The sequence below is a fragment of the Dermacentor variabilis genome, unplaced genomic scaffold (genome assembly GCF_050947875.1).
Source record: "Dermacentor variabilis isolate Ectoservices unplaced genomic scaffold, ASM5094787v1 scaffold_13, whole genome shotgun sequence".
NCBI lineage: Eukaryota > Metazoa > Arthropoda > Arachnida > Ixodida > Ixodidae > Dermacentor > Dermacentor variabilis.
In genome coordinates, this window is record NW_027460291.1 from 37,110,154 (window position 1) to 37,398,511 (window position 288,358).

The 288,358-nt window shown below is 46.9% G+C and overlaps 1 protein-coding gene across 2 annotated transcripts; it reads right to left on the reverse strand.

Moving 5' to 3' along the window:
• Positions 1–11,865: 11,865 nt before the first annotated feature.
• LOC142566819 (organic cation transporter protein-like) lies at positions 11,866–208,334 on the reverse strand. Of its 2 annotated transcripts, XM_075677704.1 has the most exons (12): positions 208,201–208,334; positions 138,143–138,309; positions 121,575–121,850; positions 118,508–118,611; positions 107,651–107,805; positions 80,372–80,540; positions 75,172–75,319; positions 70,701–70,786; positions 69,760–69,974; positions 14,465–14,646; positions 13,990–14,132; positions 11,866–12,315 (listed from the first exon to the last, which is right to left on the reverse strand). In XM_075677704.1, exons 2-12 carry the CDS (start codon positions 138,263–138,265, stop codon positions 12,246–12,248), a joined length of 1,671 nt encoding a protein of 556 aa, XP_075533819.1. In that variant the 5' UTR covers positions 138,266–138,309; positions 208,201–208,334; the 3' UTR covers positions 11,866–12,245. The 2 variants fall into 2 exon arrangements, with proteins under 2 accessions (XP_075533819.1, XP_075533821.1); XM_075677706.1 differs by lacking the exon at positions 138,143–138,309 and having other exon boundaries at positions 208,201–208,318.
• Positions 208,335–288,358: the final 80,024 nt, after the last annotated feature.

Sequence of the window (288,358 nt, forward strand, 5' to 3'; positions counted from 1 at the left end):
GTACCAAGCCGAACATATATCAGTCTATTTCTCCGACCACAAAGCTTCCTTCATGACTGTCAAGAACTGTTAGTGGAGTCTTTGTTAAAGGAATACGTGTGAAAAATAAAAAAAAAATTATGTGATAGCGCATACATGTGTTGCTCGATTTCTTTGCCTCAATCTATCCAAAAGGTGAAACAGCTTATTTGCTGCGCTCAAATTTCGCATTAGGAAGTAACGTAATCGTCGGTAATTTTTTTCTCTCTCTCTCTCTCGACTGCTCATGTATAAAAGCCGATGCGCTTGCACCACCAGTCAGATTTCGCAGATCGCCGACTGCGTTCGGCGCTATCGTTTGGCTTTGAGTGTAGCTTGCTTTTGTGGGCACAGGTTCGCCCAACAAAAAGTTAGTTTCGTCATTTACAGTGTCGCTACTGTGTTATTTACCGTCACTCTACGCGACAATATTGCTACACATGCAAAGAGACACCCCGAACATGCAGAGCAAGCACCGCGGCGTCGAAGCATAAAGAGAAGGGGCGCCGTCGCTGACGCTACATTGATCTCGACGATGCGACGCCTGGCACCCGGGCGTGTGATTGTCTTCTCGGCCTCCAGGCGCCTTCCTCCTCCGGCACTTGCTTCCCTCTCGCTCTCGGGGACAAACACGTCACCGCCGATTTCACAGACGGGAATATACGCTTGCGCGTACATTAGGATTGGCTGTAATTTCCGCGTAAGGGCCGCACCCACAACTTGACAGTCAATATTTAAAAAAATAAGAAATCCGACCGAGAAGCAACTGCGTTTCGGTGCGCCGATTCCGATCGCGCTCAACAGCGAATTTTCGCACCCAGCGCACTATCGCGCGTCGCTACTAGATTTCCTTTGACAAGCATTAAACTATCGCGTTATGGAGTCATATTGCTTCATGCTAATAATGCTAATCGTAAGTTGTGTTCAGAAAGCGTTAGATATTGTGTAATATTTATACATGTTCTGACTTCTCAGCTGACCTTTCATCAGAAGAAGGTTTCTTGATCATATCTTTATGTACTAAAACTTTCACAAGGCGTTACATGGCTTTTTTCATTGATGTGTATTTGTGCGACTTAATGCGCAGAACGCACACATATCTGATTCTGATACCTGATAACTGATTCCGCTTGTCGCAAGGGTCACCCGGGAGACGCCAGTCTCGTGGTGGTGCGAGGGGACTCAGGGTGTGAAATTAACTGTCGCCTACTTTAGGTCTTGTAAATTCTCATATCAGGTGCCACTTAAGTGAACAATTCTTCGAGATCCCGCAAAGTTGCTTCTAGTGCAATTGTTATTAAAGGATATATATATATATATATATATATATATATATATATATATATATATATATATATATTGTGAGCATTATTCATACGCTTCATATTCTCACCTGTACATACTCATCATCACCGTTTTGGGGCCTGGTGGTGGGGCTGTCACTCGAGAGAATAAAGAAGAGACTGGCTGCCTAAACCTCGTCTCACAAGTGGTGGAGTGTGCTGTCTGGTTCCTTCGCCCTCTCGCTCCCGGTCTCTCTCCAGCTTCACCTACGCTACATCCCTGGAGCTCCGCTCGCGTCGCCGCCTCTACCAACTCCACTCAACCATGTCGCAAGACCAGCAGACCAGTACCACGACATCCACCTTGCCTACCCCTGCGGGAACCCCTTCTTGGAAAGTCACCACCTCTCAGAAGGATCCACCGGTATTTGCTGGGCTTCCAGGTGACGTCGTTGAAGACTGGTTAGAGCTATACGAGCGCGTGAGTGACTTTAACCACTGGAACGAATCAGCAAAACTTGCTCACGTCGTCTTCTACCTAACCGGAGTTGCGAAAACTTGGTTTTACAATCATGAGCTCGATTTGGTCAACTGGAGCATCTTTAAACACCACCTACGCCAGATTTTCGCGAACTTGTCTGTCCGCTCCGATATCGCTACGAAGAAGCTTGCTGAGCGTGTTAAGCACTCAGGTGAGTCCTACACTTCGTACAGAGAGGACGTCCTCGCCCTCTGCCGCCGCGTGAACACCTCGATGGCAGAGAGTGACCGTGTACGCCACCTGCTCAAGGGTGTTGGGACTTCGGCATTGAATGCTCTTGTAGTGCTGAATCCCACTACCGTCGCCGACATCATCAGTACGTGTCAGCGTCTCGATGAGCTTCATATGCTCCGCTTACACCCTGACACATCTGATTTCAAGGCGTCCAACGACAGCGAGCTACGTGCCTTGATTAGCTCCATCATCCGTGAGGAACTGCACGCCCAAGCTTCGTCAAACCCTCCTGAGGTCCATCTGACGCCTCCTGGTGGCGGCCTACGCCATATCGTGAGGGAAGAGATAGCTGCCGTGACCTGCCCGCAAATCACGAGCCCGTACCCTATCCATACGCTAACGCACGCTCAGGTTGCCTCTATAGTGCCACCCTCCCAGCAGCCACCACAACAGGCACCTGGACCGCACATGTCCCTGAATCCTATCACTGCAAGACCATCGCCTGTTCCGTCTTATAACGCATGGAGTCCACCTCGACCGGTTTGTTACTACTGCGGCATGCGTGGCCACACTTCCAGGTTTTGCCGACGCCGTCAGCAAGATGAAAGACGTGGCTATGATGGCTTTGAAAGGGATCAGTTTTCTGGCCCTGTACCACGACGTCGGCGTTCTGACTACGATTATTATCCACGACGTTCCCCATCTCCACAGGACTTCAACACTGCCGGTTCATTGCGTTTCCCGCGTCGTCGCTCTCCATCCCCGATTCGGCGCTCTTCTTCCCCTCTACGACCGGCTACTTCGTCCTCCGATCACCGCCCGGAAAACTAAATGCAGCTTCAGGAGGGAAAGCTGCATCTTTTGGACAACGTGAAACTCCTCCGGAACGCCCGTCAAATGTACTTTTGGTGTGTGTTGAAGGTGTCCGAATGGAAGCCTTGGTTGACACAGGTGCATCGCTTTCCGTTATTAGTGCTGACTTGTGTTCTCGATTGCGAAAAGTGAAGACACCGTATAATGGCCCTCCCCTTCGTTGTGCTAATGCAGTTCTTGTTCAGCCCTCCGGTGTTTGCACTGCGCGCGTTTTCATTGATGGCATCCTCCACCACATTCAGTTCGTCGTGCTGTCTTCATGCTCTTACGTGATGATTTTGGGATGGGACTTCCTGTCGTCCGCCTCAGCTTTCATCTCTTGCCGTCAGCGAACTATTCATATGACGGACACTGAATCTTCGTCCGCTGTCAATGCTGATAGCCTGCGTTTTGTCACGTCTACCGACTGTTTCATTCCCGCGGGCAATGAGCATATTCTGTCACTGACTTCCGACACTATTATTAATGGTGATGTGTTCCTTGCACCGAGCGGTTACTGCATTTCTGGTGGGCTTAGCCTTACTCCTAGCCTAGTACGGTTTCAGGATGGTAGAGCGTTAATCGCTGTTCATAACCCTACTTCTTCGCCAGTTGTGCTCTCCCAGGGCTCTACTGTGACATGCTTTACTGACACCGAATCTCTTTCGCTGGTACCGCTTCACACCGAATCACCACCTTTGTCTACCACGACTGATTATCACACTGCTGCCGCTGCTTTAACGGCCGCGATAAATCCCGATTTGACCACTGCGCAGAAAGAAGACCTTCTGGCATTCCTGCACAAACACAGAGCCTTATTTGACATCCACTCCAAGTTTCTGGGGCGCACTTCCGTCGCAGTACATCGCATTGAAACCGAAGGCAATTCGGTTGTACGCCGCCGCCCGTATCGCGTGTCTTCCGCAGAACGGAAAATCATTGCGGATAACGTTGATGACATGCTCAAAAGAGACATCATTCGGCCATCCTCCAGTTCTTGGTCGTCTCCTGTCGTGCTGGTTTGCAAGAAAGACGGCTCTGTCCGATTCTGCGTCGATTATCGCGCCCTTAATAAGATCACGCTCAAAGTAGTATATCCGATGCCAAGAATTGACGATGCCATTGGCTCCCTCCCGGGTGCAGAATATTTTTCTAGTCTAGACCTCCGATCAGGATACTGGCAAATCCCCATGCACGAAGCGGACAAGGACAAGACAGCCTTTGCATCACCAGACGGACTTTACGAGTTCAATGTCATGCCATTTGGTTTATGTAGTGCCCCTGCAACATTTGAACGCATGATCGACACAGTTTTACGTGGCCTTAAGTGGAAGACCTGTCTGTGCTATTTAGATGACATCGTTATTTTTTCTACAACTTTTCGTGAGCACCTTGAGCGCTTGGACGAAGTTTTCACATGCATTTCCAACGCTGGACTTCAACTCAACACAAAGAAATGCCACTTTGCCAGAAAGAACATCAAAGTCTTGGGCCATCTTATCAGCAAAGATGGCGTTCGACCATATCCCGAAAAGGTTGCTGCCGTGCTTCGCTTCCCTCGCCCTGAAAATCAAAAGCAATTAAGAAGTTTCTTGGACCTGGCATCCTACTTCCGCCGCTTCATCAGTCATTTTGCGGCCGTGGCGTCGCCGCTACACAAGTTGCTCACGTCGGGCACTGCTTTCCCTTGGACAGATGACTGGGAACTTTCTTTTCAAGCCCTCAAGCAGGCATTAACCACCGACCCTGTTCTCTGTCACTTCGATGAGAACGCACCAACTTGCTTGCACACCGACGCTAGTGGCCATGGGATCGGTACTGTAATTTTACACCGTGATACCACCTCACGAGAGAGAGTTGTTGTCTATGCCAGTCGCGCACTAACAGCTGCCGAAAAGAATTACTCGATCACAGAACAGGAATGTCTCGCAGTAGTTTGGGCGATCCAAAAATTTCGACCATATCTTTACGGACGCCATTTCACCGTCATAACCGACCACCGCGCCTTATGCTGGTTGTCGTCAATCAAACATTTGTCCGGACGACTTGGTCGCTGGGTGGTACGCTTACAAGAGTACGATTTTGACGTTGTCTACAAGTCTGGGAAAAAGCATCAAGATGCCGACGCTCTCTCTCGCTGCCCGCTGCCACTATTAGCTTCGAGTACATCTCTCCATTGCTCGCCACTTGATGATGAGACTAAGTCGTCACTCCCGTTATTACCGTTATTACCTCTATCGGCTACTGACACGTTCTCTTCCAATCGTGTCAGTCACCTCGCCTCGTGTAAACGTTCTGACCCCTACTGCAACAGCATTATCCAACGCCTGTGCGGAACTACATCTGCACCAAATGCCAGATTACGTCGACAACTGCGACTATTTAAGCTTGATAACGATGTGCTGTACCGCTACATATACAACTCCGACGGACACCGCTGGGTACCTATTCTTCCACGTTCGATGCGCACACAAGTCCTTGAAGCCTTGCACGACGACCCATCTGCTGGCCATTTGGGATTCCACAAAACATACCAGCGCGTTAGGAGCCGTTCCTTTGGCTAGGCATGTCTACCTTTGTGGCCAAGTCGTCGCTTCTTGCGTTCAGTGTCAACGGCGGAAACGACCGACTTCGCCTCCTGCTGGGCTTTTACAGCCTATCCCATGTCCCGAGACACCGTTTGCCATCGTTGGGATAGACCTAGTCGGCCCTGTGCCCATAACGCCAGCGGGTCATCGATGGGTCGTGACAGCTGTTGACCAGCTCACATGTTACGCAGATACCGCTCCTCTACGCTCTAGTTCGGCCTCCGACGTTGCCACCTTCTTTCTGGATGCCATTGTGCTGCGCCATGGTGCACCTCGTGTACTGTTAAGCGACCGCGGCAAGACTTTCATGTCAACAATGCTCGCAGAAGTACTTGGAGCTTGTGGCACAGTTCATAAGACGACATCTGCATATCACCCACAAACAAATGGGTTAACCGAGCGATTTCATCGCGCACTAATAGATATGATATCAATGTATATCGGGCCAAACCACGACAATTGGGACAAACTTTTACCTTTAGTGACTTTTGCTCACAACACCGCTATCCAACGAACTACAGGATACTCACCTTTCTACCTAGTTCACCATCGACGCCGCTTTCTTCAATGCCCCAACTAACACCTCGGCCAGTATACCCGAACAGTTCGTCTCGAGACTTGAGGAATGCCGTCAACGTGCTCGCTTCAACACAGAAGTCAGTCAGCTAGATCGCAAGCAACCTTACGACATCTCTCGTCGCGACGTCTCCTTTCGTCCTGGAGAGGAAGTGCTCCTTTGGACGCCCATTCGTACACCCGGTTTGTGCGAGAAGTTTGAATCCCGCTTCCTTGGACCCTATATTATTAATGAACAAACATCCCCCGTGAACTATCGCGTTACTCCCGTAGACGTTTCTTCCGACCATCGTTGTCGTGGTTCGGAGATCGTTCACGTTTCGCGCCTAAAACGATTCGTTCGGCGTTCCCCTCCTAGCTAAGTCGCGGCCTGGCTGGCCGCTTGCGCGTGCGGGGAAATTAGTGTGAGCATTATTCATACGCTTCATATTCTCACCTGTACATACTCATCATCACCGTTTTGGGGCCTGGTGGTGGGGCTGTCACTCGAGAGAATAAAGAAGAGACTGGCTGCCTAAACCTCGTCTCACAATATATATATATATATATATATATATATATATATATATATATATATATATACATACATACATACATACATACAGGGTATTTCAGCGCACACTTTCACATTTTTTAAAGGTAGCTTGTGGCAGACAGCTCAATTCTAGTTCATGAGGTAGTCTACTCGAAGCGGCGGACACTACTTGCACAAGAAATTGAAACGCGAAATCGACTAATTGACAAAAATTTACTAATTGTGTGCTTCAACGCATAAAGCGACGGTTTCTTAACAAATTAATTAGAACGCCAAGTTCGGTAATTAGTATCTCGAAACTGGTGGCATCCTGAGAGTCCGTTCCAAGTGAATCCGCCTTACGAACTCCACTACTAGAATTTCTAAATTGCACTATAGGCCATAAGGTAATTAGTTAAACAGTTAATGAGCGATTTTTTTAAAATTCGTCGATTATGTATTTCAAATTGTTGTGCATGTCAGCCTCTTCGAGTAGACGAGCTCATGAACTAGAATTGTGATGTCTGCCACAGGCAGCCTTTAAAGATTTTTGGAAGTGTTCGCTAAGAAACCCTGTATATATGCGTGAGGTATGGTGAGGTGAGGTATAAATAGATGAGGGAGCTCGTCGGGCGCCCTCCCCTACCCTGAAAAAAATTCAAGCTTTCCGCCTATATGTAAGGTCTCTGTTCGATATTCTAATTTATTTAGCGTGACCTTATCAGTCACTTCGGCAAGTGCATGATGTCATGGCAGCCAGTGACGAGGCGAAAGGACATGAAAATGGGCGTCAAAAAGCGCTGGATTCAAGGGTTTCTCATCATTTCTTAGAACACGCTCTTTCATGGCGTGGCTAATAGAAGAATTCCTAATTGTGCTTAAAGAAGTAACTGAAAAGTGCTAGAAAGAAATTCACCGATGATTACAAGACTCCCTAATCCACATTTTGAGCCCAGCTGTATACGTGTTCCTTTTCGCGATATTTTGGCTGGCGCTAACAATCTGTCTCGTGCGGCACGTAGCAAACGGAGACAAGTGCGGCGCGACTGCGCCGATAATTGGGGTCGCGATTGAGACTCACACAGCGCTTTGTTTCTGTAGAGGTCGCCACAGTTCAGTCCCGTTTGTTAGGCTGCCACCAGAGTGTGGCGCCCCCTGTGACTTGTGTGTGCGTATATACGTTCGGGCTCAATAAAGAGGGGTGATCCCCTTTCGTCTGAGCAAGCGGCTGTACGTGTCGGTCCGTCCCTGCGTGCCCGTGCCCCCGCGGGACTAACCACGCGGCATGGTGTCAGAAGTGAACGGATAACGCCCCCTTGCCTTAGCGCTTACCACGATAGGAAAACACGACGATGCCCCTCAAGACCTACGAGCCGCCGAAACTGTACGGCGTCAACTTCCAGCGACCAGCACCATTCGAATTCGTGAACCCACCAACGTGGGCGACATGGCTCAGCCGCTACGAGGACTATGCAGGGGTTTCAGGACTGATAGGTAGGTACGCAGCTACGCTCGCTACTGTACTGCATGGGCCCCGGGCCCCGCCCGCTTCTCGAGGAATTCTCGCTCGAAGACCAGTCGCTCGCTTCATACCAAGCCGTTGCCACCCGCTTCACTGAGCACTTCGTGCACCCAGCAAACGAGCTTTACGAGTCGTCGTGGTTCCACACACGTGTTCAGCTACCCGACAAAAGTGACGACACGTACTACGCAGAATTGCGCAGGATAGTTAAGCGCTGCAACTATCCGCCAGCTGCTGTCGAGGAAGGACTCGCATGCGACCGGTTCGTCGTCGGCCTCAGTGACTCCCGTCTCTCGGACCAGCTGTACGTGCCGAAACGCGAAGTTGACACTCCAGGACGCTTGCACACAGGCCCGTCAATCCAAAGCCGCCGACAGGGAAAAGACGTTGGCCCAGAACCGCACTGAGCACTCCCGCGAGCTCAACCTCGGCGCCACAAAAGCTAACAAGTTCCGCTCTCGTCGTCTCTCCGGAGCTAAGCCTCGTTTGCCACAGTCGCAAGCAGAGCGCTCAAGCGAGCCGTCCACATGTGAATTCTGAGGCCGCGCGCCTCATCGACGTTCGGACTGCCCGGCCCAACGCTCTGCCTGCAACTTCTCCAAAAAGAAAGGCCACTTTGCCGAAGTATCCCGCTCGCACAACAAGCTCAGCCCCATTCACCTGCACGCCGTCGGAAAGTCCGCCACGTCAAAGCTGACGACTACACAGTGCGGTTCAAGGTTGACTCCAGAGCCAAAGTATCTGCCGTTCCCAGCGACTTTCCTACGTTGCCTGCCGAACTCGACCAAGTCGACACTGCTCACTGGCCCGGGAAGACAGCCTCTGCGCTTGCTGTGCTCGTATACGGCACGACTTCGGTGGCAAGGAAAACCAAGCTGTCAGCACCTCTACGTGATCCAGTCCTTCACTGTCCTTATTATGGGACTACCAGCGCTCCAAGCCCTCCAAGTAGTTCGATTTCTCGATCAACTCAACACTTCAAAAGCAACGCTGCATGTCGAGCTCTTGAATGGATTGCGTACGCTCAAGGACGAGTACAGTACGTCATGCTGTACCTTTCTCGCTAAGCGTCCCTCACAGGATCCCCATCCCGCTGCTCGAGATCGTCCGCTGCGAGCTGGACAAATTAGATAGCGCAGGTGTGATCCGCAGAGTCGACAAGCCAACACCATGGTGCTCGGGTCTCGTCGTCGTCCTGAAAGGCGATGGTTCCTACCGGTCCTGCGTCGACTTGACTCAACTGAACGAGGTCGTCTTCCGAGAACGAAATATTCTACCTACTGTCGAGCAAGTCCTTGGCCTCCTGGCTGATGCAACAGTTTTTTCAAAGCTGGATGCGACCGCAAGCTTGCACCAGGTGAAGCTCTCTAAAGATTCCCAAGAGCGTACGACGTTCATCACCCCATATGGCCGATACTGCTTTTCCCGGCTCCTCTTTGGCATCACCTCTGCGCTAGAGTACTTCTAAAAACAGATGGCAAGAATCCTGGAAGGCCAAGGAGTCGCCAATATGACAGATGATATTCTGGTTTTTGGACGCACCCCACCAGGAACATGACACCAGAATGAGCCAGGTGCTATCTCGCCTTGCAAAAACAGGTATCACATTGAAGCAGGACAAGTGTCGTTTTGGGGTGTCGGAGGTCTCCTTCCTCGGAGTCATTGTGTCAGCGCAGGTCATCAGGCCAGATTAGGGCAAGGTCGAAGCAGTCAAAGCCATGGAAGCCAACGGACGTCGCTGGCGCTTGAAGACTGCTCGGAATGGTGAATCATCTTGCCAGATTCTTGCCACACACCTCGGACGTCACAGCGCCCATCAGAACCTTACTGAACAGGTCTGAAAGTTGGGTGTGGCAGCACGAGCAAAAGGCAGGATTCAAGAAAACAAGGAACTCTTGACGTCAGACAGGTGCATGGCCATGTACCATCCGACATACGCCACTACGGTGTCTGCAGACGCAAGCTCATTCGGACTCGGCGCAGTTTTGCTGCAGACGCAACCCTCAGGAGAGTGCCGCCCAGTCGCGTTCGCTTCGAGGTCATTGACCGAGACCGAGCAGCGTTACAGCCAGACCAGAACAGCTTTGGCAACAGCGAGGGCTACCCAGAGGGTCGACGAGTTCGTCCGTGGCATCCCCTTCGACGTCGAGAGTGACCACCTTCCACTCGTTTCACTTCTGGGCAAGATGGAACTGGACATGTTGCCGCCTCGTATTCAAAGACTACGGCTGAAGATCATGTGATACCAGTTCCGTATGCTGCACGTGCCAGGAAAGCTGCTAGCCGCGGCCGATACATAGTCGCGCGTCGCCTACAAGCCACCCACTCCCCTAGACACTATCGACACTATCGAACTTTTTGCAGCGTAGGTAGTCGGCTGCGCGGCGGAAGTCTTGACACGCAGCCCTAAAGACGTGCGACAGGTACAAGAGTCTGATGGCGAGTGCAAGGCCCTAGGCTCCTACTGCCAGTATGGTTGGCCACAAAAGTCCAAGATGCCACTGCACCTCTCAAAGTACGGCTCTGCGGCAGACGAGCTCTCTGTCTGCGACGGTGTTCTGCTGAAAGGCGCCCGGATATTCGTCCCTTCGGCCGACGGTCTTGACGCTGTCGCACTAAAGTCATCAGGGCATCAATAGGACCAATGCCCTAGCTCGGGAGTCACTTTGGTGGCCCGGTATGTCGGCAGACATCGCCTCTCGTTACCAACTGCGAACCCGCGTGAACTTTGCAGAGCCCCTGCTCTCCGCGGCCCTACCTGGACGTCCCTGGAAATTCCTTGGAATGGACTTGTTCCACCTCAATGGCCAGACGTTCATCCTGGTGGTGGACTATTATTCAAGGTTTCCTGAGGTGGTTACGCTGCGGAGCATGACAGCTCAGGCAGTCATCGACGATCTCAAATTCAGCTTTGCCCGCCATGGAATCCCGCAAGAAGTCAGGTCAGACAACGGACCACCGTTCTCGTCGCAAGAGTTCGCGGCGTTTGCAGCGTCGTACGGGCCCAATAATGTTCGAGCCCAATATAGAGGGGTGGCCCTTTTCGTCTGAGCAAGCGGCTGTACGTGTCGGTCCGTCCCTGCGTGCCCGTGCCCTCGCGGCACTAACCAGGCGGCAGTTTCTATATATCGTATCGGTGGCGTCCTTGGTGAACAGACGACATGCGCTACTCTGGCGCCATCTCGTAGCCATTGTCGCCGCAATGCCGGTCTTGCGGTGCACTACGCTTTTCTTCTCATGTTTTCTCTACACCCTTCCGATCTGCTTTCCACCTTGCGCTCTCTTCGTTATCGCCGCCTTTCATCCACGTTTCACATTCGCACTTTCATCTTTGACTGGGCTCGTTCGCTCGGTTACGAGGACACCGATGGCCGATGCCAACGTTTGCCGCCTTAACGGGGGCCTGAGAGCTGCGCTATAATAAATGCTGCCATTGCAGGCTAACTGACAAGAACATACCGTGGATGACGTAAAATGTTTCAGCCCTTTATTTTTTCGTGAAATATTTGTCGAAATCTGCTGGGGAGAGCTGGTAATAAGATTTACAAACTTGGGGCCGAATTCGCAAAGCTTTTCGTTCATATGAGGTTGTTGCGATTGGCCGGTCAGCTTCACTAATAGTACGTTAGGCATTAGGACTGGATGGAATTTCCTCTTACCTACAATTTTAATGTACGAGCTTTTTGTGAATACTGGCCCATGTATTATTGATCGAAACACGTTATCATGCTATCAAATTGATACAATGAGGAAAAACTCCAAATGTACGTGTGGATAAATGACGCATACAACAAACACCGTATGTGTCCTCGTTTAATCAGGCAAATCTTGGTTATAAATTCTTTCAGTTGGTTATAACTTGGTTATATACCATTCAAGCATACAGCATGACGAGTTTACAAGCCCCCATGCTTCTATTTTTTTGTCATTCACAGCCGACTACGTTCCAGCTGCAATTTACGCTATGGTGAACACAAAGAAAACAAATACTAAAAAAAACGGTGAAAAAATACAGAAAGTACCGCTGGTAATGTATCAGCGGGCCATATTCTTTGCGAAGTGCGGCTGAAACGCGCACGTCAATACAGCTGTCGTTTTCACACGACAGCAGCCGTCATTGTAACGACTAGAGCACTAGAGTCCTATAGATGTGCACATTCCGAGGATTGTGAAGTTCTCAGGCAGTGTTTTCGCTGTCTTCTTCGTCCTCAAAGAGCTCCATCTCGGTTGGAACGCCGACTACGCCCCTGCAACCAATGAGAACAAAAACTAGCTCAGTTTGGCTTTGAAGTCTGGTTCACTCCCCTAACGTAGTTTTCTGAAAGTTACGGTTACTGTAAGGACTTTCCGTTTCAACCTACTAAGGCGAGCTTTTAGCCAGCTTTTGTGCTTTAAAATGCGTTAGCAAATCTGTAGAGAGTGTTGATAAGCACCGCATTGCCGATAACATTGCCTTTCATGCAAGCACCGTTTCAGAAAAAAAGAACCTGGTCAAGCACTGCCTTTGTCACCAGTATTCCTATGTAGGTGACAGAGCCTGCTTACTGTCATCATAGTCGGATCCCAGTAATACTTTCTCCGCTGCACAGCCATAGAGACTGAAGTGGCAGTGCTCGTCATATATGCATAAATTGGACATAGTGTCATCGACATACTATTTTATTTGTATTTAGGAGTTCCAGAAAGCTGAAAGTGCTAGACCGGCACTGGCGAAATTAAGCGGGCTAAGCAGTTTCCGAATATTGCGGTTCACGGAAAGCGCAATCAAAGTATCATTTATGTGGACCATTATCGGTACACTAGGAAAGGCCAATCAAGCATATTTCTTTTTCCCCGTCTAATTCGCAGAACCTCTAAAAATTGCACGACTGTTATAAAATGACTGTCCATACTAGGCAATTTTGTTTCATGAAGAAAGTATTCAAGGGGAAAGTAACCGATATCAATGGCAACAACTCTTACTCGCCTTTTTTCTTGGGTCCGACACAGCGATATCATTTGTAACTTTTCTGACCGTTACGTGACACCGGTTGTCGAATGTTACAAATTTCTCGTCAGCGAGAAAAAAAAACGTGTTTCAGCTCTAACGATTCGAAATTGTAACACAAGTCTTGTATTCAACGACGGCGCTAGCGGAACTTGCACTTTTTCCTCACTTTGTAACGAAACTTTAGTGCAGCATGCATTGTTGAGCCTCGTACTCCCTTCATGGATTATATTACTCGGCGTGTGGGAACAATTTTCATAAATTATAGCGTGGAAAAGCACGGAACGACCACATCTCGAACTTATAAATGTTCCCTATTTAGCAGCAACCTGTCTCTACGCACGCAGCACTGCGATGCGTGCTCGCAGTGTCACACTCTGTGACGTCGTAGAATAGCATTAAATAAAGCTCGGCTATCGAGCGCGATAAAGCGGTCCGTATCGTCACTGCTGCTGAAGTGATATTGTATTGGATCGGGAGCAGCGCAAAGCACCAATCGACATCAGACCATCGAGGAATGGTAGCGAAACTGCAGCCTCAGATTGCTCCAACCAACTACGTCACAGAATGGTTGGACGGTAAGCCTGGTTGCGCGGTGCCCCCTGCGCTATCGGGTAAATTGAACAAATAGCTTGTGGCCTGTAATTTCCGTTTAAATGGCCATCTCCAGATGTAGAAACGCTAACTACGCTCTTTTAACGATTCCCTTCAGCATTAATTTCAATACAAACATGTGCCATAAAGTTGGTAATAAGAAGCTCATAATTGTAATTAGTTGATTTGGCAAACGATTGCTTGAGTTCTTTTTTATTTTTTTTTGCAATTGTCCGCCTGCGCATATAATATTTATATAGCGGGCGTTCCTAAAAAAAAGGTGCTCGAAGTAAAGACAAGAGAACAACGTATACGCAAGCCTGAAACAAAATGAACGTACTTCTCGCGAAGCCGTAGCGTGTCCTTAAATGTGTCTGGTAGATTCTTGCGAAAAGTTTCAGGCACTATTAGCGACAGCAGCAGAGAAGCCATGACTAGAACCATGTCGACAAGAGTGGGGACCCAGGGATGTGTGAGCCTTCCCTGAAAAAGAAATAAATACATAAAAAAAGAGAAAATTGAAATTCACAAATCTTTCCTTCCGTAAGTGCTCTTTCCTATTCGCTGGCCGTCTTTGCTAATGAGATGTCCAGCATCAGGATCGGTCAGAATGTGCTCTTGCGAACGTTTATAGTGTAAGATATTTTTGTAAATACTGGCCTGGTTCGTACAAAGGGTATTAAGCAAATTATTAAGGGTCCTCTCACGCTTATCGCCATTTCTAAAAATCCAGAATTTCGAAGTCTACGACCTTCATTTAACGCGAAACACGCAAATTCGAACATGTAACCTCAGTACTCTTTCAAGTCGCTCACCAAGTCCTTGAAGAAGGGCGCAACGATGGCACCTGCCCTGCTGGCAGTGAGGGCGCTTCCCAGAGCCACCGCCCTCACCACGGTGGGGAAGCACTCAGTCATGTGGACGCAAAGGGTGCTGTAGGCACAGTGCACGGCCAGCTTGCCCACCATCACCAGGCACAGTTGGAGCCACACCATGTCTGCGAGCGCGAAGGAAGGAATGCTCGTTCTGCCAAAAACACTCCTTGTAATGAGACGGTTGACACGGCTATACACAGTTACAGCCGCATAGGGCGGTTAAATAAGATAGAACATACGGATGCAATGAAAAATAAAAGGTGATTTATTTTGGAAAAAAGCATGTCGTTCCGAATTTTCGCTAGTGCGACAAAAGCGGCGGACGCGCTTGTGTGTGATGCGTGCGCAACAGCAGACCGCGTGACAGAGGCGCGCTGCTTGTCTACTTCGAAAGAATAGGCAGCTCTAGGAAAAGCGTACTCTAGAGGTATAGGGCGTAATCAACAACCCTGTGTTTGCTTCATATCGTGTTCTACTTTGGTTCGGCCGACAGCGCCATCTAATTATGAGTCCAATATTTTTAAATATCCCTAGCTCTTCTGTGGTCGCCGCAGGATGCAGACCATATTGCGTTGGCGAGAGCATGCTATTTTAATCACCATGGCCAGGGCGACGCTTCCAAAACCACGCCCGCGCAACGCTGGCCACACCCGTCATTTGCTGTGCCGTGCGCATCTCAGGACTATTAAAGTGGGGCGCTGCGAGCTGAAGTGCTGGGATATGAACTGAACAAGTCTTCAAGTGAGGCAAGCTCAGAGGAAAATTGATATTGAAGAAATACGGAGGAATATGAAAGAAAACAAACGCGTTGTGATAGTGTTCAGACACCTTGAGTGCTGTAACGTAACACTATTCCAAACTTTTCTATTCGAATTCCGCAATCAGCCCTCCGCGATTGGTCAAAAACTTTTTTGGGCCACCCCACTTCACCTGTCCGTCACGGGATGTCGCGAAAACGGCGATAGCTCCTCATCTGATACGATGTGTACACACTGATTATGAATGATTTGACCAAACGAAATAAAACATTTATTTCTCATTCAACGACTTTTCGTCATTAGCCCTCAGCTATTGGTCAAAACTTTTCGGGCGGCACCCACTTCACCTGCCTGTCACGCGACGTTACGAAACGGCAAAAACTCACCGCGTCAAAGTGACGTGTACGCGTTAAAGGTGCATTATTATGCCGAACAAAACTGAATTTTCTTCTGAATAGCCGCAGGCTGCCCCTTTCCGAAAGGAATAAAATATGGCTGCCGCCGATCGCTCAAGCACTAGCTACTCGCAGCTGCCAGATAGCATAGGTTTATTTGAGTGTAATAAAACGTTTTGCGTGGCCATGTAACGTTTTCTAGCACTGTCAGCACATTTACGAACTCGTTCTGCCAACTCTTCTTTGCTGGGATCTCTCTTAGCGTCATTCCTAAGCTTCCGTTGCATGCCGCCGCGATTTTCGACCAGCCAGCGCAAGCTAAGTAAGGGAAAGCGGACCAATCGCAGGCTCCAACTCCGCGCTCTTCATCCGGCTATCGATTTTCAATGCAGTGGCTCAGCCCCATCGAATTCCTCTCCATTTGAGCGTGCTCCTCGCCTCTTGTCAGCCAATTAGATAAGGCAAGCCGGTCAGTGTAGGCAATGTTATTCGTTTTTCAAGCAACCAAAAGTGACCTCCTAAGAACGAGGAGAGCGTTTGATTGGTCTGTTCAGACAACCCTCCGGGTCACCGCCTAATGCTTGCGTCGGCGCTTACGCAAACTTGACGTTAGGAGATTGGCACAAAAACACATTGGAATAGCTTTACGTTACAGGGCTCCTGTACAAGAAAAATATTCACTTAAAGTGAAAGGAAAGAATAAGAAGCTTGCCAGCAAGTATACAAGCGCTATAGTAAGAAACATGGGGCCCCATAACGTAAAACTATTCCAATGTGTTTTTATTCCAATCTCCTGACGTCATATTTGCGTAACCGCAGACGCAACATCGGACGGTGATCCGCAGAGTTGTCTGAACAGACCAATCAAACGCTCTCCTCGTGTATAGGAGGACCCTTTTGTTTGCTTCAAAAACGAATAACATTGCCTACACTTATCGGCTTGTCTTATCTAATTGGCTGACAAAATGGCGAGGAGCACGCTGTAGGGGAGAGGGATTAGATGGCGCCGAGCCAATGCACCGAAAATTGATAACCGGATGAAGAGGGTGTTGCGGCGTCTGCGATTGGTCCGCTTTCGTTTACTTAGCTTGCGGTGGCTGGTCGAAAGTCGCGGCGGCATGCAACAGAAGCTTAAGAATGAAGCTAAAACGGATCCTCAGCAAAAAAAGAGTTAGCAGGGCAAGGTCATAAACGTGCCGAAAGTGCTCGAAAACATTACACTGCCAGGGAAAAAGTTTTACTGTACGCAAGTAAACTCAAGCTCTCCGGCAGCTGCGAGTAGCCAGTGCTTGAGCTATCGGCGGCAGCCATCTTTCATTCCTTTAGGAACGGGGCAGCCTGCGGCTATTCAGAAGAAACTTCAGTTTTGTTCGGCATATTAATACATCTTTAGCGCGTACACATCTCTTTGACGCGGTGAGTTGTCGCAGTTTTCTGACGTCGCATGACAGGCAGGTGAGGTGGGTGCAGCCCGAAAAGTCCTGCCCAATAGCCGAGGGCTGATGGAAAAATGCGTCGAATCAGAAATAACAATTTTTCTTTTGTTCGGTCAAGTTGTGAATATTCACTGCGTACACGTCATATCAGATGGGGAGCTATCGCGGTTTTCGTGACGTCGCGTGACAGACAGGCGAAGTGGGAGGGGTCGAAAAAGTTTTTGACCAATCGTGGAGGGCTGATTGCAGAATTGGAATAGTTTTACTTTATAGCGCCCATGGCAATAAAACGTCAAACGCAAAGTCAGTGAGGCTCAGAGAAGAAACAATTTACGATAATTGAAGTTTGCTTTTCGAAGCGAGATGAGGATACCTTAGAACGCGTAGTTATAAAGCGAGGTATACCAAGAAAGAAAAAGCATGTGCTTGCTACGGTAAAGCATAGGAAATGATGCAACATCTTTCATTAAAATGTTTATCAGAACCCAGCTGCGGTTTAGGCTCTGCTAGTCTCCTTGCTAGGTTCAAGGATAGCAGAGGGAAAATAAACATGTCCGCATTAGAGATTAGTTAGAGGCCTTTGGAGGCTTCGTGGAACAAAAGTGGGGACCACTAAGGTACCAAAAAAAGGGGCATACAAAAACAAAGTTCCCCATAGTGGTTCAGAGAGTTTGATGCTCCAATTATTTCTGTGTTAGAAAAAAGAAGATAGGTAGGACATTAAGCGAAATAAGAACAACAGCTCGCTGGCGCAACCCACCGCCCTGTTTCGAGGGGTCCGCTCATAGCATCGATCCATCCTCATGAAAAAAATATTTCTGTCTATCAGAATCACCTGGCAGCTAGACCCAGTAATAACACCGCGTTGATGCAAGTACGGACGCTCTTTCGTATTCCGAGGGGCCTCTGAGGTCACGGGTTGTTTTTTTTTTTGGCCAATCCACTCCATGAGGAACTGGAGCGTGCATCGAATATTTTATTGGTGAAACACGTCAATTGGTGCTGCCGCTGGGGGGGGGGTGGGAGGAAATGAGCTTGATAAAGAGACGCCGCGAGTCATGAGTGACGATTGCTCTGTTAGCTTACTTCGACTGGAGTAACTTCTATTTGCTGTATAAATAGTTTTTTTATTTTGCTTTTGACACTCCGTTGAACATGAACATAAACGCTAGGTTCCTGCTTTTGATAATATGTAATTTCTACATTTCAGTAAATAAACAAGCACTTACTCGTTGTGATTGTCTATTGGCTTTACGTGGCTGTGACATCATAACTGGGACCTTCGATTCCTTATTTTCTCATATATCACAATATGCTGGGCCACTCAATGAAACTGCATCCATCAACCTACGCTTTTTCCCCATACTGCTGTCTGCATGCCGCCCGCTGAAATGTGTACTCGCTATTGCAGAACACTGCCCGTTGAGGACAATTACAAATGGCCTAGCTACTGCTCAAGCGCACCGGGGTAGTCAAAGTAGTATGCTCGTTAATCGCGAAAAAAGGAAAAGAAAACAGAGCAGTTTCTTAAAGTGCTGATCAAGTTGAGTCGGCATTTCCTTTGAGTCTCGTTGACCACAAATAATCAAGAACGACAAGAAAACTAAAAGAAGTGATAGCGACGAAGACAAATTCTTTATGCAGTTACTGATTAAAACTACACTTTCGGATTCCATATTGATGAAACGTATCCTGCACAGTCACTTCATAAAATTTATATTTCCTCAAAGAACGGTGTCTAGCAGAGCTGTGTTATGAAAACCTTATTTTCTGGTTCTGATATCGGTTTCCTGTAAACCAGTTCGTAAAATATAGTGTCGTTTACAGCTCTTGGGCGTCCAACGTCATGGCGGATGACAGCCAGTAGCTTCTTTCATGTAGCAGCTTTGATGATATATTTCATAATCAACAAACCTAATTGAGTGCCATACTTTGAACTTCTTAGGATTTTCTTTTTATTCTGTTGCTTTACGTGCAAAACCACAATATGGAAGTGGGCTAGCTGTGAAGACACGTTAAATTGAGGATTAATCTCATGCAATCTGCGTGCAAGACTTTTGGCCACGCAATATGCGATGCGTACCACCTGGCGCTCCAGCCTTTGGCAACCGAGGCACATGCGCACGAAGGAACAGGAAACTACGTAGTGCCCTTGCCTCTTGTCTTATTCTATTAATGGCTCCTGGCTGTTTTGTGTCAGGATATTGGGTTCAATGGAGCGCCAGTAAACTGATAAGCCTCCAAGGGTCCGCACGTGCAACCATGTGCACAAGTGGTGGCAATGAAGTCGCTCTCCGCTTTTCTTTTACTGCTACTCCCATTTATAACTACGAAGTATGAAAAGTTTGGCGAAGGAAAGGGTGGCGAGGCCAAAATGTTAGGCAAGTTAAACAACGGGAAAAACAAGCGAAAAAAGCAAAATAAATTTAGAAACGTTTTAAAAACACTATAAAAACTAGTTTGCAGACAAAGAAGCATATGCAAACCACAAGAAAAAAGCACGTTCTGCTTTCTTGGTCGACTGAATTTGATGCGCACTTTAATTAATTACATATAATGTAATTGCGAAGCTTCCTGAGAATATATTTAATATTAGGCCACCTGTCTTAAAATCAGATTGAATGAGATCCATTACGCTAATGTAGACAATAACTGCAATTGGGAAGTGGGTACTCTCAAAAGACACATAATTATCTACTCGTTATTCATGTATACATTTCAAGAAAATGCATGCATGCGTTATCTTCGTCTGTCCTAGGGGCCGGACAGAAAGCGGAATGCGTGGAGTCAAACCCACAATTTCTGAAAAACCTGAAAAGATTAAAATAGATACTTTGCCGGCACAGTTACTTCTAAAAGAGCTGAACCGTCCGATGTTTTATGCTTCTTAAAAGCGAGAAACTCGGAGAGTTCAGAAGAGGGGTGCGTTTTATTGTTGGATTTCTGAAGTGCTGTTACGTCGGTGACGCCCAAGCCCACCGTGGAGCTTCCATGTATCCAGACGTCGACAATAATGTAGTATCAATGTATACTATCGGATTCTACAAGAGTGTCCTAGCAGTCCTTAGAAGGAGCGCAACTTACCTCACACCTAATGTGTTTTGTTTCGTCATGTAAAGAACCGTAATATATCATATCTCAAATGCAGTACCTCTACGACAACAATCCTTGAGAAGGTTCAGAGTAATTTTCGTCTACATATAGTCACGTGGGCGGGAACCTACATTTTTCTTTGCTCTTAATGCAGTTAACATGATTGGGGTACTACGCACACTTTCCGAAACGTTTTGCCTCCAAAAACAGTCACTACGCAGTTCGCGGTCTAATGGGCAGAGCATCTCGGGCTGCTGTGTTGAGAGAAGCCTGTTCGAAACCAATCGCTGGGCGAACTTGGTTCACTGAGCATACGACAATGTGTATGTACCGCTCTTCAATGAACCTCTCTCGCTCCAATTTGGGTCACTTGGTAGTTCATGGTCTAATCCACAAAGCATCGGGCCACTGTGCTGAGAGAAGCGTGTTCGAAACCAATTGTTGGGCGAATTCGGCTCACTTAGTATGCGATACTGGGCATGCGCCCCTCTTCAGTAAACCTGTCTCCTGCCAATTTGGGTCACTACGTAGTTCATGCTCGAATGCTCAGAGCATCGGGCTGCGGCGCTGAGAGAAGGATGCTTAAAAAAACTGTCGGACGAACTTGGCTTACTGAGTAGGCCACAAGGGGCACGTACCACTCTTCAATAAGCCCTTCTCACACCAATCTGGATAACTAGGTAGTTCTGGCCACATGGATGGAGCATCGGGTTGCCGTGAGGAGAGAAGAAGGTTCGCAACCAACCCTTGGGCGAATGTGGTTCACTGAGTATGCGGCCCTGGGCATGCGCTGCTCTTCAGTCAACCTCTCTCAGGCCAATTTGCGTCACTAGGCAGTTCATGGTCGAATGCTCAGAGCATCGGGCTGCGGAGCTGAGAGAAGCATGTTCGAAACTAACCACTGAGCGAATTTGGTTCACTGAGTATGCGAAACTGGGCATGTGGCGCTCTTCAATAAAGATCTCTCACGCCAATTTGCGTCACTAGGTAGTTCATGGTTGAATGCTCAGACCATCGGGCTGCCGCGCTGAGAGAAGCATGCTCTAAACCAACCACTGGGGGAATTTGGTTCACTGAGAATGCGACACTGCGAATGTGCTGATCTTCAATAAAACTCTCTCACGCCAATATGCGTCACTAGGTAGTTCATGGTCGAATACGCAGAGCATCGGGCTGCTGAGCTGAGAGAAGCATGTTGGAAACCAACGATTTGGCGAATTTGGTTCGCTGAGTACGCGACGCTAGGCATGACCGCTCTTCAATAAAGCTCTCTCACGCTAATTTCCGTCACTAGGTTGTTCATATTCGAATGCTCAGAGCATCGGGCTGTCGCGCTGAGAGAAGCATGTTCGAAACAAACCACTGGGCGAATTTGTTTCACTGAGTATGCGAAACTGGGCATGTGGCGCTTTTCAATAAAGCTCTCTCACGCCAATTTGCGTCACTAGGTAGTTCATGGTTGAATGCTCAGACCATCGGGCTGCCGCGCTGAGAGAAGCATGTTCGAAACCAACCACTGGGCGAATTTGGTTCACTGAGTATGCGACACTGCGAATGTGCTGCTCTTCAATAAAACTCTCTCACGCCAATATGCGTCACTAGGTAGTTCATTGTCGAATACGCAGAGCATCGCGCTGCCGAGCTGAGAGAAGCATGTTGGAAACCAACCACTGGGCGAATTTGGTTCACTGAGTATGCGACAGTGGGCATGTGCCGCTCTTCAATAAAACTCTCTCATGCCAATATGCGTCACTAGGTAGTTCATGGTCGAATGCACAGAGCATCGGGCAGCCGAGCTGAGAGAAGCATGTTCGAAACTAACCACTGGGCAAATTCGGTTCACTGAGTATGAGACACTGGGCATGTGGTGCTCTTCAATAAAGCTCTGTCACTCAAATTTGCGTCACTAGGCAGTTCATGGTCGAATGCTCAGAGCATCGGGCTGCGGAGCTGAGAGAAGCATGTTCGAAACTAACCACTGAGCGAATTTGGTTCACTGAGTATGCGAAACTGGGCATGTGGCGCTCTTCAATAAAGATCTCTCACGCCAATTTGCGTCACTAGGTAGTTCATGGTTGAATGCTCAGACCATCGGGCTGCCGCGCTGAGAGAAGCATGCTCTAAACCAACCACTGGGGGAATTTGGTTCACTGAGAATGCGACACTGCGAATGTGCTGATCTTCAATAAAACTCTCTCACGCCAATATGCGTCACTAGGTAGTTCATGGTCGAATACGCAGAGCATCGGGCTGCTGAGCTGAGAGAAGCATGTTGGAAACCAACGATTTGGCGAATTTGGTTCGCTGAGTACGCGACGCTAGGCATGACCGCTCTTCAATAAAGCTCTCTCACGCTAATTTCCGTCACTAGGTTGTTCATATTCGAATGCTCAGAGCATCGGGCTGTCGCGCTGAGAGAAGCATGTTCGAAACAAACCACTGGGCGAATTTGTTTCACTGAGTATGCGAAACTGGGCATGTGGCGCTTTTCAATAAAGCTCTCTCACGCCAATTTGCGTCACTAGGTAGTTCATGGTTGAATGCTCAGACCATCGGGCTGCCGCGCTGAGAGAAGCATGTTCGAAACCAACCACTGGGCGAATTTGGTTCACTGAGTATGCGACACTGCGAATGTGCTGCTCTTCAATAAAACTCTCTCACGCCAATATGCGTCACTAGGTAGTTCATTGTCGAATACGCAGAGCATCGCGCTGCCGAGCTGAGAGAAGCATGTTGGAAACCAACCACTGGGCGAATTTGGTTCACTGAGTATGCGACAGTGGGCATGTGCCGCTCTTCAATAAAGTTCTCTCACGCCAATTTGCATCACTAGGTATTTCATGGTCGAATGCTCAGAGTATCGGGCTGCCGAGCTGAGAGAAGCATGTTCGAAACTAACCAATGGGCAAATTTGGTTCACTGAGTATGCACACTGGGCAAAGGCGCTCTTAAATAAAGCTCTCTCATGCCAATTTGCGTCACTAGGTAGTTCATGGTTGAATGCTCAGACCATCGGGCTGCCGCGCTGAGAGAAGCATGTTCGAAACCAACCACTGGGCGAATTTGGTTCACTGAGTATGCGACGCTGCGAATGTGCTGCTCTTCAATAAAACTCTCTCACGCCAATATGCGTCACAAGGTAGTTCATGGTCGAATACGCAGAGCATCGGGCTGCCGAGCTGAGAGAAGCATGTTGGAAACCAACCACTGGGCGAATTTGGTTCACTGAGTATGCGACAGTGGGCATGTGCCGCTCTTCAATAAAGTTCTCTCACGCCAATTTGCGTCACTAGGTTTTTCATGTTCAAATGCTCAGAGCATCGGGCTGTCGCGCTGAGAGAAGCATGCTCGAAACCAACCACTGGGCGAATTTGGTTCACTGAGTATGCGAAACTGGGCATGTGGCGCTCTTCAATAAAGCTCTCTCACGCCAATTTGCATCATTAGGTAGTTCATGGTCGAATGCTCAGAGCGCCGGGCTGCGGAGCTGAGAGAAGCATGTTGGAAACCAACCATTTGGCGAATCTGGTTCGCTGAGTATGCGACACTAGGCATGACCGCTCTTCAATAAAGCTCTCTCACGCCAATTTGCGTCACTAGGTAGTTCATGGTTGAATGCTCAGAGCGCCGGGCTGCGGAGCTGGGAGAAGCATGTTGGAAACCAACCATTTGGCGAATCTGGTTCGCTGAGTATGCGACACTAGGCATGACCGCTCTTCAATAAAGTTCTCTCTCACGCCAATTTGCGTCACTAGGTAGTTCATGGTTGAATGCTCAGACCATGGGGCTGCCGCGCTGAGAGAAGCATGTTCGAAACTAACCACTGGGCGAATTTGGTTCACTGAGTATGCAAAACTGGGCAAGTGGCGCTCTTCAATAAAGCTCTCTCAAGCTAATTTGCGTCACTAGGTTGTGCATATTCGAATGCTCAGAGCATCGGGCTGTCGCGCTGAGAGGAGCATATTCGAAACCAACCACTGGGCGAATTTGGTTCACTGAGTATGCGACACTGGGCATGTGGCGCTCTTCAATAAAGCTCTCTCACGCCAATTTGCATCACTAGGTATTTCATGGTCGAATGCTCAGAGCATCGGGCTGCCACGCTGAGAGAAGCATGTTCGAAACCAACCACTGGGCGAATTTGGTTCACTGAGTATGCGATAGTGGGCATGTGCCGCTCTTCAATAAAGTTCTCTCACGCCAATTTGCGTCACTAGGTTTTTCATGTGCGAATGCTCAGAGCATCGGGCTGTCGCGCGGAGAGAAGCATGTTCGAAACTAACCACTGGGCGAAATTGGTTCACTGAGTATGCGACGCTGGGCATGTGCTGCTCTTCAATAAAACTCTCTCACGCCAATTTGCATCACTAGGTATTTCATGGTCGAATGCTCAGAGCATGGGGCTGCCGAGCTGAGAGAAGCATGTTCGAAACTAACCACTGGGCAAGTTTGGTTCACTGAGTATGCGACACTGGGCATGTGGTGCTCTTAAATGAAGCTCTCTCACGCCAATTTGCGTCACTAGGTAGTTCATGGTCGAATGCTCAGAGCATCGGGCTGCCGAGCTGAGAGAAACATGTTCGAAACTAACCACTGGGCGAATTTGGTTCACTGAGTATGCGAAACTGGGCATGTGGCGCTCTTCAATAAAGCTCTCTCACGCTAATTTGCGTCACTAGGTTGTTCATATTCGAATGCTCAGAGCATCGGGCTGTCGCGCTAGAGAAGCATGTTCGAAACTAACCACTGGGCGAATTTGGTTCACTGAGTATGCGACACTGGGCATGTGGCGCTCTTCAATAAAGCTCTCTCACGCCAACTTGCGTCACAAGGCAGTTCATGGTCGAATGCTCAGAGCATCGGGCTGCGGAGCTGAGAGAAGCATGTTCGAAACTAACCACTGAGCGAATTTGGTTCACTGAGTATGCGAAACTGGGCATGTGGCGCTCTTCAATAAAGATCTCTCACGCCAATTTGCGTCACTAGGTAGTTCATGGTTGAATGCTCAGACCATCGGGCTGCCGCGCTGAGAGAAGCATGCTCTAAACCAACCACTGGGGGAATTTGGTTCACTGAGAATGCGACACTGCGAACGTGCTGATCTTCAATAAAACTCTCTCACGCCAATATGCGTCACTAGGTAGTTCATGGTCGAATACGCAGAGCATCGGGCTGCTGAGCTGAGAGAAGCATGTTGGAAACCAACGATTTGGCGAATTTGGTTCGCTGAGTACGCGACGCTAGGCATGACCGCTCTTCAATAAAGCTCTCTCACGCTAATTTCCGTCACTAGGTTGTTCATATTCGAATGCTCAGAGCATCGGGCTGTCGCGCTGAGAGAAGCATGTTCGAAACAAACCACTGGGCGAATTTGTTTCACTGAGTATGCGAAACTGGGCATGTGGCGCTTTTCAATAAAGCTCTCTCACGCCAATTTGCGTCACTAGGTAGTTCATGGTTGAATGCTCAGACCATCGGGCTGCCGCGCTGAGAGAAGCATGTTCGAAACCAACCACTGGGCGAATTTGGTTCACTGAGTATGCGACACTGCGAATGTGCTGCTCTTCAATAAAACTCTCTCACGCCAATATGCGTCACTAGGTAGTTCATTGTCGAATACGCAGAGCATCGCGCTGCCGAGCTGAGAGAAGCATGTTGGAAACCAACCACTGGGCGAATTTGGTTCACTGAGTATGCGACAGTGGGCATGTGCCGCTCTTCAATAAAGTTCTCTCACGCCAATTTGGATCACTAGGTATTTCATGGTCGAATGCTCAGAGTATCGGGCTGCCGAGCTGAGAGAAGCATGTTCGAAACTAACCAATGGGCAAATTTGGTTCACTGAGTATGCACACTGGGCAAAGGCGCTCTTAAATAAAGCTCTCTCATGCCAATTTGCGTCACTAGGTAGTTCATGGTTGAATGCTCAGACCATCGGGCTGCCGCGCTGAGAGAAGCATGTTCGAAACCAACCACTGGGCGAATTTGGTTCACTGAGTATGCGACGCTGCGAATGTGCTGCTCTTCAATAAAACTCTCTCACGCCAATATGCGTCACAAGGTAGTTCATGGTCGAATACGCAGAGCATCGGGCTGCCGAGCTGAGAGAAGCATGTTGGAAACCAACCACTGGGCGAATTTGGTTCACTGAGTATGCGACAGTGGGCATGTGCCGCTCTTCAATAAAGTTCTCTCACGCCAATTTGCGTCACTAGGTTTTTCATGTTCAAATGCTCAGAGCATCGGGCTGTCGCGCTGAGAGAAGCATGCTCGAAACCAACCACTGGGCGAATTTGGTTCACTGAGTATGCGAAACTGGGCATGTGGCGCTCTTCAATAAAGCTCTCTCACGCCAATTTGCATCATTAGGTAGTTCATGGTCGAATGCTCAGAGCGCCGGGCTGCGGAGCTGAGAGAAGCATGTTGGAAACCAACCATTTGGCGAATCTGGTTCGCTGAGTATGCGACACTAGGCATGACCGCTCTTCAATAAAGCTCTCTCACGCCAATTTGCGTCACTAGGTAGTTCATGGTTGAATGCTCAGAGCGCCGGGCTGCGGAGCTGGGAGAAGCATGTTGGAAACCAACCATTTGGCGAATCTGGTTCGCTGAGTATGCGACACTAGGCATGACCGCTCTTCAATAAAGCTCTCTCACGCCAATTTGCGTCACTAGGTAGTTCATGGTTGAATGCTCAGACCATGGGGCTGCCGCGCTGAGAGAAGCATGTTCGAAACTAACCACTGGGCGAATTTGGTTCACTGAGTATGCAAAACTGGGCAAGTGGCGCTCTTCAATAAAGCTCTCTCAAGCTAATTTGCGTCACTAGGTTGTGCATATTCGAATGCTCAGAGCATCGGGCTGTCGCGCTGAGAGGAGCATATTCGAAACCAACCACTGGGCGAATTTGGTTCACTGAGTATGCGACACTGGGCAAGTGGCGCTCTTCAATAAAGCTCTCTCACGCCAATTTGCATCACTAGGTATTTCATGGTCGAATGCTCAGAGCATCGGGCTGCCACGCTGAGAGAAGCATGTTCGAAACCAACCACTGGGCGAATTTGGTTCACTGAGTATGCGATAGTGGGCATGTGCCGCTCTTCAATAAAGTTCTCTCACGCCAATTTGCGTCACTAGGTTTTTCATGTGCGAATGCTCAGAGCATCGGGCTGTCGCGCGGAGAGAAGCATGTTCGAAACTAACCACTGGGCGAATTTGGTTCACTGAGTATGCGACGCTGGGCATGTGCTGCTCTTCAATAAAACTCTCTCACGCCAATTTGCATCACTAGGTATTTCATGGTCGAATGCTCAGAGCATGGGGCTGCCGAGCTGAGAGAAGCATGTTCGAAACTAACCACTGGGCAAGTTTGGTTCACTGAGTATGCGACACTGGGCATGTGGTGCTCTTAAATGAAGCTCTCTCACGCCAATTTGCGTCACTAGGTAGTTCATGGTCGAATGCTCAGAGCATCGGGCTGCCGAGCTGAGGGAAACATGTTCGAAACTAACCACTGGGCGAATTTGGTTCACTGAGTATGCGAAACTGGGCATGTGGCGCTCTTCAATAAAGCTCTCTCACGCTAATTTGCGTCACTAGGTTGTTCATATTCGAATGCTCAGAGCATCGGGCTGTCGCGCTAGAGAAGCATGTTCGAAACTAACCACTGGGCGAATTTGGTTCACTGAGTATGCGACACTGGGCATGTGGCGCTCTTCAATAAAGCTCTCTCACGCCAACTTGCGTCACAAGGCAGTTCATGGTCGAATACGCAGAGCATCGCGCTGCCGAGCTGAGAGAAGCATGTTGGAAACCAACCACTGGGCGAATTTGGTTCACTGAGTATGCGACAGTGGGCATGTGCCGCTCTTCAATAAAGTTCTCTCACGCCAATTTGCATCACTAGGTATTTCATGGTCGAATGCTCAGAGTATCGGGCTGCCGAGCTGAGAGAAGCATGTTCGAAACTAACCAATGGGCAAATTTGGTTCACTGAGTATGCACACTGGGCAAAGGCGCTCTTAAATAAAGCTCTCTCATGCCAATTTGCGTCACTAGGTAGTTCATGGTTGAATGCTCAGACCATCGGGCTGCCGCGCTGAGAGAAGCATGTTCGAAACCAACCACTGGGCGAATTTGGTTCACTGAGTATGCGACGCTGCGAATGTGCTGCTCTTCAATAAAACTCTCTCACGCCAATATGCGTCACAAGGTAGTTCATGGTCGAATACGCAGAGCATCGGGCTGCCGAGCTGAGAGAAGCATGTTGGAAACCAACCACTGGGCGAATTTGGTTCACTGAGTATGCGACAGTGGGCATGTGCCGCTCTTCAATAAAGTTCTCTCACGCCAATTTGCGTCACTAGGTTTTTCATGTTCAAATGCTCAGAGCATCGGGCTGTCGCGCTGAGAGAAGCATGCTCGAAACCAACCACTGGGCGAATTTGGTTCACTGAGTATGCGAAACTGGGCATGTGGCGCTCTTCAATAAAGCTCTCTCACGCCAATTTGCATCATTAGGTAGTTCATGGTCGAATGCTCAGAGCGCCGGGCTGCGGAGCTGAGAGAAGCATGTTGGAAACCAACCATTTGGCGAATCTGGTTCGCTGAGTATGCGACACTAGGCATGACCGCTCTTCAATAAAGCTCTCTCACGCCAATTTGCGTCACTAGGTAGTTCATGGTTGAATGCTCAGAGCGCCGGGCTGCGGAGCTGGGAGAAGCATGTTGGAAACCAACCATTTGGCGAATCTGGTTCGCTGAGTATGCGACACTAGGCATGACCGCTCTTCAATAAAGCTCTCTCACGCCAATTTGCGTCACTAGGTAGTTCATGGTTGAATGCTCAGACCATGGGGCTGCCGCGCTGAGAGAAGCATGTTCGAAACTAACCACTGGGCGAATTTGGTTCACTGAGTATGCAAAACTGGGCAAGTGGCGCTCTTCAATAAAGCTCTCTCAAGCTAATTTGCGTCACTAGGTTGTGCATATTCGAATGCTCAGAGCATCGGGCTGTCGCGCTGAGAGGAGCATATTCGAAACCAACCACTGGGCGAATTTGGTTCACTGAGTATGCGACACTGGGCATGTGGCGCTCTTCAATAAAGCTCTCTCACGCCAATTTGCATCACTAGGTATTTCATGGTCGAATGCTCAGAGCATCGGGCTGCCACGCTGAGAGAAGCATGTTCGAAACCAACCACTGGGCGAATTTGGTTCACTGAGTATGCGATAGTGGGCATGTGCCGCTCTTCAATAAAGTTCTCTCACGCCAATTTGCGTCACTAGGTTTTTCATGTGCGAATGCTCAGAGCATCGGGCTGTCGCGCGGAGAGAAGCATGTTCGAAACTAACCACTGGGCGAATTTGGTTCACTGAGTATGCGACGCTGGGCATGTGCTGCTCTTCAATAAAACTCTCTCACGCCAATTTGCATCACTAGGTATTTCATGGTCGAATGCTCAGAGCATGGGGCTGCCGAGCTGAGAGAAGCATGTTCGAAACTAACCACTGGGCAAGTTTGGTTCACTGAGTATGCGACACTGGGCATGTGGTGCTCTTAAATGAAGCTCTCTCACGCCAATTTGCGTCACTAGGTAGTTCATGGTCGAATGCTCAGAGCATCGGGCTGCCGAGCTGAGAGAAACATGTTCGAAACTAACCACTGGGCGAATTTGGTTCACTGAGTATGCGAAACTGGGCATGTGGCGCTCTTCAATAAAGCTCTCTCACGCTAATTTGCGTCACTAGGTTGTTCATATTCGAATGCTCAGAGCATCGGGCTGTCGCGCTAGAGAAGCATGTTCGAAACTAACCACTGGGCGAATTTGGTTCACTGAGTATGCGACACTGGGCATGTGGCGCTCTTCAATAAAGCTCTCTCACGCCAACTTGCGTCACAAGGCAGTTCATGGTCGAATGCTCAGAGCGTCGGGCTGTCGCACTGAGAGAAGCATGTTCAAAACCAACCACTGGGCGAACTTGGTTCACTGCGTATGCGACACTGGTCATGTGCCGCTCTTCAATAAAGCACTCTCACGCCAATTTGCGTCGCTAGGCAGTTCATGGTCGAATGCTCAGAGCATCGGGCTGTCGCTTTGAGAGAAGAATGTTTGAAACGAACCACTGGGCGAATTTGGTTCACTGAGTATGCGACACTGGGCATGTGCCGCTCTTAAATAATGCTCTCTCACGCCAATTTGCCTCACTAGGCAGTTCATGGTCGAATGCTCAGAGCATCGGGCTGTCGCGCTGAGAGAAGAATGTTCGAAACCAACCACTGGACAAATTTGGTTCACTGAGTATGCGACACTGGGCATGTGCAGATCTTCAATAAAGCTCTCTCACGCCAATTTGCATCACTAGGTATTTCATGGTCGAATGCTCAGAGCATCGGGCTGCCACGCTGAGAGAAGCATGTTGGAAACCAACCACTGGGCGAATTTGGTTCACTGAGTATGCGACAGTGGGCATGTGCCGCTCTTCAATAAAGTTCTCTCACGCCAATTTGCATCACTAGGTATTTCATGGTCGAATGCTCAGAGTATCGGGCTGCCGAGCTGAGAGAAGCATGTTCGAAACTAACCAATGGGCAAATTTGGTTCACTGAGTATGCACACTGGGCAAAGGCGCTCTTAAATAAAGCTCTCTCATGCCAATTTGCGTCACTAGGTAGTTCATGGTTGAATGCTCAGACCATCGGGCTGCCGCGCTGAGAGAAGCATGTTCGAAACCAACCACTGGGCGAATTTGGTTCACTGAGTATGCGACGCTGCGAATGTGCTGCTCTTCAATAAAACTCTCTCACGCCAATATGCGTCACAAGGTAGTTCATGGTCGAATACGCAGAGCATCGGGCTGCCGAGCTGAGAGAAGCATGTTGGAAACCAACCACTGGGCGAATTTGGTTCACTGAGTATGCGACAGTGGGCATGTGCCGCTCTTCAATAAAGTTCTCTCACGCCAATTTGCGTCACTAGGTTTTTCATGTTCAAATGCTCAGAGCATCGGGCTGTCGCGCTGAGAGAAGCATGCTCGAAACCAACCACTGGGCGAATTTGGTTCACTGAGTATGCGAAACTGGGCATGTGGCGCTCTTCAATAAAGCTCTCTCACGCCAATTTGCATCATTAGGTAGTTCATGGTCGAATGCTCAGAGCGCCGGGCTGCGGAGCTGAGAGAAGCATGTTGGAAACCAACCATTTGGCGAATCTGGTTCACTGAGTATGCGACACTGGGCATGTGGCGCTCTTCAATAAAGCTCTCTCACGCCAATTTGCATCACTAGGTATTTCATGGTCGAATGCTCAGAGCATCGGGCTGCCACGCTGAGAGAAGCATGTTCGAAACCAACCACTGGGCGAATTTGGTTCACTGAGTATGCGATAGTGGGCATGTGCCGCTCTTCAATAAAGTTCTCTCACGCCAATTTGCGTCACTAGGTTTTTCATGTGCGAATGCTCAGAGCATCGGGCTGTCGCGCGGAGAGAAGCATGTTCGAAACTAACCACTGGGCGAATTTGGTTCACTGAGTATGCGACGCTGGGCATGTGCTGCTCTTCAATAAAACTCTCTCACGCCAATTTGCATCACTAGGTATTTCATGGTCGAATGCTCAGAGCATGGGGCTGCCGAGCTGAGAGAAGCATGTTCGAAACTAACCACTGGGCAAGTTTGGTTCACTGAGTATGCGACACTGGGCATGTGGTGCTCTTAAATGAAGCTCTCTCACGCCAATTTGCGTCACTAGGTAGTTCATGGTCGAATGCTCAGAGCATCGGGCTGCCGAGCTGAGAGAAACATGTTCGAAACTAACCACTGGGCGAATTTGGTTCACTGAGTATGCGAAACTGGGCATGTGGCGCTCTTCAATAAAGCTCTCTCACGCTAATTTGCGTCACTAGGTTGTTCATATTCGAATGCTCAGAGCATCGGGCTGTCGCGCTAGAGAAGCATGTTCGAAACTAACCACTGGGCGAATTTGGTTCACTGAGTATGCGACACTGGGCATGTGGCGCTCTTCAATAAAGCTCTCTCACGCCAACTTGCGTCACAAGGCAGTTCATGGTCGAATGCTCAGAGCATCGGGCTGCGGAGCTGAGAGAAGCATGTTCGAAACTAACCACTGAGCGAATTTGGTTCACTGAGTATGCGAAACTGGGCATGTGGCGCTCTTCAATAAAGATCTCTCACGCCAATTTGCGTCACTAGGTAGTTCATGGTTGAATGCTCAGACCATCGGGCTGCCGCGCTGAGAGAAGCATGCTCTAAACCAACCACTGGGGGAATTTGGTTCACTGAGAATGCGACACTGCGAATGTGCTGATCTTCAATAAAACTCTCTCACGCCAATATGCGTCACTAGGTAGTTCATGGTCGAATACGCAGAGCATCGGGCTGCTGAGCTGAGAGAAGCATGTTGGAAACCAACGATTTGGCGAATTTGGTTCGCTGAGTACGCGACGCTAGGCATGACCGCTCTTCAATAAAGCTCTCTCACGCTAATTTCCGTCACTAGGTTGTTCATATTCGAATGCTCAGAGCATCGGGCTGTCGCGCTGAGAGAAGCATGTTCGAAACAAACCACTGGGCGAATTTGTTTCACTGAGTATGCGAAACTGGGCATGTGGCGCTTTTCAATAAAGCTCTCTCACGCCAATTTGCGTCACTAGGTAGTTCATGGTTGAATGCTCAGACCATCGGGCTGCCGCGCTGAGAGAAGCATGTTCGAAACCAACCACTGGGCGAATTTGGTTCACTGAGTATGCGACACTGCGAATGTGCTGCTCTTCAATAAAACTCTCTCACGCCAATATGCGTCACTAGGTAGTTCATTGTCGAATACGCAGAGCATCGCGCTGCCGAGCTGAGAGAAGCATGTTGGAAACCAACCACTGGGCGAATTTGGTTCACTGAGTATGCGACAGTGGGCATGTGCCGCTCTTCAATAAAGTTCTCTCACGCCAATTTGCATCACTAGGTATTTCATGGTCGAATGCTCAGAGTATCGGGCTGCCGAGCTGAGAGAAGCATGTTCGAAACTAACCAATGGGCAAATTTGGTTCACTGAGTATGCACACTGGGCAAAGGCGCTCTTAAATAAAGCTCTCTCATGCCAATTTGCGTCACTAGGTAGTTCATGGTTGAATGCTCAGACCATCGGGCTGCCGCGCTGAGAGAAGCATGTTCGAAACCAACCACTGGGCGAATTTGGTTCACTGAGTATGCGACGCTGCGAATGTGCTGCTCTTCAATAAAACTCTCTCACGCCAATATGCGTCACAAGGTAGTTCATGGTCGAATACGCAGAGCATCGGGCTGCCGAGCTGAGAGAAGCATGTTGGAAACCAACCACTGGGCGAATTTGGTTCACTGAGTATGCGACAGTGGGCATGTGCCGCTCTTCAATAAAGTTCTCTCACGCCAATTTGCGTCACTAGGTTTTTCATGTTCAAATGCTCAGAGCATCGGGCTGTCGCGCTGAGAGAAGCATGCTCGAAACCAACCACTGGGCGAATTTGGTTCACTGAGTATGCGAAACTGGGCATGTGGCGCTCTTCAATAAAGCTCTCTCACGCCAATTTGCATCATTAGGTAGTTCATGGTCGAATGCTCAGAGCGCCGGGCTGCGGAGCTGAGAGAAGCATGTTGGAAACCAACCATTTGGCGAATCTGGTTCGCTGAGTATGCGACACTAGGCATGACCGCTCTTCAATAAAGCTCTCTCACGCCAATTTGCGTCACTAGGTAGTTCATGGTTGAATGCTCAGAGCGCCGGGCTGCGGAGCTGGGAGAAGCATGTTGGAAACCAACCATTTGGCGAATCTGGTTCGCTGAGTATGCGACACTAGGCATGACCGCTCTTCAATAAAGCTCTCTCACGCCAATTTGCGTCACTAGGTAGTTCATGGTTGAATGCTCAGACCATGGGGCTGCCGCGCTGAGAGAAGCATGTTCGAAACTAACCACTGGGCGAATTTGGTTCACTGAGTATGCAAAACTGGGCAAGTGGCGCTCTTCAATAAAGCTCTCTCAAGCTAATTTGCGTCACTAGGTTGTGCATATTCGAATGCTCAGAGCATCGGGCTGTCGCGCTGAGAGGAGCATATTCGAAACCAACCACTGGGCGAATTTGGTTCACTGAGTATGCGACACTGGGCATGTGGCGCTCTTCAATAAAGCTCTCTCACGCCAATTTGCATCACTAGGTATTTCATGGTCGAATGCTCAGAGCATCGGGCTGCCACGCTGAGAGAAGCATGTTCGAAACCAACCACTGGGCGAATTTGGTTCACTGAGTATGCGATAGTGGGCATGTGCCGCTCTTCAATAAAGTTCTCTCACGCCAATTTGCGTCACTAGGTTTTTCATGTGCGAATGCTCAGAGCATCGGGCTGTCGCGCGGAGAGAAGCATGTTCGAAACTAACCACTGGGCGAATTTGGTTCACTGAGTATGCGACGCTGGGCATGTGCTGCTCTTCAATAAAACTCTCTCACGCCAATTTGCATCACTAGGTATTTCATGGTCGAATGCTCAGAGCATGGGGCTGCCGAGCTGAGAGAAGCATGTTCGAAACTAACCACTGGGCAAGTTTGGTTCACTGAGTATGCGACACTGGGCATGTGGTGCTCTTAAATGAAGCTCTCTCACGCCAATTTGCGTCACTAGGTAGTTCATGGTCGAATGCTCAGAGCATCGGGCTGCCGAGCTGAGAGAAACATGTTCGAAACTAACCACTGGGCGAATTTGGTTCACTGAGTATGCGAAACTGGGCATGTGGCGCTCTTCAATAAAGCTCTCTCACGCTAATTTGCGTCACTAGGTTGTTCATATTCGAATGCTCAGAGCATCGGGCTGTCGCGCTAGAGAAGCATGTTCGAAACTAACCACTGGGCGAATTTGGTTCACTGAGTATGCGACACTGGGCATGTGGCGCTCTTCAATAAAGCTCTCTCACGCCAACTTGCGTCACAAGGCAGTTCATGGTCGAATGCTCAGAGCGTCGGGCTGTCGCACTGAGAGAAGCATGTTCAAAACCAACCACTGGGCGAACTTGGTTCACTGCGTATGCGACACTGGTCATGTGCCGCTCTTCAATAAAGCTCTCTCACGCCAATTTGCGTCGCTAGGCAGTTCATGGTCGAATGCTCAGAGCATCGGGCTGTCGCTTTGAGAGAAGAATGTTTGAAACCAACCACTGGGCGAATTTGGTTCACTGAGTATGCGACACTGGGCATGTGCCGCTCTTAAATAATGCTCTCTCACGCCAATTTGCCTCACTAGGCAGTTCATGGTCGAATGCTCAGAGCATCGGGCTGTCGCGCTGAGAGAAGAATGTTCGAAACCAACCACTGGACAAATTTGGTTCACTGAGTATGCGACACTGGGCATGTGCAGATCTTCAATAAAGCTCTCTCACGCCAATTTGCATCACTAGGTATTTCATGGTCGAATGCTCAGAGCATCGGGCTACCACGCTGAGAGAAGCATGTTCGAAACCAACCACTGGGCGAATTTGGTCCACTGAGTATGCGACACTGGGCATGTGCTGCTCTTCAATAAAACTCTCTCACGCCAATTTGCGTCACTTGGTATTTCATGGTCGAATGCTCAGAGCATCGGGCAGCCGAGCTGGGAGAAGCATGTTCGAAACTAACCATGGGGCAAATTTGGTTAACTGAGTATGCGACACTGGGCATGTGGCGCTCTTCAATAGAGCTCTCTCACGCCAATTTGCGCCACTAGGTAGTTCATGGTCGAATGCCCAGAGCATCGGGCTGCCGCGCTGAGAGAAGCATGTTCGAAACCAACCACTGGGCGAATTTGGTTCACTGAGTATGCGACACTGCGAATGTGCTGCTCTTCAATAAAGCTCTCTCACGCCAATTTGCATCACTAGGTATGTCATGGTCGAATGCTCAGAGCATCGGGCTGCCGAGCTGAGAGAAGCATGCTCGTAACCAACCACTGGGCGAATTTGGTTCACTGAATATGCGACACTGGGCATGTGCTGCTCTTCAATAAAACTCTCTCACGCCAATTTGCGCAACCAGGTAGTTCATGATCGAATGCTCAGAGCATCGGGTTGCCACGCAGAGAGAAGCATGTTCGTAACCAACCACTGGGCGAATTTGGTTCACTGAGTATGCGACACTGGGCATGTGCCGCTCTTCAATAAAGCTCTCTCATGCCAATTTGCGTCACTAGGCAGTTCATGGTCGAATGCTCAGAGCATCGGGCTGTCGCGCTGAGAGACGCATATTCGTAACCAACCACTGGGCGAATTTGGTTCACTGAGTATGCCACACTGGGCATGTGGTGTTCTTCAATAAAACTCTCTCACGCCAATTTGCGTCACTCTGCAGTTCATGGTCGAATGCTCAGAGCATCGGGCTGTCGCGCTGAGAGAAGAATGTTCGAAACCAACCACTGGACGAATTTGGTTCACTGAGTATGCGACACTGGGCATGTGCTGCTCTTCAATAAAGCTCTCTCACGCCAATTTGCGTCACTAGGCAGTTCATGGTCGAATGCTCAGAGCATCGGGCTGTCGCGCTGAGAGACGCATGTTCGTAACCAACCACTGGGCGAGCTTGCTTCACTGAGTATGCGACACTGGGCATGTGCCGCTCTTCAATAAAGCTCTCTCACGCCAATTTGCGTCACTAGGCAGTTCATGGTCGAATGCTCAGAGCATCGGGCTGTCGCGCTGAGAGACGCATGTTCGTAACAAACCACTGGGCGAATTTTGTTCACTGAGCATGCGACACTGGGCATGTGCTGCTCTTCAATAAAACTCTCTCACGCTAATTTGCGTAACTAGGTAGTTCATGGTCGAATGCTCAGAGCATCGGGCTGTCGCGCTGAGAGACGCATGTTCGTAACCAACCACTGGGCGAGCTTCGTTCACTGAGTATGCGACACTGGGCATGTGCTGCTCTTCAATAAAACTCTCTCACGCCAATTTGCGTAACAAGGTAGTTCATGGTCGAGTGCGCAGAGGATCGGGCTGTCGCGCTGAGAGAAGCATGTTCGTAACGAACCACTGGGCGAGCTTGGTTCACTGAGTATGCGACACTGGGGATCTGTCGCTCTTCAATAAAGCTCTCTCACGACAATTTGCATCACTAGGTATTTCATGGTCGAATGCTCAGAGCATCGGGCTGCCACGCTGAGAGAAGCATGTTCGAAACCAACCACTGGGCGAATTTGTTTCACTGAGTATGCGACACTGGGTATGTGCTGCTCTTCAATAAAGCTCTCTCACGCCAATTTGCGTCACTAGGCAGTTCATGGTCGAATGCTCAGAGCATCGGGCTATCACGCTGAGAGAAGTATGTTCGAAACTAACCACTGGGCGAATTTGGTTCACTGAGTATGCCACACTGCGAATGTGCTGCTCTTCAACAAAGCTCTCTCACGCCAATTTGCGTCACTAGGCAGTTCATGGTCGAATGCTCAGAGCATCGGGCTGTCGCGCTGAGAGACGCATGTTCGTAACCAACCACTGGGCGAGCTTGGTTCACTGAGTATGCGACACCTGGCATCTGCCGCTCTTCAATAAAGCTCTCTCACGCCAATTTGCGTAACTAGGTAGTTCATGGTCGAGTGCGCAGAGCATCGGGCTGCCACGCTGAGAGAAACATGTTCGTAACCAACCACTGGGCGTATTTGGTTCACTGAGTATGCGACACTGGGCATGTGCTGCTCTTCAATAAAACTCTCTCACGCCGATTTGCGTAACTAGGTAGTTCATCGTCGAGTGCGCAGAGCATCGGGCTGTCGCGCTGAGGGAAGCATGTTCGTCACCAACCACTGGGCGAATTTTGTTCACTGAGTATGCGACACTGGGCATGTACTGCTCTTCAATAAACCCCCTCACGCCAATTTGCGTAACTAGGTAGTTCATGGTCGAGTGCGCAGAGCATCGGGCTGTCGCGCTGAGAGAAGCATCTTCGTAACGAACCACTGGGCGAGTTTGGTTCACTGAGTATGCGACACTGGGCATGTGTCGCTCTTCTATAAAGCTCTTTCACGCCAATTTGCATCACTAGGTATTTCGTGGTCGAATGCCCAGAGCATCGGGTTGCCACGCAGAGAGAAGCATGTTCGTAACCAACCACTGGGCGAATTTGGTCCACTGAGTATGCGATATTGGGCATGTGCTGCTCTTCAATAAAACCCTCTCCCGCCAATTTGCGTCACTTGGTATTTCATGGTCGAATGCTCAGAGCATCGGGCAGTCGCGCTGAGAGAAGCATGTGCGAAACCAACCACTGGGCGAATTTGGTTCACTGAGTATGCGACACTGGGCATGTGCTGCTCTTCAATAAAACTCTCTCATGCCAATATGCGTCACTAGGTAGTTCATGGTCGAATGCACAGAGCATCGGGCAGCCGAGCTGAGAGAAGCATGTTCGAAACTAACCACTGGGCAAATTCGGTTCACTGAGTATGAGACACTGGGCATGTGGTGCTCTTCAATAAAGCTCTGTCACTCAAATTTGCGTCACTAGGTAGTTCATGGTCGAATGCTCAGAGCATCGGGCAGTCGCGCTGAGAGAAGCATGTTCGAAACCAACCACTGGGCGAATTTGGTTCACTGAGTATGCGACACTGGGCATGTGCTACTCTTAAATAAAACGCTCTCACGGAAATTTGCGTAACTAGGTAGTTCATGATCGAATGCTCAGAGCATCGGTTTGCCACGCAGAGAGAAGTATGTTCGTAACCAACCACTGGGCGAGCTTGGTTAACTGAGTATGCGACACTGGGTATGTGCTGCTCTTCAATAAAACTCTCTCACGCCAATTTGCGTCACTTGGTATTTCATGGTCGAATGCTCAGAGCATCGGGCAGCCGAGCTGAGAGAAGCATGTTCGAAACTAACCATTGGGCAAATTTGGTTAACTGAGTATGCGACACTGGGCATGTGGCGCTCTTCAATGAAGCTCTCTCACGCCAATTTGCGCCACTAGGTAGTTCATGGTCGAATGCTAAGAGCATCGGGCTGCCGCGCTAGAGAAGCATGTTCGAAACCAACCACTGGGCGAATTTGGTTCACTGAATATGCGACACTGAGAATGTGCTGCTCCTCAATAAAACTCTCTCACGCCAATATGCGTCACTAGGTAGTTCATGGTCGAATGCACAGAGCATCGGGCAGCCGAGATGAGAGAAGCATGTTGGTAACCAACCACTGGGCGAATTTGGTTCACTGAGTATGCGACACTGGGCATGTGGTGCTCTTCAATAAAGCTCTGTCACGCCAATTTGCGTCACGAGGTAGTTCATGGTCGAATGCTCAGAGCATCGGGCTGCCGCGCTGAGAGAAGCATGTTCGAAACCAACAACTGGGCGAATTTGGTTCACAGAGTATGCGACACTGCGAATGTGCTGCTCTTCAATAAAACTCTCTCACGCCAATATGCGTCACTAGGTAGTTCATGGTCGAATGCACAGAGCATCGGGTAGCCGAGCTGAGTGAAGCATGTTCGTAACCAACCACTGGGCGAATTTGGTTCACTGAGTATGCGACACTGGGCATGTGCCGGTCCTAAATAAAGCTCTGTCACGCCAATTTGCGTCACTGGGTTGTTCATGGTCAAATGCTCAGAGCATCGGGCAGCCGAGCTGAGAGAAGCATGTTCGTGTCCAACCACTGGGCGAATTTGGTTCACTGAGTATACGACACTGGGCATGTGGTGCTCTTCAATAAAGCTCTGTCACGCCAATTTGCGTCACTAGGTAGTTCATGGTCGAGTGCGCAGAGCATCGGGCTGCCACGCTGAGAGAAGCATGTCCGTAACCAACCACTGGGCGAATTTGGTTCACTGAGTATGCGGCACTGGGAATGTGCTGCTCTTCAATAGAGCTCTTTCAGGCCAATTTGCGTCACTAGGCAGTTCATGGTCGAATGCTCAGAGCATCGGGCTGTCGCGCTGAGAGACGCATGTTCGTAACCAACCACTGGGCGAATTTTGTTCACTGAGTATGCGACAGTGGGCATGTGCTGCTCTTCAATAAAACTCTCTCACGCCAATTTGCGTAACTAGGTATTTCATGGTCGAGTGCGCAGAGCATCGGGCTGCCACGCTGAGAGAAGCATGTTCGTAACCAACCACTGGGCGAATTTGGTTCACTGAGTATGCGACACTGGGCATGTGCTGCTCTTCAATAAAACTCTCTCACACCAATTTGCGTAACTAGGTCGTTCATGTTCGAGTGCGCAGAGCATCGGGCTGTCGCGCTGAGAGAAGCATGTTCGTAACCAACCACTGGGCGAATTTTGTTCACTGAGTATGCGACACTGGGCATGTGCTGCTCTTCAATAAAACTCTCTCACGCCAATTTGCGTAACTAGGTAGTTCATGGTCGAGTGCGCAGAGCATCGGGATGCCACGCTGAGAGAAGCATGTTCGTAACCAACCACTGGGCGAATTTGGTTCACTGAGTATGCGACACTGGGCATGTGCTGCTCTTCAATAAAACTCTCTCACGCCAATTTGCGTAACTAGGTAGTTCATGATCGAATGCTCAGAGCATCGGGTTGCAACGCAGAGAGAAGCATGTTCGTAACCAACCACTGGGCGAATTTGGTTCACTGAGTATGCGACAGTGGGCATGTGCTGCTCTTCAATAAAACTCTCTCACGCCAATTTGCGTAACTAGGTATTTCATGGTCGAGTGCGCAGAGCATCGGGCTGCCACGCTGAGAGAAGCATGTTCGTAACCAACCACTGGGCGAATTTGGTTCACTGAGTATGCGACACTGGGCATGTGCTGCTCTTCAATAAAACTCTCTCACCGCAATTTGCGTAACTAGGTCGTTCATGTTCGAGTGCGCAGAGCATCGGGCTGTCGCGCTGAGAGAAGCATGTTCGTAACCAACCACTGGGCGAATTTTGTTCACTGAGTATGCGACACTGGGCATGTGCTGCTCTTCAATAAAACTCTCTCACGCCAATTTGCGTAACTAGGTAGTTCATGGTCGAGTGCGCAGAGCATCGGGATGCCACGCTGAGAGAAGCATGTTCGTAACCAACCACTGGGCGAATTTGGTTCACTGAGTATGCGACACTGGGCATGTGCTGCTCTTCAATAAAACTCTCTCACGCCAATTTGCGTAACTAGGTAGTTCATGGTCGAGTGCGCAGAGCATCGGGCTGTCGCGCTGATAGAAGCATGTTCGTAACCAACCACTGGGCGAATTTTGTTCACTGAGTATGCGACACTGGGCATGTGCTGCTCTTCAATAAAACTCTCTCACGCCAATTCGCGTAACTAGGTAGTTCATGGTCGAGTGCGCAGAGCATCGGGCTGCCACGCTGAGAGAAGCATGTTCGTAGCCAACCACTGGGCGAATTTGGTTCACTGAGTATGCGACACTGGGCATGTGCAGCTCTTCAATAAAGCTCTCTCACGCCAATTTGCGTAACTAGGCAGTTCGTGGTCGAATGCTCAGAGCATCGGGCTGTCGCGCTGAGAGACGCATGTTCGTAACCAACCACTGGGCGAATTTTGTTCTCTGAGTATGCGACACTGGGCATGTGTCGCTCTTCAATAAAGCTCTCTCACGCCAATTTGCCTCACTAGGCAGTTCATGGTCGAATGCTCAGAGCATCGGGCTGTCGCGCTCAGAGACGCATGTTCGCAACCAACCACTGGGCGAATTTTGTTCACTGAGTATGCGACACTGGGCATGTGCTGCTCTTCAATAAAATTCTCTCACGCCAATTTGCGAAACTAGGTAGTTCATGGTCGAGTGCGCAGAGCATCGGGCTGCACAGCTGAGAGAAGCATGTTCGTATCCAACCACTGGGCGAATTTGGTTCACTGAGTATGCGACAGTGGGCATGTGCTGCTCTTCAATAAAACTCTCTCACGCCAATTTGCGTAACTAGGTATTTCATGGTCGAGTGCGCAGAGCATCGGGCTGCCACGCTGAGAGAAGCATGTTCGTAACCAACCACTGGGCGAATTTGGTTCACTGAGTATGCGACACTGGGCATGTGCTGCTCTTCAATAAAACTCTCTCACACCAATTTGCGTAACTAGGTCGTTCATGTTCGAGTGCGCAGAGCATCGGGCTGTCGCGCTGAGAGAAGCATGTTCGTAACCAACCACTGGGCGAATTTTGTTCACTGAGTATGCGACACTGGGCATGTGCTGCTCTTCAATAAAACTCTCTCACGCCAATTTGCGTAACTAGGTAGTTCATGGTCGAGTGCGCAGAGCATCGGGATGCCACGCTGAGAGAAGCATGTTCGTAACCAACCACTGGGCGAATTTGGTTCACTGAGTATGCGACACTGGGCATGTGCTGCTCTTCAATAAAACTCTCTCACGCCAATTTGCGTAACTAGGTAGTTCATGGTCGAGTGCGCAGAGCATCGGGCTGTCGCGCTGATAGAAGCATGTTCGTAACCAACCACTGGGCGAATTTTGTTCACTGAGTATGCGACACTGGGCATGTGCTGCTCTTCAATAAAACTTTCTCACGCCAATTCGCGTAACTAGGTAGTTCATGGTCGAGTGCGCAGAGCATCGGGCTGCCACGCTGAGAGAAGCATGTTCGTAGCCAACCACTGGGCGAATTTGGTTCACTGAGTATGCGACACTGGGCATGTGCAGCTCTTCAATAAAGCTCTCTCACGCCAATTTGCGTAACTAGGCAGTTCGTGGTCGAATGCTCAGAGCATCGGGCTGTCGCGCTGAGAGACGCATGTTCGTAACCAACCACTGGGCGAATTTTGTTCTCTGAGTATGCGACACTGGGCATGTGTCGCTCTTCAATAAAGCTCTCTCACGCCAATTTGCCTCACTAGGCAGTTCATGGTCGAATGCTCAGAGCATCGGGCTGTCGCGCTCAGAGACGCATGTTCGCAACCAACCACTGGGCGAATTTTGTTCACTGAGTATGCGACACTGGGCATGTGCTGCTCTTCAATAAAATTCTCTCACGCCAATTTGCGTAACTAGGTAGTTCATGGTCGAGTGCGCAGAGCATCGGGCTGCACAGCTGAGAGAAGCATGTTCGTATCCAACCACTGGGCGAATTTGGTTCACTGAGTATGCGACAATGGGCATGTGCTGCTCTTCAATAAAACTCTCTCACGCCAATTTGCCTAACTAGGTAGTTCATGGTCGAGTGCGCAGAGCATCGGGCTGTCGCGCTGGGAGAAGCATGTTCGAAACTAACCATGGGGCAAATTTGGTTAACTGAGTATGCGACACTGGGCATGTGGCGCTCTTCAATAGAGCTCTCTCACGCCAATTTGCGCCACTAGGTAGTTCATGGTCGAATGCCCAGAGCATCGGGCTGCCGCGCTGAGAGAAGCATGTTCGAAACCAACCACTGGGCGAATTTGGTTCACTGAGTATGCGACACTGCGAATGTGCTGCTCTTCAATAAAGCTCTCTCACGCCAATTTGCATCACTAGGTATGTCATGGTCGAATGCTCAGAGCATCGGGCTGCCGAGCTGAGAGAAGCATGCTCGTAACCAACCACTGGGCGAATTTGGTTCACTGAATATGCGACACTGGGCATGTGCTGCTCTTCAATAAAACTCTCTCACGCCAATTTGCGCAACCAGGTAGTTCATGATCGAATGCTCAGAGCATCGGGTTGCCACGCAGAGAGAAGCATGTTCGTAACCAACCACTGGGCGAATTTGGTTCACTGAGTATGCGACACTGGGCATGTGCCGCTCTTCAATAAAGCTCTCTCATGCCAATTTGCGTCACTAGGCAGTTCATGGTCGAATGCTCAGAGCATCGGGCTGTCGCGCTGAGAGACGCATATTCGTAACCAACCACTGGGCGAATTTGGTTCACTGAGTATGCCACACTGGGCATGTGGTGTTCTTCAATAAAACTCTCTCACGCCAATTTGCGTCACTCTGCAGTTCATGGTCGAATGCTCAGAGCATCGGGCTGTCGCGCTGAGAGAAGAATGTTCGAAACCAACCACTGGACGAATTTGGTTCACTGAGTATGCGACACTGGGCATGTGCTGCTCTTCAATAAAGCTCTCTCACGCCAATTTGCGTCACTAGGCAGTTCATGGTCGAATGCTCAGAGCATCGGGCTGTCGCGCTGAGAGACGCATGTTCGTAACCAACCACTGGGCGAGCTTGCTTCACTGAGTATGCGACACTGGGCATGTGCCGCTCTTCAATAAAGCTCTCTCACGCCAATTTGCGTCACTAGGCAGTTCATGGTCGAATGCTCAGAGCATCGGGCTGTCGCGCTGAGAGACGCATGTTCGTAACAAACCACTGGGCGAATTTTGTTCACTGAGCATGCGACACTGGGCATGTGCTGCTCTTCAATAAAACTCTCTCACGCTAATTTGCGTAACTAGGTAGTTCATGGTCGAATGCTCAGAGCATCGGGCTGTCGCGCTGAGAGACGCATGTTCGTAACCAACCACTGGGCGAGCTTCGTTCACTGAGTATGCGACACTGGGCATGTGCTGCTCTTCAATAAAACTCTCTCACGCCAATTTGCGTAACAAGGTAGTTCATGGTCGAGTGCGCAGAGGATCGGGCTGTCGCGCTGAGAGAAGCATGTTCGTAACGAACCACTGGGCGAGCTTGGTTCACTGAGTATGCGACACTGGGGATCTGTCGCTCTTCAATAAAGCTCTCTCACGACAATTTGCATCACTAGGTATTTCATGGTCGAATGCTCAGAGCATCGGGCTGCCACGCTGAGAGAAGCATGTTCGAAACCAACCACTGGGCGAATTTGTTTCACTGAGTATGCGACACTGGGTATGTGCTGCTCTTCAATAAAGCTCTCTCACGCCAATTTGCGTCACTAGGCAGTTCATGGTCGAATGCTCAGAGCATCGGGCTATCACGCTGAGAGAAGTATGTTCGAAACTAACCACTGGGCGAATTTGGTTCACTGAGTATGCCACACTGCGAATGTGCTGCTCTTCAACAAAGCTCTCTCACGCCAATTTGCGTCACTAGGCAGTTCATGGTCGAATGCTCAGAGCATCGGGCTGTCGCGCTGAGAGACGCATGTTCGTAACCAACCACTGGGCGAGCTTGGTTCACTGAGTATGCGACACCTGGCATCTGCCGCTCTTCAATAAAGCTCTCTCACGCCAATTTGCGTAACTAGGTAGTTCATGGTCGAGTGCGCAGAGCATCGGGCTGCCACGCTGAGAGAAACATGTTCGTAACCAACCACTGGGCGTATTTGGTTCACTGAGTATGCGACACTGGGCATGTGCTGCTCTTCAATAAAACTCTCTCACGCCGATTTGCGTAACTAGGTAGTTCATCGTCGAGTGCGCAGAGCATCGGGCTGTCGCGCTGAGGGAAGCATGTTCGTCACCAACCACTGGGCGAATTTTGTTCACTGAGTATGCGACACTGGGCATGTACTGCTCTTCAATAAACCCCCTCACGCCAATTTGCGTAACTAGGTAGTTCATGGTCGAGTGCGCAGAGCATCGGGCTGTCGCGCTGAGAGAAGCATCTTCGTAACGAACCACTGGGCGAGTTTGGTTCACTGAGTATGCGACACTGGGCATGTGTCGCTCTTCTATAAAGCTCTTTCACGCCAATTTGCATCACTAGGTATTTCGAAGTCGAATGCCCAGAGCATCGGGTTGCCACGCAGAGAGAAGCATGTTCGTAACCAACCACTGGGCGAATTTGGTCCACTGAGTATGCGATATTGGGCATGTGCTGCTCTTCAATAAAACCCTCTCCCGCCAATTTGCGTCACTTGGTATTTCATGGTCGAATGCTCAGAGCATCGGGCAGTCGCGCTGAGAGAAGCATGTGCGAAACCAACCACTGGGCGAATTTGGTTCACTGAGTATGCGACACTGGGCATGTGCTGCTCTTCAATAAAACTCTCTCATGCCAATATGCGTCACTAGGTAGTTCATGGTCGAATGCACAGAGCATCGGGCAGCCGAGCTGAGAGAAGCATGTTCGAAACTAACCACTGGGCAAATTCGGTTCACTGAGTATGAGACACTGGGCATGTGGTGCTCTTCAATAAAGCTCTGTCACTCAAATTTGCGTCACTAGGTAGTTCATGGTCGAATGCTCAGAGCATCGGGCAGTCGCGCTGAGAGAAGCATGTTCGAAACCAACCACTGGGCGAATTTGGTTCACTGAGTATGCGACACTGGGCATGTGCTACTCTTAAATAAAACGCTCTCACGGAAATTTGCGTAACTAGGTAGTTCATGATCGAATGCTCAGAGCATCGGTTTGCCACGCAGAGAGAAGTATGTTCGTAACCAACCACTGGGCGAGCTTGGTTAACTGAGTATGCGACACTGGGTATGTGCTGCTCTTCAATAAAACTCTCTCACGCCAATTTGCGTCACTTGGTATTTCATGGTCGAATGCTCAGAGCATCGGGCAGCCGAGCTGAGAGAAGCATGTTCGAAACTAACCATTGGGCAAATTTGGTTAACTGAGTATGCGACACTGGGCATGTGGCGCTCTTCAATGAAGCTCTCTCACGCCAATTTGCGCCACTAGGTAGTTCATGGTCGAATGCTAAGAGCATCGGGCTGCCGCGCTAGAGAAGCATGTTCGAAACCAACCACTGGGCGAATTTGGTTCACTGAATATGCGACACTGAGAATGTGCTGCTCCTCAATAAAACTCTCTCACGCCAATATGCGTCACTAGGTAGTTCATGGTCGAATGCACAGAGCATCGGGCAGCCGAGATGAGAGAAGCATGTTGGTAACCAACCACTGGGCGAATTTGGTTCACTGAGTATGCGACACTGGGCATGTGGTGCTCTTCAATAAAGCTCTGTCACGCCAATTTGCGTCACGAGGTAGTTCATGGTCGAATGCTCAGAGCATCGGGCTGCCGCGCTGAGAGAAGCATGTTCGAAACCAACAACTGGGCGAATTTGGTTCACAGAGTATGCGACACTGCGAATGTGCTGCTCTTCAATAAAACTCTCTCACGCCAATATGCGTCACTAGGTAGTTCATGGTCGAATGCACAGAGCATCGGGTAGCCGAGCTGAGTGAAGCATGTTCGTAACCAACCACTGGGCGAATTTGGTTCACTGAGTATGCGACACTGGGCACGTGCCGGTCCTAAATAAAGCTCTGTCACGCCAATTTGCGTCACTGGGTTGTTCATGGTCAAATGCTCAGAGCATCGGGCAGCCGAGCTGAGAGAAGCATGTTCGTGTCCAACCACTGGGCGAATTTGGTTCACTGAGTATACGACACTGGGCATGTGGTGCTCTTCAATAAAGCTCTGTCACGCCAATTTGCGTCACTAGGTAGTTCATGGTCGAGTGCGCAGAGCATCGGGCTGCCACGCTGAGAGAAGCATGTCCGTAACCAACCACTGGGCGAATTTGGTTCACTGAGTATGCGGCACTGGGAATGTGCTGCTCTTCAATAGAGCTCTTTCAGGCCAATTTGCGTCACTAGGCAGTTCATGGTCGAATGCTCAGAGCATCGGGCTGTCGCGCTGAGAGACGCATGTTCGTAACCAACCACTGGGCGAATTTTGTTCACTGAGTATGCGACAGTGTGCATGTGCTGCTCTTCAATAAAACTCTCTCACGCCAATTTGCGTAACTAGGTATTTCATGGTCGAGTGCGCAGAGCATCGGGCTGCCACGCTGAGAGAAGCATGTTCGTAACCAACCACTGGGCGAATTTGGTTCACTGAGTATGCGACACTGGGCATGTGCTGCTCTTCAATAAAACTCTCTCACACCAATTTGCGTAACTAGGTCGTTCATGTTCGAGTGCGCAGAGCATCGGGCTGTCGCGCTGAGAGAAGCATGTTCGTAACCAACCACTGGGCGAATTTTGTTCACTGAGTATGCGACACTGGGCATGTGCTGCTCTTCAATAAAACTCTCTCACGCCAATTTGCGTAACTAGGTAGTTCATGGTCGAGTGCGCAGAGCATCGGGATGCCACGCTGAGAGAAGCATGTTCGTAACCAACCACTGGGCGAATTTGGTTCACTGAGTATGCGACACTGGGCATGTGCTGCTCTTCAATAAAACTCTCTCACGCCAATTTGCGTAACTAGGTAGTTCATGATCGAATGCTCAGAGCATCGGGTTGCAACGCAGAGAGAAGCATGTTCGTAACCAACCACTGGGCGAATTTGGTTCACTGAGTATGCGACAGTGGGCATGTGCTGCTCTTCAATAAAACTCTCTCACGCCAATTTGCGTAACTAGGTATTTCATGGTCGAGTGCGCAGAGCATCGGGCTGCCACGCTGAGAGAAGCATGTTCGTAACCAACCACTGGGCGAATTTGGTTCACTGAGTATGCGACACTGGGCATGTGCTGCTCTTCAATAAAACTCTCTCACCGCAATTTGCGTAACTAGGTCGTTCATGTTCGAGTGCGCAGAGCATCGGGCTGTCGCGCTGAGAGAAGCATGTTCGTAACCAACCACTGGGCGAATTTTGTTCACTGAGTATGCGACACTGGGCATGTGCTGCTCTTCAATAAAACTCTCTCACGCCAATTTGCGTAACTAGGTAGTTCATGGTCGAGTGCGCAGAGCATCGGGATGCCACGCTGAGAGAAGCATGTTCGTAACCAACCACTGGGCGAATTTGGTTCACTGAGTATGCGACACTGGGCATGTGCTGCTCTTCAATAAAACTCTCTCACGCCAATTTGCGTAACTAGGTAGTTCATGGTCGAGTGCGCAGAGCATCGGGCTGTCGCGCTGATAGAAGCATGTTCGTAACCAACCACTGGGCGAATTTTGTTCACTGAGTATGCGACACTGGGCATGTGCTGCTCTTCAATAAAACTCTCTCACGCCAATTCGCGTAACTAGGTAGTTCATGGTCGAGTGCGCAGAGCATCGGGCTGCCACGCTGAGAGAAGCATGTTCGTAGCCAACCACTGGGCGAATTTGGTTCACTGAGTATGCGACACTGGGCATGTGCAACTCTTCAATAAAGCTCTCTCACGCCAATTTGCGTAACTAGGCAGTTCGTGGTCGAATGCTCAGAGCATCGGGCTGTCGCGCTGAGAGACGCATGTTCGTAACCAACCACTGGGCGAATTTTGTTCTCTGAGTATGCGACACTGGGCATGTGTCGCTCTTCAATAAAGCTCTCTCACGCCAATTTGCCTCACTAGGCAGTTCATGGTCGAATGCTCAGAGCATCGGGCTGTCGCGCTCAGAGACGCATGTTCGCAACCAACCACTGGGCGAATTTTGTTCACTGAGTATGCGACACTGGGCATGTGCTGCTCTTCAATAAAATTCTCTCACGCCAATTTGCGTAACTAGGTAGTTCATGGTCGAGTGCGCAGAGCATCGGGCTGCACAGCTGAGAGAAGCATGTTCGTATCCAACCACTGGGCGAATTTGGTTCACTGAGTATGCGACAGTGGGCATGTGCTGCTCTTCAATAAAACTCTCTCACGCCAATTTGCGTAACTAGGTATTTCATGGTCGAGTGCGCAGAGCATCGGGCTGCCACGCTGAGAGAAGCATGTTCGTAACCAACCACTGGGCGAATTTGGTTCACTGAGTATGCGACACTGGGCATGTGCTGCTCTTCAATAAAACTCTCTCACACCAATTTGCGTAACTAGGTCGTTCATGTTCGAGTGCGCAGAGCATCGGGCTGTCGCGCTGAGAGAAGCATGTTCGTAACCAACCACTGGGCGAATTTTGTTCACTGAGTATGCGACACTGGGCATGTGCTGCTCTTCAATAAAACTCTCTCACGCCAATTTGCGTAACTAGGTAGTTCATGGTCGAGTGCGCAGAGCATCGGGATGCCACGCTGAGAGAAGCATGTTCGTAACCAACCACTGGGCGAATTTGGTTCACTGAGTATGCGACACTGGGCATGTGCTGCTCTTCAATAAAACTCTCTCACGCCAATTTGCGTAACTAGGTAGTTCATGGTCGAGTGCGCAGAGCATCGGGCTGTCGCGCTGATAGAAGCATGTTCGTAACCAACCACTGGGCGAATTTTGTTCACTGAGTATGCGACACTGGGCATGTGCTGCTCTTCAATAAAACTTTCTCACGCCAATTCGCGTAACTAGGTAGTTCATGGTCGAGTGCGCAGAGCATCGGGCTGCCACGCTGAGAGAAGCATGTTCGTAGCCAACCACTGGGCGAATTTGGTTCACTGAGTATGCGACACTGGGCATGTGCAGCTCTTCAATAAAGCTCTCTCACGCCAATTTGCGTAACTAGGCAGTTCGTGGTCGAATGCTCAGAGCATCGGGCTGTCGCGCTGAGAGACGCATGTTCGTAACCAACCACTGGGCGAATTTTGTTCTCTGAGTATGCGACACTGGGCATGTGTCGCTCTTCAATAAAGCTCTCTCACGCCAATTTGCCTCACTAGGCAGTTCATGGTCGAATGCTCAGAGCATCGGGCTGTCGCGCTCAGAGACGCATGTTCGCAACCAACCACTGGGCGAATTTTGTTCACTGAGTATGCGACACTGGGCATGTGCTGCTCTTCAATAAAATTCTCTCACGCCAATTTGCGTAACTAGGTAGTTCATGGTCGAGTGCGCAGAGCATCGGGCTGCACAGCTGAGAGAAGCATGTTCGTATCCAACCACTGGGCGAATTTGGTTCACTGAGTATGCGACAATGGGCATGTGCTGCTCTTCAATAAAACTCTCTCACGCCAATTTGCCTAACTAGGTAGTTCATGGTCGAGTGCGCAGAGCATCGGGCTGTCGCGCTGAGGGAAGCATGTTCGTAACCAACCACTGGGCGAATTTTATTCACTGAGTATGCGACACTGGGCATGTGCCGCTCTTAAATAAAGCTCTCTCACGCCAATTTGCGTCACTACGCAGTTCATGGTCGAATGCTCAGAGCATCGGGCTGTCGCGCTGAGAGAAGCATGTTCGTAACGAACCACTGGGCGAGCTTGGTTCACTGAGTATGCGACAGTGGGCATGTGTCGCTCTTCAATAAAGCTCTTTCACGCAAATTTGCATCACTAGGTATTTCATGGTCGAATCCTCAGAGCATCGGGTTGCCACGCAGAGAGAAGCATGTTCGTAACCAACCACTGGGCGAATTTGGTTCACTGAGTATGCGACACTGGGCATGTGGTGCTCTTCAATAAAGCTCTGTCACGCCAATTTGCGTCACTAGGTAGTTCATGGTCGAATGCTCAGAGCATCGGGCTGCCGCGCTGAGAGAAGCATGTTCGAAACCAACCACTGGGCGAATTTGGTTCACAGAGTATGCAACACTGCGAATGTGCTGCTCTTCAATAAAACTCTCTCACGCCAATATGCGTCACTAGGTAGTTCATGGTCGAATGCACAGAGCATCGGGTAGCCGAGCTGAGTGAAGCATGTTCGTAACCAACCACTGGGCGAATTTTGTTCACTGAGTATGCGACACTGGGCATGTGCCGCTCTTCAATAAAACTCTCTCACGCCAATTTGCGTAACTAGGTAGTTCATGGTCGAGTGCGCAGAGCATCGGGCTGCCACGCTGAGAGAAGCATGTTCCCAACCAACCACTGGGCGAATTTGGTTCACTGAGTATGCGACACTGGGCATGTGCTGCTCTTCAATAAAGCTCTCTCACGCCAATCTGCGTCACTAGGCAGTTTGTGGTCGAATGCTCAGAGCTTCGGGCTGCTGCGCTGAGAGACGCATGTTCGTAACCAACAACTGGGCGAATTTTGTTCACTGAGTATGCGACACTGGGCATGTGCTGCTCTTCAATAAAACTCTCTCACGCCAATTTGCGTAACTAGGTAGTTCATGGTCGAGTGCGCAGAGCATTGGGCTGCCATGCTGAGAGAAGCATGTTCGTAACCAAGCACTGGGCGAATTTGGTTCACTGAGTATGCGACACTGGGCATGCGCTGCTCTTCAATAAAACTCTCTTACGCCAATTTGCGAAATAGGTAGTTCATGGTCGAGTGCGCAGAGCATCGGGCTGTCGCGCTGAGATAAGCATGTTCGTAACCAACCACTGAACGAATTTTGTTCACTGAGTATGCGACACTGGGCATGTGCTGCTCTTCAATAAAACTCTCTCACGCCAATTTGCGTAACTAGGTAGTTCATGGTCGAGTGCGCAGAGCATCGGGTTGCCACGCAGAGAGAAGCATGTTCGTAACCAACCACTGGGCGAATTTGGTTCACTGAGTATACGACACTGGGCATGTGCTGCTCTTCAATAAAACTCTCTCACGCCAATTTGCGTAACTAGGTCGTTCATGGTCGAGTGCGCAGAGCATCAGGCTGTCGTGCTGAGAGAAGCATGTTCGTAACCAACCACTGGGCGAATTTTGTTCACTGAGTATGCCACACTGGGCATGTGGTGCTCTTCAATAAAACTCTCTCACGCCAATTTGCGTCACTATGCAGTTCATGGTCGAATGCTCAGAGCATCGGGCTGTCGCGCTGATAGAAGCATGTTCGTAACCAACCACTGGGCGAATTTTGTTCACTGAGTATGCGACACTGGGCATGTGCTGCTCTTCAATAAAACTCTCTCACGCCAATTCGCGTAACTAGGTAGTTCATGGTCGAGTGCGCAGAGCATCGGGCTGCCACGCTGAGAGAAGCATGTTCGTAGCCAACCACTGGGCGAATTTGGTTCACTGAGTATGCGACACTGGGCATGTGCAGCTCTTCAATAAAGCTCTCTCACGCCAATTTGCGTAACTAGGCAGTTCGTGGTCGAATGCTCAGAGCATCGGGCTGTCGCGCTGAGAGACGCATGTTCGTAACCAACCACTGGGCGAATTTTGTTCACTGAGTATGCGACACTGGGCATGTGTCGCTCTTCAATAAAGCTCTCTCACGCCAATTTGCCTCACTAGGCAGTTCATGGTCGAATGCTCAGAGCATCGGGCTGTCGCGCTCAGAGACGCATGTTCGCAACCAACCACTGGGCGAATTTTGTTCACTGAGTATGCGACACTGGGCATGTGCTGCTCTTCAATAAAATTCTCTCACGCCAATTTGCGTAACTAGGTAGTTCATGGTCGAGTGTGCAGAGCATCGGGCTGCCACGCTGAGAGAAGCATGTTCGTAACCAACCACTGGGCGAATTTGGTTCACTGAGTATGCGACAATGGGCATGTGCTGCTCTTGAATAAAACTCTCTCACGCCAATTTGCGAAATAGGTAGTTCATGGTCGAGTGCGCAGAGCATCGGGCTGTCGCGCTGAGATAAGCATGTTCGTAAGCAACCACTGGGCGAATTTTGTTCACTGAGTATGCGACACTAGGCATGTGCTGCTCTTCAATAAAACTCTCTCACGACAATTTGCGTAACTAGGTAGTTCATAGTCGAGTGCGCAGAGCATCGGGTTGCCACGCAGAGAGAAGCATGTTCGTAACCAACCACTGGACGAATTTGGTTCACTGAGTATGCGACACTGGGCATGTGCTGCTCTTCAATAAAACTCTCTCACGCCAATTTGCGTAACTAGGTCGTTCATGGTCGAGTGCGCAGAGCATCAGGCTGTCGTGCTGAGAGAAGCATGTTCGTAACCAACCACTGGGCGAATTTTGTTCACTGAGTATGCCACACTGGGCATGTGGTGCTCTTCAATAAAACTCTCTCACGCCAATTTGCCTCACTAGGCAGTTCATGGTCGAATGCTCAGAGCATCGGGCTGTCGCGCTCAGAGACGCATGTTCGCAACCAACCACTGGGCGAATTTTGTTCACTGAGTATGCGACACTGGGCATGTGCTGCTCTTCAATAAAATTCTCTCACGCCAATTTGCGTATTTAGGTAGTTCATGGTCGAGTGCGCAGAGCATCGGGCTGCCACGCTGAGAGAAGCATGTTCGTAACCAACCACTGGGCGAATTTGGTTCACTGAGTATGCGACAATGGGCATGTGCTGCTCTTCAATAAAACTCTCTCACGCCAATTTGCCTAACTAGGTAGTTCATGGTCGAGTGCGCAGAGCATCGGGCTGTCGCGCTGAGGGAAGCATGTTCGTAACCAACCACTGGGCGAATTTTATTCACTGAGTATGCGACACTGGGCATGTGCCGCTCTTAAATAAAGCTCTCTCACGCCAATTTGCGTCACTACGCAGTTCATGGTCGAATGCTCAGAGCATCGGGCTGTCGCGCTGAGAGAAGCATGTTCGTAACGAACCACTGGGCGAGCTTGGTTCACTGAGTATGCGACAGTGGGCATGTGTCGCTCTTCAATAAAGCTCTTTCACGCAAATTTGCATCACTAGGTATTTCATGGTCGAATGCTCAGAGCATCGGGTTGCCACGCAGAGAGAAGCATGTTCGTAACCAAACACTGGGCGAATTTGGTTCACTGAGTATGCGACACTGGGCATGTGGTGCTCTTCAATAAAGCTCTGTCACGCCAATTTGCGGCACTAGGTAGTTCATGGTCGAATGCTCAGAGCATCGGGCTGCCGCGCTGAGAGAAGCATGTTCGAAACCAACCACTGGGCGAATTTGGTTCACAGAGTATGCGACACTGCGAATGTGCTGCTCTTCTATAAAACTCTCTCACGCCAATTTGCGTAAATAGGTAGTTCATGGTCGAGTGCGCAGAGCATCGGGCTGCCACGCTGAGAGAAGCATGTTCGCAACCAACCACTGGGCGAATCTGGTTCACTGAGTATGCGACACTGGGCATGTGCCGCTCTTCAATAAAACTCTCTCACGCCAATTTGTGTAACTAGGTAGTTCATGGTCGAGTGCGCAGAGCATCGGGCTGCCACGCAGAGAGAAGCATGTTCGTAACCAACCACTGGGCGAATTTGGTTCACTGAGTATGCGACACTGGGCATGTGCTGCTCTTCAATAAAACTCTCTCACGCCAATTTGCGTAACTAGGTCGTTCATGGTCGAGTGCGCAGAGCATCAGGCTGTCGCGCTGAGAGAAGCATGTTCGTAACCAACCACTTGGCGAATTTGGTTCACTGAGTATGCGACAATGGGCATGTGCTGCTCTTCAATAAAACTCTCTCACGCCAATTTGCCTAACTAGGTAGTTGATGGTCGAGTGCGCAGAGCATCGGGCTGTCGCGCTGAGGGAAGCATGTTCGTAACCAACCACTGGGCGAATTTTATTCACTGAGTATGCGACACTGGGCATGTGCCGCTCTTAAATAAAGCTCTCTCACGCCAATTTGCGTCACTACGCAGTTCATGGTCGAATGCTCAGAGCATCGGGCTGTCGCGCTGAGAGAAGCATGTTCGTAACAAACCACTGGGCGAGCTTGGTTCACTGAGTATGCGACTGTGGGCATGTGTCGCTCTTCAATAAAGCTCTTTCACGCAAATTTGCATCACTAGGTATTTCATGGTCGAATGCTCAGAGCATCGGGTTGCCACGCAGAGAGAAGCATGTTCGTAACCAACCACTGGGCGAATTTGGTTCACTGAGTATGCGACACTGGGCATGTGGTGCTCTTCAATAAAGCTCTGTCACGCCAATTTGCGTCACTAGGTAGTTCATGGTCGAATGCTCAGAGCATCGGGCTGCCGCGCTGAGAGAAGCATGTTCGAAACCAACCACTGGGCGAATTTTGTTCACTGAGTATGCGACACTGCGAATGTGCTGCTCTTCAATAAAACTTTCTCACGCCAATTTGCGTAACTAGGTAGTTCATGGTCGAGTGCGCAGAGCATCGGGCTGCCACGCTGAGAGAAGCATGTTCGCAACCAACCACTGGGAGAATTTTGTTCACTGAGTATGCGACACTGGGCATGTGCTGCTCTTCAATAAAACTCTCTCACGCCAATTTGCGTAACTAGGTAGTTCATGGTCGAGTGCGCAGAGCATCGGGCTGCCACGCTGAGAGAAGCATGTTCGTAACCAAACACTGGGCGAATTTGGTTCACTGAGTATGCGACACTGGGCATGTGCTGCTCTTCAATAAAGCTCTCTCACGCCAATTTGCGTCACTAGGCAGTTCATGGTCGAATGCTCAGAGCATCGGGCTGCTGCGCTGAGAGACGCATGTTCGTAACCAACAACTGGGCGAATTTTGTTCACTGAGTATGCGACACTGGGCATGTGCTGCTCTTCAATAAAACTCTCTCCCGCCAATTTGCGTAACTAGGTAGTTCATGGTCGAGTGCGCAGAGCATTGGGCTGCCATGCTGAGAGAAGCATGTTCGTAACCAACCATTGGGCGAATTTGGTTCACTGAGTATGCGACACTGGGCATGCGCTGCTCTTCAATAAAACTCTCTCACGCCAATTTGCGTAACTAGGTAGTTCATGGTCGAGTGCACAGAGCATCGGGCTGTCGCGCTGAGAGAAGCATGTTCGTAACCAACCACTGGGCGAATTTTGTTCACTGAGTATGCGACACTGGGCATGTGCTGCTCTTCAATAAAACTCTCTCACGCCAATTTGCGTAACTAGGTAGTTCATGGTCGAGTGCGCAGAGCATCAGGCTGCCACGCTGAGAGAAGCATGTTCGTAACCAACCACTGGGCGAATTTGGTTCACTGAGTATGCGACACTGGGCATGTGCTGCTCTTCAATAAAACTCTCTCACGCCAATTTGCGTAACTAGGTCGTTCATGGTCGAGTGCGCAGAGCATCAGGCTGTCGCGCTGAGAGAAGCATGTTCGTAACCAACCACTGGGCGAATTTTGTTCACTGAGTATGCGACACTGGGCATGTGCTGCTCTTCAATAAAACTCTCTCACGCCAATTTGCGTAACTATGTAGTTCATGGTCGAGCGCGCAGAGCATCGGGCTGCCACGCTGAGAGAAGCATGTTCGTAACCAATCACTGGGCGAATTTTGTTCACTGAGTATGCGACACTGGGCATGTGCTGCTCTGCAATAAAACTCTCTCACGCCGATTTGCGTAACTAGGTAGTTCGTGGTCGAGTGCGCAGTGCATCGGGCTGCCACGCTCAGAGAAGCATGTTCGTAACCAACCACTGGGCGAATTTTTGTTCACTGAGTATGCGACACTGGGCATGTGCTGCTCTTCAATAAAACTCTCTCACGCCAATTTGCGTAACTAGGTAGTTCATGGTCGAGTGCGCAGAGCATCGGGCTGTCGCGCTGAGAGAAGCATGTCCGTAACCAACCACTGGGCGAATTTTGTTCACTGAGTATGCGACACTGGGCATGTGCTGCTCTTCAATAAAGCTCTCTCACGCCAATTTGCGTCCCTATGCAGTTCATGGTCGAATGCTCAGAGCAGAGGGCATTCGCGCTGGGAGACGCATGTTCGTAACCAACCACTGGGCGAATTTTGTTCACTGAGTATGCGACACTGGGCATGTGCTGCTCTTCAATAAAACTCTCTCACGCCAATTTGCGTAACTAGGTAGTTCATGGTCGAGTGCGCAGAGCATCGGGCTGCCACGCTGAGAGAAGCATGTTCGTAACCAACCACTGGGCGAATTTGGTTCACTGAGTATGCGACACTGGGCATGTGCTGCTCTTCAATAAAACACTCTCACGCCAATTTGCGTAACTAGGTCGTTCATGGTCGAGTGCGCAGAGCATCGGGCTGTCGCGCTGAGAGAAGCATGTTCGTAACCAACCACTGGGCGAATTTTGTTCACTGAGTATGCGACACTGGGCATGTGCTGCTCTTCAATAAAACTCTCTCACGCCAATTTGCGTAACTAGGTAGTTCATGGTCGAGTGCGCAGAGCATCGGGCTGTGGCGCTGAGAGAAGCATGTCCGTAACCAACCACTGGGCGAATTTTGTTCACTGAGTGTGCGACACTGGGCATGTGCTGCTCTTCAATAAAACTCTCTCACGCCAATTTGCGTAACTAGGTAGTTCATGGTCGAGTGCGCAGAGCATCGGGCTGTCACGCTGAGAGAAGCATGTTAGTAACCAACCACTGGGCGAATTTTGATCACTGAGTATGCGACACTGGGCATGTGCTGCTCTTCAATAAAACTCTCTCACGCCAATTTGCTTAACTAGGTAGTTCATGGTCGAGTGCGCAGAGCATCGGGCTGCCACGCTGAGAGAAGCATGTTCGTAACCAACCACTGGGCGAATTTGGTTCACTGAGTATGCGACACTGGGCATGTGCTGCTCTTCAATAAAGCTCTCTCACGCCAATTTGCGTAACTAGGTAGTTCATGGTCGAGTGCGCAGAGCATTGGGCTGCCATGCTGAGAGAAGCATGTTCGTAACCAACCACTGGGCGAATTTTGTTCACTGAGTATGCGACACTGGGCATGTGCTGCTCTTCAATAATACTCTCTCACGCCAATTTGCGTAACTAGGTAGTTCATGGTCGAGTACGCAGAGCATCGGGCTGCCACACTGAGAGAAGCATGTTCGTAACCAACCACTGGGCGAATTTTGTTCACTGAGTATGCGACACTGGGCATGTGCTGCTCTTCAATAAAACTCTCTCACGCCAATTTGCGTAACTAGGTAGTTCATGGTCGAGTGCGCAGAGCATCAGGCTGCCACGCTGAGAGAAGCATGTTCGTAACCAACCACTGGGCGAATTTGGTTCACTGAGTATGCGACACTGGGCATGTGCTGCTCTTCAATAAAACTCTCTCACGCCAATTTGCGTAACTAGGTCGTTCATGGTCGAGTGCGCAGAGCATCAGGCTGTCGCGCTGAGAGAAGCATGTTCGTAACCAACCACTGGGCGAATTTTGTTCACTGAGTATGCGACACTGGGCATGTGCTGCTCTTCAATAAAACTCTCTCACGCCAATTTGCGTAAATATGTAGTTCATGGTCGAGCGCGCAGAGCATCGGGCTGCCACGCTGAGAGAAGCATGTTCGTAACCAATCACTGGGCGAATTTTGTTCACTGAGTATGCGACACTGGGCATGTGCTGCTCTGCAATAAAACTCTCTCACGCCGATTTGCGTAACTAGGTAGTTCGTGGTCGAGTGCGCAGTGCATCGGGCTGCCACGCTCAGAGAAGCATGTTCGTAACCAACCACTGGGCGAATTTTTGTTCACTGAGTATGCGACACTGGGCATGTGCTGCTCTTCAATAAAACTCTCTCACGCCAATTTGCGTAACTAGGTAGTTCATGGTCGAGTGCGCAGAGCATCGGGCTGTCGCGCTGAGAGAAGCATGTCCGTAACCAACCACTGGGCGAATTTTGTTCACTGAGTATGCGACACTGGGCATGTGCTGCTCTTCAATAAAGCTCTCTCACGCCAATTTGCGTCCCTATGCAGTTCATGGTCGAATGCTCAGAGCAGAGGGCATTCGCGCTGGGAGACGCATGTTCGTAACCAACCACTGGGCGAATTTTGTTCACTGAGTATGCGACACTGGGCATGTGCTGCTCTTCAATAAAACTCTCTCACGCCAATTTGCGTAACTAGGTAGTTCATGGTCGAGTGCGCAGAGCATCGGGCTGCCACGCTGAGAGAAGCATGTTCGTAACCAACCACTGGGCGAATTTGGTTCACTGAGTATGCGACACTGGGCATGTGCTGCTCTTCAATAAAACACTCTCACGCCAATTTGCGTAACTAGGTCGTTCATGGTCGAGTGCGCAGAGCATCGGGCTGTCGCGCTGAGAGAAGCATGTTCGTAACCAACCACTGGGCGAATTTTGTTCACTGAGTATGCGACACTGGGCATGTGCTGCTCTTCAATAAAACTCTCTCACGCCAATTTGCGTAACTAGGTAGTTCATGGTCGAGTGCGCAGAGCATCGGGCTGTGGCGCTGAGAGAAGCATGTCCGTAACCAACCACTGGGCGAATTTTGTTCACTGAGTATGCGACACTGGGCATGTGCTGCTCTTCAATAAAACTCTCTCACGCCAATTTGCGTAACTAGGTAGTTCATGGTCGAGTGCGCAGAGCATCGGGCTGTCACGCTGAGAGAAGCATGTTAGTAACCAACCACTGGGCGAATTTTGATCACTGAGTATGCGACACTGGGCATGTGCTGCTCTTCAATAAAACTCTCTCACGCCAATTTGCTTAACTAGGTAGTTCATGGTCGAGTGCGCAGAGCATCGGGCTGCCACGCTGAGAGAAGCATGTTCGTAACCAACCACTGGGCGAATTTGGTTCACTGAGTATGCGACACTGGGCATGTGCTGCTCTTCAATAAAGCTCTCTCACGCCAATTTGCGTAACTAGGTAGTTCATGGTCGAGTGCGCAGAGCATTGGGCTGCCATGCTGAGAGAAGCATGTTCGTAACCAACCACTGGGCGAATTTTGTTCACTGAGTATGCGACACTGGGCATGTGCTGCTCTTCAATAATACTCTCTCACGCCAATTTGCGTAACTAGGTAGTTCATGGTCGAGTACGCAGAGCATCGGGCTGCCACACTGAGAGAAGCATGTTCGTAACCAACCACTGGGCGAATTTTGTTCACTGAGTATGCGACACTGGGCATGTGCTGCTCTTCAATAAAACTCTCTCACGCCAATTTGCGTAACTAGGTAGTTCATGGTCGAGTGCGCAGAGCATCAGGCTGCCACGCTGAGAGAAGCATGTTCGTAACCAACCACTGGGCGAATTTGGTTCACTGAGTATGCGACACTGGGCATGTGCTGCTCTTCAATAAAACTCTCTCACGCCAATTTGCGTAACTAGGTCGTTCATGGTCGAGTGCGCAGAGCATCAGGCTGTCGCGCTGAGAGAAGCATGTTCGTAACCAACCACTGGGCGAATTTTGTTCACTGAGTATGCGACACTGGGCATGTGCTGCTCTTCAATAAAACTCTCTCACGCCAATTTGCGTAACTATGTAGTTCATGGTCGAGCGCGCAGAGCATCGGGCTGCCACGCTGAGAGAAGCATGTTCGTAACCAATCACTGGGCGAATTTTGTTCACTGAGTATGCGACACTGGGCATGTGCTGCTCTTCAATAAAACTCTCTCACGCCAATTTGCGTAACTAGGTAGTTCATGGTCGAGTGCGCAGAGCATCGGGCTGTCACGCTGAGAGAAGCATGTTAGTAACCAACCACTGGGCGAATTTTGATCACTGAGTATGCGACACTGGGCATGTGCTGCTCTTCAATAAAACTCTCTCACGCCAATTTGCTTAACTAGGTAGTTCATGGTCGAGTGCGCAGAGCATCGGGCTGCCACGCTGAGAGAAGCATGTTCGTAACCAACCACTGGGCGAATTTGGTTCACTGAGTGTGCGACACTGGGCATGTGCTGCTCTTCAATAAAACTCTCTCACGCCAATTTGCCTAACTAGGTAGTTCATGGTCGAGTGCGCAGAGCATCGGGCTGTCGCGCTGAGAGAAGCATGTTCGTAACCAACCACTGGGCGAATTTTGTTCACTGAGTATGCGACACTGGGCATGTGCTGCTCTTCAATAGAGCTCTCTCACGCCAATTTGCGTCACTAGGCAGTTCATGGTCGAATGATCAGGGCATCGGGCTGCCGCGCTGAGAGACGCATGTTCGTAACCAATCACTGGGCGAATTTTGTTCACTGAGTATGCGACACTGGGCATGTGCTGCTCTTCAATAAAACTCTCTCACGCCAATTTGCGTAACTAGGTAGTTCGTGGTCGAGTGCGCAGTGCATCGGGCTGCCACGCTCAGAGAAGCATGTTCGTAACCAACCACTGGGCGAATTTTTGTTCACTGAGTATGCGACACTGGGCATGTGCTGCTCTTCAATAAAACTCTCTCACGCCAATTTGCGTAACTAGGTAGTTCATGGTCGAGTGCGCAGAGCAGAGGGCATTCGCGCTGAGAGACGCATGTTCGTAACCAACCACTGGGCGAATTTTGTTCACTGAGTATGCGACACTGGGCATGTGCTGCTCTTCAATAAAACTCTCTCACGCCAATTTGCGTAACTAGGTAGTTCATGGTCGTGTGCGCAGAGCATCGGGCTGCCACGCTGAGAGAAGCATGTTCGTAACCAACCACTGGGCGAATTTTGTTCACTGAGTATGCGACACTGGGCATGTGCTGCTCTTCAATAAAACTCTCTCACGCCAATTTGCGTAACTAGGTAGTTCATGGTCGAGTGCGCAGAGCATCGGGCTGCCACGCTGAGAGAAGCATGTTCGTAACCAACCACTGGGCGAATTTCGTTCACTGAGTATGCGACACTGGGCATGTGCTGCTCTTCAATAAAACTCTCTCACGCCAATTTGCGTAACTAGGTAGTTCATGGTCGAGTGCGCAGGGCATCGGGCTGCCACGCTGAGAGAAGCATGTTCGTGACCAACCACTGGGCGAATTTGGTTCACTGAGTATGCGACACTGGGCATGTGCTGCTCTTCAATAAAGCTCTCTCACGCCAATTTGCGTAACTAGGTAGTTCATGGTCGAGTGGGCAGAGCATCGGGCTGCCACGCTGAGAGAAGCATGTTCATAACCAACCACTGGGCGAATTTTGTTCACTGAGTATGCGACACTGGGCATGGGCTGCTCTTCAATAAAACTCTCTCACGCCAATTTGCGTAACTAGGTAGTTCATGGTCGAGTGCGCAGAGCATCGGGCTGCCACGCTGAGAGAAGCATGTTCGCAACCAACCACTGGGCGAATTTGGTTCACTGAGTATGCGACACTGGGCATGTGCTGCTCTTCAATAAAACTCTCTCACGCCAATTTGCGTAACTAGGTAGTTCATGGTCGAGTGCGCAGAGCATCGGGCTGCCGCGCTGAGAGAAGCATGTTCGTAACCAACCACTGGGTGAATTTGGTTCACTGAGTATGCGACACTGGGCATGTGCTGCTCTTCAATAAAGCTCTCTCACGCCAATTTGCGTCACTAGGCAGTTCATGGTCGAATGCTTAGAGCATCGGGCTGCCACGCTTGGAGAAGCATGTTCGTAACCAACCACTGGGCGAATTTGGTTCACTGAGTATGCGACACTGGGCATGTGCTGCTCTTCAATAAAGCTCTCTCACGCCAATTTGCGTAACTAGGTAGTTCATGGTCGAGTGCGCAGAGCATTGGGCTGCCATGCTGAGAGAAGCATGTTCGTAACCAACCACTGGGCGAATTTTGTTCACTGAGTATGCGACACTGGGCATGTGCTGCTCTTCAATAATACTCTCTCACGCCAATTTGCGTAACTAGGTAGTTCATGGTCGAGTGCGCAGAGCATCGGGCTGCCACACTGAGAGAAGCATGTTCGTAACCAACCACTGGGCGAATTTTGTTCACTGAGTATGCGACACTGGGCATGTGCTGCTCTTCAATAAAACTCTCTCACGCCAATTTGCGTAACTAGGTAGTTCATGGTCGAGTGCGCAGAGCATCGGGCTGTCACGCTGAGAGAAGCATGTTAGTAACCAACCACTGGGCGAATTTTGATCACTGAGTATGCGACACTGGGCATGTGCTGCTCTTCAATAAAACTCTCTCACGCCAATTTGCTTAACTAGGTAGTTCATGGTCGAGTGCGCAGAGCATCGGGCTGCCACGCTGAGAGAAGCATGTTCGTAACCAACCACTGGGCGAATTTGGTTCACTGAGTGTGCGACACTGGGCATGTGCTGCTCTTCAATAAAACTCTCTCACGCCAATTTGCCTAACTAGGTAGTTCATGGTCGAGTGCGCAGAGCATCGGGCTGTCGCGCTGAGAGAAGCATGTTCGTAACCAACCACTGGGCGAATTTTGTTCACTGAGTATGCGACACTGGGCATGTGCTGCTCTTCAATAGAGCTCTCTCACGCCAATTTGCGTCACTAGGCAGTTCATGGTCGAATGATCAGGGCATCGGGCTGCCGCGCTGAGAGACGCATGTTCGTAACCAATCACTGGGCGAATTTTGTTCACTGAGTATGCGACACTGGGCATGTGCTGCTCTTCAATAAAACTCTCTCACGCCAATTTGCGTAACTAGGTAGTTCGTGGTCGAGTGCGCAGTGCATCGGGCTGCCACGCTCAGAGAAGCATGTTCGTAACCAACCACTGGGCGAATTTTTGTTCACTGAGTATGCGACACTGGGCATGTGCTGCTCTTCAATAAAACTCTCTCACGCCAATTTGCGTAACTAGGTAGTTCATGGTCGAGTGCGCAGAGCAGAGGGCATTCGCGCTGAGAGACGCATGTTCGTAACCAACCACTGGGCGAATTTTGTTCACTGAGTATGCGACACTGGGCATGTGCTGCTCTTCAATAAAACTCTCTCACGCCAATTTGCGTAACTAGGTAGTTCATGGTCGAGTGCGCAGAGCATCGGGCTGCCACGCTGAGAGAAGCATGTTCGTAACCAACCACTGGGCGAATTTGGTTCACTGAGTATGCGACACTGGGCATGTGCTGCTCTTCAATAAAACACTCTCACGCCAATTTGCGTAACTAGGTCGTTCATGGTCGAGTGCGCAGAGCATCGGGCTGTCGCGCTGAGAGAAGCATGTTCGTAACCAACCACTGGGCGAATTTTGTTCACTGAGTATGCGACACTGGGCATGTGCTGCTCTTCAATAAAACTCTCTCACGCCAATTTGCGTAACTAGGTAGTTCATGGTCGAGTGCGCAGAGCATCGGGCTGTGGCGCTGAGAGAAGCATGTCCGTAACCAACCACTGGGCGAATTTTGTTCACTGAGTATGCGACACTGGGCATGTGCTGCTCTTCAATAAAACTCTCTCACGCCAATTTGCGTAACTAGGTAGTTCATGGTCGAGTGCGCAGAGCATCGGGCTGTCACGCTGAGAGAAGCATGTTAGTAACCAACCACTGGGCAAATTTCGATCACTGAGTATGCGACACTGGGCATGTGCTGCTCTTCAATAAAACTCTCTCACGCCAATTTGCTTAACTAGGTAGTTCATGGTCGAGTGCGCAGAGCATCGGGCTGCCACGCTGAGAGAAGCATGTTCGTAACCAACCACTGGGCGAATTTGGTTCACTGAGTATGCGACACTGGGCATGTGCTGCTCTTCAATAAAGCTCTCTCACGCCAATTTGCGTAACTAGGTAGTTCATGGTCGAGTGCGCAGAGCATTGGGCTGCCATGCTGAGAGAAGCATGTTCGTAACCAACCACTGGGCGAATTTTGTTCACTGAGTATGCGACACTGGGCATGTGCTGCTCTTCAATAAAACTCTCTCACGCCAATTTGCGTAACTAGGTAGTTCATGGTCGAGTGCGCAGAGCATCGGGCTGCCACGCTGAGAGAAGCATGTTCGTAACCAACCACTGGGCGAATTTTGTTCACTGAGTCTGCGACACTGGGCATGTGCTGCTCTTCAATAAAGCTCTCTCACGCCAATTTGCGTAACTAGGTAGTTCATGGTCGAGTGCGCAGAGCATCGGGCTGTCACGCTGAGAGAAGCATGTTCGTAACCAACCACTGGGCGAATTTTGTTCACTGAGTATGCGACACTGGGCATGTGCTGCTCTTCAATAGAGCTCTCTCACGCCAATTTGCGTCACTAGGCAGTTCATGGTCCAATGATCAGGGCATCGGGCTGTCGCGCTGAGAGACGCATGTTCGTAACCAATCACTGGGCGAATTTTGTTCACTGAGTATGCGACACTGGGCATGTGCTGCTCTTCAATAAAACTCTCTCACGCCAATTTGCGTAACTAGGTAGTTCATGGTCGAGTGCGCAGAGCATCGGGCTGCCACGCTGAGAGAAGCATGTTCGTAACCAACCACTGGGCGAATTTTGTTCACTGAGTATGCGACACTGGGCATGTGCTGCTCTTCAATAAAACTCTCTCACGCCAATTTGCGTAACTAGGTAGTTCATGGTCGAGTGCGCAGAGCATCGGGCTGCCACGCTGAGAGAAGCATGTTCGTAACCAACCACTGGGCGAATTTCGTTCACTGAGTATGCGACACTGGGCATGTGCTGCTCTTCAATAAAACTCTCTCACGCCAATTTGCGTAACTAGGTAGTTCATGGTCGAGTGCGCAGGGCATCGGGCTGCCACGCTGAGAGAAGCATGTTCGTGACCAACCACTGGGCGAATTTGGTTCACTGAGTATGCGACACTGGGCATGTGCTGCTCTTCAATAAAGCTCTCTCACGCCAATTTGCGTAACTAGGTAGTTCATGGTCGAGTGGGCAGAGCATCGGGCTGCCACGCTGAGAGAAGCATGTTCATAACCAACCACTGGGCGAATTTTGTTCACTGAGTATGCGACACTGGGCATGGGCTGCTCTTCAATAAAACTCTCTCACGCCAATTTGCGTAACTAGGTAGTTCATGGTCGAGTGCGCAGAGCATCGGGCTGCCACGCTGAGAGAAGCATGTTCGCAACCAACCACTGGGCGAATTTGGTTCACTGAGTATGCGACACTGGGCATGTGCTGCTCTTCAATAAAACTCTCTCACGCCAATTTGCGTAACTAGGTAGTTCATGGTCGAGTGCGCAGAGCATCGGGCTGCCGCGCTGAGAGAAGCATGTTCGTAACCAACCACTGGGTGAATTTGGTTCACTGAGTATGCGACACTGGGCATGTGCTGCTCTTCAATAAAGCTCTCTCACGCCAATTTGCGTCACTAGGCAGTTCATGGTCGAATGCTTAGAGCATCGGGCTGCTGCGCTGAGAGAAGGATGCTCGAAAAAAAACTGTTGGGCGAACTTGGCTTACTGAGTATGCCACAAGGGGCATGTAGCACTCTTCAATAAGCCCCTCTCACGCCAATCTGGAAAATTAAGTAGTTCTGGCCGAATGGCTGGAGCATCGGGCTGCTGTGCCAAGAAGGTTCGAAACCAAGCGTTGGCCCGATTTGGTTCATTGATTTATGCGACAGTGGGTGCACGTCTGTGACACCAACTTTGGTCACGGAACCCGTCGTGGTTGCTTAGTGGCTATGGTGCTGGGCTGCTAAGCACGAGGTTGCAGGATCGAATCTCGGCCTCGGCGGCCGCATTTCGATGGAGCCGGAATCCGAAAACACCAGTGTACTTAGGTTTAGGTGCACGGTAAAGAACCCCTGATGGTCGAAATTTCCGGAGTCCCCCTACGACGGGCATCATAATCAAAAATTGGTTTTGGCACGTAAAACCGCATAATTTAATTTTAACTGTGGTCACTGAGGATATATTACTCTTGAATAAAAAATCTTTTAAAGTTTCTCCGATGTTGGGCGTACCGATCTCGCGTCATATATATATTCATATTCTTGTCTGAATATATATTCAGGTATGCGCCGCACGTATACTTCACGGCGGCCCGGCTAGATGCCGCAGCGTGTCCGGATTGTTGCGCGTTACTCGCACATGACTCATTTCGGTGGTGGAAATGTGGTGTATCCTTGCATTTTTAGAGCGCAGCTCTTTGGCGTCCGTTCCTGGGTTTCGCGTCGTCGTCGGCGTTGTCGCCGGCCTCGTAACCAGCTCCGCCCCCCTTTCATCCCCCCAGCGCTAGCAGCGACCGACTGATACCGCTGGATGCCGCTGACGCCGCTAGAGAGTGAAGATAACGTGACTGCATAGAACACCGTCGCCGCCATGCAGAAAGAGGAGGAAAGGGTCCCCCCCCCCCTGTTCTTGTGTGGCGGATAGGGTGCTCTTCAGTTGCCGACGCGCCGGTTATTTCACGTAGGCCCCGGCACGTCGACGAATACGTGACCACCTTCCCACGGCTAGACCTGGTTCTTAGCGATGCGGAAGCGAGGGTATCATATTGTTTGTGTCGGCATCGGCGGCGTTGTCCCTGAAACCAACTCCGCAGCTGGGGTTGACTCACTATCGGCGTCAGCGGCATCAGTCAGTCACTGCTATCTCTTCCCTCCTCCCTTTATCGTGTTGTCCGCTTGCTGCGCGCGCTTCTGCCCCCATCGTTTGCCGCTGGGTGTACACGCCGCCCCCCTCCCCCCTCTTCCTGCGAGTCTCCGGTTGTCAAAGCGCCGGCTCGAACTTAATTCCTTTCTTCGCTCCTCCTCCAATGCAACCCCTGTGCGGTGGCAATCAGAGAGCCAGATCGGTGGCGGCGGATCTGTATATGTGCACCGCCCGAGCCGAAATTGCCGCTGCCGTTCGCCCTGTGCGGTGGCAATCAGGGAGCCAGATCGGTGGCGGCGGATCTGTATATGTGCACCGCCCGAGCCGAAATTGCCGCTGCCGTTCGCCACTGCGAAATTATCTGCCAGTTCTTTCTGAGCCATGAGCGAGACGACCGATGGAAGTCCTCCGTCTGCTGCTGCTGCTGCTGCTGCTAAACGAGCTGCCAGAGCAGAGGCCCAGCGCCGTCGCCGTCAGAATCCAGAGGTGCGTGCCGCCGAAGCAGAAGCTTACCTAGTGGAGTCTTTGTTAAAGGAATACGTGTGAAAAAAAAAATTCTGTGATAGCGCATACATGTGTTGCTCGATTTCTTTGCCTCAATCTATCGAAAAGGTGAAACAGCTTATTTGCTGCGCTCAAATTTCGCATTAGGAAGTAACGTAATCGTCGGTAATTTTTTTTATTTGCAATAACGTCAATATTTATCATTAGATGGTTTCTGTCGCAATTTGCTGAAATTTACAGCCACGGTCAGGAAAATGCGATACCTTATACGACAGCAGGTGAAGGAAACCGTACATTGTTACCTGCATTTTACTCCACTTTCTTACGCTTTATTACCTGACGAAGCACAATTTGACTGAACGTTGAATTTTCACCATCTGTTCGAAGTACCCAGGAAGCTTGTTGTCAGTAAAATATAGTGATGCAGTGTAAACTGACCCATATAATAATTGGTTCTTTCTGTTGTGGACGATATAAAATTTTGTGGGCTAGAGAGCCAACAATATCAAAACAATTGGTGAAAAAAACGAGTCTTCCCCCAGAGCAGTACTGGTGCTGTATAGCGGAAGGCTTCAGGGTATATTATACAAGGATCATTAATGCCCACCAGTGCAGAGGTTTGAAGTGCGCTCTAGTGCAGTGCCGCTGCCGCGTTCGTAAATGTATGCCCTCAAAATCGGGCTCTATAGGAGTTACTATACAGTGCGAAGTTACAGCTGCGGTTCAAATTGTGCAGCCCCAAAGAACATTTATTAGCTCATGCCTTTCACAGTACGTTAAACGCTGGCTAAACCAATTATTTTCATAGTTGTAACAAGCAAAATTATAGCAACCATCCGTCTTCTGAAGCTTCTGTTGAGAACACTGTTTCTTTTTCTTATGTTGTTATTTAAAAGATTATTCTAACATAGGAGACAAAAGCAACATTGGTGATAGGTATTGCGGCAATCCATATATTGAAATTCGAATGGCCTGCTCTTTGAATGGGATACGCACGCTCCCGCACTATAAAAAGAAGTCCCACCGAGTTCTATATGAAACTCCTGGGCAGTTGGCGCCGAATAATCGCCATAGGGAAGAGCGCTAACCGCCGTAAGTTTGCTGGGCCAAACATTAAGCGCGTTGTCACAGCCTCCCGCATGATTCGTGTAAACTACGACGCCCTTTCAAGATTACCAACATGACCCGCCGCGGCATCTAGTAGTTTTATAGTTTTGCTGTTGAAGACAAGGTGGCAGGTTCAATTCCTGACCTTGCCGATCGCGTTCCGGGGGGTGCAGGAGGCAATAACATTCGTGTATCGAGCTGTGAGTGTACGTTACAGAACCCCAGGTTGTCATAATTAATCCGGGAGTCCTGGACTACGGCGCCTCGTATAACTCGTCTTAGTGACGTTAAGGTAGGCCAATCAGTGCGACCGGAAACAAACACTTACGGGCCGGTACGAAGATAAGCGCACTGCACACGAGGATGGTCGGAATGTAGAGCAGGTAGTAGATGGTGCGTCGTGGGACATAGTTGATGAGCAGCACGTTGACCAGCATGACGGGTAGTTCGAGCAATGACACGAGGAAGAAGTTTATGAATGGGTTACCGCCGAAGTCGGTGATCTTGTAGATGAGATCATAGTACACCAGGACCACGACGGCACTGCGAGGAAATAAAGAAAGGCATAAGAAACAAGGCGAGGATGGCTAGGGCAGGTGATATCAAGCGCCGTACGTTGTACCACTGTGAAATGAAGGAGAAAGATGTATACATGTCGCAGTCGCTTCAGTGGTTGCGCGTCTTGTGTGAAAGTGCACGTCTTAGCGCTTGTTCATCCGCCGGGACAGTTCCGCAAGAGGATGACCTCCAGAATTTGTGCGCCCAGGTTGCGCGCGATATCGGATGCCACAATGACAGTGATGAATGCCGAGGCTCCTGTAGTGGGAGCGCTGATGTTAATGTCCCACTGACGGAGCACTTTCAAGAATGATTATTTTATAGCATCATACGCACGACATAAGGAAAATTGATTTTTTTTTTTACTGCCAGCACCTGCCTTACAAGAAACATGTAGATTTTTGCACATCTTGCATATTTAAGTGAGTTTGGACAATAAGAGGCATGGAATTCCTGCCACTGTTATTCTGTGTCTCTGTTAAGTGTTCACTGATTCACCTGTTTTATGAAAGGGATATGCGTGCGTGGTGTCTTGAACTATGTTACAGGGGTACCTCTCGCGCCCCCACCCCCAACCAAAAAGAAAAAGAGGAAAAGAAGTTAAGTAAAGTTCAGCGTTGCTTACCCCGGGAGCACTTTCGACGATTCGATTATATTGAGGAACATTTTAAAGCATTTAATTCGGAAGTGCAGTTTTCAAATGTCACTTACAATTGTACGTATTGCGCCAGAGTGATGACGGCTATTTTCCGCTTCCGGAACAAGTCAAGGATGGAAGATTTTCTCTTCTTTCTCTCCTGCGAATGAAATAACAAATCCTTTTATAGGGATTCGACGTTCAACTTACGTCAAATAAACTAGCGCTTTTTCAATCACAGCAGTGACGTGCTATGGATAAATCTGAGCAATTAGAAATTATTACACATTGTGGGCGGAGGAAAACATTTGGCAAGATATCTTGGTACACTCGATTTACCAAATACGTAAAAGTAACTCAGACTCTCCTGCAACTACAATTTCGTGTTAGCCTGACGAACAAGAGGTCTAGCTAAATGTACAGTTACCACGCATGTTTTCGGAGCGAAAAAATTGGCGCAGTCAATTTTTTCGCCACATTGCCACTGAGCCTGGAGTTCAAGTGAGAAATGTGTTAATTGTATTGCTCCACCTTCAAAATCGATTATGGATATATCGGCTGCACTACAAAAAGCTTCTGAAAGCTTCGAAATTCAGTGCTTTGACAACTTTTGCGAATGAGGGCATGTGGATGCCGATAAAAAAGGGAGTAAATTTTATTGCCTGCTTCCCACTAAAATTTTCTAGTTCAACAAAATTACCGCTTTTCATGTTCAGGCGAGCAGTAAGCAAATTAATGGAAATCGCAGAGTCACGTGTATTGCATACGAAGCTCTTACACGTCACAAAAGGTATGCACGCTTCCCTGATGCGCCAACAGTAGCGCCTTCTTGAATGCTACCAGTAACGTTTTTGTCATCTATTTGTTTCTCTCAGGGCATAGGTGTTTAAATATTAGATCAAAATTTTTTACGGCGTCGGCTGTGAAATAAGCGATGTTCATTTGGGAGCGTATCCGAGCTTTTCCTTTTTTTACACGAGGTGGAGCAGTAAAATACAAATGCGTGTGCAAGGCCGATGCTGTCCATGTCCTGATTTAAGGCTGCATAGCGACGATATAAGACAAAGTTTGCTTTTCACTACTGCAGTTTTCAAACTTTTGCAAGCGATGACACGTCACAATTATTCCCCATTCTAGATTGCACGCATGTCTTTATAAATTGTTTTTGCTGATAGCGAGGCTGTCAAATAACAAATATTGTTTATCAGCGAAATGAGTAATCGAGCGGTTTATATCATCGAATTATTTCATCTCAATATGCAAATGGAAGTATGTTACGCATTCGGCTTTTTATGCAAGGAACATACAAATAAATTCGAACATACAAACGCATTCGATATAAAAACTCATTATTTGCTAATTTTTTAGAAACGAGAGACACAACCGATTTCGAAGAATTTAAGAAATTCAGAAACAAATTAAATCTGGATCTAAAAAATGCGAAAACTGCCTATTACGAAAACAAATTTGCTTCAATAGTGGACAAACCCAAAGAAGTTTGGAACGTTGTAAATGGCATGATATGCAATGGGAAACCTCGTCTACCTTCCGAGCTACTGATTGATGGAACTACCTGCTCTGGTGTAACACTTGCTAATACATTTAATGAACATTTTCTTAATGCAGGCGCTTGTCATATCACAGCAGGCGCGTGTCGCCCATCGCCTATAGAGCTTTATATGAAAGCTAGTTGCTGTGAGTCTCTATTTCTGACCCCCGCGTCTGAAGAAGAAGTCGTAGCTCTCGTTAATTCCCTTAAAAATAAATGTTCACCAGGCGATGACGATATAAGTACGGTGCCAGTAAAAGCCGCTATAAGAAGCATTAGTACACCTTTAACGCATATATGCAACAGAATGCTCCTGACTGGTGTCTTCTCTGTTAAGATGAAATCAGCTCGAGTTACAGTAATCTACAAGGGAGGTGACAAAAATGATATGAACAACTATCGCCCTATCTCGATATTGCCACTGTTTTCCAATATCGCAGAACGTGTGGTATATAGAAGGTTACAAAACTTCCTAGGTAAAAAAAACATAATATGTAAAGAACAGTATGGATTCCAGGCTGGTAAATCCATGCAGACTGCTCAACTGGACGTAAAAGATCGCCTCCTTTCTAACTTCGAACAAAATCTTTTCACCATCGGAATATTTCTAGACTTTCGAAAAGCTTTTGATTCAATTAAACACGATATCTTATTACTAAAGCTAGAAAAACATGGTATTCGCGGTATTGCACACAAATTGTTGGAAAGCTATCATACAGGACGGAGGCAGTCTACATGGCTACAGGAGCTTAAATCCGACACAGGTATAATAAAATTCGGTGTACCGCAAGGCTCTATCCTCGGCCCTCTACTTTTCATTTTATATATTAATGATAGAGTAAATGTACATTCAACTTCAAATATGGTCCTCTACGCTGATGACACCAATGTTTTCTTTTCCGGTCCCAACCTTAGCTTGCTTGAATATCCATCCAATACCTGGCTCAATGAACTGCGGACATGGCTTGATGACAATAAACTTCAACTAAACATAAAAAACTAAATATGTGCTTTTCCGCGCTAAAAATAAGCCTCTCGATCATAATATCCGACTATATTTAGTAACACAGAAATTGAGCAGGTGGATTCTCATAAGTTTCTAGGAGTTCGTTTCCGTAGTGACTTGGGCTGGACCGATCACGTCAACAGTCTGAGGATACGAATATCAAGATCAATTGGGATACTTCAACGACTTCGTTATCTTCTTCCATTCCATGTAAAAAAACTGTTATATTTTCTCTTATTCATTCTCATATTGTGTATAGTCTCTTAGTGTGGGGAACACGTAATAAAACTGACTCGGATAGGTTGTTCTCTCTACAAAAAAGAGCCTTGCGCATTTTGGGTAGATATCCTGTTAGTACTAAAGGCATGTTCACCTCTTGTAAAGTGTTACCTTTTTTATGCTACAAACACTACTTAGCACTCCTAATCTACCAAAAAATAAAACATGACTTTGAATCTTTTTCTCGTTCTTATTTGAATAGAGTAATCACGCATAACTTGCGTACAATTTATTTGATTGGTTCTAGGCCTCGCACTAATTACGGCACCCAGACTACAGATCACCAAATAACAATTTTATGCAACATATATCCAACATTAATTACTTGTGCCCAGGAGAGTGTCAACATTCATCAATTCAAGAAGAAAATGAGCCATCTTTTGAACACCTCTGTGTCAAATTTTGTTATGCATACCAGCAGCATTTCATTGTTATTCCGATTGCTCTGTGCGAATGTCTTTTTCCCTTTCCACACCACTTACTATCGCTCATTGTTGAGGACTTCTTCAGTATTATTTTCTGCCTGACCAGTGCTTGTATAATTGCTTATGTTGAATTCTTGTCTCGCTGTGTTTTCACTCCGCACCATCTGCACCGACGTGTAATGCGGGTGTTAAGCCTCGTCAGGAGGCATCCTAGTCTCATTTAGCCTCTCCCCGCAGACACCATGTATTATTTCCGAAATAAAATACATAAAAAATAGATGGGGCGCTATAACGTCAAGCTATTCGAAACGTTTCTATTCCATTTCTGCAATCAGTCCTCCGCGATTGGTCACAAGCCTTTTTAGAACACCCCCACTTCGCCTGTCTGTCACGCGACGTCACGGAAACCGCGATAGCTCCCTATCTGATATGACGTGTACGCACTGATTATACAGGATTGGACCAAAGAAAAGAAAAATAGTTATTTCTGATTCGACGTCTTTTCACCATTAGACGGCGGCTATTGGTGAAACGTTCTACGGCTGGATCCACTTCGCCTATCTGTCACGCGGCGTCACAAAACAGCAAAATATGAATGCGTCAAAGTGACGTGTACGTGTTAAAAATGCATATATATGCCGAACAAAAGTGAATTTTTTTCTGAATAGCCGCAGGCTTCCCTGATGGCTGCCGTCGATCGCTCAGGCACTGGCTACTCGCACCTGCCCGTGAGCATGGGTTTATTTGCGTATATTATAAAATTTTGCGTGGCAGTGTAACGTTATAGAGGCCTTAAGGCACATACATGAACTTGCTAAGCCGACTCTTCTTTGCTGAGGATCCGTTTAAGCAGCATTCTTAACCTGCTGTTGCAGGCCGCTGCAATTCTCGACCAGCCACAGCAAGCTAAGAAAGAGAAAGCGCACCAATCGCAGACGCCGGCACAACCCTCTTCATCCGGTTATCGATTTTCAGTGCACTGGCTCGGCCCAATCGAATCGCTCTCCACTTGAGCGTGCTACTCGCTTCTTGTCAGCCAGTCAGCCAATTAGATAAGACAAGCCGCTCAGTGTATTCAATGTTATTTGTTCTTAAAGCCAACAAAAGTGAGCTTCTATAAATGAAGAGATCTTTTGATTGGTCTCTTCAGACAAAGCTGCGGGTCACAGCCTGATGCGTGCGTCGGCGGTTACGCAAATTTGACGTCGGGACACTGGAATAAAAGCATATTGGAATAGTTTTACATTATAAGGCCCATGACATCGTTGATCTCTGGGCACACTTACAAGCTCCACCTTCTCCCTGGTTTCGAGAACTATCTTGGATACGTCCTTGACTTTGACGTTGTTCCTTTTGGCGATCTTTATGAGCAATCTCTCCGCCTCCTCGAACCGCTCGGCGATGAACAGCCACCTCGGAGATTCATCAAGAAAACTGAAAGTGGCACAGAAGTACATTCTCAGGCATAACACCATATACTAAAGCAACAGAATGCGCCACACGGCGCTGCAAGGCTACCTAAGACTTAAAATTATAGCCATAACTTAGACGAACACACAGGGGGATGCATCAACTTAGATTCCGAGCGCTACCCCCCGACTAGGCCCGCTCCGTTAAACAGGGGTCCAGAAGTCTTTCTCTCATTACAAACATGCGGACACACTGAGACGACACACACACGACAGCGAACGAGCGGAGACTTTGAACTTTATTTAAGTGCGAGAAGGCATATTTAAAGAGCTCACTTATAACTCTGGATATCCCTGCTTGCAGATTAAAACTAGCAAGTACGCACTAAGCAAAGCACAGACATCCACAGTGTACGACGACCAACAACATAACTGGACAGCGCACACCACATACTGTCGCTACCGATCATCATCATCACCACCACCACCACCACCACCACCACCATCATCATCATCATCATCAGCCTGGCTACCAGGGCAAAGGCCTCTCACATACTTCTCCAACTACCCTGGTCATGTGCTAATTGTGGCCAAGTTGCCCCTGCAAACTTTTTAATCTCATCCGCCCACCTAACTTCCTGCCGCATTGTGCTATGCTTCCCTTCTCTTCAAATCCAGTCCGAAACCCTTAATGACCATCGGTTATCTTCCCTCCTCAATACATGTCCTGCCCATGCCCCCCCCCCCCCCCCCCCATTCCCTTTTCATTTCAACTAAGATGTCATTAACTCGCATTTGTTCCGTGACCCAATCTGCTCTTTTCTCATCCCTTAACGTTACACCCGTCATTCTTCTCTCCATAGCTCGTTGCGCCGTCCTCAATTTAGGTAGAACTCTTTTCGTAAGCCTCCAGGTTTCTGCCCCGTAGGTGAGTACTGGTAAGACAGAGCCGTTATACACTGTTCTTTTGAGGGATAATGGCAACGCGCTGTTCATGATCTGAGAATGCCTGCCAAACGCACATCAGCTCATTCTTATTCTTCTGATTATTTCAGTCGCATGATCCGGATCCGCGGTCACTACCTGCCCTAAGTAGATGTATTCCCTTACCACTTCCAGTGCCTCGCTACCTATAGTAAACTGCTGTTCTCTTGATGATGCGGTGTAAACAAAATAGTAAAAGCTTTCTCCCCCCCCCCCAAAAAAAAATATCGCTAAAGGCAGTAACGAGGATTTAAGCAATACAAATAGACAGCCGGTATAAAAAAAGATACCTAGGTGCAAACCAACAAGAAACAAACCAAGCCACGACTGCTTTCTCAGAAATTTGCTTCCTCGTCAAGCTATTGGACATTCCTTTATTTTTGCTTCATAATATTGAAGGCTATCTTGAGAGTTTGCCAGTTCAAGTCCTGAATTGTTTGTTGAAGCTGTCGCAAGCACTACTGAACAGGAAAACAGGAAAAGGGTGCCACACTGGGCTAATTGGCACTGCAACAGCGCAATGAATGAGGACTGAGACACACACAACACGAGCGCTGACTACCAACTGGTGGTTTATTTGACGAACGGAAATATATAAATTTGAAAAAGTCGGGAAGCGAGGAAGATAACCAAGTTCATAAAAACAACGGATGGAGGCCGCGAAGTTATCAGGCACCATATGAGGCAAGAGGTTCGGCCGGCAGGCAAGTAATGCGAACTGCAGCTGGTCAAATTTTAGGTACTTGTAAAAAATTTGGAGTCATACGCACAATACAAAGGTAAGAATAACCGACAACACTTGCAACAAATAAAAAACAAAGAAAGAACTGTAACAAAAGTAAATGTTAAACATTATTTGTTTCGCGCTTTATTTTGTCTCACCTGTGAATTAATAGAGAAGGAGTAGGGGGCGGGAGTCGTCTATGAGGCACCGACATCTCCTTACATACAGTGAACAACAGCAACAAAAATTAAGTAAAAGCGACAATGTTCAAAAGGAACGTGGTGTGTGAGCACACCATGCAGTCTCCGTCGTTTTTGTTACGTTGCCTATATTCATCGCATTCCGCCATTTTTCTTGTATATCTTTTTGTTCTTCGAACCAACCTCCCATTTGACAGACTACCTTCCTGTTGTGAGTGACTCAGCGCTCGTTCTTCAGACTTTTCAAATTCAAATTGTTTATTTCTGCCTTGTACAAATACAGACAGCGGAGGCGCAGAAAAAGCTGTCAGAAACAGCTTGACAAAGCCGCAGCCCCCTTTCGCTTGGTAGTGGCTTCACAGCAAGGCTTTTGAAACAAAGGTAATTGCAGTCTAATAACAGTTACACAATAATGAACAAGTACAAAAGAAAACATCACAAAATTATACAATATTTAAACAATATTCACCACAAAGAAAAACAGAACCTACATGGAAACATACATAGCACGCAAAGCACTGTTTGACGCACTGAAGAGATCAAAATTATTATATACATATGCATTTAAGAGGGAAGGAAGAGTGAATCGTAGGCGTTCTCTACCGGAATTTATTTGAGGGGTCGGCACTACCCAATTCTCCGCATGCCTCGTCTTGTAGGTTGCTTCTCGGGTACGTAAATCAGCAAGGTAACGTATGTGGTTTACGTTTGTCCGTGTTTCCAGTTTAAACCGAACACTTAAGCGGTATTTGCACAAGTTGTGGATCTTCAGCACACTACTTTGCAGAAAGAGATCCACGCTCGGTGAGCCCCAGGGGACATTGTGAACATGACGAAGGAACTTCTGCAAAGTGTCGATGCGCTGAAGACGGCTAATTGTGGCTGTGCCCTATACTAAATGACAATAGTTTAAATAGGAGTAGAAAAGGGAATTGTAGAGGAGTAATTTTACTGGCCTTGGAAGAACGTCTCTGAGCCGACCAACGACCCCAGTTATTTGAGCCACTTTCGTTGTGAAATGGTCCACGTGATTTTCCCAAGACATACAGGAGGAAAAACTACTCCGAGACATTTAAGTTGCTCAACCACATCTATACGTCTTCAATTCAGCTTATTCACGAGGGAGCAGGGAACTGGTTTATCTTTAGGGCGGAATATGACAGCTTGTGTCTTCTTTTCATGGACTTGGATTCGGACCATTTTTATAATTCGTTCACAGCGTCATTGCATTCCCGAACAAGAAGATCTAAATCATTTCCAGCAAAAAAGATGCTAGTGTCATCAGCGTAGAAAACAACTTTAGCAGTGGAGTTAATGTTTGAGATATCATTAAGGTACATATTAAATAGTAATGATCCCAATATACTGCCCTGTGGAACGCCAGAAGTAACAGATTTTTGTTCAGATTTCATATTGTCTATGCAGACAGCCTGTTTCATATGTGATAAATATGATTTAAGAAGCGTTTGAGCCTGTTCCCGAAAACAATAACACTCTAAGCTATTTAAGAGTATAGTGTGGTTTACTAAGTCAAATGCCTTCGAGAAGTCCACACAGACTCCAATAACGAAGGCTTTCTTTTCAAACTGTGTTAGTATGTATTCCTTTGGTTCGAGTAGCGCTAATTAGGCAGATTTGTTTTTAGAAAACCCAAATGGATTCGGTGGCAGAAAATCATGCTTACTAATAAAATTAGACAACCTAGTATATAGAACTTTCTCAAAAGCTTTTGAGAAGATTGGGAGTATAGATACGGGTGTATAAATTCCTAAATCATTGCGGTATCCTTTTTTATACAGAACCGTTACTTTGGATATTTGTATTTTATCAGGAAATGTGCTGGCAGCTAAGCATAAGTTAAATATATCTGCAATAACAGGCGCAATGACTCCTACAACATGCTTCACAGGCCTTACTTGAATTCCGTCAATGTCATAGCTACGGCTAGTATTAAGGTTTTGTATTAGTGATATAACTTCTGTTGCAACCGGGTTCAGAAATACCGTTTCATTATCGCAAGAATGAATGTATTTATTAGAATCACGTGGCGGGTTGCTATGAGCTAGGGTTGTAAAAAACGTTGTTAAAGGCATGTGCTAGCTCTTCTCCAGATATATCTTTATTATCGAGCTTTAGCGTACTTGAGGCAGTTTGTGGTTGTTCATGTCTCAGTAGAAAATTTAACTTTGACCACAGCAAATCGTGCTGACCCTTTTTAACTTCAAGTAATTTTAACCATTTCAACTTTTCAGAGTAAATTAATAAAACGCCATCTGTGAGCCACATGTTGCCGAGCTATTCCCCACTAATTCTCGCACGTAATCGTTCCTAATCTAGCGCCTAGCTGCTTGCTGAGACCCACCGACATAGCGTTAACTAAATGCGGTCTGCAAAGCTGCTGTACTCAGCAGGACCCGTATTGACACAAACCACTCATGGCAGAATTCTTCGCAAGATAAAATTCCGACCAATCGTAATGCTGGACACATTATTAGTCAAGTCCGATGGCGAAAAATAGTATTCGGTCGAAAACCTTTATAAATTAGGTCCCACATATGATATGGTTTAGAGAGTGCACAAAGCGAACCATGCGTTAGCGAATTAATTCGATGGTGAGTGTTAAAACATGCTAGAGGGTGTATAAACACCCAAAAAGAAATATAAGCATAGCAGGCTCAGTGAACTTTCTTGAAAATAATATTTGAATACATTTCTTTTTTACCATGGCCAATTAACAGACGCACTGTTGCTAGCATTCATGACAAAAAGAAAACACCATTGTCCTTGCTCACCTAGAAGCGCTTTTTAATCGCCAGTGCTTCAACGTGATGATCATGGTGAAGTCGGATTGTTGTCATTGCTGTTGTTTTTTATTTCCTGTACAAGAATGATGAAGTAGGATACTCATTGTTCTGAGATTGAATGGAAGTTCCTTCCCACTCTCTATTGCAGCTACAGATCCGAAACAGGTTGTTTCTTGAAATTACAGCGTCCCGTGTTATGCTATATGCGACTGCTACACACATAGCTAACGGGTGAACAGATGCTGAGCGTTCGTGGTGCAAGCCAATTACAGCGGCTGTCGCCTGTATGATATCAGTGTATTTGAACGACAGAATCCGCAGTTTACTGCGCGCAGAGACGACCAGTCGCAAGGCCAAGTACTCACAAGGCTGTGATGAGCATGGCGACGAGGGGAAGGCTAATGAGTAGCTGTATGTGGACCCAGTTGGTGACCAGGTAGGCGATGCCCGGTAGCAGCATGAGGCCCACCACCCAGCCAGTCTCCTGCACCATGGACACCATGGCACGCTTGCCCGGTGCCACGCACTCGATGGCTGTCGAGGGAGGAGGACATGTGACGACATGCCTTTAACTCTTGCATGCGCAAATGTTTGTTTGTCTTAGAAACCTGTATAACCTTGAAAACATAAAAGGTGGCAAGACAGATCGAAAAAAAAACAAAGCCTTTGTAAAGGAAATTCAACGTTATTTGACCAGAACCAAGATGACAAAGTAGTCTGCACATGCAACTATCATGCTGTAATGGTTAGATGTAACCCCCGCGGAAACCAGCAAGACCGCTCCTCAAGCACAAACGAAGAATGTTACTTCCACACGCCGGTGCTTGTCTCAATGGCCCATTTCTGTCTTAAGAATTTCCATAACACCTTGACTTTCTTATGCTAAAGAGGCTCATATTTGTTCCGGAGATAATAAAAATGTTCCTACCGGACGCCTCAGGGCATAGCTAAAGGGCTAGTGCTGTTCGCATTTGGAGCAATATGACAAACGCCACTGAGTGCTGGTCATCTCAAGGAAGAGAAGTGACAAGGTAAAGGCGGCAGGTTAGCCCGGCTGAGCCCAGTTGGGCTAACCTGCACTGGGAAAGGGGCGAAGAGCGTGCATACACGTGAGAATGAGAAAAGTTCACAACACGTACGTACACACGCACACGCAGAATCTTTCTTCGTTCAGTCGGGGCAAGTCTGTTATCATCGCATGAAGAAGGGCAGTCGAGTAACAAAAACTTTAAGCGTGATTCTATATCACGCGTCTTACGATTAGCGCTGTCCACCCTTCCCATTAGGAATAAATGAGCGTTCGAATGCGCTATGCCTTTCCTCAGGTGACACAATGAGGTTTCTTCCCGTGGAGTAAGACCGGCTTAATGTTGTAGCTTTATATATGGGTGCATTGCATGTAGCGGCCAGTTAGTGAGCTCCGGCGAATTTCACTTTGTCAACGTGACTGACTGGGAAGAACATTTGAGAAACCTAATACCAATAGTGGCTTTCGTCATTACGAAATCCATGGTTGCGCTCTGAGACCAGAGGAATTTAGCCTCAAAACACACGGAAAAATAGATTGAGTCGTGGTACTTTCGTACATCTATAGATATGATCCTTCCTTTCATCAGAACTTGAGCCGCACGAAGTTTACACTGGTCCAAGGGGATGAGCTCTCACCTTCGATTGGCTAGGGATAACGGCAGCTCTTGGCAATGCACGTAGGGCAACCATATCGTAAGGCAGAGCCGCAAACCTATAGCTATTCGCTGCAAGTATGATGTTTAGTCATGGAGGGCCATGTCAATCATCTACCGCGGGACGTCCATCACGACGACGCTAAAGCCCCTCCATGACTTTATGTGAGGCAGCAGCTTTTGTCACGCGCATACATAAGAAATGGAGTTTTAAGCCCTCGTAGTGAGTATAGAACGGATAGTCCGCGGTCGTCGAATGTAATTGAAAGGATAGTGCAGTATTATACGTAAATATTTCATAGCTAGCAAGTATATTTATGCCAAGGTAAAGCTATCATAATGGCTTTGAGTTGTTACTATAGTTCTCCTTGCGCTCTAGTGAAATGCTACTTGACCCAATGGAAAACGCCCAACTTTGTTGGACTCAACATTTTAACTCACAACATAAAAGCGTTTGGTAAAGCACCGCGACTAATTCAAATTCGCATACGTATCATATTCAGAAGGTATTTGTGAAGTAGTGTCTCAGCGAATGATAACTATAATGTCCTTTCGAACGCACTATACGTGATTTTGCTACATTCATTTTTTCCCTAGAACCGTCAAGTACACGATTGAGCTGAAGGAAGACGCTGTCTTGCAATTATCTTTCGAAATGTCTGCCTCGAGTCTCAATGGTCTCCCGCGTCTGGTAGTGCTTTTTCAGATTTTGTTTCATAACATTTATTTAACTGAATAACATTGTATAACTAGACATGTAGTGCTAGTTTTTTCTATTGTATCTTTATTTTTTTTTCATTACTTACTTCGCTTTCGCACATGTAACATAGTATTTTGTTTCTCTGCATGACTCTGATTTTGCTGTATTTGTTCTGCCTTCTTGCCATTTTTCCTGACAAACCTTGTCACAAATTCTCGTTGTGTTTCCCCACCCTGTTGAAATACCTTTTTGTGATTGCATACTGACTGAATGCAAAATAAATAAATAAATAAATAAAACGAAGGAAAGAATTACAGTAGCCCCCTTTTCTTATCTGCGGCAATGCTCCTATTTGACGGTCTAGAAAAAAAAAGTTTTGATACACAGAAAGCTTACGAATGTTGTTGTTGTTTTTGTTATTATTATTATTATTATTATTATTATTATTATTATTATTATTATTATTATTATTATTATTATTATTATTATTATTATTATTATTGCCATTGCTGCGGCTGCTGCTCTTAAGTGCAGCGACTGAATCTCAACACAAGCTGCTAAGCTCCTTGCGCTCTACATCCGCAACTTTTTTATCGTGGGATATTTCTCTACGGTTTTCATAAATGAACCAGTTTTGCACGAATTCGCACGACTAGTTCCGGCAAATGTGTACCTAAGAAACGTCCGTAGCGTTAAGGCGCAGAGCACAACAGCCAAATCGTTATCACTGAAAGCTGAGCGACTCGTTTACCATAATGGTGGAGCATATCAGCAGCGTTCATCTGATGGCACAAAGGAGCACGAGTGCACATGACGGATGCTTACAATAAATACTCTACTGCAAAGGGAATACGAACTAGACTCGAACACACGGCGAAATATCCAAGGACACCTAGGCAATTCTTTGATCGCACAAGCACAAGAGCGTGTGCCTGCGTTTAAGTCTGCTTCAGGGCCGCATGCTTTCCCTTCCCGGGTGCAATGGCTAATTCTGCTACCGATACAAGTCTGGTTTGTAAGCAATCACTTCTAACAGATGGCTCGTGCCTTGTATGTTCAGAATGCGGGTATGGTAACCATTAGAGCGCCTTTTCTCGTACGAACAAGACCACCTACAAAGCAACGGCAGACGTCGCTAAAGAAGCTGGAGATGTCAAACGTGTAAATTCAGCTGCACGAGGCCCCCCAAAAGTAACAAAGCAGGTACAGAACGAGCCTTCGTTCATTGAAAAGATGCTAATAGAAGTCAACAAAAAGCTTTGTGAATTGCCAGATATCAAACAGAAGCTAGATGTCCTTTTCCAGGTCAAAGAAACAGTGAAAGTATGGAAAAGTCTGTCCAGCATCTTTCAGATCAGTACGATCAAGTACTAGCAGAAATGAAGCTTCAGTCAACTGAAATTATTGCTTTAAAGAAAATAGTTAAAAAGATTGAGGCAGTGAACACTGATCAGGAAGTCGTGGACCTGCGACAACACATAAACAGTCTGGAACAATATAGTAGAAGGAATAATTTCGAAGTACATGGACTTGCGCAAGCTGAATATGAATATCTGTCTCAAACGATTGACGGTATTTCTCAAGAGTTAGGACTGGCTCAGTTGTCTAAACAGGACGTAGAAGGCCTTCATAGACTGCGAACCGTGGCAAAACAACCGCAGTTCTAGTGCGTTTTTCTTCGCGTGCAACGAAGGATCAATGGATGACAAAGAAGCAAAGTATGAGGGAAGCTATGTCCACGGTGTACTTTCTTGATAATTTAACAGTGCAGAACCAAAAGCTCATGTGGATAATGAGGGCAAAGGCTACAGAAAAGCAGTATCGACATGCATGACATAGAAATGGGAGGCTGTTTGTGCGCAAGTGCAATGGTCATCCGGCAATACAGATTGCATGCGATGCCGACCTCGAAGAGATAATCTAAACGGACGCCGCTGTTCCTGCGTCTTGCTTATCTGTTTCACCTTCCTTTGTTTTTGATGGGACCCGCCGTGGTTGCTCAGTGGCTATGGTGTTGGGCTGCTGAGCACGAGGCCACGGGATCTAATCCCGGCCCCGGCGGCCGCATTTCGATGGGGGCGAAATGCGAAAACACCCGTGTACTTAGATTTAGGTGCACGTTAAAGAACCCCAGGTGGTCAAAACTTCTGGAACCCTCCACTACGGCGTGCCTCATAATTAGAAAGTGGTTTTGGCACGTAAACCCCTTAATTTAATTTTTTTTTCACGACATCACAAACCAGGCCTTTTTACTACGATGCTTTATGTTTTAATTCTGCTGTGCGCAGTTTGCTTGTTCACGAAAATGAGAGGTCAGTTTTTTCCCTGAATACTACAAGCCTAAAAAATAGGGAGTTTGAAATACAGACAGCCGTGGGTTCCCTAAATCATAGATTTGATATACTAGCATACACAGAAGCATGGTTCACAAGTGAAAATGATGATGCATCCTTCCCTGGGTACAAAGTTGAAGGGGTGTTCAGAGAAAACAGTAGAGGCGGGGGCGTAGAATTGTACGTTAAAGAAAATCTTCAGTATGAAGTTTTGTCACTTTTCTCTTGTTCGTACGCACTACGAATCGATTGCTGTGAAATGTTGTGGAACCCTGGTTGCTTGCATCTATCGACCCCCATCTAGTGAAATTGCCGAATTTGTTCGCTTTGTACGTGATCTGCTTGAATAGGCGTGTATCCTAATATACCTGTTGTTTTAGTGGGAGATTTCAATATTGTTATTTTGACAAACAGCACCCCACGATGTTTTTTTTCATGAGGCCATTGACACATTTCGCTCCATCAATGTTATCCAGTCACCAATAAGAATAACCTTAAAGAGTGACACGCTAATAGATCTGTGTGTCGCAAATCATGAGTTGTCTAGTGTTCGATCTGGTGCGCTCACATTTGATTTAAGCGACCACCTACTGGTATTCTGCTTTTTCTCTGATTAATAAAAAAACGAAAAAGACTGTCAGCGCAAGAAATCGTATACCGAAGTTTCAACCAAGATAATCTGGACATGTTTAGATCTATGATAGAAAGCATTGAACGGAGCAATTTTTACCACGAGAAAAATACTAGTATAGCGTACAATATATTCCTTGAGTTAGTAAAAAGTAAATATAGATAGCGTATTTTCTTTGCTTGTAAAAAAACGTACAAACAGTATCGAAAGCCGTGGGGAACAAGGGAGTTTATAAACGAATTGTAGCTCTTGACACACTTTTTGAGAAATTCATCTCAATAAAAGACACAGCGATACTTAATCAAGGAATATAAAAAATTAAGAAATAAGTTAAGTTCTGATAAAAAAATAAACATCGCAAGAATACTACAAGAATAAATTTGCCGCAGTTTCAAACTGTCCTAAGAAAATCTGGAATTGTCTTAGTGACCTTATGGAAAGGGCTACTTGTCATATTCTTAGCACATTAACACTCAATAATGTCGACTATAGTGGCGTTGCCTTGGCGGACAAATTTAATGCGCATTTCTTATCCTTTGGTGACTCGGTTCAAAAACAAGATAGAAAGCATCAAATTAATCAATACATTGCCTCTCCAGTTGAAAGTTCTATATTCTTAAAGCCGTGCAGTGAACATGAAGTGTTCACGTTCCTTAGAAACTTAGATAAATACAGTGCAGCTGGAGCAGATGAAATTAAGGGCGAACCCATTTGCCGATCTAATCTAACCCATTTGCCGTTGCCGATCATATCAGCTTGCCACTACAGCATATATGTAATGATGCTTTCGACCAAGTTGTTTTTCCAGATGGTACGAAAATTGCAAGAGTGGTTGTTTTGCACAATGGTGTGACAACATAAATAACTATAGGCATATATCTGTACATTGTTTGTTTTCTAAGCTGCTGGAATATCTGATAAATCATAGACTACGTAAGTTTCTTGACACCAGAGAAATTCTTGTGAAAGAACAGTTAGAGTTTCGTGAGAGGTAGTCAACTGAAATGGCACTGCTTAGTATGAAGGAAAAGTACTTTCTAATGTGGATGAGAAACAATTCACAGACGGATTTTCTTTAGATTTCAAAAAGACATTTGATTCTATTAAACATGATATATTATTTTACAAGCTACCATTTTATGACGTTCGAGGAGTTCCCTTAAATCTGATTCGCAGCTATCTTTCCGGTCGTACCCGCCGTGGTTGCTCAGTGGCTATGGTGTTAGGCTGCTGAGCACGAGGTCGCGGGATCGAATCCCGGCCACGGCGGCCGCATTTCGATGGGGGCGAAATGCGAAAACACCCGTGTACTTAGGTTTAGGTGCACGTTAAAGAACCCCAGGTGGTCTAAATTTCCGGAGTCCTCCACTACGGCGTCCCTCATAATCAGAAAGTGGTTTTGGCACGTAAAACCCCATATATTATTATTATTATTATTTCCGGTCGTGTGCAGTATACATGTTTGAATGGCCATCACTTACAAATGAAACAATTAAGATATGATGTACCACAAGGGTCTATTCAAGGTCCAACATTCTTTATTATCTATATCAATGATATAACAGCCATCCCAAGAACTCCTGCATGATGCATGATATAACAGCCATCCCAAGAACTCCTGCAATAATTTTTTATGCAAACGATATCAGTGTATTTTTTCTGGTATGCATCTCGATAATATACATGTCGAGGCTAATGCATAGTTACAAGAATTATCATTATGGTTGAATATATATCAACTCGAATTGAATGTGAATAAAACAAAGGTTATTGTATTTAAGGGACGCAATAAACCTGGTGATTCTGAACTTCAACTTACAACTGAAAAAAAAAATGTAATTGAACGTGTTCATTCTACAAGTTTGTAGGTGTCCTTTTTGAAGAACACTTGAGCTGGTCCCAGTATATTAATAAAATTCATTCCCACGTATCAAGGTCACTTTGTGTGCTGTACAAGATTAGAAGCCTTGTTCCGAAATGGCAGTTATATTACACTATAATTCATTCACATATTCATTATTGTATACTGATTTGGGGGTCTACAACCAAAACTAATCTTACGAGGTTGATAAAATTACAGAAAAAAGCGATACGATCTGATCAAAATCTCTCGTACAATGACCATACAGGTTAGCACTTTTTTGAACACTCTGTTCAAAAAGTGAATCAATTATGTGAGTTGAAATTGCTCTCTTATGTCTATAACAAAATCAAGCTCGATCCTTCTAAATATCTTCCATTGCACTCTAGTAGTAACGTGCCTTACAAATTAAGGCACGACCATCCTAGAATTCCACTTGTACGGACCAGCTACGGAACCCCAATGCTTTCATACTTAATTCCCAGCCTTCTCAACAGACACACAGGCCATATAAATTATTCAGAAATGCGTGTTCCTGAACTTTTTAAGAAATAATGTTAAGGATTACCTCCTTTCCTGTCCTCACGATTAATAGGTAGCGTATACAGAATTTTTTATGACCCTGAGATTCCCTTATTTGTACAAACTTTCATTTATGATTACAAAAGTTTGTACCTTGTTCCGTTGTTTAGTTTGCATAAAAGTGTGTTTTGTATGCAACAATAGTGTACGAGTATTATGTTCTTATTTCGGCTGCTGTATGCTCTGAGTGTGTGCATTCGGTTGCTGGGGTCCCGTCAGGCAGAGCACATCTGCCTTTTGCTCTTGTATACGAGACCTTGTTGTCTGAAATAAACAAAGATTATTATTATTATTATTATTATTATTATTATTATTATTATTATTATTATTATTATTATTATTATTATTATTATTATTATTATTATTATTATTATTATTATTATTATTATTATTATTATTATTATTATTAGTTGTGAATGCGACAGCCTAGTGTCCTATTGAACGCCACTGAGCTGTCCTTAGGGTATGAACTCCTCGCGAGCATGCGAGCACGCTGAGACGCTTGGTAAACGCATGGCCCTGGCTGGCTTCCGTTCGTATCACGGCGCATGGGCAGGAATGCGAGGGCCGATCCCGGAGATAGTGAAAAACCAAGCCGACCTGCGGCGGTGGTGAAGCAGGCTTAAAGCACTCCGCCATGTTGCAAAGATAAGTTTAATATCTTGGGTCCAAACAGAATCACATAAATTCGCCTTTGTAAGAGAAACGCTTTGCATATATTAGAAAGTGCACCTAGTGTAGCAAGTGGGCCTTCACGCGTTTCATTTGTTTTAAATCCTGTTTGACGATAATGAGAGGGGGAAAGAGTGTGGCGACTGTGCCTGTGCACGTGTCCTGCGCTTGTATGGTTATAAGGTCACGCGCGTTGGAGGTGCCAGCGTGGCTGAGTAGCGGTTGCGGCAGATGCATGGAAGGTGCGGTGACCACGTCGGCGCTTGTGCCGGCATAATGGGGTGCCGTATGAAAAAAAAATGAATGATTTCATAATGTATGTAGCCCAGGTATGAAGAAGAAACCGCTGCGCTAGTAACCCGTCCCAATATGAATGTGGGGAGCCCACGAATTCTTTCCTTTCCAATACATTCTGTTTTTTTATAGATTAATTTCTTTATAGCGATTAGCGAGCCGAACTTAGAACACAGGCGAAAGCTTGCGCTGAGAAGGAACGCGCGGATAGCACACGCCTTCAAGAGCGAGGGTGGCGTGGCCTCGCGACGTCGCCCTCATCCATCGCGCAACATTTGGCGCGCCAGCGCGGCAGCAGGTGCACTTTTTCGCCTGCTCTGCTGCTTTGAGGGGCTCTCGTGGCGTGGCGTCGCATCCAACGGGAATTTAGATGCCGTTTCGCTGCTACAGACGCCGGCTTTTGCTCTCAATGGGTCAGTCGATGTTTTTTACGTCAGAGGCTACAGGGTATAAACAGAACACGACATTCATTTGGGTACCTGGCCCTTGTGGAATCAGTTGCAATGATTCCGCCGATAACGCTGCTCGCACAGCACATCAAGAAGAGCACAGCGTTCCAATTCCGCTTTCGAGGACAGAGGCCGCAAGGCAGCGTCGACGCCTGGCACGCAGTCTCTCACTGACTGAGTGGAACTCGCCAAACCTATGACTTACACGACTGCATCGATTAAACCCCTCACTGCAACTCCGACCTCCACTGGGACTTCCTCGACGTGAAGCTACGCTTCTCTGTGGCCTTTGGTAAGGAGTTGCCTTCACAAAGACATACTCTACATTAATTGCAGTGACCGACAGTGCAGCATGCGAGGTCTGGGGCACCGAAGAAAATATCGACCACCGGCTGTGCCACTGTCCACGATGTGCTCCAGAAAGACAAGAACTTGCCAACGCTCTCCAAGAACTGGACAATCGGCCGCTTTCTGTAAAGGTGCTGCTGGAACACCACCCCCATCGCTCGTCGGCCCATAAAGCGGTGAAGGCGCTTTTGTGCTTCTTGAGGACGACGGGCTTGTGCGAACATCTGTGACTATTAATGCAATTTCTATAAGTCCACGCGCGTCAGTGAACTCACCATTAATATACTTCTTTCCTTCACTCATCTCTCTCCCTGTCATCTTTGTTTTCCCCTTTAACATTCCTCGGGTGTAGGGCAGCCAACCGGCCGTTATTCTGGTAAACCTCCCTGCCTTCTGCTTTTCTCTTTCCCCCCTCTTTCCTCAACATTCATTACTCTACTCAACGTGGACGCGCGCGCCACGCGACCTCATGCTCAGCTAACCTTGTATTATAGTTATTCGAGGGGAAAACATATATACAATGGACCGAGAAGGCAATAAGAGGGCTAGATTGCTGGCAAGTGCCAGCGAAAGGGGCACAACGCCTGCCTACTTAGTATGAAAGAAAGAACAGAGGCAGAAGTTAATACAGAGAAGAGTGTAAGTAAATTGTAAAGAACCCCTTCGCCAAAAAGCAGTTGACGTCTACCACCCGCCAGGAATATGAACTAGAGTTAAACGTTCTTTTTTGGGTGCAAAAGGAGACATGCAAAAGAAGGTGAAGAAGAAGAACTCGTGTTCCCTGGATAAGAACTCGTGTTGTCTTGTGCCCTCTATTCATCTGTGTCGTGCATTAAGCGCGACTTTTTGTTGTCGTGTGGCGGAGACGGTGCGGCCTCTAACACCAGATAGTTTCCTTGCTTCCCTCCCACAAGAAAAACTTCCGGCCATTTCCTTACCTACTTGGCTGCACACGATAAGGTATTATAGAGGTGTTATAGAGATGTACTGCTATCATGCGTGCCGATAGCACGTATATATGCATGTCGCGTTGCCCGACAGTGTTTACTTACCAGGTTTATCTCTCGTTCGAGAGCCTCACGAGGCCGGTTAACGCACGCGATGGCGCTTGATTAAACAATGCAGCGCGCCTCTATATAGCGCAGAGGCGCAACAGCCTTCCTTTATTGTACGTGTTCGTATTTACAGCGCCGGTCATCGGGGTATCATGCAGACGTATAGGCTGAATGCGTCTCTCATGAGATACGCAAATGCATCCGCGGCATTGACTTGCGTTGTAAGCACTTCGGATATACCAGCGACATTGCGAAGGCTTCGTTATACAGCTTCATGCATAGAGTTTCCTACAATAATCCCTAGAGGGAGCTCTGGCGCTGCAATTGTTCAGCCACCATGAGAATGATGAGTGCAGCATAGAGTTTCCTACAAGAATTACTAGAGGGAACTCTGGCGCTAGTGTCTATGGGAGCTGTAATGGGAGCGGTTATCCCAGCATGGGAATTATATGGATTTGCCTAAGCTTCGTCCTTTTGGCTTCAAACGGCTTTGTGACTTTCTAAACTCGTCATTTTCAACAGTGTATTGCGTAATAAATAATTAGTTAACCATCATTAAAGTTGCCAGACGGCAGGATTCGAACACAGGGACTCTAGCACAGAAGCCTGATATTGAAACCATTAAGCCATAGACGCATGTATCGACAAGCGACTGAAACGTCCTTATGAATTTATCGCGGGCATGCCAGTGCCTTGAGACGCTTGGCGCGTTTCGATTTGGCCACATGGACAAGCTCAATCGGTGCAATTAATAGCAATTGTACGCGTTCCCGGCACCTTCTGCACTTCGAAGAATATAGATTGCGCTGAAATATACGACAATAAGATTTATATAGCGTAATATACAAAGCCTTAAGAACGTCTGAATCCACAATCATGAAGATCAGACAAATCCATGTACTTCCCATCATTCCCATGGTAGGAGAACGCCTGCAGCGCCAGAGTTCCCTCTAGTAATTTTTGTAGGAAACTCTATGGGGTGCAGTACATGGTTTTGTCTGGTCTTCGTGCTTGTGGATCCAGACGTTCTTGTGGCTTTGTTTATCACCCTTTATCTCCTATGATTTTATTTCATTTCAGAGCAATGTACACTTTTCTAAGCGCAGAAGACTGCGAATACCCGTTGGTGTGGGGCTGCGGAGCACAAGGTCGCGGGATCGAATCCCCGCCACGGTGGCCGCTTTTTGATGGGGGCCAAATGCGAAAATGCCCATATGCTTAGATTTAGGTGCACGTTAAAGAACCCCAGGCGGTCAAAATTTCCGCAGTCCTCTACTACGGCGTGCCTCATCATCAGGAAGTGGTTTTGGCAAGTAAAACCCCATAATTAGTATTTTTTTGCGAATATTCGCAATCGCTCCTAAATTACAATAGTTCAGCTTGTCGAGGTGGCCAAATCTAGATGCCCTTGTAACAAAAAAAGAAATTATATTCGATTCTTTCGAACGTCAGCTATGCACATAGCGTATTTTTGTCGACTACTCAAAGGCGTTCGACTGCATAAATCATGCTACCCTACTAGAAAAATTTAACTATTATGGTTCTCGAGGTGTTTTTTAAGTTCATAGAATCATATCTCCAGCGCCGCATGCAAGACGTTGTTATAAACGGTCACGCGTCCGATTTGAAACCACTTATCGCAGGAGTACCACAGGGAAGCATTTCGTACCCCTTGCTTCTTTGTAGTTATAATAATTATTTAGTTAGTACTGACAAAGACGTAAACTTTATTGCATATACAGACGACATTACAATTCTTCTAACTGAAAAAATGCTGAAGATGTCATGATTAAAGCCAACGAGGGGCTGTCAAAATTATCATCTTGGAGTATCGCGAACTCGTTAACAATAAGTGTTAATAAAACAACGGCTGTACTTCTAAGGCAAAAACTCGAAATATTGATACTTGTACGCTTTTACAGCTTAACCACTCCATTTTGCCTATTGTTCCTTCGATTAAGTGTCCTGGAGTTATATTTGAGCAACATTTGTCGTGGAATGCTCACGTGGAAATGGTAATGGGTAAGCTCGCTCGAGTGCGTGGAATACTATGCAAGTTGTGTATTTTTCTTGTAGACTTATTTTGTACAAATCACTGTTATTTATATATATATATATATAAACTATTGTCATCATGTCTGGGGCACCACAACGCTTTCTAACATCAATGTACCGCATAGAATACAGAAAAAGTCCGTACGTTGTATACTAGATGTCCCTTACGTAACGCACACTAGTCCTCCATTTGAAAAGCTCAATTTGCGGTTAATGCCTAGCAATTATGAAGATATGTTACTACGAAATAATATGACCACTATTGAAAGAAAAAATGACACCCTGAAACGTATTTCCAACTTAATAGCAAAACAGAAGGCGGTCACAAGGAGTTCTGAAATATGGGGATTACCTAGGCCTAGAACAAATTATACTTTCCAAATGCTACGTTTTCGACTACCCTACCATTTAAACAAGTCAAATATAAAGTAATTCTTATTTTTGTGCTGGATGCAAACATGTATATAGAGGCGTGAAGATGCTTTGAAAAGGTGCAATTCTTGTATAATGATTTTTTTTGCACTGTGCGCATCAAATCCTTCTCTATATGTTACTGTATGACATATTTTCATAAATTGTCTTTTAATAGAGATATACATAGTGCTGCATTTTTTGTTATTATTTCTTGTGTATTTTGTGATGTATTCATGACTAGCTGTATTTATGAGAAGTACTCATCACGTATGCTTTACTTTTTTTCTAATACTTGCTCATAGTTATCATGAAAAATGTTTCAGAGTTATTAGTGTGGAAATCGTAATTTTCCAATTTCTCTTGTATACAACTGTGCTCATAACTTGTTGTATTTGTTGCTGCCAATAGAACGGGGCCATGGAACACATCAAGCCTTGCTGGCTTTTTGTCCACGGTCCTCAAACTCAGTTGTATGTTGAAATAAGTTTGATTTGATTTGATTTGGACAAACTGGACAGGCCGCCATTGGAATCTGAACCTGGCAACGTTTTAAGCTAGAATGTTATCTAGCGAGGTGAGTCTAGCAGTGCTATTGGAGGAATTAGAGGGCAGTAAATGGGATATAATAGGGGTCAGCGATATTAGGAGGACAAAACAAGCATATACAGTGCTAAAAAGCGGGCACGTCCTGTGCTACCGGGACTTAGTGGAGAGACGAGAACTAGGAGTCGAATTCCTGATTAATAAAGATATAGCTGGTAACATACAGGAATTCTATAGCAATAATGAGACGGTGGCAGGTCTTGTTGTGAAACTTAATAACATGTACAAATTGAAGGTCGTACAGGTCTACGCGCCTACACCCAGTCATGATGACCAGGAAGTCGAAAGCTTCTATGAAGACGTGGAATCTCTGATGGGTAAAGTCAAAACAAAATACACTATACTGATGGGCGACATCAATTCCAGGGTAGGCAAGAAGCAGGCTTGAGACAAGTCAGTGGGGGAATATGGCATAGGCTCTAGCAATAGCAGCGGAGAGTTATTAGTAGAGTTTGCGGAACAGAATAATATGCGGATAATAAATACCTTCTTCCGCAAGCGGGATAGCCGAAAGTGGACGTGGAGGAGCCCGAATGGCGAGACTAGAAATTAAATAGACTTCATACTCTACGCTAACCCTGGCATCATACAAGATGTGGACGTGCTCGGCAAGGTGCGCTGCAGTGACCATAGGATGGTAAGAACTCGAATTAGCCTAGACTTGAGGAGGGAACGGAGGAAACTGGTACATAAGAAGCCGATCAATGAGTTAGCGGTAAGAGGAGAAATAGAGGAATTCCAGATCAACCTACAGAACAGGTATTCGGCCTTAACTCAGGAAGAGGACCTTTGTGTTGAAGATATGAACGACAACCTTATGAAGGAGTGTGCAATAGAAGTCGGTGGTGACTCCGTTAGAGAGGATCCCAGTAAGCTATCGTAGGAGACGAAAGATCTGATCAAGAAACGCCAATGTATGAAAGCCCCTAACCCTACAGCTAGAATAGAACTGGCAGAACTTTCTAAGTTAATCAACAAGGGCAAGACAGCTGACATAAGGAAGCATAATATGGATAGAACTGAACATGCTCTCAGGAACGGAGGAAGCCTAAAAGCAGTGAAGAAACTAGGAATAGGCAAGAATCAGATGTATGCGTTAAGAGACAAACCTGGCAATATAATTACTAATATGGATGAGATAGTTCAAGTGGCTGAGGAGTTCTACAGAGATTTATACAGTACCAGTGGCACCCACGATGATAATGGAAGAGAGAATAGTCTAGAGCAGTTTTAAATCCCACAAGTAACGCCGGAAGAAGTAAAGAAAGCCTTGGGGGCAATGCAAAGGGGGAAGGCAACTGGGGAGGATCAGCTAACAGCAGATTTGTTCAAGGATAGTGGGCAGATTGTTCTAGAAAAACTGGCCACCCTGTATACGGAATGCCTCATGACTTCGAGCGTACCGGAATCTTGGAAGAACGCTAGCATAATCCTAATCCATAAGAAAAGGGACACAAAAGACTTGAAAAATTATAGATCGATCAGCTTACTGTCAGTTGCCTACAAACTATTTACTAAGGTAATCGCAAATAGAATCAGGAACACCTTAGACTTCTGTCAAGCAAAGGACCAGGCAGGATTCCGTAAAGGCTACTCAACAATAGAACATATTCACACTATCAATCAGGTTATAGAGAAATGTGCGGAATATAACCAACCCTTATATATAGCTTTAATAATATTTGGGGTTTTACGTGCCAAAACCACTTTCTGATTATGAGGCACGCCGTAGTGGAGGACTCCGGAAATTTTGACCACCTGGGGTTCTTTAACGTGCACCTAAATCTAAGCACACGGGTGTTTTCGCATTTCGCCCCCATCGAAATGCGGCTTATATATAGCTTTCATTGATTACGAGAAAGCGATCGATTAAGTCGAAACCTCAGCAGTCATGGAGGCACTACGGAATCAGGGTGTAGACGAGCCATATGTAAAAATACTAAAAGATATCTACAGCGGCTCCACAGCCACCGTAGTCCTCCATAAAGAAAGCAACAAAATCCCAATAAAGAAAGGCGTCAGGCATGGAGATACGATCTCTGCTATTCACAGCGTGTTTACAGGAGGTATTCAGAGACCCGGATTGGGAAGAATTGGGGATGAGAGTTAATGGAGAATACCTTAGTAACTTGCTATTCGTTTCTGATATTGCCTTGCTTAGTAACTCAGGGGACCAATTTCAATGCATGCTCACTGACCTGGAGATGCAAACCAGAAAGGTGGGTCTAAAAATTAATCTGCAGAAAACTAAAGTAATGTTTAACAGTCTCGGAAGAGAACAGCAGTTTACGATAGGTAGCGAGGCACAGAAAGTGGTAAGGGAATACATCTACTTAGGATAGGTAGTGACCGCGGATCCGGATAATGAGACTGAAATAATCAGAAGAATAAGAATGGGCTGGGGGTGCCTTTGGCAGGCATTCTCAGATCATTTCCAGCAGGTTGCCATTATCCCTCAAGAGAAAAGTGTATGACAGCTGTGTCTTACCAGTACTCACGAACAGGGCAGAAACCTGGAGGCTTACGAAAACGGTTCTGCTTAAATTGAGGACGACGCAACGAGCTATGGAAAGAAGAATGATAGGTGTAACGTTAAGGGATAAGAAAAGAGCAGATTGGGTGAGGGAACAAACGTGAGTTAATGACATCTTAGTTGAAATCAAGAAAAAGAAATGGGGGGGGGGCATGGTCCGGACGTGTAATGAAGAGGGCAGATAACCTATGGTCATTAGGGGTTACGGACTAGATTCCAAGGGAAGGGAAGCGTAGCAGGGCGTGGCAGAAAGTTAGGTGGGCGGATGAGATTAAGAAGTTTGCAAGGACCACATGGCCACAATTAGTACATTAGCGGGGTAGTTGGAGGAGTATGGGAGAGGCCTTTCCCCTGCATTGAGCATAACCAGGCTGATGATGATGATGATGATTTGAAAAGCACCAGCGCTTCAACGCACTGCCTTGCCCGCGAGTAATTTGTAAGGGCATTCTAGGCCGCTTGCTTGTGCATGTGCCTCTGGCGTAATCATTTCAACATCGGGCTTGGGTACTAGTGGTCCTCTCTTCCACTCCTGTCAACGGATAATATTGTGACGGATGACTGTGCATTTATTCATTTTGTTTATTACGAAGGCCACTGGGAGATTCATTATTCAATGACACGATAATAGTGCTTAAGGCGCGCAACATGTGCAAGTTGCGTTTTGCTATACTGTCAACCTGTAGAGAAGAGGCGTGCGACCCCGTAAGTTAATGGGAACTCCGGCATTTAATTTAACCACATTAGGATATTGTCATCTTGTAATGCCATTGACAGTCCTGTCACCGGTAGGATGGTATAATTTGCTTAGAAATCCATCAATAATTTTTAATAACCAATAAAGAGATACCAAAACCGAAACGGGCAGCTGCTTCTTGTGACGTCACGATGAGTCGATGACCTGAGATCCTACACTACCATAAGATAAACACGCAATACATGTGGCGCTAACGCCAAAGAAGTGAAGCTGGTGTTGTCTCCTGACGACACAGGGAGCATTTACAGATCTTCCGAATTAGACAGCGGCGATTTCAGCGACAATTTCGGCGACAGAAGTGGTGTAGTCTCTCACGTCACAAACACTGGGTGACCAGTAGGAAGTCATGAGTTGGGAACTTAACCAATCTTTAAAATTCATTTTCAGCAAAGCAAATTGATGTGCAGCGATACTGTTTGGCACAGATAATCATAGTACAAAAGACAAGGTATACAGAAAATTTTATTAAGATCAGTGGACATCCAAAAATCGCCGCAGTTACCCTTGAAGTCACTCAAAAGGTCTAAAACGGCCAGCGGGCCAACATAATGCGACAAAGAATTGCGGCACAAGCCGTGCCTGCGCTGTGGGGTCGAAATTCCCACTAAATCGCCTTTTATAAAAGAACCGTGTGCTGTCGTATCACTGCTTTGTGCGGTTTTGCGATGCCACTGCTATCCGTCTGGCTAGACGTGCTATCCGTCTGGCTTCTCTGTATTGGCGACTGAATCTTCGGTATATAGAGAAAACGGCAGGATTGTGTCACGAAACACCCGCAGCGATCGGTCATAAAGAAGGTGGAAAGGGCTGTAGTCAGTTGTTTCATGCTTCGCTGTGTTATACGCATTCGTGGTGAATGGCAAGACGTCATCCTAGTTCATGTGGTCAGAGGACACGTACATAGCCATCATGTTCGTCAGAGTTCAGTTCGTCCGTTCAACAAGACGGTTTGGTCTGTGGACGATACGGTGTTGAGTGTCGGAAATGTGCACTTCACAGACGAAGTAGCTCTTCTGTAGAGTCAGCGATGAACTTCCTCCCGCGATCACTTATGATCACGCGAGGAGGGCCGTAGCGTAGAATAATGAGACGCAACAAGAAGGCTTTGACGCATTCAGCGGTGGATGAGGGCACTGCTGCTGTTTCTGCGTACCGAGTATAATGGTCCACACAGGCGATGGATGACCCATCGGTTGTTGTTCGATGACCGTGGAAAGGGGTCCAGGAGGTCGATAAAAACTTGTTCAAAGGGTGTATGCGAAGGAATCAGTGGGTGGAGAAGACCTGATGGAGAGCTTGCTGGTCGCTCGTGCCGTTGGCACGACGCATCTGTGGTCAGTAAAACCGCTGCTGGGCACGCTGCAGCGTGCGGGTGAATCCCAGATGACCGGATGCACGGCACGCAGCGCGTGATTTTGAAGACATTGTGGCACAACAAGGAGGAAGCGAGTGCCACTCGATGAGTAGATGGTTTTATACAGCAGGCCGTCACGTATAGAAAACTGACGACTGGCAGTGGGAGTGTGGGCCACGACAAAAAGAGGTTCCAAGCTTACGTCGTTACTGTTTCAGCTGGAAAAAGGTAACTTCGGGAAATTCAGGAGCAATAGCAGCTAGGCAGTTCGATGACTCATCATCATCATCAGCCTTTACGCCCACTGCAGGGAGAGGCCTTTGCCCTGCAGTGGGCGTAACCAGGCTGATGATGATGATGATGATGAGTCATCGAAGCTGTCTTAATCGGAGTGTGTCGTTGCCAATGGTAGGCGAGAAAGGCAGCTGGCGTCACTATGACGGCGACCACTACCGTAAGTTAGCACAATGTCATATTCTTGAAGTCGCACAGACCATCATGCCAGACGATCATACGGGTCTCGAAGACTTAGAAGCTGGCATAAAGAGGGGTGGTTCGTGACGGTCTTGAGTGCGCGACCGTAAATATAAGAGTGAAATATCTGAACAGCAAAAAGAGGTTGCGAGACATTTTTGCTCCGTGTCAGTGTAACTTCACTGAGAATTGCTCATACAAGAACTGGCATTAGCAACAACGTGTTCTACGTAATTGTATCGTTGTACGAGCAACATACGAGTACGTTGCCTACCCCAAAGGCGCAAGTATGGATTTCGGTGGGTGAAGAAGGGTCGAAGTGGCGCAATACAGGGTCTGATGTGTGTAGGAACTTCACGGAACGCCGACTCACACTCTGGTATCCAGTCGAAAGCTACATCTTTTTACAACAGACGTACGCCTCAATGGACGCACAGTGTCATCAAACCTCGGAACAAAGCAGTGTAAATACGAGCGTAATCCAAGGAAACTATGGAGCACTCGTGCAGACTGCGATGGCTTGAAGGCGCTAACAGTCTCAATATCCTGTGGATCGGGTCGGACTCCATCCTGGCTCAAAAGGTGGCTAAGAACCAATGTCTGGCGCTCACCAAACCAGCACATTGCGTAGTTGAGAATCAAGCCCGCTTTCTCCATGCAATCGAAAACCAGGCTAAGGCGGGCGTTGTGCTCTTAAAACGTACCACCGGAAATGACATTATCATCCTGGTAACAGAGACGTATCTTCTACTTTATTCCACCAATAATTGTGTCCATGAATCTCTCAAATGTGGCGGGCTCATTACGAAGCCCGAACATCATAACGTTAAATTGGAACAGACCGTCTGCTCCCCCAAATGAAGTCTTCTCTATGCCGGCGGAATCCATAGGTATCTGCCAATACCTGATCTTAAATCGAGCGACGGAAGAAGGAGGCAGAATGCAGGCAGTGTATTACGACATTGATTTGTGGGAGCAGGTACACATCTATCTTTGCGACCGCGTTTAGCCTTCTGTAATCAATGCAAAACCTGCAAGAGCCAACTTATTTCTTCACCAGGATAACTGGCATTGCCCAAGAGCTCGAGGACTCTTGCATGACCTTCTTTAACATCTCTTGCACTTGGTCAACAATAATCTTCCGTTTCAATGAAGACACCTGATAAGGCTTTTGCGGGATAGGATGAGCTGAGCCGGTGTCTATCCGATGGCGAACGCGCGAAGATGGAAGACTGGTACGGTTTTCACCTTGGAAGAAGTCAACACGGAAGCATGTCGGGATAGCACTTGTACCTTGGCGTCGGGTTCACATGAAGCCAGACTTGCTGACCATGCCGCGAATTTTCGTTTCAAGAGGGCAGATAGGTTGTTCGTTTGGGTAATTGGTTTCGTCCCTGACGACAGTCAGCGTACGTGTCGCCGTCAACACGTGCGACTTGTCGTCGAGGATAGGGAGCTTCATGTATTTTGGAAGTAGTACGGGCACGGCAGAACAGTTTAGTGCCCACAATGGCATGGTTTAATTGGTCACGGACACAACGCTACTAGTCACCAATATGTCTGTCTTAGCACTGACATCGGTGAGTTGTTGATCTATGGCGTCAAGTGAACCACCCCTATCAACAGAAGTCATGGCAGGAACAGACGCTTGCGACCAAGGAGGCAGCGTCACCTCATCGACAACAACAAATTTCTTGATGCGGACGTCCATCAGAAATTCCTGGGACAAAGACGCTGCTAAAAGAAAGCTCACTGGTACCGCAATTAACAGACGCCCCACACGTTGAAAAAGTCAAATCCCAGGATAACACCATGCGTGCACTCTTCGAGAGCCACAAATTCAGTTAAGAAACACTTCTAAGCCAGCGAAACATTCGCAGCACAAACACCGAGGGAACGAAGCATCTCGCCGCTTACACTATGAAATCTAGTATGACCATCAAGACAAAACATCGCTTTACGACGAAGGCGGCTCTTGAAAGAAAGGCTCATAACAGATATCATAGCCCCAGCATCCGCCAAAGCCATTGTAGATATGCCATCAGTTAACGGCTCACTTTGTTTCTGAGCATTGTAACCGGCAGAGGCGTCTGTGTCGCATTGTTTCCAGCGACCTTACCTCCATCGGTCGCATCGGTTAGTTTCCCGGCGGGGGTGGGGGTGACAATGAACGTCACTGCGGCGAAAGAGAGTGAAGCTGGGGCGCTATAACGTAAAACTATTTCAAACTTTTCTACTCTAATTCTGCTATCAGCCCTCCGCGACTGGTCAAAAACTTTTTTGGACCACCCCCACTTCACCTGTCTGTCACGCGACGTCACGAAAAATGCGATACCTCCCCATATGATATGGCGTGTACACTCTGATTTTGCATGATTTGACCGAAAAAAGAAAAATGGTTATTTCTGATCCGACGCCTTTTCGCCATTAGCCCTCGGCTATTGGTCAAAAGTTTTCAGGCAGCACCCACTTCACCTGTCTGTCAAGCGACGTCACAAAAACGCAAGGACTCACCGCGTCAAAGAGGCGTGTACGTATTAAAGATGCATTAATATGCCGAACAAAACTGAATTTTCTTCTGAATAGCCACATGCTAACCCGTTCCGAAAGGAATAAGAGATGGCTGCCACCGATCGCTCAGGCCCTGGCTACTCGCACCTGCCGGATAGCGTGGGTTTATTTGCATATAATAAAGCATCTTGCCTGGCTTTGTGACTTTTTCGAGCACTATTGGCACATTTATGGCCTTATTCTGCCAACTCTTCTTTGCTGAGGATCTGATTTAGCGTCATTCTTAAGCTTCCGTTGCACGCCGCCGTGATTTTCGAGCAGCCACCGCTAGCTAAGTAAGGCAAAGCAGACTAATCGCAGACGCCGGCACCACCCTCTACATCCGGTTATCAATTTCCAGTGCAGTGGCTCGGCCCTATTGAATACCTCTCCACTTGAGCGTGCTCCTCGCCTCTTGTCAGCCAAATAGATGCGACAAGCCGCTCAATGTAGGCAATGTTATTCGTTCTTCAAGCAAACAAAAGTGATTTCCTATGAACGAGGTCTGCTCAGAGGTGACCTCCTATGAATTGGTCTGCTCAGAAAACCCTGCGGGTGACCGTCTGGTGCTTGCGTCGGCGGTTACTCAAATTTGACGTCAGGAGATTGGAATACAAACATATTGGAATAGGTAACGTTATAGGGTCCCTGGAGTGAAGATGGCGGAGTAAAGCTACGGTCGGAAACAGGAGAATCACTGTGGTGATTGCGTCATAGAGCGTTGTTGGGGAAAGCCTTGACATAAAAATTGTTACAGCGCAATCACATGCAACCACAAAGTATGAAGGACGGGACACAAGCGCCTTCATACTTTGTGGTTGCATGTGATTGCGCTGTAACAATTTTTATGTCAAGTATGCATCAACTCGCCCAGAAGGAAGATTTAATTGGGGAAAGCCATCGCAAATGATCCTTGATACCACGGATGGCCGAAGTTTCGACTCTCGGGCCAACATGACATCGATGGTAGTTCATACTACCTTGACGTCTGGCAGGGCTGGCAAAAGAAACGAGAAATATGCCCAGTGGCACCACAGCTGCAAGACACAGGAGGCTCCATGCCAACGTCGTACGCTTGAACGCTGTTAGGACGCTCGGGCCGATAAGATCGCTCGTTTGGTTCCGGGTAGCAATTGGACAAGCAACGCGGATATCCAGCAGTATCGTCGTAACCGGACTGTTACGGTAAATCGATTGCATCCTTGATGGTGGCCCGCGCGGTAGTATTTCATACCTGTTTCAGCAATGGAGAAAGGAGCCAGCGGGGGACGGTAAAGCTGATAAGCATCATGGAAGACTATGTGGTTGGTCATTTCAGTGTGTCGACTCCACTCCTCACGCACAATCTGCTTAACAGTTAATGTGGGAAAGAGCGATGGGCCGTCGTCTATACGCTGGCAACAGTCGTAACATTAGCGAACCCGCCAAACTTCGGTGTTATGCGCCGCATTTTGAGGGTCTAGAAAGTGCGGCAATGGTGCATTACGTCGACGACTGTGTTGAAGCTCTCCTTGTCGATGAAGAAGTTATAAACATACTCGCCAATTCCCTTCAACAAGTGGCCAACTTTATCTTCGTCTGACATGCGAGGATTGACCGCTCTGCATAGTTTCAGCATGGCTTCCACATACGTTGTGCGTGTCTAGCCTGGATATTTGGCTTTTAAAGCAGCGTCTGCTCTGCCTGCTTCTTCGCGAAGGAATCGCCAAACCGCTTTTTGATTTCTAACACGAAGCCAGCCCATATTGTATGCATATGCTCAGGTTTATAGATCCACATGAGCGCCGTGTCCGTCAAGAAAAACACAACGTTTGAGAGCTGACTTGCTCCGTCCCAATGGTTGCTGGCCCGTTTTTGTGGCTGAGCTACTCGTCCACGTCCTCGCCGGATTTTCCTGCGAAAAATCGAGACACTATCAGAGGCTCGCGTTGCCAGGAACCAGCCGCCGCTGCAGTTGGTACAGTCTGGTTTCCGTATTGATCACGTGACATCTCGATCACCAGCGGTAATGGAGACAGTCCAGCAAGGCCGAGCCTTCAGCGAAGATTAGGCGGTTGGAGAACCGTGTTGGTGTCGTCCAGGTACCTCGCAACCTCCGCCAAAATTGTTGAGGATGATGGTGTGTTGACGGGTGAAGGTGAAGTTAAAGGGCGGCAGAGATGATCGATCGTGAAGATTGCCGTTCAAATGCTACTGCTTCCGTAAGGACCGTCGTTGTCCTACCGTTTACTGTTTATTAATTTATCCTACAGTAACATTTGTTTAATTGTTTATTACGCACCATTTTGTGGAAAATGCCACGTTTACGAAGTCACGAAGCCGTTTTAAGCCAAAAGGACGAAGTTTAAGCAAATCCACGCAATAACCATCATTCCCATGCTGGCTGAACCACCTCACTTACAGCTCACTCAGGCACAAGCGCCAGAGTTCCCTCTAGCACTTATTGTATGAAACTCCATGTTTTCATGCACCCTTATAGAGTCGCATGCGGAGAGCGTTTGCGAGATGCAATAACAAACGGGGTCTATAGTGTGCATGCGTCGAACTCAATGAACCACTTTGCGAATTACTTATGCGTGCTATCGATAGGAGTTGGTCGCTGCAGGCTCTGCCTGTCTTGCGTGCCTATAGCGGCGTGACAACATGGCGGCGGCCACGGCGCCCCCCGTTTCGATTCAAATTTGCCTTTCATACTTGTTCTTCGCGATTGCACAATATAAATGCTAAAATTGGTTTCTGCTTGATAAAAAAAATTCATTTAGCATCCGCGGGTAGTGAAATGCTTCCAGCGTAGCGTCTGGGCAATGTAATCACTGTAATCAATGCAATCATGGAGATATTTATGGGTGGTGGTAACTAAGAAGGCCAGCGCGAGCTACATTGCGGGATCGTACGGCAATGTGGTGCCGGCAAGCCATACATTCTCAAGCGCATTGTTCCTCGACGGATGGTTTTGCAATGCCTGCGCCGTCCATGACAGGCACGGCAATGTGCAATGTGCAATCGCGAAAGCAACAAGCTGACAAGGAGTGGAGACGCACGCTGTACACATGCTAAAGGGACATGACATTTATTTCTCCCGCCTGTTCCTAGGTATCTTTCATTCACGCACAGCGTCATTGCTCGCCCCCTTTTCGCCTATGGTTATGAACCGTTGACACGAAATTAATGCCAGTGTCGGTATTCTATGTAAATAGCGCCATGATCACGAACTGCGCCGCTTTTCCACGCATTTCGCACTGAAGTTTCCAGCCTCGAACGCACTGAATCGGCGAACAAAATAAAGAAATAATCGCAGGCAAGCTTGGAAAGCTGCATAACCAGTTTCCGTACGGCATAGCTTCGTGACTATTCGGACACTCTACATAAGGTCCGTCCCATGCGACGTACGCAACCTGATAATTGTATCTTCGGTCAAGTTCTCATGACAAGAAAATTCTGTTAGTGCTGGCCTCGGAGGGTGCAAGGCTTTTTCATCTGGCTAAGTTAAACAGGCATGCCGTTACATTTCATACTCAGTTATTCTCACTCAGCTGGAAACAAATTTATAGAAGGCTGAATCAAGAACGGCCTTTTCTGGCGTGCTGAAGCATGTTATATGTGATTACGGAGAGATGAATACGTTTTGCTTTCTCTATTCACTCGCAACTGCCCAGCAGATAACTCGGCACATTGAAAGTGCGGGCACAGGTGGAGATATTAACCGTGACAAATGTTTTTTGTTCGCATCGTAAGCTCAAGCGCGCCTTAGCGACCTGCTTGCAGATGACGCTTTGATGACGCAGATGACTAAATGGTTGCTTAAGAATCTGAAGAGGCAAAATTCTAATTGTCTGTTTCAATGTCAACGTGCAGGAACTTAATGTAACGTTCATTAGCTTGCGCTCATGCAAACAAATTGGAAGTCGGCCACCTAAAGCATTAGAGTTGGTTTATGGATTGGTCGAGTATTCACAGGGTACCATGCAGATCATCACCAGGAAATCTGAAGTTGACTAAAGATGTATTGCATTTAAAAATAATAAAACATAGCGCATTTCGCAAGCATTCATAGTCAATATACGGCACCTTGCCGATACTCTTGTAAATGAAGGTCCAATAATCAATGCGCTCTGCACTCCTTTGCAAATGTACACCCTTTGGGGTGTACATTTGCTACGCAACAGTAATCGTCATCTGTCTTGCTTCCGTTTCCTTTCTTCAAAACGCTGCGCTCGCTATTTCCTGTCGAGAATGCTTTGTCATGCTGATAACGCGCATGCCGTTCGTGAATTGGAAGTACCGGGCTCGCAGCATTAAAGAAAGGAAATGCGGAGAACACAGATGACGAGTATTGTTGTGTGGCAAGATACAACCCAAAGGGTGTAATTACGCTCACACGTTCAGAAAAGTTTACACCCTTTGAGTCGTATTTTTCCACACAACAATAAACGTCATCTGTCTTGCCCACATTTCCTTTCTTTAACGCTGCGAGCCCGGTACTTCCAATTCACGAACGGCATGCGCGTTATCAGCATGACAAAGCATTCTCGGCAGGAAATAGCGAGCGCAGTGTTTTGAAGAGAGGAAACGGAAGCAAGACAGATGACAATTATTGTTGTGTGGCAGATATACACCCCAAAAGGTGCAAACTTTTTTTAGAGTGTAAGAGTGTGTGAGTGGTAGCCTAAAGGTCCCAAATCGAACGAATGACGAGATGTCCTGAAGCTATAGGGAGCGCGCAGCAATCGATGGAACTGAAAATGGCAAGCGTAATGCTAAGTGAGAGGCAGACTACAGTATGGATTAGGAGGCAAAGGTAGTTGACACTGTGGCAGAAGTGTGTAGAGGAGCAGGTCATGTAATACGTATACATAAATAGATAACTAGTGGTCTGATAGCGTGAAAGTGGGTGGCAAATGAAGAAATATGCAGTCGAGTGTTGTGCAGGGTTAAATGGTGAAATGTAAATAATATAATTACAAGCACACGGGGGGGGGATGCAGAGTCGACTGACGCTGGATAGATGCAAATGGAAATTGTTGTAATAGACCTTTGTATAACATAGATCGTAAATTCTCCGATGATGATTAAGCTGAAGCGAAGCGAAGATTAATACTTGCCTGGAAAGCGAGCATTGCAAGGTTTCGCGAAACTTCCTCCTAATAAGAATGTTTCCACATTAGCTGGCGTTTGTGCGCCCTCGACCCATGACAGGGATTGACTGGACAGAGAAATCAGCTCGGCGATAGTTAATAGCTCAGGACACAGTACGCAAACGAACTTTTACGAATGCTCGCCGCCATGAAAATCTGCAGCACGCGTTGTGCGCTTCGCCTGTATGCTGGAAAGAGCGGCAGGTTGACGCGCGCAGGCACAGAAGCAGTGTCCGAGATGCTATTTTGATGGGTTGGCGCTTCCACGCCGCAGCAAGAGCGCACGTGACGCTAGTGCGAGTCTTCTTGCGCTGTTCTAGACGGCACTGGTAGTGATGAGAGAACCGGCGGGTGGTGCTTGTTATGTGCAGGTCTCTTGCCCTCATGATCGCTTATCATTGCTGCTTTTGATTTTTCTACTTTCGTGTGAGTAGTATCGCCCAAGATCACATAAGCTGAGACCGAGCTCTCATAATTATGCTGATTCTGTGGCGACGTTTAGTTCATTTGATTGGCGGCATTGCGAAGCTGCTGTCACCACCCACACTCCTATTCCTCTTACTTACCTTTACTGGCGCCATGTCAGAGCAGGATCAGCTCTTTGGATGGGTGGAGTTCGTAGGAATTGAGGATGTGAACCAATGGAAACATTAAGGCTGCATTAGAGGCTGATCAAGTGGGTCATGTGTTAAGGAAATCACGCAAAAAAAGTTAAACGCAGTCTTACCAAACGAAGAAGAGAGACAAACTTTTTACGATAAGCAGGACATATTGGCCTGGCTGATCGCCTGGCATGCTGCCGCAGGCTACTTGCTGCAATCATTGTGTACACTGTGATCATATAGACGCCAAAACAGCACATACACTCGCAGACATGCAGATACGCAAATGAAACATTTGAAAGAATTTCGTTAACGCCGTTGACTCTTAGAAACGCCAGTGGTGCTTTCGTATCGCGCAACAAGTGGGTGGTGCTTCCCCACAGGTTGGCAATGTCTCGCAGTTGCAGGCTAGAGTAGCGCTGCAAGTGCAGTACCTTCAGGTATTATCGCTCTAACACGTAGCGGCAGCAACCTCGTAGAACATGTTACAAGTCCTCAGGAGCGTTACATTCGTTGCACATTTGTGACATGATTCGTTTGCCGCAGCAATGCACGCATACCTATTGCGTAGGCAATGTTGGTGACTCCTCCGTGTCCCAGCGAGGCGAGGAAGCGAAACGCGTTGAAAAAGGCGAATGAGCCAGAAAAGGCTGTGGCCACTCCTGATGCCAGCGAGAGGAGCGTTGTGGTGAAGATGGCTGGACGCCGGCCACACCTGCGAGAGTGCACAAGGGTTAGTTCCCGCAGGTGCATCCTTACGGGTTTATAATGCCGAGGCTGAAATTACAAAGTCAGTCGGAAGTTGGACGACGCTGTGCACCGGTGACCCACTACCAGGGGCGTAGCCAGGGGGCTTGTGGGGCTTATGCTCATGGGGCTTATGCATTAACCAGGCTTATTGGGCTCCAGCCCCTCCCTCCCCCCCCCCCCCCCCCCGAAATGTTTTCGTGCAGTCATGCACCACCGACCAAAACAACCCCCGGCGCCGGAAATCATTCTGGATTTTGTCTAGAATGTCTTTTTCACGCTCGAAAAGACATTTCAGCACGAACATTGTGAACTCGGGCTGGATTTCGCACCAACGCCCATGCACCGGGAGTCACATAACACAAAGAGCCTCATCCAAGCGCAAAGTTTCAAGGGCGTTTTGATGGCCAGCGGGGTCGTCGCGGCATTTCGCGGAGGACGTGGAATCTATGGAGTGCATGAATTCTGAAACCCATTATGGGTATAAAGTTCTCATGAACTTTTGCTGCGGAATGTGCATTGACATTTCTCAAGTCGTGCTTTAGATCTTCAATTCCGGAAATTTGTGGAATTGTTGTTCTTATAAAGATAGGACCTCAAAGGTACACTGACTTTTCTAAAGTCGTACAAAGTAGCATACAACGAGAAAAGCCAAGTCAACACATTATCACACAAGTTCACAAAGCGCGCAGCGAGGTCCGGTGAGACGAAGCGTTGTGGTGCTTCATTTGTGCCGTCATGTCACAGAAAAGGATATCAACATTTCTTTCACCTGCTCCAAAGTATCCAAGGCAAGACACTAAAGCCAGCAAAGGCAGCTACGTTCTTATATTTTTTTGTAGTTTGAATTTTATTCACGAGGACCACATTGAGCCTCTTCAATTTTCTTGTTCTCGCTGCCCGTGGGCTGCCAGAGCCAGCCAGAGCGCATGCGATTTTCTCATGTTACCCCGTAAACCGCACGGCGCACTTCGGTGCACGTTCGTTTTTCTCTGGCCAAGTGGATTTTCGCCTGGCAGAGTTTTGGACGCTTTCTGGCTAGCGGACGAGAAAAAGAAACAATGGTCACTCGCCGGTATCACTGTGGGGTCTCGACGGATTGCAACGCGTTCGCTTGAGAGCGACCTCTCCGGAAAGTCTTGTCTCGCCGGTGTAGGATACCGAGCACTATGCGTATGGTTTTCTGTGGATCAAGCATCCTACGTTTTCTTCGATATTCCTGCAGTAGCCTCATTATGCGCCAAAAGTAGGCATTCGATTGTGGCCAACATGCTTTCCTCCGGGCTTTTTCATTTCGGTGCCCCCGCCCCACAAAAGAAAAAAAAAACATTCTTGCAGCGCAGCAAATCGTCGCATGCTGAAAGTTCAATTTTGCTACTTCTTTTTTTTCTGAAAGTAATGGGCCACGCCATTCTTCAGTTGCCGGATACTCTGATTATATTATTGGGATAGCAATTATATTGACACTCCAGACGCATTCCTACCATCGCCGTCGCCGTCATGTTATGTATAAAGTCCAAGGGCGATAACATTGTGACCGCGCGCCGCATGCTGTATGTACGAGTGAAAACGTAGAGAGGGGAGGGTGGCATGGGTGAGCCGACGATGGTGGTTCAGTCTTGTGTGCGCAAAGGAGAAAAGCGGGGATGAAACACACCACCTTCACTGGCGCGCGATACGTCACGGGTTGTGGAGGGAGGGGGGCAGGCCTTAGGATTCTCTGATCTGTAATCTGTGATTGCGCAACATGTTCATTTGCCTAGTTTGACGCATTATATATAGTGAGTTTTTGTTAGATACCGAGATTTATTGGATACATACGTATATTTTTATATCTTGTCGCGAGGTATTGTGTATACGTGCAGTGAACTTTGTTTCCAGTGACACTTTTTGCCATTTATCAAACTGTACGTATCTTCGCATTTGCATATTTCATTGTATCTTCGCATTTCTAAAGTACGAGGGTGAGTCAAATGAAAGTGAGCCAACCCATCCCGCGCAATAATGGTTCGGTTCATTATCTGCGAGGCCTGTGCGTAAAAAAAAATTATGGGGTTTAACGTGCCAGAACGACTCTCTGATTATGAGGCACGCCGTAGTGGAGGACGCCGGAAATTTAGACCACCTGGGGATCTTTGACGTGCACCTAAATCTAAGTACAAGGGTGTTCTCGCATTTCGCCGCCATCGACATGCGGCCGCCGCGACCGGCATTCGATGCCGCGATATCGTGCTCAGTAGCCCAACACCATAGCCACTGAGCAACGACGGCGGGTGAGCCTGCGCGTAGCTCACAGGCATCTCTCATCTACAAAATTCACACAGGTGTCAGGATAAATGTTCTTTAATGCTTTCATACACTGGATTGAACATAATTGCGTGACATAAGGGACGCTCCAAAAGTTGAACAGCGTGGGCTTTTGACAGATGAGGATGTTTCCCAAAAAGAAATTGGTCGCCGTGGGACTCCCGTGTACGTTGAATATCGCATTTCATTGGCCACTGCGAAGGGTTGGAGCAAACGGTTCAAAGAAGGACGTGAAAGTTGCAAATATGATCCAAGACCGGGCCAAAACCGCCATGCAATCACCCCCAACACCATGGCAAATGTTGATGAGCTGATTAGACAAGAACGGAGGATAAGCATCAATGAACTGGCAGAGCATGTGAACATCAGCCACGGTTCGGTTCACACCACATTTCATGAACATCTCGGTTATCGGCTTTTGTGTGCGCAATCAATGCCCAAGATTTTGAAGATGGATAAGTTCGGCGCTGCCTTTACTCATCTGATTCGGTATCACACTGAGAATGATGACTTCTTGTCTGCAATTGTGACCGGGGACGAATCACGGTGCCACTACTACGAGGCTGAAACGCGACGGCAAAGCTTACAGTAGAAACATTTGAATTCACCAGCCCAAAGAAAGGAAAGGCCGTCATTTCCGCCGGAAACGTATTGTTGACTTTTTTTTTCTATCGTCAGGAGGCATTACTGATTGAATTTGCTAAAGCTCGAAAGACTATCGATCGTTTCCAGTATTGTGAAACGCCGGATCGGCTGCGTGTCGCAATCAAGAACAAACAACGTGGAAAATGCACGAATGGGGTCATCTTGCTCCCCAACAATGCCCGTTCCCACGCCGCTGATGTGGTTAATACAAAACTTGCAAAGTTCAAGTGGGAAGCGCTGCAAAATCCGCCATAGAGCCCAGACCCGTCGCCTTGCGACTTCTGCATTTTGGGGCGATTTCAAAAAGTGCTCAAGGGAGCCAGATTCGTGTAGGATGATGACGTGAAAAGTCACTTACAGACTTTTTGAAGCAGCAACTCAAGGAGCTTGATAAAACGGGAGTCCCGCGACTCGTTAGTCAGTGGGACAAATGTCTAAATCGTCATGGAGACTACTTTTCAATAAAGTACGTCGTTTGTCATATATTCGCATTGGCACATTTTCATTTGACTCACCCTCGTATATATTGCAGAACTCCTGCTTTTTATATGTGCTCTCTGTTGTGACTATAATTTCAGTGCAATTACTCACAATACACGACCAGTGACACCTGCTCCTGCGCAATACATTGGAACAAAGGACAGTGACATTGAGGTTTTGGCCTGGCCGTCGCATTTGTACAAATATGTTAACGAAGTTCTTGAAAGGCAAAGTTTCATTAAAATATTTGTCCTCAACTTGTTCATTTCATGGCCTTTACATTTTTCATATCAGCGGCATGCGCTGCTTTGCTGGTTTCAAACTGATATTGTTCTAAAGTTCGTGTGATATTTTCTTTACTTATTAAATAGACAAAAAACATGGAAGCATTGATATCAGTTATTTCGGGTACAATTTTTGGGGCATACGAGTATATTCTTTCATGAGAAAGTACATATTTTACTAGTCTTGACAGTGCGTAGCGTTCAAGAATTCGTTTAGAGCATCTTTGGCAATGGCAATGCAGTTATTATTCATGCATTTGATCCCTCCACAGATTAATAACGAGGAGACCGAGCTACAACGTAAGCCTCCCTCGAAAGAAACTTCTGGCTACGCCACTGCCCACTACGTTCCATAACAGGCGACGGACAGAGAGTGAAAAGGAGCAGACAAATGAGAGACGATGACAGGAAAGCAAGAATACTGAAGAGGAAGCTCTAGCTCGGGATCAAGCCCGATGCTGCCTATTCAAATACTTGTAAAAAGCAAGGAAACTTGTCAGCGTTTTTCAGATAACGTGCTTCATACGATATGGTTCAGGAAAACGAAATGGTCAGAGGGAGCGCGTGAGTTTTCGGCTGCCGACTCACTGGAGCAACCAACTTGTTGATCGCGAAAGAGAGGAAGCCCCCGGCTACGACGCCATTGCTTGTCTTCTAACTCGCGAGAATGCCTTAATCAACGCAAGAAGTAATTGACTTTCTTACATAACCACTGTAAGCAATATATGAAGATAATGGCCGTATATACACACTGCTCATGTGGCGCACAAAATATTCTGGACTATCCGCAGACGGAACAATAAGAATAGGAAAACGCGAGTACATAGTATTGCTTAGACACAATTCCTTAGCTGGATGTGTCTGCGATGAACTGCTTTCTGCGGATTAAAAATAAATGAGTATCCACCAGTGATGAACTTGTTCTGTTCAAAATAATTACACGGCGAGATTCAAATAAAGACGCGTTTATAAATAAACCTTTATTTCTCTCTCTCTCTCTCTCTCTCACTCGGGCATGAGCGCACTACACGAGCGGCAACGAGCTTGAATGAGTTACGAACGATCGGTTTCATATCATTTTTCACGTGTCTGCACTGTCGTGTTGCTTCTCGTCGAATATTTTGGATTTGATAATGCGCATCTGAATTAATCTACAGGGGGCTTTGACTAGCCAGACTACACACGTCTGGAAGCGGGGCGGACCAGACTGATACTTCTGTCGACGAACTAACCCTTCGTAATTTATGTTCCAGGCTTTGTGTGGCGGAATTACAACAATACAAAAAGTTTAAGCTTCGCTATAAATAATTCTGTTCTGAGGACGTACTGCATGACAGTATCGCTCGCGTCACATTGACGTCACTGCTTATTCAGACTTGCCTAGTGCACTTGGAAATTACGCAGCGTGGTGAAAAATAAATAAATAAATAAAGATAGTACTCTTACAAAAAGGAACTAAGCTCCGTAAAACAAAAAAAAAAACAATCTGAGGGACTGCCCACGAGCATGAGTTGCACCTCCCCTTTCCATTCAGTAAGAAAGGAGGGAGCCTTGCAATGTGAAATAACACGATACTCTTCATTTTTTGCTTCCTTTCTATCACATAATTTACTTGTTTGTATACAATTCATGTCACTATTCTTTGACGCTTACCGCAACATGCGCCTTGCCTGCCATTGCCACTCACTTGCATGAATACCACTTTATTAAAAACTGCTGTCGCGGCTTCTGTGAACTACCTGCTTCTTTGAAATGCTCTTTTTTTCGCTTCTTCAATTACGCAGGGTATGCGAGTGCTATAGCGGTGCTCTTGAGAGATTTTCTTTTAATTATTGATCCGCGCCTAAATAAACGTTACCGTTACCTCATTCTGCTCTTCTTTTTGCAAGTGTACGTGCTTTTTTCCATTCTTGTAACAAAAAGAAAATAATGGCTCTGCTGCATCACTTGATTTTTGTATTTACTGATTGGTTTTCTATTCGAAACGGTATGGTGCTTGCTGGCGTGTACACCTGTGAGCCAAAAAAAAAAAAAAAAAAGCACAGGGACTACAGGCTCGCAAAAAAAGAAAAGAAAATACGATTTTTATTGTAATTCAGACGCACATACTGAAATTGACGATGGCAGAGGAACGTTTGTGTTGCAAATTTTGGTCCTTATTCCTCAATTTCAAGCGGCATTCTAGGCGGATAGGAAAATTAGCTTTATCACGGAATCCTTGGCCTGCATACTTTTGCTCAACGCAGCACACACATAAACGTTTCCGATCGCAATAAATGTTGTGAAAGAAAACGGGGCAAGAAAGTTCTGTCTTGGCCTGGATGGAGAACTTGTAGAATTTTGTATGGAGACTTTTCAGGTTTGCGACCAGTTACAATGTTTTCTTTTTGTTTATTTTTTATATTTGACCTTATCGCCACCATGACAACATAGTAATCATAATTCCTTGTTGCGGAGACATTTCTGCACAGGACAAAGCTGCCTGGCTTTGGCATGGAATAAGGCCTTATCAGCTGTGCGCTGTAACATCCTATACAGAGTCCGGTTTATTGTAGCACGCAGCGGCAAATAACGATCAGTGCGAAATTTGGGATACTTTTTAGTTTTTTACGAGGGTTATTCAGAAAGTAAGGGCCGCTTGCTTATATTTAAATATTTACACGTCAGAATAAAGTTTTATATGTGCAGCTCTATATGTTAGTTCTTCGCGAAGGTAATGAAGTTATTGTTCTGGCGCAGTAGTCGTCTGCTTTTCGGAGAATGCAGACGACAATGTTCGCGAAAGTTGTTGCTCCCGCCTGTTGCGAAGTGCGAGTTATAAGTCGATTTTTGCATGCGATAGGATCATCATCTTTGGAAATTTATGGGGAGTTGTGCTTTAGTTTATGGGCCTACAGTGATAAGTGAAGGAAATGTCAAGAAATAGTGTTGAGACTTCAAAAATGGCCGCATAGATGTGCACGATGAAGAGCGCAGTGACAGGCCCAACATCGAGATCAATGAAACTGTTCAAGCGTGAATCGCGGTTAAATCGACGATTGAGAGTTAGTGGGCTGTTAAGTTTCCCCTTGTTCGACGCACTATAATTAACGCGATTGTAACGCTGCAAGCTCGGAAATAGCAGAGTGTGTGCAAGGTGGGTACCGAAAATTCTTACCGACTAACTCAAGCAGCAAAGAATGTCAAGTGGACGAGCGATTTCGGACCGCTACCGACATGACGGAGAAGAGTTGTTTTCGCACATTGTTGCAGGCGGCGAGACTTGGATATCCTACGGCACCGCAGACACAAAACAACAATCAATGCAGTGGCGCCACTCCTCTTCACCAAAAGCGAAAAAAAAATGAAGCTGTCTCCTTACTCGAGAAGGAAAATGATGGCTAGCGTTTTCGGGGGCGAAAAAGCCGTTGTTTTGGTGGACTTCTTGGAACGTGAGACCACAGTTACAGCTGACATATACTGCGGAACGCTCACCAAACTCAGAAGTGCGATTAAATATCGACGGCGCTTGAAACTGTTGTTTGGTATTGTCCTCCTCCATGATAACGCACGAAGGAAAAAGATTAAAGATTTTCGTTCGGAACATTTTGCTCAGTCATCCTGCAGTCCCGACCTTGCACCAAGTGTCTATTTCCTCTTCCATTTGAAACAGTGTCTTGGGTGATAACGGTTTAAAGACAATGAGAAACTCAAGACCGCCGTCGACAACTGGTTCCATTCCCAGGCGGCGAGATTCTATGCAGAGGGCCTAAAGAAACCGGGGCAGCAGTACGAAAAGTGCTTAGAAGGTAACAGTGATTATGTAGAAAAGTGAAGTAGGCTTGTACTAAACTAAACCAGCCAATAATAACTTTCAATAGCGAATACATATTCTTCTAGGAACAAGCGGCGCTTACTTTTTGAATAACCCTCGTATATACGCGATTAAGTGGGAAATTCATCGACTGATAAGCGGAAGCATGCTTACGGCACCAATTATTTGGCACGCGTTCACGTATTTATGTCTTCGGTATTTTGCGCGTTACTTACTGGTGTACGGAAATAATTAGTCAACCGCGCATTAAAGTACACGCAGCACAGGTTGTAGCAACTGGAGAAGTACTGCAAGTAAAGCCAGAGAGATAACGTGTGCATAAAACCATTGTCACTGCAGATTACAATTATCCCATTGGTACATAAGATTCTGGGCGAAATTCACTAAGCTGCGTCGTTCGTACGCAATTTCTTGGCCAAAAAGTTCGCGAACGTTAAAATAAGAGGGCAGCCGAAGTGGCAGTGCTCTTATCTGCATGAGAGCGAGAAGGAAGCGAAGCTACAATTAAATCACAAGAAAGGAAAGAACCGCGGTCAACTAATAGCATTATTGTACATCATGCATCTGTAATTGAGGTTATACTCTCACGCCAAATCACTGCACACCTCTGATTGTGCGACTATAATATTACTCTTAAAGTTTACACCCTCCGGGGCTTATCTTGTCCCACAACGATAATGGCCATCTGCCTTGCTTGCGTTTCCTTTCTTGAAAACTCAGCGTTAGCTACTTTCCTGTCGAGAATGCTGTGTCAAGCTGATAACGCGCAAGTCGTTCATAGCATGGAAGTAGCAGGCTCTCAGCGTTGAAGAAAGGAAATGTGGGCAAGACAAAGGCCTATATTGTTGTGGGAGAAGACACGACTCAACGGGTGTAAACTACTTTAGGAGTGTACAGTGACCGCCCACAGCCTCTACAGCGCTACATACGGGCAAGCTAAGGTGTGTGCGCATTGAACGCTTCCTTTTAGGTAATCGCGCGGGCAAGCTGCAGCGTCTATGATGGACATGGTGTTTTTTGCAATATCTGAATGAATTCGCCCGCTGCGAATGTTTGCCGGATGCTTGAACCCAGGCGCAACAGACAGCTGTTGTTATGATACTCCACTAACTTATTCCAAACTACTCCAAACGGACACTGTTACAATGTTGTTGACTAAAATATCGTGAAAATACGCTGCTAGTACGACGCGAACTCTAAATTTGAGGCGGAAGTTCAACACCTCTAGATAGACGGGCAGGTTGTTATTGTGCAGCTTGCGACGTCCTGCCCAGGAAGGGTAACTATACCAAAAATTAAAAAAAGGGACCGAAAAGCCACCGCAAGAAACGGCGATTCCTTATATTCTCGGTTTTTTTCATGGATAGAAGAATGTCTGCCAGAAAGCAAATGTTGCGGTTTTCACGTCTTTTCCGACGAAGATTGCGTATCTCTGCAGAAAAAAAAAAGGAAAAAGGAACTGCCCGTGCATGAAAGGTACTACTGCTTGCTATTGCTAACCATGGCAAACAATGCTTTCAGAGCACACATTCCTTTGTTTACCTGTGCCGCTCTCAAGAGGCGTCCTCAATGACCGGCCAAGAGAGCTGGACAACCTAGTTCATAAGGAATGCAATAGTAACTTGTCAATGCAGGCACTAGTGGCAGTATATAGGTGTTTGCCATACTTTGATAATTTCATCATCAATAGCTGCAGCAGGGACAAATGTGCGTGGGAAATCATCAAATCGGCAGAAACTTATTCCGAGGACGACGAACATGCGTCAGCCCTCCGTCCATGCCTTTATCTCGGAAATAAATTTTGCACCTTTATATATGCGCTTTGAACGCCCCGATGACAAATTTGTCTTCTTCGGTTTTTCAGATGTTGCCTCGCTGTTTTCTTTCTCTCAGTGTATGCATGTAAATCTGTTGATCATTCAATGAAAATCTATTGGAAGTAAGCACTGTGTCCGTTTCATTTTATCTACGGTCCTGTTCAAGTCGCGCTGTTACAAGCACACATTTATATCGAAGAATTAAAGCTGGTCATTTCGCAAGTATACTCTCCTATATTGTTATGCATTTGCATAGTCTGACTTGGGCAACAATATCCGTAGCCAAAATTAATAATAATATTTGGTGTTTTACGTGCCAAAACCACTTTCTGATTATGAGGCACGCCGTAGTGGAGGACTCCGGAAATTTTGACCACCTGGTGTTCTTTAACGTGCACCTAAATCTAAGCACACGGGTGTTTTCGCATTTCGCCCCCATCGAAATGCGGCCGCCGTGGCCGGGATTCGATCCCGCGACCTCGTGCTCAGCAGCCCAACACCATAGCCACTGAGCAGCCACGGCGGGTCGTAGCCAAAATTAACTCTCAGTTATCTTCTGCAGAGGTCGCACACCTCGTCGGAGCGTAAATCGTCATCTGTTAGGTTGGCTAAAATGAAACTCGTGGTTAGCCTAGGCACCGATTAATTCGAAGAGGGGCATCGAGGCCCGCTTCTTTGTTTTACACTGCGTCAGTCGGTAGCTTCAGTCGCATTCTAAGCGGGTGAAATCATGACATATTTAACAGGGAGAGGCGGGCTAGTTGGTGGTCGACATTCGAATGCATCATGTAACCGGGCAAGCGACAACGGACGAAGAAGGTCTGTGTGTTTTCTTCTTCGTCCGTTGTCGTTTGCCCGGTTACATGATGCATTCCGAAATCATGACACACATTCATGTTAGAAAAAAGAATAAGAATGCACATAGGAAATATTAGGCTTAACTTAAGGAACATAAATGCGCATTCCAAAAGAAGTTATCATAAGTTGATCGCTGTTTTTTTTTCTCACTCAGACTACGGTTTTGATTTGTCGGTGGTTACTTATTTTAACGTGTCCCTATAAGCGTAATGCGAAGGTCAAATTGTGATATGTTCGGCAGCCGTCATAAAATAAATGTGAAGATTAGCAGCATCCATACAACATTTCAGTTTTTGCTGACACTGATGGCATGTAACGCGAAACGTACACCCTGTGTGAATAGCCCGCATTCTGCTTTCGTAGCCGGATTGGGTACCATAAGTTAGTTAGTGTTCACAAGTGCATGCGCATCGCAACGTAACACTGGTCACATTCCTGCGTGAAGGTGAAAAAGACCAGTCTTACCAGTCGGACATGTGAGAGAAGATGAAATTGCCGACCATGAAGCCGAACATGAGTATCGACTGCGACATGTCCAGCATCCATAGGTCTTCGCACACGACATTCCACTGTATGACAAAAGCAAAGGAAAAATTAAATTAGGCAACTAATATGAGATTCGCTAGATGGCAAAATCACGAAGAAGCACGACAAAGCTTACTTCCCTTTCGATGCTGCAGTTGATGTCGTTAAAAATTGCGTACAGTAAGTAGCCAGATAAACTCATACCGAGAAAGAGATTTTATAGTAAACAGGTACACACAAGCACGATTACCTGGCTAATAACGTGTGACATCCTCGGGTAATTCGCCCCGTAATCTCTACAAATCCTGCAGGGCGCAATGTGTTCCGAAATGGGGCAGCGGAGCGGCCACAAGTTCGAGGAAGAAATTGCTCGGCTTCGGTGCACACTGCTAGCACCCCATAGCAGTTTGAACCGTGAATGCTGCGTGGATAGTTTGATAATGGCGTGAAATTGAGGCCACTTTTCGACATGCCGCACCCCTCGATAGCCCTTTTTTCTTTCCAGCGAACGACCACTAAATATAGTTGTTTGTGTCTGTTGTTTTGTACAGGCGCTGTACTAGTCAAGCTCTGCTTGCAATAGAATCGCAAGTTCGTAATCAGCTTAATATGATCGCCCACATCACCTCAAGTTCGAAAATGCTGTCATAGATGATATAGGCGGTTCCACTGCCAATTTAAAAGTGAACAGAGCGATGTCAAAAATTCTTACTAGCTTAAGAGGTTAAGACGCACTTAACTGTTACAAAATTGTTCACTTTAAGGCATTCCTTACAGTGGTGTCTGGCAGTTAATTCGTTTTGTTTTTTTGTCCTCACTATCGCTCGACAAACTTCACTAAGGCGGGTACAAAAATTCTATGGGCGCTACTTCCTTTGCCATGGCAATGTGAGTCCGCGTCGGCAATGTAAGTCCGCGCTTACATGGCAATGTGAGTCCAGTTGGTCCGCGTCGTCTGTAATGCGCGCTGCTCGCAGAGCCTGCTGGGATTGCACAGCGGCTCTCCGTCGATTTTTCGGGCACGTGTGGGCAACAACAATTAAAAAAAACTTCCCTGGCCTGGTGAGGACGGTCGAGGACGGTCCATGCGCACCCGTGTGGTTTACCGACGATGCTAATAACCGCATACGGCTTATCCGCTAGATGAGACCAAGACACTCCCCTGATCGACCATGCACTAAGTGCCCCATTGTTCATTCAAAATTTATTTGTCTTTGCCGCTCTCTGCCCAAAACTGGCCCTTGCGCCATTAAAACCCATTAATCATCATCAATGTATTTACTTATTTATTGTGGATTGAATACGTAGACCATTATGGTATGCCACCAGCTTTAAAGGAGTCCTGAACCACTTGTTATCGGCGCGGGGAAATGAATTTACGTTTAAAACAGACTGTTTAAGAAATACTCTGCCGCAAAAAAATACTTCAATGCATTCAGCAGAAGCAGGGTGAGTGGCAGTCAAAGATCGCCTGTGGTCGCCACTTCACGGTGCTCCTTCTTCAGTGCCTTGCACTGCGAAGGCTACGGCGGAGCGGGGTGGAGCCCATAATGATCCGCCTACTGAACGCCACCGTGGCGCGCAGTTCAGATTTGATTTTCGGTGTTCACAAAGACGCCACTATTTCCGATTTTGGCGCCTTCGACGTGCCAAACTTGGAGACTATTCGTCAGCTTACGTTTGAGTTCACGGCATCTCATCACTTTGATATGCTACAGTGCACTAGATAGCTACGTGCGTCTGTTCTCGCACCGAGTGACATGAATAGCACACACCCTTTCGCAGTTATCTTTATGACAATCACAAGGGTCGAACAAAGTTCAGCTTCATGTTCGCTCGCGCTAGTACGTCGGCGCACATTGGCTAAGCGATTGATGCCGCATTCCGGACTCTCGTTGAATGGAGTCCTAACCTAACGAACTTCAACCATGATGGCGACACACCTCGAGGGTGTGCAACTCGGGAAGCAGACGCCTCGAGTCACGCCGCCCACAGATACCAATCAGAGCATGCTGTTGTCCTCAGCGAGCCGCAGCGATCTAGAGAGCGGACTCGTCGCGCCACCACGCGGCGGCCGCGGTATCTACGCTGCCCTGCAGACGCAGCCACATGCGACTGTAGCGGCTAATATGCGTACGACAGTGCTTGAGTGCGCGGTCGCGCTCATGTGCTCCAGCCTGGCCGTGCTGCGTGGCGCGGACCAGCTTTGTTCTGCACCAGCTTCACCGACGGATAGTAGCCAGAACCGAATGGCGCATTTTGCGCAATACACCTAGCCAGGAGCGGCCAGGAGTGAGCGCGCGCTGGCAAGCGTACGTCTGGTCTGACCTTAAATTCCGCGAGGTTCGAGGCTAGTTCAGTGTTCAAAACAAATAGAAATTAGCGAGACCCGACGGATGGAACACGGTTACGCAGTCTGACCAAAGCTTGACAGCAGATGATAGCCAGCGGTAGTACGATAGTCGAAGTTTCGGAAATACGCAATTCCTATCGAAATTCGAAACGCTGATTTTTGCTTACTTCAGCTTCTTAACCTGAGTCAACATAAATGTACACAGTGACAGTAGGAAGAAGCGCGCTGATCCAAATACTCTTCTAGACGGCTAATTTCGGCTATTGGCCAATAGCAGACGGGTATGAGGCCCTGCTATATGACGAATTATAGCAGCAGAAGAGAGTGAGGAGAAGGTTTCTGTTGAAAAGAGAGTGTTTGAAAAAAAGATGACTTCGGCGCTCAGCTTAAGAGCTTCACGTGGCGCCCATGAGTGCAAAAGTTGGCTCAGATGTTCACAGTAGTGTGCGTTATCAAGGGACTGAGTTTATTCACCAAGTCGGAAGGTTTTCAGGATCCCTTTAAAACAATGTTAAATTGTTAAGTGAATGAAGGATTAGGATGAATAAAGTGAAACATTTCAGCTGTCTAAGTTCGAATCAATAGCATTAACTAGCACGAAGCATTTAATCACGTCCACATAAAGTGGGACGCCAAGGAACCTATGGAAACTACCTCGCTGGACACGGTCCTGTCGTGGAAGCTGTCATCGAAGTCCCAGCTGGAGCATGGAACGGAGGCGACATGCACCGAAGTGTGGTTGGACGGCTGGGCCTCGTCGCTCATGAGATCGGGCAGTGAGATCAGGCGCGACAGTTCGTCCCAGCCGTGCATGTGACATCTGCTCGGCGCCGTGACGCCAGCCTCGCTGGTTTCCAGGGGCAACGCGAAGTTCCTCCACTGTTGCGTGGTCCAGTTGCTCAGGTGCGCCGGCTTTTCGCACCAGTGGTCCTGCGAATCGAACAAGCTATCTGAGGGGAAGGGACGCCGACATTCATCCCGACTAAGGAGTCAGTATTACGAAGAGAGCTAAACAACGGCATGGAGGATTGGCAGCAGTATGAAAGGCAACATTCAAGGTTTATTCAATGCACTAATTGTCAGTGCGTTTGCAGCGTTTCTTCAAGAGTGAAGCTGCAAGACGAGCATCGACGTAGCATACCTGAACAGATACTTCTGCAGTAATTCTTGCTTTAGCACCGATTAGGTGTTAATTCGGATATCGGTGCCCCTTGCGCAACAGTAATTTGTATGCAGTGGCGCCATTTCAGTACTAGACCTAAAGTGCGGTAATATTTTAATCAATAACAATCAGCTGATGCCTCAACTGGTAAAGTGTAGAGCCTTGAAAATTAAACCAGCATTGACGCTGTACTGATGTTGCGCTCTCATTACGACTTTACTAGTGTGCAGCTAAAACATATCCACAGCCGTGAATGCCACTGGTCAGCACTCCCAGGGCTAGATATTTATTTATTATATTTTATTTATCACATACTGCTGACCGAATGAGGTACAAGCAGGAGAGGCCGAATAAAAGAATGACAAAAATATTTGACCTTGAAAAAAATGCACACGTATTGAAAAAAAGACACTAAAAAAGGAAGATGCATAATTATAGAAAACTGAACGAGATATTGCACGCGTAGAAAAAAGCCATGAAAGAGAAGCAACGCGCAACGTTAACAACACATCACATCATAGACACTGCATTCTGACGGCCCAAGTCACTCATCAGGGGAAAGGAGGAGAGAATCATGTGGCAGTGCATTCAAATCTGCGATTGTATTGGGGAAAAATTGATACTTATAAATATTTGTACGAGCAAAAATAGGTTCAATAAAGTGTTGATGCCTATGACGAGATTTTTCAAATAATTGTATAGTTATGTATTTTGGGGGATCAATTTCTCGTTTCAAAAAATATAAGCGGTTAAGAAACGTAATTCTAGCAATTCCTCTGCATTCCTTTAAGCATTCCAGCTTTGCTTCCTGCAACATAGCAGACGGAGAGTCCCGGCGTTTATAGCGGTTATATCTAAAACGAGCCTCAAAACTTTGAATTTTTTCTATTTGTTCTACATCTGCCGTTGTGTGAGGGTCAGACACAATACTTGCGTACTCTAGAGAAGGTCTTACTATGGATTTGTACGCCATCTTTCTTATTTGGCTTGACTATCTTCCTAATTTCTGTTTTAGGAAGCCTAATTTTTTACGAGCTGAAGAGCAAATACAGGGTGTTGCTGTTTTTAGCTGCACAATTTTTTTTAAAGATAGCCTATGGCAGATAGTACAATTCTAACCTGCGATCTAAATTACTCGATGAGGCGGCCATTACTTCCGCGAGAAATCAGAATGTTGTATTGAAGAATTCACGTAACGTTGCATGACTGTTTCTTTAATTACTTTACGCCACTTATTTCAAGCTACGAATTATAGCCGCTGAGTTCGCACGGCGTATCCACTTCGAACGAATTCTCTGCACCAGCACCAGTTCCGATATTAATTTACAAAGTGTCCGTCAAGATGCAGTGGTGTTCCAGTTACTTTTGTGCTGAAATGCGTAAAACAGCGGTTTCTTATCAAAGTTACTGGAACGCAAACGCATTTCGTCGGACATTGTGAAAATTATTATCTTGGGAAGTGGTGCTGTCCAGAGAATTCGTTGCAAGGGAATACGCCGCGTGAACTCACCAGCTATAATTTGTAGCTTGAAATATGTGGCGCAAATATATAAAGAAAAGAGTCAATTAGCGTAATTACGCAAATATGCAATTGAATGTTTTGATTTCTCGTAGAAGTATTGGCACCTTATCGAGTAATTTAGATCAAGGGTTTTTATATCGGTTGGAGTAAGCTTTCGTAGGAGTGGGTGGAGCTATCCATTGTAGAGATGATGAACAAATCTTCATGCATTCTGAAGCTGGCATTCCCCCAGTGGTGAAAGTGAAGAGTTGCAACCTCGCTATTTTCTATACTGCCTTTTGCACTTCACCGCTGGCTTCCTGTGAGCGCTTTCACCTCGGGTTCGTTTGTATGTAAACTGCAAAGTGTGGCGTCAGCCAATCTTTAATAGGTAGCGGCGTGACGGCACTCTCGAGGCGTAGTGTTTCTCTCTTCTCTAGAGCATTGGCGGAGTGGCTGATAGTAAAAAGGTTCGGCAGCTGCACCCGGAGACTTCTGTTGGAATCCACTCGCGGCACTGCACGTATTTTTGTCCTGATACCCTTCTCGCAAAGCGATTTGGGATTTTTTCAAATGAGACCGGCGGACATCAGAACGACTATAGGGAATTGAGCCCATAAAAGGTATCCCTGCAAGACCGCGGTGACTGCAAACATGTTTTGACGTTTTCAATACAGAGAGAACATGCCCTTGTTAGCAACAATCACAATATACCTTTATCTAACCTGCGTCATCATGACGTATGTCCGACAAGAGGCATGGACTGCCCTTGACCAGGTATCAGTGTTTCGAGCCATCTGTCGCGATATTTTTTAGGCGTGGGCATTACCCCCATGTGCGTATGTTCAGCCTACCCCGTCTTCTCCATTCAGTCGGTGGTCGCGGGTATCACGCCGGAAGTGCATACCTACGTCTAACTCGTTCAACAGTATAAAGAAAACAGGCAATGAAGTCACAGAAAGCGAATTGGAAAATAAATGGTACGTTGAATAGAAACATGGAATTATTAAAAAAATGTAACTGAATGTGTACGACGGGACAACTTGCCTCATTCAGTGGGAGTTAGACCCACATCCTGGTCACACGGGCGGTGCTTTATCAAGTAAGCTGTATAAAGTACCCTCAAAACCGACGTATTACAGAGGGGAGTGGGTAAATAACATATACATAAGTGAATAACAAAGCAGCAAGGAGTGCTTAAGTTTATGCAGCAAAACTGATTAGTTAGTGTTATCCGGGATCGATGATGTCTGATATGGCCGAACGAAATTTTGAGTTCTCCTTGATTGCAACAACTGCGCCGGGAAGGTGGTCCCATTCCTGAGCGGTCCTTGGAATAAATGATTCGTGACAGGTTATGGTGTGGCATTGAGTTATTCCAACGTTATGGCTATGATGAATGTGAGAGGAAATGTAGGTAGAAGACGATATAAGATTATCACCCAGGTAGGAATTGTGGAAATATGCTTTATGAAATAAAGCAAGGAGAAAGCACTTACGTCCGACTGAGAGCGGAGCAAGTTGCAAGAATTTTTTCATGGAAGTTACGCTTGATGTGCGGCTACAGTTGCTCTAAATGAAACGCGCAGCATTGTTTTGGATTAGTTCAGGTGGTTGAATAAGGGTTTCGAGGTGCGGGTCCCATATGGGTCAGGCGTACTCCACTTTACTCCTAATAAGCGTTTTGTATAAGATTAGCTTTAATGATGTAGGAGCAGAAGAAAAAATTCCGCGAATATAACCTAGCATACAGTCAGTATTGTTAATTACCTTATCGCTGTGTAGGGACCAGGAAAGTGTCGAGGTTATGTGGACGCCTAGGTATTTTTGGAGGTTACGGCTTCTAGGGGATTATCATTACAGTAATAGTTCAGCGGAGGAACATTGCTGCGAGTTACCCGCATACATTAACTTTTAGTTACGTTGAGTTCGATTAACGATACGTTCCACCAGTTAGAGACGGTGTTAATATTGTCGTGTTGGAATTTGCTGTCAGATTTGTATAAAATTCCACTGAGGATAACACAGTAATCTGCAAAAAGGTAAATGTTAGAAAAAAGATCATTGGGTAAATAGTTAATGTACATTAGGAAAAGAAGAGGGATTAGAACTGATGCTTGGGGCACACCAGACTCTACGGCGTTAAGTGGGCACATATGGCTGTGAGTAAAAGACATAAAAAAGGAAGTTGAGTTTCGTAAGACAACTTCTTTCGGAAGCCATGTCGTACTTTTGTGAAAAATTAATTATTGTCTGAGTGCTCTGCTAAATATGAGTACAAAATATGCTCACGAAGCTTGCAAGGAATGCTGGTGAATGAAATGGGCCGGTAGTTGAGGGACGAATCCTTGCTACCGGACTTGTCAAGTGGGAGCACATTCCCGACCTTCCAATCTGCAGGGAGCTGGGGGGTGTCTAAAGATTACTGAAAAATTGTTGAAAGTAGAACAGATGAATAAACAACAGTACTTTTAAGAAATTTCGCATTAATCAAATCAGCGCCGCGACTTTAGACCTTTAATTACATTTTCGACCCCAAGAGCTCCAATGATAACATCCACAGTTGGGTAATTGCAAAACTCAAGAGTTGGAAGCACAGGATCAGTACTTCCCACAAAGTTGCTACGAAATGCAGAATTAAGGACATGGGTACATGCATCATCGGGTACCGTTGAACCACTGGAATCAATCATCGCAACCGAATTATCTTTGGAGAGATTAATAACACGCAAAAACTTTTAGGGTCATTCGCAAGCGTTGTCCATTAATTTTTTTTTCTTTTTGCATTTGTGTACAAGATCAGCCCTGGAGTGTTAGCCATCGCCACAAACCACCTTGGCGGCCGTGAAGTGGAAGGAAACGGGAAGCAACGACAGAAGACATACTAAAATGTATCCGCCAGTGCCGGCTGGCAGCGATGATCGAAGCGAATGCCGCACTCTCGAAATCCAATTTTTCGAGTATTCAGTACTGCGGTTTGAATTCTGAGACAGATAAATGAATACAATTAACGTTTGTTCTCTCTTTCATCTCTTCCTCCACAGCATGTAAAAGAAAACTGCTTCATTTCCCTCATTCGCTTCCTGACCTTTCGAGGTGACAGTAACGATGATTAGCGTTCCGGCGGCTAGAGCCGCCGTCAGCTAATCGCGATACGGAATTATGTTCTCGATTTATCTGTTATCATTTCTCGCGATAGCAAAGCGAGACATACAGCCTAACAACGTGCATTGCTCTGGGCTATGGCCAGTGATGGGTAAAGAACGCAGCATCGAATCCCGTTAAAAAGAAACGCATAGGCATTAGCCAGCGAACCACCTTGTTTTGGGATTGATCTACTTCTATTGCATCGATTCCGGTTGTTTCTGCGAAGACTATCAGTAATTTTTAAAAAAAATCGTATTTTGCAGATAGCGCAATTCTATTCTTTGAGGTGGTCGAATTTAATTGAAATATGGGGTTTTGAGTGCCAAAACCACGATTTGAGGCACGCTGTAGTGGGGGGCAGCGGAATAATTTCGACCACCTGGGGTTCTTTAACGTGCACTCAATGCATGGTACACGGGATTTTCGCACTTCGCCGCTATCGAAATGCGGCCGCCGAAGTGGGGATTTGATTCCGCGACCTCGGGCTTAGCAGCGCAACACCACAGAAGCTAAGCCACCGCACCGGGTCCTTGAGCCAGCCTACTCGAAGAGGCGGGCATTACTTGCACAATAAATCAAAGTGCCTAATCGACTAAATCACAAATAGATCCTTAATTAGGTTTTTAACTAGTTGCCCTATGTCACATACTGCAATTTTAAAATTTTAGTTCGGGAAACTGTCACGCATATCCACTTGAAAATAATTCTGTGGATGACATAATTTTAGGAATATGTGCCATCAAATTTGCGGTAAAAACGCACTGTGGTTCCACTTGCCTTTTTTTAAGAAAGCGCCCTTTTATGCATTGAAGCGCAAAATTAACTGGACCGCCAGTGTATTTCTTCGCAAAGTTCGGGAATTGTTATTTCGAAACGGGTGCCATTCTGAGAATTCGTTCCAATTGGAACTAGCTTGCAAACTTCCAGGCCACAACTTATACATTGCAATACGTATGTGCTGCAATGTTCTCAGTTTTAAGCATAATTAGTAATTTTTAATAATCGTTCTATTATGCATTTTGATTTCTCCTCCAGGTATTTATTGTCCGCCTATTTGGGCCATCCAACTCAAAGATTATAATTGCAGAATGTGCCACAGATGATTTTTTAAAAATTACTGATAGTCTTCGCAGAAAGACGCGGTATATGTTACCGCCTTTTGACTGGTGCAGGCGTCTCCCGCACTCTTGACTTGTCACTGACTTGTATATTCGGTTCATTCTGTCGGGCGCCGCCCGTGAAAGCCTGGCGCGCTTTCACCATCTTGTTGGCGCATGCGCGTCGCTGTCATGGAGCTCTATAAATGATGATGCCTGCGGACCTCAGGGAGAGTTGTCTGGCTGGCGGGCCGATACCCAAGTTGCGCGAGTAAACATTGTTGGTTGAACCGAGGGCTGTGCCTGTTTTCGTGCAATTCTACGGACGGGTTCCAGCAAGTCATGCTCACAGTCGGCGCCCAACGTGTTTTGTAGCCCGTCCGTACACAGTGCGCAGATAGAAGGCGCTTTATTGTACATCGGCAATACTCAGGTATTAAAATGACGCAAGCAGACACACCTTGACAGCGAAGTAAACAGCGCAAGCGCAATTTTGCACTTTTCTTTGATACCCTGTTTTCTCTGCTTGTGCACCTTTATTCTCCGAGCCCCCCTCCCCCCCCCCCCCCCAGAAAAAAAAATATCTGTTTCTTGGTTTGCGGATTCATCACCCTCCTTGATCGGTGTTAAGGTAGCAGGACGAAATACTGCTACACTCAGTATACTTACAATAAATAAAAGAAGGAAGCCGGTAGCAAATGTATCACATATATAGGACACGATGTTTCCCAGCACAAATCCTTGACGCGCGACACATGCTGTTCAAGAGCTCGAATTTTGGGCGGCGGAAATTAACCCGGAGTTGCCCACTACGGCGCGTCTCCTGATCAGATCGTGGTTATGTCCCGTAAAACCCATGAATTACGCGGGGATGGGATTATAGACAAAATGTAGTTTTAGATTATTAGAGGACGCAAGCGGCTTGCGCGTATGCAAGAGCCCAAACTCTGCTTACATCTTGCTGCGATCCGACGAAAGGGCTTCCTATGAAAGCCGAGCACAAACATTCGCGTCCCTTAATCCAAAACTCCCTAACGGAAAAAAATACGACAAATGTGGGCATGGTGAGCGCGAAACTGGAAAGGACCGTTGAGCAAATCTCCTCGCTGTCCTCGGCTGCGCATCTCTTTGCGATGCGCCATTTTCCGTCTGGGCAAACGAACGCCGTCCATCGAATTAGGCTAGCTTAAGACGATAGTGTTTGAAATGGAGTATGTGAACAACTTGCGCGGGAGATCACTCTATCACGAAGTCAGTCAGATAATTCCATCAAGTTAGTATTGCAAACGAATGCGACTGCACACAGCGACAAAGCTGCTGAATGGTCCTCGTTCTTTTGTTTTTCTTATTTTTCTTTTTAGAGATGCGCTGTCCACAGTCACACGTATAGTCACTATACGATCAAAGGGGACGGAAGTACACCGACTGTCGTAGTGAGCCTGTCGTAGCGAGCTTGAAAAACGCTTTATCTTGAGCAGGTTGAAGCGCAACACAAATGCCGATCTATCGAAAAAAAAAACTGGGCATGGCGAACTTGTAGCAGGAACAAAGACACATACTCAGCCCTACACGCTTCGCCTTCTTTCGGACGTACAATTTACGTAAATAAAGAGACAACACGGTATCCCAGACCTTATGACAAGTAGAAACATAAATTGTCAACATGATGGTTACGGAGTGCTTCGTTTATTTGTTGAGGTTTTTGGTCTTCAAGGGCGTCTTCAAAGGCGTCGCGCATGGGCAAGGTGCGTAAAATCTTTGATAAACAGTTGGAAACACGAGCAATGACCCGCAAAACTTCCCTCCCAGCTATTTCTCTGCCTTTTTCCGTTTGATATCTTGATCCGCCGCACTGTTGAAAATCATTGCAAAGCACGAGGTCGCGGGATCAAATTCCGGCCCTGGCAGCCGCATTTGGATAGGATGAAATGCAAAAGAGCCCGGGTCCCTAGTGTTGAGGGCACGTTAAAGATACCCTGGTGTTTAAAATTAATCCGATATACCCCACTACAGCGTGCCTCATACACAAATTGTGGTTTTGGCATGTAAAACCCAGCATTCAATTCAAATTCATTGCACGCCACCATTGTTCATGACAATTGTGGCATGCAATGAATTCAATGGCTTCAAGCTTATCAAAGTGGCATTTCTTCTAATCTCAGCGGTTGGACCAGCGTACTGAGGATGGTTAAGTTCAATCTCAAATGAATGGGACGTTGTGATTGGTAAATGTGGCATTGCACTCAACTGTATAGAATACGTACTGTGTGTACAAATAAGTAGTTAAGTGCATGATGGCATTACTTGTATTTATTACTTTGTCCTGATGTTATGTTCACTTTCATTGCCGTTAATTTCGATTTTTGTAGAATTTCTGCTCTTGATTTCATAATTAATTTTCTCTAACAGCAGACCATGAGTTTCCTCACAAATCAGGAAAGAAACGAAACGCAGGAAGAACGCATAGTTCTATAATGTCGACAATCAAGCTATTTGTAGGAAGGGTACCCGATCATTATGGAAATGGGGTCCGTGAACAAAAACACAATAAAAGAAGGAAAGAAAGCACAAGCGCTGTCGTGGTGTGTCATACACTTTCTTCTTCGTGTAGTGTTTTTGCACATTGATCCCCATAACACTTTTTTTTTTTTCAAAGAGGACGTGTATTGAATTTCTGGCCTTGTGTCGCACACTGCAGCAAAGTTGGGAAGCTGAGGGAGTGAGTGAGTCGATCGGCAACATGAACTACCTACTTGTTTAAGCTCAGGTTAGAATACATATTAACAGGACGAGCACTGCGCAAGTGAGGTCAGTTCTTGTTCGGCGCTCACCCTGCGTTCCTAAACAAGTCGCGTCTCTAGCGCTTGTTTTACGTTTTATCGATCATTTGCTTCACGAGGCTAAAATTTTTTTAGGGTAGCTTATAAGCAAAAGGATAAAAATATGTTGCTATCTCTTTAATGTGCCGAATATCGCATTGAGAAATCCGCAATAGAGTAGTCGGTGTCCATATACTTACGAAGATTGCATCTTTTTTCCTTCCTTTTTTGGTTTCAAAGAAATATGTCTCTTGAATGAGGTCAACACGAAGCAATGCAGTAGTTTTTTGCTTGACCGAGAACCGTGAGTACACAGAGGTTGTGATTGTGCCAGTGAAACCTAAGCGAAATTTAGGGGCACAATTCGTTACAGACCCATTTCACGGCGATTCTGTGGGCGCCGCCATGCTTGATCACGTGTTGACGCGAGCATTGCTCGCCGCAGCTGCCTCCGTTGTCTGTGCTTACAATGGGTGTGCACTACGCCCGTGAGGCCCACCAAACTTCTATTTCGGCGGATACCGTAAACGGACGCTGAGTGGGCGACGCGAAGCTCCGGAAACAGCTTCAGGAGACATGTAAGCGTTTTTGGAGCTCCTTGCGCCTTGTCCAAACACAGCAAGCACCGTATACAGTGCTTGTGCTAGAAGCGAGCCTAGAAATGTATTCAGAGGTTGTCAAACTTTCCATTACAGAATTTAATCAGGATCTGTGTCTTTCGATATCCGGTGTTTTTTTATATGTCAACCGCTTTGAATCAGCCGCTCGTCATGTCTCTTACTCAATAACGTTCCTCGCTGCGGTAACTCTCGGATTGTTTATTTTCTGCCTACTGGTGGCTTCAGTCGTGGTAGATTTGCCCTTGAGCGCATAAGGCTTGGAGCGTAGATATTCTGTAATTTGCAATAGCTCGTAGCGAAGATGTATTATAGCGATAGTCACTCGTTTACTCACTGGAACATCACGAAACGACCAGCTTCGAAAATGCGTGTGCTGTCGGTGTACTCCGTATATGTCACTCATGCTTCGGCCCATTAAATTTTTCCTAATACATGGGAGGTAAAGCGGGCGTAAGTTTGAGTGTAAGTTGGGGGCCGATGCGCGTGGATAACATGTCAGAAAATTACTATGAGAGGAAGCGGTGCCACTCCCTTTGTCTCTGGGTTACTAGCGGTACTCACTCTTACCGATGTTTCGAGGTTGAAGTTCTTTCTTTGTAGGTTATCGATACAACGCCAGTGTGTCAATTCTTTTATCCCATAATAAATCCATGCATCGCGAATGGGTGGCCAACACAGGCCACCCAACACAGGCCACCCACACAGGTCCTTGCGCAGCAGCGGTGCGTGAACTTGGCCACTGAGATTCACTTCGTTCCTTAATTTACCACTCACCGTTTTCGCAGCCAACTACTTTACACGCCTTCCGGCTACTGTTCTACATTTTACACACTGAATAGAGCGCAGTGCGTTAGCAATCACCCATCGCATTTTCGACAGCTGATGGGCAGATGTGGCAATGATTTCGCATTCTTGCGCTTTCGCCTCAGGGAACGGGAGGCGCGCCACTGAAAGCGCCATCTCTTTACTCTAGAGAAAACTACACCGTCAAAAGGGTGTAGACGTATGAGGTTACCCCTCTCCGACTTAGGCAATGTGCAAGAAGACAGCCGTGAACGACAACTTGATTATACGCTGAAAAACCTCGTAAGGCGTAGTGGAATGCAGCCTCCCCCCTACGCACCATTGTAGCCATCAGACTTGAGATTTCACACCGCAGTCAACTTGGCTAAGTCGTGGCTAACTTTCTCGCATTTCCTGTCTCTTTGTCTCATTTCTCTGATTTCCTTACTATTTATCAAATTGATAATAATTTATAACGTAGCCAAGCATATGCATACTTGACTTTTGCAGTAACCACAAAATCTTTCAAACGCGATAGTGTTCATTTTGCAGCGAACAGATCTTTACGGACCTTGCTGCGGCTTTTTCCGTCGCTGCGTGACTTCGTGCCAGACAGTCTCCCTTTAATTCCTCGCCCCTTTCCCGCTCGTTGAAGAAGGTTTGAAGAGTGACAAAAGTGCCGTGGATGAACTAAATGGTGTTCTCGGTAGAAAGAGAAAATAGTACAGAGAAGTGCTACCAACCTGGAAAAAACTAATGCATCTCGGAAATACCCGTTATGAAAATCGGCAGACATCTTTCCCCAGAAGTAAGTGTTCCAGATTTACAATTCAAAATAAAGAATGGCAATAACCAACGGTAGTCGCACAGCGATTGCACCGTGCATTTCTGCGTCGAAATAAAAAAAGGAGAAGACTCTTCAATGAGAAGCAGTCGGCAAAAGGTTGAACGCGAACAAGGTGCGTTCGGGAGCATTTCCGAAGTACTTCGCCGCGCTAAAACATTGCACCCACCAGCTTTGGCTCAAACTTTCGTAATACATTCCAAATAAATAAATAAATAAATAAATAAATAAATAAATAAATAAATAAATAAATAAATAAATAAATAAATAAATCGCCTATGGACGTGGACGCGTATTCAGAAAAAGCTATTAGGATGCAACTATTCGTAAGAGAAAATTCCAGCTAATCCTGATGCTGGACCTAGTATTACCCAAGGCGGCCGACCACGGGAAAACAGCACGCACGAACGAGTAGCTTTGTGAATATGGCCGCTATTTCTTTTATTACCACAGGTTTGTACGTTGAAGCCGCGATAAAGATTACTAAAACACAGAACCTAAGAATTGTGCTCACTCCTTCATAATTATTTCGGCCTGAGAGAGTGCGAGTCCAGACTTTATTTTGCCGGACTGCAGGTTTGTTTTGCCTCGCGCAACTGGTGTTCACAGCCTCCCCCGGCCGTTCCAGTGTCGTGTTCAGACCTAAAGGTAAACTTTTCTGCGCGTAACGTCAGGTCCACTGCTCGTGTTTTGCCTTGCTGCTTCTCCATTTCCGCAGGGGCAGTTAAGAAAGGTGGGTCTGCCGTATACAGGTGCGTTGTATTCTTTGCACACTCTTCACCACAGATGTAGTCGTTGAAGGTCGTCTTGACGATATTCAATATATAACATAGATAACTTTATTTAATTTTTCCAATAACACTTCCTTCGCCAGAAAAGTATTCTTTTGGGGCAGTTGGCAAAATACATTTCACAACGATGCTTTGGTTCGTTCGGGTCAAAGTACTGCGCTTCACCATTGTATATTTCTCTCTTTGCTCATTATGTGGTCACATTAACTTTAACATGGGCGGGCGCCCTCCAGCCTCTCAAAAGTTCGATCTAGTGAATCTCTCCGACGTGCCTTTACCTTACTTTAGTTCTTTTTTTTTGCTTTCTTGCGAATTTGTGAATAAGGAGCAACAAAGGAGAGTTCTGGCACGCATTAACGAGGTACATGTCCCCCGTCAAACTAAAAGGAGGTTTTACTGGCAATGCGCCATGTAGCCGTTCGCCATTGTCACGTGCGACTTGGCAGCAGGAGGACTCAGAGGCATTGTCTGTTTGTTAATAAGGAAAAAAATTAAGCACACATGGGGCGTATTCACTAAGTAATATACGGACACGATATATGGATACGGAACAAAAAATAGACACGAGTGAGTCGTGAGCAGGTCATATGTATTTTTTGTAGATTGCTCAGAAAATTGCTCAGCTGGACCTAGTCTCACGTGCCTCTATTTCTTGGCGTTCGTAGAAAAGAAGTGGACCAGCAGAATTTGTTCACCCCTTTGCTAGAAAGATTAAGTAAAGCGCAGAAGGCGACATTTCTTTTTCTGTCCGGGTTAAGGGCGGCACAGAAAGCTGATGCAACGCGACTCACCTTGTTTTGAGCACCATGTTCGTAATAGAACGGTTTAACCAACTCAAAACAAGAGAGGTGGGTCGGACGTTGCAAACATAAAATTTAGCCCGAGCGCAAAACACGAAAGGGGAACACCAGGAATTGCGGCACACGCCAGCTGTGCAGCGCAGAGGAAACTGGTAGTTAACTGCCCAGCAAAACAAAATTTTTACTCACACGAGACATTTGAACATGAGTAGCGTAGCAAGCTGTAGAAAAGCATTCATTGAAATTAGGGTAGATACTGCTCATTGCGAGAGATGAGCAAGCAAGGTTCACGTGGTCGACTAACTCTAGACGATGGATTGGAATCATTTATTCGCGCGATTGGTTTGGCCAAAAGGCCGCTCGCGTCATCAAGAGCGGCGACCCCTTCGCAGGAATCCTTTTGGATATAACGGACTACGGGGCCTTTCGTCATAAGCCAAACACCTATCGTTTCATCTCATGTGGATTTGCATGGCACCGATGTTTTCCGAAACAAGACGCCGCCATCCGTTTCACACTGTGCCAGGTACCACTCCTGTTTTGCGATGACCGTGCGTTCGTCTCTAAGCCGTCTCGTTCGTCCACTGTGCTAGTCCGTCAGTGCGGCACCAACTCGACTTGCAGTACGGACCCTGACGTCCAGGCACAGTGTAAGGCCCGGCCGCTGGGCTCGACGTCATTGGGTCGTTGGTTGGCACCGTGCCTAGATCCGTAAGAGCGCCGCGAAGTATAATGAGACGTGCCAACCTACGCATGTTTCTGCGCGCACTCAGTAAGGCGCACGCTGTACCGGGAGACTTGGGCCACAAATTTACCGACTCAGGAATCACGACCTCATCTGAACACATACTATCAGACGAGAATGCTGCGCGCCGGCCCAGTTAGCGCTTCTTGCTACCAAGCGCCCATTGCCGCAGCCGTATAAATTTTGAGTCACAGTGACGAGGATGAGGCACTTTGGTTTTTAGGTGCGTAAGCGCTTATTTGGCTATCCTCAGCACGTTTACGTAACACCTCATGTGTTCTAATATCTTACGTTTTACTCCTCTATATTGAAACCAGTGAATACAGCTGTTTTATTAGCAGGCCTATGTGCTCCTGAAATGCCTAGGTATGAGGCAGCTATGCCTATTCTGGATTTATTTTACTGCCATTTAGTGTTTGATGACACAGAACAAAAAGGTCCTAACATTTAGAGAAAATAAAAAACCCGTTAAGCTAGAATTGTTCGTAAAAGAAAACAAAAGCGAACCCCTATGCTGGACGTATCATTAGCGAAGAAGGCTGACCAGTGACAACGAACACTTACGATCGAAATGCTTTGTGAAGTCGGGCCCTAAATGCTGGCATATTCAGCAGTTTTTTATGTGAACGTGCCGGGTTTTAAACTTCAATTTAGGTTACAGCTGTTTCGGCCTAGCGAGATTCGGAGGGGCACATTCATCGCGACGGCGCAAGATACATGCACGGCTTTGCTCAGACAGTTTGTAAGCTGATCTTGGGAGGTATAATGTAAAACGTCTTAATTGTGATTTTATTACACACTACTGACGTCAGATTTACGTAACTGCTGACTCAAGCATCGGGCGATGACCCGCCATGTTGCTTCAACCAGCCCCATCAGATCCTCTCGTCGTTTATAAGAGTTCACTTTTGAGCAAATAGCATTGCCTACCTTTGAATACCATTCTTGGCTGACGAAAGGCGCGCAGATGTCGACAAGGCTTCAGTGGGTCCGAGCTAGCCCAGTGAAAGTGGATAACAGGAAGAGGAGGATGGCTCCGGCGTCTGCGACTGGCCCAACAATTCCCCTTGCTTAGCTAGCTGTGGGTGGTGGAAAACTGCATCGGAATGCTACGGGGAGTTAAAAATGCCGCTGAAATAGGTTATCCACGAAGAAGTGTTGGCAGAACGACGTCGTATGGGTGCCGAAAGGGCTCGAGAACGTGATACTGCCATGCATCTATTTATCATGCGCACAGAAATCCATTCTACCCGGTAGCTGCGAGTAGCGATTGCCAGAGTGATTGGCGGGCAGGCAAAAATTCACTTTTGAATGGCGCAAACTCCAGCTATTAAAAAAAAACGCTTTTGTTCGGTATATTAATGTATTTTTGATGCATATAGTTACCTTGACGTGGTGAGCTTGCGGAGTTTTGTGAGGTCACCAAACAGACAGGCGAAGCAGAGGCAGCCCGAAAATGTTTTACCAATATCGGAGGGCTAATGGTAAAAAGGCCGTAGAATCGTAAAAAAAAAGAAAGATTCTCCCTGTGTTCGGCCTAGTGATACATAATCCGTGCGCTCACGTCATATCATACAGGCAGTTTTTGTGGTTTTCGTGATGTGACGTCACAGACAGGTGAAATGCGAGTGACCTGTAAAAATTTTTCCAAACGTGGAGTGGCATGGAGAGAAATGGGCAAAAATTGGAATAGCTTTAGGTCATAGCACCTCTTATTTGCTTTACGCGGATTATTTGTAGTTGTGAATGAGGCGCACGTTTTGATTAGACCTCGCGTATGCAATGAGCTGCGTACGTGAGATAGCGTTCCAGTGTTCTATCTTTCCGACTGCAATAATGTTTGGTTGCCAGGGCAACGTTTTCACGAAGCATATTTTCAAGTGAGACAGCGCGGCCTAGCTTTCCGCTGTGATATAGTCTGTCGAGGTACATATAAGGGCGGGGGCGCCAGTATGCATGCACGGTAATGGCTCGTTGCAGCTGCCTATTACAAAGCGAGCACGGAAGCACATGGTGCCGGAAGCAGGTGGTATGAAGCTGTAAACAAGTTCAGCTCTGGAACTCTGCAATAGCATTCCGCGAAGCGAACGCAGGTGTCCCAAATCATGGCTGTACGGAATAAAAATAGAAAATAAAACAACCTTCATACGCTCGATGACCCTGAATAGTTAACGAATAGCTTAACTGGCCTCACTGTCCAGTGGGGCGGCTACACTGGCCATCTTTTTTCGATGCTGCGTTCGCAGTAAAGCGCAAGATTACGCTCTTGGACAGCAGGCTCCCTGAGGTACAGTAAATGAATAGAACAGTCTCTGTTTGCGAGCTATGGATGAGTATGGGTGAGGTCGAACTTGCCGCCATGTGTCAATAACTCCGACCGAAAGGAAACAAGAGCCGTTGGAAAGCTATTTGCAGCAAGCTGCAGGGTAACTTCACTCTGCAGCACTATCATGCCGTTTGGTGTAGGGGGAAAATGCACTTCATTGTTTGGCACTTGTGTTAAAAGTATATGCTATTTAAGTTTAGTGGCGTTATATCTCAATGCCAGAATTTTACTGAGTGAGTAAGGGGTTTGAAGTTCGGTTTTACCACCGGGGGTTCCTTAACTTTACCCGTAGTTAGCTGAACAAGCGCTTTTGGGTTCCGCGCCATCTGAATGAGGCCGTCGCAGCCGGCAACCGAATCCACGGCCTCAACCTCAGCAGCTGAACGCCACAGCCGCGAAGCTGCTTCGGCGGGCACGAAAAACGTGCCCCGTTTCCCACGTCGTCTTACGCGTCAGGCTACTGAAAGCTCCCCAGCAAAAGGAAATTGGGCCTTTCTGAGATTGGCAGCACTAGGGACGGAATGAAAGGAAGAAAGAAACGAAAGAAGAGAAACAATGACAAAGAGCTGCCACCTCAGCACACTCGCCTGATTCTGTGGAGCCATGAAGGTGAGGCTCATGACGAACAGCGACGCCGGCATACCGCGCAGCACGCCGAACAGCAACACTGGCACGTGCCACGGCCCCACGGGCTCCAGGATGCTCTCCATGGCGGTCGTTACTCCTCGTCCGGGCGGGCAGCAGGCGGGCCTCTCTGCGTCGCGTCGTACACGCGCGGTTCGAGCACACCGCACAACGAGTTCCGCAGAGCCGCACGAAACGTTCTGCGGCAGAGTGCGTCAGCGCCGCTTTCACCATGCGCGCGTCGCCGGTTGGACGCCGAGACAAACGCGACCAAGCTCGCGTCAACGGAAAGCCACCGAGGGCCTCTCGCGTTCCGCAACTCGTCCCTAGCTATTCTGCGAGAGAAGCATGCCATGTATAATGCTTCTTCGTCGCTTTCTGTAGAAAGGGGTCTCTCTTGCGTCTCCTGCTGCGGCTTCCCTTCGGGCGCTTGGCCCGCGGCTCGCTTGGCGCGAGTCCACGGGCCCGACGCAACGGGCCACCACGGCTTCGGGTGCCGGCAGGCTTCGAAGGGTAAACATCCGATGCCCGAGCTCTAAGGGGCCTTGCGGAAGGAGATGTTGACGACGGCTGAGGGAAGCGGGGCAACGTTCTCACCCTGTTCCTGCCAACGCGTCGTGCTGGCGCGGCCGGTAGCGACCGTAGACTCAAAACAATGCGCACGGGGACGCAGCCGTTCGAGGGCACTGTTGAGGCCACACTTCTTTAGACCACTTCTTGCAGTGCCGGAAAGCGTCCGCGTGGCAGGAAACAAATTGCTGTGTCACATTTGAGCTGTACGGCCAAAACAATGTCACGCAATGCACGAACGCGTTTAATCGAGCGCGGTTTATATCGAACGTGTAATCAATTAAACGCGTTCGATATAAAGCGCGTTCCGCGAAAACAGTTGTTTGAGATGGCTTCTCTGCAACTACGTGTATACCCGCTTTCACTCACATATTCTTCACACCAGCAGTAATAGAGTAATACATTTTTAATTGTGCTGGTTAATCAAAAATATTAATCGATCACAACTTATAGATACTCCAGCCCCACGAGGGGCTGCAGTATGTGAAAATAAATATAAATAAATCAATTTATCCTTTTCTGCTATGTTCTGCTAAAATAAATTGTTGTCTCTTATCAGCACCCGAAAACTCTATTAACTGTCCGGCATAGTGTGCGCTACACAGCGCATTCTTGGATTAAAAGCTCGAACTTTGTACAATGGCGCACGCTGCAGCGTTCCTAAGCCTTGCTAAGCTCTCAATTGCAGGATAATTCTTCTGCTAGCCTTGTGGTCATAATGTATTTCTTTTGCTTTTCACAAAGCTTTCTACGTTTCCTCTCTCTCTCTCTCTCTCTCTCTTTAACAAACAGCTCAGCAAATAACCGCGAAGTCGAAAGGTAGGAATGCGTTCAATCCGGCTACTTGAAGAACTAACGTATAACTCCCGGCTCTTCGGGGACGTCAACGTTGGTTTATCAATGTTTCCGCCAGTAACTGGTCCTTCATTCTTTGAGCTATTGAGGTAAACCATGTCCTAAATGATTTTGCCTCTCCACCGCTAAATGACGTGCACTTAAAGTAAATATGTCCGATAAAGCTGAGGGAAGTTCTTGCATATCCTGTGCGTTTAACTATCGGAAAATAGGTCGACTACCTCGCACTTTTAAATGTTGCTGCCGTCACAGGTGGACGTTTCTTTTTCTGATCAGTGCTTTGCTCGCAAAATGTTCCGTTTTTCGGTACATTTGATTGCGAAACGCTCAGATGGACAACAGATGTACTTGTGGTAAGACTAGCAAACTGCTGATTTCTTTTACAGAAATCAGCTGAAATATTTCACTTCGCCACTCGTTACCATTCATTCGTTTCTGTAAACTTTTACAAATATATAAATCAACAAGTAAAATGTCTGACACGAATGACAGCTACGATGCCCAACATTTGGCGGACTAAGCCACACTTGACAAAGATAACGCTCTGGAGGTTTAATCCTTCTTCCGTTTTAAACCGGGGAAATAATGAAAACTACAGAAAACAACGACATGTGACACAGTTGGCTACTATGGGGCGACTTGAAATGAAAGCGACTAGGCCTGCCGTGCCCGTTAATGCGAGCTTTGTGGATGGTCAATCGTTGCCCCACGTATTATAAAATCCACATCCTAAAGCCTACTTTGCCCAATTTATTGAGTGAGTCATATCTGGCTCAACAGGATACGATTGACGTTTCTAGTAATTGAAAGGCACAACTGCGGCTTCATATTGACAAATGTACTTCTTTATCGGGTGACCGCGTTTCACCGCCTACCCGCCGTGGTTGCTCAGTGGCTATGGTGTTCGGCTGCTGAGCATAAGGTCGCGGGATCGAATCCCGGCCACGGCGGCCGCATTTCGATGGGGCCGAAATGCGAAAACACCCGTGTACTTAGATATAGGTGCACGTTAAGCAACCCCCAAAGGTCAAAATTTTCGCAGTCTCCCACTACGGCATGCCTCATAATCAGAAAGTGGTTTTGGCGCGTAAAACCCCATAATTTTTTTTTCACCGCCTAACATGTTATCGTACAGCGCAGGACGCGCTTGCATGTATCGGAAGTTTCTCGAAAGTTATCGATGGTTCTATCCTCTGTTTGTTGTCACCGAACTTTGTGCAATCTGATTTCATCGCACGACGCGAATGGTTGGGAACTTTGTGGACGACACGCAGGTCCCAGCGATTACTCTGGAACCTTCGATGACTGATGTAAAAAAGCCGACGCACTAGACCCTCTGATCATATTTTCGACAGTTGCCGTCGGTGTTCGCCGCTATCGTTGTTCTTTGAGTGTAGCTTACTTTTGAGGGCACAAGTTCGCGCAATGAAACGCTAGTTTCACTAATAACAGTTTTGCTGCTTTCTTCACCTTCCCTACTACGTGACAATGTATGCAACAGTGCTGCGCGATCTTGCCACATATCAGTCGGTTAACGTTTGTACGCCCACAGGTTGACGAAAACGTCTATGCCTAAAAAAAAAAAAGAAGACTGCCACTTGCATCAGTTGGGCTTGGCGTAGTAAGGCGGCACACGAAACGTACCCGTACCAGAAGTCAATGCTGTAACTGGTCTATGCTAAAAAGCGCGGACGGTAATAACGGCTCATAAGCAAAAAATTTAATTATGGGGTTTTACGCGCCAAAACCACTTTCCGATTATGAGGCACGCCGTACTGGGGGACTTCGGAAATTTGAACCACCTGGGTTTTTTTAACGTGCACCTAAATCTATGTACACGGGTGCTCTCGCATTTCCATTTTTCCGTATCCATTTTGTCTTATTGCCAGCATGGTTCTTGAGCTAAAAGATCGACGAATACAGCAGTATCAGCTTCGTGTGATTGCATAAGTTCCCAGTCGAACAACAAAACTGTCCTGGGCATATTTCTAGATGAGCGAAAAGCAATTGACACTGTGGATCACGGCACACTGCTAAATAAGTTAGAATGCTACGGCTTTCGAGGTCTAACCCTTGAATTTTTCCGCAGCTATCTCAATGACAGAAAACAACTATTTGCCATTGCAGATACCAAATCCGCCATTTGTGACATCGTTACAGGTGTCCCCCAAGGCTCATTGCTGGGGCCAATATTTCTTTTCTTTATTTTAAACGATTGTCCCAATGCCTGAAAATGCTTCTCTGCTGTAATACATTAAGACGACATTGTATTACGTTGTGCGCCAAATTCCTTGGACAAAGCAATGGCAGATAATGAACTTCTAAGTGTTAACCAGTGGTTTACATCATATAAGCTAACCCGGAATACCAAGAAAACTAAATATATTCTCTTTACCTCTTAGCAGAAAGCACCCCTATGCGAATGTCATTTGCTTTTTCTTAACCATAATGTACTTGAGCGGGTGCGTTCAACACTTTGGTGTCACAGTAGACGATCGTTTTCATTGGAAGCCTCACAATACATTCCTCTGAAAAAAAAATTATGCAAAGCTTGTTTTATTCTGTACAAATGCCGTTATTATTGCGACACTGCTACTCAGAGCAGTTTAGCATGCTCCATAGCCATCTGTCCGACTGTACTGCATGTTGGGGTCATAGGTACGTTTCATATGTAGAACCTATTGTACTTCTTCAGAAAAGGGCATTGCGATTTACGACCTTTTCTGATTACAGTGCTGAATCAACGCACTGTTTCAAAGTTTGAACATAATGCCTTTTGATTTATTACTAAATATTAAGACAACAATAAGTACTCATAATAGCATAAGCACTTTGTACTCGGGAAGCAATACATGCAAAGCACTTGACTAAAAATCTGTACGGAAGGAGGAGGTTAACCAGCACTGCAGCACTTTTATGGAACAACTTACCATCGGAAGTAAAACAAGCCAATTTTTTTTTCATTATCTTTGGAACCCCATTATCCTTCACGGCTATTATCTGTACAAAGTATTGATTTCGCTGGTGTACTTATCTATTCCAGCGTACAGTTATTATGTACAAATTTATTTCTTTAGGTTTCTCGTAGCTATTCGAAGTACCCTGCCTTTTGTTTATAAATGCATATGTAGCGTACATATGATTTATTTATAACTTTGCTGTACTGCCGTTGTGATTGTGAACAATAAATAGCATGGATCCTAACCAGCTTTGAGGTAAGGGTCCAGATCTCTTGTACAATATTTCCTGTGTACTTTTCCTGTTTTAAATAAACTTAAAACTTGAAACTTGCATTAGCGATACGAAAGATTGTTGAATAAATCTTGCTCACCGAAATTCAGTTTGAGACTCGCAAATTCTTTCGGTGCAAGCTTACCGCGTGCCTATCGAGCAAGGTTGCTAGAGCGAGGCCAGCCTTGGCGCTATTAGGCCAAGGCTTTGTTCTTTTCCACCAACGCTTGGCCCGACGCCGAAGCCTCTGGAAAAAGCGCGTTAGTAAAAATGACAGCAACACTTTAAATGCGTGATTTTCGCTCGCCATCTGTGAGAACCGCAGTAACTGGGGCATAGAGGTAGCAGGAATAGTGGCCTATTTTTCGGAATTCTGCAGAATAATATGAGAGGGAAAGGGGAGCCAAGGTATAGACTTATAAACAATGGCTTGTTCCACATTGGGCTCATATTCGTCGGCTCCTGAATATACACGTCTGCGTATGTAGGTATACCTTACTACTGAAACTGAGGTGTACTTGAAAAGAGAATATAATAGAAACTACCACTCTGAATAGTCAGGCGCATCTATGCCAAAGTAAAAAATGCTGCTGTTGGGATATCCAGCTAGTTTTTCTCAAGAAACGCATTATAACATTTTCAAACATATCCTAAGAGAACAATAAGGGTATTAATCTATAAATGTTTGTATTACATGAAACGCACACGAAAGAAGTAACAGTATGCGATGCTGCAAATTCCTGAGTATTTTGTCCATTTCCTTGAGGTATACGTTAATTCGGTGTATAAACATGTGATTTTCCTGAGACTAAAATACGTCCTCACTGATTAAGTTGTTGGAAGTTTGTAGCGTATAGTGAAACTTTCAGGGTTCGTCGTGTGTGTAAATGGTGTCGTGTGTGTAAAATGGTGTCGTGTGTGTAAAGTTGTCGTGTGTGTAAATGGTGCAGATAAATAAGAACCTCCACTGGCCATAATCTGGAAAGAGGAATAGCTGCCAAATGAGTTGTATAGGGTGTCCCAGCTAAAGTGAATGACGCTGTTCATCGAAAAAACAAATATTTAAAGAACACGGTGCCAAATACGATTTTAAAGGAGCAATGAGGCCCTTGAACATTGTAAAAATACGTTACCGATCTGTTAACGAGCCTCCTGTGAACATGTGAGCCAAATATTACAGCACCGCATGCAGCAGTGAATTTACAATATCGTATCAAAAGCAGTGAACAGTCGCTTGCCCTAGCATCCGCAATGCCGTCATCGAAAGAAACTGGTCGACAAACGCTACTGGCTGATTTCGTTACCGCGAGAATATTCTCAGTAATACAAAATTAGTCATTCTGAGTTTTAAAAGTGGCAGTTTCGCGGAAAGGCGAAGCATCGATTGCGACAGAAAATTAGTGGACAGCTATACGAAGTAAGGATGGTAACTTTATCGTCTGTATCAACTTGTAAACATAGGCATACTAAACAAATTAACAAGCATGGTGTCACGCGCGCAAAAGCTAACATGAATAGAACTCACTCGATGACCGCGTAAACTCGTTGTCAAAAAGCTGGAGTGAACAAGCGCTGCAGCAGCAGCGAGCGAATGGACCTTCGTGCTGCCTCTCGCATCCGCGCGAACTAAGCCGCGAAAACACAGCGCACAGCGGACTCTGTTCCCGTCGCAGATCGCTTTTAAGATACAGCGGCACTGGCGGGAGCGCGCGGCGGCCATGCCGCACGGAGTAGAACGCGCTCTCCACTCCCTACCCTCCTCTTGGAGCCTTTCGCGCGACGGAAGACGGCGCCCTTCGTCCCCGCTATCGTTCCTAGCGTCCGTGAGATTGAGCCGCCATGGCCGGCTCACCCTCGCACTGTTTCACTCGCACATACAGCAGGCGGCGCGCGGCGACGATTTTATCGTCCTTGGGACTTTGTACGGGACCTCACGGCGACGCCGACGACAGAAATGCACCTGGAGTGTCCAATTGCTATCACAACAACGAATACAAATCTATAATATTAAAAAGGCAAAAAAATCATTTCATCCTCGCATTGTGCGTAGCCGTCGCGAAGGCTGCGCGTGGCATCCGAGGTGGCAGCGGCGTGTTGTGTAGCGTAGTCTACTACGGCCGCCATGGGATGCCGCGACGAGCCCTTTCGCCGCCGCGACACTGAATATTTGGTCGAGGCCTTGCCCTATAGGCTTCTCCGTTCTGTACCTTCAAGCGCGTTAGCGGAAACGAAAAGGGAGAGAAAGCCTGTTATTGGTGCGGTAGCTCCACTCATGGGTGGAGAATTCGTAAATTTCTTGCGGTATGAGATTCGTGGGACGATGTACTTATAGTGAGGCCATTCTAAATTGTTACGTGGATGTCGCGAGTATAAAAACACTATATTTACAATATCTATACAGGATGAATCAGAGAAGTCCAGATGGCTGACCACCAACAACACGCAGCAGCCAGCGTCTCTGACCTTCTTCCTCTCTCTTCTTTCACCCTTCCGAAACAGGACCCCCGGGTGGCGAAGCGCCGTCTCGTCGCATGGTAGGCGAAGAATCGCGAGCGAAGTATGGCTTCATCCGTGACACGTGCACGATGTCAACAGACGTCTGACTTGAGGATGCATCAAAGTGTAGCGGTGAAATCTCGTATATTTACGTCGCTAACTTTGTGTAGGACTTCATAAGGCCCTGTGTAGCGAGAGAGAAGCTTCTGGGAGATGCCAATCCGACGACATGGTGACCAGAAGAGCACCCAAGCAACTGGCACGAAATTAACATCGCGATGGCAGCGGTCATAAAGCTTTTCTGTATATGCTGCGAGGCTACTAAACGAGATCGGGCGACTTGACGTACCATGTGAGCGCGATCGATGGCGTCACGAGCGTAGTCAGTTGCAACACGTGGCACAGAAAGGAGGATGGTGTCAAACGGCAGTGCGGGGTCACGACCATACAAGAGATAAAAGGGTGAATATCCTGCGGTATTACGTCGGGACGAGTTATACGCGAATGTCACGTAGGCCAGCGTGGCCTCCAAGTCGCGGTGATCGTTGGAGATGTACATCGACATAATCTCTGTGATTGTTCGGTTGAGACGTTCCGTAAGACCGTTCGTTTGTGGGGCGTAGGCGGTGGACAGCTTGTGCTCAGTGGCACAAGAGCGGAGGAGGTCGTCGACAACTCGAGATAAGAACGAGCGGCTACGGCCTGTAAGTAACTGTCAAGGTGGACCGTGGTGGAGAATGACGTCGTGCAGGAGAAAATCGGCGACGACTGTGGAGCAACTAGTCGGCAACGCCTTCGTTATTCCGTAGCGTGTCGCGTAATCAGTAGCAACGGCGATCCACTTATTCGCTCTAGTCGTTGTCAAAAAAGGTTCAAGCGGGTCAATGCCTACGCGAAAGAAAAGTCCAGAGAGAACTTCAATTGCATGCATTCGTCCGACAGGTGTCAGTGGAGGTTTCTTCCGGCGCTGACACAATTCGAAAGTTGCGACATAACGACGCACAAAGCGGTAGAGACCCGGCCAGAAGTGGCATCTTACGCGGCCGTATGAACGCAAAACTCCAAGGTGTCCCGCCGTCGGTGCATCGTGAACTTGTTCGAGAACGACGGATCGCAGATGACGAGGAAGGACAAGGAGCAACTCAGGGCCGTCAGGGTTGATATTGCGGCGGCAAAGGATGCCGTCATGCAGCACGAACGTGCGGCACGTGCCGTCGGTGCTGCCATATTGCACTCCGGCGATGATGGACTGTAAGGATGCGTCGCGTTGTTGTTCAGCGCGCATGTCGGTCATGTCAGTCAAAGCCATCACGCAGGTCACCGGATCATGCACAGCAGGATCGGGAGGATCCACGGGGTGACGTGAGAGGCAGTCAGCATCCTTGTGGAGGCGTCCAGTCTTGTAATGGACACTAAATGAAAATTCCTGGAGCCGCAAAGTCCAGCGGCCAAGCCGCCCAGTCGGGTCCCCAAGGGAAGACAGCCAGCAGAGTACATGGTGGTCTGTGACGACCGAAAACGTGCGGCCGTACAAATATGGCCGGAACTTGGCGGCATCCCAAACTAAAGCCAAGCACTCCTTCTCGGTGATGGAGTAATTTCTCTTGGCAGGGCACAGCAGGCGGCTGGCGTACGCTATCACGCACTCGGTACCATTCTGGTGTTGGGCGAGAACAGCGCCGATGCCATAGCCGCTTGCGTCAGTGTGGACTACGGTCGGTGCAGATGGATCAAAGTGGGCAAGTATGGGAGGGGTGGTCAGAATCCCGATGAGAACCGCGAACGCGTGAGCCTGCTCCGGGCCCCATGAGAATGGCGTGTTCTTCTTGAGAAGATCTGTCAAAGGCCGAGAAACGTCAGCGAAGTTTTCGACGAAATGGCGAAAGTAAGAACACAGGCCGACGAAGCAGTGCTCGTCAGAAGCGGAACGTGGCACAGGGAACCTGCGTACGGCGCGAACTTTTTCCGGATCTGCTTGGACACCGGATGCGTCAACAAGGTGTCCCAACATGGTGATCTGACGGCGCCCGAACTGACACTTCGTGGAGTTCAGTTGAAGGCCGGCTTTTCGGAAGGCCGCAAGAATTGCAGCGAGTCGGGTAGGGTGGCTGACGAACGTGGGAGAAAAACAATAACGTCGTCAAGGTAACAAAGACAGGTGGTCCATTTGTAGCCTCGCAAAAGAGAGTCCATCATACATTCAAATGTCGCAGGAGCGTTGCATAGGCCAAAGGGCATGCCTTTGAACTGATATAAACCATCTGGCGTGATGAAGGCCGTCTTCAGCGGTCCATTTCATCAACTGAAATCTGCCAGTAGCCGGATCGAAGATCGATGGACGAGATGTATTAAGCTCAGTGCAAGCAGTCCAAGGCGTCATCTATGGTAGACGTCTTTTCACGTGATATTGTTTAAGTGGCGATAATTGACGCAAAAACGCCAATACCATCTTTCTTTTTCACAAGGACGACAGGCGAAACCCAGGGACTGGCTGATGGCTCGATGACCCCTTTGCTGAGCATTTTGTCCACTTCTGTTTGTATGACTCAAGGTTCAACATGCGATACACGATAGGGACGCGGACGAATATGATTCCTGTTTCCAGTGTTTATGCGGTGGTGAACAAGAGATGTTTGGCCTAAAGGCCTGTCGCCGAAATCAAAGATGTGACTGTACAATTCAAGCAGGAGATATATGTCCGTGGCCTGTGTAGAGATGAGGTCAGGTGCAAATATTTTCGCAGAGTCATCCGTTAAGGAACCAGAGCTGTGAGTTCCAATTGGTGCTAATAAACTACTCTCGGCATTCAGACTCTCAATATCAAATTCGGAACCACTGGAAGCACTGGCCAAAAACATACCGGCCGGAATCACTTTAGGGCAGAGGCTGAAATTCAGAAGCGGTAGAATGACGTCGTTATTAGTAACCGTGACCAGCGCATGTGAAACAGCAACGTTCTGGTTCAAAAGCACGTCGATGATGGAGTGAAGCACATATGCACCGTCAGGAACCTGTGGCTGCGCGGTCAAAGTGACGTAACTGCCTCGGGTGACAGACGCACATCCTGAAGCGAGCACAAGTGCGGTGGGGTGGAGCTCGGAGCATCGGCGAGTTGAGGCAGTTCTTACTGAAGAACGCCAGTCGCGCAGTCGATGAGAGCAGAATGAGTGGATAAAAAGTTCAATCCAAGGATAACGCCGTGAGGTCACTTGTGCATCACAGCAAAGAGAACAGAAGTAGGGCGGCCGGCGATACTTAAACGCGCAGTACACATTCCAAGAACAACCAGCACGCCGCCGTCAGCCACATGAAGCACTCGGGCAGCTGCTGAGGTGAAGACCTTTTTTAAACGTCCATGTAGGCTAGCATTCATCACAGAGTCGTGGGCTCCAGTGTCGACGAGTGCTTGCACAGGTACGCCGTCTATTTTAAGATCAATTAGACTTCTCCTCGTCGGCACAGCTAGAAGATTTGCTGCAGTAGTCGGCAATGCAGCACCACCTCCGAGGGCTGAATTTCCTAGCTTTCCGAAAGGGTGCGAGCCAAAAGCCAAAGGGAAGGAAAGGCGACATGGCTGCGGCGAACGGGAAGATGGACGACGTGTTTGAGCTGGACGAGACTGGTGTCCGCGCGGCGATGGTGATCGGCTGTACCACGTGTTCTGAGCAGAGTTGTCGGCACGGTTAGACTCGGCGGTGGGCGAAACATTGCTGCCATTTCCATCGAAACGGCTTAGGTTGGTCAGCCTTCGAGGTGTTGGGAGCCTCAAGTAGCGACAGTATAGGGCGACACGACCAATGCGGCGACAGGTGAAACATATCGGCTGGTCGTCCGCAGTTCTCCACTCAGTCGGGTTGCGATAACGCGGAGGGAAGCGTCGGGTTGGAACGAAAACAGTAGAAGGGCGTTCGTTAGATCTGGGATTGGCGACAGCACACACAGACTGTAAACTAATGTTTTCAAGTTCCTGGTGAACAATGGCTTTTAAGAGGGGAACTGAACATGTGGTAGCATCAGGGCTACGCGAATAGAAAGCTGCGGGCGCCATCACATCCAGTTCACGCTTCACGATTCGCACTACGTCCTCTGATGGCGACGCATGCTGCTGTGCGAGTCGATCTGCGGGTTCACACGTCGACGTTGCGGCAGCATTGGGAAGTCTGGCGAATGGTTGCAAGAAGCGTCAGCTTTTGGCCCGCTCGAATTGTCGGCACCCTTTAATGATTGCACCAACTGTAGAGCAGCTCTTGCACGTGAGCAGATTAAACACGTCGTTAGCAATGCTCTTAAGCACGTTCCCGACCTTCTGAGCTTCTGCCATGTCGTGATCGGCCATAGGACTCCGTTGGGGATTGGGCACGGGAGGCCAGTTCCTGCTCGGCAGTAATTTTACGACCGGCTGGTTTGCCAAACAACTCTGTCAATTTCTCTTTGCATTGGTCCCAGCTGGTTAGCTCCTCTTCGTGGTTTTCGTACCAAACCTTTGCTATGCCTCTTAGGTAGAACAACGGGTTAGCTAGCATAAACGTGGGGTCCCACCTGTTGATTGCACTCACGCGTTCGTATATGGCCACCCACTCTTCAACGTCGGCACCATCGGTCCCGCAGAAAGTTCCAGGATACTTGGATTGCACAACGGCAACCGAAGGTGACAGCGACATAGCATGCGACGGTGACGTAGGAGGCGGCAACGACGTTGATCCCGAGTGCTCACCGTCATTCATGGTGCGGACGGTGATGCGACGTCCACTGCGGAGCTACGTTTCCGGCCGTGGTACCCCGAACCTCTCACCAATATGTTACGGGAATGTTGCGAGTATAAAAAGACTATATTTACAATATATATACAGGATGAATCAGAGTAGTCAAGATGGCTGACCACCAACACGCAGCAGCCAGCGTCTCCGATCTTCTTCCTCTCTCTTCTTTCACCATTCCGTAACAATATTATTAGTTAGAAAAGTGTTTTAGGGCCCCTTTAAGACCTACAGTGTTCGGTCGTCAGACCTCCGACGACCGAAACCGTAAATTTTATAATTGTATCTTGCACTGATGCTTTTTAAATGTTTTTTTTTCGTTTAGCAGCTTGGCTGCTGTTAGCTGAGACACTCGATATGTGCTTTGACCGTGAACTGTAAGCATGAATAACACTGAATATGCCACTTGTTCCACTTAAACTGTACCACCTAAGCTGCTGAGCACGAGATCGCGGGTTCGAATCTCGACCACGGCGGCCGCATTTCGATGGGGGCGAACTGCGTAAACACCCATGTAAATAGATTTAGGAGCACGTTAAAGAACCCTAGGTGGTCGAAATTTCCGGAGTCCTCCACTACGGCGTGTCTCATAATCCGAAAGTGGTTTTGGCACTTTAAACCCCATAATTTAATTAATTAATTCCACCTAAGTTCAGCCAAACTTCAAAAAATATGCGAACATGACAGAACCAACGTAATGTTGTGGGTCGTCGCTTGAAGATATTCAGTCTATTTTTTTTCATTCTGCCTCAATATTCAATTAATGCTCATTAATCACGCAACTTTTCAAATATTCTCATTTGATGAAAAGTGTCAATGAGAAAATTGTAGAGCAACATGGGAAAACTTCCGATCCAGACTTGTATTACTGAATATGTGTGACATAAAAGTGTTTTTCCAATCATGAAAGAAGCCTTCAAATACAAGCGAACTATCGTGAGTGGCCTTCGAGGGACAATTTTTCATGTATTCCTGGGATGCTTTCGCGCTTGGAAAAACACTTTTATGTATGTAGCACGTCGTGAGCAACAGAAATTTGGATCGGGAGGTTTTCATGTTGCGCTACAATTTTCGCATTAGTGCGTTTCATCTAATTATAGTATTTGAGAAATTGGTTAACTAATTAAGCCTAATTTTGTAACTAGGCGAAATACAAAAGTAATTCCAATATCTCCAAGCGACGCCAAACAACATTAGTAAAGGCAAGGCGCAGAAGACCAGGACTCAAGAAGAAGAACACAAACGACAGGACCGGGCACCCGGTCTTGTCGTTCTTCTTCTTGAGTCCTGGTCTTCTGCGCCTTGCCTTTACTAATCCAAGCATGAACCAACTAGCCCAAGCAAGAGTTTTACTCAAACAACATTACCTTGGTTCTGTCCAGCTGCGTGGCAAATGAATATTTTTAATGTTTGGCCCAAGTTACGTAGGACACCTGGTACATGGATCAAGAGAAGTATAAATGGAAGGAGCTAACAGTGCACCACGTACTCTACGTCGCACTAGATCTTCATTTTTTTCTCTTTCTTTATTTGTTCCAGTTATTGTGTATGGTTATATACAAGCAGGTATATTTTCTGCAAGTTAATATGAGCTCAGGCAATGTTAGTTCTAATCTTACGTGTTCGTGCTTGTCACGCCATTTAGTTTCAGTTTAGCTTCACAAAGAGAGCTGTGCACAAAGTGTTACGAAAATAACACCATGGATTTGTCAATTAGAGAAGAACAGCGAGAAATCGAAATGTTTTTCAGAGAACATCAGGACAGCATGGCAAGAAGACAGTCAAAATACGGAAAATATTGGGCTAGGTATCCATTATAGGAGCTTGAAAGTGAGACGTCGTCGACCTGAGCACCTATGCGATTTGAAACGGTTATTTATTCTTTTACAGTACTGTTATAAATGCGTACATGGATTATATACATAGACAAGGGATAGTGATGCTTACCTTATGCCTTGTTTTTCACGTAGTCATTCGTGGCAATATGCTATATACGCCGTGATAAATAGGTTTCGCCATATACGGGCATAGCGTGTTCTCATAGAATTCTTACTGGGCCATAATACTGGCATAGCTTTGCGTGTGCCGTTAGCTCTGGAACCGAGAAAGTTCCATAATGCGAAACATCCATTTCTGAGAGACGTTGGCCGGAAAGTCGCGAGTACGTCAATTCAACCCAAGGCGTCAGCATCGTGACTCGAGTCCAACCCCATTGGCCCGTCTCACCTTCCTCAAAGGCACTTTTTCTACCACGCGCTATCATCAACAAATTGCACCGCTATGGAATACCATGCACCATGATCGGCATAATGAAGGATGAAAATCATCGGGTCAGTTACCTTGATAACCTAGTGGCCGACTTATGCAAAGATGCCAGCACCACAGAGTTGTTGGATCGGCTGATGGCAGTCATAGATAATCCCTGCGTCCAACATCCGCTTCCCCTACCAACGACACCTCCAACGCTGAACTGCCCGGAATTACAGTGATATCCCCTACCGACACTTGTCACCAACTACAACAAACCGATTATTCGTCCTCACTGATTCTATGGGCACTTCCAGCAAACTCCTGTATGATTCCCTGCCTAACCACATATCATTGCACATTCGCATGCATTTTGTGCATCTAAAGCAGTCACTATCAGAATCGGGCATGACCACCCGATAGCAATGTGCATTGTGGTCGACGCGTTAACAGCGCACATTCGTCAGGTCACAAGGGACACCTCTTCAATATCTTGCTTGCTTTTGAATAAGAAGACCGCAAAGGAGTTTTAACCGCTTTCTTACTTCTCACGGTGCACCGTTACCATCAAACTACGCCCCCATAGCGCGGCCGCCGTCCCCGTTGTGGTCTCTACGTTTACATCGAGTATGCTTTACCTTTCCAGGCATCAAAGCAAAGGACAAATGTCATCACTAGCTTTGAAACAGACAATATTGTTGCTACTGCACCATGTCTAGAGTGACTGCTTACATGTTTACATAGATGGATCGCTCATGACCTCTAGTTCAACAGCTGCGGTCTTTGTCCCGGCTAAATCTATTCAGAACAAATTCGAAACTTCCCATCTGACATCGAGGACGGCAGCCGTAGTTGCAGTCCACCAGGCAACGTTTCATTTCAATAATTATAAAATACCTAAACAATGGTCTACCTTCGATTCCAAGGCAGCCCCCCTCCAGAGCTTACGCTCTGCATTGCGTCGTGGATCCCCCACACAATCTGTCTCGGACACGGGTGAAATTTACTATAGAACAGTCGGAAAATAGTACGACAGCGGCTTTCAATGGTTGCCAAGTCACTGCGGTGACATTGAAAATGAACTGCAGCCGCTCGGCTTGCCTATGAAAGTGTCAACTGCTTTGCTATGCCAAGAGCGGATGCAGTGAGAAAGCTCCGCGCGCTTTCACGCGAGCTTAGAATTCGAATTTGGCGGACTTTACGAACCAGCTTTCCTTCGATCCCCAGCTCCACCTTCTGCACGGCTTAGCGCTATGTCATGTCTCTCATATGACGTCTATGGCTTGGAGTAGCCTTCATAAATGTCTACTCCTTCCTCACCAGAATAACAAGTCGCGAATGCGGATTTTTCATTGGGGAAAAGAGACGATTGCACACTTCTGCGTGGTTGCCTTCGTTTCGTAATGCACAAGGAAAAGCATTCTACAGCTCACTCGACTAGCTTGACGACCATCCCCTTGCGGAAAACCTAATTCTTAGAACCTGGTGCCAGCCGACATCAGCCCGAGTAGCTCTAAGAGCACTAGTATGTATTATTTTCAAGCATTGGAAGCGAATGAAAAGCTGTAGCCATATTCAGTTGCTTTTGCAATGCTTCTGCGGACAGTTATCTTCGTAGTTTCTCTATTTTGTGCCCCTAATGTCTCCCCTCTCTCCCCATCGCAGAGTTGACAACCGAACCATTACACTGGTCAACCTCTATGTCTTTCAGCTCTTTTCTCTCTCTCTGTCTCTGCCTTTGTCGCACGCCTTTGCACAAAACCCTCGTACAGAGTGCGGGTACCGGGTCGCGCGGGAATGCTGTGTAATAAAAGAGGGAACCTGCGCAAGAGGATTTTCCGGGACACCTAGCTTGCTCGGGCCTCATCGCATAGGTCACTGCAGGTTTTATACCTAATTTGAGGACTAATGAGCGCTAGAATATTGTAATTAGCTGTTACCTCGTGTTAAATTTAATGATACACCCTCCCTACGTTCTTCATGCGCAGGCATGAACAACGGGACGCTACTATTGCTGTCCGCAGAAATCGCTCAAAGAACCAAAAAAATGGCAAGAAAATGCCACTCGTTTTGCCTTGCCAAGCTGAAGCCAGGTGATGAGCGTAAAGACCTTTTCGATTAAAACTTTGCTTTTTTACTGCTGTTCCAGAGAATTATTTTGATTTGGCTATTTTCTTCACGCACATAATAGTTTTGTCTTCTATCGGTGTTTATCGAGATGTTGGCGCTTGTAGGCGACTCTGGCTGCTCCTCTTCTTTGACTGCATAGGTGTGCACAGAACGATGCAAATGTTACCAGTGAAGACAAGTGACAAAAATTCAGTTACATCTCCACAGTTAAGTATGCAATGCAGCCAATTATAGGCCTGAGAGTCAGTCGCAACAGTAAGTGAACAAGGGCCGTATACGTAAATAAGACCCAAAAGTCAGGCATGTACCCGACATCCCGCTTTCATATATATTTTTAAACGTTTTCACTCTCTATCGTGTCTGCAGTTTTGGAAGCGCAGACCTATCTCCACCGATGTCAGCTAATGAGTGACGTATCTCGTCAGCGATGCCATGTATTGGAGTCGCCTTTCGCGCCGCGCGCGAAGTGGTAGCACATGTCACGCATCATATGTTCCGGAACAAGCCGACGGATAGCGGTTATCGCTGGTCACACGAGCATTAACTGAACACGCGCCAAGTCTGTGTTTTCCTCGTTTCTTTTTGTGGAGCTCAGCTGCCCGCAAAGAATCCCCCCCTTTCTCTATCAACAACCTTTGTAAAGTGTAGGGAAAACAAAAGGAAGCACCTGCTGCAAGGCACATTTATTGTGACATTTAGCGGGCTTTTAGGCTAAAATGGCCAACCCTTCACGGGTGCGTGTATTATACATATATAGAAAGTATGTGTACTTCTCGTCTTCTTGCATCACCCACATTAATACCAGTGCTCAAATAGTAATCCGATTTCATGCCATGATTGGACGGTAAAGTTTTTTCTGGCTTAAGACGCAATATGTCTCGATCAAATTATTTAAAATAAAATTTCGATAATGCACTTTGCGAACTACACATGTTCTTCTCTCCTAAACAACAAGTGCGTAATTTTCGCCTAAATATAAGTCGCGATAATTTTTTTAAACTGTGCAATGCGTTTATCGGAACGTCACTGGCTTAATTTTCTGTGATTATAGCTTCTTGCATACGCACTTACAAAGCCTTCATATTGCTATACTTCTCGAAAAATAAACACATTTTTCATGAAAATTTCACAAATGGCCTGTATATAATGATATGTACAGGGTGGGGACTCACATTCCTTGAGCCAGGAATTTGAAAATGAAAGGCGCGTCGGGAGCGAATTAAATAGAACGCATACTATTTGCAATAGCCTGTAGTAACTCAGACAATTTTTGTTTTCCCCATAACTCACCAATTAAGTTTAATTAACCAAATTTTTATTATTGGCTGAGGACCCCAAGTATGATACGAAGGTTTCTAGAGCACCTTCAGAAACCACCGATTTAGTTGTTTCCTTTACGATACGTCTCATGTAGTCCTTTTTTTCCAGGTTGCAAAGAAATCCCGAGAAATATGAAAAAGGCCACGTGACGGAGCGCTTGCGCTGTGTGATCGTGCTGCTCTCAAGCGTGCGTTCAGTGAACAAGGCCGCCTCCCGTCGGATGACGGCGAAAATTTCTGGGCACCTTGCTGAGCTAAACTGCGATAGGTGAAAGCCTATCTATGTTCCTTTTTCCACTCACAACCACCTGCCAACTTTGATGGATCATCCATTGTTCCCCTAAGGCCACCTGTCAACTTTGATTGATCACCTATTGTTCACCTAGGGTCATACATCAAGCGCTGTGACAGCTGTCACCCGCTGTGATTGGTCACCGCTTTCCTGCGTCCACCACGGACTGTGCACGGACGCTTATGAGCCACTAAAGGCTTACGCCTTAAAATGCATGGTGCTGGCCGAGCGCTGCCGATGAGATAAAGAACGCCCTGCCGCATCCTCATCGCCAGTCACGATGCAGCCGACGTTGTTCACGAACGTACGCACAATAACACTGCGCATACGCTCCGTCACGTAGCTTATTTTTCATTTTCCTCGGGCTTTCATTTTCCTCGGGACCCGGAAAAAGCAAACAATTCGATCGGTGGTTTCTGAAGGTGCTCTACAAATCTGCGTATCATATTTGAGATCTTCAAACAATCATTTAAAAAATTGGGTAATTAAGCTTAATTAATGGTTGCGTTATGGGAAAAATTATATGAGTTGCTGTAGGCTATTTCGAATAGTGTGCTTTCGGTTCAATGCGCTTCCGACCCGCCTCTAATTTTTAAACGCTCGGCTGAACTTATGTGGGACAACGTTTGCGTGCGTGTATATATATATATATATATATATATATATATATATATATATATATATATATATATATATATATATATATATATATATATTTCGCACGCGAACTGCGAATGTTGTGGGTTCGGTTCCCACCTGCGGAAAGTTGTTTTTTCATCCACTTTAATTTGCATTAACTTATCGTTTCTTTATTTCACTTATTAAGCACAAGTACTTTCCCCTATGTTGTCCTTGGTGTCAGTGTTTGTTGGCTTCTTATGATATGACTAACAAAAATCGGGCCCCTCGGTTAACCCCCTTTCTTCTCGTTTATATATATATATATATATATATATATATATATATATATATATATATATATATATATATATATATATATATATATATATGTATATATGTGTATATATATATAGCTTTATGCTCAAAAACAACTATAAAAAAGCTACGCCTCTACCATTAAAGAGAATAACTTTCATGTGGACAGGCACTAATACCGCTTTCAAGGAATACCGGTTTTCAGTGTTGAAGGGGCTCAGCGCAGTATCTCGGGCACCTGATGCTGTATTTCAGTGGGTGCCCATCCACATTGGAAATATCGGAGAACGACTAAGCAGAAGAAATGACAAAAAGTTGCCACGATCACGGTGACACGTGCTTTATTTCTCTCTTCAGCCATGACATAAGCTACATAGTAAAAATTTTTCCCACAAAGCGGCTTTTGACATCACGCACTTCAACGATGCAGAGAAACAATCTATTCTGTATGCAGTGGACCATAAATTCAAGTTTAGAATGCGTTAACTTATCGACAGACGTTGAAACATTGTTTTATCGACTTCGGCTAGGCGTCGCCCTCACTAACAACATCCTACATGAAACAGAGCACACTGAATCAGCATCATGCGCTTGTGGTGAACCAGATGAGGACATCTCACATGTGTTATTATCTTCAAATAAAAGTTTGGTTTGTGCTAGTTGTTTCATTGTGAAAGTATAGGCAGGGAAGCGTGCCGAAACATGGACAAAGGAGGACGTCAACTGGAAGGGCGCCGACTTCCAACTATAAAAGGTGTCCCAACTATCATGCACAAAGATTTAAAAATATGCAAAGGTCACGTACCTGTAAAGAACCAAGGTAATGTTGTTTGCCGTCGCTTGGAGATGCTCAGATTACTTTTTGCATTCCGCCTAAGTAGATAATTAGTCTTAGTTTTTAATTATTCCACTTACAAATTATTGCATATAAATGAAAAATGTAAATGAGAAAATTCTAGGGCAACCTGAAAAACTCTTGATACAGGTTTCTGTCGCTCAATACGTGATACATAAAAGTGTTTTTCGGAGCGTGAAGGAAGCCCGCGAATACATGTAGTGTCTCGAGTAGCCAGTCACGCGGCCATTTTTCGTGTATTCGCGGGCTTCTTTCGCGCTCAGAAAAACAATTTTCTGTAGCATGGATGGAGCAACAGAAAGCTGTATTGGGAGTTTTTCAGGCTGCTCCACAATTTTCTCATTGAGACTTTTCTTATAATTATAATATTTGAGCTGCTGAATAATTAAGACAAATTATCTAATTAGGCGGAATGCAAAAAAATAATCAGTATCTCCAAGTGATGACAAACAACATTACCTTGGTTCGATCCACCTACGTGACATTTGCATATGTTAATGGTTTGGCTCAAGTTACGTGAAACACCCTGTATTCCAGAAAGACAGAACAGGACCGATAAAAACATGCATCTATCTGCCAAACGTCTGCGCTTTATGACCAGCACAGGCTAGAAATGTGTCCAGTCTAGAGCAATTCTGAATAATGAGCTATTTTGGGGCCTATTCTGTACAACAGAGAGATGAAGATGAGACAGAGGAAATTAATGAAACCGAAGTAGGCTGGCTTCAGAAGCAGCAACTGAAGTGGGAGGTAATGCACCAAGGCAACCAGTAGGCAAGCTCTCCCAAGTAACAAAGGACCAATAGAGAAACGATAAAGAATGAAAGTGTCACACTCAAGAGATCAGATAGAATTCGCGCAACCGTCAGAACTGGTCAACAAGGAGAAAATAAGGGATATTCTAAATTATAACGTGAGAAAGACAGAGGAAGCAGTAAAAAAAGGACGTAGCATGAAATCAGTGAGGATAAAACTTGGCCTAAGACAAGCCGAGATGTATGCACTGTAACATAAGCAAGGTAATATCATCAGCAATCTTGAAGATGCAGTAAAACCAGCGGAATAATTTTTTGCTGACCTGTACAGTACTCAGAGCAGCCACGTAAACTCCTTTAGAAGTAGCAACGAACAGGTTATAGAGACTCCTTCTATAACTAGCGATGAAGTTAAAAGCCCCATGAAACGGGGAAACGTGGCAGGAGATGGAATACCAGTCGAGTGAATCAAAGATAGAGAAGACATAATGCTTGAAAAACCGGCTGCCCTTTATACGAACTGTCTATCGACTTGAAGGGTGCCCGAGTACTCGAATAATGCCATAATTATGCAAAACCACAAAAAAGAAGACGTTAAGGAATTGAAAAATTATAGGCCCATTAGCTTACTCCCAGTATTATATAAAATATTCACCAAGATAATTTCCAATAGAACAAGGGCAACACTGGACTTTAGTCAACCAAGTGAACACGCAGGTTTCAGGAAGCGATAATCTTTAATGGATCACATCCATGTCATTAATCAGAGAATCGAGAAATCCACAGAGTACTATCAGCCTTTATATATGGCTTTCAGAGATTACGGAAAGGCATTTGATTCAGTATAGATACCAGCAATCACAGAGGCATTACGTAATCAAGGAGTACAGGACGCTTAAGTAAATATCTTGGAAAATATCTACAGATTCCACAGCTATCTTTATTCTCCAGAAGAAAAGAAGGAAGATACCTATAAAGAACGGGGTCAGACAGGGATACACAACCCATCTAATGCTATTCGCTGCGTGCTTAGAAGAAGTATGTAAGCTATCAAACTGGGAAGGCTTAGGAGTGGCGATCAACGGCTAATATCTCCTCAACCCTCGGTTTGCAGATGACATTGTCCTGTTCAACAACACTGGGGACGATTTACAACAAATTATTAAGAACCTTAACAGAGAGAGTGTAAGAGAAGGGTTGAAGATTATTATGCAGAAGACAAAGATAATGATCAATGGCCGGGCAAGGGAACAAGAGTTCAGGATCGCCAGTCAGCCTCTAGAGTATGTGAAGGAGTTCGTTTACCCAGGTCATTTACTCACAGGGAACCCTGATCATGAGAAGCTGTGGTATAAAGTTTGTAAACAGGGATGAAGTGCCTCAGACAGGCTGGCCAACGTTTCGATAGGAGGACCTATCTTCGTCAAAGGCGGCCTCGTCATCCTCGGCGTGTCAGTTTTAAAGGGTTAGTGCAGTGACGTCACGTGCGGGTGTTGTCGCTGGCGGCTGGTTTTAAAGAGAGAGATTACAAGAGGAAACAAGCGCTGTCGTCCGACGTCTGTGAGCTTCATTCTCAAGACGAGGGGACAAGAGCGTGAGAGTGGGCACGCGGGGAGAAAAGAAAAGAAATAGAAGCAGAAAAAAAGGGAAAAAAAAGAAAAAAAAAGGGGGGGGGAAACCAGGGTGGCACCAAGACAGACAAGAAAAGGGGGGGGAGTGAAAGAAAAAGAAAGAGAAAAGTGAAATCTTTAAGAAATACGGGGGCTTGGGAGCGTGTTGGGGATGCGAAAGGTTAGGAGGTATTCAGGGGGAGTCGTTGGCGGCATGTTTTTGAGGCATTAAAATGGTCGGTCAAGCGGTCAGCGCGCGAGTAACACAAAAGACAAAAAAAATAAGAAAAGAGAAAGATCATGAGAAGGAAATTTACAGAAGAATACGTATGGGTTAGAGCGCATACGGGAGACATTGTCAGCTCCTGACTGGATGCTTACCGTTATCATTGAAAAAAAAGGTGTATAATCAGTGCATTTTACCGCTGCTAACATATGGGGCGGAAATTTACAGACTGACAAAGAACCCTGAGAACAAGTTAAGCACTGCGCAAAGAGTGATGAAACGAAGAATGTTAGGCGTTACGTCAAAAGATAGAAGGAGAGCTGTGTGGATCTGAGAGCAAAGGTAGTAGCCAATATTCTAATTGACATTAAGGTAAAAAGGATAGAGCTATGCAGGTCATGTCATTTGTATGTTAGATAACCGGTGGACCATTAGGGTTTCAGAATGGGTGTCAAGAGAAGGGAAGCGCAGTCGAGGACGGCAGAAGACTAGGTGGGGCGATAAAATTGGGTAATTCGCAAGCGCCAGTTGAAATCGGTTGGTGCAGGACAGGGATAATTGGAGATAAGTGGACATACAATAGGCTGATGATGATTATGATTATTAGCACTGAAGAAAGCGCTGGCATGCGTATCAGCTACAACAAAAAAGCTGCGTGTCCAACCTACTTCCCCGGAGGCACCGCTATGAAGACCGTTGGAATCCTTCCCATTCTGTATGTAAGATTCAACCAGTCTTTCATATTTCTGCACATGTCGCCAGCGCTGTATCTAAGGCTCGGCGCATTCTGGAGTTTGTGCCCTGTGTCTTCCTACTCTGTGAACATGAGGTTTGGAGAACACTCTGCACTTCCTCGTTCTACCACAGATTAAGTACTGCTTATCAGTATACTGCCCGTACCAAACTCACCTCGCTGGCAAACTCGAGGTTGTTTAGCACCGGGCAAGAAGCATCCTCTAATCCCGTGTTTTCGGTCATTGCAAGCTCACGCAAACCTATGAGGATCGCCTGAAAACCCTCAAGTGGCACACCCTGCAGTACGAGCGCAACATTGCACTAGTCAGTCTATTCTGCAGGCTGCTCGACGGCTCCCTGGATAGCACACATCTTGCTTCTTCAGTCCGTCTGAACAAGCAGTCAGGACAGACAGCCTGAGCGCCATCACGCCTGTACGACCCGACACCTCAACTTCATACATATATCTGGCATACAGAGCTTGCTCTCCACCCGGCTGTTCATTCAGGCTCCCTGTCCTCGCAACCGCACTGAATCAGTGTTCCTGTATGTGCGTGTAACGTGCTGTGCGAGTGAGCCAGTGTGTGTGTGTTTGTGAGTGTGTGAGAGAGAGAGCAAGAGAGTGAGCGTGTCTTCCGCACCCTGCAGATTCCTGCTCGAGATGGCTGGTTATCACCGCTCTAGCGAACGGGCCTTAATCTTTCTTTAGCCTTGCAAGCTGTCTGGAGTGTTATGTTACCGCTAAGATTGCTATTGTTGTTAATATTAGAATGATCACTACGGCCAGATTAATTGTGTTGAAGCCAGCATGACACGTAATTCAAAATATTTCTAGAGCTTCGTGCCCGGCACTCTTATGATTCTAAAGAGAGCGCCGAAGATGTATGTCTTCTTGATGAAAATGGTGATGTCTTGAACGCTGCTAATGCCTTTGCAGAAGATTTATTTTCTGTATATGGTATAAAAGATGCTTCAAGTCACCTTCCTTCTCAGTCTGGCACGGTGTGTGCGCTATCAGTCAATGAAGACAGTGTTTTCAAGTGTATGAAGAGATTCCAACCTCCCCTTTCTTGTGGTGCTTTCCCTGTGGCGTCGCTGCCGCTGGGAGGCGGCTCCCAAAAGTTGGGAGTTGGAAGACCAGCTCTGGGCCATCCACAAGCCTAAGGTGCCGCCCGAGTCCAAGGACTGCCAGCCGCCTCCTGAGGCCACCATAAGAAAACTGCCGGACCATTCTTCTTAATAAAGTTTCTTCTTCATCTTGGAGGTCAATGCACTCGTCAACACTTTTGGCAGACTTAAACAGCTCTAATTCGTTGGCATACAAAGCCATGATGTTCATTATTTAAGATGTTCTTAGCACTAACATAAAACAGGCACTGGTATACCAATTCAAACACTTTTAACGCAGCGCAGAGGCTAGTTCTAGATCGGTAGTTAGTACCTGCAGCTCTAGCACCCGATTTGTGCACGGGCGATACCCATGCTACCTTCCTAATTTTTTCCCTCTCGCCCAAATAATAAGGTACCCTTAAATACTTCCACAACTATGGTATGAAATTATACGTCGAAAATCTCGCATGTGCGATTTTCATACACCCTTCGGGATGCTCCACCACCTAGGGTCGATGAAATGAAAGATCTTGGCGGGTACTTCGACAAAGCGGTAACCTTCTCTTCAGACGTTAAATATCCACAACGTGCCCGTCCCGCTCCTGGAATTGTATGCCATATAGTGCATGATTTTCACTCACCTATTCTGTTTCTGAAGTTCTATTCTGCTGTCCGCCTTCCACTACTAGAGTACGCCTCTGTAGACTGGGGTGCAACGTGCAAACCTAATTCTGACCTCACTGAACGTGTCCAGAAGAATTGATATCTAGCTTCAAGAACCAGATTTGCCATTCTAGCGACCATATCCCGCCCTCTCAAATATACCTCAACTCACACTTCAAGACTCAAAACATATGAAGTCAGACCTTTTGTTCCCGTATAAAGTGGTGCATGTCATTATAAATTCCCCAAAGCTTCTTGATCCTGTGCAATTTTTCGTACCGCAACAATATACCAAGGAACATTCCGCGTTCTCTGCCTGGCCGCGTTGCACAAAGGCTGTTCTACACACATGGTGCTTCAGGGAACACTTTCAAAATCTTTAAAGGTCGCATGTGGCAGATATCACAATTCCAGTTCATTAGCTTGTCTACTCGAAGCAGCGGACACTACTTGCACATAAAATTGAAATGCATAATAAACTAATTAAATTTTGAACTAATTACATTATGGCCCATATTGCTATTTACAAATTCTAGCCGTGGAATTCCCAAGGCGGATCCACTTGGAATGAATTCTCAGGATGACACCAGTTTCGAGATATTAATACCCGGACTTTCTGGAGGAATGCATTGGCGATCCAGTTACTTGTGTGCTTAAAAACGATTCTTTGTTAAGAAATTAACTGGAACGCCAATGCATTTCCCCGCAAAGTCCGGGAATTAATACCTCGAAACTGGTGTCATCCTGAGAATTCGTTCCAAGTGAATCCGCCTTGGGAACTCCACGGGTAGAATTTGTAAATTGCAATATGGGCCATGATGTAATTAGTTAAGAAGTCAATTTGTGATTTTTGTTGATTAGTTGATTTTGCATTTCAACGTTTTTTTGCAAGTAATCTTCGGCGCTTTGAGTAGACCACCTCATTAACTTGAAAGGACCTATCTGTCACAAGAAACCTTTAAAAATTTCTGAGAGTGTTTCCTGAAACACCCTGTATAGCTCGACTTCAAAAAACATGTAATAAGAATTGCACCTGTATTGATATACTTGAGAATTCATTTTCTGTATTTTGTATATATGTAGATAGTCATGTTGGATGATTAACTCCCTTTTATGATTCCTCGTTTTCCTTTTCCCTGTTTGTTTCTCTGTCTCTCATTGTTTCCTCTAGCACATTTGTATTCTCTGCACATTTTCTCGCATATTGCTTTTTAAGTGCACCAGTATGAAGGCTCTCTGTACGAGGGCACTGTACGAGGACACTGCAACAAACATTTGATTGATTGATTGTGTATTATTATTATTATTATTATTATTATTATTATTATTATTATTATTATTATTGCTGTCTATGTTGTTGTATAATATTGTAAAGTATGCACTTGTTGATTATTATTTCAGTGCACTAGATTTTGTGCAATTTTGGTATAGTGTCACAATTTTTTTAAAGCATGTACACTTAAGAAAGTGAACTAAAAATCATGTGCCTGATTATATGCATTTTGCTATTAATTTTTTCTGAGGTTTAATAACGGTTGGCTACCATGTTTAGTGTTGTGCAATAAAATAATATGGCACAGTAATTTTTCCGTGCCTCACAGAATATATTGAATGTGTTTCTAAATCCAAATATCATAATAGGCTGAAAACAATCAACGAATTGGTATTTCTTTATTTTGTGCGTGTTGACTTCAAATGTTTAAACTGTGAAAATAATCTGTTTACATATAATTTTTGACATTGTACAAACGAGCTGCCCCCATACATTTGAGTAAGTGCTTGTCAAAGGGCAACGAAAGGCACCTATTAAAACATTCCGATTCTCAAGTTTGTGGTATCCGACAGTATGTAACTTCATTACTGCCGAGAAAGACAGATTTGACATGTTGATACTAGGCACTATAGAACATGGCCGTTACACAGTTAAAACTTTTCTAGCAATATAATCAATGCTGCAATGTGAAGGCCTCCCGATGCGGTGTTGATGCTTCAAAACAGCCTTGAAAACCAAATGAGGTGCCCCATCGGCAAGATTACATAGAAACGAAAATCAGGAGGAGACAATGCTAGGAGAATGCCAGCAAACTTGGAAAATGGGAAAAAATCGAGAGGCAGACATAGCCAAAGCGACAGGAAGGTGGCTGGACTAACAGCTGAAGTTTATTTATGAGAAACGACATCCCCAAAGTCCGTACATAACTTACGCAAGGAACAACGTATCATATACCCGATCACTTTAACTACACACCGTGACATTGATCGAGAAATTCAGGCTCTTTCTTAGCTATGAACACCGATGGTGCGCTTGCACACTTCTTGGGGCCAAGTTTATAGGTGTGATCAGCTTCAATCAACTGTCTTTCTTGCTGAGTCTTACCTTGCCCCACGACTGATACGTTGATACATGGCCGACATGGACAGGTTTTGCGACGTCGTCCTTCTAGAAGAAACCACTTTTATAGATAGGGATACGCGCGAGTGTGTAAAATTAATAATGGAAACTGAGCAAATCCTCTTGGCCGCTGACCAATGCATCAGCAAACCGTCCCTGTCACTGTCCGTGAGAGAGTTGGATTATTTGCGCATGCCATGAAAGCTGAACGATTTTGCAATATTTCACCTAGGTTTTCTTGTGTTTTCCTAATGTGCGGGTTTTAGAATGCTTTCATGCCTTCATGTGCCTGTGTCTGCATGGTTGATATCGCAGTGCACGTCGTTGTTTGGGTGTATAAGTACGACCGATTCCGGAAGTAAATTTTCGTTGTTGACAGCGCTTGTCTTCGTCTTCATTTCTTCTTGTGTCCTTGTTTTGCTGCGCTATCCAGATACCTCTACATGATAACCAACCAAGAAGCCCATATCGCCACCATCGTCATTTTCATTTCGAGGCAGGGTCTAGGCTTGGCAACACAGCATACACCTGCCGCCCGTAGGAATTTTTCAAACCTCGGTGAAACGTAAGTGAATAACCAATCGTACTAAGTTGAATTTCTTCTAAGAGGATTCTAAAATTTAGCGAGTGTTTTCTTTTGGGCAAAGTAATTGCAGGACTTCGAAACGAACCAGTTGTAATGGAATTCAGCTGCGTGCATAGTGGCGGAAAGCAAAACAGTGGCGCTGTGCGCAGGTCGAACGCTGGGAGGAACACCATTTGCCGTTGCCTCTGCATTTCTTGCAAGCAAATAAACTGACAACTCAACCAGTTGAATGACAATACAGCAGATTGTGCTTGCACCGCTAAACGAAAGCGTGCTGTGAAAACGATATGTCACCTTGCGGCATAACGTGCCATTATCAATGTCAGGCCTTCCGAAATAGTTATCATCCCTGATACCTTGCCTGCAGACAAAGTACATTAGCGAAAATACTCCCGCTGCCTAAAGCGTTGATATCACTAATGCTGATACTGAAAAATATAAGCGAACAAGACCAAATAAAGCTTAAGCGTACATCACTATAATTTATCGCCTGCCTAAACGAAGTAAACTCAACGGTTTGAAACGCCAACAAGGTATTTAAACTAAATGAAAATAAAGCAATGCTCCAATCCTCGGGAAGAAACAAGTCCCGAATGGTGTATTCTGCACAAACCGGTATAGTGTCAACCACCTCTTCCCAAAGCGGAAGCAACCACCGTGGTTGCTTAATGGCTACGGCTTTGCGTTGCTAAGCAGGAGGCCGCGGGTTCGAATCCCGGCCACGGCGCCCGCATTTAGGTGGGGGCGGAATGCAGAAACGCCCGCGTAGGGTGCATTAGGTGCACGCTAAAGTCCACAGGTGGTCAAAATTTATTCGGAGACCCCCACAACGGGGGACTTCACACTCACGTCGTGGAATTAAGACAAAAAGACCCACACAGGAGAGGCACAAGGAAACAGGAAAGAGGCTGGACTACCAACTGTTTGCGCGACAGAATGGAGCTCTAATTTATAAAGGACACTCTGTCACATGACCATCGCACAATTGGCCTATCACAACCAACTGTCAAGAAAAAAACCAATAAATTCCAAAGACCGCATGCACCTTCTATCTTCCAAGGGATTTCCCATCTATCCTTGCCTAAGCCAAGTGATGAATATGTTAGCAATACCGATGTTCATAACATATTCGTCTCTGGGCTTAAGCAAAGATAGATGAGAGATCCCTTGGAAGATAGAAGGTGCATGCGGCCTTTGCAATTTATTGTTTTTTTTCTTGACGATGGTAGTGATGAACCGGCTGTGCGATGGTAATGTGACAGAGTGCCCTTTATAAATTAGAGCTTCGTTCTGCCGCACAAATAGTTGGTAGTCCAGCATCTTTCCTGTCTTGTATATTTCCTGCGTGCATCTTTTTTGGCTGGTTTGTGTCTTAATACAATGCAGCAACAAGCCCAATAACTTCTTTCACATGGCGGTTTTCGCACGTATGCTCCCAACATTTAGTTCAATGCGGAAATTTGTCATCGAAGTCGCTCTCCTATGTAGGTCGTCTCCGTCTTTCGAGAAAATATAAACTGATACATTGGTGTCGTTCCACCGATATTCCGTCTGCGACAGTGTTGTATGTGCGTTTTCAATAGCTGTTGTCCTGGTGGGCTGTGGCCTGTGGGTGATTGGCTACCGCCAGGAGGGAGTGTTTGAACAGAGGTGTTGTAACGACGGCGCGGAGAGAAAAGAAGCTCCTCTGGGCCACGGAAACGATGCCCAACCAGACGCTCGTGGCTAAACACTGTAGAACGATGTAAATAAGTTTTGTTGAAGTGCCAGTAAACCTGTTAGTTATCGTTTTTCCAACATCCGAGGTTCTGATTTCTTCAGTCCGAAGCCTCCGCTACGGTACCATATGAAGCACGGTTCGAGACATAACCTAGCGCCGCAACAGACGGAATGCAGAAAGAAAGCAAAAAACAACAACAAAAAAACAAAGTAAAGACCGCGTCTACGAAGTGTCGCTAAAGAAGACAACGTCGACGTACATGGTTGCTCAAATGATTCGTTGATTAAATGTCATTCATCTTATATGTGCATTCATTTCATGCTGCCACATGCCTATTCGAATATACATCCAGTTGAAGAGACGACCACGACGGGATTATGACGTAGGAGGATAGATAGATAGATAGATAGATAGATAGATAGATAGATAGATAGATAGATAGATAGATAGATAGATAGATAGATAGATAGATAGATAGATAGATAGATAGATAGATAGATAGATAGATAGATAGATAGATTCTAAACGCCCTAAAGTCGCAAATAATGCTCCGCATTAAATAAAGTTCGGGCAGAACTCAACTACGATGACTATCCAAGTGTGCGAATGGTCCATACGTGTCGTGTATGAACAATGTACTCCGTCGCGCTACCCCTTGGAGAATCTGTGCCATCTGGCGGTGCCACCGCGAAGTCTACGCACATCGAGTTACCCAAGTTGGCGTCAAAGGAGCTCATTGAAGAACGGCACATAGCCGCGGGAACGGCGTACATATCTTGTGAGGTAGTTAGACAGAGTGGCGGAGAGAAATCTTCTATGGCTATACCAAGGATGCTACTCCCATTAAAGAATGCGATCGCACACTGTGCTTTGCTTGCAGGTAAAACAAACCTCACGTGGCAGGATGCAATCCGCAGCTGCAAACTACGATGCGTCTTATATAGGCAGTTGGTTTGGTTGAAAGGGTAAATGGCAAAATAATAATTTGCAATACTCAATATGGGATCTCTCAAAAGCGCCCCGTGCAAGTCACGCGCGCAAATCCACGAGTAAGACCATTTTGATTGGCGCATAGCATTTTGGGAGTTTAAGCCCAAAGATGACGGGATTTCACATTTCGGAGCAACTCACGGGCTAACCCGCCGGCGTATTTCCGCGTGCGTCTATTTGTCGTACAAAAATCCCTCACGTGATCTGATCCTAGGTGCCTAGGGACAGCATCGTTTAGGGATTTTTGAGAAGGCGCGATGCTGGCGCCGAGCGACGCCGTGTCGTGTTCGTCCTCGGCGTGATCGTTCTCTGGACCGCGCATTGTTCAACATTGCTCATGTGATCGTGCGTGCGTTGCTTGTGTGGTGGTTGTAGGTTTTGTGTTACTTGGCGAAAAGCCGTGAGAAGTGGCGGTGCGGCAGTGCGGCTATGGCCTCGGTGAGCTCTGGAACTACAGAATCTGCGTTGTGTGACCCGTGCTTTCTAGAGAACCCGGCGGTGGTGACGATTGAAATATTGAAGTGGCCTAGCGCCTCGGCAGCGAAGTTCAGCGAACCACGATGTGGCGTCGCCGTGTCCGACTTTGCTTAACGGACATCGAGGAATGTGCTGCTCGCTGCAAGTCATGTAAATGCAACTGCGTCGACAGCCCACTGTTCAGCGCTGAATGTGTGTTTGGTGTGCTGTGCTTGAAACGAGTGGTGCGGCCGTGCAGTAGGGGTGGCTGAGGAGCAGAGTGGCTTAAGGGCTCCGTTTGCGCGTTCACAGACATGTGCTTCCGTCTTGGTCTCATTAGCGGCTGTCGCGGGACTGCGGTGTGCTAGCTCCTTGCCTAGTATCAAGTTTACGACGCTAACACACAGCATGTTCACGTTTTTCCGCGCTATATGTCATTTGCATGACGGCCGAGTTGAAAACGAGACATGTAGTGTTCTTTGCGTTTGTGTGTTGTAAATTACTTTCTATTGTGGAAGTTCTGGGAGTCTTAATACACAAGGAGTGCGAACGTAAACATAAACACGTGTGTCTGAAATTTTGAATTACCCATAATACCCTTTACGACTGATAAGTGGGCTACACGGCCTGTGTGAATCAGCTACCGTATGTTGCGACGCTCTTTCGTGTGGTAGAATGATGCATGGTGCGCGTTTATTTCTGTACTGTTGTAAAAACCATTTATTTATTCACTCAATACAAATGTACGGCTTATTCGCCGCAGTACAGGCGCCCAAATCTTTAACTGGCGTGCGCGAGCGGCGACTTTTCCGTGCGTCAGCGCCGTATGACGGGGCGAGGCTGGAAACAGCTTAGCAGACGATGGGCCCAGCTGAGCGCGCTTTGTCCGCATGCGCTTAGCCTCAGACTCTTTCCAGCCGCGCCCCGTCATACGGCGCTGACGCACGGAAAAGTCGCCGCTCGCGCACGCCAGTTAAAGATTTGGGCGCCTGTACATTTTAGTTACGCGGTGAAGCATACTAAAAGTGGCAGGGGGCCGCTATCAGCCAAGTATGTCCACTTAGGCGATCTGAGAGGCGGCGGGTGCGCGAGTGTATAATTAAAGAACTCTTCTTATGTCCAGTGGCAGTGGAGATCATTAACTGTAGCACCAAAGTAGTGGACCACTACCAGAATAAAGGCATGTAGTATGCCCATCTCAATTCTTGTGCTTATGCCAGTCTTCTTTTTTGCAGCAATAGCTGCTATGGGCGAACTCCCCTGGTTGTTCTGATGTTACTGGTGTTGTCACTGGAATTCCCGAATTTCTTGCTAGAATATTGCAAATAAAGTTCTCATTGTGGTGCGAGGATTCAAACACATGATCAAAAGAGTAGCAGTCCACAATTCTACATTTCAGCCACTCTGCTGAAGGTTCAGTCGTGGTGAATACTGATCCCGAAGAGCGGGATCTAGCCAACAGGTGCCATGATTGGCTAACACCTGCTCAATGTCTGCGTACTGTATATAGAGCTGGCATCCACACCTTCAAGTTCTTACACATCACCTTCCCACTTGTGAAGGCAGTCCTATGTTAAATTTTCTTCTTACATGTGATGACAATGATTCGGTGCACCTGCTTCATTAATCGTCTTCTAGTACTTGGCTTCTCAGATTTACTGGATGGAGCTGTGGGTGTCTTGTTTTCCTCAAGCAAAGCACAACACCTAGCAATGGCTAGCCCAAATATAGATTTGAGAAAACCAAAACGAATTCAGCAGCAAGAAGCTAAAGGGTTGTTTTGGTGTAGATCAGTGGCTAAGTCCGGATATGAAAGAGGAGGAAGAAAAGCAGAGTCTTTCCACGTTAACACTGTGAGGCACAACTCCCACAAATAAATACGACTCTTACTTATTTTACTTTTTTAAGGAGATTACCGACTTGCATTGGCAAGTGTTCACTTCAACAAACACTGCATGAAGTAAGCCTCCTGCGCATATTTCACCAGCTACTGCATCATTGTTTCCCATTATGAGTGAAACTGCAATGTTCTTTATGCTACAAGTTGCCCAATTTTGTGTTTTGCAGTAAAATGTTAGCAGTGCTATTAAGGCACTTAAAACTCATGAATTGTAGTAGAGAGAAAAAAAAGTAAGAAAGCAGTGGCTTTTTGTGCGTAGACTATGCATACACCTGGTGCTCTTAGGGTCATTTTTTTCCTATCCGCTAAACCATTCTAAACAAGAAAAGTTTATACACAGTTAGTTTATACACAGACCACAACTAAACCACAGGTATCGTTGGTAAGCAAAGTATACTTGCTCGGTGACATTTTCTGCAGCCCTGCTATTGGGCTTTCCTTCCTTCCTTTTCAGCTGTGCAGGTTCATTAAGTGACGAGACAGTTTGACAATTTTAATAATTGAAAGACAGCAAAACCCTTCTTGGTTTCAGACTCTGCACATTGCATTTTAAGGCGTGTTTTCTGTGTTTGTTGCTTTTTCTTTATGGGTAGGGCATGTCAACATTTTTTACACCATGTCAAGTATGTGGTGCTTGGATGGAGTCTTGCCCTTTCATTCTGTACAATATGATGTCGGTTTTTTTGTGTCCAAGGCCATTTTACAGCGCAATTGTAGCATTTTGCTAAGTTTTGCCTCTGTCACCCAAGCTTGAAAGATTGCTACCCACTGCTAGTGGCATGATACATGTGACATTTCTTTTTTAATAAAAGGAAGTCTCACTTATCCTGTGCACTGGTTGTCTTTTGTCTCTTTGAATTGCAATTTGTTGCCTATATTTGCTCTTTTGTTGCATTTCAGATTAGGAATGGCTATCATAATTGACATTTAACCATATTGCACACAATGCGGATGATATGCACACAATGCGGAGCAATATATGGCCACCATAAATATAATAGAAGTTAATAATTCAAGAATAGTGCCTTTGCATGGTGGTGCAGCCATGAATTGTGGCTATAAGGTACCAGCGCTGTAGGTAGCAGTGCTTGTGCAGAATATAGTTCAACTCTACTACTTTCAAACATCATTGTTTTTACCTGCATTTGCATAGCTCCAGTTTCTGTGAACAACACACATCTGGTGGAAGAGTGGCTTGCACCTGCAGTTGGGTCCAATGAATAGCCAAATTTCTGCCCATTTTCATGTTATTAGCATATTAGTAAAGGCAGTCGTTTTTATAGTAGCCTGTTTGCCCAGTGTAGAAGCCGCTGCAGGGTGTCAGGATCTCATACACATCTTCAGCTTTGCAGGGGACACAGCATCTGGCACATAGTTTGTCACAGGCCATGTATTCGGGGCAAGTTGAGTTTCATCATCATCATCAGCCTGGTTACGCCCACTGCAGGGCAAAGGCCTCTCCCATACTTCTCCAACAACCCCGGTCATGTACTAATTGTGGCCATGCCGTCCCTGCAAACTTCTTAATACTCTCTTAATCTTCTTAAGTTGAGTTTACTCACTAGCAAAGGAAGAACCAAGCTTGTTGGATATGAAGTAAACCACCTGTACACTCAGTGGCCTTCATCTCGTGTGACACGTCGTTATAGCGACCCTTGTTTTAAGCACTTCTTGTCCAGCAGCGGTAGTTTGCTTTTGAAACATTCAGGATAGCTTTCAGCAAGCTGGACAGGAATAACACTGAAAAACCAGCAGATGTTAATTCTCGCACTTATCATGCGAAGCTTCGTACAGTATGATGAGGGCGTAAATAAATGAGGGTGTTCCTCAAGGCCTTGTAGCACATGCCACGAGTTTGGAGCAACATGATGTATAGCACTTTTTTGATTGCTTGCTATAGGTTTAGCAGGTGTGGCCATGGTTGAAGTGCAGTGCAAGGTCAAGAAAACATATCTATGAGCAGCACCCTGGTAAAGGAGACTCTGGGAAAACTAGTGGGAAGCCTGTTGAACATCTGGTTGACCCACTTGCTGGCTCCATCAGGCAAAGTATGATAAAGAGAAGGAAGTCATCAACACATCAGAAGGTTTTTACATATAAACACTGTGCTAAGGTCATAACATGCCAACAAGTCTTAGTGCGCAGGCTATGCACAACGAACTACATATGCCTTCTGTTCGGACATTGCTCATTGTAACTAACAAGGATGGAGTGGACAAAAAAAGAACAGCAGCTCCATTAATTTGGTTTCACTGGTATCAACAGTGTTTTGTAAGTGTACATTGCCATACTCCCCAATGCCTTCTTGGGTGACATCAGCAAGGACCAGCTTGAGGCAAGGGGTAATAGACGTCTTTACAAGCCAAAAATGCATGCATGCATGGAAAGCACACTGTGTCCAAAAAGCAGGCACTTCACAGGGGCACTGGAGAAGGAACAGGTTATTAACAGTGGGCAAAGACAAGCTACTAAACACCCAACACTGTTGCCATGTAACGACCTCTGAAACAATCCCTCTTAATGAGGAAATCATCTTTGTGTATCCATAAAGAGGGCAGATGGGCAAAGCCCCTTCAGTAATGCTGCCAGCTTCAAAAGCCCATTTTGCACATCTTGAATGCTTCCTTCTTAAGACTTTGCTGGGTGCAAGCATTCTACTGTCCAAAAGCTGTCATTGAGAGCACTGTTGGTTTGGTGGCAATAAAGTTCAGAAGCAATTGCAACAAACCTCCCGTCCTAGTTGGCCTGGATGCTCACCGTGCTTATGAAGCAGCACCATGAGGCAAGTAAGGTGAACTGATGCCTCCAAGCCCTTGTTCGCTTATCACACTGTTCTGTTAGTAACAACCATGAGACTTGAAACCAACAAGCTCAAGTTCTCCACTCGCATGGTTACTGCGGAGGATCCATAAAAAGCACAAAAACAGAACACTCAAGGGAAAGGATAAAGCACCATTTAACACTTAGTATTGCTACAGCCCACCCACTTCTTTTATTTTGTCTGGTCGTGCTACATCTTTTTACTATAGATAGGCATGAACCTAGGTGAAGTTCCCAATCAGTGCCCAATTTTTATATACACTATGTGCTGGTTCAAAGAGCTTTCAAACACTGCAATGGAAGCTTCAAGTAGAAAAGGTGCCAGGAAGAAAAAAAGAAAGCTGTGCTGCAACCATCTTGGCAACATCTTGTCCCTTTAATAAAAATTGTGCTTCAATATTAACTTGAGCACTCCAGTTTAGAGTAAAGTACCAATGCACTTATGAACAATCAATCAATTCTCAAAGAGCATGTGCAGTCCAGCCAAAAGCAGGGGCAAGAATCCGCATTGTGCTCCTGCATTGAAGGTGAATAACACGTACCATAATGGCGAATGTGCTTTAGTAAGCTTCCCTGCCATATGAATTTGTAATGTACAAAGAATTGTCAATGAAGCTTACCACGAGCACAGATGCACTTGCAAATTATATCACAATTGAAGATAATGAGCAAACCTATGTGCCCTTTCCACTCTTAGTATGCTTTACTGCACGATGCTTATTTACACCCCTGTATTGCGGTGTAGCAAGCTACAAAAGAAACTTTGCATAATTAGGCTTTTCAGGATTCTTTCTCGCAATACACTAATATTTCGCGGTTAAGCCTAAGCAATGTACTGCGGTGAAGCATACTAAAAGTGAAAAGGGGCAAGAGTTCTTTATTCATACACTCGCGAACCCTCCGCCTCTCAGGTCGCCTAAGTGGACATACTATGCTGGCTGATAGCGGCCCCCTCCCACTTTTAGTATGCTTCACCGCGTAACTAAAATGTACTGCGGCGAAGAAGCCGTACATTTGTATTGAGTGAATAAATAAATGGTTTTTACAACAGTACAGAAATAAACGTGCACCATGCATCATTCTACCACACGAAAGAGCGTCGCAACATACGGTAGCTGATTCACACAGGCCGTGTAGCCCACTTATCAGTCGTAAAGGGTATTATGGGTAATTCAAAATTTCAGACACACGTGTTTATGTTTACGTTCGCACTCCTTGTGTATTAAGACTCCCAGAACTTCCACAATAGAAAGTAATTTACAACACACAAACGCAAAGAACACTACATGTCTCGTTTTCAACTCGGCCGTCATGCAAATGACATATAGCGCGGAAAAACGTGAACATGCTGTGTGTTAGCGTCGTAAACTTGATACTAGGCAAGGAGCTAGCACACCGCAGTCCCGCGACAGCCGCTAATGAGACCAAGACGGAAGCACATGTCTGTGAACGCGCAAACGGAGCCCTTAAGCCACTCTGCTCCTCAGCCACCCCCACTGCACGGCTGCACCACTCGTTTCAAGCACAGCACACCAAACACACATTCAGCGCTGAACAGTGGGCTGTCGACGCAGTTGCATTTACATGACTTGCAGCGAGCAGCACATTCCTCGATGTCCGTTAAGCAAAGTCGGACACGGCGACGCCACATCGTGGTTCGCTGAACTTCGCTGCCGAGGCGCTAGGCCACTTCGATATTTCAATCGTCACCACCGCCGGGTTCTCTAGAAAGCACGGGTCACACAACGCAGATTCTGTACTGCCAGAGTTCACCGAGGCCAAAGCCGCACTGCCGCACCACCACTACTCACGTCTTTCCGCCAAGTAACACAGAACCTACAACCAACACACAAGCAACGCACTACAATCACATGAGCAACGTTGAACAACGCGCGGTCTAGAGAACGATCAGGCCGAGGACGAACACGCGACGGCGTCGCTCGGCGCCAGCATCGCGCCTTCTCAAAAATCCCTAAACAATGCTGTCCCTAGGCATCTAGGATCAGGTCACGTGAGGGATTTTTGTACGACAATTAGACGCACGCCGTATTTCCAACTGCTCGTAGGTACAGCGGGACGTGGAACTTGCGGAGACGTCGGGCGTTTGCGCGCATGCGCGAGAGAGAGCGGGTGCGAGAGAAGAAATGTGGGGAGTTTTGCTCCTTGAAAATACGACTCTGCCTAGGTACTACGGAGGAGTTTCTTGGCGCGCGGTGTATGCGCTTGTCCCTAGCCGTGCCGGCAGAAGTCGCGGGGCGCGGTTGTGCTGAACTGAGCATCGCAAGTTGGCGGCTCGACACAATCATATTTAATCTATCATGTTTTTACTAACGAAAACAACGTGTCATTATTTCGCATTATTGGCGGCGCCTCCAGGACACCAAAGCGGCAACGGGGATCCTCTGCGAGCCCCAACCCACGGACCAGTCCGGCTTCTAGCTTTGATCCCCCAGCTACCGCTTGGGTGCCCGGAGATCCTGCGCCGCCTGCTTTAATATAACCTCAGGTGCTCTCCTGAGGCCTCCGTTTGCCCGTTACATGTGCCCTGCTGGAGCAGTGCTCGTAAAAAATCCGATCTATCGTCGCGACGAAAAAAGCGACCCGCGACTTATAAAACACCAGTCAGAACATTGTCCCTTCAGACACAGCGATCACCAAGCGGCGTCCGCGCCCACTGCCTCACCGCGCGGGCAGCCAGCGGTGGAGCGTATAAACCAACTCGAACGAACTCCGCAATGCCGGCATGTCTAGGGGACAAACGAATACAACGCGCTCTAAGAAACCTCCTCCGTAGTGCCTAGGCTGAGTCATACATTCAAGGAGCAAAAGCCCCCAGATTTTCTCTGTCTCGCGCGCCCGCTCTTACTCGCGCCTGCGCAGAAACGTCGAGCTCCGCCAAAAGTGGCACGCCCCGCTGTATCTACGAGCAATTCTAAATACGCAACCCACCGTGACATCGCAGTGGTTATTAGCCCCAAGAACACGGAGAAAGGAAACTAAGGAGAGGCCCTGACGTCACTCTTTGTGAAGCTAAAGTGAAGCCGGAAGTTGGCGTTGCTCATGGCGTTGCTCCGCCTAATGGGCCAGCTCTCCTCTCTTGTTTACATTTCTCGCGAAACCACGCCGCGCTGCGCGCAACCGTGCTGCCCGGACCCGCGTGCTCCGCAGCAATACTAAGCAATCGTTAGCACGTTAGCATCATTCCGCGAAAGAGGGCAACATTTCCCGCGGATATTCCTTCGTCCGTAGCCATTGCCGTGGCGCGGTACATTGCGTACAGCGTTGAATGCGCGTTCATTTAACGAACTTTAGTTCCTACTGTCCCACCTGGCCACAGCAAGATCCGGTAGAGCACGGTCCAGATAACGCAGCGCAACAAATCACGGAGACCAACGCAAACCTGCCCGCACGGCGCCTTTGCCGCGGTACGAAACCTACGGAGCAACACGTGTGAGCGCACAGAACAATAACGAAGCCGCCATTGTGGCCTAAAAGGCGGGGCCACTAAAGCAAAGAAATAAAAAAAACAGCAAAACAAAGGAGAACCTACTACGTCATTTCCTCCACACATTTTCTCCTAGCGCGCGGAGGGGGTAGGGCCTCTCCTCAGTTACCTTCCTCCATGCCCGAGAACGAACTACAGGGGCGCTGCGAGCGCCGCTCGCGTGACGTCACGGCACGGACTCGCGCCTGTCGTCTGCTACAGTTCGGGCGGTGTCAAGGCGCATTCTGCGGTGTTTTCGTTTGCTCGCCCTCGTTCTCTCTGCATGTATACTTATGGCGGTCGTCTCAAATATATTTTTGTGACGTCTTCACTTGTGAAAATTTATTCAACGAGGTTATTTCTTAGACGATAATGCAGCTCTCAAAGGCAACGCTACAGTGACAGCCGAAGGAGCGCAGACCGGCCCATTGCGGGTTTTTCATGCGCCGATCGACAACCGCAAAAACATAGCACATAAGAATCCAGTTATGATACCATACCTGCCGCGGTGCAACAAGTATGCCACAAACGCTGGCTCTATATGAATTCTACAACAGTTACGTTGATTTTAATCCGCTAAAACAGGTTTGCTCACGACGAGTAGTTCATGGTATAATATCGAACTTTTGTATTTCTTCACAGAAACGCTCGGCAGTAACACGAGCACTTAACTAATACTGTAGTTTAGATTCTACAAGCACCACTTGCTTCTTTGACTGCTTCTCAAAATTAGGTGGTTCTTGAAGTGTTTATTTTAAACGGCGATAATTTGAAGTAAAGCTAATGAATGCTCACAGCTATTTGCAGAATACGAAAAGGAATGTACCAATATGTATTCCCTTTCTCGGGATACACGTTCAACTCACTTGAGAAATTTACTGGCGCTTGTTGCTTGAGGAATATACATGACGAATCTGTTTGGCGAACTGACACAGGCTGTTCGGCCTAAATGTTTAGTGAAATATGCCTGTTGGACCGCACGGCTGCAGCCAGAAAGAAGTCAAAGCGTCAATCATTAGTAGTATGGCACATATTGAACATATCATAATTCCCCTGTGGAGGGTCAAAAATCAAGTGAAAGCATATGTAAGGCTTGTGGTGTTTTCTTTATGAATGTTTGCGATTGGATTGGAGCAAACTTTATTTTGCCTGCAGTTGGGCGAGGTTCTCCTTTATGTACCGACGAAGCGAATAGTCCTCCGTTTGTATAATTAAAGGATGCTGGATCGAGGCACGGTGAGACAGAAAGTGCTTGAATTTTCCTTTTCTTGTCAATCTAAGCTGCGCTGTGGTAGCTCGAAAATACTTTAGCCATTCCGATTTGCGCTGTAAAAATGCTTTATGGTTTCAGTTCGAAGTTGTAGTCAACTGATGGGTTTCGCGAATAAAGCGTGCCTCGCCACACCGACAGTTGGTTGCTACCGTTGCGTGATCAGGGGTGTGCCATATCACCGATAAAGGCTACTGAGGGCCACTATGAAACATTTCATTGCTTGCAATTGATTGGCTCTCGACCTTAACAACGAAATTTTCTCTCACATCATTGCTACTATGATATTTGTGAATTAACTATGTAAATATTCTACATGACGCGCCATAGTGTTAGCAGCCATGAGCAATTCGTTTTTTGGAGGCCTGTTTCAGAGAGGGGTGAAAGTAGCAGCAAAGTTTTTCATAAGGAATGCGTGCCTAACTCTTTCTTCTACGCATTAATGAATGCCCATATTTGACTAGAACAGCTCACCAGAGTAATAAGAATCATGATGACAGCTTCGCTGGGCAGTGTCTAACACGGATAACATGCTGACGCCAATTACCAAGATTTTTCTTCCATGTAAAATGCAATGTCTCTCATGGCTAAATACTAAGGGAATGCGAAGTGTTTATCGAAGCATCATACACAACTTCGCGTGTTGAATTTGCAGACATTCCTTTTACACAAAATTTATGGACAGACACGGCGCATATATCCATTGCAATGCCAGTAGATTCCTTCAACGCTACATAACTTGCGATATCCAGGCCGCAAATTTTATTGACTCACGCGCTTTAGGAGAAGGAGCTGAGGTTCAGGCATGGCAGCAGAAATAGCCGACATACCCTTCAACAAGTACGGCTCGAGCCACCCATACCCCAGGCGTACACAAAGGGAACGAGCGCGCGCGGCAGCCGAGCGAGACGGAGCGAGCGGCGTCCTGGCCGTGACGTCACTCGCGAGAGGGCGCCACTCCAAATTCTCGCCGCTAATAGCGTTGCGCTGTTGAACTCAAGGTCACGGGTTCGGCACCGGCCGCGGCGGCTGCATTGCGATGGGGGCGGAATGCAAAAACACTCGCGTACTGTGCATTGACGGTGCGTTGAACAATCCCATGTGGTTAACAGTCATCGGGAGGCATAACTCTTAATCAGATAGTGGTTCTGTCATATAAAACTCCAGAATCTAAATTTTTGAGCAACTCATGTGCTACAAAAGGCGCCGGAGGAGGATGTTCTGGTTTCTCTCCGAGAGCGGTTCAGGAATTCTGTTTCCCCCCCCCCCCCCCCCACTCGGGTATCTTTGACGTGCGCCGCAATCTCAGTGTACACGAGTTTTGGCATTCCGGCCCCATCAAACTGCTGCTGTGATTGTCGCGCTGACCGAATGGGCGACCTCATTCTCTGCCGCAGAAAGTCATGGCCACTGAACCATGGTGTCGGGTAAGCGGTAAACATTATTTGTGGACAGTTGAGCCTGATAAGAAACAGCTGAAGAGCATGGGTCACTGAACGAGCAAGGGTGATTGCCGCAAGGGCACCCATTACGGGCTGCGGTAAAGATAAACGAGTGTTGGGCTTCGGCAGTGAAAACTTTGATCTCGGCTTCTGCACTATGTTTCCTGCAGCCGACGAAGAGATAAGCAATTGGGTGATAACCTGCAGCTCTTCCCGGTTATGCCTGCCCGAAAAGACGTAAACAAAGCGCCGCATGAAGGTAAGACCTGCTGCAGCGACGCCAAAACATACCTTTTACGACAAGTCGGAGATGAGTCTGCTGCTTCCTGGTCAACATGGAACGCTTTTCACAATTTTCTGATAGCTAGAAACTATTTATATATTTATTCTTGCATTCCGATGCTAGCTGGTTAGAATGCTCCCCATTCTTGGAAACCTACACAACCGTCAGAGAGGCGAGATCAACCATGGATGGGAGTTCACTGAGTCAGGCAGAGTTCGAGAAATACAGGAACGATATTTTAGGCTGTTCTTTACTGCAACAAATAGTTCCTGACACAGTAGCCATGGTACATAACCTCATTTTCTTCCACCCACGATGAGTAACCGATTATTTTCTTTTTTTGCAGGGTTTTACGTGCCAAAACACCGATTTGATTACGAGGCACGCCGTAGTCGGGGCTCCAAATTAATTTTGACCACCAGGGAAGCTTTAGCGTGCCCCCAGTGCACGAGACAGGAAAGTAAGTGATTATCTACCAGTGTAGGTTATTATTTGAAGATGCACAGAGAGCGCTATGACATCGTCGATTACCGTGATAGACACAGCTCCGCCGTATGCTTCAGCTGCGGACGTTTCCACTGTGACACGTGTGCTTGCGAATTGTGTTAGTCTGCATAATCTTTTCTGTTATTTCCCCCTTCCGTCCTGTTTTCTTTTATTGCGATCACAACAGGGGACATTCAAAATGCATAGTGATGTGGGTTTCTGCGTCCGCCATCTTCTTTGAGGAGCGTAGTTGCGCAGCTCCGGCGTGTTGTGCTGATCGGCGATGGTCACCGTGCGGCTATCCTGGCCTCTAGAAGGCGACAGTCGCCTTCCCCGACCAGCGATTAATGAAGGGCGAATTTCGCTATGTCCCCATCAATCAACGAAGTATCGCCCGCTGGTTTTCGCACCCTTGGATATCCGTGCGGACGGCATTCTCAAGAGTCGCATATGCCGCTTTGAATCTGAAACCTTTGCCGTGCTTCTTTTCGTCGCCGCGATTGGAACCCGAGCCAAGTGCCTCAAACAAATGCTTATATACTCTCAAATTATCCACTGAAGCCTCCAAGACAGTTGCATTATTATTCCCCAGATTCGCAGCGTCCACAAGAAAAAGCGCCTCGTGTAAAAATAGCTGCTCCAGTGTTTTTATGTATGAAATATAATATAGAGTTTTTGTGAACATAGCGCTGTGTTTCTGAGACGTATTCTTCATTTTTCTTTGTCTGGAAAATATTTAGCGCGAAGTCTGTGCCCTAACAACCCAGGAGGTGTTTTTCATGCCGTTTGCGAAATTATTTTTCGTTAGACACTCAATTGCTTAACAGGCTCAAAAATATCAAACTGCGTTATACATAAAAGACCAATGCATTCACATAAAAATCTAACAAAATTATTGCGCTCATCATTTAGGTTAAATAGGTGCTCGCATTCCCGAATAATTATTCGTGCGGAAGGAAGCGTCGCCCTTGAGTGCTAATGGAAATGAACGGACGTAATGAAACTGAATTAGACATATTTTTTCTCCTTTTTGTGGGGTGTTGGGGGGGGGGAGGTTATACACATCGCAGTTAATAAAGAGATACGAGGGAACAAGTTGCAAAACGTCCGTCTTCGTTGGCCTTTGTTTAGCATGCATATTTCACTTTATTCACAAATTTCTGTATACCTGTAGCCAAAAAAAAGGCACAAGGCTGGTTTGTTGCCGGCGTTGGCCTGACCCCTCGCTATGTATATAGCAGCGAACAACAGTGGAAGGAACATACAAAACATGGGTTAAAGCGTCAGCTGTGCGTCTAGCTACTCTGTCGAGCAAGAAGTTTAGTTTTGTGATGCCTAACACAAAATGTCGGATGGCACTTTGTTGCAAGTCTATAGATGGCGCTTGACCTTTCGAATATCGCCTATGTAAGCCAGCGCTGCACGCAGGCGCATTTTCGCCTCCGCCGTCGCCGTGCTGTTCCGAATAAAGGCCACGTACGAGGAGAATGAGCGGTGTGCGCCCTCTTTTATAGGCGTGCGGGGGGGGGGGGCGATAAGTATGATGCCATGATGCGCACCCATTATTGGAGGTCACGCGAAGAAGCGCGCCCGCTGCTTTATCGTCAGGCTGTAGAGGTGAGCGCGCTCGTCTCCTTTCTTTTTTTGACCAGGCGTGACTGTGCATGGCTTGCCTGCGCGCCGCACGTCGCATATCATATGCGGTCGATGCCAGAGCAAAGGGTGAGCATGGAAAGCCGATCCGAGATGGCTTGTGGCGTCTTGCGCGCTTTCTTTCCGCGCGGCTATAGTGTAGGAGGTAGCGTATTCTGAGTTTAGGAGATTCGGCAGAGACGGGGAAGCAAGCGGCAACTCGAAGCGCTTACTGTGGGACAGGGACCCGCGCTCTTCTCAGCGTTGTGACCAGTGCTCGCGTTGTGACCAGTGACATCTGTTCACGTCTGTCCGCGCGTGACACTGCTTTTAGAACGAATCTTTCTGAGCATCCTTCCCCCGCTTTAGTCTTCCTTTCTAACCGCTGTCGACTGCCTGCGAGCGCCCTCTGCATGCGCACATCGCCGCCTAGGGGAATCTGTCGCTAAATAAAGCAAGAACATTACGTGCCAGATGGCTGGTATCGAACGCGGGGCCGAATCCACGAAGCTTTTCGTTCGCAAGTGTTCTTCACTCTCGGTTGACTAGATTCGCTAATAACATGTCAAGCATCAGGATTGGCTAAAACTTGGTGACAGGAACAAATCCTAGCTCAAGAGCTTTATTTGCGAATACAGGCCCCGATTTCCGCAGCACAGAAGCTCGATGCTTTAACCATTAGGCCATGGACGCATGTCTGAAATGGCGGAATAAAATATCGTTACGAATTTCCTCATACAAGTTACTACTTTGAGACAGTTGGCGCGTTATCTGTGTCGCATAGCGAGAATTTACTTTAAAACGTGAGCACGCGCTGCTTCTAAATGGTGATGAAGATTGAAGGGACGCGTTCGTCGCCGAAATTCGCTGCGCGCTTCTCTTACGCTGGCGCTGTGGTGCGTTCCTACATCGAGTGTTGCGAGTGAACACGTTTTTAATGCTGAATAAAACTTACTCTGCAAGCTCCATCATGGTGGCTCCGGAACGCGTTCGTCACTGAAATATGCAGCGTGTCACCAGTCGTAATGCGGCATTTTGTCTGGCTGCTTCATAAAAAGTTCGCGTGCACCGATTTCCACTGTGCGCGGGATCTACAGTATACGTTTGAGTTAGTAAGCGAACGTTTAGTGCCATTTCTACTGCCTCTACAACTACGAGCCTTACTTGATGTTGTCTGATACTTTGCAACAGCTTGCAATAATTAAAGTTTTGGAATTATGATATTCAACCACATATGCAAGAAATTGATCGTAGAACTTTATAAACGCCGGCACATCACCATTCGGTGGTCGATAGCACACAGAAAATACATGCTTACCAGTGCATAGTGACAATATTTCATAGTCAGGTGAAATCACAGTATAAGAATCAAGGACTTGACATTGAACGTCATCTGCAATCAGCAACGCTACTCCACCCCCTCGAGAGTGTGACCAGTTTAAATAGTAGGTATTATAATTAGGCAACCTAAATATATCACTTATATATCAACAGGAATTATTATCCGCTTCACAAAGCAAGAGACCAGAGACGCGTGGCTAAAAAAGAAGTACACCCTCACTGGCGACAACCCTCGAATTTTCTTTCAAGAAAATCTGACTCGACACAGCAGGGAGCTTCTACGGGCTACGAAAGAAGCGGCAAGGCAAAAGGGTTATAAGTTTGTTTGGCATGTCAATGGCAAGGTCCTTGTACGGAAGACCGAGGGAGCTCATGCAGTTCACATTAAGGATAAGGATGAACTTGAGGAGCTGTCAACAGTGGATTTGGTTGCAGTATTTAAGGGATGTATGATGAAGTGGAGTTTCACTTACCTAATGATGTAAATTAAATTGTAGCAACATTTACTACAACCTCCATAAAATGTATTCACCTAAATACGCGATCTGTGAGAAACAATATGTCGGGCGTGGAGGAGCTGATTACCGCGTTTTCCTTTCAATTTTCCGTTATCATGCTAACGGAAACATGGAGCCCTTCTGAAAGTGATATACAGTAAACTCTCAGTTGTACGAACGTCGGTTTATCGAATATTTCAGAATAACGAACTTTTTAAAAATCCCCTGCAGTTTTCTTATAGATTCTATGCAAAAATGTTTCACTTAAACGAATTTCGGAACAGTCAATATTTCAGTTGAACGAACTTGCTCAGAGGACCAAGGCTTATTTTTCTCATCAGCTGGAGGTCGATAGCAATACTTTGTTTGAAGACTATGCACAGTGTGGCAGTGCACTGATTACCTGTGCTGGACAGACGGATCTGGAGATTGTTTCCAGTGTTCGTCCTGAAGAAGAGTGCGACGAAGAGGCAACTGCCGAGCCAGTTTTAAGCCCTATAGCTCTAGCTGAGGTTGTAGCGTACATTGGAAAGTTGAGAGACTTTGTGACTCAACAGCAAGCTGTGCCAGAAGAAGTGTACAAAAACATTGACTCTTTGGACAGTTTTGTTACTTCCTGTGCTTTAAAAGTACAAGTGCAGAAGAAGATTACAGATTTTTTTCTAAGTGAGAAAGGCAGCATTATAACTGTTATGAACCTTGTACTTGTTGATATGTACAAATTCCATTTCACACATTTCTAACACTATGGATGCCATGTCTTTTGCTCCATGAATTGTACTTCAAACTTTTGACCCTGTATGCCATGCCTTATGTTGGTCTAGTGAATATTCACCTTAGTGAGCTTTCAGTTAAGTGAACTATTTCCTTCGGTCCTTTGAAGTTCACTCAAGTGAGAGTTCACTGTATTTAGGTTGCCTAATTATAATACTTACTATTTAAACAGGTCACACTCTCGAGGGGGTGGAGTAGCGTTGCTGATTGCAGATGACGTTGAATGTCAAATCCTTGATTCTTATACTGTGATTTCATCTGACTATGAAATATTGTCACTATGCACTGGTAAGCATGTATTTTTTGCGTGCTAACGACCACCGACTTGTGATATACCGGCGTTTATAAAGTTCTACGATCAATTTCTTGCATATGTGGTTCTATATCATAATTCCAAAACTTTAATAGCTGGCGGAGATTTCAACATTGACATGGGTTCGAATAGTCAGTCATCGAATTCTTTCAATATGGTTATATTATCGAACGGTTTTGTACCGGGCGTCTCCCCCTGATGACCGTGAAGAGTGCTGGGACCTAACTGCTTTAGCAGTGTACTCTGACAATCTCGCGCCATACAGAACAGCCAGGAAGGAGTACCCAACACCACATAAATCCCTCGATAAGTTGGAAGAGAACGCTCTTAGGAGACTACAAACTAATACATACCCAACGCCACCTAAGTTACACCAGTGGTACCCTACACTATACTCCCTGCAATGCCCACACTGTGGAGAGGTAGCTAACCTCTACCACATGGTGTGGGCTTGCCAATTTAATTCCATAGTTGACCCCATTCCAAACCCCTCAAAAGAGCAGTGGGAGGCTATTCTGCTCAGCGATGATCCTGACCGTCAGCACTGGCTGGTGGGGAGGGCCAGCGCAGCAGTAGTAACCAGTGGGCTACCGGAATAGGCGGTCCACCCACGAGTTCTACGAATATCTTGCAAATAAAGATGTTTTCAATCAATCAATCAATTGTCAACTTAATCAACACGCCTACTAGGGTTACGCCTCAAGGCCAGTCAACTCTGGATTTATTTATCACTAATTCCTTACAGTCAAGCATTAATTCCAGAGTCTTATCTTGTTCTATCAGTGACCATTTGCCGGTGTTTGTGTGTTCTGAAATAAGCGGATTAAGAGGAAAAAGTTCCCACCAGTGTCATACCAATTAATTACAGACAAAACTCTGAAATCTTTTTGTGATACCCTTTTGACAGTAGATTGGGATGTGGTAACTAACCTAACAGATGCCAATGAGGCTTACAATATGTTCATTGATATATTGTCCCGCCTATACCATCACAGCTTTCCTTCCAGGACACGCAGAAAAAGTAGAAAAACCCGGAAACCATGGATTACACCTGATTTACGCGATGAAATGAAAACGAGGGACAAGCTATACCAACATTTCCTCCACACGCGACCAACAAATGACCTTGCCATATATAAAAAAAGTATCGAAACAAGTTAACTAAGAAGTTACGGAATGCACGCACAGCATACTACTCATCTTTCCTGGACATCGAAAGCCATAAGCACAGTCTACTATGGGCGAGGTTGAACCGACTTTTGGATCGTAGTGATTGCCACAAACCTTTATTGCAGTTACAAATTAATGGCAAAGAATTATCAGGTAATGAACCAGCTGATGCATTTCATATTTTTTTCGCAGATATGGCTAGTACTCACGCTACGACTTGTCATGCTAGTAAATAAATTTGCACTAACAATGAGAACACAATATACCTTCAACCCGTCACACCGTTTGAAATTGTGTAAGTTATAAAAACCTTAAACAATAGCAGTAGTTGGGACATTGACGGTTTTCAAGTGTGCCCAATTAAACATGTAGTTGAAAGCATTGCCCCGATACTCACCCATATTTTTAACATGTGTTTGGAATCGGCATTTTTTCCAGTGAAGATGCAGTCTGCGAAAGTAACCGAAAGTATAGAAAAGGAGAGCCTAATGATTTGGGAAATTACAGGCCGGTATCTATTTTGCCAATCCTTTCGAAGGTGTTTGAAAAAATTTTGCATTCGAGGATGACAAATTTTATTGAAAAACAGAACCTGTTAACACCACACCAGTTTGGTTTTCGTAAGAAAAAGTCAGTCGAGTTAGCATTAGTACAGCAAAAAGAATATATATTAACAGAGTTTGAAAACAAAGCTATAGTTGTTGGTATTTTCGTAGACTTTTCTAAGGCCTTTGATTTAGTTGATCATAACATTTTATTGGAGAAATTAAACTATTATGGAATACGAGGACAGGCACTATCTCTTGTCAAATCCTACTTATCTGCCAGAACACCAAATTGTGAAATTTAGGGCCTTTGCTTTTTAATATATATCTGAATGATATCGTCAATACTAACTCTCAGGCAAGGTTTATTATCTACCCGGACGACACGAGTATTTTCTTCACTGGTAATAATATTCAAGTTCTTATAGAACAATGCAACAATGCAATGAAATCCTTAGAGGAATGGTCGAGAGTGAATATAATGAAGATAAATGCAAACAAAACAAAAGCAGTTATATTCAGACCGAAAAACAAGCAAATACCTCCCCATCAAGACATTGTATTAAACTCTAGGACTATTGAAATAGTCGAGACTTTCAAATGTCTGGGTGTCTTCTTTTCAGCGAACATGTCTTGGGACAATCACGTCAAATACGTTCTAAGCAAAATAAGTACAATAACTGGTGTAGTAGGCCGTATGAGATACATTCTTTCCACGCGTATTAAACTCTTGCTGTACAATTCACTTTTCCAATCACATTTAAAATATTGCCAATTAGTATGGGATAATATATAACATCCACCAATCTAGAACATATTCACCTGTTACAAAAGAAGTATCTCCGCCACGCATATAACGCTTGCTACAGAGCATCGACAATAACCTTCTTTAATAATTCTGGTGTGATGCCAGCTCACAATCTCTACAGATATCGTTTGAGTCATGTATATAAAATGGAAATCCATCGAAATATCAGCAACCTGCGTACTCTAGCCCAACTTCAGAGAAGATCTACAAATTACGTTACAGGACACTTTGAGGATTGGTTAGTATACCAACACCACGTTCAAACTATGGGAAACAATGCCTTAAATACATAATACCAACACTGTTAAATTACTATAATTCGGTTTGATTTTATCTTTTCACGTCATCATCCAAGGAACTGAAACTGATGTATACGGTTTCGATGTAATATCTGGTAGCGTTATGTACCTTTGTTATTGCATTTCTTTGTTGACATGAATCAAAGTGTGAGTGAGTAATATGTCACTGAAGCTATGTATACAGCTATATATATGTATGTATATGTATGTGCGCATATGTTATGCTGCCTCCCTACAGAAAACAGGGATTGTGGACACGTCAAGCTGTTGAAGGACAGCTTTTTATCTACAGTCCCTCCATCTGTAAATCTACAGGATGGCAAATAAACAATTTCGTTTCATTACCAGTCGCAGTTTTCCCCGATAGGCGAAGCACTCTGTGACTTCTTTTAGAGTGCTTTACTGAGTAGCGTCTTTGTGATTTTGGTATAACCAGTTGTAAAGTGGCTTAATTTGCTGAGCCTCCTTATTTAATAATTATATTAAGAACACCCGGCAGCTGTTACAAAAGAAGGCGAAAGCCTGCTGCACATTCGGAAGCTCACACGAATACATGAATTTATACTATCGGCGCTAGACTTATTGCGAGAGATAACGAGCCGCAACGGGAAGCACGCGTGCAGCACAAAGGCGACCTCCTCACTAAGGCGCAGCGGCGCGCGCTTCTTTCGCAGTGGCGCACTTGCGCGGCCGTCATCGCGAGCGGCAAGAGCGTGCACGCCACCGACTGTGACGTCAGTGCGCAGCGCCCGCTTTTCTGCCCAACACCACGTGGGGCGGCAGCAATTACTAAACCTGAAATTTGGCAGACACTTGACACTGCTTACGTGTGGGAATGCCAGAGCATTATACCATTTGTAGACATCAAGTTCACCAAGGCGCTCACTTTATACACCCATTACGTGTCGCCACTTCCTCCGCACCTTTTCACCTGCGCCGCCCAATGACGCACGCACTAGTCGGCGACATGGCTGCGACGTGACGCGTGCAATCAGGCACGCACTATAGGCACACCTTTAGTGAGCCATAACACCATGGAGCAGCCGCGGCTTCACGGTAGCATGCTCGCCTCACCCCCCGCAGGGCCCGGTTCGATGCCCACCCAGACTGCTATGTGCCTAATTTTCTTTCGAAAGCCACTAATTGCCTTCGTCTACGGGAATTTCCCTGAGAAATATCAAGTTAATCCGAGCCTTTCTCGACGTATTTTTACTCGTTGCGGCATCGGCCATGGTTCGTCACGGCGTAGTTTCGCGAATGGCACCGCCAACGTAGAGACAGCTAATGCTTTCGCCTTAATAAACAGCTATGGAGAACGTATAAGAAATAGCTGAAACGAATGGGACGTCTCTCTAAAATTTGTTGGGTAGCGCTACCTACGCATCCGAGCACTCTAACAGTGTTTAAGTAAATTGCTTAATCTTACATATCTGCATTAAAAACAAAAGCTGGACAGCTTTACTCAAATCAATCGACATATGTCTGGAAAATCTTGGGGACCATCCAAACCATCACTTTTTGTTGGGTAGCTCCGCTACACTGCGCCTGTACTTTCTCAGATTAGTACACCTGCCGTACGTGTATGTTCCGTTTTCTTTCCGTATTTCTGTCGTTATTACACATAGACGATCACTATATTCCCGCTCTTGGATTTCAGCATCCCCGCCGAAATCCTTAATACTAGCCCTTATGCATTCCAATATCTTTTGATTCTTCTCTGTGCAATTATTGCAGGTCCAGTAATACATTATGCCCAGTCAAGTTTTATTTCCACTCATTGTACCTGATAATGAAATATCCTCTTGACATCTTGAATTTACTTTTTTCCATTTCGCTCCCTGATTGATGAGCATTGTGACTCCCCCTCCCTTCCTTTCTGATTTAGTTCTGTTTCGCCCTTCCCAAACATAATTTTCAATCACTGGCGGCTCTTTCCAGTCTATAAGGTGCGTTTCTGTAACCACGTACACTCCTCTTTGTTCTCTATTTAAGTGCTCCTCAACCTCTGCCCACTTTCCCTTTCTTCTGCCGCCCTCCATGTTGATGTAGTCTATTGCACGGCGAGCTCGCTTTCTTGTTTTCCTCCTTTTTCTGTTATTGAGGGCGATGTTATTCTGAGGTTCCCATAGGGCACCTTCTTCATTACTACCTACTCTGGCCTCCTGGGCACCGGTGGGCCCCCTAAAAAAACAACAGCGCGACCAGCAAGTCACCAGCCCACTGCTCGTCCAAGCCTGTAATTGAAGTGGATCCCGTCTCGTTGAAAACCACCACACTTTCTCACTTCCCTGTTTACTTCGAGAACTCGAAACCTTTCTCTCGGCTCACTTTCCATATCGCCTCATTAGCAGCCACTACGGCTCTTTGTACGTAACCGTCACGCACAGACACCGTGCACACCGCGATCTGCACCTGAGGGTACAGCTCGCGAAAGTCGTCTGCCCCTTTTGCTAAGCGTTGGGCTAGTCCTGTCCCTTTTTTCTTTAGGACGTCATTTAGCACAGGATACAGAAACTTCTCCTGTCAGTAGCGATGAGGTAAGAAGCGCTTTACGAGACATGAAACGAGGACGACCGATCGGAGGATATGGAATAGCAGTCGATTTAATCAAAGATGGAGGAGACATAATGCTTAGAAAACTGGCGGCTCTTTATACGAGGTGTCTATCGACTGCAAGTGTCCCAGAAAACTGCAAGAATGCAAACGTTATACTAATCCGCAAAAAGGGAGACGTTAAAGAATTGAAAAAGATATAGGCCCATTAGCTTACTCCCAGTATTATATAAAATAGTCACCAAAATAATCTCCAACACAATAAGGGCTACACTGGTACTTCAGTCAACCAAGGGAACAGGCTCGCTTCCGGAAGGGATACTCTACAATGGATCACATCCATGTCATTAATCAGGTAATCGAGAAATCCACAGAGCAGAATCAGCCTCTATATATGGCTTTCAGAGATTACGGAAAGGCATTTGATTCAGCATAGGTACCAGTAATCACAGAGGCATTATGTAATCAAGGAGTACAGGACGCTTACGTGAATATCTTGGAAAATATCTACAGATTGCACAGCTATCTTTATTTTCCACAAGAAAAGTAGGGGTCATAAAGAACGGGTTCAGACAGGGAGACACAATCTCTCTAATGCTATTCGCTGCGTGCTTAGAATAAGTATGCAAGCTATCGAACTGGGAAGGTTTAGTAATAAGGATCGATGGCAAATATCTCAGCAGCTTTCGGTTTACCGATGACATTGTTCTATTCAGCAACACTGCAGACGAGTTACAACAAATGATTGAGGACCTTAACAGAGAGAGTGTAACAGTGGGATTGAATATTAATCTGCAGAAGACAAAGGTAATGATGAATAGCCGGGCAATGGAACAAGAGTTCAGGATCGTCAGTCAGCCTCTAGAGTCTGTGAAGGAGTACGTTTACCTAGTTCAAGTAATCAAAGGGCACCCTGATCATGAGAAGGAGATTCACAGAAGAATAAAAACGGGTTGGATTGCATACGGCAGACATTGTCAGCTCCTGACTGGAAGCTTACCATTATCATTGAAAAGGAAGGTGTACAATCAGTGCATTTTACCAGGGTTGACGTATGGGGCAGAGATTTGGAGATTGACAAAGAAGCTTGAAACCAAGTTAAAGACCACACAAGGAACAATGTAACGAAGAATGCTAGGCATAACGTTAAGAGACAGAAAGAAAGCGGTTTGGATCAGAGAGCAAACGAGTGTAGGCGGTATTCTAATGGACATTAAGAGAAAAATATGGAGCTGTGCAGGTAATGCAATGGGCAGGTTTGATAACCGGTGGACCATTAGGGTTACAGAATGGGTACCAAGAGGAGGGAAACGCAGTCGAGGACGGAAGAAGACAATGTGGAGCGATGAAATTAGGAAATTCGCGGGCGCTGATTGGAATTCGTTGGCGCAGGACAGGGGTAATTGGAGATGGCAGGGAGAGGCCTTCGCCCTGCAGTGGGCATAATATAGGATCATGATGATGCTGACGATGATTAGCCCACCTGCTACTATGACAAGGTTGCGCACGTGGGCATTTTCCGCGAGCTTAGCCTTTGCTCGCTCCATGACAGAACCCAGTGTTCGCCCTGGAAATGTCCCTACCGCCACTCTTTTATCGCATTTCATCCTCTTTAGAATTGCTTCTGTGCACATAGCCAGGTTTGAGTCACCGGCGATAATCACCATTTCACTCTCTCCTACTTCTGTCAACTTCCCTTTGTCACTTGAAAGAGCGTAGGTTAGGGCGTGTTGGTATTCCATAACTGAGGTTCTTTAGCGCACGAGAAGGGACGAAAGACAGTGGCGAGACGAGGACACAGCGCTAACTTCCAACAATGGTTTTATTCCACAAAGCGGTACACACATATATATAGGTAACACACACAACCGTAGCATGCGCATATGCACTGATTTCTAGTCAAATGAGACTGCAACGAGACATGTGTTATGGAAAGTTAAGATCGTATCAAAGATGAAAGAACGACCATACATAGCCACAAAAATTTTTTTGTAATTGCAAGATTCTTCCATAACAAGAACTTTCCATAACACATGTCTCGTTGCAGTCTCATTTGACTAGAAATCAGTGCATATGCGCATGCGTACGGTTGTGTGTGTTCCCTTCGTCCTTTTGCGTGTAAACTTGACAAGGGACATTGAACCCGTCGCTCGTGCTTTTTTCGCATGGCGGCCTCAAGGTAGGTGCAGCTCTTTCGAGCTACCTCCTTATCATATTGCACGCATTCCGCGTACTATGCTGGCGCTCTCTCTCCTGTCACGTCGGGGGACTGCATTCCATTGTCACGACCATTCTCGTTCACAATGGCGGCCCTGTTTAGCTTTTCCTCGGCTGCTTGAAGTCTTTTTTCTACTACCTTCCGTGCATAACGCTCCAAATTTAGCTCATTTTTGAGGTCTTCGACGTGTTTGAAAAACTGATCCTGGAAGGCCTCAATTTTCTTCAGCCTAGCATTGACATGAGTGTCGGCCGATTGACTCGATTCTCTCTCCATTCTTATCCGTCCCGTCGTCTGCCTTTAGGGACGAGAAAGCGTGCACACTGCACGCTTTCCAGGCTTTCTTGCCATGTATTGCACGGCATTTTCTAATGCAAATACTATAATACTATAATAATGCAGAGCACGCGCCTTCTAGCAAAAAGCGATTGGCACAGTATCTAAATCCTTAAAATCCTGCAAAGTAATTCTCATCATTGCTTTAAAAGCAATCAATGCCGCACAATAAAGTTGTATCCATCCATCCATCCATCCATCCATCCATCCATCTAGCCATCCATCCATCTATGCCGCACAGGCTTAAAGGATGCCACGTTTTCGCACGTGTTCAACCACGCGGCCTCGCTCTCACTTTCCTACCAAAGCAATATTTCCGATACCAAAGCACACAGCGTAAAACAAGTAATAGGTATTAGTCTTGCCACTTCCACGCTACTATATAAAAGCTATAAAGACAACGTACCACGCGGTTGCACGTGTTTAAGCACGTGGCGCGAAATGATGTTCTGGCTATCCTGCAAAACCAAATATACACGAAACACACCAGCGCACACGAAGAAAGAAAGATAAAAAAAGGAAACTACCCAATTATTATTTCATTATTAAATAAATCAGCAAATCAAAAACAGAAGCAAGCTCAAAGCATGCACAAAGAACTTATGATTTCGTCGCCGCCACGGAGCCTTGGAAAAACACGTCCATCCGCGATAAAATTTCACGCTAGTTTTGATTTTGCTAGCGCCATCTCTCGGTGGAATACTTTAGTTAACAACGCCACCGTTACTCTTATTTCTGTTTCACTGTGGAAGGTACAGTTCCCTTTCTGTAATTTTATATGGGTGTTTTCTGCCTCATAGCGTCCTCGATCACCTTGCCTCGGGATTGCCCCGAAACCAGAATGGTACGCTTTGCACCGCGGTGGTGGCGTACTGCGGAGGGTCAACATTGAGGACAAAACTGCACCTCGTGCAGAGTGCTTGCATGCAACGCCACTTTGCCCCTGGGGCGCAAAACGTACGCGAACACGCGCGCGCGCACATTTTATTGTTTGTAGGTGCCGAGCGTCCGCGGCAAGCGCTCGAACCTTGTCAAACTGTGTCCTCCGACATACCTGGTGGCAAGCAAACACCAATGGATTTTATAATTAATTGCAAGAGACATCATATGGTGATACATGTGGATGAAATAAACGATGTTATGGCGAGTAAATATTCGTATTTAGCAACGTACGCGCGGGCAGTCGATCGTATTGTCAGCAACGCAGCGCGATGCACTTTCGCGGCCCGCTCTCAGCAAGTTCTAGTAGCACAAAGATGGGGAGCCAAATAATTATACTAAATCATTCTTTACGCTTTACAGATCCAACAAAGCTGCATGCGTTGGTGGAGTCGATCAACGGCAGTGCGAACAGCAATGCGAAAGCCGATAGTCGGAGTGCAGTCGCAGGACCATCAGGAATTGCGAGCAGCAGCTTGTCTACCAGCCCTGGCAAGTATTGCATTTCTTGGAGTTTTTTGTAGACGTTGAAGTATGTCGCCCACCGAGCAGACATAGTGTAGGAGAAACTGGGCCCTTTACGAAATACATATAATTCACACCCTGAAACCATGCATGTCCACTAAAAAAAAAGGTCCCAATTGGAAAATTTTCCAACTGAAATAACTGGTCAAACATCAGTTGTGTTTTCGAAACCCATTGGTCTCAATCATTTGAGCCCAGTCAGTGCTTCCAATTGAAAATAACTTCACCCAAATCAGACCAATAAATGGCGCACCATCCTATTGGGCCCAAAGGAATACGCAATTGGATTCATGAACCCAATCAGTTGACCTATTGGGTTCAACTGGTGCCAATAGGACTCATTGTTATTTTTTTTGACTGGGTATGTTTCAGTCGACAGTTAGCTTTCTTTCATATGTATCGCCCTTGCCATTGTCACTTTTGTGGCTATTATTTCTTGGATGGTACTGACAGAGCCATTTGTACAATAATTGACGTGCATGAATTTGTTTTCTCATTACCAGATGCTGATGAAAGAAATAATCAGGGCACGAAGATTCCTGAAACAACTGAATAGAGTGAAGGGGAAACAAGGGTCGTTTTGGACAAATTTTATGATTACTTGAGCCAAGTGGGCCTGATGAAAAGATTTAAGAACGAAAAGGCCATGTGGGCTGCAATTGCTCTAGATATAGAAGATGAAACAGGGCACTGCAAAACTGCATAGCAGTGCCAGAACAGGTTTAAGGCCATAAAAAAAGGCGCTGTGATGCAAGAAAAAAAAAACACAACGCAACCTCAGGTACGGAGCCCACAGAAATTCCCTTTGACAACGAATTGGTCAAGATTAAATCCATAGACGACAGTTTCGAACCTGAGCTTTTCCGAGGGCCAGGAAGGGTTGAGTATAGATCAGAGAAGCAAAAGGACACAGTTCCACCCAGAAGATCAAAATAAGCATCCAGGAAATAATGTGAAAAATTCATGAATATAGAGAACAGCAGCGAGAGCGACGACACAAAGAGAAGGTGGTGCTGTTGAAACACCTGGTGGGGGCACCAAATCAGCCTACAGTAGCAGCGTCTTCCTGGAGTCCCATAGTGTGCAACATCTGTACTTGGTCCTCGGCTGAAAAACACAAAACTTCCCTGAGGATGAGATACGCAGGAGAAGAGGACAAGATAGCTCTAGTAATATGCACCAAGAATCTCGCAACCAGCTATTCCGTTTGAGTAGCCCCACTTACGCGTGATGTGACGGCATAGAAAGCCCATCGGCGCCTACGCCAAGTGGCCTGTCCTGTAGTTGGCATTCTGTGAGCACTGCGGATGGAAACTATTGGCGGTTGCGAGTTTCACAAACTGCAGCACTAAAATCAAAGCGAGGTCATGACAGTGTCTTCAATTCATAATTCCTATACAACGCAAACTTCCGACTGTTACTTTATTCTGATGCCGGTGTGTTTTGTTAGATATTGTTGGGATAGCGTGTAATTATGGCGAGCATGCGCGAGAAGAAGCTTGGTGGCTCTATTTAACTTAATTTTATTGCCTTAGAAACTCCACACGGGCATAACATAAGGGGTGGGTGTACATATATTCGTTATACATCAGTTAAATGTCGCAGAACGCAAGTTTTGAATGCAACACACGTGAATGAAGTGGGTACGTAATTTCATAAATTACATACATAGATAGCACAAATAATGAATGCGAATAGCATATCCTGTATTTTTTATTCTGAAGAAATGGTCTGTTAGTTCTTGCATGAATGTGGGTGTAAGGGTTATGGCGGCAATTTGGTGGGGCAGATTGTTCCAATCTGTTGCTGCACGAAAAAAAAGAAAGGATGGGCCTGAAAAAGTGGTAGTATGAATGCGAGGATGGCCAACTTGATAAGTGTGCCGAGCGCGGTGTGATATGCGGGAAGCGCGAATAATATAGGGTGGTTCATTAAGTGAAGTATGATAAAGCTTATGAAACCGAGAGAGAGAGAGAGAGAGAGAGAGAGAGCTGAGATGCGACGATGATTAGCGAGGGTAACCACACCGGATTCTTTTTTTCAATGAGGACACGCTGACATAATACGAATACGTTGAATGGATGAACCTTATGGCGCGGTTTTTCAGTGATTCAAGCGCGTTGATTACATATGCTTGATGAGGGCTCCATACGACACATGCGTATTCGAGTTTAGATCTGATTATGGTTGTATAGGCTAGCAAGTTCACATGCTTGGGGGCTTCCTTTAGGTTTCGTTTTAAAAAAACTGAGAGATTTATTGGAAGATGAGATGACGTAAGGAATATGTGCGCTCCAAGACAGGTCATTTGTAAGAGCAACACAAAGGTATTTGTAATACTCCGTAGTTTCTACGTGTACGTTATTTGTTGTGTATTTGTAAGCTATAGTTGGGGTACAACTTTAGGACACAGGGAGAGGGGGGAGAAGCCCCTCCCAGGTGACCGAAGCGCGACAGCCGATTGACTGCGCGACTAAAATCGTCCCGCTCGAAAATCCTTGCTTATAAAATGCAAAATGCTCGATACAAATAAAGAGTTCTTTGTTTTGATGACTGGTTTGGTAGCGCTCTCATGATTGGAATGCTACAGCACATGCCGTATCACGAGAGAAAAATAACCCCGTGCCTGAGGACAACGCTGCGCGTCATCGGCTTTTCAGCTTAATTTGCAAGGGACAAAAGTACAAAAAACTCGGCATGCTTTTGCGCTGGTTTACATTTACACGGCACCCCTCCCCATTTACTACTACTACTACTACTACTAATACTACTACTACTACTACTACTACACCATGGAACAAACACGCAGGATGTTTGTTTGTAGCGGTGTGTCGCCGCGGGATCCTGTTTTCGAACAAAGCGTAGCGCAGCGTCAGCGATGCTCGCTGCAATCTTTCTTGGTTGGATCACGGCTCACAATAAACGCACGCGGCATAAATGGTGCATCGTAAGCTTGCAATAATATTTCCGGCATGATAGACCACCACAAACCGCTTGGAAATCCACTCTAGAGGCAGACGCACACAGCTGACGCGACTCGGCCTAGTTCGAAGCGCGGGTAGCCATCTTCTCCATCGGCGGGCTCGCCGGCCGTCCGGCTCATGACGGCAGTCCAGAGTGCGCACCCATTGGTGGAGGCTCGTGTGCATCCGCCTTAGAGTAGTAAACGCCCTTTTTTTCTAAAGTTGTACCCTACTATAGTAAGTGACGTCGTCGGGAGAATACCGCTACTTTGCATTTATTTAGATTCGGCGTCATTATTCATCAATCACACCATTATTGCAAGCGGTTAATGTCTTCCTGAAGGGAGATTTCGTGAGACATGCTGGTGATTGTTTGGTAAACGACGCAGTCACCCTCAAACCTGTGGGGTCTCTCACACCCGTACTCTTGGGACAAAGGAACGACAACACAGTAGTGCAAACAATCACAAGGGCATTTATTGCACCTTTCATAGGTCAGTGCCTGCTAGCCGAGTTGCTATCCACAAAACAGGCCGATGGGCGCGCGACAAATCTAGAAGTCTGACTCACCGCGACCGGAAGCGAGCGAATATGTTCGCCCCATGCTGGATCCCAACGCCTGGTCCTTCGCGTGTATGGTCACGCGAATCGTGGCGCGTTCGAAGGCGGCCACGCGAGGCGGTCTCGCAGAAGCATCGGTCGCCGCGCGCGCGGAATGTCCGCGCCGTTCGCCGACCCGCCGGGGAAGCGCCAGCCCGTCCTCCCCTGCGCCCCCAAGTAACCCTGCCGTGAGGTGGCGTTAGCAACGCAACACTCGCGCCATCTCTCGCACTGCGCCCCAACCACATCGACCGCCGTGGGCATCACGCAGGCCACGCGGCGAAGCCGGATTACAGGAGACGCGCCATGCGGGAAAAACATATCAGGGGACGCGCGAGAGTCGCGCATCCCCACAAACCTGAGATTATTGCAGGATACATGTAGTGGTAAGTCGTTAATATATATTAAGAAGAGGAGAGGCCCGAGAAGAGATCCTTGCGGTACTCCAGAAGTTACCGGTATGGAATTGTGCTGTTGTTAATAATGACAAATTGTGAGCGGTTACTAAGGAATGCTTCAATCCATCGCAATATGTCGGGGTGCTATTATGATCGACATAAGTTTTCCAAGAAGCCCTCGACTACTCCATCTGGCGACGGGGTGGGGGGGGGGAGGTTGCCTCACCAGCAACATGCAGTTGTAACGGTAGATGTTCACGCCTCCTGATTCACTTCAAGACAGCAACGTCTCCCTCCTCACCGTCACGAAGTGGCCCCTTATCGATGAAAAGGTCCTCGTCGAGAACTCCCACGGGAAAGCATCGACGGCCGGTGGCTGCCTCCGGTTGTGACACGTTGGAGACAGGTGCACCACGTACACGAGCAGCTCGTTCAGGACATGAACACCCCGAGCAGCACGCTGACGACCAGTGAGGGGCGATAGAGGTGGTGAACGACTCGGTGTTCGTGATTAGCCAGTGGATTCCCTCAACGAAGAGGGGTTATTTAAGGCCGCCCTGGCCCCCGTGTTAGATCAGAACCGCTCGAGACTCGGATAAGAGTCACAACAATGTGCCAATGAAGTGAATACAAGCTTTTCAACTTTTTTTCATAATCACGATACCCGGCTTCGTCGTCGTTTCCCGAGTATTGCGGTGAAGACCCACACCACCCGGTCGAGATCGTATCAGTGCACACTCGCCAGAGAACAGCCATAGCGGACAAGACGCCTCCTCACCGGGACACCAATAAGACAAGACTTATCTGGGCCGACGACGCGCGTACCGATCCGGTAAGTGCCATGCTTTGTGACCCACCCCCAGAGCAAAGTAAGGATCGTGAAATAGAAAGACTCAAGAAAGAGAATGCAGAACTAAAGGAAATGAATCAGAACATGATTAGAGAGATGACGGCAATAAGGAAACTCTTAAGCGAGGCTAAACAAGCAGAAAACAAAGATAGCACTAATACACGCAAGGAAGCCCCAGTCCCCGCGCCTGCTGGTGAGGGACCCATGTCAGCCAAGCGTAGGGCTGTTGAAAGTAAGCTCAAGAACACTGAAACACAGATGGAGGAAGTCAAACAAGCGCTGGCGTCTTTCAAAGACAACATGCAGATGCTTATGGACAGTGTCTCACAGTTAACAATGAATGTAGGCCAAATACAGACGGCACTGAATGACCCTAAGGAGGGACTGAAAGCTTTTGGCGAAAGAATCAAAACCCTGGAAATGATGACTATGTCAATGGACGTAAGGGAACAATGCGGGTCGTCATTCCTCAGAGCTACACTAACTCCCCAGGTGGGGGAGATGAATATACAATATGGCTCATAATAAGAAGGAATTTCGAATATGGCAGTGGAATTGCGGGGGGTACAATAACAAACGTAATATCATCCAGCAATACCTTAGGTCACTTCAGTCTAAACCGGATATTATCGCACTTCAAGAGACAGGATATGGATATGTCACGCTCACTGGATACAGAGCCATAGAGTGTCAAACCTTCGGTAGGGGCCTGTACGTGCTTGTAAATAAGCAGCTTACACACATCCCACATGAATTAGGCATCGTAGACAAAAACCTAGAGTACCTCATGGTTGAGGTTGTAGTACCAACTTCACACAAAAATCAAAGGAACAATAGCTTATTCGTACTCAACATCTACAGCAATCCGAAGCACCAGAAGCAACACTTCAAGAGATTATTCGAAAAGGCTCCTAATCTAGCTGGAAGTAGACCTCTCATTATATTAGGAGACTTCAATGCAGCCCACGAGCTATGGGGCTACGTTACTACGAATGCCAAGGGCAGGAATCTGTGGAACCACGCGGATGAGCTAGACCTGGTCTTAATCACGGATAAGGCACATCCTACAAGGGTTGGCAATTCTGCCTGCAGAGACACCACACCTGACCTTACGTTCATTAAGAACACAGAGCATGTTTCATGGACTAACACAAACATGAACTTTGGCAGCGATCATTACGTAATAGAAGTCAAACTGGAAGTAGAGAAAGGCCGAACTCGAGAATTCGAGGTCGTAGATTGGGACCTTTTTCGTAAGTTAAGAGCCCAAAGCGGAAAAGAAACCACCAAACTCAATCTCAGAGACTGGTGTGAGGGCATCAGAAGGGACATTAAAACAGCGTCCAAAAGAATTGTTACAGACACTAATGTAGAGGCAATGGACTCGAAACTTGCCCACTTAATAGAAGCCAAGGAAGCCATAACCCGAAGGTGGCGGGCCCAAAGGCTAAATCGTAGACTGAGAAAAAGAATCGCAGAACTTAATAAACAAATCGAACAATACTGTAACACCCTCTGCCAGCAACAGTGGGACGAGTTCTGTGAGTCAATCGATGGGCAAATAAGGAACGGCAAGGCGTGGAACTTGATCAAGCATCTGCTGGATGAAAAAGGCACTAAATCCAACCAGAGACACAGCCTTGCCCGAGCTATACACATAGCCCTTAAGGATCAGCCCATCGAAACAGTAACCAAACAACTAATTGACAAATACCTACCAGTTAGAAATGAGCAGGACCAGCCACTTCAATCAGAATACAGGGGAGCCGCTCAACCTGAACTCGACCAACCCTTCAGCACATCCGAAATCCGGAGGGTGTTAAGTGAACTAAATCGAAAGTCAGCCCCCGGTCCTGATGGAGTAACAAACAGATCACTTAGCAATCTCGATGAGCCGTCAATTGAATCGCTGACAGACTTCATCAATGAAGCATGGATCTCAGGCGAAGTGCCAGAAGAATGGAAAACTTCACAAGTTATACTAATACCGAAACCGGGTAAACCTCCAAGCTTGGACAACTTAAGGCCAATATCACTTACATCATGCGTGGGGAAGGTCGCTGAACACGCAATCCTTAACAGGCTAAAGGACCACTTAGAGGATAATAATATATACACCCACAACATGCTGGGTTTTAGGTCCGCACTTTCCACGCAGGATGCCATGAAGCAAATTAAACACCACATACTCGACGGATATTCCAGAAATACTAAGGCCATACTGGGATTAGACTTGGAAAAAGCGTTCGACAGCATCAAGCATGAGTACATCCTCAAAACAATAGAAGACATTGGACTCGGGTTGAGGATGTTTAAATACATCAAATCCTTTCTTGAAGCACGCACGGCGATGATAAAGGTCGGAGACACAAACTCGGAAGTGGTTCAGCTCGGAGATCGAGGAACCCCCCAAGGATCGGTGATCTCTCCCGTCCTTTTCAACCTGTGCATGATTGCTCTGTCCAGAAAGCTCGGCAACATTAAGGGCATTGACCATACCATTTATGCTGATGATCTCACTGTATGGTGTGCCGGTGGCAGTGAAGGGCAGATACAGGACGCACTGACTGAAGCGATCAAGACGGTGGAAGAATACCTGAGACCCACTGGACTCAGGTGCTCCCCACATAAATCGGAGTTGCTACTTTATAGACGTGAAAAAGGGGGCAGGCCTAAGGGCTGGAAACCTCTATCGGAAAGCAATATACACCTACATACAGAAAATGGTGCCAATATACCCAGAGTCAACGTGATCAGGGTACTAGGCTTTTTCATTGACGCAAACGGTGGAAACCATACGGAGGTCAAGAAAATCACCCTTAAAACGGATAACGCGTGCAGGATGATCAGACGCCTGGCAGGAAGACACAAGGGCATGAAAGAAGATAACCTCATCAGGTTAATCAACTCTTTCGTGCTCTGTCATATTTCATACGCCGCTGCCATGTACAACTGGACGCAGGTTCAACTCAAGAAGCTTGACTCAGCGATCAAGAAAGTTGTTAAAAGCGCATTGGGGCTCCCAATTCGAACCAGCACTGCAAAATTGCTCAAGTTAGGAATACACAACACGACCATGGAGATCGCGGAGGCTCAAGAAACATCACAAATAGCGAGACTATCTACAACCAGCACGGGAAGATCAATCCTGGACAAGATTATGATCAACCCGATTACGGATCCAGCACAGTACACTAAAGTTAATCAAGAATTCGCAGACAACATAATTGTCGCACCGCTACCCAGGAATATGCACCCAAAACATAACATCAACAGGAGAGTTGCGCGAGCCAGGGCGTTAATCAAGAAAATGGATAAAGGGGGCAGAGGAGCCTGCTTTGTTGATTCGGCTGCTTACAACGATCGAACTAAGTTCGCGGCGGCAGTAGTGGATCATCAGGGCAATTGCACCAACTGCGCCACGGTCTACACTAGCAAACCTGAAGTCGCTGAACAAGTTGCCATTGCATTGGCACTAACAGACGATAGATTTACAGAAATTTATAGCGACTCGAAAACAGCTATTAGAGCTTTCAATAGGGGAAAAATTGCCCCACAAGCTGCGAAAATAATTAACAAAAGGCAAACAAATGTTACGCGTTTCATTTATTGGTTCCCGGCGCACCTTGGTTCACTTGATGGTATTCCTGTCAATCCAAATGAATCGGCCAACAGCGTCGCCCGCGACCTTACAGACCGGGCCGCTTCTACATATGGTTTTGATTCTGCTGGATTGGAGAACTTACAGAGAGATACCCTCATTACATACAATGAAATTACAAAACATTACTACATGGGAAGGAGGGAGTTTCCACCCCCTCACTATAGACTAAACAGAGCACAAGCAGTTACACTTAGGCAATTACAAACAGAGTCTTATTATTCACCTGCACAAATAAAGGAATGGTATGACATTGCAGACATGAATATTATATGCAAAGCATGCAAAAAGGAGATATGCACGCTTGAACATATGCTCTGGGAGTGTGGGTCGCTCGGCCCTGGCATTTCTCGGAATCGGTTTTTAGGAATGATAAGATCTCCAGATCATATCCCTCAAGTCCTGGCTGTCCAGTACGCCCGTGATAGGGCTAGGAGGCTTGACCTCCCGGTCCCAACATGGGACTAGCCAGGCGGGTGGCAACACCTTGTACAGGACAAGAATAAAGTTTTTTCCTCCTCCTCCTCCTCCTCCTCCTCCTCCTTGATATGGTACCGTATCAAATGCTTTCGCGAAATCTAGAAATACTGAGTGTGTTTGTTCGTTAATATCTACGTTAGTGTAAATATCATGCAGGAAAACTGCCAATTGGGTTTCGCAGGAAAAGCCGCTGCGAAATCTATGCTGTGAAGGACGAAAAAATTACCTGTGTGTAAAAAATTTCATAATTTCTGTATAAATGACATGTTCCATAATATAGCAAGGTACGCTTGTTAGTGAGGTGGAGCGATAGTTAAGTCAAGAGTTCTTGTCGCCTGATTTGTAGATGGGAACAGCCCTCCCCCCCCCTCCTAGTCATGTGGTATGATGCCAGTGGAGAATGACTGCGAGAACAGCAAACACAAACAAGCAGCACTGATGTCGTTAGTATTTTTTAACACTTTTCGAGCTATGTTATCTACTCCGGCCGAGGATGTTAGCTTCAGATTATCAATGAAGGGCAAAATACCATCGCAAAGAAGGTTACCGATAGCATGACACTAGTTTAGTCGTTAACTATAGAGGGAAATGACAAGTTAGGTTCATAGGAGAACACTGACACAAAAGCGGTATTAAAGAGGTTAGCGCATTCACCGTTGCCGACCGTTTCTCCGTTTTCGTTCACTAACGTTACAATGTTTATTTCTCGAACATTGATCACCTGCCAAAATTTCCTTGGATTATTCACCAGCATGTTTGGTACATCGTCGTGAAAAAATAACTCTTTTGCCTCCCGAATAGCTGATAAATATGCGTTTTCCGCCGCGTAATATTTATCCCAGACGCATGCGTTTGTCCTGCCCTTTGTTGCACGGTACAAACGTTTCTTTTTATTTTCACGTCTCTTTAGAGAATTGGTGAACCATGCCTTTTGAAGTGGCGTTCGAAACGTTATCTTTGGAATGAACCTGCTTGCTAGATCATTTATTTTTTTCTTTACACCTTTGCCAATTAGTATGGATAGTGTGTTGCTCGAAGGATGCCATGAATTAAATAAAGAAGTCGTATACATTATCGCGCATAGCCTTTGTTAAAAAAATGTATTGTCTTTTGAAATGTCTGACGTGGAACTGGCGGAAAGTGAAAGGCAGACTGAATTACCTTGTGGTCACTTAAGGCAATTGACGATAAACTGTCTGGTCAACTCGTTAGTATTAGGTCTAATATTTTAGCTGTGTCTTGTGTGACGCGCGCTGGTTCCGATACAACTTGAGCAAGGTTAAAATAAAAAAAGAACATGAAGAAAATTGCATGCTTCTGTCGGATTTACTAAAGAGGGAGCTAAACTGTGCCAATTAGTACCTGGAAAGTTAATGTCTCCGAAGACGAAGAGGTCAGCTCTGGGGTACTGAACAGTTAGTTTAAAGAGTACACTGCTAAGATGAGGGGCAAAATATGAGCTACTTCGAGGGGGTCTGTAGCAAACGCCCAGTAATATTGATTGTGGAGCGGCGTGACAATGAATGAAAAAGATTTCCAGGTATGACGTGACGCTAACAGAACACGATAACTGCTGGCTGACAGCTATAAGGACGCCTCCTTCCCGTGTTGCCGTGCGGTCCTTCCGAAACACGTTAAAATGCGGTAAGTCAGCCAGCACCTCCGAGTCCGAAATGTCGTCACTAAGCCGGGAGTACCAGCACGTTGATCCTCGATGTTAGTTCAAAATTAGGCACGTCTTCGCGTTTTGGGAAGATGCTTCGTATGTTAGTAAAGATTACTGAGATAGAAGTGGGTGATACAACTGCTATTCGGGGGCAGCGATTTATTTTTTGCTTACGGAGTGGTTGCTGCATTTTTAACCATCTGCGAAGCTTCATCATATACGTAACGCCTGGAACCTATGAATAGCGTTTTGAAACGCAGGGAAAAAGGCACGGACTTAGTTTTTAAGAAGTCGACAAGGCGTTAACGGGCGTACCAAACAACCGGCGAAAAATCTTCCGCAACACTGAAGTCAGTGCCTTTAAAGTTACGGCCATTAGAAAGGACAGCTTCCTTGGTTTTAATATATACAAATTGAACTATAGTTGGACGCTTGCGATCACGGGAATAACGGCCAATTCAGTGCGCTCACTCTATTTCTTTAGGGTGGCACTTTCAGGTGATCCGAGCAGTGGCGTAAGATAATTCTTTCCGATTTGTTTGATGGCTCTGGTGCAGACGGATCGGGAAGGCCATAAAAATAAAATTATTTCGCCTTGACCGGTTCTCAGCATCATCTACACGGGCGTCCAGTTTATGAACCAGCTGCGCCGTATACGTTCACTGTCTGTTGGTATGGCTTGTATATAGGCTTGCGCCGATAATGCACTTTGGTAATTGCCCTCCCGGTGCGTCAGACTCTTGCTTAGGGCCTCCAGAGATGCGGTCGTAGACATAGATTTGTTTTTGAGATCTTGCATCTCGGCGATAATCGCAGCCTGGCCAGCGGATAGCTTCTTCATTTGGGCAAGTAATGCGGCATAATCCGGACCGGGATTACATTCAATATTCCCAGAGAGCAACAAGAGGCTCGTTTGCAATAGCAATAAAAAAATAAAGGTGAGTTGATAGTGAGCGCTTGGTCCTGTCGTTGCGTGTCTCCCCTTCGTCTTCGTTGTTTGCGCTGTATGAATTATGAATCAATGCCAACTGGCCGAATTGACCGTTCTCCTAAATTGACTTTAAATAAATAAATAAACAGATAGAGAGAGAGAGATAGGCAAAAGAAATACAGGGAGGTTGACCAGTGACTATCTTCGGTTGGCTACCCTGTACCGGAGAAGGGGCAAAGGGATGCAGTAGATGAAAGAAAAATAATTCGAAAAAAAGAAAGAAGATTCGACCTAAATTCACAAAATACGGATGTTGTTCCGGGGTACCGCGCAAATCACGTCCCTTTTGAGTGCAACATTGTAAGCACGATTCTCGCGAACACGGTCCTAAGGGCCACACTAACACGAAGACACGAGTAAACATGGAAACAAAAATTTATGCCAGTCCAGGAGAAAAGAACTTCATCGACAACTTCAACGAGGTTAAAGTTGCCAAAATAACGTTTAGTTTACTTTTGGATGTTTATAATTCTTCCGGAAAGTGTACTAATGTGCGTTCAGCACTATGTCGCAATTTTTGTGACGATTGTCGTCACAAGATCTTTCCTGATAAAGCTGGCATCTTACGTACCTTCTCACAAAGCCTCTCACGGTAAGTGTCGTATGTCTAGCGATGCAAGGAAAGCTGCTCCAAGCGTTCATCAGCGTTATCATACGCGCGCGCAGTGCTGTCGGTCTTTCTTGCGATATGCAAGAAGCATTTAGTGCAGCTGCAACAGGCCGAATTCAGTGAATTGTTTCAACCGAGCAGCATGTTTTCATTGGAATAGGGAAATGCACGTCGAGGGTCTTGTTTTCTTTTTTCTTTCCCGCAATACACTTAAAACCAGTGCCGCGCGTATCATCGTTTCCTAGATTGGACGAGTGCGTGAAGACAATGTTTACTCAGCTCATGGCTCTGTGCACGTCTTTTCTTATTCTGCTGTCACTCGGCACATCAGTGTTGTGCGAGAGACAAAATGGATCGCCTTATACTGGCTGCGCTGCTGCGGAAATTCAAGTGCCATATGCGGCGATGTGTTTTTTCTGCAACTTCTACAGGAAGAGAGACACAAGAGAAAAGGCTCGTTGGGACAGCCGGTGTAGTGTCCACTTTTCCGTCGCAGTACATAGGGTAGTATGCGGTACGTAGCACACCGTACGTAGTAGACTGTACATCGACTTAGTGAATTGTCTCCTGCTGACAACGACCGACTACTGGTACTGGCATTAGAACGCCATGATGCACAGCTTTTAAAGATTTTAGTGCAGAACGTTAGACACCTTTCAATAAACAAGCTAATAGCCCAACTGCGCGCTATTGTCCTCTGTTTTATAATTTTTCTGCTCGCAGGCCGGTAATATCGAGAACATCGAGAAAAAGAAAGAACTCCCCCAATGCCATTTTTGCATATAGATTGCACAATTTCACACAAGTAAATAGACAAAACGATTCGATGATTCGTGTGGTCTAACGCCCCAAAATTCTACCTTGGGGCAATGAAAGCCGCTGTAGTTTAAATGCATCGAATCAATTTTGGCTATCTCGTGTTCTGTAACTCCACCTAACGTATAGGAAAACGATTTGTGTTTAGATTCTTCCGTACCTCCAACTGCTCCCGTCGCGGACGTAAATCGAACCCACAACCTCTTCCTCAGTTACAGAACGCCACGGACACTTACCAACAGCGGTGAGCAACACATAATTAGAGCGGTTGCGAAACTGCATAATAGCGGCAGGTCAGCGATATTGAATCCCAAACCTGCGTCTACCCTTTCGATCTCTGCTCAATGATTAGCGCACGCTTCTAGCGAAGCTTTTCTCCTTTTTTTTCAAAGAAAGAGAGGAACGGTTCCGCACAGTACCTCCGTAGGTCGACGGGCAGAAGAGGAACCGGCCTGCAGCTCGCGCCTCCTCCGACTCTCTCGCGGATGTCAACGCCGGCGAACATCCACAATCGGCGGGCGAGGAGTCAAACGGCGCTCAAGACCTTATCACCGCGCAGCGGGCGAGCGTCGCGGCACGCGAAGCCCCCCGTCACCTGATCACACGGCCGCCACGATGACGACAGCGCCGCGGGGAAGATGATTTCGCCCAGCAAGGGTTACGTGCTCCGCCTCGGCGGCAGTTGCGTGCAGCTCTCTCGACGACCTCGCCTGTGTTAGCGTAACGCAGGCAGGCTCGCAGTGTGGCTTCTGGTTTCCCTTTCATGATGCTGATATGCCTTCTGTTTATATTACTGTCCCTGAGCTGAGCGTCTTTGTTTCCCAGCCAGTCTTGGTAGAGAAGAAAAAAGGTATAATGGTGCTGAAGTGACACTTTCTTACTGTATGTTTCTGAGATTGCGAATATTCTATACTCTCGCATTTTTCATTTTCTGATTTCTAGTTTTCCAAAAGCGTGTACACATGAATGACTCGCTTACATTATCCTCTGTTTTATGCAGGATGCACCGGCAAAATGCATTTGGGGAATGCTGAAGTTACGGACGTAGCCCCAAACTATTGTTACTTTCAGTGCACAGAAACACTGAAACAATATAGAATTGAACAATGACACAGCGAAATTCTGGGCACAAAATTTTGTTGTGCATTCTTTTCGTTTTCAGTGCTTTCTCAGTTAAACTCATTATTATTATTATTATTATTATCATTATTATTATTATTATTTTGCATACGAAAACGTCGATCTGATTATGAGGCGCGTAATTTCGACTACCTCGGCTTCTTTGACTTGTGCCCAAACTAAGTACACGAGCGTTTTTCAATTTCTACCATCATCGATATGCGGCCGCGGGGGCCGGGATCGATCCCGCGACTTCAAGCTCGGGCGCCCCACGCCTACGCCACTACGCTGCCGAGAGGGGCAGTGTTTTATTGTAAACTGGAATGTGAGAGCGCTAACAAATACCGTGTTACAAAGCAGGCCCCCGTCGCGCCGCATTATTTGTAAGTTTTTGACTTTACAGCTCCCGATACCAGAGAAATGACTCGCCGTCAACGCTCATGGCTAGTAATAAGATCCCTGTTTTACAACACCGAAGGGCAATTGTTAGGCTCCAACTTCTCCACTTACTCTATTATGGTAAATTTAACATTAAACCGGAAACTTACTTAACACGCCGAATTTCTAGGCCAAACTAGACATACACATGCTCGTACTCTTGAACCTTACTTTGCGCGCACAAATTTTTTCATGTATTCTTTTTTTTCCCTCGGATCATAAAAGAACGGAATTCTTTACCGTCGGAAGCATTTTGTGATGGGGATAATCATGACTTTGAGAGCTATGTACCTTCCTGTTTGTGACCACACGGTACAAGCTGTGGTTTTCTTTTTTCATATTGTGTATATGTTTGGTTGTGCTTTGCACTTTTGCTCTATCCTGATGACTTTTGATTAAAATTATGTATTATACAGTGTTCTACCGTTTCACTACGTTTTCTTGTGTTTTTTGAATTTCTTTTGTCAAATGCTTTTGTTAAGCCCCCGGCTTTGTCTTTCCACCGCAGTATGTTGTAAATAAATAAAATAAAATAAATATGATGCCACTGATGTCAAAGAAAATAATGGAATTGAAAGAGAACCCTGCTACTCCAACGATACATACAGAAGTATTCTCAACAGGCTCTCAATATTTCCTGTCGAACAATGAAACTAGCAAGGAACATGTGCGGCAGCAGCTTCATCGACATCGTTATTCTTTCCCAAGGAAATCATTAGGTTGCAATACGAGCTTCAGGCTTTTTTGCTACCGGCACCCGGGGTCCACGCCATGCGAGCCAATCCTTCCCTGTTCGCAAACTTCCTCACCCTGTCCCTCCCTGCGAAGTCAGTGTAATAATAATCTCCTCCGTGCAATCACACCGCGTGGCCCACGGTATTACTGTAGTTGTGGAACCGTCCATTCAACTCTAAATTATGCAGTATGTCGGTGCTCTATTTTATTCATTAATTTTGCTGGCAATTTGTGTGCTTCTGTTAAAAGCTGCTCGCCTCTCCCTTTTTTTATCTCTTTCCTTATTTTTGCGCCACCTTCTGCATTATGGCAAGGCTCTTCTCCTTATCTTTAATCAGATTTATTTTATCGAGGAGGCATAAACCACAGACACATACATACATATATAGTGCTACGGAATAGTATTTCCGATGACGAAGAGGCGAGCAGTAAGAAGACAACGACGATGATTGGAGGCTAGCGCGGGTTGTTGCCTCTTGGCCAAGTGCGGCGTATTACGTTGTAAATATACTTGTATATAGCTTTTCATCTGCGTCTTCTTACGTAACAATATCTATATTGTGAGCGCGACCCATGACTTACTCTTCATCTCTACACATCATCATCACTTGTACAAATTCATCATCTGTAATTATCATCATCAGCCGCACAGCTTGTTCTTCTCCGTCGTAGCAGGAGCTCGGCTGGATTAAACGGTTCCTTACAAGTGGTGGAAGATACTTTTCGTTCCCCACGACCTCTCGCCCTTCTCACTGGCGCTCCGCTCGGGTCGCCGCATACCATCTATTGCCATGCTTGCTCAAGACAATGCATGTCCCCGAGCATGTCCCTTACTACCACCCGAACACAGCAATCGTCATCCGTCGTGGCCATCCACAACCACCACCGGGACCCACCAGTCTTCGCTGGTCTGCGGGGAGATGACGTCGAGGAATGGTTCCAAAACTACAACCCGGCCAGCGACTTCAATAAGTGGGATAACTCACAGAAGTTGCACAATGTCTCCTTCTACCTCACCGATGTCGTGAAAACCTGGTCTTGTAACCCTCAGCCTGATCTCGCCGACTGGGAAGCGTTCACGCAGCAACTTCGTCAGATCTTTGGCGCTTCCGTTGTCCAAACTGAGGTCCCGAAGAAGAAGCTCGGGGAGCGCGTTCAGTTCCCCGGGGAGTCGTACACATTGTACATTGAGGGTATGCTAGCTTTGTGCAAACGTGTCAACGCCGCCATGTCTCAGACCTACCGCATACGGCATAAACATTAAAATTAAAGGCATAAATACCGTTGCCTCTCGCGCACTCGCCACTCAAAATCCTGCCCCCATCCAAGATGTAACTGGCGCTTGCCAGCGCCAAGAGGAACTTCAATCTCTACGGCTATGCACGGATAACACAGACCTTCGTTTGCCTTCAGCAGTAGAATTGCGCACGATCATACTTCATATCGTTCGGGAGGAATTTTACGGGCGGTGCTCTTACTGTGCGCCAGGACCTGGAGTCGCCCCTTCTCCGACCGGCCTAGGCGAGATAATCAAGCAAGAGATGGCCTCTGCGTCGCGTCTAACGTACTCTGACGGACCCTGCACTCGACAGGTGCCAACATACGCCGACCTCGCGGCGCTCCCTCCGGTCACCGCGGCCCCTCTGCAAACGGACCACTATGTACCTGTGGCTTCATCGTCGCAACCAGTGCGTGTACAGCCTTACCGCTCCGCTTCCTGCTCGACCCATTTACTATTCCTGTGGCTACCATGGGCATATCTCCTGGTTCTCTCGACGGAGTCAACAGGATGAGCAACGTGGTTATACATCCGAAGAACCAACAGGCGTCCGTCCAGCAACGGGCTACCAGAGAACCTCCTACCGCTCTTCATTTCACCGATCCCCCTCTCCTCTGTGCCCTTCCAACACGCCTCTGAGTTCATGCGAATCTCGCCGCAGGTCGCCTTCTCCACGTCGTCCTTCAGTATCACCTCTCCGACCTACTTCTCATGTCTCCAACGCTCACTCGGAAAACTCTCCGATGCAGTTTTAGGAGGGGTAACTGCATCCACCGGACAGCCTAGAATTCCCCCAGAGTTACCGTCGAACTTGTTGTCAGTGGTTGCGGAAGGTGTGCCCGTCGAAGCTCTCATTGACACAGGTGCCACCCTTGCGATTATTCGGGCAGACTTTCGTTCCCGCCTCCGGAAAGTGATGACGCCTTATTGCGGCCCGTCTCTTCGTGCAGCGACCAACGCCGTTCTTCGTATTCCTTGACGGAATGCGTCATCACATTGTTTGTGCTGTGTCTCCCGAGTGTTCCCACGAAGCTATTTTAGGATGAGATTTCGTGTTTTTGGCGTCCGCTGCTATCTCTTGTCTTGAGCGACTCGTACACCTGAATGCCACAGGTTACTCTCTTCCTGATGATGAGGAACGCATGTACCTCGTCACCTCCTCCGATTATGTTCTTTGGCCATCAAGAGAAGAAATTATAAGTGTCAATTCCAGTGACATTCAGAATGGCGACGTTCTCAATCTTCCCTGCGGTCATATGCTATCTAGAGGAATTCTTATTACTCCTGGCCTTGTTCGCTTCTCTCATGGCTCTGCATTCCTCAGCGCGTTAAACCAAACTACCGAACCTCGACTGCTACCCCGTGGATCAAGGGTCACTTGCGTCACTTGCGCTGTTAATACACAGCCCAATGCAGTTGTTGCCCTTTCAACTGTGCTACCAGAGTCAACGTCGTCACCACTCACTGCCTCTTCCTCACCGCTGTCGGCAACCATAAGCCCTGACCTGATCCCTGCCCAGAGTCACGATTTGCTCGCACTATTAGAAAAACACCGTTCCTATTAGAAAAACACCAGCCCTCAGTATGACGGCTGCTGAGACTCATCGCATACACACTGACGACTCCCTCATTATTCACCGGTGGCCATATCGCGTGTCTCATAAGGAACGCGAAATCATCGAGGAAAATGTATAGGACATGCAGCCAGGTACGTTGCATCATGCGCTCTTCGTCAACGCCGCAAACGACCTACGACTCCTCTTTCCGGTCTTTTTCAACCTCTTCCTTTTCCCATTTCGCGTTTGGAGGTCGTCGGAATAGACTTGTACGGTCCTCTTCCCAAGACCTCTAACGGCAATCGCTGGATAGTTACGGCCGTAGACCATCTGACACGCTACGCCGAGACAGCCTTTATACATTCCGGGAGTGCCGCTGAAGTCGCCGGTTTCTTTCTACACAACATCCTCTTACGTCACGGAGCTCCGCGCGTTCTCCTCAGCGACCACGCCAAAGCCTTCCTCTCGTCTCTTTTTACCGAAGTTATGCGTGCCTCAAACACCGTTCACAAGACCCTTTCGAGTTACCACCCGCAGACCAACGGCTTGACAGAGCGTTTTCATCGTACTCTGTCGGATATGAGTGCAATGTGCATCAGGCCCGACCACACCAACTGGGATGCAATCGTGCCGTTTGTGACATTTGCTTACCATACGGCTCTACAACACACCACCGGCTTTTCTCCATTTTGCCTCGTCTATGGCCGCTCACCTAGCTTCGTCCTGGACGCCTTGTTCCTTACGGCTCTCGAGGACTGCCGTCGTCGAGCCCGCATTAACACCGACATCGCCCAGGATGTGCGAAAGCATCGCTACGACTCGACTCACCGTGTTGTCACTTTTTCCCCTGGTGACGAAGTTCTTCTATGGACTCCTGTGTGCGCGTTCACGATTTATGCGCGAAATTCGCCAGTCGTTTGATCGGACCCTACACGGTCATTGAGCAGACATCTCCGGTTAATTACCGCGTCTCACCCCTTAGAATTTCTTCCGACCACCGTTGCCGTGGTACAGAAATTGTGCATGTATCGCGCTTAAAACCGTACACTCACCGCGTTCCATTATAATGCAGCGCGACCAGGCGGCCGCTTCCACCGCGGCAGGGAATTAGTGTGAGCGCGACCCACGACTGACTCTTCTTTATCTTTACATATCATCATCACTTGTACAAATTCCTCATCTGTAATTATCATCATCAGCCGCACAGCATAAAATGGTTCCTTATATATATATATATATATATATATATATATATATATATATATATATATATATATATATATATATATATATATATATACAACTCATCGCTCTCCTTTCACTGTACGATGTTTACGGTGGTGCTGTCCCACATTTGGTGCCTTCTGCAGCTTCAGCCCAAAACTACACGAAGATTTTGAGGCGAAGACGCGTCACACAACGGTTGTGCATTTTTGTGCGCCAGCGCGTGAAGCTCCGACTGTTCCCTCCGGTGCGCATCGCTGAGACAAGCTGAAGTGCTTGGTACCTTTCTTGTGTCAACTTTCGCATTGAATTATAATGTTTAATAAAAGAAAACGCGGGAAAGTAATTCTTTTTTCGATTAACGATTCACTTGTTCTTGCGGCTGTCATCTATAGTAAATACCAGCAAACCAGCAAACGGGGAAAGTGAAATTGGCATCGTAGCTTCGGAAGTCTTAGAACCTTTTCAATCATACAGGATTTTACAAGAGTTCAGGCGTACAAGGTTGAACTGTAGGATTATCAGTAAGCGTTCGCTGTGACGTAAGCGGTTGTCTGCCGATAACAGCGATGGAATAGAACATCAGTACGTATAGTAGCACGTAAACGGATACCGTCTTACAGTTCCATCGACTCGCAGTGTACACATTTACTTTGGGAGAAGCACATGTGCGACATGCAACGGCCCTTTGACAGCACTCTGATTTCGGTTTCGCAACGCCAGTGTGACGCACGAGGACGCTTTCGCTCGCGAGCCGTTCTGAACCTCTCGGAAACAAGAAGGGGGGAGGGCACGTCTCACTGTCGAGCCGCAGGGAGGATGCTGGCGCAGTTCACAGAGCCCCTCTGCTGCTGTTTTCCACAAAAGAATGGGAGAGCTCGCAAGACGGATGATTCCGTGGTCTTTGGCACCGCGGCGTCTCACCGGTCTACACACCTTGCAGGGGCGCCGCCTGCTAGCGCGAGCGACCCTTGAGAAGCAGTGCGTCGTCTGTGCAGCACTTATCACTACGCCGCGGCGATTGTCAAACAATGACAATACAGCCACAGGTGAATGAAAGGCACCTCGTTTAGCGCAAAATTCCCGGAACATTTGCGCACTGGAAAATCGGCAACGAGGCCTTCTTTCTAACCCTGAGAGAGCGGGAACGATTGCATGCCGGCTGGGAAGGCTTCCTCTATTGACTTACTGCGCTTGGAATTGTTGAAAAGCTTTTCATGAAACGGTTCGGTACATGGCAAATGTAACGACTTTTTCCCAATTCCATTCACGAAATTTGTCCTAGTAGTACGAATGACGCTCGACGTTGATATTGCCGTATTGAACATTACTGCGCTGTGATAAATAAGCGGCCCAGACATCTTGAGCGAACTATAAAAAAAACAGTGCCATAGACCAGCTGACACTACTAAGAATGCGAGCAACAGGCAAGCAGAGAGCGTAACTTCAATTGGGATTAAGCAGCTTTGTCCGGCGATTACCATAGCTGAGTTCGAATGTCGAAGGTAAATCTATGAAACTTACTGCGTAATTTGCCTTGCGCTTACAGCTCCTGTATTTCGTATTTTCCTATTTGGGCCGAGATGATAACCCGCTTTTCCATCCTGTACACATTCTTAAAAAGTAATTACCTATCCTGACACACTAGTTGTGTCATTTATCCACACGACAGGACGGATCGTGGGGACACCTCGCATATTTACCCACGTCTAACCGCTGACTCAGCGACCGACCGACCGACAGGTTGAGTGGCTAGCTAGCTGGCAAGAGTACCTCATTTCAGGAATCTCGCGCCGTTTGTGGGCAGGCGCGAGTACAAGTGGGTGCGAGAGAGAAAATGTAGTGGCTTTTGCTCATTGAATGTGTGACTTTGCCTAGGTACTACGGAGGAGAAGTTGATTTGTTCGTCTTGCATGCGTTTCTGCCTAGGCGTGCCGGCATTGCGGTTTGAGGTCGTGTGTGTGTGTGTGCGTTGACCGTCCACAGTGACAAGTTTTCCTCGGGTTCCATGGATGTCGCTGGTGAGTTCGTTGGGTTTTCTTCTTTCTTTTTGTTGAAACGGTAACATAGAAAATAGTGTGAATTCTTCGTTGGCGTTGCGGTTTAATACAAATACGGCTTCAGGAGAGCACATATAGCAGGCATACGGAGGCCTCAGGAGAGCACCTGAGATTATAATAACGCTTTCTCTAAATGTACGTCGGACGTATGCGAATCCTAGAAGCTAAAGGTACGTCGGACGTCAAGAATGAATACTTTCTCGTGCTTGTGGCGCTCCTACTGTGTCAGTCATGTCAGATTATACCTTTGTCGCGCCTGAGGGTGCTCATAATACCTTGCAGTCTTGTGTGTCTTCTCTGTGTCCGTGTCAGTGCGCTGCTTCACCGGCAAGCAAGGGCGTAGCCAGGGGGGGGGGGGGTCCTATGGGGCTTCAGACCCCCCCCCCCCGAAATTTTGTCGTGCCGTCCATGCACCGCCCACAATAGCAAGCTCCGGCGCCGGAAATCATTCTGGATTTTGTCTAGAACGTCTTTTTCACGCTCGAAAAGCTATTTCACCGCAAAAATTGCGAACTCGGGCTGGATTTCGCGGCAACGCCCATGCACTGGGAGTCACATAACGCAAGCAGCCCCATAAAGTTTCAAGGACGTTTTGATGGCGAACGGGCTCGCCGGGGCATCTCGCAGAGGCCGCGGAATCTACACTCTATCATGTAATCTACGGAGGGCATGGATGTCAATTCCGAAACTTTATGGGTATAAAGTTTTCATAAACTTTTGATGTGGAAGGTGCATTGACATTTCCAAACGTGTGCTTTAGATTTTCAATTGCGGAACTTTGTAAGTTTAATGTTCCCATAAATATTTGATGCCAAAGGTTCATTAACTTTTCCAAAGTCGTACATCGGGCCATACAACGAGACAAGCCAAATCAACGCACTATCAGACAAGTTGACAAAGCCCGCAGCGACGCCTGATGAGACGAAGCGTTGTGGTGGTTCTTTCGTGCCGTCATGTCACATTAAAAAATATTAACATTTCTCTTTCACCTGCGCCAAAGCATCCAGGGAAGACACTAAAGCCAGCCAAGGTAACTACGTTCCTATTTATTTTTTCTACTTTGACTCTTAATCGCGAGGACACATTGAGCCTCTTCAATTTTTCTGTTCTCGCTCCCCTACCCGCGGGCTGCCAGAGCCAGCCAGAGCGCATGCGTTTTTCTCGTGTTGCCCCGACCACCGTGCGGCGCACTTCGGTGCGCGTTCGGTTTTCTCTGGCCGAGTGCATTTTCGCCTGGCAGAGTTTTGGACGCTTTCTAGCTAGAAGACGAGAAAAAGAAACAATGGTCGCTCGCCGCCATCACTGTGGGGACTCGATGGATTGCACCGCGTTCGCCTGAGCCGAACCTCTCCACAAAGTCTTGTCTAGCTGGTGTAGGATACCGAACAGTATGCGTATGCTTCTCGGTGGACCAAACGTCTCACGATTTCTTCGATATTCTTTCGGTAGCCAAATTAGGTGCCCAAGGTAGGCATTCGATTGTGGAGATACTTTCGTTTGCGCTTTTGCATTTCGGTGCCCCCGCCCCACAAGAAGAAAAAAAGAAAGACATTGTTGTGGCACAGCGAATTGTCGCATGGTGAAAGTTCGATTTTGTTGCTTCTTCTTTTTCGGAAAGTAATGGGCCATGGGACGCTTCAGCTGCCGGATACTCTTATTATATTACTGTGATAGCAATTATATGGACACTCTAGGCGCATTCAAGCCGTTGCCTTCGCCCTCATGTTCCGAATAAAGTCCAAGGGCGATAACATCATGACCGCGCGCCGCATGCTGTATGAGCGAGTGAAAGCGTAGGGAGGGGGATGGGGGGCGGGAATGGGTGAGACGATGATGGTGGCTCAGTCTTGTGTGCGCGAGGGAGAAAACAGGAGCAAGCGCGCCGCTTTCCGTGGCGCGCGATGCATTGGAGGGAGTGGATGGAATAGGGAGGGATCTAGGATTCTGTGAATCTGTGATTGCGCAATATGTTTGTTCGCCTTGTCTGACCCATTATATACCGTGACTTTTTCTTAGATACGTAGATTTATCGGAAACTTATACGTACGTTTAGATATCTTGTTGCGAGGTTTTGTGCATACGTGCAGTGAACTTTGTTTCGAGTGGCACTTTTTTGCCCTTTATCAAGCTGCATCTTGGCATTTGCATATTCCATTGTATCTTCGCGTTTCTAATGTACGCAGGCGAGTGAAATGAAAGTGAGCCCACCCATCCTGCGCAATTATGGTTCTGTTCATTATCTACAAGGCCTGCGCGTAGCACACAGGCATCTCTCATTTACAAAAGTGACACGAAGGTGTGAGGATAAATGTTCTTTAATTCGCTCATACACTGGGTTGAACATGATTGCGAGACGTAATCGACGCTCCAGATGTTGAGCAGCGTGGTGCCGTGAGGTTTTTGACAACTGAAGGTGTTTCCCAAAAAGAAATTAGTGACCGTATGGCTGCCGTGTACATTGCTATAGCAAGCAAGCAAGCAAGCAAGCAAGCAAGCAAGCAAGCAAGCAAGCAAGCAAGCAAGCAAGCAAGCAAGCAAGCAAATTAAGTAAGTCAGGTAAGTAAGTAAGTAAAGTAAGTAAGTAAGTAAGTAAAGTAAGTAAGTAAGTGCTTTATTTCCCATATACAATATACATTTGAATATGGACAGGTCTTGAGGAAAAAAGCTGCATCAGCAGCTTGACTAAGTCCTATTGAACATTGAACAATGCATTGCATTGGCCACTGCCAAGCGTTAGAACAAACGGTTCAAAGAAGGACGTGAAAGTTGCAAAGACGATCCCAGACCGCACCAAAGCCATCACGCAATCACCCCTAACAAAATTGCAAAGGTTGATGAGCTGATGACACAACAACGGAGGATAAGCATCGATGAACTGGCAGAGCGTGTGAACATCAGTCACGGTTCGGTTCACCGTCACCGTTCACGCCATTATTCGTGAACACCTCGGTTATCGGCTCTTGTGTGCGCTATGGATGCCCAAGATTTTGAACCGCCGCCAGAGTACGGAGAAGTTCGGCGCTGCCTTTACTCATCTGATCCGGTATCACAATAAGGGTGACGATTTCATGTCTGCAATTGTGATCGGAGACGAACCATGGTGCCACTACTACGAGCCTGAAACACGACGGCAAAGCTTACAATGGAAACATTCGAATTCACCACCCCCAAAGAAAGCAAAGGCCGTCATTTCCGCCGGAAAGCTGTTGTTGACTTTTATTTTTCGATCGTCAGGGGCCATTACTGATAGAATTTGCTAAATCTTGTGAGGCTATCAATTGTTTCCGATATTGTGAAACGCCGGATCGGCTGCATGTTGGAGTCAAGAACAAACTACGTGAAAAATTGACGAATGGGGTCATCTTGTTCCACGACAATGCCCGTACACACGCTGCTGATGTGGTTAACAGAAAACTGGCAAAGTTCAAGCGGGAAACGCTGCAACATCCGCCATAGAGCTCAGACCTGTCGCCTTGCGGCTTCCACATTTTGGGGCAACCAAAAAAAAAAAAACAGCTCAAGGGAACCAGATTCGTTACGGACGATCACGTGAAAGTCAATTGCAGACGTTTTGGAGCAGCAATCCAAGGAGCTTTATGAGACGGAAATTACGCGACTCGTTAGTCAATGGGACAAATGTCTAAATGCTCATGGAGGCTACTTTTAAATAATGCACCCCGTTTGTCATATATTCGCACTGGCTCACTTTCATTTGACTGGCCCTCGTAAATTCTGCAGAACTCCCGCTTTTTATACGCGCTTTCTGTTGCGACTATAATTTCGGTGCAATTACTCACGATACACGACCGGTGACAGCTACTCCTGCGTAATACATTGGAACAAATGACAGCGTCATTGAGATTTTTCACTGGCCGTTGTATACGTACAAGAATGTAAAGAAGGATCTTGAATGACAAAGTTTCATTAACATATTTGTCCTCAACTTGTTCATTTCATGGCCTTTACATTTTTCATATCAGCGGCATGCACTGCTTTGCTGGTTTCGAACTGATGTAGTTCTAAAGCTCGTGTGACATTTTCTTTACTTAGTAAATAGACAAAAACATGGAAGCATTGACATCAATTATGTTGGGCACAATTTCTGGCACATACGGGTATAATATTCTATGAAAAAAATACATATTTTGCTTGTATTGACAGTGCGTAGCGTTCAAGAATCAGTTTGCAGCATCTTTGGCAATGACAATACAGTTATTATTCATGTATTTGATCCCTAGGCAAATTGTTTAAGAGGAAGCTTTAGCTCGGGCCCAACTCCGACGCCGCCTATTCAGATACATGTAAAACGCAGAAACGCTTTCCTGAGATAACTCCTGAATCGTTTTAATGAAATTTGTTGCATTTGAGAGAGTAAGTTAAATTCTAATGTCTGTTGGAATGGGAATTTGATTTAGAGCCCGAAATTTGTTTATAATATTTTGAAAAATTCGAAACTCCGAAAAAAATAAAAGCACGAAGTTTACAAATTAATAGCTCTTCATCAAGAACAGATATCATGGTTCTGTAAACGGCATCCATTGCACCATTCAAAGCGGACAAATTCGATATGTCTATTTGAATTGGTTATGTTATGTACAAGGGTTCTGCAAAAGCCTTATTTCCATAATACTTAATTCTTTGAGACTCATGTGCAACATCAATATTGTGCGCTGTAGATGTACTATTATGTGCAATTTACAGAATTGTGATATCAATTTTCATTGCTGATTTGCAGAGTTGTAAACTTCATTGTTTCGTTTTCTGAAAATTTTTGATGTTTGCCACTTTTTAATAAAATGTTGACGACCTAAATGGAAAATTCGAAACAAACAACCACTACAATTTAAGTTTTTCTTTTAAGTGCAACAAACCTCATCAAATTTGCTGAAGTGTTTACCGAGAAAAACGAATTTTCCTTCTACATGTGTTTAGATAGGAGCATCCGACGTAATGTTTCCTCTTAGGAGGTGGCCGAGCTGCATTGTGAGCCCCCCCCCCCCCCGACCAATATTTCTGGCTATGCCACTGCCAGCAAGGTATGATGATCAATCACCAACTAGACCAATTTTCCACATTACTACCACAGAATACCTATATACGTGGTTCTACTTTCAAGATAACATCACTGATTTTCCCGGGGGAGCAGTAGGGGCCGTAGTTGAGACTGGGCCTGCTCTACTGGAGCAGTACCCTCACTCGTGCCAGGCTTTTCGTACGCTCCTCTCCGTTAATTTTCAAAACATTTTTAATGCTCCCATGACAATGCTTTCCTGGCAATGCCTGGCACGAGCGAAGATACTGCAGCAGGAGAGCAGGCCCGGTTTCTACTGCTCCCCCGGCAAATCCAGTGATGTTATTTTGAAGGTAGAGCGCTGTAAGGCGCGAGAAAGGTATAATATGACTGAGTCAGCACGAGCGCCACAGGCGCGAGAGATTCTTCATTCTTGACGTCCGACTTACCTTAAACTTCTGGGATTCGCGTACGTCGGACGTACAGTTAGACACACTGAATGAAAAAAAAAATACAGTGACGTTTCACTTCGTGAACGCAGTAACACGCAAACGTATGGGTGCTACAGCGCACACGCCTATAACGGCCGTCGGTGCGCCTAAACGCCTGCTCTGACCGCATCACAGATTGTTTTGAAGACAGTCTCGCGCGGCCGCGCCATATGCAGTAGCCGAACTAGAGCGCCCCATTGTAAACATTCGCTTACTTACTAAATTAACTCGCATGGTGTGAGCACGCAGAGGTAAACATGAACACTTCACTGTCGATGACCGCGATCACGCTGTCGAAACGCTGACGCGAAGATTCGCGGCAGCAGCAGCGAGCGAAGTGACGCTTCAACGCAAACTGAGGGGTGAGAACAGTGCACGAAGAGCTACGAGCCGTCACTTCACCTAAATCGCGCCCTAAATGCAGATCGCCTTCAAGATGAAGCCCGTGCGACCATGCGCGGCTGAAGTACAACGTCCCACCTCCCTACCCTCCCCTGGTGTCATGTGCGCGACGGTACAGGGCGCCTTTCCTCCCTTGCGCACACGAGATTGGGCCGCCATTGTTGGCTCACCGTCGCACGCTTTCACTCGCACATACAGCGTACGGCGAGCGAGGACGATGCCAGTACGTCGGTATCGCAAATATTACCTCCAGCAATTGCCAGAGGAGGTCCACCCTCTGCCTACCTTCGTCCTCCGCGGCGCTTCGCCTCGTTTGTGCTTCCAGCCTTCGCTCAATGTTACCTACTCTTTCATGTAGGTGACGTTACTTTGCGCCGCGCTCGCGCTCCTTCGTACTTTCCCGAGAGCGCGATTATCTTTACCTCCAGGCGCCTTCCTCATTCGTTTGTTTCGCGGCATCAGACACCGTCAATTTGAAGTGCTGAACAGTAACACTTGCGCGTAAAAAGAGCCGCGCGACTTCTGCAGCATACCGCGCCGTGCAAGATTACGGAACGCCAACGACGAATTTACCTCCGAGGAGCAAAAGCCCACATTTTCTCTCTCGCACCCGCTTCTACTCAGGCCTGCGCGCAAACAGCAGGCAATTCATGAAATGAGACACTCGTGCTAGACGACTGACTCGCTGGCTCGCGCCCTTGCTCTCTCACTCGCTAACTGGATAGTTATAAGAGAGTTATAGCTGAACGGGTTTACGGGCCCACGGGACCGGCGGGCGAGCGCAGACGCCACTGTGCATGTGCGGCGGCCAGCGTGTTTACCATGGTGTTCACGGAGGCTCGCTAGCTTGTCTCCTCTCCCCAGCGAAGCGCGCGCAGCGGACCAGCGTTTTTACGAAACAAACATGGCGACCACCTGCACAAACAGCAGTACCATGTCATCAAACGCGACGCTGGCTTACCTGCAGGCGAAAAAGCCTCGGAGATGTTTCACCACTGAAAAGGACCTCTGTATCTTGCTAGAGGTTTCAGCAACGAGACCGTTTGGCGACGATTTGAAGTGGATGACCGCGATCGAGAACCTGAGGCGAGCGTTTACCCGCCAACTGACGCTTCGTAACAGTAACTCCGGCCTTATTCGACAGGTGGCTTAGCAAAGCGCATTGCTCTAAAATCCCTTGATAATTTGAAAGTCGTCATCGTCGTCGTCGTCGCCGGCGGCGGCGGCGGCAGCAGCAGCCTGTTTTATGTCCACTGCAGGACGAAGGCCTCTCCCTTCGATCTCCAATTACCCCTGTCCTGCGCCAACCGATTCCAACTAGCGCCCGCGAATTTCCTAATTTCATCGTCCCACCTAGTCTTCTGCCGTCCTCGACTGCTTTTCCCTTCGCTTGGTACCCATTCTATAACCCTAATGGTCCAACGGTTATCTAACCAGCGCATTACATGACTTGTCCTGTTCCATTTTTTACCTCTTGATGTCAATTAGAATATCTATATCTGTTTGCTGTTTGATCCAAACAGCTCTCTTTCTATCTCTTAACGTTATGCCTAGCAATCTTCGTTCCATCGCTCTTTGCGCGGTCCTTAAAGGGAAGCTAAAAGGTTTTCCAGAAAAAATGAGTGAACATGTGTACATAATGGTTTTCAACCCTCCGAATTCGAATATTGTATCGAAACTGAGCGAAAGAAAGCGCAAATATATTTTATTTCGACGAAAAGTGCAGCAGCGGACACGCCCAGCTCGCGCGTCTCGTTTCCGCCTGTGATTGGTCGGGCGCCTCGTGACGTTAACTCTAGTGACCGACCGCTGCCGCTACACATGAAGCGCGGTGCCAGGTAGTTTGGTGCTGTAATGGAAAATTAAGAGGTAATGGAAAATTTAGAGAGACTGCGTTTTTCTGAGGAGTTCGGCGTTAGTCCCTACATGTACGAGCCGATTGCGAAGAGCCGGCCTCTCGAAGAAGCAAGCGATGCTGGTGCGAGCAGTGCTTTCGACGCGAACGCAAGCGAAGTCTTGCGATCTCCTTGTGTTGGAAATGCTCTTTGGTGAGTACGTTTTTTGCAAAGCGATCTAGTGATCTCGCCGATCTGTCGCCGATCTAGTGAGCTCGTTTCCGGTCAAACAACTGTAGTGTTGTGTTCCTGCATGCCTCCTCGTGGAACGTAAGCGGAGATCCGATCATCGGCATTTGCGCGCTGTCCAAAGCTGTCGGCAATCTAAAAAGTCGGTTTAAACGCGTGAAAAGCTTCCCGGTTCAGACAGTACGTGTAGTGACCTTCATCTGTGCGCCATCCGCACACTACTCGTAACCGAAGTCGTAAAGGCGGCGAATTCCGTCGGCTACTTGAGACCACTCTACATACACGCAGACGCACCAACAAAGGAATGCAGGGTCGATCGAAGCAGATTACGATGGCACGCACGCAGAAACAAGCACGGTCAGGCACGGTCGCGCAGGCTGCGCAGGAACAAAACACTAGAGTTGACGTCACAACACCGCGGTTTCCGGTCTCCGCTCGCATCGTCAGCGTCAGCAGCAGCGCGCGGCATTCGACGGGGGGCGGAGCTACAGCGCAATTTTAACCGACGATTACGTCGCTCCTAATTGGAAAAAAAAACCAAAATTTTACCTACATGGTTTATAAGGTTCCCGCATCCGTATATGAGCGTCTTATTGAACTCGACGGACTCTTCAGCTTCCCTTTAACTTGTTCTCAAGCTTCTTTGTCCCTCTCCAAGTCTCTGCCCCTTATGTCAGCACTGGTAAAATGTACTGATTGTACACCTTCCTCTTCAATGTTAATCGTAAGCTTCCTGGCAGGAGTTGGCAATGTCTGCCGTATGCGATCCAAGCCATTTTTATTCTTCTGTGAATTTCCTTCACATGATCAGGGTTCCCTGTGATTAATTGACCTAGGTAAACATACTCCTTCACAGACTCTAGAGGCTGAATGGCGATCCTGAACTCTTGTTCTTTTACCCGGATACTTATCATTATCTTTGTCTTCGGCATATCTATCTTAAACCCCGCTCTTACACTCTCTCTGTTAAGGTCCTAAATCATTTGTTGTAACTCGTGCGCATTGTCGCTGAATAGAACAATGTCGTCGGCAAACCGAAGGCTGATGAGGTATTCGCCGTCGATCTTTACTCCTAAGCCTTCCCAGTTTAATAGCTTGAATACTTCTTCCAAGCATGCGGTGAACAGCATTGGAGAGATTGTGTCTCCCTGTCTCACCCATTTCTTCATAGGTATCTTCCTGCTTTTCTTGTGTAGAATTAAGGTAGCTGTAGAACCTCTGTAGATATTTTCCAAGGTATTTACGTAAGCGTTCTGAACACCTTGCTTACGTAATGCCTCTATGACTTCTGTTACCTCTACTGAATCAAATGCCTTTTCGTAATCCATGAAAGCCATATAGACAGGCTTATTGTACTCTGCGGATTTCTCGATAACCGGATTGATGACATGGATATGATCCATTGTTGAGTATCCCTTCCTCAAGCCAGCCGGTTCCCTTGGTTGACTAAAGTCCAGTGGTGCCCTTATTCTATTGGGGATTATTTTGGTAAATATTTTATATAATACTGGGAGTAAGCTAATGGGCCTATACTTTTTCAATTCTATTACGTCTCCCTTTTTATGGATTAGTATAATGTTTGCATTCTTCCAGTTTTCTTGTACCCTTGCAGTCGATAGACACTTCGTATAAAGAGCCGCCAGTTATTCAAGCATTATGTCCCCTCCATCCTTGATTAAATCGACTGTTATTCTATATTCTCTTGCCGCTCTTCTTCATTTCATGTCTTGCAAGGCACTTCCGACATCCTCGCTAGTTATAGGAGGATTTCCTGTCTCCTGTTCATTACTGTTTCTAAATCAGGTATCCTCACTCCTCTGGATACTGTACAGGTCAGTGTATAATCCTTCCACTGCTTTCACTATATCTTCGAGATTGCTGATGATATTACCCTACCAACAATACCAACACGCCCTAACCTACGCTCTTTCACGATATTACCCTGCTTATATTTCAGTGTATACATCTCGGTTTGTCCTATTCCAAGTTTCCTTCGCACCGATTTCTGGCTGCGCCCATTTTTTACGGCTTCTTCAGTCTTTCGCACGTTATAGTCTCGAATATCCCTTATTTTCGCCTTGTTGATCAGATTTCACAGTTCAGCGAATTGCATCCTACCTCTTGAGTTGGACACTTTCATTCTTTGTTGTTTCTTTATTAGGTCCTTTGTTACTTTGGATAGCTTGCCTACTGGTTGCCTTGTTGCCTTGCCTCCCACTTCAATTACTGCTTCTGAAGCCAGCCTAATTACGGTTTCATTCATTATCTCTATGTCATCTTCATCTTTCAGTTCTAAGGCTGCATATTTGTCTGCTTTTACCCTTACTGCCTCTTGGTTGACACTTTCTCACTGACCAATTTAGCTCTTTCGCTCTTCAAATTGAGGTGAATCCTAGCCCTCACTAACCTATGATCACTGCACTTTATCCTACCTATCACTTCTACATACTGCACTATGCTGGGATCAGCAGAAAGTATGAAGTCAATTTCATTTCTTGTTTCACCATTAGGGCTTTTCCAGGTCCACTTTCTGTTTCTACGCTTCCTGAAAAAGGTGCTCATTATTCGAAGCTTATTGCTTTCTGCGAATTCTACCAGTATCCTTGAATCCTTCCTTGAATCGACGCCGTAGTTGCCAATTGCTTGTTCCTCAGCCTGCTTTTTCCCCACTTTTGCATTACAGTCGCCCATTACTAAAATTTATTGAGTTTGCACTTTTCTAATCGCTAATTCAACATCTGCATAAAACTTATCTCTTTCCTCATCATCGTGACTGGATGTTATAGCGTAGGCTTCTACTACCTTTCATTTCTACCTCTTATTAAGTTTTATTATGACTATAGCTACGCTCTCATTGATGCTGTACAATTCGTCAATATTGCCCGCTATGTCCTTATGGATTAGGAATCGTACCCCGTATTGCTTATTATGTAGGAGACCTCTATAGCAGAGGACATGTCCGTTATTCCGCAATGTATAAGCCTCACCAGTTCTTCTAATTTCACTGAAGCCGATGACATCCCAAAGAATGTCTGATAATTCCTCAAAGAGTCCTCTAAACTATAGCCTCACGAGAGAAGGTTCAGAACTTATACATTGTAAGGGTCAGTTTACATTCGCGGCCTGTCCGGATACAGATTTTCCTAGCACCCTCTGCTGCGTTACAGATCTGACCACCGCCTTGGTCAGCTGCTCCGCAGCTGCTGGGGACTGAGGGCCATTGGGTAAATGAGTTAACCATTTGGGAGAGGGTGGCCGAATTCTGCACCACGGAGGCCAATTCTTGATCTGGTGAAGGAGTGTCTTTTTGAAGCTTTGTGGGCCTTCCTCATTTGGTTGCACCTGGATTAGTATAGCCCCACTCACTCTCGGCATCTTTTGCCGATGACAGGCGCCACTCCAAGCCTGCAGAAGTTGTGCGAAGTACCGCCGCTCTTTGAACTCTGCCGCCTCCGCGCGAACTCCTCGGCCCTTGCGCGTTCCCCTCGCGGCCGAAAAATTTGCCTCCGTTTATTGCACAAGGATTGGTCTCCCTTTGCCCTTGGAAACGCGCGGATCTTGCGTTTTGCTTGCGTTTTTCTCTTTCGTTCGCGCCGTTTTTCTCCTAGCTCTGCTGGTTCGGCGCTTTAGCTCGGCATAGCGAATGTTGTACGCGGTGTTTCCTGCTCTATGTGGTAGCGCTGTGCCGTGCTATTGCGCATATAAATGCAGCAAGAAGCCTGAAAATGATTATGCTGTTTTTATGATACCACAAGGAAATCGTGACGGCTTGCGCAGGAAGCAGTGGCTGCATAACATTGGCCGAAAGAACTGTGTTGCGACAAAGAACAGCGTTGTTTGCGCGGTGAGGCGCCTTTCTTATTGCTCGGAGCAAAGCATCCTTTAATGCTGCATTTTTTTTCATTCTTCCGGCCTGCCCACCAGCGTTTTGTTGCAGCAATTTGTACGTAGCATAAATGCGGCATAAAAATGTAATAAACGTTAATCCATACTAATTCTTCGTGCACGTCAATCGACTTTAATCCTCCTTAATGTACGTTAATCCATCTTAGTTCGCCATAACCACCTTCATCGACCTTAATCCACCTTAACCTTCCTTAATTCTCCTTAATCTCCCCTAATCAGCCTTCATTCACTTTAATCCATCCTAATTCACCTTCATCGACTTTATACCACCCTAATTATCTCTAATGCACCTTAATCCTTTTTATCCACCCTAAGCCTCCTTCATTCACTTTAATCCACCCTAGTCCTCCATAATCCTCCTTAATGCACCTTAACCTTCATCCGCCCTAATGCACCTTCATCACTCTTAATTCACACTACTCCTTCGTAATGCATCTCAATCCTCCTTAATCCACCTTAATCCACCATTTTCCTCCCTAATACACCTCAATCCACCTTCGTTCACCCTAATCCACTTTCATCGACTTTAATCCAACTTAATTCTCCTTAATACACCTTAATACTCCTTAATACGCCTTAATTCATGTTAATCCAATGACTGATCAATCAATACTTAACGTTGCTAATCAGTAAGCATGTGCATATGCTGCACGTTCTTTGGTCAGCTTCCGGCCTTCCTTCGGTCACGTGATATTTTCTGTAGGTCACAAGTAGATCTTGAAATAGAGATCTGAGGCTTTCGCTTAATAAGCCCCACAGCAAGCTATATGCCACAAGCAATAATAAACCAGACGCACAAAGTAAAACATCTCATCATGAGGCAGAAAAATTGTCTGAAGTATATAAGTCACCTCAAATCTTGTTTTGCATCAGTATGCCTCGTTCATACGGCTTGAGGAAAAGAACCAACGTCTTCATAAACGTTGCCTTCAGCATTACTGATGCTGTCATGAGCATTTCTCAAAATTTTCAACACCACTGGGGCGCGCAACTGGCCCAAGATAACACGCCTCCATAGAATGCTGTAGCGCGTCCGCGGGAGCCCAGGAGAAAAAGTGCGCCGCGCGCAACCGGCGGGCGAGGAGAATCGAGGAGGAAAGCGCCGCGAGGAGGAGAGTGTCGCTACTTTCAAATTATTAAGGGTTTTTACATCGCTCTAGGGTGCCTCGATGTAGCGCGCCGCCGTACAGGATGGAGTGGGCCTCTTCGATTTTCGGAGTTCTGGCAGCCCGCTGGCAGCCAGATGGCAGCCAGCTAGTTCCGGTTCTGACAGGAAGTCACGTGGGCTGGGATCCGAAGACAACCCGAACCTGCCCGAAGTTTGCAAAATCGAACGTCGGTACAGCTGGCCGAATGTAAACATGCTACTAGCATGGCAGCGCCCGGCGAGGCCGGCGCGTGCTCGGCGTAGTCGGCCCATTTAAGCGTTGCCAGCTTGAAAATATATACTTGCATTCAGCAATACGACCACTTTCGCGCGACTCGGCGCAGGACGCGTACTGTGCCAACCTCGCCTTGCGCAGCGCAACAGATGGCCTCCGACGCGGCGGATGACAAGACGTGAAATCGTGACTGTATATGCGAAAACGATAGCTGGAGGATCCCTGCTTGCAGCGATCACGTCGCCCAACGGCGACATTAATGAGTTGGCGTGTTGTCATCACAAGACATCACAAGCAGGTTATCGGGTACGTCTCATACGCATAAAATTTCGCGCCGACCTGCATGGGCTTCGATTTCAGAAAGTTTGTTGTGGCTGATGGTGCTTCTCATTTTGACCCTAAGGAGCTGGCGCATGAAAATGCACGTCACCTGTGACCAGTGAAACGTTTCACACGAAAAACAACATTGGTCGCAATCATAAGAGCAATAAGCCAACGTACGTGTGTCTAATGCACCGAGTGCAATCAGTGCATTCTTAGATCAACCGCCTGCAGTTCGAACACATATCGGTTTCGGGCTGCCACCTAAGCATACGACGGAGAGACGGAGCGAACACGGGCTAGCGGCAATGCCTTCGCTAACTGCAGAGAAAGGAGATATATACATACGCCAGATATGTGAAAAGAACGCCGCCAGAGAAAGACGAATCCAAAATGTACCTCAATGTGTGAATGAGCGTCTACAACTTGCGTGGAACACGATGCAGATAACATGCACGCATGAGAGCGCGGCGCGCTGTTCGCCGCCGCGAAGGAGCAATCAGGACACACACACACACACACACACACACACACACACACACACACACACACACACACACACACACACACACACACACACACACACACACACACACACACACACACACACACACACACACACACACACACACACACACACACACACACACACACACACACACACACAAAAGCTTCAAACGGTTCACCACGGCTCGGATCACACCGCTTCGCGATGCGAAACGGAGCGTTAGCACCTAAAAATATAACCCTAGAAGTAAGGAAATCCGAAGACGACCGCAGACATTTGGCTGAGCGAGGTAAATTTAACTCCTCAAGCGCCCGCGTTGCAATCTGTGAAGTCCCCGCAAAGATGGCGGCGAGCGCCCATCGCCTCTTTTAGTCGTCTGCTAACCAGAGAACTTCTAGAGAGCAGCCAGCCCGAAATCGTCCTGGCAGGTCATGGAGGAAGGAAGCTGAGGAGAGGCCCTACCCCCTCCGCGCGCTAGGAGAAAAGTGTCAAGGAAATGACGTAGTAGGTTCTCCTTTTTTTCTGTTTTTTTTATTTCTTTGCTGTAGTGGCCCCGCCTTTCGGGCCATAATGGCGGCTTGGTTATTGTGCTGTGCGCTCACACGTGTAGCTGCGTTGGTTTCGTACCGTGGCAAAGGCGCCGTTCGGGCGGGTTTTCGTTGGTCTCCGTGTTTTGTTGCGCTGCGTTATCTGGACCGTGCTCTACCGTATGTTGCTGTGGCCAGGTGGGACAGGAGGAACTAAAGTTCGTGAAATGAACGCGCATGCAACGCTGTACGCTATGTACCGCGCCACGGCGATGGCTACGGACGAAGGAATATTCGCGGGAAATGTTGCCCTCTTTCGCGGAGTAATGCTAACGTGCTAACGATCGCTTAGTGGCTCCGAGCAGCACGGTTGCGCGCAGCGCGGCGTGGTTTCGCGAGAAATGTAAACAAGAGAGGAGAGCTGGCCCGATAGGCGGAGCAACGCCCTGAGCAACGCCAACTTCCGGCTTCACTTTAGCTTCACAAAGAGTGACGTCAGGGCCTCTCCTTAGTTTCCTTCCTCCGTGTGGCAGGTTCTGGCAGCCCGCGGGTAGCCAGAACCGTCCAGCCCGAGCAAAACGAACGCCCGGCGGAAGTGCGTCGCGCGGTTGGCGGAGCAGCCCGAGAAAAACAAAGACGCTCTGGCTGGCTCTGGCAGCCCGCGGGTAGCCAGAAGTCGAAAATCGAAGAAGCCCACTGCCTTCGTGACCGCCGGGGCGAGCGCAGATACGACGGGCAGTGGAGCGTCGGCCGATATTCTTTTTCAGCATGCGCTCGCGCAGGTGTATAAAGGTCTTGCACACTTACTCGGAATCCTAAGCGCATCTTGCACACAAATAAAATAGCGTATGCTTGCATGCATAGATGTCAGAGGAAGCTACTACTGTGCAGCTAGGTCCGCGTTGGCCAACTGGAATGCTGAATCCGATGAATTACTCCAAATTCCAGCGCACAGTCTATTCCAGATGGCGGAAAATTCGATGCAACGCGTGCGGTATAAGCACCGAAAGGCTCCTAAATGAAACACGTTATTAGGCTGGCTTGCGCCTGCTAAGAACTGCACAACGTTGCGGTGGCGATAGCAGCAAACATGCTCGGCTGTCATCGATGAACAGGATGCCCGCCGCTCTCGGCCGAGCTCAATTTAAAGCAGGTAAGGAAACTTCGAAATGACATGCTAAAGACAACGATAAAATTCTGGAACCCGACATAGTCGCGCTGAACCCGCCGTGGTTGCTCAGTGGCTATGGTGTTGGGCTGCTGAGCACGAGGTCGCGGGATCGAATCCCGGCCATGGCGGCCGCATTTCGATGGGGGCGAAATGCGAAAACACCCGTGTGCTTAGATTTAGGTGCACGTTAAAGAACCCCAGGTGGTCAAAATTTCCGGAGTCCTCCACTACGGCGTGCCTCATAATCAGAAAGTGGTTTTGGCACGTAAAACCCCAAGTATTATTATTTATATTATAGTCGCGCTGGCTCGGATCAATCGACATAAATGTGGTCGCATCTTGTGTCAGAGAAAAACTGATTATGTGGAGTGCCGGCCACTTTAAAAATGATCAAACAAACAAAAGCAAGCTCTGCAGCATTGTTACCCGGCACACAGCGGCACACAACACCCTGGCATGCTGGTTTTTGCGACTGAATACAGTTCAATCGACCAGCGCCTGGCGCACAGCAGGGGCGCTATAACGTGAAACTACTCGAAACTTTTCTATTCCAATTCCGCAATCAGCCCTCCGCGATTGGTCAAAAACCTTTTGGAACCGCCCCCACTTCACCTGCCTGTCATGCGGCGTCACGAAAACCGCGATAGCTCCCCGTCTGTTATGACGTGAACACACTGATTATGCATGATTTGACTGAACAAAAGAAAAATTGTTAATTCTGATTCGACACCTTTTCGCCATTAGCCCTCGGCAATCGGTTAAAAGTTTTCGGGCTGCACCCACTTCACCTGCCTATCACGCGACGTCACAAAACCGCAACAACACACCGCGTCAAGGTGACGTGTACGCGTTAACGATGCATTAATATGCCGAACAAAACTGAATTTTCTTCTGAATAGCCGCAGGCTATTCAGAAGCCCCTTTCTGAAAGGAATAAAAGATGGCTGCCGCCGATCGCTCAGGCACTGGCTGCTCGTACCTGCCGGAGAGGATGGGTTTATTTGCGTATAATAAAGCCTTTTGCGGGGACGTGCAACATTTTCGAGCTCGTTCGGCACGTTTACGACCTAGTTCCGTCAACTCTTCTTTGCTGAGGATCCGTTTTAGCGTCATTCCTAAACTACCGTTGCATGGCGTCGCGATTTTCGACCAGCCACCGCAAGCTAAGTAAGGGAAAGCGGACCATTCGCACACGCGGGCACCACCCTCTTCCTCCGGTTATCGATTTTCAGTGCAGTGGCCCGGCCCCATCGAATCCTTCTCAACTTGAGCGTGTTCCTCACCTCTTGTCAGCCAGTTAGATAAGAAAAACCACTCAGTGTACGCAATGCTATTCGTGTGACCTCCTATAAAAAGGACAGTGTTTGATTAGTCTGTTCAGACAACGCTGCGTGTGACCGCCCGATGCTTGCGTCGGTGGTTACGCATGTTTGACGTTAGGAGATTGGAATAAAAACATATTGTAGTAGTTTTACGTTATAGGGCCCCAGCTTTGCAAACTCCCCAACAATGCTGCTTTATCAACGCTGGAAGGAAGGGGCGCAGCAAGCGACTTGCCCCAATATGGCGACCGCGGAGCAAAACGGCGGCGCGGCGCAGGCCTAAAGGTGTTGCCACCCTGTAAGGAAGCGCGCTACATCGAGGCACCCTGTATCGCTCTAAAAGTCCTAAATAAAAAAGTAACGACTTCTTCTGAACTTTGGCGCTTTTTCTGTCGCCTGACGCGCCTCCGGAGAGTTGACCCCCCTATTGGTCGAAGAGTCATGGTCGCGTGCGCGCGCGCTTTTTCGGTCCGTAGCGGACACCGGCGCCATTCCCAGGTATTGTTGGAATCTCAGCGCTGACACCCGTTGTTGCATCTGGGTTGCAAGCCCCAAGGGTAGCGTTGGCCTGGCGGCCTGGGGCACAACTGGAAGCATCCGAAGGTCCGAGCAAAGCATGAGTCGACTGCTAACAGAACAACTTGTTTATTCTATCATCGCATAAGAGCGGGCGGTCAGGTCGACCGAAGTGGAGAGACGGGAGAGCACGTAACTCAACAGAAGAAATCGGAGCCTCTCTTGGCGTCCGGGGGCAGCTGCTTTTATACTCTCGCAGTTGAGGGCAAGAAGGAACGCCTCGTCAGAGGGGCACGTGATGCGCCGCTCGGGCACGTTGAGATGAGTAGGTGACGCATCCGCCGGGCCGGCGCCGCTCAGACCTCCTCGCTTCACAGTTGGGGGAGCTCCTCTCCCCGGCTGCCGCGCTTCGACAAGCGTGGGCACCAACATGCACACACACACACACGCGCGCTTGAAGACACGTGGCATTGGAACATGCCTGGACGCGCTTGGCGGGGAGGCGTAGCAGCGGCGCCGAACGGGCCAAAATGTCCGCCGCTTTGAACGAAGCCCCGGCGTCCGTTGCATCCGCGCCGGCTATACCGCGCGTTGTAGGCGAAACGTAACAGACCGCCCCGCCGGGGGAAGGAGATCCCGATGGTCAGGGGACTGCATCCGCTGTCCGGAGGGATGTCGCTCGACGATGCTCGCAACCGAAGTCGGTCGTCCCTCGGCGTTTCTTGAGCGCAGCGCACCGAGAAGGCCTCGTTCTCACGTTCAGGTTCACACAGGACACTGCAAAGTGACTTCGGGAGAGTTGCCATTTTTGTTTCTCGTTCTCAGCTAGCGTTAGAACTACGCCGAAACTCAACCGCTCAGTCAGCAAGCACGGCACAACCCTCACTAAGCCCTGCCAGGCTCTTTCCCCTTTTATACCACTGCCTAGTTCCTTAAAGTAGTCTAGCACCACTCAGAACGCGTCCACAAATTGGAAAATTGCACTAGAAAGCACGTCATCACTTTGAAACACTAAACAAAAGCAATATGTTAAAAATCCTGCCTCAGGAAGAAAAACATCAGTAACAATCAACTTTGAGGCTCATTCCTACGTTAGGGGCTTCGACTTAAGCCATCGGCGTTACCGTTGAGACTCCCCTTTTTGTAACGCACCTCGAAGGAATATTGTTGCAAAGCGAGGCTCCAGCGCAGGAGGCGGCCATTTGTGGAAGAGATGTTCTGCAGCCATTGGAGAGGGCAGTGATCCGTCTCGAAGCATGCGAAGCGGAGATCGCAGCGAGCGGCCGTACACTAGCTCAGCTGGCGAAAACCCCGTAGCCGCATGCGGCGCGGTCCTCAATGCAAACATCAACCCAGGCAGACACAGCTCCCAGTCAGTTTGTTGTGCAAACCACAATGCTCCCAACACGCGCTTCATGACGGAGTGGAGCTTCTCAACGAAATTCGACTGTGGGTGGTACACTGAGCTGTGTAACAGCTTTACCCCACACCTTTCGAGAACAGTTGTCGTCAAAGCGCTAGTAAACACTGTGCCCTGATCTGATTGGATTTCCGCAGGAAAACCAACTCGCGCAAATATAGACAGTAGTGCATTGACTATCTCAACTGAGCTGAGTTCTTTAAGCGGCACTGCTTCAGGGAACTTTGTCGCTGGGCAGATCACAGTCAAAATGTGTCTGTACCCCGTGGATGTTACCGGCAGATGTCCCACTGTATCAATAACGAGCCGTCTTAAAGGCTCTGTAATGATAGGTACCAATCTCAACGGCGCCCTCGATTTGTCCCCGGGTTTGCCCACCCGCTGACAGGTGTCACATGTCCTCACAAATTGGTCTGCGTCCCGAAAACACCCTGGCCAATAGTACTCTTGCAAGAGACGGTCCCTAGTTTTCTTAACTCCTAGGTGTCCGGACCACGAACCCCCATGCGACAAGCGCAACAGATCCTGACGGTAGCACTGAGGAACGATCAGCTGATCGAACTCCACTCCCCTGCGGTCTAGATACTTCCGGTACAGGACCCCACCTCTTTCCACAAAGCGAGCATTTTTCTTGGCGATACCTTCCTTGACAATGCAGCGTATGTTTTCTAGGCTGCCATCCTTCTTTTGCTCGGCTATCAAAGCCGACCGGCTGACTTTTAGCAACCTATTAAGTTCGTCTGACGTAGGCGCGATGAGCAAATCTGCAGATAGCTCTTCTAACTTTCCCGCATCGGGAATTTCCTCTCCAGTATCTGATGCCTTTAACGCTACAGGCTCAATTTTATTCAATTCGGGCGTGCTCTGAATATCAGCTTGCTGCGCCTCTGACCCTTTCTCATTGTTCGACAACGTCGGCCCCGCAACTACCGCCTTTGCAGCGAGCTCCCGAACCTTCGATCTGGCTAAGGCCTGAACGCTAGCCTCCCCAAACAAAAGCCCCTTCTCGCGCAGGAGGTGATCGGACCTGTTCGAAAATAGGTACGGGTACTGGGGGGGCAGCATAGATAACACTGCGGCCTCCGTCTCAAGCGCTCCGAAAGGTCCTTCAATAAGCACTTTGGCTACGGGCAGACACACGCTATGAGCTTCCACGTCTTGCTTGATCCATGCGCACTCGCCCGTGAACATATCGGGTTCTACGTAGGAGGGGTGAACTACATCCATCGTAGCTGCGGAATCGCGAAGCACTCGGCACTCTTTCCCGTTCACGAGGAGGTCTCGCATGTAAGGCTCGAGAAGCTTCATGTTCTCGTCAGTGCTGCATAATGACAAAAACACGACTTTTGTTTTTGTTTCCGGACACTGCGCCGAAAAGTGACCCGGCTTCTGGCACGTATAACACACGCGCGCTTGCCTCGTCTCGAACCGCTTTCTGCGTTCGGCTTCGGCTGCCGCCGTCTCCTTACGTTCGGTCGGACTGCTTTCACTCGCATCCGCACTACGTGTGTCGCCCCTTGCTCTCATGGCTGTGAACTTTGGCCTCTCAAACTTGGAGCCAAATTCACCCTTTTGACCGTCCTTAGCTCCGCGAGCCCGACGCGTCACAAACTCCTCGGCTAGCTCGGCGGCTTTAGCCACCGTACAAACGTCTGGCCTATCCAAGACGCAGTACCGCACGTTCTCAGGTAACCGACTATAAAACTGTTCCAGCCCGAAACACTGCAGAACTTTCTCGTGGTCACCAAACGCTTTCTCTTCTTTGAGCCACTCCTGCATGTTTGACATAAGCCCGTAGGCAAACTCTGTATATGACTCACTTCTGCCTTTCTCATTTTCCCGAAACTTGCGACGGAACGCCTCCGCTGACAGCCTGTACTTTTTTAGCAGACTCGATTTCACTTTGTCGAAATCCTCTGCCTCCTCTCTCTTCAAGCGAGCGACTACGTCGGCCGCCTCGCCGGGTAACAAAGTGAGCAAGCGCTGTGGCCACGTTTCCCGAGAGAACCCCTGCTTCTCGCACGTTCGCTCAAAGTTAACCAGGAACAAACCAATGTCCTCTCCAAGCTTAAACGGCCGCATCAGGTCAGTCATTTTGAACAATACTCGTTCTCCTGCACCGTGTGCCTGACTTCCATTACGAGCCCGTTCCATCTCTACCTCGAGACGCGTCATTTCCAAAGCGTGTTCGCGCTCTTCTTTTTCTTTTTGTTCTTTTCGTTCGCGCTCATCTTTCTGTTCTTTAAGTTCGCGCTCCTGTTTCTCTTTCTGTTCTTTAAGTTCGCGCTCCTGTTTCTCTTTTTGCTCTTTAAGTTCGCGCTCCTGTCTTTTTGCCCTCTCCTCAATAGTCTCAAGGCATTCCGACAGCTCGTCATCCTCAGCCTCTAACTCAAAAATAGCCCTTAGCAGTTCTGGTTTTCTGAGTTTGTCCGAGACATCCAGACCCAACTCTCTTGCAAGCTCCAGCAATTTCGGTTTGCGCAACGACTTCAAATCCATGGCTGCTCTGTATGCTGCTTTCTCTACTGCCTACTATTGTCTTGCCGCAAACTAACCCGGCAGCAACGACAACCACAATTACCAGCTCTGTTTCTGACACTAACAAAAGCCTGGCAAAACTCAGAAGAAGAAAGTCCCGCACTCACCAAACCTCGCAGCCAAGAATTCAGCGCAGTCGTTCCGCTGCAGGCAACCAGTCATCACACAGGGCTCGTTGCACTGCTCCCGGATGGTCGTTGAGCTGCTCAGCATACAGTCCACTGCATATCTTCGCTGCTGGCCTCCGTTGTCGCGATCTCACCGCTGGCAGACAGTTGTTGGAATCTCAGCGCTGACACCCGTTGTTGCATCTGGGTTGCAAGCCCCAAGGGTAGCGTTGGCCTGGCGGCCTGGGGCACAACTGGAAGCATCCGAAGGTCCGAGCAAAGCATGAGTCGACTGCTAACAGAACAACTTGTTTATTCTATCATCGCATAAGAGCGGGCGGTCAGGTCGACCGAAGTGGAGAGACGGGAGAACACGTAACTCAACAGAAGAAATCGGAGCCTCTCTTGGCGTCCGGGGGCAGCTGCTTTTATACTCTCGCAGTTGAGGGCAAGAAGGAACGCTCGTCAGAGGGGCACGTGATGGGCCGCTCGGGCACGTTGAGACGAGTAGGTGACGCATCCGCCCGGCCGGCGCCGGTCAGACCTCCTCGCTTCACAGTTGGGGGAGCTCCTCTCCCCGGCTGCCGCGCTTCGACAAGCGTGGGCACCAACATGCACACACACACACACACGCGCTTGAAGACACGTGGCATTGGAACATGCCTGGACGCGCTTGGCGGGGAGGCGTAGCAGCGGCGCCGAACGGGCCAAAATGTCCGCCGCTTTGAACGAAGCCCCGGCGTCCGTTGCATCCGCGCCGGCTATACCGCGCGTTGTAGGCGAAACGTAACAGTATGGAAATCGCGCTTCGGTTGGTTTCTGGAGGCGGAGTTTTGGCAGGAAGCATTTCGCTAGCGCTGGCACTGTTTACGTATTGCGGCGTTGCCTAGCCTGTGTTGTGCTTATCGGTGCAACAACCGAGGAGGCCAGGGGAAACGACTTTCCTTACTCCATCCGGAGAGAAAGAGAGAGAGAGAGAGCAAATGATAAATGAAAGGTAGGGAGGTTAACCAGAACTCAGCCCCTGTTGGCTACCTTACACTGGGGAAAGGGAAAAGCGGATGGAAATATTAAAAGAAGAAGAGAAAGTCCATTGGGAATATCGTTCGGTCACTCAGTCCAGATCACAGACGCTGACTCAATCCGGTAGCTTTCAAATATCGCGGCAGCGCTTTTGTGGCCTTTTGTAGCTGCGATATGTGAGGCCATAGTCCCAAGATCTTGTTCAAGCTGAACGGTTTTCTATCTAACTGATTGAGAGCTATGCAGAAGTCATGTGTTTCATCTTCAAAAGGTAGGCAGTAGAACAGTAGATGTTCTATAGTTTTTGCGACACCGCAGGCATTGCACTCGGCGCTATCAGCCATTCCAATGAAAAACGTATATGCACTGGTGAATGCGACGCCCAAGCGTAAGCGGCACAGCATTGTTTCCTCATTACGTGGAAGCCCTATAACAGCCGCAGTTGCATAGATGGATCGAGGGAATGCAATCGATGTTGGGTGAATTCAGGTGTGTGTCACTTCTCCATTGTTATACGGTGCGCTAGCTTGCTTAAGTGTTGAGCTGCAGTCAGTCCGCGATAAAGGTACAGAAACAAGGGTTGCTCCTTCGTGTGCTTTCCTAGCAGCTTCGTCAGCGAGGTCGTTGCCGGAGATACCGCAATGGCAAGGCAGCCACTGAAGGACGACGTCGTGCCCTTTCGCGATCATGTGATGGTGCTTTTCTCGTATCTCCGACACGAGTTGTTCACAGCACCCGCGACGAAGAGATGACAGAAGTCATTGTAAGGCCGCCTTCGAATCGCAGAATATTGCCCACCGATTAGCCGGTTGGTTCTTAATATAACGAACGGCTCCTCGGAGGGCTCCATCCGGAAGAAGCAATGCGGCTCGCCGAGAGATTTGACTGCACAGGATCAGCCGGGCAAACTGAAAATGCGCGGGACCCGCGCCTTTCTGAGGAAAGTGGCCGTTCATCAGAAGTCACTGGTATTTTTCGGGCGATTTAGTGAGAAGCGCGAGTGTCTGCAGCCTTTCCTCGCACTAAATAATGTTCGGCATGGTTGTAGTTGGAAATGTTAAGTCGCTGCTAGGGAAAGCCGTGCTTCATCTTGTCTGAGCCTCGCCGTTCACGCTTCTGGTTCGTCAGGCTTTCTTACGATCTTGCGCAGATTGCTTGGCGCACACGTTTCGTTGTAGTTGAAACCATTCCTGGGCTCAGACACGAAAGTTGCGCTTGATATGTTCGTTCGGCCCCTCCACTCAGTCATGCGTATTGCCTACTGAAGTGACGCGTATTGCTAGATGTATCTTTTTGTTTGCTTCTTTGAGTTGGACTCCGTTGACGAACTCGAGACTAAAACGGCGGTTCTCGTCGTTTCAGTCTCCGCTGTTCATGCTACTCGCGGTGCAGGTCTAGCTTTTACGTAGCGCGCATTGCCGCATGTATTTGTATTTGCGTGTTTCTTACCAAAGTCGCCAGTTGCTGTGCCTAGGCACAAGCAGCTATATCTTGAGTACGCCCTATCGGCGCGCATAATAAATCAGAATGCAAATATCCGCTAAACACCGCCGAAAAAAGATTTGCACGACATATTTGAACCCAATATAAGCTGTCTGAAACATTTTTAACGCGGATAGGTAAGGTAAAATAAACCTCTAACGAAGGGGCGCGCAATGACCCAGACCATTTTCAACGTTCGACGTTGATAAATTCTTATGGCCACGCACACGGCGGCCTGACATATCAGAAGTTCTTATTTTCGAAATCATTTGTGAAATGTCACGGTGTATATTTTTCCTCCGTGCCTTGTATCATTTATCAAGCAGTTGTGCCATACCAAATCTTAGTTTATTCATATTAGGATAACTTTACCGAAGGCCACTTTAAAAGCCTTATCCTTCGAAACTATGACATCTAGAAATTAAGGCTAGATGCATTAACAAGGCTTTTTGTAGTACAAGCAAACACGCTTTCTACAGAACATATTATGGAAGTAGTACACCAGCGTCGGTTCATATAAAGCCTGGACCACGCGTCTCTCTCTGAAAGAATAACAGGTAAATTTCCACATACAAAACGCATGTTGTTCCAATTGCTCTTGGCGGCGTTGAAGTTCAAATGAAGCTGGCCAAATGGCGCCGTTCGAGAAAAAAAAAACACTCCGTTAGCTCGCTTGCGCACATCACCTCCACCGTTGGCATCGCAATCGAAGTGATCGCAGTGGAAGGGGCTTCGATAAAGCAGTGCAACGTGGATCCCGGCAGTTATTGGAGTAACTCGTTTACGAACCTCTCCTGTCATAAAAACAACAAACGAATCCTTCCGGCTCCGCAGTGCACTGCGCGCCAAAGGGGGCACATGTTGGGAGCGTCTGTTGGCTGTACCCGGCCTAGGTGCCGCCACTGTCGGCGCCCGAGAAATGGAGCGCCGGCATAGGAGGAGGAGGAGATGTCGTTACTTTTAGATCATTTAGGAGTTTTACATCGCTCTACACTGCTCGTCCGAGCGAGGGATTGCTGAGCTAACACTACCTTTCATGCGGTGCTTCGCTGCTGTCTCCGCTCGCCCGCTCGTATCGCCGCTGGCCCTTAAAACCGCTCAACTACACCTCTCACTCATTTACTCACTCGCTCGCTTGCTCACTCACTCACTCCCTCACTCCCTCACTCACTCCCTCACTCACTCCCTCACTCACTCACTCACTCACTCACTCACTCACTCACTCACTCACTCACTCACTCACTCACTCACAGGTCTGAAGCACATTCTTATCAGAAATGCATTTTCGCTTGCGTGTATTATATCGTGTTCTAACCACCATAGCAACGGTTTTAGAACAAACACTTCATGGCTTCTCTTGAATCTTACAAGGACTCTACACTGCCTATAGTTCAAGCATGAATAATTTCACAATTTACTGGGCAGGAAGCCTGCTGTTGTTATAAGCAGAATGAGCAGCTGAAGAAAACTGGTTAAAGACGCGCCAGCTATGCTGTCTTTCATTTGAAGAAAACAGATAATGAAGCCAAAGAAAGCGTTGGGCAAATAAAATGCTATATTTTAATTCAAGTGTAGAAATTGTTGTAGCCGTGATCGACGAGGCAGAGCCAAGATGACGACCAACGTAACGATGTATTAGCACGTCAGTGCCGAGGCAAAAAGAACACGGAGCGCCCTGCTCCCAGCGCTTATATAACGGTGAGCGATGCGCTATGTGTATGACGTCACACGCGCTTCGCATGACCACCACACTCCTTCCTACTATGCTTATGACCTGCACCAACCGGGAGGTTTCCTTGCACGAGCGCAGTGTCGAAGAGCCTGTGCCCCTAGAGAGGATGCAGATTCTCGAAGACGAGACAGCGGTGCGGACCTTTGGTGTAGACTGGTATTCCGCTGTCCCAAAGAAGTCTTCGGGTGGATCCGGTGGTGCTGCAGCAGGCCTCGTAGCAGACGCCTCCGGCACAGGGTTGGAAATCGAACTGGGCACCACACAAGGAGGCTCACTGTTCGTCATTTGTTCGTCACCTTTAAAATACCGCGGACGTGATCTGTCCACATGCATAAGCCTATTCCAGGGTCCTACACGCACAATGTACGTAACGGCACTGCACCTTACTTCGATGACCCCAGGCAACCACTTGAGCACACCCGCACGAAGGCCTTGGACCAGAACACTTTCGACCTCCTTGAATGCCCTCCACGGTCCTCTTTTTCCGTCGCCTTGGTCCTTTACTTTGGAGAAACGTTCGTCTATACGTCTCTCCAGGTTGTAGGTATTCTACATAACGTTTTAACAATGTGTTTGGAATGTTGTGCGGACCAGACGATGTTTTAATGTTCAGATTTAAAAGCATGTGTGTATACCTGGGTCGCTTATTTGAACATCGGGTATAGGCGGCAAAAATATTTCGAAAGGTGGCATTACATCATTATCAATAGTAAAGACGGAGTAAGACGGAAGTAAGGCGGAGGTGTTTGTTAAGCGCATTTGCTATTTCTTTGCTTTCGTGAACTGCCTTACCATCAACATGAAATACAACACATTCCTAGGAGGTAAGAGAAATAGAAAGCCAAAATCTTTTTTGAAGCCGTGGTTATGAAACTTGGTAGTGATTCACCATAGTAGCGTTCTTTATCTGCACATACTTGAGTTTTAAGCTGAGAGGAAGTGTCGCTGATCTTTTGTTTTACCGACTACCCGTTTTTGATTTAAATTTTTTTCTTTAGACGCTTTAGTTCCCTTAGGAGCCGCAATGTATCGCGGGAGATCCAGGGGTTATTGCCACATTTCTTTTTAATCAACAACGGGACAAGTCGATCAATGCACTCTTTAGCAATTTTTTAAACATGCCCCACAGCGAAACTACATCTTCTGTGCTTCTTGAAAAGTCGTCGAAGTTAAGCGAAAGTATGTCAATAATTGATACACCATCGGCTCGACAGAAGTTTGGGTAACATGAACATTTAGATTTCTTATCTAACACGGCGTCTGCAACAGTTAGCAGTACAGCCTTGTGATGCGATATGCCAGGTACCAACTCGCAATTGGTTGTGGCACTAATTGATCCGCTGACAAAAAAAAGTCAAGCATTGATTGAGAACTGCCTTGAATTCATGTGCTTTGTTCCACAATTTGCAATAACTTAAAGGCAAAAGCAATGTCCAGCATAGCTTCCGCTAGAGGGTCATGTTTTTTAAGTGAGAACGTTGCCTAGTCTATATTAGGCAAATTAATATCTGATAATATAATACGATTACCGAGTATTAACCTCGTATACAATTATTCTGTCAGCTCGTCAAATACAGAAATGGTAGAATTAGGAGCTCTGTATATTGCCGCAATAAGATATCTAACATTTGCATAGTAAGCTGTACAAAAAGTACACTCTACATGGGGTGTTTCAGGCATTAAAAAATTCACAAGGATGATTTAAAAAGTATGCTAACACTCCCACCTCTAACCTAACGGTCTTTTCGATACGAGCTGTAGCCAGTGAGAACGAACTCACTGTCAAACTTGCATCTTGAAACTGTAAAAGAGCACAAGAACGAGAACGAAGAGAGTGGACAGGACGAGGCACCTCGTCCTTTCCACTGTCTTCGTTCTCGTATTTGTGCGCTTTTACAGTTTCATGGTGCAAGTAAGCCAACTAGCCCAGTTATTCATTCTGTCACTGTCAAACACAGTGTCATTAAGCCAAGTCTCAGTCAAGACGGATATATCTGGGTCGTGCAAGAGCAGAACAGCCTCCAAATGAGTGGTCTTGTTCAGAATACTCCGATATTTGAGATTTAATATTTTCAGGGTCCGAAGTGCCTTGGTCGAAAGTCAGTTTGCTTTATTTTCAATCTGTATGGTAGCTGACGACAGTCCTAAGACCTTTATCCACTATACGTCGCGGTTAAACGAAACCATATGTACAAGGAATTAAATTCATACTTTCTAAAATGTGGATAGGCCCTTAAAGTGCCTCTCACCATGCTCCATATCAAGTTTTGGTTATGTACTATTGAAGCAACATTTGAAGCAACATTTTTATTGAAGCAACAGTTACACAAATAACCAACGTTGCCTTGAATAATTTTTCAAATCACGTGTCACTATGAGTGACGTCACAGCATCGCAATGTACGTAGGCGTACTTGTGCGATATGTGTCGACTCTCCAGCTGGGAGAGCAGCGCCCGCGAGGGGTAGGGCAAACGGCATTTGGTTAGAAATTTCAGCTTTTTCCGCGGCGCGAAGCGATGTAATACTTAGCAGACACGATCACTAACGCGCATTGTATACAGAGCGCTTTTCAGCTCAAAATTGCCTGACCTGGTGAGGGGCCATGGTAATGTGGCAAGTGCACTGTAACTAACGCGGGCGCTTGTAAAACTTGCGCTGAAAACTTGCGCTTAAACTTGCGGTATCACCCTATCATACCGCCATAAAGTTCCTAGGAGCTGCTTCCAGAGGTCTTGACAGCGGCCTTGGCCGCTTGTGATTGTTATGAGGAAAATCGAAGGCTATGCATTTCTTGGTCTTTGTGTTTTTAAGGTGAAAAAAATTCAGCGCGAACACCCAAGACAACCCACAAAGAAGATTCATGATTATATTGCACTTAGTGTTACACTGACGATTTTAAGTGAAGGACAGGACGTGGACGTACGTAGCGCAAACTAACAACTGTTTAATAGTGTTAAAGAACGCAGTTATATACAAGGAGATATGGCGCAGGGGGAGGGAAGATATAAGAAGATATGACAAGGTGACGACATGTGATCATACTTTGGGTCAGGCAAACATCGTTCACTTGCACCCGCTTGCCCTGGCAAACTCGACCTCAGCTTCGATAAGCGCGATGGACGGAGTGCTTACGCACATCTCTTTTTCTTGAGCTATCGCAAGCGCCTCCCATGCATATTTATCGCTCCCTTTTTGTTTTTGATGTGCCAACGACTTTGGTGCTTTCTAGTAGCGGAGAGCATTTGCATTGTTTGCAGTATGCAGCCAAGTTGCTAGGTGCTGTCAGAAGCTGGCACGTGTATTTGTGCTCCCGTAACCTATCATTTAGACATCGTGCAGTTTGCCCAATGTACACTTTCCCGCAATCTAATGGGATTTGGTAAACCACTGAAGTAGCCCACTCCACGTACTTTTTCACGTGCTTAGTCTGACAGACCGTAGCATTTGGATTGCCCTCTTTGGATCCTGCGTTCACACTCTTGCACATGCCTTTTAGTTTTTGCGGAGTGGGGAACAGTACTTGAACATCATAGCGTTGGGCTGTCTTTTTTACCCTATGTGACAACCCATGGATGTAAGGTAACACCACGTGTTCTTCAATTCTTCTTTTTCAATTTTCAACCCTCCGCTTGATAGTGTAGCACATGTGCTCATTTTCGCAATAGTTTATAGGCTTTATTTTAATCACAAAATAGGTTTCAAGTTTTTTGTAGAGAGAGAGAGATGCAAATGAGAGGAAGGCAGGGAGGTTAAGCAGACTTAAAACGTCCGGTTTGCTACCCTGCACTAGGGGAAGGCAAAGGGGAAGTAAAGACGGAAAGAAGAGCGTGATAAAAATAAAAGCATGAGAAAAAATATGAGAAGGGACGAAATGGGGTCATTATAGTCTTTCTAATAGGCCACTGTCACGTAGAAAAGTCAACAGAGCCTTGACCGACTTTTGCTGCGACGACAGTTCACGTCGGCATTCCAAAACTGACTGTTCTGAAAGTGGCCTGTCGTCAAGGCGTGCCAACGCGGTCGCTAGTGACAGCCGGTGCGCGCTGTATCGAGGACAGTGGCAAAGCACGTGTTCGATAGTCTCTTCGCCGCCGCAGTGTCTGCAAGCCGCGCTGTCGTCCATACCGACTCGGAAGGCGAAGGATCTTGTGTAGGCGACACCAAGCCACAGTCGGCAAAGTACTGCTGTTTCGAGTCGAGAGAGTCCAGATGGGGGTCGAAGTCGAAGGGATGGGTCCAGTCGGTGTAGGCGTGTATGCTTTAAGCTGGGTGTGTTCCATAAAGTTTTGATGTCTTCATTTGCAAGCGTATGCGTTAAGAGACAAAGCCGGCAATATCATTACTAATATGGATGAGATAGTTCAAGTGGCTGAGGAGTTCTATAGAGATTTATACAGTACCAGTGGCATCCACGACGATAATGGAAGAGAAAATAGTCTAGAGGAATTCGAAATCCCAAAGGTAACGCCGGAAGAAGTAAAGAAAGCCTTAGGAGATATGCAAAGGGGGAGGGCAGCTGGGGAGGATCAGGTAACAGCAGATTTGTTGAAGGATGGTGGACAGATTGTTCTAGAGAAACTGGCCACCCTGTATACGCAATGCCTCATGACCTCGAGCGTACCGCAATCTTGGAAGAACGCTAACATAATCCTAATCCATAAGAAAGGGGACGCCAAAGACTTGAAAAATTATAGACCGATCAGCTTACTGTCCATTGCCTACAAAGTATTTACTAAGGTAATTGCAAATAGAATCAGGAACACCTTAGACTTCTGTCAACCAAAGGACCAGGCAGGATTCCGTAAAGGCTACTCAACAATAGACCATATTCACACTATCAATCAAGTGATAGAGAAATGTGCAGAATATAACCAACCCTTATATATAGCTTTCATTGATTACGAGAAAGCGTTTGATTCAGTCGAAACCTCAGCAGTCATGGAGGCATTACGGAATCAGGGTGTAGATGAGCCATATGTAAAAATACTGGAAGATATCTATAGCGGCTCCACAGACACCGTAGTCCTCCATAAAGCAAGCAACAAAATCCCAATACAGAAAGGCGTCAGGCAGGGAGATACGATATCTCCAATGCTATTCACAGCGTGTTTACAGGAGGTATTCAGAGACCTGGATTGGGAAGAATTGGGGATAAAAGTTAATGGAGAATACCTTAGTAACTTGCGATTCTCTGATGATATTGCCTTGCTTAGTAACTCAGGGGACCAATTGCAATGCATGCTCACTGACCTGGAGAGGCAAAGCAGAAGAGTGGGTCTAAAAATTAATATGCAGAAAACTAAAGTAATGCTTAACAGTCTCGGGAGAGAACAGCAATTTACAATAGGCAGCGAGACACTGGAAGACGTAAGGGAATACATCTACTTAGGGCAGGTAGTGACGGCGGATCCGGATCATGAGACGGAAATAATCGGAAGAATAAGAATGGGCTGGAGTGCGTTTGGCAGGCATTCCCAAATCATGAACAGCAGGTTGCCGTTATCCCTCAAGAGAAAAGTATATAATAGCTGTGTCTTACCAGTACTCACCTACGGGGCAGAAACCTGGAGGCTTACGAAAAGGGTTCTACTCAAATTGAGGACGACACAACGAGCTATGGAAAGAAGAATGATAGGTGTAACGTTAAGGGATAAGAAAAGAGCAGATTGGGTGAGGGAAGAAACTCGAGTAAATGACATATTAGTTGAAATCAAGAAAAAGAAATGGGCATGGGCAGGACATGTAATGAGGAGGGAAGATAACCGATGGTCATTAAGGGTTACGGACTGGATCCCAAGGGAAGGGAAGCGTAACAGGGGGCGGCAGAAAGTTAGGTGGGCGGATGAAATTAAGAAGTTTGCAGGGACGGCATGGCCACAATTAGTACATGACCGGGGTTGTTGGAGAAGCATGGGAGAGGCCTTTGCCCTGCAGTGGGCGTAACCAGGCTGATGATGATGATGATTTGCAAGCACACGAATTTTTGTTGCAGCGTCTGTTCTTGAGAATGGAATGGAGTCTTGCAAGCCCTCCTCGTGTGCAGATCGTGCTGCTGCGTCGGCATGTTCATTGCCCATTATGCAACAGTGGCTTGGAATCCACTGCAACGTGATGCCGTGTCCTTGCTCGACGAGGTGGTGAAGCAGCAGTCTGATTTCTAGAACTAGTTGTTCGTGGGGTCCTCGGCGTAAGGAAGAAACCAAACAATGAAGAGCAGCCTTGGAGTCAGTGAACACGCTCCATTTCTTGGGTAGTTCTTCAGAAATTACACGAAGTGCACAACGAATAGCAGCAAGCTTCGCGGCAGTCGATAGAGTCTGGTGAGATAGTTGAATCTTTATGATGGAAGGTTTTGCAGGAAAGATCACCGATCCTGCAGACCGATTCACCGTGGTTGACGCGTCAGTATAAAGATGATGATGCTCGTTGTACGTCTCGTACAGCAAGAGCAGTGAAAGCTGCTTGAGTGCTGGAGACGAGAGTTGGGCTTCTGTTCGTATTCCTGGTACCATTAGGCGAACCTTTGCTTGAGCCAAGCACCATGGTGGAAACGGAACTTTCGCTGGAGCTGTATAACCTGATGGAAGGTATGTACGATAAGGCAGGACTGTTTCGCAAAAGGAAGCACGTGGTCGATCTTCTGGCAGTGAGGCTAGAAGATGGGCAGGGGCTCGAGCAAGGTGTCTTGCTTGTGCTCTGAGCGCTTCCATGACTATATGGGTCTTGGCTGGGAAATCGTGTGCAATGGCAATTGTTTCTGCCGTTGACGAACACCGCGGCAATCCAACACACACTCTAAGTGCCTGGGCCTGGACGCTTTCGAGTGTACGGATATTACTTCTGCAGGTGTTGGTCAGCACAGGCAAGCTGTATCGCAAATACCCAAGAAAGAGCGTCCTGTACAGTTGCATCATTGCATGTACTGAAGTACCCCAGACATTTCCTCCAAGAAACTTAAACACATAAGAGATATCCGTCAGGCGCTTCTTTAGGTAGGCCACATGAGGACTCCAGCAGAGGTCACGATCAATTATTACGCCTAAGAATCAATGCGTCCTGACATAAGGTATGCTTTGACCGTCGATAGAGACATCGTATGATCTCATTGGCTTTCGGCTAAACGCGACCAATGCGCATTTTTATGGCGAGATCTTGAGGCCTTGTTAATTTTTGTAATTTTTGTAATTTCCTTTTGTGATCTAGGAAAGGCAAACTAGAATGCAACTCTTTGTTCATTATTGTTATTTTCAGGCAATAGAAAACGGTGGAGGAGTTGCTTTACTTTTTCATTCACCTTCGTTGCCACAGCACTACATATATTGGTTGGAACTTGACTAATGTGAAGTGAGAAGCGAAGAACAATCTTTAGCATTGCTTTATTAAATTGAAAGGCGTAAAATGATGTGCCTCATTGACTATGCCAGTCAAGCGATGTTGAACTAGAGATTACTGGACGGAAGAAGACGAAGAGGCGCGCTGTTCATTGTTTAATCTTCGTTTGAGTACTTTAACGCGTAATAGAAGTAGAGAATTGTATTTGAAGTTTTCTGCTACCTTTAATGTGACCTTTCATAAGATTTTCTAGAAAGCAGCAAGATCATAAGGCATCCCTTTTTATTTGCAGGATGCGAGAAGACGACGAGGTGGAGTGTTGCTTGCTATTGGTTGGGCCTTGGGTATAAATATAAGGCGTAATTTCAACCACGAAAGAAATCATTTTACGCTTTCAGGTGGATTTGTTAATATGCCCAGTTGAAATCATTTTGTAAAATTGCAACTCAAGCTCATAACGTAACACCTGTTCACCTCAAATGATATGCAGCTGTGGAGTAGTGGCAGGGCACCCGCTTCTGAACCATAAAGTTCTTAGTTCGGACACAGGTAAATTAAGGAACCTTTCTTTCTTATGTTGTTTCGGACGCATCGAGCGTGGTTTTACAAGGAAGCGAGATCTAATAAGTATAAGTGGATAACGACTTCACAAATGATCAATGCAGTAAAAGAAAAATAAACAAATGAAGGGCACATGAGCGAGGAAACCATTTAATTAAAGAACAAGGCTGCGACCCCTTATGCTCCTTCAACATTGCTTTCAACACCCGCTGTGGTTGCTTAGTGGCTATGATGCTGAGCTGCTGAGCACGCGGTCGCGGGATCGAATGCCGGTCACGGCGGCCGCATTTCGATGGGAGTGAAGTGCGAAAACACCCGTTAACTTAGGTTTAGTTGCATATTAAAGGGAAGCTGAAAGCTTTTCCAGAAAAAATGAGTGAAGAGCAGTACGCTGTGGTTTTCAACCCTCTGAATTCGAATATCGCATCGAAATTGAGCGAGAGAACGCGCAAACATATTTTATTTCGACGAAAAGTGCACCAGCAGACACGCCCAGCTCGCGCGCCTCGTTTCCGCCTGTGATTGGTCGGGCGCCTCGTGACGTCAACCATGGTGTTCGTCCGGACAGACTGCTGCCGCTACACACGAAGCACGGTGCAAGGTAGTTTGGTGCTGTTTTGCCGAGACGGTCACGGAAATTTTCGAGAGCTTGCATTTCTCTGAGGAGTTCGGCGTTAAGTCCCAACTCTACGAGAGCGATTTTGCGTGCGACGGTGACGGGCGACGGCTTCGAGCGACAAAACGGGCCGTCACTTGAACAAATCGCTCGGTGTTGTCGCTCGGTCGCTCGTTTCTAGAAATCCACTGGAACTCGTCGCTCGTCGCCCGGAAATGCTATGAGCGACTAGCCAATTGTGCGAAGCCGAAACTGGATGTACATAACTCAAATACTACTGTTTGTCGCACGGAACGAGCAAACTATTGAATTTTACACGTGCAAGAATAAGAACCTAGTGCAAGACCTTCAGAAATATTTTGTGCTCCTTCTTCAGTAAAATACATCAACTTAAATTGATAAAGCATGCGTCACGCTAGTTTCGGCGCGTACATTGCTGCCCTCATACCGGAAAGCCGTCGCTCGCGTGGAGTTCGGCTTCCAGACGACGAGTGAACGCGACAGCCATCACCTCGCTTGTAGCGCTGTCGCTGTCGCGTGCAAGATCACTTGTAAGGGGTTTATACTTGTACATACTACACGTACGTACATACTTGTGCATACTACATGTAGGAGCCGATTGCGAAGAGTCGGCCTCTCCAAGAAGCAAAAAATGCTGGTGCAAGCACTGCTTTCCACGCGAACGAAGGCGAAGTGCTAGCATCTCCTTGTGTTGCAAATGTTCTTTGGCGAGTACGTTTTTTGCTAAGCTGCATTCAGCGTTCCAGTGAGTACGCTTCCGGGCAAACAACTGTAGTGTTATGCTCCTGCATGCCTCCTCGTAGAACGTAAGCGGTGATGCGATCTTCAGCATTTGTGCGCTGCCCCAAAGCTGTCGGCAATCTACACAGACGGTTTAAACGCGGGAAAAGTTTACCGGCTGTTGTAGCACGTGTAGTATAGAACCTTCATCAGCGCGCCATCCGCACGCTACTCGTAACCGGCGAATTCCGTCGGCTACGTGAGATGATCGGTTTCTTATGTGCGCGAGAGAAGGGGGAGCGCAGCGTCTTGGCGCGAGCAGGCTTGCCAACACATGCAAACTTTACGCTTGCACTGCGTTATGGTAGCTGCATGCAAGCTGTTTCGCAACACACGTGCGAATAGAAAATTCGCGGCGCTTGGCGATGAAACCTGCGTCAAGGGTGGTCGATAAACATGCACCTTCCGTTGAGCGTGCTAAATATCTTTTTTTAGGAGAACCCAAAGCACACATTATTGATAAACTCCGGTAGTAATCGTCACGGAAGTGGTTAGAGCACAACACTGTTGTTCTTGAGCACTTGAAGTTGCTTCGCTTTACAGCAGCCTCCCACTTAGCTGAAAGCTTCTTGTCTTGCAGGAACTAATGGAACATCGGAAAATCTTCGGCCGTTGGTGTTCGTGCAAGCGTAGGCTGCACAGAACGCCGGCATGATCGGCCTACAAGTTCAAATGATGCTGCGCACGTCAACTACCACTCCTATATACACATAAATAAAGGAATGTAGGGTCCAGCAAAGCAGATTAGGACGGCACGCACGCAGAAATAAGCCCGGTCAGGCACGGTCGCGGAGACTGTGAAGGAGCGGAACACCAGTGTTGACGTCACTAAGCCGCGGTTTCCGGTCTCCGCTCGCATCGTCAGCGTCAGCAGCAGCGCGCGGCGCTCGACGGGGGGCGGAGCTACAGCGCAATTCTAACCGACGATTGCGTCGCTCCTAAGTGAAAAATCCCCCCCAAAATTTTACCTTCATGGTTTATAAGGTTCCCGCATCCGTATATGAGCGTCTTATTGAATTCGACAGACTCTTCAGCTTCCCTTTAAAGAAGCCCAAGTGGTCCAAATTGTTCCGGAGTCCCCCCACTACGGCGTGCTTCGTAACCAGATCGTGGTTTTGGCACATAAAACCACTTAATTCAATAATGCTTGCAATTTGTCATCCGTCAGTTCACTACAATAACTGTGAATCGTCCCTCAAGGCACGACACAGTCCTCACAAGCGCAATCGACGGTAATGTGTGGCGTCGACGACTAGTAAAGTGCACTGCTACACAGCACGTAGCTAGGTCAGACCGACAACGGCGAGGCACACAGCGGTGTTACTCAAGCGCTATATGCCGGGACTATGCGCGCGATTTGCACGCCGTTGAGGAAAGAGGCGACAAAAGAGCAAGAAAGGTCCCGAAATATCTTGTTTAGCGTCAAATGCAGGGCTCTTCAGATTACAGAGTGTACCATCCACTTGCTACTCGACCAAATCACCTTGCCCCGACAAACCTGCGCTATAGCTATACGCGCACTCGAACACGAGTCCTGAAGTGCGCTTGTGGAGTGGTGTGAGCGCGATTATCATGGCGTCGCGTAGCAACGGCAACGCAAACCGGACGGAACCGGATCCCTTCTTTTCTCTTTGAGTTGCGGCTTCTTCACAAGCTTCATACTGCTGCAGTGACGCATAGGAAAGTAAATGAATTTTGTAAAAAAAATAAAATTCAGGACATAAGTGCCGACTCTTAACTTTAATCAGAAAACTGACAGAATATATACCGTGTAAATTAGGACGGGGTCACGTGAAGCGATTATATCCATTCAAATAAAACGAAATTATTTGTCATGCAATACAACTGATGTATGAATGATGCATTTGTCGTCTTGGTGAATGTGACAAGCCTCAGTTATCGCGCAGGTTGCCGGGTTCTGATGTCTGGCTAGAACGTGAGTTTCGTTGAACACAGGCGCGCAGGCGCATTTCTTGCTTGTGCAACTCGTGCTCCCTCAATCGCCCATTAATGGCGACCTTGATTGAAAGAAGAGGAGCGGAGGCAAAGGGCTGAGAGGAGCAGCAGCACAGCGAGAGTGCGACTGCTTTCTCCGCATCGAACCTAGAGCAGGTGCGAAGGCGAAGGTGTGCCACGTGACCAATCTGTTTACCTTCCCGCGGTGATTATCACGCGAACTTCGCTTCTCAGCCGCGACTGCGACCGCACACTGCTCAAAACCGACGGAAACATGACCAAAATTAGGAGAATATAAGCTGCTTGCGCCACGTGACTTCCTTCGCACTCCGCCTTTCGCGCGGGAACAGCTTGAAGTGCTCTAGACCGGTCTAGGCGCCGCGAGGCTACTCCAGTTCTGCAACGTGATCGCACCGCTCCTTCTTCTGTCCACCCGTTGAGCTAGTTTTGACAGAGCGCTTTGGGGACGCTTTTGAGTTCTCCCGTTCGCACAATGGAATTCGCCATAATACAGTGTCCCGTCTGTTTGATGCAGGTGCGACCACGTGACAACAGGTTGTACACACAACCCCCGTCGCGCCAGTATACGAACCTATACCAACTATGTCAACCTTCAGTCCTTCTGAAGCGATAGCCTATTTATGGAGTTTTGTGTATGGAAAGGGACGCTGTTGTCTGCAGCAGAGCTCGTTACCATGAAAATGGTGAGCACTGGAAATAAACAAATAAATAAGTAAACGGATAAATAAAGGCATAACTAGATGAATTTTAAAGATATCCGACGACACCGGAGCATTTCTTATGAGTTGTGAATGCGAAAACATTACTGCCCAATTGATGGCCGCTGCGCGGTCCTTCGAGTTATCAACTCCTCGCGGGCAAGTGAGCCCGTGGAGACGCTTGGCCAAGGTCTCCTGTATAGCACAAGGCCGGTGCGCTTCGCTCCGTGACTTCAAGCTACCTTGCCCGACTGCTATAGAATATAATGGGGAAGCTCCCGAGTAAGCCGGGCTGACGACGTCAGCACTTTCGTCACGCCGAGCTTGGAAATTTCGGTCCAAGTAGCATGATGAAGCAGAGTACACAGGCCTGCTATCCAGGAGGCGCTGGTTTAGCCCAGTGGGTAAGACACTCGGCCTCTGAGCGTGGGGACGCAAGTTCGAAACTCACGACACCAACGTTTTTACTTTCGAATTTATTCCGTTTCTGTATACATTAATTTCCGTATGACAATTACGCAGATGAATTTTGAACGCAGGCGAAAGCTTGCGGGAACAAGGAAAGCGTAGATGACCCAGGCCTCTGAGGGTGACGTGGTGTCGCGGCGATGTCCTCTCCGCTCACGCGACACCTGGCGCGCCAGCGTGGCAGCAGGTGTCACACGAACAACACCTTTCGCCCACTCTGCTCCGTCTAGACACGCACGGGACGTGGCTTCGCAGCCAATGGGGATTTAGTTTGCGTTTTGCTGCTACAGACGTTGGCTTTATTGCGCAATGGGTCATTTGATTGTCACCTCCCTTGAGAAGAGTAGGCAGGCGTTGTGCCCCTTTTGGTGGCAGTTGCCAGCCTGCTCCTCGCTTTCCCTTTCCTGTTAACTGTGTATATGTGTTCAAAACAAATAGTAATAATTTGATGCCTTCGTATAAATCAACAAATAAACTCAATACAGACACGGGCACTTCCTATTCTAACATAGCATCGTTAATAGAGTATAACGGCGCTACGTGCTGCGGTGCACGCATGTTAGGCATTGATGTAGCGTTGCGAAGGTGTACGCTCGGCTGCCCGCGCATGCACAATGGCGACGCTTCAAGGGTACGGAAGCAGTGGCTGCTCAGTTCCCGTCGCCATCGGTTTGTACACTTGCCCCCGATGTGACCTTGATCCGCTAGCAAAGCAGCCCGATCCTAACCTAGCACAGCAACCATTAAACCACGGGCGCACGCCTTAGCAGCAAGAATATCCTTAAACATTTTCCACGTGCAAGCCAGAGTGTTGAGCCACTTGGCGCGTTTTATTGAATAGCAATTATATAGAGACTCCGTGCGATCTTTCGCCGTCGTCGGTAATCACACATAACGAATACTGGTTCATGTAGCATTATTATTTTTTCTGAAGAAAATTACTCGTACTCATAATCGTTGTAGGCGTTCCCTTAGCGCGAAAATTTGAATGTCAGGTGGAGAAATGTGTTTAGGCGCGTTCGTGTTCCAGTCTCACGGACTGGTGCACACAAGCAGCTTTATTCTATAAGACCTGAGGTTAGATATCTTGGATTGCTGTAACGAATTCTAACACAGCTATGCAGGCCCTGCCATCGTTGTGGTATTGTTTTTCCTTACGTATCAGCGGTGGTAGTGCTTGTGTGTGCGGGGTTTCTACAGCGAAGCACCGCGTGTCTCGCGTCGTGCAAACATGTACACGTAACAGGGCAGCGCGAAAAAACGAGGACCATAGAAGGAACACACACAGGACGGGCGCAAACTTCCAACTATATTTGGGAAAATGAAAGCGGCATCATGTGAATACACATCAGGTCAACCACGTGCCACACAACTTTGATAAAAAAAAGTTGAAGCGCTTCCATATTATTTCCACCAAAACACCCCCACCCCTTCCCCTTATCGATGGGATTGCGTCACAGGCAGGCGCAGATACGTATACAAAGCCATCGCGTGAGCCGAGAAAAAAAAAAGCATCATGCTATGATAAAATGCAACACTTTGTGTCGGTTAACCGAACCATCAAAAAACTGCAGCTCCTTCGCAAGCACATTTACAGAAGGCATGCTTACAGTTGTCCCAATTCTTAGCAATTCCTTTCATCGTCCTTGTTTTCTCGCGCTGCCCTGTTGCGTGTTCAAGTATGCACCAATTAGCCGAAACACGAACTTTAGTCAAAACACGTCCCCCACGTGTTAATTGTCAGAACGCCAGCCGAGAAGATCCCGTGAAAAGGGTAATTGCACTGAAGCAAGGAGGGCCCGCTTAACGCGCCATCACCAACCACTCCGTCGTCCAGACGCAGCAACCACGTGTTGCTGCGTTTGCAGCGCACGCTGCAGCTCAGCGTCTGGGACCCGGCGCTGCGGCAACAGGAGGCTGAGGCTAAGCGACAAAACCCTAGAGCTTAAAAGCGCGGATCCGCACATCGGGACCGCCGCGAAAATGCCGCTGTACGGTGCCCACACAAGGCGACAACGCCGACAAGACCCTGTGGTTCTCGCCGATGCTGCTCGCAGTCGTCGACGCGCGATGGAAAAAAAAATTGTAAGCCGCTTTAACGTTAACAGATAGGAAGACAGCGCTATGTATTGGTTAGCAAACGCGGGTAACGGATATTTTTACAGGAGGAAAAATGAAGCTAGGCAGGTCCTGTATAATGCGCAGGGAGGATAATAGATAGTCTATTATAGTTACAGAATAGATGCCGAAAGAAGGGAATACGCATTCTAGGACTGCAAAGAATTAAGTGTTGCGATGAAATTTGTAAATTTGCAGGCACAACAAGCGTTCAGCTGGGCCAAGACAGAGTTAATTGGAGATCGCTGGGAGACGCCTTTGTTGTAGGGCCAACAGGAGAAAATACAGGGAATCAGATCAGCTCTGTATGCAGATGACATCACGACATTGACGGTCGCAGGGTCCAGAGCACAACAGCAAGACGCATTGCAGCAGGCAGTAGACGTAGTTGCAAGATACGCGCAGAAATTGAAGTTACAATGCGCGCCGGAAAAGTCGGAATTCTCGTAATCGAGAAGCGCTCATGAGGGCCGATCAAAGGCGCTGGCACCAACCATTGACCTGCACGAATAGCTCGAAGAGAGATCGCTATGGTGGACTGACTTTGTATACTCAGCTTGCACTTACAAGAAGACGGGCGGGGAGGATATAAGGAATAAAGAAGCTACAGCAGACGACCACGTAGATTTTACGCATGATGGAAAAAAAAAAATTGACTTATGTGGTTTTACGTGCGAATTTACAGACAAATTAGCGTACTGGCGGTTTTTTTCAAAAGCACTTGAAAAGATACTTCTTAAACAAGTGGAAAATTTTTTATGCAAATATAGTATTATTACTAACTATCGGTATGCATTCAGGAGTAATCGGTCTACAGAGCTTGCAAAAAGAATTCATCGTAGGAAACTTTGAAAATATGAACATTGTGTTAGGGATTTTTCTTGACTTCAAAAAAGCATTTGAGATAATAGATCATAGCATATTATTAAAAAAACTAGAGCTGTATGGAATAAGAGGTCATGCTTTGCAACTAGTTTAATCATACCTTTCTTCCCGAAAACAGTTCGTTTCAACGAACAAATTTAAGTCCACTATTATGTGCCGCAAGGCAGTATCCACAGACCATTGCTTTCTAATATCTTTATTAATGGTCTGGTCACCATTGATAGTAATACTCATTTCATAATATATGCGAAAGATACTACTATACTCTTTGAACGCGATAGCTTTCTCAACTTGCCCTCCCCCCCCCCCCCCCTCAGTACAGGTAAATACATTTCGAAAGAAAACTGGAAGCATGGTGCGACGCAAATCTGTTGAATATTAACGTTAACAAATCTAAGGCAGTCTATTCTCGCACAGAAAAACAAAAAAAATGTGACCTTACTGTTAACATATTGTACAAGGGAGAAATTATAGAAAATAGTCTTTTAAATCACTGGGAGTGAATTTTTCAGAACAAATGTTGTGGGAAAGACAGATAAATCATATTGCTATGAAAGCCTCTCAGGTTATAGGTATTGTACCACGGCACAGGTATGCCCTGCCGCATAAAGTGAAGTTGCTTCTGTAAAATTCCCTATTCTGCTCTTATCTAAATTGCTGTCCATTAGTGTGAGCGACCACCGCCACTACAAACTTAAGACAGATATCGGTCCTACATAAAAGAATTCTTCGTACTGTGTATGATATACCTCACGGACATACAACCAGACACCTGTTTTACAAACACAAAATCATAGATACATTAAAGATATATGCTTACAAGTTATTGCACAATTATAAGAAAGAACAAAAAAATCGCTAGAGTTCATATCAAAATTAGCGTATTTACATCTTTTCAAATCTCCGTATCCACTCCGACAGATGACAGCCTAAGAGCTGCCTACTGTGCGGACATATTACGGATACGAGATGATCAGGTTCCAGTTACCCGTGTTTTTAAATGAACTGTATAACTTGAACATGTCCCTTAAGGACATGCCAAATGCGCATCTACGCAGTTAAATTATTGGTCGTCGTGTAGCAGGAACAGCTTTTCTTAACATCGCACGTCGACAATGTCTCTTTACATAAACAAACATGTTACCACTCCCAATATACTTGCAGAGTTATAGTTCCACCGTCAAGTGTGACCATTTTTCAATCTTATTTCGATTTCACCTCTTGCTGAAGGCTTGCGAACTTAATTTGTATGTTCTTAAAGGTTTGTATAATGTGCACGAGACAAAATTAAACGCCTCGTAATATATTTCAGTAATTGTTTCTCTTTGAGATAAGTTATCTGTTAATATGAATGTAAATGTATGGCATTCCCTGCTGTTGCCTGCTGCAAAAGGTATGATACCTTTGTCAAGCGTTCTTTGCTTTTAGTCTTATACCTTCCATCAATCTCTGTATTGATGGGAAATAAATATTATTATTAAAAACCACAATCTGATTATGAGGCACGCCGTAGTGGGGGACTCCGGAAGTTTGGACCACCTGAGGTTCTTTAACGTGCAGCTAAATCTAAGTCCACGGGTGTTTCCACATTTCTCCCCCATCAAGATGCGGCCGCTGTGATCGGGATTCGATGCCGCGACCTGGTGCTTACCAGCCCAGCACCATAACCACTAAGCAACCGCGGCGGGTGTATCATGGAACGAGTTATCAGCAGGAAAGGGGGACTGAAGGAACAGGACTTGATCCGGCTGGTGCAGTCACTGATTGTGAGCCGCATTATGTACTGGGCGCCGTTCTAAATTCTGGCAAAGCGGAAATGGGGACACATGGCGTATAAGCAAGTGCTCGGACTCCCATTCAAAACGGACACTTATCACCTCGAGCAGACAGGGGTGTACAACAAGGCAAAGGAAATCATAGAGGCCCATCTGGTAAGCCAGAAGGAAAGGTTACAACACAAGATAGCGGACGCTGTGTATCGAAACGCATCGCATATTCCGTACAGAAGACCAGTGAACTACCAGGAAGACCAGAAAGGGCCATGCAAATGCGAAAAATTATGCACATCTGACCGATCCCAGGAACATACAACCGACCTTTCACATTATAATGTGAAAGGTCGGTTGTATGTTCCTGGGATCGGTCAGATGTGCATAATTTTTCGCATTTGCATGGCCCTTTCTGGTCTTCCTGGTAGTTCACTGGTCTTCTGTACGGAATATGCGATGCGTTTCAATACACAGCGTCCGCTATCTTGTGTTGTAACCTTTCCTTCTGGCTTACCAGATGGGCCTCTATGATTTCCTTTGCCTTGTTGTACACCCCTGTCTGCTCGAGGTGATAAGTGTCCGTTTTGAATGGGAGTCCGAGCACTTGCTTATACGCCATGTGTCCCCATTTCCGCTTTGCCAGAATTTAGAACGGCGCAGACTGTGACAAGCCATAGCGCCGGCGCTCTCCAGGAAGGATGAGAACCACACAGTTGTGCGTAGAGGCGGCCAGCACCGCAAGAAGGCCCGCGTCCGTCACCAGCGTAGCCGAGAATCCCGGTAGCGAAATAAATGCGTCGTCAGTTTTTAGAGCGAGTGCTGCGGAGAAAGTTGAACTAGCGATAGTGATAGCCCTCACGACAAGAGCACACTGGGAGTGCGTCATAGTCCTGACGGACTTTCAGACGGCAGGTAGGCAATTTTCCAGGAGCAAAATTTCGGTGGCAGCGCGTCACATGCTGAGTGGGGTGCGTCAACTCCCATTATACATGCACATCGTGTGGAGTCCACGGCATGAGGGCTGCAATCAGCAGCGCCTCCGCCCGAGTGCATGTAGACTGGGAGCCGCAAGTGGGACGCGGCGGCAGTCCCCCCCCCCCCCCCGATCTCCAATACCATTCACCTAAACGCACGTCCTACAATGTTATCGCCTGTCACAAGAACGCTAGCCCCGCCGCATACCGAGTTAAGGAAAGAGAAAGCAGTAGCATGGCGGAAATTCCAAACAAACACAAATCCACACGTGCGCCTAACCATCTCAACAAACATCTCTCCCCAGGATCCCTACAAACAGCTGGAATGTCTATATATCAAAGGAACATTTGTGAGACATTATCGAAATGCCTTCGATGGTTATAAACATAACACTAAAAATTTACAAAGAAAGAAAGAGAGCTCCAGGATGGCTCTGTGGAAGTAGATCTTTCCATTAAAATACAATCAGAAGCAAAACAGTCTGTTCATTCCCAAAATAGTACCAAATGAGAGCAACATATCCTAGGAGCGAACCTTCCTTCTTCGTATTATTTCATTGTTGCCAGCATCTTAGGCCAGCGTTTTGAACACCGGTCTATGACGGTGAAGCTTTGTCGAAGCTATTGCGAAAGCTTTAGTCTAAAAAGCCCCCCCCCCCTCTCCCCTCGCCCATGTATGTATGTTAGGGTAAAGTGAGCGATGTTGAGGTGTGTTGGCTCTTGGCATGGAGGAAATAAAAGGCCGAGACGTCGCTCTTTGTGAAGTCTCTCTGATGCCGGAAGTTGCCGTTATATTGTCACCTTGTCGGGACAGAGTTTCCACTCTTGCGTATACTTCTCGTTTTCAGCGTGCAACCACGCCCTGCTGCGTGGACGTGCGGGCGCCGTAGTGATCCGACCAACGGATCTAATAGCGGTGTACCAGCGCGATACCGTTGCCCACCATATCGTCCGAGTATTGTGCTCTAGCGTTGAAAGGAGTTCATAATGAGCTCCTTAGACGGCGAGGCTGGTCCTTCGCCGGCTTTTTGAAAATGCATCTGTGCATTCTCACTGCACGCACTGCAAGATCGAATGTACAGACGATAACCGGCAGCAGAATTTACGCCCATCACGACCTATGGCTTGCCCATCTGCAGTTTGTGAGAACAAACACGTATGCTGGTCGTGAGTTTATAGAAATGGTTTTGTTTTATCGGACAAGTTTCGGGCGGCCGCGCACCTAGAAGGTGTGACGAGCCACAGCGCGACGACGAAGAGGCCAGCAGAGGAGAACGTCGTTACGCGTTTAAGTACACTGACTGCGGCCTGAGGTAGATATATTGTCCCCACGTTAAGTGAAGCTTCACCGAAACGAAAGTTCTTTGGTATCCTCCGCGTGGTCCGCACAGTAAGCGCATATGCGTATGGCTGGTGCGTTGACCGGGCATACATGCGACTACAGCCATTTGGTGTGCGCGCAGGCGTACGTTGTTCTGTCGAGCATTACTGTTCACAGTAGGTGTGAGGTAGCGTCGGTACAGAACCCCACAATGACGGGTATTTGGGGCTTATTGTATTTCTTGTAGCGTCAAGTCATTGGGTAGAGAGTGCGTTTGTGCCTGCCTTAATAGCGTCGCGTGTTTTCTCGGAAAGTATCAGGCGGTTCGGGAAGCTCTCTTCTAGCTATCCGGAGGATTTTCAGGTGTGCCCTTCGTTCATGATGGCGTTCTGCTCGGTCCACTAACCAGATTCGAACATCAGGGTATGCGAACATCTGGGTATTGAGGTCTCCGGACGTTACGCAAGGAGGAAGAGTGACCTGGCGTTCATTTCAGGCGGACCCATATGGCGTGGTGTTGATGTACACAACACGCCAGTTCTTCAAGTACAATGAGAAGTTGGTTTCGGAGGAATGCCCGAAGAGCTGCTTGTCAGTCTGTTCTGGCAATAATTCCTTGGGAAAGGTTCTCGTGCTGCTTGATTGCTTGCACTGTGGCCAGTAATTCTGCTGTTATCCCAGAAGGAATGCTGTGGTGATATTTAACACTGTTTGACCACGTGGGTTCGTGGTTGTTGTGTTTGCTTTCCTGGCTTTAAAGCTGACATCGGCTTGGTAGGAAGGCGGGTCGCATTGAAGCTGTCTTCGCCAGCCTGATTTGCATCTTTCATGAACTCTCACCGTGCATATGTTTTGGTATCGCTCGAGGTATGGATACCCAAATTTGAAATACAAGCTTGTAAACGGCTGTTTGAACTGCTCATTGTGCGTGGAAGTGAATGCGTAGTTCGATGTCATGAATTAGTACTGCGCGTATTGTAAAGCTGGAATGAAATACGGGCGTTCCAAAAATGTAATATGAACACCCTTGAAAGCCTCTATTGGCGAAATGGCTCCTTTATTCACAGGTGTGGAATAGGCGGTCCGCCTCGTCTCCTCTCCCCCCTTTGTGTTTTATTGCGGAATCATTGTGGGGGCGTTCAAACATAGATCACGATGATTCTTACGTCGTACCTCTTGGGCATTTAGTTTTGATTTGCCACAATATTGCTTTTATTGCGATCGATGTCCAACTCCAGAGTACTAGTTCCCTGCGGTATTTCGGCATCGGCCAACGTCGACTGGCTTTCATGCTTTGCTAGCCACTTCAGGCGTCGGCTCTTTGATGTGACATCGCCACACTGGCCATACTAGCCACCATACTTTGGCGTCAAGCGAGCGTTGCACAGCTTCTGACGACGACGGCAGATCGTTATGGTTTGGATTTTAGATACTGAAATACCGCGCAGGAATGGAGCGCGAACTAAACTACTGATATAAATGTAGGACACTGACGTCTTCATGTCAGACATTAAGCTTTAGTGATCCAGAGTGTATATAAGTCTGCATTGTGCCAAACATAGTGTCACGCATTTTATTTGCAACGCCTGATTGTTAATTTATATGCGCAATTTAATCCAGCCTGATTAGAGACTTCCTGTCGAATTCGCAAGACGCGCTCGCACCGCGTCACGGGACCGATATTATTCATCATGTTTTTGATTATAATGCTTTTTGTCAATGGCTGAAGTCTTCGATTATCAATTTTTAAGCTTCTAGCACTCTGAAGTGATAAGTGACAAAGTTTATTCAGTTTGTACAGAATGTGCGATGAAATAATATTTCAGCTGCTGTATTTCGCGAGACACAAGCACACAACTTTGCAGAGTACCTACAAGAGGGTCAAATTAAAACGAAAAATAAGGTTTCTTATATAAAATACTTGATCCCAGGCCATACGAGAGAATATTCAGCATCACAACGTACATTTATTGCAACATTTCGAATTGCCTTTTAGGCAAAACCCATTTCCGAACCTCCCTGCGCCTCTCTTGCTGAGCGTGGCTGCTACCTGATGCTGCTGCTTCTGCTCGTGCGTTCTCGCCGAATAGCTCGCACTCCGGCTGCTAAAACCCCTCAATCTCCAAAAGTAGCGCCAACCACTTCCCTCCTCCTCCGCTCAGCGCGGCCTCGACGGTAGCGCCACCCATGCTGGCCCTCCGTAGCAGACGACGCCTAACACGCTACCGGAGGAAATCCACGGAAAAGTTCGTTCGAGACCTGCGGAGCACTTTTTAAAGCGAAAGCTTTACTGGCCGCGAACTTGCGATTTCGCCGTGGCCGTGCTCCGAGGAGGCACATGACGTCACACCGCGTTCCTCGTCACGACGCATTCCTCGTCGTTGCGCTCGCCTCCGCTCGCCTCGCCTGCTGCGTCGCATGCCTGATAACATGTCCGAGGATTGAAAAGGAGAACTCACGTGCGCCGCCACCACAGAGTTGAGGCGGCAGTATGGACGGTGAAAATTCTGATTAGCAGGAGGAGGCCTGGAATCGAGATCGGAACGAGATGAAGAGGAAACAAATCGCCCAGGAAACAGACGAACAGCGCGCCGAATGACTGGCTAAACGCCGTAACTAGCTAGACCACCAGACTAACCTGGACTTGCATTCAAGGTTAACCAAGGCTAACCATGCTATGCCGAGCTAAGCGATTGTCAATTTTCTCAATTGAGATTTTGCTTCGTCAATCGGTAACGGCCTTTTTTTTATTGCAACGAATATTAGGAGATGTTGGCCCCTTTATGGTGCCACCGGCGGCTCCTTGTCACTTGGTAAAGGAAAGAAATTTGCCTAAAAAGGGAGAATAGCGACACAAAATATGACACTCAGTAGAACACTGGATGAATATAAAATATACAGCCCAACAGTACATCAGTCGCAAAGTTTTTTGCATTAGTTCAGTACACGTACGCATATATAAAGTCACATGTTTTGAACAGCCAAAACACAGTACCCATGTAACACACTGCAAGTACAGAACAGAATTATACATATTGCGTAAAAGTTGCGATCACCACATAAACCAATTATGAGCCACGAACAACATTTATATTACTCATTTAGCGTATTCGGATAATCTGAGACTTAATATTTTTCCAAAATGTTGGTATCCTCTAAAAACTTTTTCCGAGCAAGCAGTGCTCTTTCTTGAAGGCCCGCAGTTGGCCATGGGTCAAGTATCTTTTTTAGAGTGAATGGTATTCTGTCTAATATCAACGAATTTGCTTTTAGTACCCTTCTTTGAGGATCGTATTTCGTGAACTCGAGGAGAAGATGATGCACAGCTTCGTCTGTATGGACACAAGAACATTGCGGACTAGAGACACGTTTTATCCTGTACAAGAAGTGTTTCGTAAATGCAGTACCAAGACGCAGGCGGTGTACCAATGTTTAAATTTTGTGTTGTGTTTTAGATTTTCCGGCACTGATAAGTTTATACATGGGTCTATAAAGTATAACTCCGAGTTTTTAGTTTGCCGATCAAACCAAGTAGTTTTGCTGAGGCGACAAGAAATCTGTCTCAGGATCAGACTGACTTCACTACGCAATACGGGAAGATTGGTTGTCTCAGCGTTATTGTGCGCCTTCCCAGCTGCGTCCGCTTCAGTATTACTAGGAATATTGCAGTGCCCAGGTATCCACTGAAATGCAATTACGTGGTTCATTGCATTTGCTTTTGTAAGTTCTTTGACCGTCTCATACAATACCAAAGTGTTGAAAGAATTTTTTCTTACTCCTCTGTAGTAATGTGAAAGCGGCTTGCGAATCACTAAAGACAACACATTTTTGCGAATGTTTTTCGGTAACTAGCCTTAAGAATGTCGCGTTGGAATTGAGTAAAAAATAGAGAAAAGGACCATTATTTAAGGCGTAAAGCACGCGCACGTTGAGAGTTCGTGTTGCTGAAGCACGACGCATGCATGCCGTGTGCTCAAACACGCACGTAATTACCAGACTTTCAGGTATTGCCAGCGTGAAATTATGTGCACGTGGTTTCGTAGGTTCACATACAGTGCAGACAAAGCATGCGATACCCATTTACTTAATCGGACGCATAAAAACGTTAATGTTAAGCAGTAAAAACATTAATCCTTATCAGCGGGCCTGCGGTACTTGGTGGCCTTTATCGGCCATTATAATACTGCACACAGAACGCGTGAGTAGCTGCTGCTCATGTCTCCAATATTGAGGACGCGTCCGGCATCAGCCGAGATAGAGGCGAAATGCAAGAGGTCCATGGAGAGATTCCTCGTTCGTGTTCCGTGATTCTCCTCGCACGGGCGCGGTATGTTGCAGCAGTCGCGGCGCGCTTTTTTCGTTGCGGGGTGCTTTGGTAATCGCAACGATAGACTGATTTTTTTTACGAGTGCTGCTCCAGGAGGGCACATGTAACCTCTGGAGAGCACGTGACATTACGAGTGTTCCCGTTGACGCTTTGGTGCCCTGGAGGCGCCGTCAATAATACGAAATAATGACACGTTGTTGCCACTAGTAAATAAAATCTAATAAAGAAATACAATCACGCCAAGGTGCCAACTTCTGGTGCAGCGCTACCGCGCCCGCGAGAGAATTACGAAACGCCAACGAGGAATTTACCGGCCCACGTACAACTACGATCAAAGTGCACGTTAAACACCCCCAGGCGACCTAAATAAAGTTATCCGGAGCCATGAACTATGACCTCCCTCATAGCTTTAGTCACTTGGGGACGTTAAAAACGTTAATCACCACAAACCAAATCAATACATGCGGGCATACATTCGAAGCTAAACGACTGCATCCCTATAGTCATAGTGAGCCTTGCAAAAGCATCGAGAATGTGCTAACTTCTGGTGGAGCTCAAAAATAGGATGAATAAAGTCGCTTTTATGTCACAGGGCAGCTGCAGATGCTACACTTTCTCTGCAAGACGAAACTACATGAAAAGTCAACTTAAACGCGCTAAAAGCACGCACAGCATGAAGACATAGACTTTTACGAAGCGGCAGGCGTGAAGTATATATATAGGCTCAAAAGAAGAGGTTGTGAGGAACCGTGGCCCTTCACAAAGCAGTGGGTTTTTCGCCACCTCCTCGAAGACAGCCCGCTCGATCCTATGTATCCACACTATTCTTCCTTGTGCGTTGCGCTCGGCGGATGGTAAAGAAAGAAGGCTTTTGCCGTCGGTGCGTCGCTTGCAGCAACTGAAGGCGCAGCAGCACGGCATCACAATTAAGTTCTGGTCCCTAACACACTCGATTTGTTCCGCTAACGCACTCGATCAGTCCGTTTGCGCGTACTTTCATCGCGCAGGGCCAACAATGGCGGTCGGAGCGCGCTGGAAAGGAAAAGTATATAAAAGCGTGGCGCTCGCCTCCTCGTGACACAGATGGGCCAGTGGGGGAGCGGACGAGGCTGGGGCGACAGGAGGCGTGGAGGAGGAAACGTCGGGGAGAGCAAGGTGGAGGAAAGGTCTAAGAATGGCACGACTTTTGGAAAATTGATGGGTTTTATCGGCTGCGGGCGGCGGCACCATCTAAGAGCGATCTACTTCGCCCTCAGCAGTGGAAAGTACAGGGGCCTGGGGAGCATGCGGATGGTTGGCTGCTGGTGAAGACAGCGAGGGGGACGCCACGTGGGGAGCCGCGATGAGACGGGAGAAAGTGCCTGGGGAGGCACGTTGCGCCTGCCTTGCGCAGCCTGGCTACCGCGTGGACGGTCGCCTCCGCGTTTACGAGGGAGAGGTCGGGGCCAAATGGCGGAGAAAGGTTTGCTCCCATTTCCGCGTGCCTCCATCGCGAACACGTGTGAGTAATCGTTATATTACACATGTGTTTCGTTTACAAGACAGTGCATTTTTTCTATAACATACCTTGATAAAGCGTTCGATTGCACGTCGCACTCACGTTAAATAAACGGAAAGATATGTTTCAGTAATCCTTATGCATTTACGGAAAGCTTCGCTGTACATAAATTCCAACATTGCACGTTGGATCTGCTGCATTATTTTTAAAAAAGGCTTTTCATTTATAGAAACTCAATTTTACTTAACAAGAAGTGCGCGTCAACACTGCGCTTTACTTTCGTGTGGTATTCGATAACTTCAAGAACAATCTTCAAGCCTAGAAGGTCCAAACATCATTACACGCAAAGGAGAAGTAAATCAACTTGATTTGTGCACTGGAGTGCACAGTCTTAGTAAAAACAATCAATTGTTGACTGATTTACAAATTAGCTAGTATTGTAGTTGACTAACTAATAATTGCTTTGTTGACCTATCCACAACAAACTTCGCTCCAGCGTGAAAGAAGAGCTACTGGTAGCCTAATGTAAAGTTTTCTATTCTCATATCAGCTATCTGAGGTTTGAAATAACGTATAAAAATTATGCGTTTTACTTTTGGGGTTAAGTAGATAAACATTTTGGTTCGATCTTACCTGGTAAAGTCTACCAAGAGCTGTTTCCCTTGGAATAGTTACACAGTGGTACACGTCTGTCAAATTGTTGCCGTGATTTCCATCCATCAGTATTGCTTCACCATAAATAAGACGTTGACTACCACGTTAAATTGTTTTGACTTATGGTATGGCATATTCTATGTAGACGTAGTTTGGTTTAGGCAGTAGTAATGATGAGGCATGATTGCTGCAGGTAGATCGCACGAAGCTATGTGAAGGCTTACCGAAGTCGTAGCTGCATTTATTTTGTTTTCTAATGCATTACTCACTTTTTACAGCAAGGAAAATAAGGAATAGAGCGCTGCTGCATTGTGGCCGCATATGAAATTCACAAGACATGTGCGTCTCTACAAAATAAATCAATAATAACAGAATAAAAAACAGGCGGTGCAGTGGTTGCCGAGAAAAGCTATTTCTGCTTTCCAAGGTTGGCGATGTGGTCTTGTTGGTACACCTTGACGAAATGTAGTTGAGTGCAGGGAAATACGAGGACGAAAGAAGGCACATTGGAAGCACAGTTGCTGCACATCCTATGTGCCTTCATTCCTCCTCGTGTTTCTCTGCGCTCAGCCAACCGTGTTCTTTTTCCCGTGTATTTAGCTAGAAACTCCCAAGCTGAAGCTTCCTCTTAATCGAAACACTGTGCCTTTCTTTTTAAATTTCAAGGTCAGACACACAGAACGTGGCTACTTTCACGCAATTGTAGCCATTGTTTTAAGTTTTCTACTCACTGAAATAACGCGAAAAGCGTCTGTTCATTGTGATGTTGCGGTACAATTTCCAAGCGAAGCTTGTAGTCCTCACTCGTGTCGGCGTCGGTGTTGCCGTATGTTGCCGTCGGTGTTGTGGCGGTCAGATGGGGAGGCAACGTTTGGTTTATTCTGCCGAAGAGCAGGCTGCATTGAAGGAACGGTAGCGGCAGCGGGCCGCGCGTCGTGCGTTCGGCTGAAGAACAGGTGGCGTTTGATGAACGGCGCCGGGAACTCATCCGAGAAAGGGCTCGTATTCGACGTGCCGACCTCGCCGTGAGGGAGCGCGAAGCCGCGGCGTTACGACAACGAAGAGCCGCGCATCCCGAACTTCGCCTGCACCCCTTTTCACAGTAGTGGAAGGGCGGTAAAATTTTACCCTGGTAACGAATATATTATTTAAAATGCCTTATATGAATTATTTTTTTAAGTATGCGTCTTTGGCGTAGAAGCACAATACTCTGCTACGTACGTGTGAGCCAAATTTTGTGCGCCTACAATCATTGTGAGCGGTATACACATGTTGCCGGTATACAGTATGCAGGGACATGCGGTTCCTGTGACTGCATTTATCGTTTCTTGTGCATCTGCAGGTGCACGAGAAGCAGCTCTATGCACATGAGTTTGTCAGCGCACTCTTTACGCGATGCATCAAGCACCAGTTATCGGCACACTCGTTCCTTATGAACACCAAGGCTCGGCGCTGTCGTAGGCGGGGCGCGCCAGATAAAACGCCCGCTCTCCAACTAACGGCTATGGGGCTTGTTTGAGAGCGCTGCTTTTTGATGTGGGTGGGCCCTTAGTCAGGCGATATTTTTCATTTTCCACGGGCATTGTTCATAAGCGGGAAAAAAATAAACCGGCAAAGAGCACTTGGCTGACAACATGCCAGCTTATAGTTTATTTCAATTTCTACGAATTCTTGACTAACAGTGCGACATTGAGAGTACTAATTAAAACGTTAGCTAATTGCAAATAACTTGAATTTAATGGCATCAACAAAGAAATTAGTGGTGGCTACTGTATTCAAAGATGAATAACATACACTTGGTTATCTATGTGTAGAATGGCCCTTTTTTTTTTGCTAACGCGGTGCATGATAGCTGGGACACCCTACCCTGTATATAGGATATATCGGACATGGAATATATCCGAGATGTGCTCCTTTAGACGCGGTGGGCCCGGCGACCCACCCCTTCACAGGACGCGCGATCTACCGTGGTATTATGTTATCTCTGCGGCAATGTGGAAGAATACCCGTGTCCTTCGTCTATCCGCAGAAGCGGCAATTTTTCAATTCCCGGCCACGGCGGCCGCATGTCGATGGGGGCCAAATGCAAAAAAAAAAAAAAAAACACCCGTGTATACTTGGTTTTAGGTGCACTTTAAACAATCCCAGCTGGTCAGAATTATTGAGAAGTCTCCCACTACAGCGTGCCTCATTATCAGATCGTGGTTTTGGGACGTAAAAATCCGTAATGGAATTTTTTAAGAGCCAATTTATTTATGCTTGTCGGCTACCTGCGCGGTGAACCACGCAGCTGTCAACGCCCTCCTTTTTTTTTGTCTACTTTCCGAGTGTAATATTCATTTCGTCATACTCGTCAACAAATCCGTGAACAGCACTGCGATTTGACCAGTTTTCTACGGCTTCAGTGCATGCCTGCGAGTGCGTACCTCTAACGCACTGCATCCTGCCGCGTCTCCAGATCAGACGCACACAGAGCGCCACTCGGCGAGCTTACACGCGCCCTGTGTGCTCCGCAGTACGCTCACACATGCACATTGAGCAGCGCCACTAAGAAGTTTTATTCTTTACCACAATGCGAACACAGAGCGTGTGGCTTTCGATAGGCTTTTGTTTAGACGCACATTGCTTTTAGCTTGATTGCAGATTAAGCTTTTCAATTAGCGCGCAACTCCGCAAGCAAGAATTGGGAAAGCCTAATAAGTTGTTCCTGTAGTGTACATTGGTAGTCATCATCTGAGAGGTTGTGCGAAATAATGACTTCCGCATGACAGACAAGAAGATTGAGGACGACGAAAACACAATGCGCATCGCGAGTTGTCGGCGCTTCTATAGGTTTATAATCTTTCTTTTCGTTTCATTTATTTTCTGGAATTTTACTTGCCAAAATGACTACTTGATTACCATCCAGGCCATAGTGGGGGATTCCGGGTAATTTCGACGACCTTGGTTTCCCTATTGGGGGGCGGTACACGATCGTTCTTGCATTCCGCCCTCCTTGGAATACAGCAGCCATGACCGGTACCGAACCCGGTACCTGGCGCTCATCAGCGTGCAACGCTAAATCCATTGGTGGGTGTCCTTGCGTTGTCTTCTCTGTAGCATTGAAGTCACAACCACGCGCATATTCTCTTACATCTCGAAAGAATGTCTATTAAATGGAACCAAAATTGCAGAATGAAAGATTTTTTACATTTTTTTTATGATAAGCTATATATGGGCATGCCGTTTGCCCTAACTCGGCAAACAACGTGTATTGTTTGTCTGAAAGGTTTCCTTGTGGCGCGGAGTGCTTGCCTTGGCTGTGCTCGAGATAAAGCAGGCGCATAATGGTCTGCTTCACGCCAAATGACAGCAACCGGAACACATCATAGGATTGTATACCACGTGTTTCTGTGATTTTTTTGTTCGAAGGCTTTTCTTTTCTTTGTAAATTGCCTTTTGCAGACAACGCTCTTCTGCCTGTTCAAATATTTTTGTTGTTGAGAAACGTCAAGGTCCAGTTGCTATCTAAAAATACACCGATACCAACTTTTCATTTGTTCCCTTTAGTTAACATTTTGGAATAGCGAAATTCAAACCGAGTACAGAAATTAAGTCTGCATAGCTTATACCCCAATACCATACATATAGCACCACTTTCGAATTTTCCGTCCCCAAAATCTGTTGAAAAATGCCCTCTAGTTAAGATTGTCCCATACCAGCCAACGCGAGGATTTAGAGAAACTTTGGAACGGAACGCCGATGTACTCGATACCACCTGCAAAGTACCAGCACCAGATATCAGCGACGGAAGCACAGACCTTATGCCTGTCGTTACAACTTCGACGCCCCAAAAATGTGCCATAAGCTCAAGCAACGAAATACCAAAACCAATGGCTAAGGGGCCTTCATAAAGCCCTCATGTATGGAAGCTTGCGCCACGTTCATAATACTGATGGTTGCGAGTTGTGACACGCAGTCGATAAAAGCGTAAAATGGCACGAGGTGGCTACCGTTGCAAGCAACATATTAATTTAATGGTAAGAATTAGGCTAGTGACCAAATTGAGGGTAACTAAAATATGGCACGAATGCGCTCGTCAAATTCGATAATCGGTGACGCGATCAAGTGAAACGGCTTGGCGAACTTGGCGAAAATGCACAATCAAGTTAACTATCAAGTAAAATTATGTTATCGACAGCTAGGACTTCTTAGACTCGTTTCTAACGCTTGCAAACTACACTTATGCTGCTCTGGAAATTCTCAGAGATGCTTCAAAATCGATCCTATTCGGTGACGCCACAGATGCATTAAAACTGACGTTTCATCCACGCCACAACAAAGTATAAAAATAGCTTATAAGTACTAGCAGCAAATTCAGTCTTTAATAAACCGTGAACGCACCGACGGAGATAGCAGCGTTAACACTTGTCGTGACCCATAATCTTCTCATCGACGATGTTCGTCGACGATTGCGTGATTTATACCCCAGTTACTTACAATATTTATCAAGAATTCCTCCAGGACAACCTTAATCGCATTCAAGCATTTTGCAATCTGTGGCTGATGACCCTTAACCCCACTAAATGCAAGTTGATCTCTTTTAATCGCCGTCGTAACCCGCATTTATTTACATACGCAATTTTTGATTCTCCTGCCCAAGTTGTCCGGTCCTGTACTTACCTAGGCATAACTATCAGTAATGATCTGTCATGGCGTGAGCATGTAACAAACCTGCTCTCATCCGCGAATAAAAAGCTAAAAACTTGGCTTCCTTAAACGTCATTATCGCGACGCCCCTTTACATGTAAAATTACTTGATTACAAATCATTGATCAGGTCAAAGCTTGAGTATGCATCCGCCATTTGGAATCCCCAACACGCAGGCCTCGTCGATTCATTAGAAGCCCTGCTAAACAGAGCCGCACAGTTCATTCATTGCTCATATTTATGCGATCTCAGTCTATCACCTCTCAAGTTACAGTCCCGATTAACCACTCTTTCCATCCACCGCCGCATTTCTAGCCTCTGTCTGTTTCATAAATTTCATTCATCCCAGCTAAAGCAAGAACATTATATTTGCGGACGTCGATCCCGCACCGGTCATCCGTTTAAAGTCTCACGCCAACGTGTCCCTATACCGCTACTTTTTCCAAAGCATTTCTCCTTCAAACAACAATCACTGGAGCGACCTTTCCCATGAAATCGGAGCCACCACTTTCCATCAGCATTCCTAGATAAAGTTAGATTGCAGCTGTCCCCACGAAGTGAATGTTCTAAATTCCAATGTTAACACCACCCCTTATCTAATACCCGCCAAAAGGGAGGTCCTTAAGAAAATAAAAATGAAATGAGATGCACAGAAAAGTGCTGCAATGCAGTATGGAATAGGGTGATTAGGCTGCGTCATGATATTGGGGGCGAGGAGTTACGGAGCCGCCATCTGTCGGAAGCGCCTCCCTTCCGTAATATGAGGGATCACGCGGCACGCTCCTCATAGTTTCGCTTACGGCGCTTACCATGTCTTGAGCTTTAGGTCGAAGCATATGAGCATTTGACAGTACACTAGCAACCACTGTTGCACGGACGCTATCAGAACTGTTCAAAAATAATTTCGTTATAAAGACTTCGACGCCTACGGCGACTCTGATGTGCCGTCGCGAAGATTCAATTTTTCTTCTAAATTCTTGGACATTTCAATATTATTTCTCAAGTTGCGTCGCACTGTATGTTGATCGGTCTTCTCAGCGTGCAATTTCCATCTGCTTCTTTTTCGCAATCCAGTGCATTAAATCATGTGCGAGTCAATTTGATGTGCTTCCTTGTTTGCGAAGTAAAGGAGTGGTGTATGTCACAGGCGTACCTGTGAGGCACACCTTATTTCAATGCTCTTTTGCGGATTTACGCGTCTTTATGGCGAACGGTGGGAATTATTAACATTTGTACTAGTAAACCTACACCCCCCCTCCTCATGTGCATAGGAAGAGTTACCTTTGGTTGCCCCCCCCCCCCCCCCCGAAAAAAATCCTGGGTACGTGCCTGGCGGCGTGTTCAACGGACAGTTGGGTGGGCATATCGGCGAGCTATTACACATTAACTTGCAAACGGTGGATACACCAAAATTTATAAAACGTCAAGTACCGCTAGCTCTTTGCACATCCCTACACGGGGAGCTCGAGTGACTAGAGGCATAGGGAATCCTCGAACCTGTGAAATCATCAGCATGGGCAAGAGCGATTGTCGTGGTTCAAAAGAAAAACGGTGCACTAAGCCTTTGCGCAGAGAACCCTGCATTCTAGCCAAATGCCTGCCCTCTTCCAACGGTGAGCGAGCTACTAGCCTCAGCGAGATGTGGACGGCGTTTCTCGAAGATCGACCTCCAACAGGCATGGCAGCAACTACTGGGGACGAAATCTCCGCAAAGATCATCGCCGTGACGACAACAAAGAGAGTTTTCCGAGTCAACGTAGACCCCTTTGGAATCACCGTGGCACCCTGTTGCCCCATCAGTTTATGGATATCCTTCTCGCCGGACTCAACAGCCGAGGTGTGTACCTCGACGATATTTTTGTGACCGGATTGACGGAATCTCAATACATAGAACGCGTAGAAGTAGTGGTCAAATTACTGCAAAGCGCAGGTCTGCGTAAACGCGAGAGCACTACATTTCAAAAGCAGAAACCTGTTCCGAGTACTGCACCAGTTCTGAGCCATTTTGATCAATAGCGCGAGCTCATTTTCTCATGCGATGCTTCACCATACGGCGTAGGAGTCATCCTCGCGCAAATTAATGACAACTGTCTCGAAGCGCCAGTAGCCTTCACCTCTGAAACACTAGGAAAATGTGAGCGAAGTTACTCGTTGTTGGACAAAGAGGGCTTCCCAAAGCCGGCTCCACATAGCTGGGCGCGGGTTCCCGTCTGGGCGTCGCCCGCATTCTGCAGTCTGCACATTCTGTAGCACGATGCCGATCGGCAGACGTCACGTTTTGTACGTGCATAAGCAGTTGTTTTGTTACGAAGACGTGTTAACGGTTGCTGTCGAAATTGTAAGACCCATTGTTCATTCAGCTTCGTTTGTATGGCATACCCAATATTTATTCCAAACTCGCTAGTATTAGTGTCGCTTCTCCTTTTTGTACTTATTTATTTATGTTTCGCGCAGCCTACGCATCATCACTGGTAGGGAAATTCTCAGTCATGGGTAAATACTATAAAAGAATGTGACCATAAAAAAGCGGTGTGCTGCTGCTTTTAATTGGTGATTACTTCTTGTACCTGACCTTCTTCAATAAATTAACCGTCTCGCTGCTCTCTGTGCGCGCATACACACAAACGCGCGCTCGCGCACTCCTAAGCGTGAAAAATATAGCGTTCATTCAATATATTCACGTGCACAGGAAATGGGCAAGCTAAGAACGACCTCCAATAACCGATCACGCACGCTGTAGACAACGATAACGCGCCTCCGCCCAACAGTTCTTGAGCTGCTTGGCGCCAGTATTAGCAGTAAGCATGCATTACAGATGACCTTCGTCAGGTTTTGGCCATGGCAAATACAGTGAGCTCGAATTGCTGAAAAAAAAAATTTTTTTTTAATGCGTGCTGACACAGAACCTATTTTTCTATTCATTTATTCCTAAAACTACCAATGAATGGAATCATCTGCCGGCCTCAATTGTTAACATAACCGATACATCTGCTTTTAGAACTACTGTTGGATAATACTTTTGTTAATCCGCACTTTCTAATTTTTCTTTATTATTATACCCTGTTATCTGCACATGCTCTGTATTTTGTTCCACTCCCTTCTGTAACTCCTTCGGGCCTTGAAGGTACAATAAATAAATAAATAAATAAATAAATAAATAAATAAATAAATAAATAAATAAATAAATAAATAAATAACGAAAGCCTGTAGGCTCTGCGCGAAAAGCGTAAACAGCTAAAGAAGAATATGATTATTCTGTTTTTCGAAAAGCTGGATCAGGGGCTAAGTGGAATAATAGAACTTACCGGGACAGTAGGAAGATCTACGAAGTTTCGCTAAGAATTGCAAAGAGAAACCGCAGAGGCAGTTCCAAGGGACAAAACTAGGAGGCTTCCGGTAGATGTTGGAGATGGATACCAAAGTGAGAGTACAAAAAAAGAAACGCCGGCTGCTCGCAGCTGACAATTTTATAGCATGCACAAAGAGACGCCAATACGATCGCTTGCTAGAGGGGTAGAGCTGCGCTTGTGATCACTGAACACTCGTGAGTGACACGCATCGGCTTCTCACGATCCTAGGAAGGGGCGCCCCATGGTCGTCCAAGTCGCGCATCACGTTCCTCCACGCCTGGCAGCGTGGACCGAGAGCTTTTACGATGCGTATCGGTGTCACTTGCAGCTGCCGAACGAACCAGCAGCCGTCCCTCGCCCACCGCTCTCCAGCGCGCGATTTGTGGCAGCCAGCTGAGGACCGACACGACAAAGCAGAGCGTCGACCAGGCGTTCAGCGGCCGACCGCTGCGCAACTTGGATGGCGAACAAGACGGAGAAGGACAGGAGCCACCCTCGCCGATTCGCTGATAACCGGCGGTGGCACGCTTCTCGACGCCGTGTCGGACGCCGCGTCGTTTGCATCGCGGTCACTTAATGCAATCGAAGGGGGCAAGACATCGCGAATGGTGCCATGCCCGACAGTGCGGACTCTGCGACAGAAGCAGACGTGAAGAGTGACGGCGACGTGGTGGTCAGCAGTGGCTGAAAAGGATGCGCTACTTGCTGGCGCACCGGCTCACCGCATAACCTAATCGGATTGTCTGTGCCTGCCTGTCAGTCAGGCGATCGCGACGCGACGCCTTCGTCCTCTTTTCCTTAGCGCGCGCGTTTGTTCGAGCAACATTCGGAAGCCACTCCCGCGCGAGGCGTGTTGGCGCCTGCATCTCGCCCACCGCATCCCGCGAGTCTGTTCGCTCCTCTGGTGCCGTTACGACGTTGTCAGCATTAATTTCAGCCCTGTCGCAACGGCTGGTCGTAAAAAGGGGTGGTAGAGGAAAATATATAAGTTAGACCGTCTGTGCACAGTGCGGTTATACAACAGCAAAACACCCCTCGTTACCGCGAGAGGAGACTTCGTAAGGATGTAACAGTAATGGATGTAACATTAATGAACAACAAAAGGACTAGCACAACAAACACTGCCAAAAGACTACATCGCATTCTAAAGGAACGAAAGCCTCAACATATAGTATTGTTAGGGTAGCATTCTTGCGGCAAAACAATCCGAATGAGAGAGAATACTTTGTAACCTCTAAAGTCACGCTGACGTACCGGCTTTGATGTTATTGCGCGAAATTCTGTGAATGAAAATGCGGCCTTAATTTGCCCTAGTGTTATATAAACCATTTTCCGCCTAATGAAGGACAGAGTCTTGAGAGAATACTTTACCCGTTAAATTAATTTAGTGTTGTTGTTTTAGTGTCCAATAACGCGTCTACGTGCGCTATATCGATTGGGAGCAAGGACTCTCAATATGGCGCACAGTACACACGATATCACATGACGTTGCACTTACCATCAAGTGGAAGCTTTATTGCGCGGAAAGTGTCTTTATTATCACACTTAAACTCGCTGTGGTAGCTCAGTGGCTATGGTGTTGGGCTGCTGAGCACGACGTCGCGGGATCGAATCCCGGCCACGACGGCCGGATTTCGATGGGGGCGAAATGCGAAAACACCCGTGTACTTAAATTTAGGTGCACGTTAAAGAACGCCAGTTGGTCCATATTTCCGGGGTCCTCCACTACAGCGCGCCTCATAATGAGAAAGTGGTTTTGGCACGTAAAACCCTTTAATTTGATTTTATTATAACCCTTAAAAGGGCGAAGCAAACTCAAGACAGACAGCAGATGACTCAAAGTTGGATGCACAACGACTGCACTTATCGCAAAGGTAAGTGATTTGCCTGTCACAGGCCAACCGGGGGAGCGGCCTCGACGATTGATAGCCCAAGTGCCTAGTAAAATGCCCCAGTTAAGTCGTCCTCAGGATGCGCGAACTTTGAAATTGCGCCCACATCCACACTTGAGCACAGGAGATAGCCACATTGCTACCGCCTTTTGCTTGCATTCGCATGCTCAGGCAGATGATTGTTGACATAACATCTTGTTTGCTCGATGCAAGAACAAGCGTACGAAAGCTGACCACAGCGCAGCGTGGGTTGTTCTACTATTCTGTGTTTCATGTGTAGCGCTGTTTCTTTCTCGAAAGCTTTAATGGGCATTTAAAGCAAGCGGGAGCCGGCACATACAATTAGGTATGTTTTATCTGTCTTATGTGTTGATCCCTTTGATGCACTCCTTCGATACCTTCCCGGCATTTCGCCTGCGTTGTATTCTATGCGTAAGCGTCGTATCCTGTAGCATCACCATAAACGCTTGTCGTGCAGCAATAAATTCACCTTTAGTTGCAGCTCAGAGCTCGTGTTCTTGTGTTTGTGCTTGTGCTAACAAGTGTACTGCTTTTACAACGAAAATTATTGTCCGCCGTCTCCGAGACAATTGCGCAACTGCATTTGGATAAGTACGTCTTTCACTCCCAGTCGTGGACTTCAGAACTACATTCGGCAAAAAGGTAAGCACGTATGTTTTTGGGGTCACCCCTTAACTGAAAAGGTCATATGAGAATATGCGTGAGGAACAATTGACTTAATATTACCGTAGAAGCAGGCACGCGTTGAACACTCATGAGCCGAGTTACACTGAAAGTCGCTGGCCAGAGGACACACATCCGCAAGCGACTTCATTCCCATGTGCTACGAAGGTGTAGTTGACATAACATTTTTCTGTTTATTTTCTCGCCTCTCCCAGCGCTGGATTACCTGCGCATCTCAAGTAAGCGGCCGGGAACGGGTCTCATATATTAACTGGCGCCTTGATTCCCGCATCAGGAAACGTGCCTATGGTAGTTATAGCATGCTCATTCATAGAAAACGAAGACAGACCAGAATATTCATTCAGTCGACACATCTAAATACGGTGTGCAGTATCACCGAAGTGTCTCTAAAGAATAGCAAAGTGGTAGCTCAGAGGCGGAATCCGGCTTCGTGTTCAATTTTCGAGAATTTGCTGGAAAATACTTCGGTCAAGGCTTTTAGTGCACGCAACAGAAGCCTTGGTGAAGTTTCAGGACCTTGTAGGCAAAAAAAAAAAAAAAGAGCACTGGGGAACGCGAGGAGTGTATCAACTGAATGGCGACGATGTGAGCAAATAATGGAGTAAAAGAGGTTAATAGATTCGAGATGTGGCCCAGTGCATAATAGAAGCATATTAAAGGAAGTTAGGGCGGAATAGTGAAAACTCCTATCCCAGCAATAGAGCAGCTGAAAAAATTATCAGAACGTTGTCAAGAGCTTATTCCTTTCGCCGAAAGACATCATCAGTGACGTTGACGTTGGCTTGATTAGTAAAGGGATGACTGATGACGTCTCGAAAGTGAAAGAAGGAGAAAAGGCAACAACATACAGTGCGTAGTAAAACAGCAAGTAATAATTCACACTGAAAACAGTCGAGGAAGCGACAAAAACAGAGACCAAAAATCAGGCACTTCACTTTCTTCACTGACTGTTCAAGGAGAAAATTAAAACAGTACTAAGCTTACTATGCATAAATCTATGTGATTATTAAAGCTCTTAAAGGGGGCAGCCCTGCAGGTGCGTTTTACTAAATATTGGCTGCACGAAATTTCTATATAACAAAAGATATACCGAAAGATCCGCAGAAGTTCTCTATTACTTTTTTCTGATTATTTCTTTTCAGGCTGGTATATAAAATTCAAAGTGATCTACTTGAGCTAGGGAATTGCTACTCTAATTTATAATTTTGTTTGATGCACTTGATGCGGCGTGACTATCGCCTTCAAAAGCCGGTGAAGAAGGAGAGGGCTGACGTGCAGGTAGCTCGAGAATAGAACACGCTGAAGATCCCGCGCGGCACCGTGGCTATAGCCGGCCTAAATAAACCGTGGCTACGGCGGGTATACCTCTTCGCGCCACCTCCCACGTATTGGCGACCCGAGCCTACCCCCACAATATACGGGGTGATCGTATTTCAGGCTTTACAGAACTTTTAAAAATAGTCTGTAGCATTATTCAGCATACTTTTAGCCTTTGAACTGCATTATTCAAGGAAGCGGATATTACAGACGGAAAAAAAATCGGAACACATTTCCACTTGTTTAACTTCTTAGTTAATTACTTTTCTGCACGTAATACAAATTACGAATTGTAGCTGGCGAGTTTGCAAGGCATATCCAGTAGGAATGAATTTTCAGGATGACATCAATTTCTATACCTACTACTTAAAAATTTTGTACTTCTACTACTTTCTGTTGGAACTTTTTCGGTAGATAAATTAGAAAACGCGATCAACTTTTTCTGCGCACAATTAGCGAACAATATGCGCCTTTCTTTGTGTTTTTGCCTTTTGGTGTTAAGCATAGTCCAAAAGACGCGCCAGACTTCAGGTACCAGATATCATCTTAGCTGCTTGCAAAAATTGTTTGGAGGTTGCAGCAAGGTGTATTTGTTATTAGTTAGCGTTTTTCAGATTCACTATGCATCATCTGGTTGTTGAAACCGTGCGCCGTGCCAAGAATTTTTGAGGTCACTGAAATGGGGTGTTACTTCTGCGTAAACGGCACGTTGGAGAGCTAACCATAAGAACTGGCTCTATGCCGGCAAAAACCTTTTCATACCTTTTCACAATATATTTTTTCACCAGCATACAGAATCTACTCATTTCTACCGATGTTTCGAACAAAAAGTCACAGTTTCGCCAGAAACTGCGATTGCGATAGCAAATTAGCAGACAGCCATACGAAGTAAGGATAACACTCTCATCGGCTGCATCAGCTTGTAAACATTCGCTTGCTATAGCTAGATTAACAAGCATGGTGTAAGCGCGCACAGCAAACATGAACACATCACACTCCATGACCGCCGAAACGCTGGCTTTGAGCAAGCGCGGCATCAGCAGTGAGCGAAGTGATTTTCGAGCCCTGTATTGCGTCAACGCAAACTGAGCGCCGACAAGACGCGTGACGCATAGAGCTACGAGCCGTCGACGCAGCTATAGGCTCTGCCCCCAACGCAGATCCCTGCGAAGATGTGCTGCACGCAGTCGCCACATATACGGTTGCAGCCGGAACAGTACACGAGCCTCGTAGTGAGAAGGTGGCTTTGGCACGTAAAACCCCATAATTTAATTTTTTCTTTAGTGGCTTTGGCGATGCTAAACTCGAGGTTGTGGGATCGAATCTTGGCCGTGACGGCTGAATTTCTCGAAATGGAAAAAACGCCGAAGTACTTGCGTTGGGTGCAGGTTAAAGAACCCCAGGTGGTCGAAATTAATCACGAGTCCTCCTTACTACGGCATGTCTCATAATCAGATGATGGATCCGGCACGTAAAACCCCAGAATTTAATTCTTAAATTGGAGACATGCGGTAATGTAAACACGTCTCCTGTATGGAAGCAAGGAAGCAATTCCCGTGACGTACTTCACAATGCGGTACTATAGCGGACATATTTGTTTCATTTTTTTCCTTTGTAAATTTATCTTTATTTTGTTCTTGCTCTTTTATGTGTGTCCATCGGCTGTTAACGTACTTCCCTTTCCCGAGAAGCAAACCATCAAATGACGCCGGCACCATTCCGTATTGCGTTTTCGTGCATCGTGCGCACAAGGGACGACAAAAGATTGATAAACGGAAGCCAAAACCACGGTAAATGTCTGTATGTACAGTCGCTGACAAAATATTACGGGATCTGCGAGAACGTGCCAAACGGCAATCTTTGCTCTCTTAAACGAAGCAAGCGACTTGTTTCGAGACACAGCATTGCGCATGCGCGGCTTTTTATGCTGGCGTGCCTGCCACTATAGCCCATTTCTTGCCATCGTGTTGTCGGTATCGCGATAATTGCAGGAGATTACGCTAGGTGGAGTGGTGTCGTTGTCGGGCGTCGCGGTGTGCACTGCATTGTCACACGTCGCAATCGGCCGAAAGAGACACCGCTCTCCCAGCGTAATCTTCTGCAACTAACGCGACTCCTATAGCAGCCTGGCAAGAAATGGGCAATAGTGGCAGGCACGCCAGCATAAAAGGCCGCGCATGCGCAATGCTGTGTCTCAAAAGAAGCCGCTTGCTTCGAAAAAGGGCGCAAAGATTGCAGTTTGGCACGTGCTCGCAAATCCCGTAGTATTTTGTCCGCGACTGTACATGTCGAAAGACCGCTTCGCAAAATGATCGCAAAACGAAGTGTGCGCGCGTTTTCGCGGCCCGGTGTGCGTCGCAGGAGCCGCTCTCGTCGCCACACTATTGCTTCTATTTTCGCACTCATTTCCTAAGGCGTGACAGATCGATAATGCAATATTGCATACAAAAATGTCCTCCAAGTTTATTACCCTTACTTTTTCGGTCCTAAAGAGATAAAAAACAAACTGATCAGTCATCGCAGGGAGTACAGTCCCGTCTTAGCGGCTGAGCTAAGCTCCTCGAGGACATACCCTGGCGCCGCGTCTCACAAGAACCACCGCTGTATCAACACCGCAGCATGTAGACTGGAGTAATAACGACATGCGTCGTTGTTTTAGATTTTGCCGTTGTTAATTTTCGTCAGCCAATTCCTATTGCCAAGTTCTCTCTCGGCAAAAGAAGCACCTAAGGCAGGGCCGCTCGAACGGAAAGTGAGAATTTATTCCCTTTTTAACGCCACAGGTTGAACTCAGCTCAGTGATTTACATATTTATGTTGCTTCAGGAACAGTTATGAGACGTTCGCCCTGCAAATCTGACACAGCTGCTTGTATATGTTTCGCGAGCAGTAGATAACTGATCCTAGTGTACAAAGGAGGTGTGTTATATATATTGCTAGTATTGCGTTCTGGCCTTTTTTGGTGCGACATGTTTGATAAAGTGTTTTAGCGCAATAACTTTTTCGCACGGACACAGCAAGAGGCACACACAAGCACCAACTTTCAACAGCAGGTTTATTGATAGCCGGATCATTATTTTTTATATGCCACGCACCAACCCAGGCAAGCGCAAAGAGAGATAAATTCAGATAGAGCAATTACTTGCTTGTTAAAGGTACTGAAGGCGTGGGAACACAATGTCGACCTGGCTGCTCAATAGTTGCAGTTTCAATTATTAGTCTGGTTATTTCTTCTTTGTGCTTGCGCACGACGAAGCGTTCTTGAAAGAGAGGCGCGCAACCGCATGAGCTGCAGTTGGCTGCTGACCAGCCGTCACCACCTTTCTCGATATTCTTGCAGTGCTCTCTGAGCCCATCATTCAGACATCGCATGGGTTGTCCGACGTAGTATTTACCTTATGATAGTGGTATCTGGTATACGACGCCTTTTTTTGCAGGTTACGAATCATATTATATGGTTCTTGTCACAGCCTACCCTTTTATCAGCAACTGCGTTGCTGCTCTTGGATAGTTTCCTCAGCTTGTTCAGGGCCGTGAAAACCACACTAACGTTTGCCCGAGCACCCACCTCTTTTACATTGGCGGATATTAACGCGATAGCCTCAAGGAGCCCGTGTCGCGGAATATCCGGCGTCGGCGTGCCGCGTCGGACGCTGTTTCAGCAAAATTATTTCCGAACCACCCATTCTCAGGCCCTCCTCGTGACGCAAGCAATTCACGGAACTAATTGAATTTCTTAAGCTAAAATAGGCGGAAAATCGTAAACTATGACTTACACATAACCTACGGACATGATAGCTCTCGGACTGTAATTTGACTATACGAGGAAACATAATTCCGTTCCTCGAAAATGAAGAAACCTATTATCCAGCGTTTCTACCATTCATAGACCAGCCGCAGCGTACGCCATATGCGCGCGCCGTCGCGTGCGTGTCTTGGGGGCCACGGAGCGGCGCGCCCAGTTCCTTCCAACACATCCAGATGGCGCTCGCCACAGTCGCACTGCGGCCCACGCGAGTGGCCGCGTTTCTGCCACAAAGCCCGGCTTTACGATCAGCTTTCGCGGCCAGCGTTCTTTGGTAAACATTATGGTTACATACGCTCCAGTTGCTGGGACGCGTGAGAAACAGTCAGGGATCTTTGAATGCTATCGCGTTGCACTCTTAAAGGTGAAGCTTAACCGTCCTCCAAATTTTTTCGTGCAAGTATGACATATTGGCAAACTTCATTCTCCCATCGAAAGGAGCTGTTTTGTAGGCCTAACGAATGGAAGGTCGCCTGAGAAGTGCTTCCGCAACCGATACCAGAATGTGGTCCTTTGGCAGCTACTCTTGCGGGCCTTTCCACCCACGTGGCTAGCAACTTTACACGCTTCAGACCATCCAAGCACGTATGCAGGTCTCCGTTCACGACAAATCATGGCCGAGGAAGGCCACAAGCACAATCTGCCGACGGCTGTAGCAGGAACGGACGAATGGGGAGCATCAATCAGGCTGCGTGTAACTTGGTGGTCTATAACCAGGTTCTACAGCCAGGTTCTTGACGTCTTCATTGTTGGAAGGCTAACCCCCGTATTTTACGACGGACGCCAGTTGCCTGCGTAGCTTTTCTTTTGTTAACGATGCTGCGCATTTCCAAGGGCTTCGTTTTAGGGACCAGTGCAATCGTCTAGAGTGCTTCGGCAACGGAATATTTCCACTTCGGCGCCGAGACAGATCGGCCGTCCTTTCAAGAAGACTGCGTGCTAGTGCAGCGATCTGTCGTCTTACCTGCGGTCTTACTCCGTGAATGAACCAATTGATGACCTGAACACGGGCATTCATTGCGCGAATGTTAGAAAACTACTATCGCCGCCAGTACATTAACGTCTTTCACGCGTATAACGTACAATAGCCGCATCAGTTAAAGCACGGCGCAATATATAATTGCGGCAGACTTCGAATCTGTAGAAAAAAAAAAACTACGAAAACTCCTACCATTAGTGCGTTTAGTGCCTGCGTGTTCGATTGTTGAGTGCGGATCTGGCTGCGCGATCACCGGCATTCGCCCCGCCCGAGAGGTTTGTACTCGGATAAATCGTCAATGACTACGCTAATCCAAGGACGGGGAAGCACACCGCAGGAAGGCGAGCTTCTCTATAAACGTACAGGTGCGTTAACATTAATTTTTGCAATTTTCCTCAATTTCATGCAGTTGCGCTAGGGAAAACATAAATGTTCTGTAATTTTGCATGGAAAGTGTGCAGTTGGTTAAATTTAAAGTCATAAGCAATAATTGCGTGAGCTTCAAAATATTCAGTTTAATTAGCTTGTCATGCCTATTAACATCCGGGCCCAACGAGGAAGTGGCCAACCGTGAAATGGCATTCAGAATTATACCTGCCTGTATAAAAAAGTGAATGGAACGTTTCATTTGAAAAAAAAAACACAGAATAACAATACGACAGAGTATACAACAGAGAATTTGTACACCAAATTATTTTTTATTGTGATAAAGAAATGTGATAGTACAGTGACAGCTCCGAATACTGAAATTGGTAACAAGTGGTAGCAGTTATATATCACATATCTTTATTGCAAACCTTCCAGCTATTGGTGGTGCATTTTGTAAGCGTTAGATCGCTGTATGTCGGCCTGGCAGCGCGAACGCCGAAGCAGCTGAAAAATGTTTCTTTGCAAGAATAAATAAAACCAGCCTGAGCTCATTAAATAAAAAATTCGTGTTCTGGAACACAAAAGCTTTAAGCGAATGTATTTGTTCTACGAGAAGTAAACTGAAGAAAACGGCTACAGTACCTAAGCTAGACTTCATGGGCCTTAACATCACTGTATATTTATGACCGATCCGATCATTTATGCAGAAACCAGGCTGCCAACGTAAGCGCACAGAGCAGCTGCCTTTCCAAGTGTGCTGTGTGTGCTGAGCTTGCATTGGTGTGCAAGTGGAGAAGAGCTCCAGTTAATGTGTCCGGCTGCACTACAATGCTTGTCGCACTATTCTGGGTAAGACGTCTATCCCCTTCTGATACCTTACCAGCGCAAACATCGCCAGTAAAATCAGTTTGACTGCATGCGTTTGCCTTCTGAGACACTTTGTAGCTTAAGTATTTGCATTTTGCATCCAGGTTTCTTTTCTTCAGCCTTATTTAATAAAACAGTATTTGCCCCTTAATAATTTCTTGTCAAACCAAGTGCCGTTTTTTTCCGAAACAACAAATTAACATTATGCTCGTCTTTGTGTGCTTTGATGAGATTGCAAATACAGCATCAACTCTGATCATACAAACAGAAGCAGTAGTACTGCTGACAAATATATTATTGTATAAAACGCCATCCATGTTCAAGACAGTGGCCCGCGACGGTATGCAGTGGTACATCCCTGTAGAATATATGCGGTTTCTTCCCTGGTTCTAGCTTCAGCTGAAGATGAAATACAATAGCCGCAACAATGAATTTCTTGCCTTCGATCCCGATGACGGTTGGCTTCCACGGGGCTTGCAGAACTTCAGCAACTGACCGAGGAACAAAACTCAGGGCGGCAGTGTGACTCGTGGTATCTCACAATAAGCCAAATGATGATGCAGACGGTCACAATGACGATGCTGAAAAATACAGTGTAGAGTGCATTACTATCATTCGTTCAGAAAACTTGAGATCGACCATCAAAATTATGTCATATTTCTTAATGTACACTTGCTGATGCTAAAGCTTACTATTCTTTCACAGGCGCCGATGGTTACCACCCGCATTTTTGTTTAGAAAGCAGAACCAATAACGGAAGGTCGTACTCCATCTCCCACAAGCTCCTGCTAACAAAAAGAATATGAAACTTCTTTTTTCGCTTTGAATTTGCTAATGCCTGCAGCCTGAGCAAGTGGTGTTTTATCGAGATCGCCGCGGCAACTTCACGAAAACCAAATCAACATAATGTGCATCCATGCAAAAATGGCTCACTCACCCATATTTTCTGTTCTGTTGTTGCTTTCAGCAAGCTTTCTGCAGTACTAGCTCTTGAAAGTGAACAAAGCTGCCCATTGGCCTTCCCATCTGTTGCCTCCTTCGAAGTCAATCCAGCTCGGTCACAATAAACACACGGACAAAATCACCCATAATAACCACGATTAACAGCCGCAACGTGAATCGCCATGAAGCACACGGAAACAAAGAGCACCAGATAAATGCCGGAGCAAATTTTACTGTTCCTCAGCCGTGCGCCGTGCTCTCAGCTTTCAGGGTGCGATTGTTGCCAGACCTCAAGCACAGCTCCCGCTTGATCTTTCAGTCGAACGCTCACAGTGACAGCGTTGCCGAGCTAAAGTGGTGCATTGCACCGTTGAAGTCATTTGATTAGGAAGACAAATTAACGGAAGCACATATTTCGCTTAAATAATTTGACTTTTGATGAGCACATTTAACGATAGTCTAGATATCAGACGGTTTTCACGGTCGGCGCATTTTGCTAGAGTCGAGGGCGTAATTTCAAGGCGTTCCTCAGCGGAGGAAACGTGGAGTAGTGTTCATGAAACGCAATTGCGCCTTGAGTGAAGGAGGGCCCGTCACCTCGACTAAGCTAAGTCGAAGAGACGTATTGAGTGAAGGTGTGTTTAAGAATATGGATTAAGCGTTCTTGCCAGGTACTTATTATGGGCCACTGCAATAGAGGTTAAAGGCAAACTGACGGAACCCTTTTGGCCAGCGTCGTCCGTGATTGGTCAAAAGTTGCAGGTGCATCTGAACACGAATAATTTCTGATAAGTCTTTGTTGAGGCACCTCTATGACTCGGCCAATATCCGTGCTGGTGGCGTGATGACTGAGGCGCTTTTCACTCTTGGCACAGCCCTTCACAAACTTGATATCTCGTTCAAATACATTTGCATCCGCTTCCTTCTTCGTGGTCTTGAGAATACGGTGCCGGCCCTTTCCTGTTGGTGTAGATCATGGCTCCTGTGATAAGCACCAAGATGTGCTTGATGCATACTTTGTTGGGCAGAACAGTAACACATACGATACAGAACATGCAAGAAGGTCAGCAATTAGCCGCTCACCAGCTCTGAATGCATCTAGAGTGACGACTGGCTTGGTCGTGCTGACTGGGTGGTGCAGGTGGGTCAGCTGACTGGGTCGAGACGTGCTTAGTGCAGGCTATGTTGCGGTAGAGCAGTAAAACATAAACCCAAGTATTGCTACTCTCCATAACATTGATGTCTCCCTAATTACAATGCGTGTCAACAGCTTAAGCACTATTAAGATCTCAAATGAGAAAATTTGTGG

Coding starts and splice junctions, on each gene's coding strand:
- LOC142566819 (XM_075677704.1), bottom strand. CDS start 138,265: ATGGAGAGCATCCTGGAGCCCGTGGGGCCGTGGCACGTGCCAGTGTTG. Junction 75,320..80,371: donor GCCATGCTCATCACAGCCTT/GTGAGTACTTGG, acceptor TGCCACTTTCAG/TTTTCTTGATGAATCTCCGA. Junction 12,316..13,989: donor ACGCTACGGCTTCGCGAGAA/GTACGTTCATTT, acceptor CATTGGTTGCAG/GGGCGTAGTCGGCGTTCCAA.